At 46.0% G+C, this 253,885-nt stretch overlaps 1 long non-coding RNA gene across 3 annotated transcripts; it reads right to left on the bottom strand.

The window, feature by feature from the left end:
- Window positions 1–123,532: 123,532 nt before the first annotated feature.
- LOC142573219 (uncharacterized) lies at window positions 123,533–252,503 on the bottom strand. 3 transcript variants are annotated; one of them, XR_012826252.1, is made up of 3 exons: window positions 252,242–252,503; window positions 152,245–152,540; window positions 123,533–123,838 (listed from the first exon to the last, which is right to left on the bottom strand). It is a non-coding gene; the product is annotated as an uncharacterized LOC142573219 (long non-coding RNA). The 3 variants fall into 3 exon arrangements; XR_012826254.1 differs by having other exon boundaries at window positions 252,308–252,503; XR_012826255.1 differs by lacking the exon at window positions 252,242–252,503 and adding an exon at window positions 219,289–219,599.
- Window positions 252,504–253,885: the final 1,382 nt, after the last annotated feature.

Below are 253,885 nucleotides of genomic sequence, written 5' to 3'. Positions count from 1 at the left end.
GTCGAACCTTTTTTGGCACAGAAAGGCAATGCTATCGGCGAAACGCTATTAAAAAATCTCTAGCTGGAACTTACGCAGCGAGGCAGTTCTCAGCCGAAGCTGTAGTAGCAATCGTGCGGCACGCATTATCTGTAGATGACTCGGACCAATCTGTTATTACTTGCGACGCGTTCATTTGCATGATTCGCCCGCTGGGGATTGGAAAATGAACCCGCAAATACGGGCGCGGGCCACCGCGCACGAAAACAAAAAGGCAGCTTGAAGCGAAGCTCCCTGCGGAGAGGCACGTCAGGGCAATCACGGGACTTGATCAACCGCAGCCCCAGAGAGACCACCGCCGCACTCGCGGGGTGCCATTGGCCTGAGCAGGCTCCACCGTCGGTGCGGCGCGTCCGTGCGGCAACCGATATTTCGGCAGTAGCGCCCAGCGCTCCTACATACATCGGAAAGGCGGGTCTCTTGAAATCATTCTTCACTCGACAACCCGCCCCGTTACCACAGGCTGCTGTGGAGGCGCATCGCGAAGGGAAAACTTCAAGTGCGCCTTTTAATATCACTGTTGCCCCACGGTCACACAGAAATCCATTTGAGCTGGGAGAGCTGCCTGAACGTACAGAGATAGCTCGAAGGAAGCAGCCCTATTTCGGACAAGCCCAGTGAAACTGCGATTTAAAGCGGCCACGTATTTCAAATTCCTCCCGTTTCAAATTTTCGTGCAGATTAAGTTTCAAACGACGGGGAGGAGCTTATCGATGGAAAGAAGCACTGCTCCTGCTACTGAGAAACCAGTTTTTACGTCGTGCGAGACGTTCATATCATGTACCCCTGAGGTCAAGTAATTTAGATATACTATCCCCGACAAACATGCAACCGTACACGAAGATACGTGTTCTGCACATACATGCTAGACGATGGCTCGTGCTCTGTCGCTCTAAGCGAACTCTAAGCAGGCCTCTCGAGTCAATGTAAGGAAAGCTGTAAAATAAATAATTCTTTTCTTCAGGCCTTTTAGCACCTTCATGTTGCCCTGAAGTGAGCAAATATCAATGTGCGACAAAGGTAAACAAAACAAATAGCTAGCTAAAGAAAAAGCTCACCCTGGATTGCTAAAGGTGGTAATTACCCTTAATACCCTAAAAATAAAGAACAGTGTTGAATGACTGCAGTAAAAATTGCCTCATGCCCGAATGGATGACAAAGAATGGGGTGAACTGATCGAGTTCCGTTTTTACTAGCTGAAACTTTGTGGCCATTATTTACGCATGGTTACACAACGAATACAAGCTGGAAAAATAGTTGTATAAGGGGCAGCTTCAATTTCTTCCTATTGAACGGAGGAATCATAAGTCGGGGTGTGGTATCAACCTTTGTCATGTTAGCACGCACACATCTATTAGAATCTTTGTCATGGCACGAAAAACCTGTCCCATTTTCACATAGTGTTTTTGCTGAGGATAATAAGTAACGCATCCACATGCGAATAGCACGAATGCCTACAAAGTAATTAAAGCGCAGGACAGGGGTGATTGGAGACCGCAGGGAAAGGCCTTCGTCCTGCAGTGGACGTCAATAGGCTGACGACGACGACGACGACGACGATGATGATGATGATGGTGATGATGATAGAATTAAAAACCCGCGCGATTTGATAGGTAAAGAGTTCAATGGGGTACGTGGCATACGCTCAGCACTAGCGCCTTTTTGAAGTTCAAATTTTAAAGGTTATTGTTATTTTCAACAGGTTGGTGGAGACACAAAAAAAGAAAAGCTGCAAATGCGTTTTGAAAAAATTAGTGGATCCCACGCACTGTCAGAATCAATGTAAGCGAAACTTTGTATCCCGATTGCTTTGATTGACGATAATTAGCGGCGAAGTTGGCGGCGAATGTGTAATTCCTTCGGTGTTTAGTCCAATATACGAGAGTGGTGAGTTGATGTTAAACGTTACCTTGCGTGCACCACTGCCGTTTGTCTGCTTAGTCAACAGAACACACAGGGCGAAGTGCTCGCTTGAGGCGTTGTTGCGCGGTATATTTCATAACCTCTGAGAGGGTTGAGCATTATCATTGACTCACGGGGCATATCGCATCGTGGCAGAAGTGTAACATATTAATTGAATTATGGGGCTGTGCGTAATTCAATTAATTATTATAAAATTGTACGTATACATTGATACATACATTCGCGGTCTGCACCACGGTTCGCTGCGCAGCGAGGACGCTCATATTCCGCGCGACGCTTCTTTCAGGTGTGAGTTTTCTCGACGCTGAATGCACGCTTTGGAGCCGTTTTGCGTACGTGACCAGCACGCTGTTGAGATGTCAGCTCCAATCGCTCTCTTCAGGCTGACGAGTGTAATGTTCAGACTATCACAGCCCAGCACGCGACCTCCACAACCCAGCACCTGCATTTTTGTCGCATATAGGAAAGCAAGCACAGCGCGTGCCATACGCACAAACTACGCATCCCGGCCCGCGGCAGTGCTGGCCGGCCGGCCGGCCGGGATGATGATGATGATTTAATGGCACCCTCTTTGAAACGCTTATCTCTAGTGATGACCGGCTGACGCTTCCGTCCACTTTAAAGCCCAGCGCTTCGGGAAGGTGTACGTTAACTACATTTCTCACTGGGTGAATCCCTTCGCAATCCCGGGATGTGTAGGGTGCCTCATGCCTAAAGCGCCTTCGCTGGCGTCGACGCAGGGATGTGCGAAGGCGAGCGCCATCTGGTGGTGTTGCAAAGAACCCAACGGCACGCGTTGCAAGAGCATCACAGCGCTCGGAAAGTCGGGAGAAGAGGCAACGAAAACTTCGCTTCAAATAAATGCCCTCCCAAAGTAGTGTCTTAATAGTGTCTTACAGAACGATATTCTGGTTCAAAAGGCGAGCGCTTTTTGTTCACTGTAAAGCGTTCATCATGCGTGCACCCTGTCTGCCAGCGTTCGGTTCTGCAGCTATGCTATCATCTTTACTTTTCCGCCCAGTCGCGAAAATGTTCTGTTACTGCATTTAGACTCCATTAGGGCGTTTAGTTACGAGTGCTTGATTGGTATACTAGCGTACCATAACAAGAACTGCACGTAGAAAAAAGAAGGAAAAGCGTAACAAATCTTCAGCGCGCAGTCACTGTGGCGTTATTTCAGCACATCGTGTCATTAGAAGATACGTCCGTACAAAACATGTGAAATGTGCTTTCTGGGCCGTAGGCGTGTGTTCTGATCGGTTTGCCTGCTCCACTGAACACTGGCGCAACAAAGGATAAAGAAAACAGCAAGGGCGCTGTTCATCAGTTCATTAGTTACAAGCTGTGTCTGCAGCTCTCCCGAACCAAACAAAGGACGAGTGGATGAAAGGGATACAGGCATAGGCAGGCGCACAATAATAAATAGTCGGAAACAGTAGGGGTGCGGGAAGGAACAAGAAGAAGACGTTTCCCGCGGTCAAAAATATCGGGGAGGAGGATACGAGATGAGTCCAGTAACGACGTGACATGTCCATCAAAAGGGACGAACCATTGCGGGGTTATTGATCCTGCGCTCACTCCCGCGTCCGAGCCCTCGGCGAGAACACTGCCGACGTGGGCACGCGAAGGAAAACAGTTCTCCCATCGCCCTAATCCCATTTTTCCGCCCGTAAAGCAACCGTTTCCGCTGTCCACTGGCGCCATCCACACGCAGCGCTCTGAGGAGCTCGCGTGGGCCATAACCCTTAACTGAAATGACTCAGTGACCAGAGCAAGGAGAGGAGGGGGGGGGGAGCAATATGGCACTCGCCGGCCTCGCCGCTTTGTCGACGACTGGTCCCCATGGCGGCTCTGAGTAATACCCCGTTCAGCCCCGCCGACGCCCGGAAAGCAGCGATTTGCCCCGCGTTACCACGGGCGGCCGGCGACGAGCGCGGCCGCCGTGCTGGGAGGGAGACCGCGCGATCGCGCGCTCGCGCCGAGGCTCCCGCGCTGCACGGGTGTGCGGGCTAGCACAGCTGCACGGGAGCCGAGCAGCAGTGCGCCAGTGTTTTTGCCCTCCCGGAGCAGCGCGGCGCGTGGGAGTCCGCCCCTCCTCCGCCTGCTTCCCTCCCTCCAGCCCTCAACCGCGGAGACCCCGCGGCGCGTGATAAATGAGACCCTCGCTCGCTGAGATGACAACGGATGCCGGGGAGACATTTTTGCTCCAAAAGACGGGGAAATGGCCGCAACCGATGGACAGCGCCGGACGGGGACGACGGCGGCGACGCGCGTGCGAGCTGCCGATGAGGCACCGAAGTGGCACGAAAAGAAAAAGAAAATAATAATCATAATAATAAAAAAAACTGAAGGAAGCGGAACTGGATCGGGAAAACGATTTCCCGGTTTCCGGAGCGGCAATTATGACGCTATTGTGAACAATGGGTGGTTTCCCTCCGCGGCAAGTGCCTCTTGCGCGTGCGCACTTTCGAGAACCGCAAAAGTGAGCATCGCTTGCTCTCTGTCCATTTTCAGTTCAGAATGGGAATGAATGTGAAAAAAAGTGTTCAGGCTTGAAATGGCTCGTTTTTTGAAATACAAGGATAAACTGGACAATTCGTGGCCATTATCTGCGGATGACACGGGTCTGCGCATGTGTGTTGTTTGCAGTTTGCTTTTTTACTTGACAAAACGCCAACCTCCTCTGGAGAAGTCGCAGTGTACACCCACTTTGTAATCGCGCAGGCCAATGAACAGTAGCAGAGCCTGCGATACCGTTTGATGCGATAACAGCTGACGTCATTATTTTTTTAATCTGATCTACAAGAAATAGTCCGAAGTATTATGCAAAAATATTATGGGGTTTTACGTGCCGAAACCACTTTCTCATTATTCGGCACGCCGTAGTGGGGGACTCCGGAAATTTCGACCACCTGGCGTTCTTTAACGTGCACCTAAATCTAAGTACAAGGCTGTTTTTACATTTCTCCCCCATCGAAATGTGGCCTCCGTGGCCGCGAATCGATCCCTCGACCTCGTGCTTAGCAGCCCAACATCATAGCCACTAACCAACAGCATTTTATTTTCTTATTGACTTGGGCTACGGGACCATTGTTCGTTGTTTTCTTCATGTTTTCGAAAATTGGTTGACGCGCAGTAGGAAGGCGATATCCCTTAATGATGTAAACACAGTGACAACCTACTGTGTACAAGCTCCGCCCACAAAGCCGCACTCCATCTCTCATCTGTGTTTCCGCGCTCCAAAACAATAAATACCAGGAGACGCCGATATTCGCCTAAGCGCTGACGTCACGGAAATTAGTGAACGTAAGTGGCTGCACAAATTATCTTTGAATTGCACAGCGGTGTACCTGCCACCGCATTCTCAGGCTATCGCGGACTATAGGGTCTGGAGTGCTCCGCACACCTGCGGTTGCATTTTGCATTACTATTAGCCCCGAGAACGACCTAGAGGGGCGCTGCGAGCGCTGCTCGTGTGACGTCAGGGCACGGACTCGCGCTTGTCGTCTGCTGCAGTTCGGGCGTTGACCGGACACATTCTCCAGTGTTTCCGCTGGTTCGCTCTCGTTCCCAATGCTCGTATACTTATGACGGGCCTCTCAAATATATATTTTACGACGTCTTCGTTTGCGAAAATGCAATCAAGGAGCTTATTTCCTAAACGACAATATATTTCTCAAAGGCAACGCTATAGTGCCGCCCGAGGGAGCTCAGACCAGCCCATTACGGGTTTTTCATGCGCGGATCTACACTTTGCAGTGGTAGCTCACGTGAATAATAAAAGTATAGACGCAAAAGCACAGCACATAAGAATCCACTTAAGATTCCATACCCACCATGGTGCAATATGCGTGTCACAATTAAACGCTGGCTGCATATGACTTCTACAACATCTATCTTGATCAATTGCCATAACGACAGTCGGTGGTTTCCGTTACGGGAAGGGTGTGCCATATCGTCCATAAAAGCTACTGAGGTCCGCTATGACACATTTCATCGATTACATTTGATTGGTTCTAGATCTTAACCACGAAATTTTCTTTCATGTGATTGCAGTTATGGTATTCGTGAAGTATATATATATATATATATATATATATATATATATATATATATATATATATATATATATATATATATATATATATATATATACACGATGCGCCGTTGTGTTAAAAACCAATGCGTTTCTGGGTGCCTATATCAGAGAACGGCGAAAGCAGTACCAAACCTTTTCGCACAAAATGCGCGCCTATCTGTTCCTTTTGGGCCTCAATACAGTTGCCACATATGACTAAAGCAACTCACCAGAGTAATAATAATCATGATGAAAGCTTCGCTGGGCAGTGTCCTTCTAACACGGATTTATAATGTTGACACCAAACATGAAGAAGGTATTTTTTCCATGTAAAATGCTATGTCTCTCATACTTAAGTAATAAGGGAATGGTAAGTGTTTAGAGGAGCATCATAAATAACTTCACGTGTTGAACTTGCAGACACTCTTTTTAAGCAAAATTTACGAACAGACACGGCGCATATATGCATTGCAAGACCAGTAGACCGCTTCAGTGCTACATAGTTTGCGATATCCAAGTCACAAATTTTCATGACTCACACGGTTTCGAAGAAGAAACTGCGGTTCGGGCATGGCAGCAGAAATAATCCCAAGTAACCTTCTCTAAGTACGGCTCGAGCCGCCAATACCCCAAGCACGCACGAGCGAGCCGGAGTGAGTGGCGTCCTGGCCGTGACGTCACTCGCAAGAGGGCGCCACTCCAAATTCTCGCCGCTAATAGCAATGAGCAGCGAAAGTTGCTTTAATACTGGTGTGCACTTAATCTGGATGATCCTGACATATAAGTTATATTACACGGTATCCACTTCATTTTAAGATGGTGGAAAAAGTAAGAAGAGCAATTATGCAACATTTGGGGAAGAAAGTGCGTAGTTACCGCATGCATGACTGCTCAATCTAAAATGCGGACTGTACAGAGCGCCTATGATTACCCTCTGCATTATTTTGATGTTGGCGCAATACTTAGGCTTTTTCTTTTAAGCTTAGAAACATGTACTATATTTTCCGACAGGCATGTGTGTTATCGAATCATGTCAATATTCTTTACAGGGCTAGAAAAAATTCATTGTTGCACAGGTACTGTGACAAGCTTCGCGTTCCCAAAGGCAACTGAGACATGAGCAAGGGAGCGCATGCGCAGTGGTTTCGCTGAAGTGCCGAGCGTACTTCGCACTTGCAACGAGAGCATAACTTTTCGAATGTGCATCAACTGAAAAGTGTATTGACGCTAACGCGATATTACGATCGTTAAGCCATCATGTGATTCATGGTTAGTACTCCATGGCTTTCACAACGTTGTGGCAATAGATTTGTTGACAAAGCGCAATGCAGCTTATTTTATTGTTCTTTGTAGTTCAGTCATGATGCGTGCTAGTTTCACAACGTTCATCTTACAGCCCTTTACTTTCACAAAGTTACATTCAAAAGTAATTCGTCCTATCGTGTAATTTTCAGCGCATATCTAAATCACTACACTTCGAACACAAAAGTGGAAGAAGCATTTTGTTCCAGCGAGGATGTTGGATTTGCAAATGAGAAGTGTTTCTATTCCTCCCCAAATTCCTCCGCGGTGTACAGAGCTGTAGTGTAAATGGTGAGCCGTGTGGGTGGGATAGCAGGACAACGTGGCATGGATGGCACGCAACCTGTTGCTCCGCGGCTCAAATTCGTCCTCGCCATTAGCCTTTGATTATGTTACCAGATGCCGTTGTACAATTGTAACAGATGTATTTTGACGGGCTTTAGACATTACCGCACTTGACAAGTGGCGGACGGATGGAACAATCGCCGGCAGCTTTGGCAAGGCCAGGTCTGCCTGCAGTACGTAAGCACCATTGCTCCTCCTCTACACTTTGATAGGCATGTCGCTTTTGCGCACACCGCACAGAAAAAAGACAGCAAAAGAGAAATCCATGCCAGAAGCACAACCACAGAAACTATATATGACAAGGCACGTGGTTCAATCCGGCTGATGCCGGCATAAAAGAGCTCTCATGCGTCCTTTCGAACTGATAGACAGATGACCAACATATTAATGCGGATAACAAAAATTGCAAAGTGTCTAGATGATTTCTCGGCACAACTGATCATTGCGGCTTGTAAAAATGACTATACTGTCATACTCGGAGGAGCATCTCCATGTTATGTTTATTTTTTCGTTGCACTGTGGGTACGAAGAAACTGATAGCGTAATATTTACACGTTTCAAGTCTGGCTGACTCATTCACCAATATTTCTTGTTTGGCATTCGGGTATAGTGATATACCGGCCGGGTGTTTCAGCGAACACTTTCAATTTTTTTTAAATTGCCTATGGCAGATAGCACGATTCTAGTCCATGAGCTGCGCGCAACGGCCAAGCGAGCCTGACGACGAAGAACGGGCGCAAGGGGTGTGCAACGCGAAGGCGCACTTTTAGACGACCAGAAACCACTCACGAAGCAACACTCTATCAACGTAAGAATAAAAATATTATTTAAAAAACAAACGCAGGAAGACCTGTCAACATTTTATTGCGCACGTCTGCGTTCCAATTATTTCCTTGCCTGTTTAGCGCTCCAGCTATTAATTCAGTTAAGTACCAGTAGTCCGAAACTTCTCAATTTTCTTGTTCTAGTTTCAAATATGAATGACGCACTTAAGGAATAAAATTCCTTGAAAACTGTAAGGTAAGCAAAGGTTGTCGCCTGTTTTTGTTACGTGATAGCACTAATTCCAGTGCTATCGAGTCTAGCAGTGAACAGTGTCCGATACCCATGGCGAGAGTAAAGAAATAAAAGCAGGGTTACGCTGGGCAGACTAAAGTATGCAGGAGTGAGCTGTGCCACGGTAACCAAATTATCGTGTGCAGTTGAATTATCTTGTGCAGGTCAGCAAATGCAGCACAAGACTGCGTGCCTGTTTTGCGCATTAATGTTATCCGCCCTTCTACCAGACGTTCCAGACATTTCATAGACATTTCACTGCAAACCTGTGCATGGGTGGTGGGCGCTACACATTGAAATGTAGATGGCAGCGCTTCTATGCGAGTTTGGTCAATTTTCTGGTATTGAAACCAATCCTCTAAGCTCAATGAATCGATAATACACTCTCCTGGGAAATAGATAACCTGTATCGTCGACCCCCCCCCCCCCTTTTTTTTTTGCAATAAGCGTATAGGAACTTCCTGTTGTTAGGCGAAGTGAAAGTTGCACGAAATGTCACGCAAACATTGGATCTGACACGCAGCCACACAATTTCTGTTTTCGCAGTTTCCTCGTGCTTTCTGAGCAGGTTCGGCTTGCATCTTGATGGATCACATAAAGGTGCTGTCCCATCACTTACGTATACCTAATGCAACATTTCGCGGAAAGACCACATTGTAGCAAAATATCGCATGTTTGCTGTAAAGCGGCTTAAGCACTGGGTTCATTAACGCACCGCAGTGACCACTTAATTTCTTGGAAATGGCGTCCAACGTCTTTTGCGATACGTCTAAAGCGCTGGGCAGCAGCAAAATTGAAATTTCCACGCCCACAGGAGCGGGCCATAGACAACGCCAGCGCGCTGGGCACAGATAAACACTGAATTACAGCTGCAGACACTGTAGCCGAAGGCCAAATGCCGCAGTTCATGTAAAAAAAAAGGGTCGACAAGTTGTTGTGAATGCGCCACAACCATGGAAAAGTCATGACAAGAAGCACACGCCGTACACGCCCGTGTACACGCTAATGGCTAACAGACGAGCAATCCACACTAAGCGTAGTCGCCATGCTGACTCCGCTCAATTTAGCAGCGAACAGTGGTCCGGAACATTCCGTACATATACGTACTACAGACTTGCAGACTCACATTTCAAAAACTCTGGCGGGGCAGTTCGGGCTGCATTCACGTAGCGAGCGCACGCACGGAGTATGAAGAGCTGAATTATCCTGATGTCCCTTACTACGTCATGCATCGAAGTAATGTAGTGGTTGTGCCGCCTAATACTCCAGAATTTCATTAATTTTTCTTCAGCTGGGGCCTACGTGTTAAGCTAAATGTTAGAGTTGTTAACACTGCACATGTTCATGTGGTATATGTGCATAACAAGCGGGCAATGCTGCATCGTCATATTTATGCGTAGTGGAGCTTTGTTTTACGCTTTCGGCACGCTGAATAGATTTTGCACCGCACAGGCGCAGGGATCTACTCGCTGCTTTGGTGCGCCGAGACATTTTCACATTTTCCAATTCCCAACCTGTTGCCATGGTAACAAAATAAAAGCGTTTAAAGAAAATTCCCGCGAAATGTATAAGAAACTCGCGAAATGCATAAAGCGAGGGTTGGAAAGAAGGCCCGATGCTGCGATCCTGAATTTCACAAAGGGAAGGAAGCCTGAGTAGCTTTCATGAACTTCAGTACACTAAAAACAGTAAAGAGGCACCATTAAACTGCAGTAAAGAAAAAAAAGAAGAAAGAAAGAAAGAAAGCAACGCCACAGAGCTCAGCACGATAATCGTAAAGTATCCGTATTTCCCATAAAAATTATGGGACCGCTGGCCGCAAGGGGAGCAAAAAAAGAACGAAAAATTGCTTCCAAGAGAATGCGCCCCTAATGAGGTTCTCTATTGTGGCCGCGGTCGCGTGTGGGTCACGTGCCGTTCCGATGGACGAAGAAGGCAGCCGGCGTGCCAGCCCGCCCCAACGCCGCCCCCATCAATATGGCGGCACCTTTGCGGGCATTTCTTTCACGGGACTTTATGGTGCGTGCCGCGCGCATCGGGCGCGCCTCCCGTCAGCCTCCCCCAGCATTAGGGACACATTAGGGGTCGTGCGACGGTAACGCCGCACGACCCGACGTTGGGCGCAGTGAGGCGTTCGCTGAAAGCCGCACTCGGTGGTTCAACTTCGTGGTACTCGATGAAGTGCTTGCACAAGTGCCATGTGGGTGTATATACGCTCAGAAATAGCCCAGGTTCGTTGAAAGGCGGAGCCTGACATGTTAAAGTGACGATAAAGATAGCGAAGTTAGGGAGATTGCTCCAGATTGCATGTGTTACCAGGGACGACGCGCGTGCAAATCTCTTCCGCGACTGATCATTAAAAAAAAAAAGTATTCCGGGAGGTGGCGCAGAGCTCCCCGCCACCCTTAAATGTCATTACCAGAGTTCTGTTACGCACAACCTTTGAAGTTTCTTTTCAGTTGCCTCTAACTTTTCCCTTAAAATTTTATTGTGGCTAAAAAATTACTTTATCATTGTCGGCGCGGATGTACACGGATTTTAACTCATACTTTCACTTTATTTCTGAAAATCCTGACACTAGGAGGACAAGCGCATTAGAAGCACCAGCGGTGCCTAATACACCCGTTTTTTTTTTTTCACTTCGCTGTGAACAAAGCGAACACTATGCACAGACACAATATATTTAAATATGTACACAGGACAAAGCTTACTATACTTTTTTTAAATAGAAGGAGGTAGCCAACTAACAATTATTTGTAATGTTATGGATAGCCTATGCCTAGAGAATCAATATGCTGCTGTGTGTTCACCTCGCTTCAAATTTCTTTGCGTGCTTTCTTTGACCCTGAAAAAAAAAAGAACTTGGTGACTTTATTGACACCTTCGGCAGTGTCTTTCATCAATGGCGTGTGAAATGCACGTGAATTATATGTGTCCCATTGGTGTTTCTCTTTCCAGTAGGCAATGCTAACGACTTATGAAAAAATAAACTCTTCTAATAATTTGCAACATTTATTAGGGATGGAAACATCGCTACTTACATGCAGAGGTCACAAATCTGTATAATTCACTCCCTAGCCGAAATGAGACCAAACCGGATTGACTCGAAATCAGAATCAATAGCAGTCATGCGGCACTTATACTCAGACTCACAAATAAAAAAAGAAATGAAATAAAATAAAAGGCTGCAGTTCTGTCGCCTTAGTGATAGCGAAGTTTAAGGCAGTTATACTAAGGAATATTCTTACCGTATAAATCCGTGTAAGGGCCGCACCCGTGTAAGCGCCGCACTTCCAACATGGCAATTAAAATTAAAAAAAAAACAACTGAGAAGCAATCGGGTTCTTTGTGTATTAAAACTTTCACAAGAACTTACATGACGTTTTCATTGATGTAAATTTGTGCAACTTAATACGCACAAAGCACGTACGCGATGATCAATTATAAGTTTTACGGATTTTTAATGACAGCCTGTTGCAGATAGCATAATTCTAGTCCTTGAGACAGATTATTCAGAGAGGCGGGCATTATTTCAACACATATTCACCTAATTAACGAAAGTTCCCTGATTAACTTCTTAATGATTGCGTTACACCCATATCGCAATTTACCAATTGTAGCCGTTGAGCAAGCAGGACGTATCCACACGAAATCAATTTCCCGGATGACACCAGTTTCAAGATATTATTTCCCAAAGTGCGGGACGAAATACATGGGCGTTCCAGCTACTTTTCCGCTTCAATGTATAAAAGAGCGTTTTGTTTAAAAAGTAAGTGGAAAGACAGGGCATTTTTACGACGAGTTTGACGGCGCATATCTCCAAACTGCATGGCGGCGTTCTGGGACATTCCAAGTCGATACTCCTTGCAAGCTCGTCGGCTACAATTTGTAAGTTACGATATGGGACGCAAGGTAATTAATTCAGAAGTTAATTAGTGGTTTGTCGTTGCTTAGTTGAATAGGTGCTTTGAATTCTCGTGCAAGCAAGGTCGGCCATGCACTCTGAATAATGCAGCGCAAGGAGTAGAACTATGCTTTCTGTAACAGTCTATTTTGAAAACATACCGCAAAACTTAAAATTGATCACCCTGTATATCTTCCTAATGTGTTTAACTGAATCCGCTTGCTGCATGGCTCATCTGAGAGACGCGAGTACATGTATATATATGTATATATATATATATATATATATATATATATATATATATATATATATATATATATGGACAGGGTTCGGAAAGCTGGTGAAGCCCAAGCTCCCTCCGGAAAAATGAAAACTGGCCGCCTATGGCGGCATACGTGTGCGCAAACGAGGCGTTGTTGCGTTTCGCCTGCGACACGTGGTTTTGCCGGCGCGACTGCGGCGGGGCGGCAGACATTTTGGCCCGATCGTCGTCGCCGCAACGCTCATCGGCAGGTGTTTCCAGGCGCGACTGCGGCGATGCGACCGCAAAGGATCACCCTCTCATTCCAGTCATTGTGCCCGAACCAGGCGATGCGAAAGCAGGGATCATCCTCTCATTACAGTCATTGTGCCCGACCGGCAGCGCTACGACAGGGTGCTACGAGATCGTGCTCGACATGGTGCTACGGCAGCGCTACGACAGGGTGCTACGAGATCGTGCTCGACATGGTGCTACGGCAGCGCTACGACAGTGTGCGTCACCATTAGCCCATTGTACATTCACGTGCTCGTCTTTTGAGGGGTTCCTTCTTGCCCTCAACTGCGAGAGTATAAAAACAGCTGCCCCCGGACGCCAAAAGGAGGGCTCCGATTTCTTCTGTTGAGTAAAGTGCTCTCCCGTCTCTCTACTTCGGTCAACCTGACCGCCAACTCTTTGCGATGTTAAAATAAACAAGTTGTTTTGTTGTTACCAGTCGACTCATGCTTTGCCGGGACCTTCGGATGCTTCCAGTTGTACCCCAGGCCGCCAGGCCAACGCTACCCTTGGGGCTGGCGACCCAGGTACAACCACGGGCGTCAGCGCCGAGTTCCCAACAACCGATCGTACCAGCGGTGCGATCCAAATATCTGGTGGCAGCGGTGGGATCCAAACATCTGGTTGGCAGCGGTGAGATCGCCTACGACTTCAAACAACTGTCTGCCAGCGGTGAGATCGCGACAACGGAGGCCAGCAGCGAAGAGATGCAGTTGACTGTATGCTGAGCAGCTCATCGACGATCCGGGAGCAGTGCAACGAGCTCTGTGTGACGACTGGTTGCCTGCAGCGGAACGACTGCGCGGAATTCCTGCCTGCGAGGTTTGGTGAGTGCGGGACTTTCTTCTTCTGAGCTTTGCCAGGCTTTTGTTAGTGTCAGAAACAGAGCTGGTAATTGTGGTTGTCGTTGCTGCCGGGTTAGTTTGCGGCAAGACAATAGTAAGCAGTAGAGAAAGCAGCATTCAGAGCAGCCATGGATTTGAAGTCGTTGCGCAAACCGAAATTGTTGGAGCTTGCAAGAGAGTTGGGTCTGGATGTCTCAGACAAACTCAGAAAACCAGAACTGCTAAAGGCTATTCTTGAGTTAGAGGCTGAGGATGACGAGCTGTCGGAATGCCTTGAGACCATTGAAGAGAGGGAGACTGCAAAAGAAAAAGAAGAGCGTGAACGTAAAGAACAGAAAGAGCGAGAGCAACAAGAGCGTGACCGTCAACACGCTTTGGAAATGAAGCGTCTTGAGGTAGAGATGGAACGCGCTCGTAATGGAAGTCAGGCACACGGTGCAGGAGAACGCGTATTGTTCAAAATGACTGACCTAATGCGGCCGTTTAAGCTTGGAGAGGACATTGGTTTGTTCCTGGTTAACTTTGAGCGAACGTGCGAGAAGCAGGGGTTCTCTCGGGAAACGTGGCCACAGCGCTTGCTCACTTTGTTACCCGGCGAGGCGGCCGACGTAGTCGCTCGCTTGGATAGAGAGGAGGCAGAGGATTTCGACAAAGTAAAATCGAGTCTGCTAAAAAAGTACCGGCTGTCTGCGGAAGCGTTCCGTCGGAAGTTTCGGGAAAATGAGAAAGGCAGAAGTGAGTCATATACAGAGTTTGCGTATAGGCTTATGTCGAACATGCAGGAGTGGCTCAAAGAAGAGAAAGCGTTTGGTGACCACGATAAAGTTCTGCAGTGTTTCGGGCTAGAACAGTTTTATAGTCGGTTACCGGAGAACGTGCGATACTGGGTCTTGGATAGGCCAGACGTTTGTACGGTGGCTAAAGCCGCTGAGCTAGCCGAGGAGTTTGTGACGCGTCGGGCTCGCGGAGCTAAGGACGGTCAAAAGGGTGAATTTGGCTCGAAGTTTGGGAGGCCGAAATTCACGCCCATAAGATTAAAGGGGGACACGCGTAGTGAGGATGCGAGTGAAAGCAGTCCGACCAAACGTAAAGAGACGGCGGCAGCCAAACGCAGAAAGCGGTTCGAGATGAGGCGAGCGCGCGTTTGTTATACGTGCCAGAAGCCGGGTCACTTTTCGGCGCAGTGTCCGGAAACAACACCAAAAGTTGTGTTTTTTTCAATAGGCAGCACTGACGAGAACATGAAGCTTCTCGAGCCTTACATGCGAGACCTCCTCGTGAACGGGAAAGAGTGCCGAGTGCTTCGCGATTCCGCAGCTACGATGGATGTAGTTCACCCGTCTTACGTAGAACCCCATATGTTCACGGGCGAGTGCGCGTGGATCAAGCAAGCCGTGGAAGCTCATAGCGTGTGTCTGCCAGTAGCAAAGGTGCTTATTGAAGGACCTTTCGGAGCGCTTGAGACAGAGGCGGCAGTGTCATCTATGCTGCCCCCCCAGTACCCGTACCTATTTTCAAACAGGTCCGATCACCTCCTGCGCGAGAAGGGGCTTTTGTTTGGTGAAGCTAGTGTTCAGGCCTTAACCAGATCGAAGGTTCGGGAGCTCGCTGCAAAGGCGGTAGTTGCGGGGCCGACGTTATCAAACAACGAAAAAGGGTCAGAGGCGCAGCAAGCTGATATTCCGAGCACGCCCGAACTGAATAAACTTGAGTCTGTAACGTTAAAGGCGCCAGATACTGGAGAGGAAACGCCCGACGCGGGAAAGTTAGAAGAGCTATCTACTGATTTGCTCATCGCGCCTACGTCAGACGGACTTGATAGGTTGCTAAAAGTCAGCCGGACGGCTTTGATAGCCGAGCAAAAAAAGGATGGCAGCCTGGAAAACGTGCGCTGCAATGTCAAAGAAGGTATCGCCAGGAAAACTGCGCGTTTTGTGGAAAGAGGTGGAGTCCTGTACCGGAAGTATCTAGACCGCAGAGGAGTGGAGTTCGATCAGCTGATCGTGCCTCAATGCTATCGTCAGGATCTGTTGCGCTTGTCACACGGGGGTTCGTGGTCCGGACACCTTGGAGTTAAGAAAACTAAGGACCGTCTCTTGCAAGAGTACTATTGGCCAGGGTGTTTTCGGGACGCAGACCATTTCGTGAGGTCATGTGACACCTGTCAGCGGGTGGGCAAACCAGGGGACAAATCGAGGGCGCCGTTGAAATTGGTACCTATCATTACGGAGCCTTTTAGACGGCTCGTTATTGATACTGTGGGACCTCTGCCGGTAACAGCCACGGGGTACAGACACATTTTGACTGTGATCTGCCCAGCGACAAAGTTCCCTGAAGCAGTGCCGCTTAAAGAACTCAGCTCAGTTGAGATAGTTAATGCACTACTGTCCATATTTGCGCGAGTTGGTTTCCCTGCGGAAATCCAATCAGATCAGGGCACAGTGTTTACTAGCGCTTTGACGACAACTTTTCTCGAAAGGTGTGGGGTAAAGCTGTTACACAGCTCAGTGTACCACCCACAGTCGAATTCCGTTGAGAAGCTCCACTCCGTCATGAAGCGCGTGTTGAGAGCGTTGTGTTTTGAACATCGAACTGACTGGGAGCTGTGTCTGCCTGGGGTGATGTTTGCTTTAAGGACCGCGCCGCATGCGGCTACGGGGTTTTCGCCAGCTGAACTGGTGTACGGTCGCTCGCTTCGATCTCCGCTTCGCATGCTTCGAGAATCGTGGGAAGGTAGGGGCGACGACCCAGTCGTGGTGGAGTACGTGCTTAAGCTCCTCGAACGCTTAAGAAGGGCACAGGAGTTGTCAGGTGAAGCAATGACAAAGGCCCAGCAGAGGGCCAAGGTTTATTATGATCGGACAGCCAGGGCCCGTCGTTTTGAGGTTGGCGATGAGGTCATGATATTGCGCACATCGCTAAACAACAAACTAGACGTGCAGTGGGAGGGCCCAGCACGAATTGTTCAGAAACTGTCGGACGTTAACTACGTGGTAAGTCTGCCAGGAAAGCGGAAAGCACAGCAAGTTTACCACTGTAATCTGCTCAAACCTTATAGACAAAGGGAAGCAGTGGTGTGCATGATGGTAAACGTTCCTGAAGAGCTTCCGGTCGAGCTTCCGGGACTAGGCTCAGTGACGAACAGCGAAGACACCGGTCAAGTCATTAGTGACCTTATCAGTAAAGCACCGCTGTCGCCCGAGCAGAAAACCGAACTACACCAGCTATTACAAGAGTTTCAAGGTCTGTTCTCTGAGAGGCCTGGTAGGACTTCTGTACTTACTCATGATATAGAACTTACCTCCACAGAGCCAGTACGATCCAAGGCGTATCGGGTGTCACCCCGCCAGAGCGATATTATGGAGGCTGAGGTAAAGAAAATGCTACAGCTCGGTGTTATTGAGGCAGGTGAGAGTGATTATACCTCCCCTTTGATTTTAGTTGAGGTACCGGGCAAGGAACCTCGTCCTTGCGTCGACTACCGCAGGCTTAATTCCATCACTAAGGATCAAATTTATCCGATCCCTAACATCGAGGAGCGCCTTGAGAAAGTTAGTAGCGCTCAGTTTATTTCCACCCTAGATCTTGTCAGGGGTTATTGGCAGGTTCCACTTACAGAAGAGGCTAGTAGGTATGCGGCGTTCATTTCACCAATGGGAACATTCCGTCCTAAAGTGTTGAGTTTTGGTTTGAAGAACGCGCCATACTGTTTTTCAAGTCTCATGGATAAAGTGTTGCGGGGACAGCAAGAATTCGCTTTACCGTATCTAGACGACGTAGCGATATTCTCCGCATCCTGGTCTGAGCATATGGCACACTTGCGGGCAGTGCTAACCCGCCTGCGCGAAGCGGGCTTGACAGTCAAGGCTCCTAAGTGCCAGTTAGCACAGGCCGAGGTTGTCTACCTCGGTCACGTGATTGGTCAGGGTCGTCGCCGCCCCTCTGAAATAAAAGTGGCCGCTGTGCGAGACTTTCCGCAACCGCGCACCAAGACCGATATTCGGTCGTTCTTGGGTGTCGCCGGCTACTATCAGAGGTACATCCCTAGGTACTCTGATATCGCGGCTCCCCTGACGGATGCTCTAAGAAAGACAGAGCCTCAAACAGTCGTCTGGGACGAGGCAAAGGAAAGAGCTTTTAGCGCCCTAAAGAGTGCCCTAACAAACCAGCCTGTGCTACGATCGCCAGACTATACAAAAGGGTTCGTTGTTCAGTGCGATGCTAGTGAGCGAGGCATGGGCGTTGTACTGTGCCAACGGGAAAATGGAGAAGTAGAACACCCCGTCCTGTATGCTAGTCGTAAGCTGTCCAGTCGTGAGCAGGCGTATAGCGCCACCGAGAAAGAGTGTGCGTGTCTCGTGTGGGCCGTTCAGAAATTGTCATGCTATCTAGCCGGCTCGAGGTTTATCATTGAGACGGATCACTGCCCTCTCCAATGGCTGCAGACCATCTCTCCCAAAAATGGCCGCCTCCTGCGCTGGAGCCTCGCTTTACAACAATATTCCTTTGAGGTGCGTTACAAAAAGGGGAGTCTCAACGGTAACGCCGATGGCTTAAGTCGAAGCCCCTAACGTAGGAATCAGCCTCAAAATTGTTTGTTACTGATGTTTTTCTTCCTGAGGCAGGATTTTTTTTTAACATATTGCAGGTCTGTTGCGTTTCGCCTGCGACACGTGGTTTTGCCGGCGCGACTGCGGCGGGGCGGCAGACATTTTGGCCCGATCGTCGTCGCCGCAACGCTCATCGGCAGGTGTTTCCAGGCGCGACTGCGGCGATGCGACCGCAAAGGATCACCCTCTCATTCCAGTCATTGTGCCCGAACCAGGCGATGCGAAAGCAGGGATCATCCTCTCATTACAGTCATTGTGCTCGGCCGACCGGCAGCGCTACGACAGGGTGCTACGAGATCGTGCTCGACATGGTGCTACGGCAGCGCTACGACAGGGTGCTACGAGATCGTGCTCGACATGGTGCTACGGCAGCGCTACGACAGTGTGCGTCACCATTAGCCCATTGTACATTCACGTGCTCGTCTTTTGAGGGGTTCCTTCTTGCCCTCAACTGCGAGAGTATAAAAACAGCTGCCCCCGGACGCCAAAAGGAGGGCTCCGATTTCTTCTGTTGAGTAAAGTGCTCTCCCGTCTCTCTACTTCGGTCAACCTGACCGCCAACTCTTTGCGATGTTAAAATAAACAAGTTGTTTTGTTGTTACCAGTCGACTCATGCTTTGCCGGGACCTTCGGATGCTTCCAGTTGTACCCCAGGCCGCCAGGCCAACGCTACCCTTGGGGCTTGCGACCCAGGTACAACCACGGGCGTCAGCGCCGAGTTCCCAACAACCGATCGTATCAGCGGTGCGATCCAAATAGCGTGCAATCGAGAACATGTTAGTTTCATTTGTGATCTCGAAGCACTCGAGCGGTAGATTACGCACATTCTTGTGAGATGGCGCTAACAGGAACTGTCGCGCAACACCGATTTTGAGTAATTTCGAGGCTTCGCAGCCGCAACGGCGGCGCGACGGGAAGCGAATATGAATGACACAGTATTTCGGCGGCGAGAAACATCACTGACTGTGGACGCCGAAAATCACAGTGTGAATAAGACATGAAATGAGAGAGCACTACACGCGAGGGACCGATCACAGGTAACACTTCGCCTTAAGTATTCCAGTATGCCACACGGCGTCCAACTAGTTGTGGCGTCCTTGATAAAGGAAAATGTTTTGACTGACAGACACAGATAGCAGGGCTCCGCTGTAATCTGTCTACGTGTTGATTCGTCAGTGCCCAAAACGTTCCATTGCATCGCGAGAGAGAGAGAGAAAAAAAAAGGAGGGGTCACGCGGCACGATTCGAGGGCAGACGCCTGCGGTTCGATACAGCCTAGTGGCAAGCTTCACAGCACGGAGCGTCGGGGACCGCTACCGCGCTCAGAAATCCTTCGATAATGCGGTCAGTTGTACACGTGCTTCTACAAGAATCTCGTTGCGATCGGGTGGCTCTTCTCGACATGCCTCGGTACGTTCGTCAGCGCCACTCTTGAGCCGCCGAGAGCACGATGTACAGGAGGCAGCATATATAGGCAGCAGTGCCCGTAACGAAGCCCCGCGATGAACCTGGCCAGCCTCCTCATAGGCCACGCTCCCTCCGCGCTTCTCTGTGCCACCGCCACGCTATCGCGCGTGCCCAGAGCCCTCCGCACGAGGAGCACGCGAGGCATGCGTGCCATCCAGCTCTCGGGTGCTGCTGTACGCGCTTTCATCACGGCCGTGTTGAGCCCCGGATGTTCCGCCCTCAGCGTGTGCGCTGTGTGCTTCGTGTGAACACATGCAAAAACACAATGCACGGGCCGTGGGCCCCCGCAGTGGGTTAACAACAAAACCCAACTCACCACGCTTCCACGTTTAAAATGAAATTTCTTGCTCTAGCGTGATGCCAAGACACACCGCGGCAATTTCGGCAGATGTCCACCATACTGTTGAAACTCCTATTTATTCGCCCATTATCCATGGCATAAGCACCTGCACCTTTTAAACATCTAGCAAATATGCCTCGACAGGACACATTCACTTTAAGAAGTATGTCGACGATAATGACAATTATTGAACTAATAAAGCGACATAATATCAGCATTCGATTGGATGGTTAACTTCCGTCTCCTTTCACGTTACTCAGATGCCACAGGGAAAGCCGCTTGTGAATTTGTCGCGAAAACGGTAGAGTGTGTGTGAATTAAAAATGTAAAGAGCGGCAAGTGGTGACGTCAACATGCATGCCATTTGGCCTAGCAGCCTCTTAAAGTTAAGTAGTAGAACAATAACGTTGCAAGAAAAAAAGAAGGCTTTCAGTGTGATGCCACGTAACATATGCATGGAACTCTTCAAGGGGCCGGGTACTTGCGCAACACGAGATTACTCCTTCTTACTGCGGGCGGCGAAGCACGCCGCAGCCGGGGGCGACGCCGTTAATAGAGCCGTCAAGGAGCAAGTTGAGCCTCGCAGGCCTGCAAGCACGTCGTCTGAGAGACCACGGACCGGCGTCTCCCGATGAGGAAAGTGCAATTCTGCGGGGCTGGCCTCGCGTATTGCTTTTATCCGCGCGCTCATACATCAGCGCGTGCGGGACGGACAGTAAATCACGCAGTGACCACCGCATTAGGATCCCCTTTTCCTGCCCGTGACCTGGCCACAATCAGCCGTCACTCGCTTATGGATCACCGCGTCACCAAAATTGCACTTAATAGATGAGCCACGTGACCTGCTCCTCCGTCCAGCGGCACCCATAACCGTTTATGCGCTGGCGACCTGGTGAAAGGACGCCTCTCCGACCGTAGGGCCCTGACAACGAGGCACGTCCGACAGCGACACCCAGACAACACAGTTCGCTCGGGAAGCGGAGTGGGGGGTGAGAAAACAACGCGTTATTCATATTAGTGGGAGGACGACAGTATGAGCGACAAAATTCCTGTCGCGATTCCTAACTGGAGACGGATCACTCTGCGTTCCGAAGCATTCGCTCAGTGTGTAAGGTTCGAGGCGAGCGAAGCAGTGCGCTCCCCCCCCCCCCCCATTGTTGTTTCGTATTACACTGAGGACAGTGGCACGCACACTGAAAGTCACTCCTCGGCGGCAAGCGTTACCGGCCCTACAAAATATTATAAGTGAGGAAAACAATAAGTTAAGCAGCTTGCAGAAACGCGCTTTTCTTATTACTTTCAAGAGAAAGGAGAACGTGTTCATTTGCTGCAGTGTTGACAACAAAAACCGACACAAATAAAAGAAAGGAATACGCACATGTATGTGTACGCTTAAACAAATAAACAAGCTATGGCTCTATGGCTCTATAGCTATGGCTATATATATATATATATATATATATATATATATATATATATATATATACATATATATATATATATATATATATATATATATATATCAAGCACAAGTAATTTTCTCTGCATTGTCCTTGGTGTCCTTGTGGGCTTCTGATGATATGACGAATACAAATCGGGCCCCTCGGTTCCCTTTCTTCTTGTTCATTACATAACGAGGGTGTCGAATCCGGTTACATTGATGCCTTCATGTAGCATGTGTGGTTATATTGACCAGTTGCCTTCATCCCAAAAAGATCACGTACTCGTGACGCCTGCGGCAGAAAGGATGTTCCACATCCGCCGCCAAGGCTTGTGAGTGGTGGCGCTGGCTAACAATCCAAGGGTTAGTTCTAGTAGATAAGCATAAATACATGAGAAAAGTGGATGGGAAAACGGCGCCGCGGTAGCTCAGTTGATAAGAGCATCGCACACGTAATGCGAAGACGTGGGATCATTCCCCACCTCCGGCCAGTTGTCTTTTCATCGATTTTCATTTTCCATTAGTTCATCATTTGTTTAATTCAATTGAAAAGTACAAGTATTTTCGCTTGCGTTGTCCTTAGCGTCTTTGTTGGTTGGCTTCTTATACAATGAATAAATATCGGGCCTCTGCGTTCCCTTTCTTCCTGTTCACACACACATATATATATATATATATATATATATATATATATATATATATATATATATATATAACTTAAATCTACATAGCGCAGCCGTCAGTTGACGGGCCAGAGTCAAGAATAAATGGACACCGCACTGACGTTAACCCGGCGTCACGAAGATTACTTCACTGCTAACCTGCACATTGTTTTTTTTTTTTAACGCCAAATAATTATTCAGCTGCTAGCAAAAATGTATGAGCTGCGCACTGTTTTTTCAATCACATGGTAACCTAACGAAATACGAGAGTGTTAATTTTCTTCTTAGCAATCGAACAAAGAGAGGCACATAAGAAGTTTAACACTCAGCGTGACTAGACCCGCCTCTCCCAACAGGCGCACGCATAGAAAAGAGTGGTTCAATCCCATCAAAATCGGCAAGGTGCAATTACTTAATGGCTTAGTATAGTCGCCAATATGTGAAAAAGAACGCAAAGACAAATATAAATCTTCCGAACATTCCGCTATCATTTTTTTTCTTGCCTCTGAGGTGAACACCCTGACTGCAAGCTGGTGCGATCACGGTCTTTTTTTTGTTGAAGTACTTACATGATCCCTTTTTATGCAGCGCTCACAATTCGACGAAGGACGAAGCAGAAGCCCACAGGATAGGCGCTGTCCTGGCAATGACCTAGCAGGTCACTGCCGAGAATGTGGTTGCATCCCACAATTCAGCGACACCACGGTCTTATCGAGGCACCGAGCCCAGTCTGCACGTGAAATATTCGAAGTATTTCACATCAGAAGAAAAGGGGATGAATGTGTCAGTCAACCGTCAACAAGGAATATGAACATCTGATTGGCATGTGCCGTAGCGTCATCTAGGAGCTGATGGTGTGCTTCCAATTTGAGTATGCGCCAAGAAGACAGAAAAGATTCGAGGGGGAGGAGCGGAAGGTTCGTCACGTTTTCAAAGATGACGGATCGCTCTCATTCTTAATGTTCTTTTTTTTTTTCAACATAGATGTTACTTGAGAACAGCGCACGTCCCGTGTGTTCCTGCTTCACCCGTAGTCATATTGTGAGTGCTTCACAAAAATACATGATGAACGCTTACCAACTCGCTCGATGTTATGTTCTAATGAACTACTTTCACCATTTGTTAAGATCGGTGACCTGCAACATTCGCATGTTAATTAAAGTTATACCATGGATGCGAAGACAAGATATTGCGCTGTTTTACACAGAAGTGAGAAAGTCAACTTCGAAACGGGACAAAACACACACCCCACAGAGTTCAAGTGGGCTGCGTGTTCTGTCCTGTATGGTACGAAAAAGTATACCATGGTTTTGAACAAAAGGGCGTGTTTAACCAATAAAATTTTCAACTCGCCCTAATCACAGCGGATACAAAGATTTCACTCGTCTAAGTAGCCGTCCTTGATCTACGTAGCCATGAACATATGACATACATAATAACGTTCTTGTCGCTAGAGGCTCGTCAAAATTTTGAAGTACCAGTGCACACTCACTATATGGCTCTGTCTTTTCTTTCTTTGTTTCTTTTTTTTTTGCAGTTAACGCTTTCCAATTGTAAACCGCTCGGCTTACTAAGCTCGGACCACTAGCATTTACACTACATATAAAAAGTTATCGTCTGAAGTGCTTATCTTCAGAGTTCATGAGAAGCCGTTTCTTCCCCTCTTGTTGGCTACAAAATGAAAGCAATGAAACAGAAAAGAGGCGGCAATACAAACAAGTTAAGAGCTAGCCCCTAATTGGCCGTACGAGGTAGCGCACGTTCATACAGACCTGAACTTTTCTTGACATTATTAATGTTAACCCTGTCGTTGGATGCGCAATGACCGCAAAACAAAAGATAAACCAAAAAAGCACATACAAGTATCGAGAACTGCATAAAGAATAAAAGTAAACTCATATAGGTTGGCCATAAAACCATCGATGCAAAACACGTGAGATCACGCGCTCCAATATAGCGCACGTCCGCAGCGTCCGTTAAACCTGGCGTAGATAAATCACCGGTTCCTGCGCGACCGGCCAAGCCGCCAAGCACGTGAGCCTGTCAAACGGTCCGCTTCTTTTCTCCGCGTGCCAGCCGAGAGGACGGCACCGCCTACACGCGAGATGGCAGGGTTCGCCGAGCGCCGAGAAGCGCGCCTCCCCACCCACGTCGAGCAGAGTCTTCGGCCATTGTTGCGCCTTTTACGCAGCTCTGCGCTTGTCGGAGCCGGCACAATGCGTCAAGGAGAAGCGGCGGCGCCCTTACGGCTAGTTTTATTGCGTGCGTGCGTAAGCGACGGTAGTAACACGACGAAGGCGCTGAGCAGTTCTCGAACGACAATCGGTAAAGGCAGAGCAATGCGGGGGGTATCAGATGCGAGAATACACGCTAGGACGCTCTGTTTTCACCCTTTCACCTTTGGGCGCGCCGTAAGGGCGAGGACCAACCGTATTCGGAGCACCAGAAAGCGGCAAGAAATAAAGGAGTCAAGTTGTTAATGGAAGCACTTTGGAATCGAGAGCTGCCTGAGAGTGACGGAGATAGGCATCTGAAGGGGGCGCCAGGTGGGGTCGAACGGAGCCCGCTGTTGCCCGGGCCACCCTGCAGTGAGCAGGATCGGCCGCGCGTCCGTACGGAAACGACTGCGTCTCCCTCTTCCCCACCAAGTTGCATACACATCGTCTCCTCTCCGCCCCGGCTCGGGAAGACAGAACTGAACAGTGGCGTGAAGGTCGGGGCTGGTAACTTTCAAACGTCGACGGCTCTGTGTCGCTACTAGCAGCGAACTGTGTCAGAAAGAAGGCTGCGACTAGTGGAGATTGGGATCTTCATGAAATCGTGAAGGAGTGGAGAATGGACAGCAGGGAGACATCGCTTAGGAGAGATCGTATCTCTAGCGCCTGCTATATGTACGCTCGCGCGCGCAATGAGCGCTTCCGCAGAATGCCTGCAGGCTTTGTTGTGCCAACGTGCACGCTTGGGTGGGTGACGCACAATGAGGCTGCGAACTATAAGGACGCCGACATGATCTCGGCGGGAGGGGTGGCTCAGCTTTGCTGTCTTCCGAGCTAAGGTGACAGGCTCTGTCGAAGGGATCGAGCCATGGGAGCGCCCGAATAAAGCAACCGTGAACGCTTTTTGAAATAACATAGAGATAAGAAAGGAATCCTTTCTTTAACATGAGCGTAGTCAGACTCTTTTCCTAGATATAAAATATGAGCTATAATAGAGAACCCAAAATGAAATGGTTCATCGACCAAAAAAGAAAAAAAAACATTGTTACACATGACGCTACCAAAAGGCATATAAACACGCTGCAGCATTAAAGGCACACTAAAGCAAATGTTAAGTCAAGGTAAATTGATAGGTTAGTGCTTGAAAATCTCTAAGGCGTCAATATTATCGCGAACGGGGCCTTAATAATCGAGAAACTGAGGTAAATGCAGGATGTGATTAGAGACTCCCCCGGGACATTCAAGCACTTGTCCGATGACGAAAACACTCCTCAGTTAAACTCTATCACTAGTACTCAACCACTCGTTGCAAAAAAACATAATTGTATTGTATTATCAGACGAAATAAAATGCTACTTATCCAGTTCTATTGAATTCTTAGAAAAAGAACTCATTGAAATTACCATTGACAACGACGCAGGCGGTCAAAAGGTTTCGTTTTCGCTTGACTCTGCGCCGCCCACGCTTTCGCGTTTCAGCCGTTTCGTTATCGCGTAGTGCTGCGCTGGTTTTGCTGGCTCGCGAAACTCGCACGTACTACAAGTAGCAGAGTATTCAACTTCCATGAGATGTGGCGGGATGCCCAAACGGTCTACGCCATTTGATCAAAAAGCAGCTGTAGCGGCAAATCCACCGTTCTGTCTTGGCTCTGCGCCGCCGTCTGTAGGGCGCCGTTTTACTCACCGACGGCAGCAAAGGGTGGTGATGGCGTATGCAACGTCACCACTCTCCCGGTTGGGTGGCGGGAGATTTGAATTTTGATAAAGGTACTCGGACCTTTCAGATGCAATTTTCTCGTAAATTAAGTCCTTTCTTGGCACGAAACAAGCGCTGCGAGGTTTCTAGAATCGTATTTAAACAGTCCATGATGACTTAGTATTTGCCTTTAGTGTTCCTTTAAGGGCAAGGCGGCAAAGTTGGTACCTTGAGGTAACATGTAGTGGTGTAACTGAAACCGTTAAGTACCGAGTTAAATATAGCCTTCAAGGACACTGTTGAAACCAACATATCCAAAGAGAAAGACATCGACCGTAACTAGAGATTGTCCAGTCTGCTACCCTACACACACGGAGTGGAGGGGGAATGAAAGAGAATCAGATTGAAACGACAGTAGTTCAGATTATTACCGTGCACTAGACAGCTACCACACGTACGGGTGTATAGGTACATGTACACATCAATACAACACGAGGAAAATGATTGCTGATCTTGGTACAAACGAAAGATTCGAGTATTGTCGTCGTCGTCGTCGTCATTGCTGTTGTTGTTGTTGATGATGAGCTAAAAGGCTCCCCCGAAATCTAATCTGAATAAGCACGCACATTTCATGCTACAGAGCAGACTCGCACTGCCCGCAGCGCCATTCATTGGCAAGGAAGACGTGCTACAGCCCGGTTTGCAAGTCAGTGTGTGTGTATGTGTGTGTGTGCGCGTGTGCGAGTGTGTGCGTGAATAATCCGAGAATCTCGCTCACATAAGGTGGAGCACAAAACGAAGTAAGGTGCTGCGAAGTAGTACAATTGCGCCAACATTTCAGACACCTCTTTATCATCAACAATGTGGTGTGTTGCACGAGGTGAGCTGGACGCAACACCGTGGGCGCTTGTCAGCGAGCAATGCAAGCATAAATGCAGTGAACAAATACAAAAGGACACCACTCGAGATAGCCGGCTACACACCTTCTTAATTTACGGCATCCCCTCTTGCCCACAATTGGTTTCCAAATCATCGGAGCTTTCAGGATGAGAGAGTAAGTGAAGTTCGTAATTTGATTGCTTACAAAGAGAGAGAGAGAAAGTTAGAAAAAGAAGATCTTTGTAATCTACGATCCTGAATTTCTCCCAGTCGAGTTACAAGCCGGCTTCTGAATATGACCGAGACACCATGGCTAAAGTGTACTAAAAATGCTCTAATCCACTCTGCTATGGCGCCCTAAACGAAGAGTGTTAAGCGTAACTATAGAGGATGCTTATCAGATTTCCCGCAAAGTTTGTGCCGTCAACTACAAAACTTAGGACAACGGATTGACATTGTGCTTGCAGACTACGAAGATGTTATTCACTTCATGAACTCGCGCGCTTCCAGAGGTGTGGGAGGTGTTAGAGAGTGAGACTATAACTAGAGAGTTCGAACTTGGTCCACATGGCGACCAACTTTGAAATGCGAGGAAGAGAAGGATTACAAGCTAGCGTTCATGACGCCGTGTTACTTTTTACGGTCTTGATCAACGTTGGTCGAACAAGAGCCGTCTATGAAGCCAACGCTTCGACGCGGGGACTTGTCTTTGTCAGAGCGCATACACAAGTCGAAGACATGTCCCATTGTAGAAACGTTGTTTCCAGCGAGATCTCTTGTTCGAGCAATGCTGGTCGCTTGAAGTCTCCGTTTTGTTATGAACATCTGTGTTCTGTCCTCTTGGTTCACATATAAATTCCCGCATGTTTTTTTTTTTTTTTGTTGTTGTTACAGTGGAGCTGTTGCAGTGATAAATCTCCACTCCAAAACCGTTCCTTCAAATGTTGAAGGAAAGTACTAAGAGCACAATTTAAGCTATAGCACAACCAAGTTTATAGGAGATGCCGGACATATCCTTTTCTGGTTTCGTTCTCCCCGTGAGGTCGGCATGTACTTCACGAAAGGGGCCTTCGCATACAGGAAAAATGATTGATTAGGCGCGTTGTGCGACATACCAAAATTCTATTAATTGTGCTTTAGAGCGTTATGTAATGTTCACCAGCGCGTTGTTTCAGAACTATAGGGCATGTGAGCGTAAAACTTGGAAAAGATAAAGTGCGTTTCAGGAGAAACATTGTGGAGAAATTTTCCACATTTCCCCTCTCTCTCTCTCTCTCTCTCTCTCTCTCTCTCTCTCTCTCTCTCTCTCTCTCTCTCTCTCTCTCTCTCTCATATTTCTAGCTGCTTTTGGGGCGCCATAGGAAATTATAAAATTCGATTGCATTGAAGCTCTTCTCATGATTCTCTGAGCGCTGAAATACTTGCTGCTTGCCAACTACCAATGATATCAAGAGAAAAACTGTGTAACAACAGTGTGTTCGTTATTACAAATACAATAGAGAAATTTCTAATGTTGAAGTGTAGGTTTCTTGCGGGGCACAGAAACAAATATGCAGAATTTTCGTGAGAATCTTTGAAACGTCCCTTCCAGGGGTTAATAAAAAATTAGGATTGTTGCCGTAAGCCAATAGCTCACTATTTCTGCTTGAACCGTTGCAAAGGTGTGAGGGAGGTGCGGCAAGCTAGCAATTAGCTGTTTAAAATATCTTTGTAAGTTAATAAGTGTTAATTTAAGAGTGTTAATGTAAGTCGCCTCGCGTTCAACAGCTCTGACTCAAACCAAGGCGAGGGGGAGGGTGCATGAGATGTGGCGACCGCGTTCCAATGGCAGCAGAATTGGAGAACGCTAGTTTACTTAGATTTAAGTGCACGTCAAACAACCCTATAGGTGGTCACAAGTAACCCGCAGTCCACCACGACGTCTCTCATCGCCCAAGTGTGACTTCGGAATAAGAGTGCATGAGGGCTACGGAAAAGTTTCATGGGAATCGAAACTTTAGCGCTTGCTAACTCATAGCTGCTGTTTTCAGAGGAAGAATGCCAGCTTTATTGCATGACTATAAAGCAATAGCAAGCTATGGAAATATAGCGAGGCAGCGCACTTGTTGAAAGGAATAGCGAGAGCACGGCGTCCGACTGTGATTAGGAAGTAAGCTTGCCCGGAGTAACTGACGAACACATTACCAGAGTCTACTTTTGTTCTTGTTGCTCTTTTAGTTCTTTCATTGTTCTCTTTTTTTTTTCATTTGCTATCCAAACTTTATACAGTTACATATGCTGTTTAAGGACTGTAGACAAATAACACATGTCGTCATGGAACCAAAGGATGCGATAAGTTCATTCGTCCGATTATCTGTTCAATTTAAGCTAAATGAGGACCAATACGCCTACTGCAGATGTGAAGATGGTCCGCCTTTACGACCCTACCTTAATCCAGTGTTAGTCAATCTTATGCTGGCCTTGAACTCGTAATAAGGAGGGGTGAATGGAAAAGGGGAAGAAAAGGACGCGTAAGATGACTGATTTCATTCATTGGTTTATTCGAATACCTACCCTTCGCCGATCATAACAAAGATGGAGATGACGGGGTGATTCAAGATAAGTGCACAGAGAGGAAATACTTTCTTATGTGTTACGCCCCTGAACGATTCGCAAAAAGAAAATTGCGATGGCTATCAATACCAGCGAAGTATTGGCGGCGAGCTCGAGCACTGTAAAAGCTAGCGCCACCGTCGGCGTGACGTGGCATGAAGGATCACGTGGACACAGCGGCCGCGTCGGTTGCTTCGGAAGCGCCGAAGCGAGCTGAAGACGAAAGGTTAAAGTGCCACCTGCGCCGCGGTTCTGATTAAGTGGTGAGGCTTCACCGCCTTCGGTGTCTGTTTGACAACATTTGAAAGTACCATAATAGGTAGTGGCTGCCTTCGGAGGCGTGCAGCATGGTAGGCTACTGCTCGGTGCCGGACGCACGCAACGTTGCTCGTTGTCAGCCTTATTCACACGTAACCACAGGGCAAGGAGCTGCGTGAAGCTTGGCTGGCGAAGCTTAGAACCGGTAGACAGCCATCGGCTACAACTCGGGTATGCAGCAAGCACAGACGCGAGGAACATTTCTGCAACGGCGCCGGTACTGCGCGATGTTCGGTGAGTGGCAGAAAACGCCCACTGAGACGCTCGCCCGTGCCCACTGCCCGGCTAATGTCATGACGGTTTGGTCTATGAACTTGTGGATGCTAGATACTGGCAAGTTCACTGGAACGGAAAGGGAGCGGTAAGACGCACATTAAAAAGAGGCACGTCATATGGTCATGTTTGTGTTATGAATTAATGCACTGGAATACGAAAATCAAGCAGAGGGAAATCGCACGCTGAGAAGACCGATAAACATACTGTGCGACGCAACTTGAGAAATAATATTGAAATGTCCAAGAATTTAGAAGACAAAAAAAATATTGAACCGGCGCGACGGCACATCACAGTCGCCGTAGCTAGGCGTCGAAGTCTCTATAACGTAATTATTTTTGAACAGTTCTGATAGCGACCACACAACAATGGTTGCTAGTGTACTGTCAAATAATCATATGCTGCGGCCTAACGCTCACGGCACGGTGCGAAAACGCGCTCACAGCGAAAGCAAAACATTGTGCGCGGACGTGCATGCAGACGCGCAGTCGGTCGCTGCGAACCCGTGCGATCGCTGGATTGAGGCTCCATTTTGTTATGCCCCATTTAGTTATACAGACAGCCCACTATGAGAACATATTTCACATAGTTTACTCTCAGCGTTTGCCTACCTTTTACGCAAGAAGCCGGTTCGGGAGACTCCATCGCGGTAACCGCGAGCAGTGGCGTTCACGTACTGTACGTATTCGGTAAAGAGATAGCGTCTGTAAACGATTCTGTGCTTTCAGTTTGCCCAAGATTATTATATCGACAGTCAAAAACTTCCCTCGTTTTGAGAGTACCTGCATAAATGTCCAGGAGCGCTGCCGCGTGGTGTTTTTATTGAGCGCCGTAAGCGAAACCTATGAGGAGCGCGCCGCGTGTTCCCTCATACCACGCAAATGAGGCGCTTCCGACAGGTGGCGACTCCGTAACTCCTCGCCGCCAATACTTAGAAAGTATAGCAACGTTACATGTCGCTTTACATACGTCACGAGCCCACACAGCCACAACAGTTATGGTGGGCGTACATCACAATCACGGTACTTTTTTTCCGGCTTCGCCACATGGCCTGCAATTTGAAGCTGCAATGTGGGCGGCCACACCAGCAAGTAGGCACAGACTACACTTTTCACATCTGAGGAAGATGCACTGTCTGTTACGATCTGTCTTTTATTTCCTCTTGTTTCTTTTTTAACGAATCCCCCTTGCTCTAACAACTTCAGTGATCGCGTGCAGGCGTTTGGCCTTAACAGTAGTCGCTATAACATATAACACACACGAAAAGCAACGTTGTAATAAAATACGTTATAACACTCTGGAAAAACTACACACGAAATAAAGATAAGACGCACGCGAGGAAAGAAAGCGGTCAAGGTGTGCTGGAAACGTAAGCATTGCGGAGCCAGAGGTCCCATCGGCGTGTTACCGGAAGCGGCGGTTATGTGTGTGAACAAGTGCAGGACACCTATGTACTCATGCGTACTGGCCGTGCGCGTTGCGAAGAGCAGTTCCAAGTTGGCCGCATGTCCAGCGGCGGTGCACCCCACCTCTCGCTTGGTCGGCCTCCACGAAATCACGTTGAACCAATTTCGGTGGAACGCTTCTCCTCTTTCCCCGGCACGCACGTGGAGACCCGCGTGTGCACCGACGAATCAAACAAATGCGCCGTAACATCTTCCGCTGGCCACCTGCAGTCGTGCGCGCCATGCGACCGCCGCCGACGGCAGGGCACGGCGACGAAATTGCTCCACTGACGTCTGCACCGCGCCTGAAATATACGCTACAATTAGCGTCCCCTACGAAGCATGAGACCAGTTGGTTGTGGGCCCGCGCGCGGCAATAAATACAGAGAGCGCCGAGGGCAGTTCGGGGCGTGGGGAATGGAGTATACCTAATGACAGGCGAGCAACGGCGCTGGCTGACGCGTGCGACGCGAACGATCGGAGCTGCGGTATGTTGTATACTTACATAGGAGACGTGGCTAGGGGTGTTCTTTACAAAATGTTTTCAGAATTTTAATTGGCGGCCAATAGGCGTTCGGCATTCAGCTGATACTCCGCAATCTCTTGTAAGAAAGTGCCGATCCATTGGTCTCCAAGGAGGGGATGAGGAAAAAGCAAAACTGTAAGAAAAATTTTGCCTATATGGAAGTTTTAACAGCTGATGTGCCATACAGCGGAAAGCCACTTCAGTGGGCGTGACTTAAAGAACAGCTCACTTTAACGACCTGCTACAATATCTGTAACCGATACGCGATTGTAATGCATTGAAATAAGTTTTCAAGGTAGCGCTTGTTGGGTTACCGGATTCAACCGGATTGAGACGTCTTACATTTATTGAATCGAAATTTTCACACTCAGTGCTGCACTTATTTTAATAATAGCGCCGTGTTGTACAATCCATTACCGCTTTCGTTGGCAGCCACCGTTAGACCTTTGGCTCCGAATTGATACTTAACCACAGTTTGTAACCACAGCAGCAACTGGTGGTTATAAACTTTCATAAAGTGTGGTTACAAGTGTCTGGTGTGGCGTAGCCTCAGCCGCTGATATCACTTGCAGCCGTGATGACGTCAATTTACCGCCATCATAAGCTAACCGAGCGCGCGGTGCGACTGCAGAGTGCTGTCCTCAGTAAATGATGAGCGCGAAAAGAAAACGCCTCTCACTAGAGAAATAAAACATGACGTGCGATGGATGGATTCTTAACACAGCAGACACTGCCTATTAAGGCGCTCAGCATTTCACGTCAACGTTGTTCACGATCAAGAAAAAAGGGGCAACAACGATTGCAGCGCTGTCAAAAATCGCACTTTGAGGTGGTTTCCTACACGGTTTCCACGAGTATATACAATTTACTTGAGCGGATTTTAACAAAAGCGGACACATTCAAGAGGCCCCCTGAAATTCTGTCAAGCGGTATTCTACTGTGAGTGTAGACTCCGGCAAGCTTCTTGGGAGCTGCGACGTGTACATTGTGCTAGCAAAAAAAAAAAAAACTGTTTATGACGACTTACGGCACCTAAACCTCTAAAACTCCCATTTATTGGCGCTCAAATAAGTAAAAAAAAATAAGAAGACAACATACACATCTTACAGTTCGCAGTTTGAATTACTAGCTTCCCGCATAGGCACTAATCGACGATATCTAAGCACGGATATCGACTGCCCCAATTAATTTGGCAGGTTTAACTGTTTGTGTACCGATTCCTTGTTCTTTTCAAAGGCATATGTTCTAAATTTTCGCAGCGTCCATGACCATAGTTATGACACTGATTACCTTGGCAACTCCTAGGCACCGTATCAATAGCTTCCTCCATACATATAAAAATATTCCTGACAACTTTTTTTTATATTAGGCCTATAGAATAGGTAGGAAAATTGGTGGGGAGACGCAACGGCACCCCCCCTCACCACTTCACCCACCACACACACACAAACGCGCGCGCGCACATACAGAATATACAAGTAAATCCATGTCTCTTTTCTCTTTTTTTCTCGTTTCTTGTCTTCCATCTCGCTCTTATGAAAGACAAGAAAGTAAACAATTATGCAGATCGCAAGCACTGTGGGAATCGATGTAAGTGAAGCTTTCTGTGCTGGTGGCTTTGATTGACGGTAATTGGCGGTGATGTTGACGGCGAAAGCTTAATTTCTTCAACGTTTACTCTAACACGAGGGTGGTGAGTTGATGGTAAACGTTACCTTGCGTGCACCACTGCTGTTTGTCTGCGTAGTCCACAGGACACACAGGGGGAGGTGTTTACTTGAGGCGTTGTTGCGCGCCCTACTTCATAACCTCTGAGAAGGACGAGCGTATTCTTGCCTTACATGACACAACGCATCGTGGCAGAAGTATTAAACGAATTGGATTATAGGGTTGTACATGCCAAAACCACAATCGGATTATGAAGCACACCTTAGTGGCGGACTCCGGATTAATTTTGACACCGTGACGTTCTTTAACGCGTCCCAAAATCTAAGTGCACGTGTTTTCTACTTCGCCCGCGTCGAAATACGGCTGCCGCGGTCGGGATCAAATTCGCGAACTCTAGCAGTGCCATAGCAGCAAAGCTACGGCGGCTGGCTCAGAAGCATTGGTTTGACGGTCTACCGCTTCCGTAGTGTCGCCTGGACCCGGCGGTGCGCTTTAATTAATGCGGCTTGGCTTCTGCACGCCCTGCATAATTTGTCTGCTTGACATATTTTCATACATATCTGCATTATTTTTGTGTTATTTCATTGTGTTATTTTTCAGAAATAGCAGGAACGTACTGCACCGTACCTTGAACCTGAGCTTATCCAGTTTCCCCGCAGGCACTGTTGTATAGTAACAGGGTTTCCTTGCCTTCTCACGTCGCCCACCCCCACCCCCCTTGTATTGGAACTGCTCCTTTTCCTCCCTCCTCTCTATAGTTATATTTACGTCCCCTCTGGACCCGCACTTTAGTAGAAAGGGAAGCGCTGCAGTTTCTGCAATGCTTTTGAGAGGGGTCACGGATAATTACAGCTGTCAAAAGGCTAATGTGGCGAACCCCAGGAAGCTCCAAAGGGCACTGTACCCATTCGACGCGGTGGAATCCAAGCGAGTTTCTCGCGTCGCGTTTCCTCTCTGACTCGCTCCTGTCATGCATACACACGCTGTGAATTACCGCCCGACGTGATGTGGCAGACAGCAGCAGCCACTGCGGCAGCAGTGGGAACGTCGAAGGAAGAGGCAAAGAAAGCTTCGATTTAAAAGGAAAATGAACGCGCGCGCGCGTGTGTTTGCTTGTGTGTGTGCGTTCGTGCGTACTTGCGTGTGTGTCAAGGCTGGGCAAAGATCCTTTACATTTGTATCATGATACGATACAAGTTACTCGGGCAACAAGTATTTGAGATAGAGATACACTATACTACCACAATTACTGTATCCGATACAATACTTTCTATTTGTATCTTAAGATACTTTGATACATTCGCAAATTTCTTGTTATATATCTATACAGTGTAGCAGCAAACGCGTATGCACAAAAATGTTTGCTCTGAAATTCTTTAACTCCGACCAACCTTGTTTCACTTGTATAAAAATTTTGCTATCAGTTCGAAAACCTTGTTTTTATCGTGCTAGAAGTATAATCTTTTCATTACGAAACAATGTGTGAAAGCCACTAGATGCAAGGCAATCCCATTCTTTCATTCTACCGAATTCGTAACAAAGTGCCACGCAAGAGAAACTTCGATGAGGACACTATATAGCAGCATCAGAATTCGCGCGAAAGACGCCGCACAGTGCGGTGGCCATGAGCAAGTGTCATGGCACCGACTCGACCAAAAACAAAAAAATCAAGAAAACTAAATGTCGGCTGCGCGCAGATGTTGTGTGGGTGTGTGTGTGCGCGCGCGTGCGTGTGTGTGTGTTTGTGTGTGATCTTTCATGCCAGGAGCGAGCAATGATCATTACTGTCCATTGTATCTAGTGTACTTCGTCGACATCGTAAGTCTAATATTACTTGTTGTAATTGTAGTACGCATTGTAGACAGCGCAGATAAAACGTAGTGCAGACATTGCAGAGCGTTTATAGGATGAAATCTGTATATGCGTGTTCTTTTTTTTTTTGTCGTTTTTCTAGAGCGCCGGTTCTAGGCTCTCGTTCCTGCGGCGAACGCCGGCATCGGCGTCCTAGCTCGTAACCTAGTGAACGAGCACAGCGAAAGATGCGAGTGAACGCGGAGCGCAGCGGGGGATAAAAAAAAGCGACGAGATTGAAGATAGGGCGAGGAGGAAAGCGGAGCAGGAGGGTATGGTGAAAGCGTGAGAAGAAAAGCGTAGTGCCGCGCAAGAAGGGCTTTGCGGCGACGATAGCTACGCGATGGCGCCAGAGTCTCGCGCGTCGTCTGCATGGAAACAAAGTGCTGCATGAGCGGAGGTTCTCTGCGGCGGCTGCTGTGAATCGCGCTCACCTGTCACCCACGCGCTTCCTCTCGCGATCTCCCGATAAGCGAGGCAGTCGCGCCACGCTTAGCTCCGTTTGCGACCTGCCGCACGAGACAATTGTCCGCACCGGCCAATATATCGCGAAATGAAAACAGGTATACAGCTGCGCTCAAATTTCGCATTAGGGAGTATTGTAATCGTCGGTGAATTTTTTTTTAAATTCTCTCCAGCAGGGTTAAACGCTTTGCCGTAACGGGCTCCTTGCACAGTCAACCACAACATGCTGCAGCAACATTGAATTCTCGCGAAAAACTGCTTTAAGATTTAGGTGCATGTTAAGTACTCCCTCATATCAAAATTGACACGGAGCCCTCCGTCACGATGCAGTTGTGTCTTTGGTTTATTTTTTCATGTTAAACCACTTCAAATTTTATGGAAAGCTTCAAATTCCACCCGTTTCTAGCCTGAGTGAATGCAAGTAGCTTTCACAACAGGCAGGTAGCTCTAAAGCCTTAATTAAGCTCACAACTGTTCAGGGAGGCCGCCTTTCAAATGTAAGTTCATTACAGAGCCTTAAGAACAACAGTACACCGGCAAATGAAACTTTTCTTCAGCATGGTGTTGTGCGCGAGATAGGTGCCATCATCTGCTTTTTTGCGTTTAAAAGAGTGTTGACTTCACAGTGCCTGAGTGAACGGAGTTGCACAAGAGAGCGATGCATTGAACGTGGTATTCAAGCGTATGAATTCACTGAAACCGAAAGAGAAAATTCCGACGTTACGTAGAAACTGCAATGCGTATATTCCTAGATGTATTAAAGTGGTTATAGTTAAAAAGTAATGGCGTGTCTTTGACTATCACCCAAGGTACTGTTAATGCGACTATGTTAATTATGCGATTATATTGAAAGCAGAACTGTTAGACAATCATTAAGGACATATTTTCTAAGTTGATTACGGTCTTTTATTTGTTTGTATTTATTTTCTACTCAAATTGAGGACGACGCAACGAGCTATGAAAAGAAGAATGATAGGTGTAACGTTAAGGGATAAGAAAAGAGCTGATTGGGTGAGGGAACAAACGCGAGTTAATGATATCTTAGTTGAAATCAAGAAAAGGAAATGGGCATGGGCAGGACACGTAATGAGGAGGGAAGATAACCGATGGTCATTAAGGGTTACGGTCTGGATTCCAAGGGAAGGGAAGCGTAGCAGGGGGCGGCAGAAAGTTAGGTGGGCGGATGAGATTAAGAAGTTTGCAGGGACGACATGGCCACAATTAGTACATGACCGCGGTTGTTGGAGAAGTATGGGAGAGGCCTTTGCCCTGCAGTGGGCGTAACCAGGCTGCTGATGATGATGATGATTTTAATTCACCTCTTCATTCTGCTTTTCTGTGTACATTCCACACATGCTTGCGCCATCTGGGATTGCGCCCACTTTGGCGCCTTTACGATTCCTCTACACGAAAGAGTACGTACCGCGCGCCCATGCTTACATCTTCATTGTGATCAAGGCACCCGTACGGGGCCCGAAACGACTGTTCTTCATTTTTCTTTTCTTCTTGGCGAGTGCACGTTTTTTGGCACCAAGAGTATGTGCCCATTTACAATCGTATTCTTATGACTGTGAGAACGTATTTAGGCAATGCTAATTCTTAAGAAAACAAGCAATTTTGAGTAACCGTAGGGGTGATGTTAACATTGGTTATCAAAACACAGATTTCTTTGCTCTGAGTGACGCATGGTATACGACCGACTTGTTATGGAATCAAAGCAGTTGTAGAGACGCGCTCAGTGCCTCTCAGGCACATTATCTTGATGTCCCCACGGGCAAAAGTGAGAAGACCTTTGTATTACTACCAATGATGATTGTACTAAAAAATATGGTTTATACGGTGATGCTAAGTGAGAAAAAGAATTGTAGCGCGACTTTTCTCTGCGTATCATTACAATGCGGAGCTTACTCTTTCTCGTCTTCCGACACGACCGAGACACCGGTGGAGGAATCTTCTTCCGCGCAAAAAAGAAAGAAAAAAAGAAATCATTCCCCGTGAGACAATGTGGAAGCAACTTAACTTGTCTGCATACACAATTAATTAGTTTTCTTTCTTTTCTCTTTCATCTTTTTATTCTTTTGCCTGATATGCGCACTTCGGTATTAAGTCTGCGCCGTGCAGGAAAGCAGGGTTTATGCGGAAACCGGTGGCACTAACCTGAAAATACGAGTGCAATAAGTGCTGTCTAACCTCTAATTAGCTCATACCCGGATGCAATAAGGCGACTCCTGTAATAAAGCAAATCCTCTTGCTGCATGTACACTTTCTAAACAATACGACTATTCATAAAGTAATGCATGCCCTATTGCTGATGATCGGATTTCTAACGTAATGCAGCGCATTATTTTTATTTGTTCGCTTCATTCGGCCATGACTTTAGCGTGCAATAAACACCGAATGCAATGAGCACCGAAAATCGCTGCCTTCATCTCATTTCAGTACAAACGTGCATTCTGCGGTAACAAAGTAAACTCGATGCGGACTTTCTCGCTGTTTCACTAAGGGTGCTAATAAAAGAAATGTCAGTGCCGCTAAATGGTGTCCCCGGCTACCATTATTCGTATTGGGAGAACACGAACATTTTCGTACTTCAAGAGATAGAAAGAGAGAAATAGAAGACAGAAAAGGCATTGATGTTAACCAGACGCACGTCCGGTTTGCTACCTTGCACTGAAAGAAGGGGCTATGGGGATGAAGAGAGACGGGGGAGAGAGAGAGCACAGTTTCGCGCACAGTGGAAGGTTCACACCGAGTCTACACATGGTTCCCAAGACCTGCCGACTTGAAGTATTTCAAGAGCGCTTTCATGGCCTTCTGTGCCATCGAAGCGAACGGCCAGGGTCCAAGGATCTTCATTGCGGAAAATGGTCTAGAGTCCAGCTGGTTCAGTGCTCTCCAGATTGCTGCGCGCTCGACGTCGTATTGGGAACAGATACATACGATGTGTTCAATCGTTTCTTTGGTTTTGCAAGAGTGGCACATGGGCGTATCCCCCATTCCAATGCGGAACGACTAGGTCTTCGTAAATGCAACCCCAAGCCAGAGGCGGTGCAATGCTGTCGCCTCAAAACAGGAAATTTTTGATGCCACTTGTAGCTTTAAGGATGGATCCAGCCTATGAAGATGACACTTCGCGAGGTTGGGAGGAGACCAGTATTTGTGTGTCATAGCCTTAGCCACAATATGAAGCTGTCTTGCAGCGTCGGTTCTTGATAAGAGGATTGGAACTGGTCGGGCATCCAGATGGGTAGACCAGGCGGCTTCGAAGGCGAGGTCATTACCAGCAATACCGGCACGTCGAGGTAACCACTGGAATATAGTGTCATGCCCTTTAGCGATAGCTTGATGGTGATCTTCTCTTATTTCATATGCCAGCTGCTCATGAGTACTATAATATATGGCAAAATGCAGACTCTGAAGTGCTGCCTTAGAGTTCCAAAAAATGACCCATTACTGAGGTGTCTATTGCAGGAGATATTTGACAGCAGCACGCAGGGCAGAAAGCTCTGCCGCCGTTGATGTTGTCATGTGGGACAGCTTGAATTTGATTGCGGTTTTCGTAGCGGGAACGACAACGGCACTTGAAGACCTGGTAGGTGAGACTGAACCATTAGTATAGATGTGCATTCGGTCCCCGTATGTCTCATTGATTAATAGCAGCGTAATCTCTTTCAGAGCTACTGTTGGGCGATTGGCCTTCTTCTTTACACCCGGAATACTTAGGTGCCCCTGAGGCTGTTGGAGAAACCACAAGGGTAATAAAGGCCTTTCTGCTGGTATGTATCCTAATGGAAGACAATCTGTATGGGTGATTATAACTTCAGAAGACGTTGCACGCAGTCTCTGCAATGGCAAGAACGCCAAGTGATGATCAGGGACGCGGGAAAGATGACGGATATGCGTCCTGAGACAATCCACAGCAACGTATGTTTGGATGGAATGACCTTTGGCGAGTAGCATTGTTGCAGCTGTTGATGCACAGCGAGGAAGTCCTAAACACGTGCGCAATGCTTGGCCCTGTAAGCTCTCCAATGAGGGAATATTTGACTTGCACGTACTGAACAACGCTGGAAGGCTGTAGTGTAAATAGCCTAGGAATAGAGCTCTGTACAACTGACGCATGGAGCGTAGTGATGTGCCCCATGTTTTCCCGCACATGGATATCAGTACATGAGCAATCGGCAACAGTTTTTTCTTCAGGTACGTGCAATGAGGGCTCCAGGAAAGATTTCGATCGATTATTACAACCGAGAACCTAGGGGCCTTTCCATAGGTGATAGTGTGTCCATTAATGGAGACTGGCTATGGTGTCACAGGTTTACGTGTGAATGCAATCAATGCACATTTCTCGATCGATACAGTCAAGCCTTGTGTTTGAAAATATGCTAATGTCAATGTTGCGGCCCGGTGCAATCGCGCGCGAACCTGAAGGCGAGTTACCGCACACGTCCAAAGGCAGATGTCATCTGCGTATATCGAGACGTAGATTGTTTTAGGTAAAACTTCAGCTAGTCGAATGAGTGGCACATTGAACAACGTGGGACTCAATACCCCTCCTTGAGGTACGCCGCAGTAAGTGTAATATTCAGCTGGGGGGCCATATTCTGTTTGTACAAAAAATGAACGGCGAGTTATATAGTCGGATAACCAGCGAGGCATGCGGCCGCCAATTCCAATAGTCTCCAGGGAGTTGATGACGGCGTCATGTGCAACGTGGTCATATGCGCCTCTCACGTCGAGAAAGAGCGCAATTGATATGCGCTTACGTCTTTTCTCCTGTTACACAAACGTTGTCAAGTCAATGACGCTATCAAATGAGCAACGACCCCGACGAAAGCCTGCCATGGAAGCTGGGTAGGCATTGTAGCGCTCGAGATAACATTCTAGACGTGCAAGGACCATCCTTTCTATCACCTTTCTGATGCAGCTGGCGAGAGCGATAGGGCGATATGCCGCCAAATCCAACGGAGATTTTCCCGGCTTTAGCAAAGGTACCAGCCGACTTAACTTCCATTGCCGGGGAACTGTACCTCTATGCAGTGAGTTGTTAAAACTTCTCAGAAGCACTCTTCTTGCCTCTTGTCCAAGGTGTCCCAGGGAAGCATAGGTGACGCCGTCAGAGCCTGGAGAGGGTGATCGTTTCGAAATAGCCAGGGCAGCTTTGAGTTCTTCCATGGTAAAGGACACGTCCATTTCTGGTACCCGAGCCGCAGAGCTCACATCAATGTTGGTGTTGACAGGCCCGCCAGTGACTTTCGCACAGAATTCCTCCGCCACACCAAGCTCAGTTTGGCCAAAATGAAGGGCCAAAACTGCGAATGGGTGTCGTTGTTGCGGGATGAACGAAGACCGTGGACTGTCCTCCAGATTTGTGAAAGCGGCTTTCGAGGGTCCAGTGACTCACAGAATATTTTCCGTCGCTCACTCCCTAGTTTGTCTGTGCGACGCTTTATTTTGTTTTGAATGCGTCGTGCGTCTCTGAGATCATAAATTGATTTAGTGCGTCTGTATCGTCGCTCTGCACGCCGTCAAATCGCACGAAATCTCTCAAGGTCAACGTCGAAATCCGTACGCTTTGACGACATTGATAATAAGCACTTGGCAACTTTCATTGCTTCTGCGATGATGTCGTCGACGTTGCCGGTCAAATCTCCCTGACACACTTCTTCCATAAGCGACGTGAACATAGTCCAGTCAGTGCTCCTTCGAGACACTATGCGAGAAAGACCGAGGGAGTCCATTAATCTTTAGGTAGCTGGGAATGTGATCACTCCCGTCAGTCTCGATGTCGCAAAACCATTTAACATGTGACGTGAAGCTCCGTGACACTAAGGTCAAGTCGAGGCAACTGCTATACACTGGACCGGGTAGATACGTCGGGCTACCATCGTTCATAATGCAGAGGTCATAATCAGATGCAAGCGACACAACATTCTTTCCCCTTGAGTTGATCTTGGTGCTTCCCCAAAGCAAGTGATGCGCATTGAAGTCCCCAGTGATGATCCAGGGCCATCATGTTTCCTCTAATACATATTTCAATCTTTAACAGTCAAACTGCCTTGCTGGGGAGATGTAGCAACCAATAAGAGTGAAAGACACTTTGTTTTTTTTTCTGATATGGAGGCATACGTATTGGTTGTAGTCATGAGGCTGAACCGTATGCGAAACATAGGTCAAAGTCCGTGCGGATGTAAATGTGAATGTTGCTTCGTTCCTCGCATGTGGAAGAAGCAAAAACTTCGTAACCAGATAATCTGTAAGGAGTTGATACGTTCGGTTCGCAAATAACAAGTATAGGAAACCGGTTCTTCAAGACAATTTGGCGCAAATCCGAGATGCCGGACTTGAAGCCTATGACATTCCATTGAAAAATCGTCGCACTTCTAACTTCAGTGCGAAAAGAAAGGTTTGGGTGAGCCATGGTGCTTATATTAGGCTTGCAAGTACTGGATACAGTGCGTCCAGTATTTGCAATGCGCTTTGAGCTGTCGGTGTCTGTAGCTGGTTCAGTAGCATGCGAATCGTATTCATTATTGAGCGCACCATCACAACCACTTGCCGATCCTGTTCAGTCAACTCACCGACAGGAGATGCTCGGGGTAGATTACTTCCGTCGGCGTGCAGTGAACCTGAAGGTGGTTGCCGCTTTGACAACGCAGACCAGGCTTCGGTGTCCCAGTCTTCTCAGTCTCCTTGTCCTTTGTAGGCCTTTCTGATGTGCGTGGCCTGGGTGGCAGTGGAGGAGGTGACAGCGGACGTGCACACGCGTCACCGACGCAGCTTTCCTTGAAGAACGTCGGCGACGGGAGTGTCGCTTACTAATTTTATCGGCGGCTTCTAGGTATGATCTCTTACCATTTCTTTTAAAATAGCCATTTCTTTCTAAATTTCTTGGCAGTCCTTTGATGAATCCTCATGAGATCCGTGGCAGTTTGGACATTTCATGGCAGTGGCCGCACATTTATCCGCGGCGTGTGGCGCTCAGCGCAGCGAGGGCACACTGTTCCGTTCTCACAGACGCTGCTCACCTGTCCTAGTTTCATGCAGTTGCGGCACTGCATAGGCTTCGGAATGAAAGGCCGGACAGAATGACGAAAGTGGCATACCTTAAGGTGCGACGGCAGGCAGTTGCCCTTGAAGACAATCTTTACGCAACGTGAGTTGCTCAGGCGCAAGACATCAACAATGACGTCATGATCTCTCGCTGCTTTAACCAGAATCGGCAAATCATTGCTGAGGATGGCCAAGTCTACGTCGTATATGACACTGGTGATGACATCAGAGCCCAGCGGGATGTGATAGTGCACCTGCATGCCGTCAAGATCTGTTACTTTGCGTAGGGCGCCAAGAGCACCCACGTGCAGAACATCAACCGCCAGTACTTTTTTGCGGGTGTTCACTAATGTCCGTGATTTCGTTGGGCGCCGCGGTCTCCAGCTGAATCGAGACAGATTGCCTATTAAGCCGCTTCATGTTACCGTTGGGTATCACAGGCAGAAACAAGATGGTGTTGGTGTCGGGGCTCCGCGTGGGCCCAACACTTTGTGTACTGGAGGACGAAGAGATGCTGGTGTTCCTTCCCTTCGCCGTGCGGCTCCACACAAGTTCGTAGTCGCCGTCATCAGAAGAATCCTCGCTGCTGAGCGACTATACATGGGTGCCCTCGCTGTCGCTGTCCGTCTGTAGCCCGATCCGTTTCCTGGAGGCGGCCGTCGCTGACGCCACCGGTTCCGGCAGACACCCTGGACGGTCCACGTCCATCGCCACCGAACTAGGCGCGACGATTGTTACATACGCTGGAGATTTCACAGAAATAGCCAGATGTAGAAAAACAACGCTCCGCCAAGAGACACTTCGTCGTCGTCCTCCGTACCTCAGGAGAATACAAACAAGACTCAGGAGCTAACATGCAGATACGCATGGCTGTCGCACACGCCAGCAGCACAGGGTTATTCATACACACTGCAGGGTGTTGCGCACTTCACGTACAGTTACTTTTCCCACTATGGCGTAAGGGCTAAAGGGATACGACTAGGCGCATAAATGAGGGGCGAAGCAACCAGTCTGAAGCAACTGCCCCAAGTTGCAATTAATTGCACAAACCTTGCCCAAACAGCACAGTTTTGACCTCATCTGACCCCTTCTTTGTAAAGACACGGACACAGTCCAGACACTCTAGCGCCGAAATAAAAATAAGGCTTTTTCTTAAGCGATGGCGTGGGACGCCGCGATATTGACGTTAGTAACAACCAACAATATTGCTAGCATCCACAAGCGCTTTATGCACATCGCCTTCCTTTTGGTTCCTGCACTGTAGCGATACTGAAGCCCGTTGTAGCAGCCTACAGCGGTCTGGTCCTTTCACTTCCTGCCTTCAAGTAGGCTGCTTGACAGGATAATTAGACTCGTATCAGTACTGTGTGCTCAGCTTTTGAAGCCTAAGAAAGGTGCGCGTTCCGTCTGCGCGGGCCACTAACGAGCCATTTTCCGTTCCGGCCGAAGGGAGTTCGGTTCCACGAATGGACAGCCAAGCCGATATGGGGAGAACAAGATTATACCAGCCAATTTTAGCATGATGAAAACGAGTGCCTGGGGGTCGTTGACGAGTTCATTTCGCTGTCTGGTCGGATGCAGTCGGTGCACGAGAAAAACGACAAAAAGAAAACCGTAAGGGACAGGCAGTGGAAACAAAAATATATATGTACTGCAAGGCATGCGTAGGGCTTGCGAAGGGAGTGGGTGTATACGAGCCAGCGCGCCCTAATTTAGCGGCTGCGTGAACGGCGAATAAGACAAACAACCTGCTCCGCCGTCAACGCAGACGCTCTCGTCTCGCGCCGCACTCGGGGGCGCAATGAATGCCGCTACGTGACCCGCATATTTGGCTACGCATGCGCTGCGCTCGGGGACCAGGCGCCTGCGGCGACCAGTGGCCACGAGACGCCGCTCCGCGCGCGTAAGGCGGCGGCTCGGTGCGTGTTTACTTCTCAGCAAATATATCTTTCACCTGCTGAGGCTGCCGACAGCGCGGCGTGCGTCGTGGACGTCCGCCCTGCTGCGGCTGCCGGTTATATGCGCGGCGAGTGCGCTGCGCCAGTGCAGGCGTTTCGCCGGACAGGCTCCTCCGGCCGCCTCTGCCCGCACGGCCATTTGCATCCTGCCCCGTGTGCACGGCGGCGTTGGGCGACGCTTTCGTTTAAACATGATCGATGGCCCACCTCCGCGGAGAACAAGCGGAAGCAATCGTTCTCCTTCCCTTCACATTATGTAGTCTTACTAAACGGTGCCTGTCTGCATTCGGGCACAGTTGGAAAGATAGATAAAACTTGTCTCCTCAACTTTGAGACGCCGTTTTGCCAATGGACGTTTACAGGGGCTTGTAGACGACGACGCCGTGAGGCAGCTTGATGCAGCTTGATGGTGGCGAGACCGGCGCTAGGGTCTAACGCACGCTCCAACGCCTGTGAATGTACCTTTTCGAAAATGTCGATGAACAGAAAAGAATAAACGAGAACTAACTGACACGAAAATGAACACTTCTGATATGAATATATATATATATATATATATATATACGTGCAATCACCTTATGGTACATACTGCAATTTACAAATTCTAGCCGGGGAGGTGGCAAAGCGGATCGACTTGGAACGAATTCTTAGGATGGCACCAGTTTCGAGATATTCATTCCTGAACTTTGCGGAGAAATGCATAGGCGTTCCGGTTACGTTTAGTGCTTCAATGCATAAAACGACATTTTGTTAAGAAATTATGTAGAACGACAGTGCATCTTTACCGCAAGTTAGACCGCGCATAACTCGTAAATGGTGTCATCCTGATAATTCTTTTCGAGTGTATATGCCGTACCTCCAAGTCTTGCATTGCTCAAGGGTAAACATCCAAAAAATTCACCGGGTGTTCGCAGTGTTTGTGTGGGCATCGTCTTGGGAGAGATCAAGTCGCACCAATTTGTTTCTTCGAGTTCGAAATGGAGGACTTCGACTGTCACATTTGTTTTTGAGACAGGTAGTCAATTGCTTTTTTTTTCTTCAGGGACGCAAAAAACCCGTTTTTATACACTGTCTGCCAACTCCGCCTGGGCAAACACTTGCCCGAAATGGTTGTCTCAGCGGGCAGTGTGCCAGGGGGTGTTTATGGTTTTCTACGTGAAGTTGTGGTTTCATGCAGGTTTTTGTCAGCGCGTTTTTCACTTCAATATTTGAGTGACGTCAACCTAAAAACTGTACAAGGACCTGTGTGATGTTGTTCTTCCCGTGCCTTTATATCGGTCTCTCTACAGAGCTAGCCATGGGCACAATGTTCTGAAGCGTGTTAAGGCGATGCTAGTACCGTCAGGCGCTAAGACGTTCTTTTTTAAATTGCACTCCGGAACGCTGACTGTCAAACCGTGGCTGGCTGAAAGAGGTTTCTTGGTACCTTGGGGCACTCATTGTACAATTTGCAAGAAGGAGGAGACAATTGAACATGTTTTTCTGCATTGTTGGGATGCCGTTTTCCTCTGGGATGTGCTCCAGCGCACAATCAAAAAAGATTTCCCCCTAGATGCGTATGGGATTCGCTACTTGCCAATAGAAAGTGATGATGGTACCCCATTCGATGTGATCATGCTTATTGCCCTGCATAGCATTTGGAAATGTAGAATGGCGGTAAGGCACACCGATCTCGATACAAGAGCGGCTCGCCAGTATTTCAAAGAAAGCATGCGGAACATTGTAGAGGAACAAAAGTTGCTGGAGTGCATCCCAGAGTGGTTGCCACGTGTGGAATTATTATTGGCGATAAAGGAATTTTAGCACAAGCGCAGCCGCACAAGTTCTGTGGTCGTTTTTAACATATTGTGAGTGTGCCTTTTGATTATTTGTGAATGTGCATTTTTATCCGGGCCAATGACCGGCAATAAAAAAAATATATATATGCCGTGCAGTTTCACCCACTGCAATTTGTAAATTGGTATATGTGCCATAAGTTAAATAGTTAAAAATTTAAGTAGTGAATTTCTGATAGTTAGTAGATTATGTATTTCAATTTTTTTTGCAAGTAATGTCCGCCTCTTCCAGTAGAGCTGCTTATGAACTAGAATTGTGTCTATCTGCCACAGGCAATCTTTAAAAAAATGTGGAAGTGTTCCCTGAAACACCATATATATATATATATATATATATATATATATATATATATATATATATATATATATATATATATATATATATATATATATATATATATATGTCTGAGGGAAATGTTGCACGGAACGCCATATCAGTACATTATATACGATAATGCAACAAGCTATCATCATCATCATCATCATCATCATTATTATTATTATTATTATTATTATTATTATTATTATTATTATTATTATTATTATTATTATTATTATTATTATTATTTATGAAGCAAAGGCAAATACATGTTTGCCAGGGTCCTTAATTTTTTTCTATGGCAGAGATATATAGTTTGTAGTATTATCATGACTCAATGGAAACCCACCTTATAGCTAAACGTGTGGTTTCAAACTGTGTTGGCCTCTAGCTTTCATGTGAGAACAGAAGCCTCTTACCCCGCAGTTTAGAATTCCATGTTTAAGTAGAGGATGCGCTACTTTTAGTCATACATCTACATTCTCTATACGCGGCGGAAACAATACAATCTTCATTTTTAGAACATCATGATTATGTTTCCCTCGCTGCAGATCTACCGAGAACCTCACGTTTTAATTACTGTTGAATTCCAAATCACGCTTTAAACCATCAAAGTTCTCTTTATTTATTCTAGTTCGCACATACGATGACTATATTGGTAAGAAACAGACCCTGTGGAACACGAACCAATTCGCCAACGCACGCCTCCACAGATTGGATCCACGTCCACCACCAGTGATACCGCGAGTGGAAGCAACACTTCTCTGCCGCCTGTGGCTCGGCGTGGTTCATTCACGAACGCCTGTAACTGGATTAACAAGAAATAAATCAATAATTAATTACCCGTGAATTAACAGTGAATTATCAAAAATTCCTTAGTTTGGTTTTTGACCCTTGCCGAAACTTTCAAGTCATTGCGCGGCAGATATGGGCTGTCGCCAGGCACTGTGTACGGGCGTCTGTGGCACTGATGAGTTCAAAAAAGCAACAAAATTCTCGCTTGGTGTCCGGAGCTTTGTGGAAAGGCCGTTTCCCAGGGACGCCCGGTGCGCGGCACGGCGACAGCTCGGGTGATGCGCTCATTGGCTTCAGTACTTTTCCAAAGAGCTGCACTTTAGCACATGCTTCGTTAATTTCCCATTGATAAGTTTATATGTGTACGTAGTACTTTTATGCCACCAACTTCCTTGATGGAGTGATGTAAGCCTCACGTTCTTAGCTGACGTTGTTACGTGCCAGAGAGAGAGAGAGCAAATGATAAAGGAAAGATAGGGAGGTTAACCAGGACTGAGCCCGGTTGGCTACCCTACACTGGGGAAAGGGAAAAGGGGACGGAAAGATTAAAAGAAGAAAAGAAAGTCTACTGGGTATATCGTTCGGTCACTCAGTCCAGATCGCAGACGCTGATTCAATCCGGTAGCCTTCAAATATCGCAGCAGAGCTTTTGTGGCCTGTTGTAGCTGCGATATGCGAGGCCATGGTCCCAAGATCTTCTTCAAGGTGAACGGTGTTCTATCTAGCTGATTGAGAGCTATGCAGAGGTCATGTCTTTCGTTTTGAAAAGATGGGCAGTAGCACAGTAGATGTTCTATAGTGTCCTCGGCACCGCAGGCATTACAGTCGGCGCTATCAGTCATTCCAATCAAAAACGTATATGCATTGGTGAATGCGACGCCCAAGCGTAAGCGGCACAGCATTGTTTCCTCATTTCGCACAAGCCCTGGTAACAGCCGCAGTTGCATAGAGGGGTCGAGGGAATGCAATCGTTTTTGGGTGAATTCAGGTGTGTGCCACTTCTCTAATGTCATACGGTGTGCTACCTTGCTTAGGTGTTGGGCTGCGTCGGTCCGCGATAAAGGTACAGAAACAAGGGTTGCTCCTTCGTGTGCTTTCCTAGCAGCTTTGTCAGCGAGGTCGTTGCCGGAGATACCGCAATGGCCAGGCAGCCACTGAAACACGACGGCGCTGTATCCGCTTCGGGTTAATTTCAACCACGTGCAGTCACATAATGCACGCGATAATGTCATTACACAAGCATTTCAACACTCTTCCCGCATGAATGTAGCCGGCAAAATAGCAAATCGATCCAGTGATAACGTCCTCACCCCAAGAGCCTCATAGTGACTGAGCCACCACTGCAGGTGCATCGATGTTGACAGCAACATACGACTCCATTTTCAAATTCTGGAGCACGTATTCCCATGCTCTGATAAGACATTGCCACCTGCGCGTATGCAGAATATAATAAATATACATGAGCCGACGTGCGAAGTATCTAGCGTGGTTACACAACTGATGACTTCATTTTCGTAACGCCTTTCCAGTTCGTTGAAACCGAAACGACACCCCACCGTATATCGCGTGTGTGCGGCAGGGTATAATTACAGCCGCATAACAGGAAAGATCATTAATCTTTTTTTCTGCTCGAAATGAATCCTTATTACCACGCGGGTGCGACACTTAGATGTTTATCACGCAACGCAACCGCTTATTTTTTTTTTTTTTTTGCTTTTCTTTGCAACACACATGCTGGTGCCAAGTAAGATGTTTCGCAAAACTGTGCCGATACGCTAGCGCTAAATTAAAGTTACTTTCCTCGCCAACGTTGCCTTACCTTGCGATTCGTTCCCGCAGATAGCTTCAGTGCACTACTCCATGCTATTCCTTCGTGTAATAGGCCTTCTCATCATTTATCACATTGTTGGACAACAGCTACGGTACACCAGTGCTCATTTATGCAGCTCTGTACGCATCCTCAAATACTTAATAAACAATAAAGAAAATTACGAAAAGCGTGTAGAAAACAGAGCCAACAATAAAACGGACACTATACTGTGCAGTGCATCTGACTGCGCGCGTGCTCTTTCAGCACTTCACCGTTCGTTGGAGTAGAACAGTCTGTTGCTTTCCAGACCAATCTCCACCTGGCGACATTCTCTCACGTGGCGTCTAATGCCTCAGCAAACGCACGGGAGCCGCACGTCCGACTAGAAGCGCCATTGATTCGACCCTATTTAGTGCTGTTTTTGTATTCGCGCTTATCTAAAGCGACGAGAGAGACAACACCTGAACCAGAAACAAGATGCAGCCGCTCCCTCCGGACCGCTCGGCTGTTTCTCGTAGCTGAGCGAACTTCTCTCTGTGGGACGCACCTGCCAAAACACAGTCGCCTCTTGGCTGCCCGAGCGACCCTGGTGGGAGGCGTTAAACAGAGAAAAAGAAAAAGCGGGGGGGGGGGGGGGGGGACTGCAATGGCAAACGGTCCATCGTCGCGGCTCTGGGTGAGGTTGCCGCCCCTGTGAGAGCAGGGCATACACGACGAGCGCCTCTCCGCCAGAAGTGGTCTCGGATGTATTTACAGGCAAAAAGTGAAGTGGCGTCTACTGCAGCGCGACACTGAACGGACGGCTGACGCCCGGCTCGGCATGTCACCGCGACCCACCGCTCCGGGGGCTCGATCAAAAAGACCCTGCGCGTCGGTGGCCGACGACGGCCCGCTACAGCGCGTCCGCCTTGTCACTCAAGCCAGCACCGCTCTCTTCTCTCCTCGCGGAATCAGCCGCCCTTGTTTCGTTAGCGGTGCGTCAGTCGTGGCCAATGCTCGGCGACACAAACTCTGACTGCGCTGGCGCGTCAATGGGGCGAAGCGAACACGGCACTGCCTTGGCGCACGCGGATGCAACAGCGCTGCGCGAGTGAGTGTCGGGCGTCTGCTTGTGCGAAAGCGTCCGCGGTAAAACGCGCGAGGGTCATGCAGTATACTGCGCAAGTCACATTTTTTTTTGTGTGTGTGTCTCAAACGCTTAGACACTTATTGTTCGCAGACAAATCAAACGGCCAGCAAAGTGGCATCGATTGTGGCACATAGAGTGTTGTGCTATGTTCACCTGCAACGTGAATCGCAACGTGAACCTCGAATTCGTGAAGTGCAGAAATTTGGGTCCGCCAGCACGAAACCAGCGGTGCGATGTTACTTTTAAGCGCTGCGATTTGGTTCAAGCGCTCGTCTCATGCGTATATATTATTAAATAGAAATTTATCTTTTTCGGTAACGAAATATATAGATGAATCGGTGTCGCTACGACCACTTTTCCATGCCTGAGGGAAACAAGGACAATACTGACAAACGCAGTTCAATCTGCGCGCAGATGGCTCAGAACCTCAGGAAGAGCCGTGCTAATGGGACCTAGATATACCACGCAGATGGAGGGGTACGTCAGTGCCTCCTGCTGCGTTCCCACACTGCTGCATTTGTAGCTTGATCGGATTGACAGCGCTTATCCGGCAAACTTTTGTCAGGTGCGAGTCGGAACATGTCAGTTCTGTTCAGTTCCTTGTGCAGAAGATGACAGCTGAATGTTAAGTACTTCGCGAGCGTGTAAGGCTGTCTCGAAGTTCAAATTACGATGTGTATATTTTAATTACGTTGCAGACGCTATAGACGCTATTTACATTGTAGGCGCTACAGAAATGAAATCTTTGAGGCTGGTTTCACCCGTTAGCAAATAGGAAAATATTCCTGATTCGTCAGTTACTAGCGCGCGCTGATTTCCTCTGCAAATTATAACTTCATGTTATCCAAATGGCGAATTTTCTTCAGAAAAGTTATGCTATTTCTTGAAATCTGCCAAGCTCATCCGTTCTTTCATTCTAATGCACTGTAAATCAGGTTGTGCCTGACCTCAAACAAAAAAAAAGAAAATAAATAAATACTGCTACTGCAAATTCCGCCCTTCCTCTTGAGCTGGTGCGTACTTGATATCATCGTGATTCCCTTAGGATACTGGCCTGTTTAGCATGAGAGAATTCAGGGCCCCGGTACATGCGGTTATAAGAAACGGTTCACGTCGAGGCGATTCCGCCGTTTTTCAGAAAACTTTTTTAAATCTTTCATTAGGCCAAGAATGCCTTTGTTCTTGCACTAAGGTGCGAGAAATAGCTCACAAGCCGCGCATATTTAATGCTTAAGTTGTTCGCTGACGTCACACAAAAACATTTACCTTTCACAGACCAGCTTCTCAGCATTGGGGAGGGAAATAGAGAGAAATAGAGAGAAATGTTAAACTTAAATTGTGGGGTTCCATGTTCCAAAACCACGATTTCATTATGGTACACACCGTAGTGGGGGTCTCCTAATTAATTCAGACCGCCTGACGTTTTTTAACGTGCACCCAATGAAGTAAAACGTTGTGGGGCTAGTTGGTGCATAGCTTTAAAAAAATGAAGCGCCAACGATAACGGCACACAAAGAAAGAAGCGCCTTGTCATGTCTTTTGTTCCTTCTTTGTGTGCCGTTACCGTTGGCGCTTCATTTTTTGAAACCCAATGAAGGAAAGAATTGGTGGTGATGGTCATGAAAATGGTGGTGAAAGAAAGTGAGCAGCGAAGACTCTTCAAAGTCTCAAATCCCGACCATTGTCATGTAAGAATTTTATCGGAGGCTTTAGAATATCATGCTTCTGAGCTTTTCTATCATAATAAATATCTCTCTATTTCACTGCTCAATGCCCTGTTTGCAATAGTGCTTTATAATAAGTAGTGCAGCTTCAGCAAATCGCTATCGCTTCAACAACAGGTGAATAATAAAAAGGAATGAAGTGCTCCATATTTATTGCCGAACGAGCACAAAGGGGAGATTGCCAGGCCATATCTGTGCCACTAAATATTTAGGATGACAACACAGCAGCACCGCTTCGGGAAGGTGGCGTTAATAAGTGGCTACATTCGCTAGAAGTGCTCTAGAGGAATTGTATATGGAGATTCCCGGGATTAGATGTAATAAGCGGATGACGAGGTTCGCCCAGCATTTAAAAATTATCTTGATATAGTACATTTTCGAAACGTAAGCGCAAGGATGGCAGTTGAATCATTAAAAACTAAAACAAAGGGACCTGTAACAAAAATTTTCACCAGTGACTTTCACCTGTTGTGCCGACGGGCCCACACTAAACTGAGAAGGCGCAAATGAAGAGGAACGAATGAGCAAAAGGCCTTCACTATACGGTAATCATGGGCTCTAGTAAAGGGGACGAACACATGGATAAAGAATCAGTGAGAATTGCAGCTGACGTAAGAAAATGATTTCATTTTTGCCACAGTGGAATGAACGCTAAGAATAGTGCAATATATATTATAGTCTGAGTGTCGAATTGAAAATGGCTGAACCAGAGCAAAAGAGAAGACGCCCACTCACGTTTTTTCAATCGTATTGTGGGGCATCCGTTGCTACTACATGCAGTTCTCGTATGGATATGAATTAAATGTTCTGGAAATAAGCAATTCAGAATAATTTAAGAAATAGGCTAAGCATGAGATGGAGAATATATCATCAATTATTATTGCAAGTTACCCTTGTTGTACACTGGAGGTTTAAAACATATGAGCTAGAAAAATTAGGAGAAGTAAGAGGTTTGATTTGAACAGCGACAACCGGATTAAGCCAACAAATAATGAAGCCACGGAAAGAATAAATTTATTTCTTTGACTTCGTTCCCTATTGAATTCGTGCGGCTGTTACTACGTCACATATGTGTGCGTTTAAAGGTGGAACAAGCGCTTGCAGAGAAACTATAGCGGCGGAGAGCGAAAACGATGCCACTGAATACCAAGAAATGAAGCTGTCCTATGAATTCAGTCTATGATCATCCGAAAGCAGATTCCGACAGCCTTAGGAACGTCCCCACTTTAGTAACGGAACATTGAGAGCAGTGAAAGTACTCGCATTTCCTTGTATAATTGCATAATGTTGCATTATCTGCATGCTTAGGCAAACCCGGACAGATACAAAACGCTCCGCGTTCAAATTGAGGCACCGAAGCTTGAACGCAGGAGCACTGGGTGCACCGAAATTCCAATACACAGAAGACGCACGCACGAAATGTCTATGCGCATGCCTCAGCGGAGATGCATTATCCTATGCAAAATTTTAACTACGCGGACGTATTCAATGTGCGGCCAGCATTAAGTTTGGCACATGCGGAAGCCCGTAAATAGTTTTCTTTGTAGCTTCGTGCTACAATCGGGTGGATGACAATTTTCTCTTTCATTCCTCCACCTTGCGAGCTTCCACAGAACTGATTCGCCATATTCAGTGTCCTTGCGCTTCCAGATGCCAATTAATTCGCTCTTGCGCTCCGATCTGCTATCCTCCTGGTTAGCTCATGCATATGGTAAAACTACCACCCCAAAAACCATTGGTTTCGGGTTCAATCCGCAGACCAGGACAAATGTTTCTTCAACTGCGGAGCGTCCTTCCTGAAGAACCCCTATGGCTTTCCCTGTAGCTTCGCGCTATATTCGGGTGGATCACAATTTTAGCTTTCATGAACCATTTAAGGTTGCCCTGTGATATGTAACAATAAATTTAACCATCCTAACTCTCAAGGGAGGATACATTGAAAACGAGGCAGCAATAAAGTTACGGGCACGGCAAGCATGCAAGCACCGTTTCCAACGTGTTCGTATTTGGCTGTCATGCAGTTCCCTATTCTCGTCATCGCCTCGAATTGAAGTACAATCGACACATTCTGCATGCTCGAGCGCCCACTGCCGTTGCCACATTATCTGGATCTACTGCCGACGCAGCTACTAAGAACATGCGACTGCGAAGCTTATATCGGAAGCATCAACCAACCACCGACTGCCAAGTCACGGACTGATCCCAGCTTAAACGGGTCACCGGACCCCCACGGACTTAGTTGCGGGCAGGGCACGCATGCAAGCATGGTTTCCAACCTGTTCGTGTTTGTTTGTTAGAAGGTCTGACAAGACACTTCCTCATTTAGAAGTAATAATTTGCCACTGATCGCCGTGCCGCGCCCCCGTTGTTTAGCTTTGCTTGTATGTGGTTGTTGGTCTGCGTGTCACAAGCTTATCACAAGTGGTGATGACTAATTGAATCCGGGCCCGAGTTTGAATACAGATCAAAAAGTTGAACAGACTGCAAACGTTCAAAGAACATAACAAGACGTTAAGTGACATTAAACGTGATCGGAGGAAAAAAAAACGAAACGAAATGGTACCGCCATAAATAATATTGAGGACCGCTTAACTATAGTCTTCTTTTTCTAAACTTGATGACACACAGCGGACAGTGACTTGCCCAAATGAAACAGTCAATGTACTATCTAGAAAAGTTGACGATATGGAAAATCGCCTGCGCCGCAATAACCTTATCTTCGGTCTGCCTGAACAAGACGATGAAACACAGGCAGATTTAGCAAGAGCAATGTAGCAAAAAATGTTTCTGTGATTGGTACTTCTCCCCGGACCATTGAGCTCGTGCACCGTCTGGGAGAAAAATATATATGGCTTCAAGGAAAAGCAGGAAATTATGCGCAATTGTTACTAGTTGAAAGGCATGAGCACTTCGATTAGCGATGATTTTTGTAAATTATGGCTTTTTACGTGCCAAAACCACTTTCTGATTATGAGGCACGCCGTAGTGGGAGACTCGGGAAATTTCGACCACCTGGGGTTCTTTAACGTGCACCTAAATCGAAGTACACGGGTGTTCTCGCCCCCATCGAAATGCGGCCGCCGTGGCCGGGATTCGATCCCGCGACTTCGTGCTCAGCAGCCCAACACCATAGCCACTGAGCAACCACGGCGGGTCGATGATTTTTCAAAGAACATTTTTAGCGCTTTCCCGAGCGTCTTTGGGAAAGCACTAAAGATGAGAAGTCGACTGGGAAACGAGTGTGCCTAGTTTATGACAGGCTTATATGGACGGCAATGCGTATTACTGGGATGATGACACTGTTACACGTAGGGCCTGTCCGGAGCCTCGTCATTATGACAAAAACAGCAGCGTAGGCGGCTGAGAAAAGTCCTACGAGTGAGAAAACTGCTCTTACAGCAGTGAAGAATTTAATTATGGGGTTTTACGTGCCAAAACCACTTTCTGATTATGAGGCACGCCGTAGTGGAGGACTCCGGAAATTTCGACCACCTGGGGTTCTTTAACGTGCACCTAAATCTAAGTACACGGGTGTTTTCGCATTTCGCCCCCATCGAAATGCGGCCGCCGTGGCCGGGATTCGATCCCGGCCACGGCGGGATTGAACGCACACAGAAAACCAATTCTATGCGTACGACGCGCAAAAAAGATCGATTAATTTTCCCCTACCGCATCAACGGAGCAGAATTAGCTTATGTTAAGAAAGTTAAATACCTAGGGATTCATCTAATACATGATTTGAACTGATCGGTACACGTTGACAACATTTGTAATAAGGCCATGGCTACACTTCATGACGCCACCTCAGAGGTAAAAACAATGGCTTACAACATGACTGTACCTCCTGTACTCATTTATGCAAGTCATGTTTGGGAGCCGTAAACTCAACAAAACACACTAAAATGCGAACGTGGACAGAATAAGGCCTTGAGCCTTAACTTTAACACATATGCTAGAACCCAATCCGTCACCGAACTTAGGAGCAGAGTTGGCCTCATGAGTGTCAAGCAGAAAATTCAGCTTTGCAAACTGACATTCTTCTTTCACGTATTAAGCGGGGACTATAAAGTAAACTTTAAAAAAACATCACATTACAGAATCACGTTAACCCCAGAACAAAGCATTCAAAACATATTAAACCACTTATATAACAGAATCATTCAAACATTCATTCTTCGTTCGAATCATAGACGATAGGAACGATTGGCCACAAGACGTAGTCGAATCTCCTGATTTACAAGCTTTTGAAGAACTCTTACCAATTATTTGTAAACAGTTGAGAATACGTTTTATTGTTAGCGGTTTGTTGGTTGCAGTTCTTTGGCGTATCACTTGTCTTTTTTTTTCAAAATTCCTCGGTTATTTTCGTTGACATATGCAGTGGTATAATTTCTTAATAGACCGATCCCAACAACCAATCTGCGCATGCACCGGTTTTTCGTAAGTAGCACTGCCAGCATCTTGGTTGTAGTGAACTGGTCAACCACACCACCGCAGTCCCCGCTCATTGAGTACTGCGCACGAGCTTCCCAGGCACATCTGCGACTCCACCATCGAGAAAAATTCGTCATGTGAGTATTTTAAGAAATTACATTGGCTGTTCATTGCAGCATGCGAGGCGAACGTTCAAAAGTGCCTGTTGCTCTTTCATTTCGCTTGTTACCCCCTGTGTACGCGTTGAGTATCGTATATGTTCGAGCTATGTATGTAGTACATGCTGATGTACGCGGTCGTCATGCGTTACCATTTTTGCACACGTGCATCTCGGTGACTCCAACGTCATGTTTGCTTAGCGACGGACAGAATAGGATTTGTACACCTGTTGGAGACAGGTTTCAAATGCGGCGCCGAAACATTCGTGCCCTAATGATGCTTACCTACATGAGTTGCAGACTTCGAAAACAGCGATATCTAGACGCTCTTAGGTAAGCTAGGCGGCGTTCTTTATTTGCATTCAAGCGAATGGTGTGGGTTGCTGCTTCGAAAACTCTGACTGCGTGGCGTGAGGCGAGCGCCCCATCTTTTGCGCACGTGAATACGCGCCGCTCTCCATTATGAGCAGCCGTGATATACTTTCATCAGTGATTCGTAGTGGCCGATTAAGCCGCGCACGTATGGACCAAGAGCCAACAAGTGCCGCGCTAGCGTTCGAGTCACAAGTGCACACAGTTATCTCTGAGCTCCCTTTCCATAGCAGCTGCTCTGGTTTCAGGTCAGTTTTTAAAGCTATCTTCTAAAACACTGCATTATCGTTGCAGTGCACTCATGCAATGGCTACATTTCAAAATGGTCAATGTTTTCCCTGCGATTACTTTTAATTTGTCGGATTGATTTTTCATTATAATATTTGTACTGCACCCGTCCTATTTCTCTGCAGTCATTTTTTTTTTGCACTGCTATTATATCACATCCTGATTTGCTATTTCTTTCAGCTCACTTGAAGAAAGGGGGTTAACCGAGGGGCCCGATTTTTATTAATCATATCATGAGAAGCCAACAAACAAAGACATCAAAGAAAACATAGGGGAAATTACTTGTACTTACTTATTGAATTAAAGAAATGATAAATTAGTGGCAATGAAAGTGAATGAAGAAACAAGTTGCCCCAAGTAGGGAACGATCCCACGTCTTCGCATTACGCATGCGATGCTCTAACAAATTGAGCTACCGCGGCGCAGTTTCTCCATTCACTTTCTTGGGTAGTTATGTGTTACTACTAGAGCTAACCTTTGGAGTGTTAGCGAGCGCCACTACTTACAAACCTTGGCGGTGGATGTGGAACATCCTTTCTGCCGCAGGCGTCACGAGTATGTGATCTTTCTGGCAACTGGTCAATAAACCCACACATGCTACCTGAAGGGATAAATGTTGCTGTTTTGAGACCCTCGTTATGTAAGAACAAGAAGCGGGTCTAAATAATTTTTTTTAATTATGGGGTTTAACGTGCCAAAACCACTTTCTGATTATGAGGCACACCGTAGTGGAGGACTCCGGAAATTCCGACCACCTGGGGTTCTTTAACGTGCACCTAAATCTAAGTACACGGGTGTTTTCGCATTTCGCCCCCATCGAAATGCGACCGCCGTGGCCGGGATTCGATCCCGCGACCTCCGTGCTCAGCAGCCCAACACCAACATATCGAGGTAAGCTTGCACGGGGCACTGAAAATCAAATTAACATTACGTCTACTGGAAACATTCTTTAGATTGTGTGACACATTGTGCAAGTATGGCACCACGTGCGCTGGTCTCTTGTCTTTATTCTTTTCTTTCTGCGATGGTTCGGAACTTATTCTTTTCTCTTTCTGCAAGATGGCTTCACCTACGGAATTAGTGACAGAACTGGGAAAGCCTGCGTTCTGTAATTGCACCATCTGATTTAAAAAACTTTGTTCGCACTCGTGCTAACACAACTCACTTATTGCTGCCTTAATGCACGTGGTTGCTATGCCTCTCTTAATTTAGAGTGTGCGGTGTCGTAGCGCAACAAGATTTTCTCAGATCTGGGATGATATCCCCAGCATACATGCTCGTCCAAAGAAAAACAGATTATTATCGAGAAACTGAATGCGGTTGTCAATTGGCAATTCATACGTGAACTTAACTCCTCCCGATGAGTTAATGAAAAAGTTCAAAATTTCTTTGACCGCGTCATGAAAATGCATACAGGTATCTTTCTTCATAACAATTAAGTAGTCGTCAACGTATCGAAACACTCGCGTTACAAGCGTGTCCACCAACTTACCAGAAATTACATCGTCAACCGAGGATAAAAAAGATGTCACGAAATGGGGGCTATGGCTGATCCTATACAGATGCCAGTGGGTTGGATGTAGAACTGGCCATCATAATTAATAGCAGTTGAATGAAGATACATATATAAAAGCGTTAAAAAATTGTCGCTGTTGACACCTACAGAATTCTGAAAATTGGCTTCTCCAAAATCTTCTATCCTATCGCGCACAGCGCACATCAAACCATCGCACGGCACAGAATGATATAAGTCCCCTACATCTATTGAAAAGGCGGTTAGTGGGGTCCCCTGGTATTCATTTATCGCCAAGATAACTTCTTCAGAGTTTCTTACCAGTAAAGGGTCATTTATCTGCAACTTCTTCAAATGGCCTTGTAGAACTTTTTTCTAGATGACAGTGCCATGACGTCTTCTCGGACACAATAACCCTAAAAGGGTATTCAGGCTTGTGGATTTTTCAAGTGAAGAAAACTTCAAAGAACTCTGTCTCCGCTTTTTTCACAAGCTGCCGTAACGAGTCCAGGTGCCAGTCTTTGAGTAGCTTCAGGGCGGCCTTCTTTTGCTCTTTCGGTTAGAAAGAAACAGCTTTAAAATCCTTCATAATAGCTTGCTTGGATTTTTGGTTCATAAGGTTTTTAGGCAGAACGATATGTAATCCTATAAAACGCGCGAAAGGCCCTTGTACACCACAAATCATATATCCCGTATCACTGACTGCAGGCGCAACGTTATCTATCTGATACCGCTGAGCTGTAGAAAAACTTATCTAGGTCAAACGGGACAGTGTTTCAACGAAAGAGCTCGTCAGCACAGCAGTTACCTAAAGAAAGGCTATGGGAGTCATTTAGCAGGACATTGTAACAAGTGTCACTGCACTCCCATATTTGAAAAAACCAAATTCATAGGGAAAGGAAAGGGTAAGAGGGAAAAAGAAATAATAGAGGCTTATTGCATTAGAAAGGAAGGAGATGAATGTGTAAGTGCTCCCTCTCTTGCCTTCTCGGGAAAAGAAATAGCTTTTTTGGATGGAAGATTATGACGTTCCTGATTTGCAGATGTTTTTGCTACTGGTGCACGCATGCCTATGCAGAAAAATGTATAAAATGGCTGGAGAATTTCAAATAAACTTCCAATTGGCAGTCAGCGATTGTCTGTGGTATTTGTTTCCTCGTGTCCTTGTTTTGTTCGCGCTATTCAACCTCAGTTCTAAATATGAACGCTCTAGCACTCATTAAGATCTTACTAATGAAAAAACAACTTGCCGCAGGTGGCGAACGATCCCACGTCTTCGCATTAAGGCCGCTTCACATGCTGCGACTGGAACGACGAAAATCGCTGCAGTCGCGCGCGTCGCAATACAATTCTTAGAGGGCCCATTTCACATGATTGCGATTTCAACAATGCGACTGGTGCGACACCCAGGGTTGTTTACTACCAGGCTTCATGGCACATGCTGGATATTTCCTTTATTGTAATGAATAAAACGTTTACATTATAATATTGTTGACTTTTCTTTATTATGAGCAAATAATATGCGTGTTTTGTAACTTAACAACGTGTCGAAATTAAGATGTGTTTTGGAGTGCGCAAAGGCGGTTTCTGAAGTGCAGTGCGATGAGACACGGCGCACATAAACAGCTGTTTGCAGCTGGTTCAGCGTTGTGTGTTGTATCATCTACCTTCTATGACCGTTTCGTTCCGCCTGCGCTACAACAATCTACAAGATATTTGGAAAGATTGGTTGCGCTTTGTAGACGATCACAAGGAAGAAGACAGGACAGGCGCAAACTAACAACTGAGGTTTATTCGAGGAAAACACTTAAATATCAGCCCATGCCAGCGCAGGCGCATCAGGGTATCAGCAGCAGAAAAGAAAAAAAAACACAAAATCAGAAAAAAAACCAATGGCGTGGCTCAGCTAAACATATTATCTAGGAAACGTGCCTCCCTATTGTAAAGCATGACTGATGTGTCACTGATGCATGCTTGTCCCTTCTTTTTTATATAATATGCCTCTAGAAGTTCCCGTGCTTTTTCGTTATTGCACTTGCCCAGGATCTTAACCTGGTTGAGCAGAGGCCTGCATTTATGATCTAAGCAATGCATGGGTAAATGACGTTGCTCCCGGTTTATAATTGACCTTTCGTGTTCTCGGATTCGCACGTTCAAACAATGGCCCGTCTGGCCTATGTAGGTTTTGCCGCATATATATATATATATATATATATATATATATATATATATATATATATATATATATATATATATATATATATATATATATATGTGTGTGTGTGTGTGTGTGTGTGTGTGTGTGTGTGTGTGTGTGTGTGTGTGTGTGTGTGTGTGTGTGTGTGTGTGTCCTCTCTGAATATTTCTAAAGGCGCAAAAGCCGACGCATCAAATTTTTTGAGCAGTCGCCGTCACTTTTGTAGAAACCTGTACGTTGTACCATAGCATTCTGAAAGACACGCTTCTCGTCCGCTTTGTTGTCCTGTGTCTCGCTCTAGTAGTATACTCTCAACTTCTAACAAGACTATTCAATATGCGCTATCCATAATACAGGAACGTAGGCCCACGGCAGGCGCACTTGCCGTAGGATTTTTCCCCTATCTGCTGAGCCTCGCACGCCGTTCACGGTTAGCCAGTTTTGTGGAAATAAATAATAATATTATATTATTAAAGTTATTAAATATTATAGTTCCTTCACTGTGATTTATAGCAATCATTCAGATTTCTTAAGCTAGTCATGCATTTAACCTCTATTAAATCAACATTGTTACGACATGCCTATGGGAGTCATTTCAAACTAGATTGCTCCAGCCAGAGAAAGTACAAATGAAAGCCTCAACGTTTATTCCTATCTGTTATTCCTAAACAGATTATATTTGCAGAATTTTATGCCCGCTTGCATTTCCTGCAATTCAATGCTGAAAGCGGGAAAAAACTTATTCCTGTTCTTGCTGTCGAAAGGCAGCTTCAATGTCGATAGCAAGCTATAATTATTCATTTCGAAAGTGTTAAGCAATGACTATATCTCTAAGCTTATCAATGTGATTTTGTTCCATGAACACACTTATGTTTTCTTTCTCCCTCTCATTAACAGCCATGGAATGAAACTGTTCCCTTTCATAAGTATCAGGATGCAAACATTCTGGAGTTTCTCCTGAGCATTTGTCCGCATCCTATAGTGTGCGTGTTTGTATCAAGTTCTTTTGTTGCAATCGCAGGGATGCACGCATTTTTTAAAATATGTTGCAACAAACTAAGTTATTTAACTTTATTTTCAAATCTACCAAGATGGTGGCCGTGTAGTAACGACCACATTAATAAGCACAAAAAACTGCAGATTCAGTGCACGTGTTGGAATTTACGCGAAGTGAAGTTTTTGTCAAGTGGTCAGTTAAATGCTGTTAAAGCGACTGCGATATACACAATTAGTCTTATTTTCAACAATCCAACATGCCATATTTTGCAAGGTTTGTTTATGTACCGCATAGGTCACAACCTTCATGCCATGTAATGTTTATGCACTACACTGTTCACAAACTATACCAATATGCAAACGGCAGTTAATGTAGATGCACGCTGCGAGACATCAACACAGTGATGTTTGTTCACAAAGGGATGGTGCGAGGTTTATGCAGTTGAATGAATGACATGTGCTTATGTACTTATTTATTTATATACCTCGCTGGCTGCACGGTTGGAGTATTAGGTGAGGGAGAATAACAAAGTAGTTATAAAAGGAAGAAGGGCACGACATTAAGAAAAAAATCTGCAAAAATAAGTAGCCCCAATACAATGCACCAACTAGCCCAACAACGGATGTTACTGGCACATTATACAATACTTAACAAACAATCACAGAAAAAATTACCGCCCATGCACCCTTTACAGATGGTAAACCAGCGAAGCTGAAATACGTGGCCTTGGTGTTTATCACTGGGTGAATTCCAACAGCTTATTAAAGTATTTCTCAATTATTGGTGACGTCTGTGTTTGTCATGAGGTTACGCACACGTTTGGCGTGGGTTTACCACATCGTTTATTTCAAGTGCCACACATCGCACTTGGCATAATCACCATCAAGGAGGGTGCAATGAGGGGTTGATTGTGCTAATGCAGCGGGTTAATCAAAGTCTTTCTGAATTATGTTACGCATTTGTGTTATGTAATGCGTTAATAGTATTTATGACTCGGTTGTGCACTGTAGTGAACAAGTGACACACCGGGGCTGCACATTCTTGAACCTATTGCGAAGTCGAAGAGAGACTGCTGCACGCGCGCTCTGTTGCGAGAGAGAAACGACCTCACTATCAATGTAGCCAATGGCCCACCACACCTTTGCTGTGAGATATTATGTCATCGTGATTTTGTCTTAACCCCCTCCCCATCTGGGTCCCTTCCCTGCAATAATACGTAGATAAATGTATATGTTTTAAACGCATAGACATTTATATGCCTACCCAACAAGAAATTTGTCCGTCCGTCACGTAAGACGAATGCCATGGGTCATATTCCGGTAGTAGGGTTTCTGTGGTCGGACCACAAGTATTTCGCCTAAGCATATACGGCTTCGCTGTAAATAGAATGAACACCTTTCTGTTGGAGACCAAGACGATCATAAGGTGCACTAACAAATGAAAGTTCATTGAACGTGCCGAGTAAGTGCTGGTTGGCAAGCAATAAATCGAAGTTACACAAAAAGGAGAAGCAACTGATGTGTGTCCTTGGAAATCCCAACCGGAAACGCATCCATCTCTGAAAGTGTAACAGAGGCCATGCTGACACAAGATACTCCCAGTGTCTTTGCATCCACAGCTTCCATATTTTCTCTAGGCAGCCGATCTCCACAGAATGCTAGCTTCTTCCTCTAAAATGCACTCTCGACATCTGAGCGTGGATTGTAGAGAAAGAAGCTAGCACTCTGTGCAGATCTGCTGCCTAGAGAAATTATGGAAGCTGTAGATTTAAAAACGCTGAGATAATCTTGTCAGCATGGCCTCCGTTAGAACTGGGTGCATTTCCTGTCAGGAAACACACATTAATTTTTGCTCCTCCTTTTTGTATATGTTCGGTTTATTGCTTGTCAGCCAGTATTTACTCGGCGTGTACATTAACCTTTCAGTTGTTAGATCATGTTGATTTTCTTGTTCGTCCTATGTGTTCTCTGGTCCCGTTTGCAGCCATGCTATTCTTTATTTTTTTAGACTTCATCAAGTCCCTTTAATGGCCGTTATGATGCTTCTGTGTACCTTACATAATTTTTTTTATTTGGGTAATGTTGCAAGAGCGTGCAGTGTGAAGCAGTAAGAACAGAGTACGCTAACTTCTAATTAAAAGGTTTATTGTGGAAATGCAGTGATGTATAAAAGTTATCAGAAAGTAGTACAGCAAGAAAGGCTGATAAACCCTAGTGCTTCATGAAACCAACCATAATCAAAAACAGGAAAGAGAGAAAATACAAATATAGAAGTCCAGGGAAAAATAAGATTGTGATCGCCAAGTGCGCATGCGGCTACCTTCCAAAAAACTCAAGTTTCTTTCCCAAAGGCATGGAACTGGAAGAGTGCGCTTGCATAAGCAAGCTGTCAGTCTGTCTATTGGTAAACTGTATTCACCGCCACATTTTTACAATGAACCTTATTTGGAAGTTAGCTCTCATCTGTCTCTAGTGTCATCCTGTTGATACTACTTCATGCTATGCACCCTTGCAACATATATGTGTGTGTGTGCGATTGCGCACATTCATTTGGATGCGAAATCGGGGCCTTGGGCGGGGCTATCGTTCTTCTCCTGTGCAGCCTCATGAATTTATTTACTATAGTGCAACAGAAATACAATGGACAAGAACGCAGTGAAGACACGATGAGTCCCTTCAAAATGCGACTGCCATGGCTGGCAATTCAACCCCTCGCCTTGTGTTAGCAGCAGAATGCTGTATCCACAGTGGCAGGTGAATAAGTTGAACAACAATTTTGTTGTCTCCAGAATTGTTTTTTTTTCTTGCCTGTATGTAGGGAAAACTTGTAATAAGTTGTTCATTTATAAAAAAAACAGTTTGTGACCCTTTATTGAATAAACCGCATATTGTGTATAGTTGAAATGCAGAAATTTCTTCTAAAATTGCAGGGTGATCCGTTCTTGCAAGTAGCATGGTTCTTCATTACTTATCAAGGTAGGAATCACAGCGGATATTGTAATATGGTTTTACACCCTAATATATGTGATCATACACTTATTAGAAACTGTTATTAGAAACTTGTAAAGCATGGATGTTTCTGTACACTCGATCCGCTGTGAACGTGCAAGAACCGTTTGTACTTAAAAGATTGAAAGATTCACAGGAAGGGATGCAACTGGCTGAGACTTCACTGCGCAGTTTTGATTTACTTTTCTTTAACGTGTCGTTTTCTACTGTTTCATCTCCACAAGAACAGGCTGTTTGCCTGCTTTTTGCATTTTTGCACAAGTTTTACATGACGGTGCAGAAGGGTGCGTTGTCACTGTGCCACTATAGCAAGCGAATGATTTTCTTAATTTGCTAACTGTAGATTTAAATACCGTTCAAAGCAAATGTTATTACAGGTGCAGTAAGGATACAAAGTCCGCAACATATTCAATGTTTATTCGTTTGTGTGCAAGAAAAAGAATTCTTCAGTGAAGAGATGCAACTTAAGGTGCATGAAGTGTTCGAAAACAAATTAACGACGCCGTTAATTCAAGCCACGGAGTTAATGCTATCGTAGTAAATTCATTACGATTCTTCTTCATTAAGAAGAAGACAATAAAGCTGGCTTTTTTTCTTGTTGGCATCAGGAGTGCTGACGTCCGGTCACTTCACCCTACACGTTTGCTCTGTCAAATTTACTAAGTGAGGTAAGATAACCTTTCAAGATGCATCGGGAAACTCACGCTTGAAAACCGACAAGAAAATGCAACTCAGCGCTACCGCGTTCATCACAACGTTGAAACTTTGGGTACTTTGCTGTCTTGTCCTTTATCCTTGTCGAGGTTGAAATTATGTAAGCTGCTCCGTAGCGCGATTTTTTTATGCTACTCAACAAAAGAAAATTGTGACGACTCCAAAAGGCCATGTCGTCTCGCGGGAATCGAACAACTCCCAGTATTGACAACTCGCAAATGTGTACGAAGCAAAGGGAAAAATGCACTTCATTTGCTGTGTAGCGTGTCAACGAACGCATAGAAATGGGAGGATGGAATCTGCGGTACAGTTTTCTTATTCTCCCTTTGCGTACGTACCGAATTCGGAAATGCACATTTCCGCGCATTGCACTTGTTGAGCGAGACGCCATTTCCCCAAACAAACCGGCAAAATAGCTCTCCGTGCAATTTCGACGGAAAATCGCAGCGATCGCTGCGACGGTGCGACTGTGCGACCAACCGGTTGGTCGCAGCCGAAAATCGGGGGGTCAGCACTGCGACTACGATTTTCGTCGCAAACGAAGGAAATCGCACTTCCGGTGCGACGAAAATCGCATCATGTGAAACAGGCTTCACACGTGCGATGCTCTAACCAATTGAGCTATCGCGGCGCAGTTTCTCCATTCACTTTCTTGGGTAGTTATGTGTTACTACTAGAACTAACCTTGGGAGTTTTAACCAGTGCCACCACTCACAAACATTGGCGGCGGATGGGGAACATCCTTTCTGCCGCAGGCGTCACGAGTACGTGATCTTTCTGGGTGCAGGCAACTGGTCAATAAACCCACACATGCCACCTGAAGGCCTCAATGTTGCCGGATTCGAGACCCTCGTTATGTAAAAACGAAAAGAAAGGGGGTTAACCGAGGGGCCCGATTTTTATTAATCATATCATGAGAAGCCCCAACAAACAAAGACACCAAGGAAAACACAGGGGAGATTACGTGTGCTTCCTAATTGAATTAAGGAAATTATAAATTAATGGCAATGAAAGTGGATGAAAAAACAACTTGCCGCAAGTGGGGAAGGATCCCACGTCTTCTCGTTACGTGTGCGATGCTCTAACCAATTGAGCTACCACTCAACCACACTTGTTTCTTATGGTCTTTTGTAATTGCTACCTTACTAAGTTTTTTTTTCGTATTACTGTTTTCTCTGTGTATTTTATGTGCGCCCTCACTTCCATTACAATACCCATCTTTGTGGCCTTTGGGTACGTTTGGATAATAAGTAATAATAAAGATGAGAATGACTATACAGTCAAGCTGGTGTCAGCAGTAGTAAAGTATAGTTATTGTCTTCAGATTAGCGGCACAGCGTGACACCAGAAAGAATAGATTCTGATAGGGCACAAGCATAATGCAGTAAAGGCATTTAGAATTTTCGATACATGCAGCTGGCTTATTAGCCTTGCTCGCGTGTGGACTATGGGGCACGTATTTACTGGTATTAAAGGAACGCAGCGCGTGAATCCTCCCATAGCACGATGGCTCCACACGAACCAAAAATTGCCAAAAATCGTTCGGAAACAGGACGCACAGGCACTCCGGGCGGCCGGAGCGGCCAGATGATTTCAAGTACCAGCACGCACCGCGGCAGCGGTGGTGCAGTGAAACTGGCCAGTGGGATCGTTTATATGTTGTGCCTTCCTATCGTGATTGGTTTTTATTGAATTGTTTAAACAGAAGAGAGAGAGAAAAAGCAAGGATAGGAAAGGCAGGGAGGTCGACCAGAAGAGCATACGGTTTGCTACCCTACACTGGGGTTGGGGGAAGGGGGAATAGAAAGAGGAAAAGGGTAGAAAGTGAGCACTGAGTGCGTGTGGACGGGACACTATGCACAGGGACACTATAAACGGTCTCGTAAGCCGGTGCACTTCAAATATTGCACTAAGGCACGATTCGCTTTTCGGGCCAGTGACGGGTATGGTCACGGTCCGAGTATCTTTGACTCGTTGAACGGTCTTAAGTCCAGTCGATGTAAAGTTTCCCGCAGAGAGAGGCGTTCTACATCGTAGCGGGGGCAGGTACACAATAAGTGCTGGATGGTCTCCTCGCACCCACAGGAATCGCACATCGGGCTCTCGGCCATTCCCAAACGATAGGAGTATGAGTTCGTGAACGCTACTCCCAACCACAAGCGGTACAGCAAGGTTGCTTCACCGCGGGAAAGGCTAGATGGCAGTTGTAGCCGTAGCGTGGGGTCCAGTTTATATAATCGGCAATTGTAGGCACTTGAACTCCAGAGATCTTGCGACTTTTTGCGTGCATGTAGGTGAAGTTCCCTGGCAGCGTCCGACCTCGCCAAAGGTATTGAACGCGTCTGGGTATCTTCGTGGGCAGACCGGGCAGCCTTGTCAGCTAGGCTGTTGCCGACGATGCCACAGTGAGCAGAAATCCATTGAAATATGATGGTGTGCCCTCTTTCCAGAGTATGGTGGTGCGCTTCCCTGATGTCAGATGTCATCTGCTCGTAAGTTCTGTGACGTAATGCAGACTTGATGCTGTGAAGGGCTGCCTTAGAGTCAGAAAATACGACCCATTTCTCTGTTGGCTCTTCGCTTACGTACATCATAGCGGCATGGAGAGCTGCAAGCTCTGCCAATGTAGTTGTAGTCGTATGCGACAATTTGAATTCAACTGTAACCTTCTTGGCTGGAACGACGAATGCAGCAGTTGAACTGGTACGGGAAGTCGAACCATGGGTATATATATATATATATATATATATATATATATATATATATATATATATATATATATATATATATATATATATATATATATATATATATATATATATATATATATATATATATATATATATGTGTGTGTGTGTGTGTGTGTGTGTGTGTGTGTGTGTGTGTGTGTGTGTGTGTGTGGTCCTGATACGTCTGGTGCAGTAATAGGAGCGTAAGTTGCTTCAGAGCCGGCGATGGATGATCGGACTTTATTGTAATGCAAGGAATAGCAAAATTGACTTGAGGCTGTCGTAGGCACCACAGGGGAGATGAAGGCTTCGTTGCCGGTGTAAAATATGACGGTATGTACTCTTTATGAGCGTTAATCACTCTTGAAAAGGTCGCTTGAGGTCACTCGGCTGGTAGGGAGGCCAAATGATGGTCGGGGATCCTTGACAGATGGCGAATGTGCGCTCTGCGAGAGTCGACAGCTACGTGTGTCTGGATCATATGGTCCCCAGCGATGGCAATTGTTGCAGCTGTTGACGTGCACTGAGGCAGCCCTAAGCACGCGCGTTGGGCTTGACCTTGTATGCTCTCCAAAGCGCGAAAGTTCGTCTTGCACGCATTTGACAACACTGGTAGACTGTAACGTAGGAGTCCGAGAAACAGTACCCTGTAGAGCTGCATCATAGAACGGACTGGTGTATTCCAGTTTTTCCCGCAGAGAAATTTAAAGACATGAGCAATGGCAACAAATTTCTTCTTTAGATAGACGCAGTCGGGGCTTCACGAGAGGTTGCGGTCAATGATTACACCCAGAAAGCGATGCGTCTTAACATAGGATAGATGTTGACTGTTGATTGAAACGAGATGCAATGACATTTGTTTGCGCGTAAAGCCAATCAATGTGCACTTTTCTTTAGGCACACTGAGGCCTTGTTCTCGGAGATAAGACGCCGCCATGGTTGCCGCCCGCTGAAGCCTGGCTCGTACCTGAGGGCGAGTCACCGCAGAAGCCCAGATGCAAATGTCGTCGGCGTAGATTGAGACGTGAACTGACTGCGGTAGGTACTCCGCTAGTCCTACCAAGACGAAGTTGAACAGAATGGGGCTCCACACCCCACCCTGCGGCACACCACGGCAGGTGTAATGTTCCGAAGTTGGGCCATCTTCAGTCTGTAAGAAAAAGCACCTCTCAGTCAAATAGTCCCGAATCCATTGATACATCCGGCCACCAACTCCAACAGCCTCAAGTGAGTTCAGTATGGCCTCATGGGCGACGTTGTCGTATGCTCCTTTTATATCTAGAAAAAGTGCCACTGATAGGCGCTTGAGGCTTTTTTTTTATTTTGGACCCAGGTTACGATGTCAATGACGTTGTCAATGGACGAGCGACCTCGACGAAAGCCTGTCATGGCGTCCGATAGATGTTGAATCGCTCTAGGTACCATTCCAAGCGAACGAGAATCATGTACTATGTTTAGTTTGTACACGTAACCGCAACTCCTGTAACCGTAAGCAACGTAACCGCAACTCCTGTCTTGGCATGTGCGGAATATGATTGAATAAACAAATAACTAAATAAATGTAGGAGTCCTACTACTGAAATACTAAAGTGGCACATTTCTTTAAATTTTGAGAATTTCAAATACCGTATAACCAAAGTAAAGCGCAACTAGGTACTCTTGAAAAACTAGAGAGCTTGGATATCATCGAGAAGAAAAGAACGCGATGTCCTTTGCGTAATCCTAAGTACTGACGCCATGCCGTGATGGAATCAAGCTAAGGGAAATATTGAATATAACTGGAGACAAAGGATCACACAACGCCTTGCGCCTTAGTAAGCTTATCAGAAAACGCGCCATTTACAAGCAGTACAGCACTGCAGCCTCTAACCTCGCCATTCACCCTCTTGAGCTACAAGCAATCATGTCTTAGAAATGTCTAATAGTGCCAAATTTGAGTATTGAGTGCTTCGCTGGCAAGGTTAATTCGAATATCAAGGTTTGCAAGATTACTACGAATAGCAAGATTAGCACAGTCTAGATCTGAAGCAAATTTGATAAGGCTTAGCAAAGAATTAACAAAATAATGCACATGTGGTGATTACTTCCCAACCATTATATATATTTCGTGACCAACGGGCTCTAAAGTTTCATAATTTATTTACTTAAATACAATTGCATAATAAATTACCTGCAAGTGCAAAACACTTCGATCATTTAGTGAATCCATTACATATAACATGCAACACGAGAACTAGAGAAGGTGTTCGCAGCAAGGTGGAGAGAAGAAGAATAAGAAATGGCTGAACAAGAGATTCCAACGTTTCAACAAGAGGACTTGTATTCATCAGGGCAACTGATTTCGGCTATTTCGCTATTCTAGTAAAGCCCCAGCCACCTGTTCTAACATTATAATGTTACAGTGTATAAACTATAACAAGGTACAGACAGTGTACACTGTCTGCCCCTTCAACAGACTTATAAGGAGGAGGAGTGTTAGTTGCAGGTGGACCAAGTGTTGCACAAGCTGCCGGCAATCCAACGGCTCTCGCTATATGTGCAAAAACGGCAGTGTAACGTACACTGGGCCCGCGTCAAAGAACCACAGGAGACCAAAATTAATCCTGAGTACCCTACTACGGCGTGCCTCATAATCTCTATCCTGGTTTCGGCACGTAAAAGCCCGGATTTTCTAACTCGCATATGACAGAATTAACTAACTACCATTCTTCGTCTTACTCGCAGCTATACTATCATTCATAACGCCCTCTTTCTATCTCATAACGTTAGATTTATCTTTCGACGACAAAAAGGAAAAGGAAAAGGAAAGAAATAAAACTACCGCATACTTTCTATGACGACGAAGAAGCATAAAGGAGCGCCCCAGAAAACTGGATAAAAGAATGGAAGGGGACAAGGCACCTTTAGCTTGGTTTCGCTACGTTCATTTTGTAAAAGAAAATTTCAGCTGACAAGTAACGTCTACATCTTTGGGCGATCTTGGACACTATTGCACCAAGAGAGAGAGAGAGAGAGAGTTTAGATGAGATACGAAAGGTAGGGTGGTTAACCGGAAGATAAATATACAGTATCCAGTTTGCTACCCTGCACTGGGGAAGGGGGTAAGGGGAGACAGAAAGGTAAAGAAAAATGCACATACATAGAAAGAGAGGGGGATTACAGAAAGAAGGAGAAAACAAACGCACACACATACACGAACGCGCGATTGTGCGAAGCTTTGTTGCTACATCGGTTCTTGATAGCGGGGTGGGTGCCTTTCCAGCACTTTCGTGAGCTCTCCTAGCAGCTTCATCGGCATGTTCGTTGCCCATGAAGCCGCAGTGGCCTGGGAGTCACTGAAAAGGGATGTCATATCCTTTTTCTGCTAGTTGGTGTTGTGGTCCACGACGTAGAGCGAATAGCAGACAATGCAGGGCTACCTCCGAATCGGTAAATATGCTCCTTGGTATATATTCATGAATCATGTTAAGTGCGCTGCGAAGTACAGGAAACTCAACAGCAGTCGACGTTATCCAGTGAGAAGTTTTATACTGAATGGTCACGGATTTTTCGGGGAATATCCCAGCTCCTGTAGATCCGTCAAGAGTTGTCGAGGCATTGGTGTAAATGTGAAGAGGGTCCTTGTATGTCTCGTGCAGCATTAGTAGAGATAGCTTCTTGAGAGCTGCCGACGGGAGTCCTGCTTTCCTTCGAATTCCTGGTATCGATAGTCGAACTTTTGGGCGAACCAAAGCATGTTTATAATCTCGAGAGAGGCAGTCACAGTACGCCGATATCTCCTGGCAAAGTAGACACTGGGCCGGTCTTTCGGTAGTGCGGAGAGGTGGTGGAAAGGGGCACGGGCAATGTGCTTGATATGTGCTCTGAGTACTTCTAATGTGATATGAGTTGTGACTGGGTAATCTTGAGCTATCGCAATTATTTCTGATGTCGATGTTCAGCGCGGCAATCCAAGACAAACGCCGAGTGCCTGCGCCTGAGCACCCTCGACTGTGTGGATGTTGCTTCTGAAGGTATTGCATATCGCACCAAGTGGCTTTGTGCGGGAGATCTTAGCTTGACTGAAAAAAAAAATATATATATATACTAATTTTCTGTTGCTGGTTGAATTGCACAACTCCAGAAAGGGTAGCCACCAGACAGAAGCACATCGGAGACACTTGTCGCAGCGCGCTCTGACTGCGACGTGGTTTGCATGCTAAGCGAGGTGCTTGCGAGGCAGCTGAACATTTCCACTTCGTTTCCGGTGCGCCCGGAATGATGCGAACAGCGGGAACCTCTCCGACCATCGCTTCTCTTCGCTCGGGTGCGATGTGTGTCTGCGTGCATATTAGGAAGTCACAACGGTTCTCCATACATCCCTGTTTGCCGATATAACAGCGCCGCGACTTCCTAGTGACGCATGCTGCTTGCACACAGAAGACCAGCGCAAATAGGTCTCACAGCAACTCAGTGGAAAAGTTGGAAATGTGACTAGTAATGAATCGGTAGGTTCATTACTAGCCACGTATTTATTTTATTTTTCACATTTCAGTACAGAAATGAGAAAGCCCGCGATAGGATCTCTGCTTCGTCTAAATACATGCCAGCAAAATTCGTAACACTGAAGTTATAACGCCGGAAATTATAACAGTATAACGCTCAGTATAAAGCGCGCCGAACGCGGGCTGATGTTCCGAGCCTTCCGAGCAAGCATGCGAAAGATTTGCAATCAAAAGCTTCCAGAATCTTCCAAGAAGTCACGTTGTACTTCTTCCTCTACCTGCGTGTAGCTTCATGGCCAAACTGCACGTACGCTTGCTGGCGCGCGAAAGCTCGCGCCCGCGCGCCTCGCGTTTGCCGCACCTTGCGAGGAATGGCGGTTTGAACCTACAAGACGTGCGCCGGAGCGCGCCAACTTGGCTCACTCTTTCCGCCTTGGCAGACATCGTTCCGCATTTTTGTGAGGCAGCCAGAGCGCCGACATTTGTCTGGAGAAGATATTCGTGCTCGCGCCGCCCTTCGACGCGTACGCTCTGTCCCGCACCATGTGCGCATCTTTAGGCGCGCGGGCGCGAGTTTTCGCGCGCCGGCAAGCGTACGTGTGGTTTGGCCTTCAGTGTTTCGACATTCGGAGGGTACGCTTAATTACAGCTGTCGCTCGCCATCACCTTAGATTTGAAGCAGAATTACACTCAGCGCAAAAGATGAAGGGCGTGCTGAAATAATCGTTGGAATACAACATAAGCGCAGCCGGGGTATTCATAAGTACGCGTGCACAGGGAAGTTGCTGAATGGAGTGACTGAATTGAATTTCAGTGAGACTTAGCATGCAGTTTGCAGACTTATCGATGACCCCAAAGCGTCGGCAGCCATAATTCGCCGTGACCTCATCGTGAGTCGTGTGTCGTCGGTGGCTTGAGCTATAGACCTGTTCAGTGCTTGTAAACAAAGTGCATGTGTACTGCGACTCACTGGATAGAAGAACGCCTTGCTGGATATGTAGCAAGCGTGCACAGGCAAACACGAGAGCGCTATATACTATTCGCTGCGTCTTCACCATCCGCCATGTTGAAGGAACACAATAAGCTTAAACACTTTCCAAAACTTGTCGCCAAGCACAAACGTCTCTGAAGGAAATTCGCGCCTGTAAAGTGTGTCGTATAGCTGCGCCAATTACGTTCAAGTTCACGGGTCACTCAGTGACGATGTCGGTTTCTTTTGCCAACACAGATATCTGGTGCTATAATTGTTCTGTCACCATGCGAATCATAATTAAGAGACGCCTGTTTCTGTCACTTAGCACAGCTTCGTATTCCAATGGTATCATGGCTTCATTATTCTTCTCTGAAGCTAAATTGTGTTGTGACTTGCAGCGGAAGATCTATTCAGAGCTGTTAAGCGTTTTAGCTTCTGAACTATTTTATGTTATTATGCTGTTTCACATAATCAAATAATTTAGCTCGCATTCAAGCACGTGGACCACGAATTCTATACGATGCTCGCAGAGAAATAATCATATATAGGTGTATTAGTTCGTATATTCTGCATGATTGTACTTATTTACGAAGTCTTAAAAGACCTATATTCGTAGCAATTTACCGATTCAATTTACAGATCATTACCATATTTCTGAAGAGTAATTCTCTTTAAGAAGATTAATATATTAGAAGTGACATGGACGTACGAGGCCCGATCAAGGGAGTTGAGCATCAATGATTCCCCCGATGGTGATTCCCGATACTGGCGGCTGACGCAGATGCTAGCTTCAGATTTCTTTAGATCAAGTGCAATATGAAACACTGTCCCCTTATCACAACTACAAAATTGACGTGAGTTTGCGTTTCTGCGTAGCACTGTACCTGAAATTATACCTGGTGCACTGCGAGCGCTCAGTGAAGTTCGCAGTAAGTCAGCTCTTCGCATGGCGCTACGAAGAAAAGGCCCAGTGCTATTAATGGCCACCAGGAAGCGGCTATAGGCTAACAATGCAACTGCATGGCAGGCCTACGGTGCACGTGAGTTGAACCTGCTGCTTCTATTTTCTCTAGCGCGAGGATGTAGGAGTCATACACGCATATGCACACGCACATACCCGCCGTGGTTGCTTAGTAGCTGTGGTGTCGCGCTGCTAAGCGTGAGGTCGCGCGATTGCATCGCGGCCACGGCGGCTGCATTTCGAAGGGAGCGAAATGCGAAAATGCCCGTGTGTTTATGTTTATGTGCACGTTAAGGAACCTCAGGTGGTACAAATTTCCGGAGTCCCCCACTACGGCTGTCTCATAATCAGATCCTGGTTTTGGCACGTGATGTCCCATAATTTAATTAAATAATTTTAACACACGCCCTCACAAACGCACTTTCTGGCAGAAAGGCTGACACAATGTCGAGCAATATATTGCAGTTTCTGAAGACGATCATTACTGAACGTGTGCCTCGAAATAACAATATAAAAGCTAACTTTCTTATTAATTAGCAGTTACTATTGCTTTGGATGTCAAGTAATTTTGATACGGTTCCAATTGAGGTGAAAGTTTTAGCACTTGTCAGGGGCAAGCACGGAGTAACGCCTGGTATCAGAGTTTTCCTAACAAATTCCCATTAATACGATAAAATAGAAATGCTTTCGATGTTTTCATTGATAGAAACAATTCATTAGACTAATGGAAGTTGACTATTAAGATCTTATATTTTCTTTACGTCTTATCCGCCTAACTTGTGGGCAGAAAAATAAATGATAAAAGGCAAGTTTATGTGCTATTCGTAGCATATTCAGGTAAACATCTACGTAACAACGTTATAAATTTGATTGTATATTGATTGTTTTGTTATCTAACTGCACAGAATATAGTGACCCGACTGCATCGCTATTTTTTGGTGTGGACTTATGCTCAGAAGGTGTGTTTTGTAGGGTAAAGGTGCACGACGTATACGTATATAGACACGCTCGTATGCACATCACGACATGCACATACACAAGATATAGCAGACACTTTGATTTAGTGGAATTGTCTGCTGTAATTAGCAATATTTTATTCCATATTACACGCTCAAATTTATTTCTGTCATTTGACATATAAAGTGCCAGCATCGCAAATCTCTGTTATACACTTAACGAAAGTTAGAACCACCAACGTTTCTGAACACTCAGCTATTTTCGCGTCGTCCTCAGCTCAAACGACCAATTTAAAAGTTTAGGGGAACATGCTGCTGGTCACTTAGGAATCGGTTGGGGCTAAAATGCTTTAGATATATTCATGCGGAGAGTCGCGTTCACTTTACTTCTCTCGCGGCGCAAAACAAGCCTCGAGAAAAAAGGACTAGCAGAGCGCGAAGAAGCCCACATCGACAAAAAAAAAAAAGGCGAGGTTTTAAGTTCAAGCGTTGAAGCGTGCATCTAATGAGCGGCACTGTCTCGAGCCGCTGTTTCGCTTGCATGTTTTGTCTGTGTCCCTTTTCATTCGAAGCTATCAAAAGAGATGCTACTTATGAAAAGCGACGCTCTAATTTAAATTAATCGAAACGTATTGCGCTCATGCAAATTCTCCTGAGCGAACCTAGAAGAAGATTGCAGGTGGAGGGCGTAAATATCCCATAATTACATCTCTTGGGAGAAGGCCGAGCTAGAAAGTGGCCCGGACATGACTTGGAAAGCAAGAAAAGTGGACCGAGTTAGTCTTCTGATAAGTAGCTCGCATTAATTTGTAATGATTCGCCTAATGCCTTACCGTGTTCAATATGCATCTTACTTAGGCCATCCGATGTAGGAATCTTGACTATCTTAGCAGGTTCTTATGCTTAGTTTCTACAAAACAGACTGGACATTCCTTAAATATAATGCAGTTCAACAATATCATGCGCTGTAGTTTCGATTATCAGGTGCCAATGCTCTAGCCTAATGTCGCTCGATGTTTCCATCAGCGAAGCAATTTCTCTATGATATGGTGCCAGTAGTTTGACGCACTTGTACCGAAATAAATATATCATAGATATCCACTCATCTGCAGGCTTGGAGTGACGCCTGACACCGGCAAAAGAAGCCGAGAGAGAGTGGGGTTATACTAATTCAGGTACAACCAAATTAGGAAAGCCCAGTAAGCTTCAAAAAGGACACTCCCTCGCCAGAACAGGAACTGGCCTCCCTGGTGCAGTACACGGACACCCTCTCCCAAGTTAAATCATGGCCCTCAGTCCTCAGCAGCTGCGGAGCACCTGACCAAGACGGCGGTCAGATAAGTAACGCAGCAGAGGGTGCTAAGAATCTCTGGGTCCGGACAGGCCGCCAATGGAAACTGACCCTGTCAACCTTTAATGCCCGAACTCTGTTGAGTCAGGCTAGCTTGTGAGAACTCCTTCAGGAACTATCAGACATTGTTTGGGATATTATCGGCCTTAGCGAGATTAGAAGAAGTGGTGAGGTTTATACAGTGCTGACTAACGTCCATGTCCTCTGCTATAGAGGTCTCCCAGATAAGAAGCAATACGGGGTAGAATTTCTAATCCATAACGACATAGCGGGCAACATTGACGAATTCTACATCATTAATGAGAGGGCAGCAGTAGTCGTAATCAAACTTAATCAGAGGTAAAGATTAAAGATAGTTCAGGGCTACCCTCCAACATCCAGTCACGATGATGATGAATTGTATCAGTTTTATGAAGATGTTTAATTAGCGATGAGAAAAGTGCAAACTCAGTATACTGTAGTAATGGGCGACTTCAATGGGGAAAAAACAGGCTGGGGAACAAGCAATTGGCAACTACGGCGTCGATTCTAGGAATGCTAGACGAGAGATGTTGATAGAATTCGCAGAAAGAAATAAGCTTCGAATAATGAATACCTTTTTCAGGAAGCATAGCAACCGGAAGTGGACCTGGAAAAGCCCTAATGGTGAAACAAGAAATGAAATGGATTTCATACTTTCTGCCGATCCTAGCACAGCGCAGGATGTAGAAGTGATAGGTAGGGTAACGGGTAGTGATTATAGATTAGTGAGGGCTAGGATTCACCTCAATTTGAAGAGAGAAAGAGTAAAATTGGTCAAAAAGAAACAGGCCAACCTAGAGGCAGTAGGTGTAAAAGCAGACAAATTCAGGCTGGTACTTGGAAACAAATATGCACCCTTAGAACGGAGAGATGAAAATGACATAGAGATAATGAATGAAACCGTGACTAGACAGGCTTCACAGGCAGCGATTGAAGTGGGAGGCAAGGCACCAATGCAACCACTAGGCATGCTCTCCCAAGTAACAAAGGACCTAATAAAGAAACGACAAAGAATGAAAGTGTCCAACTCAAGACATAAGATAGAATTCGCGGAACTGTCAAAACTGATAAACAATGCAAAAATAGGTGATATTCGAAATTATAACGTGAGAAACACTCAAGAAGCCGTAAGAACTGGACGTAGCCTGAAATCAGTGAGAGGGAAACTTGGCATAGGACAAACCAAGGTCTATGCGCTGAAAGATAAGCAGGGTAATATCATCAGCAATCTCGAAGGTATAGTAAAAGCAGCTGAAGAATTCTATACTGACCTATACAGTGCCCAGAGGACTCAGGATGACTCCATTCGAAACAGTAATGAACCGGATACAGAAACTCCCCCTATAACTAGCGATGAGGGCAGAAGGTCCTTGCAAAACATGAAACGGGGAAGAGCGGCAGGAGAAGATGGAATAAGAGTCGATTTAATCAGAGATGGAGGACATAATGCTTGGAAAACTGGCGGCTCTCTATACGAAGTGTCTATCTACTGCAAGAGTCCCAGAAAACTGGAAGAATACAAACATTATACTAATCCACAAAAAGGGAGACGTTAAAGAATTGAAAAATTATAGGCCCATTGGCTCACTCCCAATATTGCATAAAATATTCACCAAAATAATCTCCAAATGAATAAGAGCAACATTGGACTTTAGTCAACCAAGGGAACAGGCAGGTTTCAGGAAGGGATACTCCACAATGGATATTATCCATGTCACCAACCACGTAATCGAAAACTCGGCAGAGTACAATCAGCCTCTATATATGGCTTTTATAGATTACGAAAAGGCATTTGATTCAGTAGAGATACCAGCAGTCATAGAGGCATTACGTAATCAAGGACTACAGACCGCTTGCGTAAGTATCCTGGAAAATATCTACAGAGATTCCACAGCTACCTTAATTATCTAGAAGAAAAGTAGGAAGATACCTATAAAGGAAGAGGTCAGACAAGGAGACACAATCTCTCCAATGCTATTCACTGCGTGCTTGGAAGAAGTATTTAAGCTATTAAAATGGGAAGGCACAGGAGTAAAGATCTACGGTGAATACGTCAGCAACCTTCGATTTGCCGATGACATTGTTCTATTCAGCAACACTGCAGACGAGTTGCAACAAATGATAGAGGACCTTAGCAGACAGAGCATAAGAGTGGGGTTGAAGATTAATATGCGGAAGACTAAGATAATGATGAATAGCCTGGCAAGACTTGAAAAATTATAGACCGATCAGCTTACTGTCCGTTGCCTACAAAGTATTTACTAAGGTAATTGCAAATAGAATCAGGAAGACCTTAGACTTCCGTCAACCAAAGGACCAGGCAGGATTCCGTAAAGCCTACTCAACAATAGACCATATTCACACTATCAATCAGGTGATAGAAAAATCTGCGGAATATAACCAACCTTTATATATAGCTTTCATTGATTACGAGAAAGCGTTTGATTCAGTCGAAACCTCAGCAGTCATGGAGGCATTACGGAATCAGGGTTTAGATGAGCCGCATGTAAAAATACTGGAAGATATCTATAGCGGCTCCACAGCCACCGTAGTCCTCCATAAAGAAAGTAACAAAATCCCAATAAAGAAGGGCGTCAGGCTGGAAGATACGTTCTGTCCAATGCTATTCACAGCGTGTTTACAGGAGGTATTCAGAGACCTGGATTGGGAAGAATTGGGGATAAGAGTTAACGTAGAATACCTTAGTAACTTGCGATTCGCTGATGATATTGCCTTGCTTAGTAACTCAGGGGACCAATTGCAATGCATGCTCACTGACCTGGAGAGGCAAAGCCGAAGGGTGGGTCTAAAAATTAATCTGCAGAAAACTAACGTAATGTTTAACAATCTCGGAAGAGAACAGCAGTTTACGATAGGTAGTGAGGCACTGGGAGTAGTAAGGGAATACATCTACTTAGGGCAGGTAGTGACTGCGGATCCAGATCATGAGACTGAAATAATCAGAAGAATAAGAATGGGCTGGGGTGCGTTTGGCAGGCATTCTCAGATTATCTCTCAAGAGAAAAGTGTATATAAGCTGTGTCTTACCAGTACTCACGTACGGGGCAGAAACCTGGAGGCTTACGAAAAGGATCCTACTCAAATTGAGGACGACGCAACGAGCTATGGAAAGAAGAATGATGGGTGTAACGTTAAGGGATAAGAAAAGAGCAGATTGGGTGAGCGAACAAACGCGAGTTAATGACATCTTATTTGAAATCAATAAAAATAAATGGGGCATGGGCAGGACAATTAATGAGGAGGGAAGATAACCGATAGTCATTAAGGGTTACGGACTGGATTCCAAGGGAAGGGAAGCGTAGCAGGGGGCGGCAGAGAGTTAGGTGGGCGGATGAGATTAAGAAGTTTGCAGGGACGTCATGGCCACAATTAGTACATGACTGGGGTAGTTGGAGAAGTATGGGAGAGGCCTTTGCCCTGCAGTGGAGGTAACCAGGCTGCTGCTGCTGCTGATGATGATGAATAATTAGATAATTAGTTTTAAATAATTAATAAGCTTCTGAAATATTATAATTAGATTAAAAATGTCAATGAGAAAATTGCAGAGCGACATGAAAAGAGCGCGGTACACCTTTCTGTTGCTCAATACACACTACATAAAAGTGTTTGTCCAAGTGTCAGAAAAGCCCGCGAATACACGCAAAGTGCCTTAATCGGCCAGTCGCGCGGCAATTTTGCGTATATGCGCGGGCAAGCAACATTACCTTGGTTCGGTCCAGCTACGTGGCATTTGCTTATTGTTAATGTTTGGCTCAAGTTACGTGAAACACCATTTAAGGCGGTCTACACACCTCTCCGAGTTTTATATGAACCTGAGCGAACTATACTGCCACGTACCTATAAGTAGCAGCTTCATATGCCTTTAAAAGATACTTGTATGCAGCAAAACTGCGTAGCCTATACAAGGCAACAAATGAAACAGGGAGATATTCTGATTTCTCATCTTATTTCTTAGAAAAGTCAAAATAAAGGCGTGCGGCGGAAATACCAGTTCTCGGAAAGCACCTATCGCACGAGCTTTGTAAATCGCGAGTGACTCTTTCGGGAATAGAATCATGGAACCCGGTACAGCAGCTCTCGAACTTCTTTTTCTCTCACCCCTTTCACTTCTAACATCATGTGGATCGTGTGGCGGTGTCGCCGAATAGGTGCTCCCCCCTCTTCTTGACTGGAGTGGTTTGATGTGAAAGGTTGGCGCTGTCTTCTGCTGCCCTTGAGGGCGCACGGCTCAGCGCCATGGCTGGACGCGGAGTGACACTGGGGAGGTTTCCGACTGCGACAAGACAAAACGCCTGGATGCAGTGACATGTGCGCTCCGTCTAGCGGGTATCCCTGTGGGGATCGCAGGTCGGGAGCGCCGCTGTGCTCGCCCGGGCGCTCGCTGACAGCAGCGCGAACATCAACAGGCGTCGCTGTTGGATGCCGCCTTTGACGAGTGCAATTCTAAGAATTCGTGCATGCGGTAGCTCGACAGCTGCCGACGTGCGCGAGGCGGGAGTATTGCACCTGCGGCACAGGTACATTGCATGGACGGATGGTTCCGAAGTTTATGTTGTGACACCACTGCATTCTATTGATAGAGCAGGTGTGCGCAAATGTTAGTGACGTACGCCTTCAAACTCCGAGCGTCTTTCTTTTAAAGCGAAACTTCGTTCGTCCTCGTGACAAGAACAACTACCGGCGACGACACCGTGCACGTGTCATCCGCTGCTGCCGCCCTACGCCTCACTGAAACTCTGACAAGCTTTGCGTCATTTCAACATTGCGCTGAACATGCGTGATTTCTTTCCTATTTTCCTTTTCTAGGAGGGGAAGGGTGTTTCCACGCAAATATTAAAACATCTCTACACGTCCCAGCATGTGGCGCTCGCGATTCGTCCCCGCGAAGCGATATTTGGTGCAAAGGTTTAATTTATAAATCTAGCAATAGTGAATCGCATTATTAACGCGGTATTTGACGCAAAATATGGCATTCAACCAACAGTGACGCGGTGGTTGTTACCGCGATGCCTTTGACAGCCTTACATTTTAAAATATTTGTTTATGGATCGCGTATACGTACACGCTGCATAAATCCGCATTCCACCTTCCTGTTGCGATGAGTCACAAGGCCCACATTATTTTTATTGCTGTTATCATATCATCTCGATATTTTCACAACGTCTGAAGTGACCAAAGCTATTCTCAACATTTGTCTGAAGTTATTGAGAGCTACCACCTAAAGCGCGCATGGTTACAACTGCCTTTAATATAGCTCGCATAACGAGGGGCATCGGCTAGATGCGTGTAATGAGGCGATTTCCCTACAACGACGCTTTTTAATGCGTAGCTGAGTTTCTTATGTACCATTGCGGCATCTGGTGCGGCTGTCGTGCTGCTGCCGCTCGTAACCTCACTTTGAGGATCAGCTGGGAACTACGAAAATGAATAGAGGGCAAGCGCACATATCGAATAAGAGAAATGCTCTCGCACTTTTCTATGTTTCCGTGTCCAGCAGTAGAAGATTTTGTTGGATCGTTAACTATAAAACACGACTGCTGAATGTAATCACTTCGTTTGCAAAATGGCGTAATTTAAAAATGGCGCAAGTTACGACTGACATAACCAAGTGTCTGAGACGCTTTCGCACAGATGGTGGTGACATGTGTTGAACGGGGCAGGATGGATTACAGATGCACTTGTACGAAGAAGCAAGAAATAGTGTTTTGTTATTAATGGAATAGCAAATTTGCCCACAAACTCGCGGTTGATCTGCGTGCTCACTACCAGTGCCACTGTAATTAAAGAAATGATAATAATAAAAATTTAAAAATAACGGCTGCGTTTTTGTTATCGGGTGTAAAAAATATATACCACAGAAAATTTTAAATCCAACTGTCATAGCGATCGTGCAACGCTATACGTTTCTCAAAGGACAAGATGACAACAATCCTTTCGGTTAGAAACAACATACGGTCGAACTGTGATGTAACTGAAGGTTTTGATATATACATGTTCGATCAATTAAACTTTCTAAAACCTATCTCTTTGTCTATTTTGCTGTTTTAGGCATTTCAATGGTCACTCAGGTTTCGAACAATAAAGAGACAAAGGGATACAAAAGTGCGGATATACCGGTATTTAGGTGCCAATTTCCACGTCTCACTTTCCCTGCTTAATGCGGGCAAGACACGAAATATGGTAAGTTCACAACTAAACAAAACCAGTAAAGGAAATGCTCATTCTGATGTAGATTATTCTTTCAAAAAGAAAGAAAGGGAATGGTTGTACATTGTATAATATTCCTATATGCTTTTTAACCAAAGCCAAACAGTTCCGGAATGACTCCAAACGCACTCCTTGCACGGATTCTCAATCGAACGGGATGCTGGCATGGGACTGCCCGAAATACAACGCGAGCAAACAAGAAAAGAATAAGAGAGAGAGAGAGAGAGAATAGAAGGCACCTTAACCAAGAGCACGGGACAAGGAAGCCCCATTTCTTCTTGTTCCGCCTATGCTGTGCCAGTTGAGCGGACGCAGCCGCGAGATTTTGGTGATTTCCTTTGGGCGGCGATATATACTTCAGACGTTTACGCGCGGCCGCTCGGCAAACGCTCTAAGAAAAAGAAAACGCGCTTCTTCGGGCCACCGCTCGGCAGCCGCCTCGCGAGCGGGTGGCAGCGTGTCGCCGAGAGAAGACGCGTCGCCATCGCAGGACACGTCAGTGCGCACGACCCCGACAAGCGTTTGTTTCAGCTTGTCAGGCGTCGTTTGAACCGGCCGGCAGCGCTTGGGCAAGGAACGATGGAGGGGGGGAAAGGAGAGGGTGAGAAGAGAGGCTAACAAGCGTCCATCGCCGCGGCAGCCACGTGTCCACCCGGAGGTGCGGAGGGCAACGGTCGGGAAAACCTAGAACTGCGTTTCGAGCTGTCACACCTGTCGGATTAGTGAAGATTGATCAGGTAATCCGAGTCAGGCGTTTGCTCCCCTTCGCGGCGCAACACCCGCACGCCCCCTCCCCGTCCGCGCCGCTGCGCTTTTCCTGTCGCCACTTTGAACGCTCAAGAGTCGCGCGATTCATTCGGCCCTTTCTTTCTTCTACACTATGTGCCCTACTTATACCTGCCGCCCTCCGCTCTTTTGTCGGCCTGCGCTTCTCCAGCAACCGTGCTACGCACGGTGATACTAAACCTTGCTTCCGTAGTTGGTGAAACTTCGTTAGGTTGCCTTCGTTGCTTGCAAAGTTGGTGCCTTCATAAGTTTTAGGCCGCTTTACTGTTTCTTCACGCTACTGAAAGCGTCTCCCGAGCAGAGAAAGAGAGAGAGAGAGAGAGGGAAGCAGAAAAGAGGAAAGGCAGCAAGGTTGACCAGACTCACGTGCACTTTGCTACCCTACATTGGGAGAAGCGTATAAAGAGGAGAAAAGAGAGGGAAGAGATAGAGAGAGCACTTGTTTCGCGCGCGCTTGTATGTGCGCATTAAGTCTGTAAACGGTCGCTGAGACCTGTCGAATTGATGTACTACAATAACGCCCTCGTTGCTTTCTCACGCACGGCCATGGTCCAGTGATCTTTGTTTCCGTCCACCCTATTTAATGCTGTCCGGAGAAGTTCGCGTTCGACGTCGTACCAAAATGTGTTTCCCGAGCAGCGATCTTATGTTTTAATGACTGTCAAGACGAACGCAGTGTTGAATGCTGTATTGCACTGCTTGATAGCCTTTTCCAAAATAAGCGTATTTATGATCCTGGGAACAAAAACAAATTTTTCATTATTCCGTTCTAAATGTTTATCCGGATCTGTGCACGGCAGAAGGTGCAAGACACGAAAAAATGGAGTGCCGTTTACAGACAATGAAAAAGCTCTACTTACTATTCTCTCTACTCTACTATTCCAGTGATAACGGCGGCCTGGTACACTGTGAGTCATGTGTGAGCCAATCATGAAGGGAGAAAAGAATTCCAAATGATATGGAACGGTAGCTGACGTTCTGTTTATATAAAAAAAAAAAACGTCTACTCACAGTCAACTCCTGTTGACTATAGGAATTTATCTGAGATGCCCTCGAAGTCTTTTTGGAGAGACTACCTAGGGCGACCTTCCTCTGCTTACTGACACCTAATTGAAAATTTTCTCGGATGATAAAATCACCAAGTAGGGATCGTACATATCACACTCATACATGAGCATTAACTTACGTTTTTTTTTTCATTATTCCTTCTTCGTTTTTATCCGTCGCCCGCTTTTTTCTTTACTCTCCCTCTCTCTTGTTGGAGTCATGTGGGTGCGAATGTGTAACAGGAGCATGCGCGCTTATCTGACTATGGCACACAGCTGAGGCTGACTCGCATTCTACTACACGAACGAAAGACACATGCGTGTTACAGCTTTGCCAGTCAGACCTCCGAGCCTTGCGACACGCGGCAAGCAAAACAACCGCGGCCAGGCATGTACGAGCGCTGCGAAGTTCCACAAGGGCACCAACAGGAAAACCCTTGTCGCTGTAGGCTAATCGCGCCTGTCTGAAATATGGCGACAGGGGACGACAGCCAGGCTGTTTTAGTGCACAGGTGCTCACGCAGGCTTGGCGTTCCAGCAGCTGGCAGAAGCTACCCCGGCACACAGTCGGGGGCAGCGGCGGGCGTCCCGCGCCGAGACCACGCCGGCCATATCACCGAGGCGTACCGCGCTGCGGTGGCGAGCAGCTCGCATTCAGCGCACGTGCTACCGACTCTGAGGACACGCGCGCACGCCGTACACGCGCCGACGTCAGTAGCGTCTTCTGAATACCGCGCAAACTTCCGCGCCCCTTTTGAACGCGACCATCGCCACCTAGTACACAACCGAAAACAAGCCTGGGCTGAGGCACCGTCAAGCCGATTTCTCTTTTCTTTTTTTTTCGTTGAATCTGGAGCCAATTACACCGCGCAACAACACCTTGCACTGAAGCGACGGTGACGAGCGTTTGTCTGCGCGTGCGCTGGGGATGGAGGCACATTCGCCTTAAGAGAAGAAAGAGGCAAGACGGCGAGGTGGACCAGTCGGTTAGCCACGTTGTCGCGTTAACTTCCTTTTGTCCCTGTTGCTTTGTACTGTGTCACACTTCCAAATTGGTGCCTGCTTCTCCTCAGTACACGAGCGCAGGAGGAAGAAATTACAAAGTTTAAACGGGCAGAGAGAAAAGGAAAACTTGCGCTTGCCCGCACGGTCATCCAAAAACCAGCTTTGAACGCTACAAAGTATCTATTGGCGGTGTTTCAGAGAGGCTGAATTTCTAATGTGCACTTTGTTGATGTAACTAACGTCACTGTCTATTGTATTAAGGAAGCGTTCTTCATCGCCACCCGTCTCTGCCCCTTCATCACCGTCATCATGATTTTCTTCTTCTATTATTACTGTTCCGCATATGGCTGATAAGTCGGGTAGATATGTGGGGCAGGAAACTAATGCATTTTTAACTTCTGCCATGGTATGAGCTCAGACCACGAAGTGTGCCTGTGCAGCAGGCACTGCACCTGTCCGGCGAAAAACGCAAACGACTACGCGTGTACTCTCGGAACATTCACGAGACCAGATAATTTTGTCAGGATAAACGCCTCTGAGTTCCCCTCATATGCTTTGAATATATCTGAATGACATCCTAAACTTGATTGCAACCTAACACCCCCCCCCCCCAAAAAAAAAAAAATACGTGTACCTTTTTGAGAACGCATCCTATTATACGATCGGTGGTATACGGTGTATGGTAACTCCCATAACAGCGCGCTCATGTGCCGTTGTTAGTAATAATAAAGTACCCTCCGCGCTCTCTGATTTGGCAGGACGTTATACTTCTCAGAATTCGGAGCGTGCATATAAGAAACGTTACCACCGCCCTATCGTTTTTTTTTTTTTTTGGCAACAGTTGTACGCGTGAGTCTGTCTGCTGCCTTCTGATCCTACCTGGTGCGACACTAAACAAATTCCTATTAGAATATTTAAGCCTGGAAGTGCTCGTTCTGTAACTACATATAAATGTTAAAGGCTTATGGTAAAACCAGGAGTCACCATGTAATTAAATAAAGAAAATAAATGATCAAGTAATAGAGAGCTGCTCCCGCGATCACAGAGGCAAGCAGTAGAACTCGATCACGTCTCAACTGTACCTACAAACTGTTGTTGAGGTGACGTTGAAATAATAAACTGTCTTGCTTTCAATAGTTAAAAATATAAGTAAATAAATAAATAACTAAATAACTGACTAACTAAATAAATAAATAAATAAAGTGGGCAAAATGACTCTGCAACTCGAGTGCGCTTTGTTAACAGTCCTTTACGTCACCCACTTAATTTCCGAAGAAAAACAAATAAATAGTATATAGATTCAATAAAATAAATAAAAACCTGCTTTATTTCTCAAGCATTTTTCTTCCTTCTTTTTTATGTACAACTAGAGTCGTTATCCGAGCCGGCGGTACGGTCCACGCTGGGCGGTGGGCGCATCGTGCGGGGCGCCGTTGGGGGGGGGGGGGGAACAGGGGTGAGAGGGGGGCAGGTGCAGGCCACGTTACGCGCGCGCGCTCCAATCGATATAGGGCGCATCGCGGGTGCACCTTCGCCGCGGTGTCGCCCTTGCGTTGACGCGATGAAGTTAATCTGCTAATCCATTAATGGGAGGCCAGAGCGGTTGCGTGGCGGGGAGCTGGGCGCTCGCTGCACGCGTATAAATAAAGGCTCGGGCCCCGGAAGGAATGTGCGTGCGTATCCGGCTAATGCGCCGATTCGCACAGCCATACTCACGCGCGCTCGAGTGTGTGCGTATATATATAGGCCACAGAGGGTGCTTCCGTCGGGGAGTATTTTTGATGGCAACCAAGAGGTGGCCAAGCGAAAGAGAGTCGTGTGGGAAAACGTCACGCACACCCAGAAAGGAGGGGGAGGGGGAGCATTTGGCAAGCAGGGAGACGGGGCAGAGATGTGGCTGTACTGGCGTGGTGGGATATTCACACCACGCGGTCTATTCCCACCACAAGGCTCTATAGGCCTGGTCGCCTTGCATCCCGAATCTTTTGTGGGGCACTCAATCTTTTGCTCGTCTCGGGCACCTTTGCGCAGTCAGTTATGGAGAGCAAAACCTGCAATATCATTATTCATCTGCACGAGCAGATGAATAATGCGCAAGCTCCTGTTAATTAGCTGCTTTTGGCTGATCTAGTTATTACGATAAGCATGCCAACTTATACTGAATGTTTTAATAGAAATGCTTGACAATTTACAGAATAATAAGCGTTTCGGGACTCTCGACCATCATGGTAGTAATAGGTGAGGTTCCATATAAGCGTGGTGAAGATTTCCCAATTTACTTCCTTGGAGAGAGTAGAGGATGACTTACGGGGTGTGAGATTGCCAACAGTTTTTGTAGACAGCACAGAACTTGAAGAAGCTTAGGGATCACTACGGCGAACAAGCATGTACAGAGCAAGTACATTTTCGTTAGTTTCCCTGCGGGAATTAAACACAGCTTTGTTTTGTTTCTTTTTATCTTTATGTCTGGCGAGTCAGTGTGAGTGAACAAAAAATTGACTCGCCATCCCGGCCCCCTGCGAAAGTTGATGTTCAGTGAAGCTGTTGCAAAACCACCACTACAACTGCTGAGGGGGGTGTTGATAGTTCGTGTGTTTGTTTTGAGCTTGTTATTGAAATTGATGCTGTTCTGTATCATTATTATTATTATTATTATTATTATTATTATTATTATTATTATTATTATTATTATTATTATTATTATTATTATTATTATTATTATTATTATTATTATTATTATTATTATTATTATGTGTTGAAACATACAAAACACGAAGGAAACAGGGAGGAGGCAAGCTGACAACTGCCATTGAGAGGGGCACAACGCCTGCCTACTCTTTCGGGAGGAGGGAATGAGAAGAGGAGAAGATAGGAAACAAACAAATAGGAAAAAAAGGAAATAAACAAATGACAGAGACACGGTCAAAAGAAAGTAGGAACACGGAAAATATGTCTATAAACGGGAGGCCAAATCAGTTTTCTGCATGCAAATTAGCAAGGCTCTATAGGCCTGGTCGCGTTGAGCAGCAGTCCCTCTCGGAAACAGGCAATCGTCAAGGGTCGTACATTTGAGTCCAATCAGTCCATATTCCTTAATTAGGAGTGCACGTAGTGTGGCGAATGCGGGACACTCCAATATAAGGTGTTCAAGTGCCTCACAGGAGCCATAGGACTTAAACCACGGACTGTCCACACGTCCTTGACGATACAAACGTTTCGCGCACCAACACAGAGCCAACTCTGTGTTGCCAATTCTGTGTTGCCAAGAGCCAATTCCACTAACAGTGCTCTAGCACTACAAGGCAAGCCACGACCACGAACACGTGGAGAGAACGAGCCATTTGAACACGGTGGCCTGGGTGATCCTTTAAGAGGTATCGGCGGATTAACACTCGTGCGTTGTCAATCATGCAATAAATTTCTGGGCAGTCACTCCCGTTATTAGCACAGGTTGAAGCGAGACGATCAGCCTCCTCATTTCTAGCAATACCCACGTGCGAAGCTATCCCCTGGGCAGTGAGGGACACTCCACGAGAAGTAATTTTGTCGGCGGACTCTATTATACTGTTGGAGTATTGGTCTATTGACATTCTTTCTCAATAGCCTGCTAAGGGCAGGACGGGAGTCTAAGGATAACGACCTTCGATGTGCTCATTTCTTCCTGTACGTACTTCAGAGCAACATCAATCGCTGCCAGCTCCGCAGTTGTTGATGAGGATGGATGAGGTATTCGAAACACCCTTCTTATGTCAGTCGAAGGGCAGAAGAAAGCTGCTGCAGCGCCTTGAGCGTCGCTGCTTACCGATGGTTGCTTAAGTAGTTTAAGATGGTCTCCATACTTTTCAAATAAGTGCAGTTGGGCCAACTGGAATAGTGCCGAAAAAGCTGGTCAGACTTTTTGTGTATCTCGGGAATCGAAAAGATGAATATGGGAGGGGCATTTGTTGTATTCTTTCGGAGTCGTCAGTGAGGTAGTATTGTCTGAACTGCCAGCAATGGCAACGAACAATGCTGCCACTTTCTCCATACGAGAGAATGGTCGCTGAGTCAGCCGGTTAATGAGTGCTTGTCCATCTGATCCTCGACGTGATGTAACGCTCTCTGGTCTGCTTGCGGACTCAGGAGCAGCTGGTGTGCTTCAGTGAGTAATGGAACAGACTGCGCCCCCCCCCTCACGAGGTAAGCCAAGAATAACTAAGAGGGCAACACGATGGTACCATTCCAATTTAGACATCAAACTAGGCGGCACGTTCAACGCTGGCAAGGCATACATCATGCCAGAAAGTACAGATGATTGATATACCTGTAGTGCTGTCATCTGGTCACAGCCGTCGCCCCTAGCAGTCAAGGCGGCCATATATTTAAGTAGGAACTGTGATCTGCGCTGCACAGAGGTGCTTTACGGGACACCCCAATTAACAGTGCGAGATTCACTTGTTGCTCCTCCAACGCGCACTTTCATTTTGCGCTCCGATGGAAAATGGCCCACAAGACGAAGCAAACGACCCGAAATTCCCGTTCATAAGTACGAAAACAATCGCCGTACGTGGTACCGAATCAAATACTTCCTGTACGTCTAGGAATAGTATATATGCCGAGTGCTTGTTTTCTCGAGCAGATTCAAGCGATGATACGAGGTCTGCAATGCTTTCAAGGGCTGAATGATGGCGACGAAAGCCGCTCTTGACATCAGGAAAGAAATTCACTTCTTGTAATCTGCTATCTAGACGAAACAGTACCATTCGTTCCATCAGCTTGATAACATTAGATGTTAGTGATATTGGCCCGTATGACTTGAGGTATCAAGTCAGGTATCACCACAGGTATCACCACAGATGACTTCAATTCGTTGGGGATCAGACTCGTTCGCCACACTCCATTATATTCGTCCAAAATAAGCTCATGAAAGGCCTCATCGATGTTTCGTAAGGCTTGGTGCGTGACACCGTCTTCGCCTGGAGCAGTGCGGCGTTTAGAAAGGCTAAGCGCACAGCTAAGCTCCTCGAGAGTAAACTCTGCCTCATCTATCTCGCAAGTGGTCATGGTACCATTATGGTACCGTTGTACGGGTGATTTCAATGAATGTATACACTGGTCGCTTCACTTTTCTGAGTGCTTGAAGCCTCTGCATTACGAGAGGGATGAACCATTGCATTTTTGCTTGTTTAGGGGGATATGAGCCATTGCTGCTGATGATAATTATTGTTCACGAACGCACACGAAAAATGCCGACCACCGAGAGGCCAACAGCTTCGCTGCAATATAGAGACAAAGGCTATCGACAGTGTGTTCCTTCCAAAGATCCTGTAAATAACGTAATTCTTTTAACCACTGCAATTTTCACGAACACACTGACTGCTCGGTAAAATTGCATCATTCAGAAAGTTCAAGTTTTCCGAACATATTTTTACGTGGCCGTCCTTTGACGCCCTTAAAAAGGCGTGATTATTTCGAGAAGTTGAGCGTTCAGGTAGGAGAACAAAACTTCGTCCAAAGGAAATAATTCACTTGCTGAAATCGTCTTCCAATGGCACGTGTTTTACGTGCAATTTAGTCCTGGCGATCATTGGTCATTACTTGCTTTTTTAAAGAATTCTCGGTAGTAAAGTAACTGACGAAGGCGAAAAACAAGTAGACAAGTAGGCAAATAGTTTATTTCTTGCACCAAAAGTACAGAACAAAGGGCGAGAAAAAAATGTTCTGATTAGGCAGACTGACAAAGCTCTCACCTCGCGATAACAAAAACAGCAGTACAATCGTCACTTATGTTAACACAAAGAAAGTACAAAATATTCTAAGCCCATTCATAACACCACCAAATATTGCAGCATTGCCATTTGCTGGGCGTGTTGGTAAACTAACTTGGAAAGCACAGTTAGCGCCAGCAAACAAGGACAGAGGGAGTCAGTTTACCAACACGCCCAACAAATGGCAATGCTGGAATTAATTTCTAGTACACCGAGCTCTTTTCTGCGTTCATCGTTAAATAGCACATTGTGGTGTCGTCTCCCTCTGTCCTTGTTTGCTGGCGCTAAATATGCTTTCCAAACCACCAAATACACAAAGATATACACAAGTTCAATGTAACATATGTTCAATGACATAAAACAAACTATACTAGTACAATTTGCTTATGTCCATTTTGCGTAAGACACTCACCGTCAGCATTGTTTTTCTATATAGGAATTGTGTAACAGTTCTAAAACACCCATTTTACGTTTCGAGACCTGGGACCGAATTTATGAAGCTCTTCGTGCGTAATTTCTGTTAGTCATTGGGCGGCCACCTTTGCTAACAATTGTCTGATCTCACGATTGGCTGGAAACTGCTCGTACGAGTAATTTTAGCGTAAGAACTTTTTTTGTGAATACGTGCCCTTAGTGTGCGAAAACATATAGTATTTGTATATATCATAGAAAATGGATAAAGGCAAATAAATCACTTCTGCGGAAGCCCGCAATGTGGAAGAAGGAGGAAGGCGCAGGATGTGTTTCAACTGCTCAACTTTCTGTCTGAGGCACCTGTTCTGAGTATCCTTTGCAGTTTTGGACTTCATTCGGGTGGACGACAATTTTCGATTTCAGAAAATGAATGAAGCACCGAAAATTTTTACCTGCAGCCTGTGCATATATATCTTTGGGAGGAAATTCAGCAGGTAGTAGTAACAAAGAAAGCGTTCTTGCATTCGCTATAGGTTCACACAGGCTAAGGGAAAATTCGAATATGCGACACGGACGAAGAAACAATAGGACATGAATTCTTTATTCCTTCATTATTTTTATTACGATCTAGTACACCTCTCAGCAATAAATCATTGTTCTATAGCTGAGAATATTGTATAATAGTAGCTTCCTTTTATTCTAGAAACTGTATGTGCGAAGGCTGTAGCTTAATTCGTCTTATTTCTGCTCGAGGTTAAGTGTGTCTTCAGGAAAGATAAAGCGTTTCCGTTTGACTTTTGACTACTCTGAGCAGCTCTGCAAGCTCGTTAACAGAAGTTTGGAATATATGCAGAATTCCTGGGATAGGTACACATAACGGGCTTTTACAGCTGTTCGCGCTGCATGACAGACAGGCAGCGATCTACTCCAACGACCTGCAGCATAACGCTATCATAAAAAAAAAATACGTTCATGTTAGTCAGTACCACAATTTTGAGCACAAGTTCAATACTTCACATTGTCCTACGCATGAAAGTCGGCCCTATGCAAATTCACACAAGAAACTCTCGCGTTAAAACAAGACGTTATGGGGCCCTATATTGTTTGCTTCTGGTGCGTAACAGATTCTCAAAGGTGGCGTTTGTTCGCTACATCAAGCAGCGTAGTATTTCCTAAGGGGTGCGCACGGCATGCACCCACGTTGTCTGTCTTCATATTTTCTCTGCTTCTCGAGACGCGATGTGAAAACTCGTGTGAAATGATAGACCAAAATGAGGTTGTATTTTTCTCCCCTTTTCAATCACCTTTTAAACGCAGTCTTCTAATAGCGAGATTTTATTGAAGATCCAGAAATATTATTCGTATATGGAACATAAATATTTGGTTTTCTTCTCCTCCTTTCCTTAATAAAAAATAAAGCAGAAGTTCTAAATTCAAGTGGCCAAGAAGCCCTAATTACGCCAACTTTGCTACTTTGACAGACAAAATGTTTACTGCTGCGGCGCTCTTATGAGTTCCACAGGTGGCCATCACATTGTAGCATGCGCAGCCGCTGAATGCCGGTTAAGAAGCATAGAAGCGTTCTCGTGTCCATTATTGCCATTAGAAGTGCCACCAATACTCAACTTTCATGGCAGATATGTACATACACACCACGAAAGAGGTCTTCTTTCGGCGACCGCACCTGAGAAGTTATCGCGGCCGTTGTGGAAATTTACCGTTGTGGCAGCGTATCCAGCCGAACGCCGGCGCTGTGAAAGGAGGGCGTGTGCAAGAAGAGTGATTGCAAGAGCGCGCCATAAAGACAGAAGTCGCCGCTCGGGCCTCCATCGTCGCAGAGGAAGCGGCGAGCAAAAATGCCACTCCGTTCGCGCAAGCTGTTAACGGCTGCGATCGCAAGGAGCAGAAAAGCCAGAGACATATGTCGGCACTTCTCAAAAATTACGTCCGACAAGTTTCCGAACAAGCTACTTTCGACGCGACGGGCCAAGCCCGAAAGCACAAAAGGCGCCCGTGTGGGCCCGCACTCACACACGCACGCACGCGTGCGCACGAGAGAGGCGCACTAACAAGCTTCGGCCGCCGTGCCGGGAGGAAGGAGGGCTCCGGCCCGTGGCTCGTCGGAGGAGGAGGGTCCTGCAGTCGGGCCCCTCTCCCGCCATAGTGGAAATCCATGTCAGGCATCAAGAATGAACACCGCTAAGGAGAGGGCCGAGCAACAGCGCCAAAATAAAGAGCGGCAGGGGCGCTTCCACTGCCTCCCCGCCGCCTCCTCCTCCCCCCCGCCCCCCGCCCTCCCGTGACTTCAAACGAACATGTGTCGATCTGTAGGAAGGTACACGGAAAGTACATTAGTTCCTTCCCGCGCTTCTTTCCTGCGGGATCCAGTGCGTGCGTGAGTGGGAGCCCGGTTAGTCGCGGGCTCTGCGCCCAACTGACTCCCACCGTCGGCCCGGGGCTTTCGGCATATCCACACGTCCCCGAACCACGTGCGCCTTCGCCTGGACACCGAGGCACGCGCACACTCGCTGGGGGCTCTCCGCGCTTCGGCATCGCTGGGACGCCTTTCCCCCCGACTCGCCCTCCGATATCGAAGCCTCGGGTGCGCGCCTACAGCGTCTCTCCCGTGCAGTCGGCCGTGACTCCTCTGTGGGACAAGAAGGGAGCACCGCCGGTACTGCGCTGTTATTAGCGGTTTTTAACGCTCTCGTCTGGCATTCAAACGCTCCTCTTAATCAGGTTGTAGGCACTGCTAAGAACTATTGGTAGACTTTTGGATTGATGCTTATCGCGGCTAAGCAAGCAGTTCGTGTAGCGAGCGCAGCTTTTTGGCTAACTCTGCAGGGCGATCGAAAATGAACTTACATAGACCTCTTTCTGTGAAGTTGTCGCACAGTACAAAAGGGAAGGGAAGCAACAAATATCACTCATAAATTTGCAATAATCAGCAAGTCACATCGAACAATACCACCCTCTCATCTAGCATCCTCCTCCTAAATCTTCTTTTTCCTCCTCATCTTTTCTATCACTTTCTTTCTCTTACAAGCTCTCATATCCTTTAAACACCAACAAGAGGACTTCTTTGTGCCAGTGACTGGTCGCAGTGCTGTTCACCACGAGTTTGTTCCAGGAGACGATGGTCAGTGCGCTCAAAAAACCTGCGCAACAATGGTTCGGACAGAACCCTGTGCGGCAACTTGCGGTTCATGTGCAACAGAAAGACGAGATTCGGAAACGGCAAAAGACGGGCATGCGGCAACCTCACAACACCGATTATTATTGTTTCTTGAAGATGTTACCATTTAACAGCCACCTTAGGCGCCCGGTCTGAGAAAGTCGTTGCCGATCTTAGCGGTATTGAATGATCTGACAAAGGCGAGAGTGAGTGCTCGTTAGCATGTGGGCAGGCAGAACTTTAACCGCGGCTGCGTTGAAGACCAAGAAAAGGTTATTATCCTCACCTAAGTGTGCATGCCACATAAATAAGCTGTACGACCAAATAGAATCATGGTTTGTTCACTGTGAGGCTGCAAAACTTGACTTTAAATATTTTTTATACTTCACTGCACTGGATACGTACTGACGTGCTCCTGCACGCGTACACTGTCCGCATCGAATCAATAACTACCAATTGTGCCATGAAAAGGCACGTATGTTTTAGTTTTGTTTTTGTGTTTCCGAAAGCTTCGTTTTTTTTTCATTCAATTTAGTTATTCCTTCCAGCTTCTCCAACCGGTCTTAGTACACGTGTGAACCTGCATGAATCAACTGAGGTGAATGAAAGGCTGCGAAACGCTTGTCCGCTACGAGGAGCTATAGCCCCTATAGCAACGAGCAACGTGCCAATACCGAAATGATATCGCCTGGTGGAGATCAAAGGCGTCTTTCTCTTTTTCTCGTTCGTCCGTCGGCTTTTTCTTTAGCTTTAAAAAAAAAAACGTACCTAGCTTTTCAACCGACTGGTAGGCTTCCCTCCGCATTACATTTCAGAAGCAGAAAGCACCGCAGCGTTACTGGACGAGCAGCAAGGGAAGTGGGCCGAATCGTCGCCAAGGCGGCAGTTGGTGCTTGCAGGGCCAAACACAAGAAGCACCCTGGGGACACGGCGCGACAGAGCGCTTGGTAGGAACATCGCCACGGAGCGCGCAGCAAGCCGTATTCTGGGAACCGGGGTCTGCGAGACACCTTTTCTAGCAAATCCCAAATGCACTCCCGCCTCCACGACACGCGCCTTTCTTCCTTCGCCCAGCGCGGAGGGTACAACTCTGTTTACATTCACATATAAATCCTGTTTACTCAGTCTGGCTGATGCTGCCTTCTTTTCACGGCGCCTCTGCTCCTTTCCAGCGTCGAGGGCAACCGACTTCCATCGCTGTGTCGGGGGCTTGGTATAGGGTCATGCATAGAAGGATATAAGTCCACTCGCAGAGACATACACACATATGTTTTTTTTTCTAGGTAAGTTCCTATCCTTGATCGCATCCTACAACCTCGCGTACCTGCCTTAATACAGGCAAGGCCAATCATATCAGTATGCGAATAATTGTTTGTTACCGGACCGCGGTATACGCTTTTTCCGGATGACTTTCAAGCCTCTCGTAGAACCGCATTCCGCAGAACTTGTGATTGGTTTCTTACAAGCATGCAGCTTCTGTCTTCAAGGCGAAGAGATAAATGCGTCTACCCGCGAAAGAAGCAAATTTCATATTTTCGTTTCCCTTTCTTTTCTTGTTGTAGGCTCCCCAGTCTCATAAAAACTTTTTTTTTTTGCGATAAAAGAAGATGCCTGTCTTTTCAGAACTTCAATTAGTCTTATGTAGCCATCTAATTAATACAGAATAGTAGTCGGTAAGAAATTCATGCCTTTCCAAGAGGTGACTGAGCAGCGACAATTTATCCTTACAGTCTGCATATGGTAAATTATTCAAGAGAGAAATAACGCACATGACTCCTACTGTTGCGCAACTCATAAATGTGCGCAATAGTAAGTGTTAGCGGGAAAAGGACCGTAAAATTTTCGGATGTCCAGGAGGCGCACCACGTGCGCGGCCTTACGCGTACGTTTTTCTTGTTCTCGCATCACGATTTTCGCGCGAACATTCACTACCGTGCACAATGAACGCGACGAGAGCGCAGCGCAGCCCGCGTTATTCAACGCGCGTCATGGTTGGCGCGACATCTGCTTGTTAGGCTGGAGGCAGCCACCATCTGCCTTGAACGGTGGAAACAGGAAGCCGTGAACTTCAGCCGCACCGGCATGATTACGGCTCGCCCGCACTGTGATGTGAACCGGCGATCCGCCGGCCCTGCCCCCTAGCTCGCCAACGGTGTCCTCTCTCGGCCACCTGAGTAGGCCGAAGCAGGAAGGTAACCATTTTAAACAATTACGGGGTGCAAACTTGTGGCTCCTCTAATGTTTCTGTCGGCTATCATATATCTTAACTGTCAGGCGGTGCCATTTTCCCCCTCCTTGCCTCGGTCGCGGGAGCAAGTGGAGTAGCTGGTCGAAATCGCACGCGCACTGCCTGCAGAGCTGTTGGCACACGCGCGCCAGCAACCCACCATGTATGGCTGTGCTCCGCCTGTGCGGCTGCCTCCCGCGTTTTACGCGCTAGCAGAGTGAACACTTCCTCCGTGAACTTCCCGAAAGCAAACTGAACGTTCCAGGGATCGATCTCTTTTAAACAGCACACTTGGTCGAGCTTCTGCAGTTGGTTATATGGTTATATATGGTGATACGGTTGGTTATATGGTTATATATGGTTGTATGGAGCTTCTGCAGTTGGTTACGTGGTTATAGCTCGCGAACATGCAATGTAACATTGAATCCTTAATGCAAGTAATGTTTAGTTATCGGCACTTTGTAGCAGTTAGGTCGCGGAGCGTCAGCAAAAGTGTGCCATCGTCTCCGACGACATGCACAAGAAACTGGGGCCTAATTGTCGTAAGGACGTTTCGTTTTTTGCTTCATTGGCCGGAAGCCTCATCTCATAATTATGTTCATTATCATAGTTTGCTAGCCCTGTTGTTAAGAACAACTTAAGTGCTCCAAGTGCTTCGCGAACACATGCCCCGTCTCACACGCACCCTTTGCAACCTGCAAAGACGATAATATCTCAGAATTGCTTCGTTGCATGGTAGCTAAAACTATAAATTGGTACTCGAATCCGTCTGAATCCATCTGAATTTTTCCAAAACATGGCAAGACATGGTATACATGATGACATCGTGACTATTAGTTGTAATCGACGTGTTTGAGCACAATATATTCCCAAAAATTACTCCTGCTCTTAATGCGTCAATGCTTTGCATTGCGCTCTGTACTTGGGTCCAGCCCACTGCCTATTTCTCGTGAATAAGCGCTTCATGTCTTTGCAGAACAGAAAGCTGTTGGAGTTGGCACATATTCAAATTCGCTCGTGTCGTCCAGTCCTTCATTCGTCCATGTTTCGGGCGTAACCCAAAGTATGAATTATGTATTTGTGTCACGGTAATTTTCGTACTGGAAGTTTAATTTATTTTTATTTAATTTATTTTATATGTTGTTTATTTTATATTTAATTCATTTTAAGTTCTAATTATGAATTTCCTGCGCCAGTAGTCACAAAACGGTTTTACGGTAAAACGGTTCGTAAGAGCAGATTCCAGCCAATCGTGATATCAGACAGATAATTAAGCGAAGGTGGCCGGCCAATAGCGTCAGTACTTACGAACGAAAGTCTGTGAATTTGGCCCCTGATCTTGCTGACGAGAACATTTAAGTATGCTGGGTATTCTTATCTTGCAATTAAGAAGAATATAATTTGAAGTTGAAGAATGTATTTGGCGAAAAAAAAACGGTTCTTGAAATCAGCAACATTGGCATGGCGCGAACTACGGAAAATTTGTTTAAGCTACTTCATTCTGGTGATAACTTTACGTGCTGTTTTTAATGAGACAGCGTGTTAGCAGCCATGACTAATGAATACCTGGAAGATTGTTTGGAGTAACGGGAGGCTGCTTCGGGAGCCTCAAGGACTTCGCGACGAACTGCCAGTGAAGCTCAGTAAAGGTCGGAAATAAGGGCCAACGAAATGTCCAGACTCGCTGATGAGACACGCTCACATGTGTCATCGACTGTCCTTTATTAGAAACAAATTATACTATTTTGGTCAATGGAGTGACGACATTTCTTTTAAAGCGAACGTTCATTTCCATCTTCTACCGATTTTCCAGGCACTGTGATGGTCTTGCCGGGTGTGCCGCTCGGTTTTTGGCAACAACAACATATGGCGCTCTCCTCCGGGCATCCAGTGAGTGGGACGCCTCGCATTGGGCACTCACGGAAAGCCTACAAATGAAGCTGAGCAGGATGAATGATATGGGCTGAACAAATTTTGAAGTGAGGGAAGCTCACAGTAAAATTGCTTATGAAGAACGATTGAGGAACGTCGAGGAAAGTAAATGGGCTGGGAGAGTGTTCAGATATTTATACAGGAAAAACATTGATTCACAATGGAGGAAAAGAACTACGAAGCTCACCAACAAGTATGCGACTGGTATTGTGAGCAACATAGCTACAAAGAACGTCAAGCGGAAAGCCAGAGAGGCTGAGGTAATCTCATGGGTGCCGGCAATGGAAAAGAAACCTGCAGTTAGTAACTACTTAATAGAAAAAACTGAAATCAAGAAAAAAACTATTTATGGTAACTGAAAGGGAAGCTCATTATTTTTCTAAGCGAGATCAGGATGCCCTAGAACACGCATTATAAAGCGAGATACAACAATGAAAAGAAAGCATGTGCTTGCTGGCGGTAAAGCTAGGGAAACGATGGAGAATGTTTTATTGTAATGTGAAGATATGTGTCCAGCGGTCGATTTAGGCACTTCTGGCCTCCTTGAATCCCTTGGGTTCAGCGAGAGCAGGGGGAGGAAATGAAACATGTCCGCAATAGAGATTAGCAAGAGGCGATTCGAAGATTCGTGGAAGAAAAGCAGGCAAATGGTCTAACAACGGAGGCGTAAAAAAACAAAGTTCTCAATAGTGGTTCGAAAAGTTTGGTGATGGGAATTCTTTTTGGGATTTTTTTAAAAGATAGTTAGGACATTAGGCAATAAGAACAAGAGCTTTGTGGTGCAACCCACCACCCCGTTCCAAAGGGGGCGCTTATAGCATCCATCCATCCATCCATGCATCCATCAATGCATCCATCCCTCCATCCATCCATCCATCTATGCGTCCATCCATCCATCCATCCATCTATGCGTCCATCCATCCATCCATCCATCCATCCATCTATGCGTCCATCCATCCATCCATCCATCTATCCATCCATCTATCCATCCATCCATCCATCCGTCCGTCCGTCCGTCCATCCATCCATCCATCCATCTATGCGTCCATCCATCCATCCATCCATCCATCCATCCATCCATCCATCCATCCATCCATCCGTCCGTCCGTCCGTCCATCCCGGCCGGCCGGCCGGCCGGCGCCGCCGTGGACCTGAATGCGCAGTTTGTGCGTGTATCACGTGCTTTGCTTTCTTTCCTATGGGACAAAAGTGCAGGTTCTGGGCTGTGGAGGTGGCGTGCTGGGATTTGATAGTGTGAACACTGCAATCACGCATAGCCTGATGAGAGCGATTGGAGCTGGCGTCTCAACAGCGTGCTCGTCACTTATGCAGAGGGAGCACGTAAACACGCGCCAGAAAAATGGCTCCAAAGCGTGCATTCAGCGTTTAGGACGCCCAGGACCGAAAGAAGCGTCGCGCGGAATAGGAGCGCGTTCGCTACGCAGCGAAACGTGGTGCAGAACGAATATATGTATATAATGTATACAATCTATACACACAGTTTTATAATAATTTATTGAATTACGTACATCCCTATAATTCAATTAAAGTTTAGCACTTCTGCCACGATGCGGTGTGCCATGTGAGGCAATGATTATGCTCAACTCTCAGAGATTATGAACAATGACGTACAACAACACCCCAAGCAAACACGCCTCACTGTGTGTTCTGTGGACTACGCAAGCAAAAAGCAGTGGTACACGCAAGGTAGCGTTCAACACCAACTCATCACTCTCGTATTGGACTTAACGCTGAAGAAATTACACGTCCGCCGCCAACATCACCACTAATTATTGATAATAAAAGCAATCAGCATACAAAGCTCCGTTTACATCGATTCCTACAGTGCGTCGGACACGCAAATTATTCCGTTGGTAATCCATAATTTCATAAGTTTATGTTATGCTGATTAGTACCCTTATATAGAACAAACAGCTATACCAATCACAAACTAAATCTAATTCAGTCTGATTATTTAAATAGTGCAATTAATTAATGAAAGAATGACTTTCCGTTAATCGGTGTATGAATGACGAAATCAAGGAAACCAATGCGCTGGTAGCACTAATACATAATTTTACAAGAGCACTGCATCATGATCTGCTCATGCAAATCACCTTCCTGGTACACCTAGGTCGAACAGCAGACATTAATTGTGTTTTACTAAATTTATATTTTACCCATACGTATATGTAGACGCTAACAAGCTCAAAGCACTTAGATTAGGCACGCTATTTAATCTATAGCGTATTCGTTTTTCATTCGCCTGCAGTCCTAAATCTCAATATTTAGGTAACCATTTTTTGTAGCTTCACCCACTTGTTAAATTTAAGCATGCGTCCCTGACGACTTCCAATTTTACATCTAAAATCAATCATTATAGCATCAGACTATTGTTTATCAACTTATCCTGCTTATCCGTGTTCCCACCACTAAGGTACTAAAGCCGGTTTATTTACCTTTTTGTTACCTCAGTATTCAAGTATCACGATGTGTGTATGTACGGTGGTATGCGCTCACTAAAAAGTCTGTCACTTCGTCACTTTATTAAAAAGTGCCGCAGGATAAATTCTTCATACATCAGCCATGTTACCTGCATTCAGTGAACGAGGCTGGCTTTCCGCAATGCTCGTCCTTACCACAAACTCTGCCATACGCGTCATAATGTGTGCCGCTGTGCAACGATATAGGATTGGCTGTTCAAATCCATTTTTTTTATCCGCGCGAGAGAAGCGAGGAAGGCACGCAGTGGAAAGGAAAGTGCGCACTGCTGCAGTTTACTCAGCATGCGGTACCCCCATGCAAATGAAATTGAACCATGCCTGTCTTTTCTACCTCACTTTTAATATTTCCCTTCCTCGAAGCAAGCGGAAGGAATAAAGAAAACGAGAGCTAGACAGATTTGGGGGAACAACACTATAGTTTAAATCTGACCTAAAAAGGTCAGCGCAAGTTTATCATGCAAGAAGTCAGCGAAAAGTTAATAATGGATATTTCCGACGTAGCGAAGGCAACTAACTAGTCGATATAGATTCGCTGAAGCAGTAACATTAGTTAAAGTTATATGCACATGTATGTACATGTACTTTAAGGAATGATACAAACTATCCCAAAGATGTCAGAAAGACGTCAACGTCTCATGGCTAAAGCACATGCAAGGTACTTCCCAGATCTACGCAGTGATGTTTGCGCCTTATGCGACCGTTGCGCTATCAGAGGGCATCGTTTACTTTCAAAGAAAAGAGAACGCAGCTCCGACACGCCGCGTATCCGGCCCTCTAAGCAGTAGACGCAGCACCGCGCACCATTTTGGACGCTCAAGCGCACAGGATCTGCGAAATCTATTGTATGCTTGCTCTTTTCGGTCGGTGTCGCCCAGCTGGGTTCCCCCTCGTAGGGTGTAAGCCGCGTTTCACGCCTTGCCACTGAAATCCCCTATCTACACAGCCCGGCCGCGCCGAAGCGAATTTCGATCTAGAGGTGCTGAAGAAACGAGAAGCATTTCCTCTTCTGCGGCCATTGTTCGGCCGGTCAATGCGAAACATATGTCTAAGGGGCTCGAACCCGAGGCACAAAAATGTTTCTCTTTGAACGACGCTCGGCTCCCTGCAAGGGCGATTCCTTCTCGACAAATTATTGTACACACTAGAGGCAGGCCTCCCCGCTCTCGGTGTCCGCGCATTCTCCGGTTCTTGGCCACGCATCGAGGCGGTTAAAAAAAAAGAGCACGCCAGACAGCGGATGATCTGATCTTGTAAACAGACCGCGTGTCACTCATCTCGCCGCAGCCTCGCCAAACACGGCGAGCGCCCCGCGCACATGTGGCTATAAAGGTGCTCTAATCCCACGACAAAGGGTGTCCTGTGAACGAGGTTAACTCCCTGCCCACACCGCTCTCCCGCTCCGTTTGTCGCGGAGTGACAGGCTCTCTTCAGGCGCGCCCCGTCTCTGAAGACCGGCTGCCAATCACAGCGACACCCCGTGACTGGGCCATTGTGCGCGACTTCCCAAAGCGCCGGCTGCCGCCACAACGGGCGTGTGCATTTGTCTGAATCATATCAAGTCGTTCGAATTCGGCTTCTGAGACCTGATACCGGTCTGCCACTCCGCATGCAACCTGCCAGCCGCCAGTGTGTGTGGAATCGCGTGAATGTCGACAAATAACGTTTATTGCTCACCCTTGGATGACTGCATCTCGAACACATGTTTAACGTCAAGACATACCCCTAACAGCAGGAAACCTAGTCCTGCTACTTGCCTCAAGGCAAAAGAGCGGCGATATATGATATGTTGTTGTAGTGGAAAGAGAGAGAAAACAAATAGAAAAGGTAGAAGTTATACAGATAGACGGTGAGTTTGCTAGCCTACACGGATGCAGAGGGGCAAGTAAGAAAGATATGCAATGCGTTGTAATATCTCAAATGTGACTGATTAGAACAAAAAAATCTCAGTGATATTGGAAGAAACTGCGGGAAGGAGGTGACGCAGAATCGGATTAAAGCAAAAGCGTGCCAGCTTGGCACAACCATCGCGAACACACAGAGTCAGTTGATCGCTGCTCAAGGGGTCTATGTCAAACTTCCATTAAGCATGCCTGTTTGCCAATTAAATTGTCTACCGTCGGCCTTTTTCTAAAAGTCGAATAAAAACTAAAATAGTAAGGACCACAACACCTCCCGCTATTTGCTCGCACAGAGAACTGATGCGGCTTGTTTCCACTTGAAAAAAGGAGCAGTGGTGATTAAACTGGGCGAAGCGAGCCGCCAACTGGAGATCCCCCTAGGGACCTCGCGTCACTCACTCGAGACGACGGTAGTTTCAAGTGCTTTTATTTTTGCTCTTATTCGCATGGTTACCTCACGCGGTGGTGCAGCAGGGGTTTGTACGAGCGCGCTGGAATCAAATTTCACGAACAGAGGCTACATGTGGTTGAATGAAGTGACGTTGATTGAGAAGCGACATGTTCTGCAGAGAAATTAAAAAGAAGGAATGAAGGCAGCACTGGTTTTCAGTGTAAGTTCGAGTGATGTGGTCCGTGCAGTGATATTACACGTGCAGTAATATCACAGGCAAAAAATTATATAGAAAAAGAAGTGAATGTTCCTCTGGATCACGTAACCCTCCGCGTTGGCTGGGCAGCTAGTCATATATATCCAAACAGAGTAGCAACGGCGCACACGACATCTACACCGGGTCCTTTGATTGCCAAGTGGACGCTGCCCACTTGCAACGTCACGAGAATTGAAAAGCTACGGGCCCACCTAAAGAAGCGAGACGATAATTTAGTGACGTAACTTCGTATAGTTTATTAATTATTTGGCTAACTATTTTCTTAAGCAGTGGTAATCCTTGAAAGAAAGCTCTGCATGTTATCTGAACTAAACGAGCTCGCCGAAGAAATGCTTGGCTAGAGGAAATATAACTGCAGCGGCAAACTCCATGAACGCGTAATTGTTAACAATGCTTAAATCAGCATTTAAGCTCGGGTTTCATATGTACAGTTCTGAGTTGATGCCACTCATAGTCCAAAGCTAACCCAGTCCTTTGAGCTATAATAATGAGGTGCCTCTGTCTATAAGTCAATTTTTGCAATTGAAGTCGCTCACGGCAGTGAGCGACTTTAGGTGTGAGAGGCGTGTAGTTCACAGAGGAATACATTTTTCAGTTGGAAAAACTGATGCCATTCGTATTCTTTATAGTTTTCCACTTGTCGGCGGAATTAAAAATCGCTTTAAGCTTCAGTGCATATTTATACGGAGTCGTCTACCGACATTGTGATATTACAGGTTTCTCGTACCATCAACGGCACGGCTATAGCGCGAAGAGTGCTAACTCTTCTACATGAATGTTCCAAATGGTCTGGTCTTGTATGAGTTGTCGCTTCAGCATAAATAGGCGTTGAGACAAGTAGAGGAGAAGCGATGGGCGGCGACAGTATTCAGGTACGCGCATCTCTGCAGTGAGGATGTTAGATCTAGAATAAAAACGCAATGGCTTGCAAATTAATAGGGATGGCAAAGTAGAGCGTGAAATGCTCTGATTACCTTGAAAAATAAGGTTTACGATTCTGAAAGGAATTATGAGAGAACTCAAATGTAAGATGAAGGAACATCATAACTATTAAGGACGGCTAAGGAAGATATAAAAAAGAAAATCTGTTTTAAACTTCAGAGGTAGCGCTTTCTTTTTGAGATTGGATTCTTGCCCACTAAATACTACTACTACAAGCACAAGTTTGACAGTTTACGTGATACTCCGAGTTACGCAGGCAGGGAAGTGATAGAACATATTTTAATGAAGTGTAATTACTTTTATATCCAAATACACGAAGCAAGCACGAAGCTAGAGGAAATATTGGGATTTACAAGCCGCCACTGCAATATTAATATGTAAAAGATTAGGTAAGCAGGTAAAGGCTACAGTATTGATGGAAAACCCGCCGTAGTTGCTCAGTGGCTATGGTGTTGGGCTGCTGAGCACGAGGTCGCGGGATCGAATCCCGGCCACGGCGGCCGCATTTCGATGGGGGCGAAATGCGAAAACACCCGTGTGCTTAGATTTAGGTGCACGTTAAAGAACCCCAGGTGGTCAAAATTTCCGGAGTCCTCCACTACGGCGTGCCTCATAATCAGAAAGTGGTTTTGGCACGTAAAACCCAAATATTATATTATTATATAGTATTGATGGAAAAGGATGATACATTAAATATGTGAGGGCATGAATGGAATTCACATAACTTGCCCTCTAAGGCAAGGTGACGCCTGTCACTACCCCGATACGATCGATCAATCAATCAATCAATCAATCAATCAATCAATCAATCAATCAATATCTATCTATCTATCTATCTATCTATCTATCTATCTATCTATCTATCTATCTATCTATCTATCTATCTATCTATCTATCTATCTATCTATCTAAATTGCCAATGCACCCAGCCTACGGTTCTGTGTCTATCTGTATGTCTGTCTGTCACAACACGTAGCCATAATATCAGCAGTTACAGTTGCCAATGCACGTGGCGGTGACCTTAACAAACGGCAAAATTGCAAGCGTAGCTTACCGGGATAATTTGTTTAACATTTACAGAGAGGAGCATGGTTTAACGAGGTTCTCGACATTTCTCTTATTTGCCTTTGGCGTTATGACCATACCGCAGAGAAACACACGGGAATTAGTAATTCAAAACATTTCCTTACACTCGATATGACCTCATAATACGCGCAGCAGTGGAACAAGATCTAGAGCGTAAAAATTGTTAATTCAACCTCTCAACAATTATCGGTGTGGCCTTCTACACACCAAAATCGTTTGATTTGCCACATTTTCTCCGGAATTTTCTCGGCCTAGGTCGCAGATGCGACGTGAGTGACGCACAGTGAGACATATTCCACCAATCCGCAGCAAAGTATCTTTATAGTGTGAGGCTACAGAATCATCCGCCATCCCTTCTCGTTTACAGTGACCGAATGAAGAATTGGAATGATGCCGTATCTTTACTCAAACCATGCCTTAATAAGAGCAGAAACCTCCTTGCCCTGTGCCTTTTGGCTGACATTCCAAAGTGAAAATACTAAATATGTGCCTTTGGATGATGTAGCTTTATATATTTGCCATATTTGTACCACTGCTCTGAGAAAACACTCCCTTCTCTGCGACATCGACACAGCTTCAGCGCATAGCATGCGCTCTGCCGATGTCGGTGCTCTGAGAATCCCTCATTCCGATCACGAAGGGTTGCGACAGCAGCCTGGCAAGATTGGTGACGGCAGGAAGACTGGCCATGCAATTCTCGGGCGTTGGTGTGGACTCACAGGAAAGCCTCGACCGTGCGTGGCCCGCGCAGCGGCTTAGGCTCAACCCTTCAGCGTCTCGCCGCCGCAAACCGGTGTTTATGACGTCCTGCCATGGAGAACGGCTAAATCCTCTCGGCGTGTCCGACATCGTGTAGCAGCTAATAAAAGCGACCGCTGTCAGAAGGATCCCCGTGGGTGCGCGACCGCTGCTCTTCTCTAACTCCCATCGCCGCTCCACGCTGCAGGGGCCCTTCATAACGACGCTGCTCCTCTCATTTAAAGGCTCGGCTGTCGGGCTAAATGACAGAGGACGTTGATCGCTGCGCTAGCTCGTAGTGGTCACGCACTTGCTATTGTTGGCCCGAAACGGACTACACCTTTTGTTGCACGTCGGTGGTAATGGATACGTCAGTGCACTAGCATGCCTCTATAGAACTAGCACCCCTGCGATATATCCGCATGATCGCTACACATATATCGATATCTTGCACGACTTTTCTCAAGTGTTGCTCTTGTTGTCATGTGAATATTACATTAATGAATTGTAAAGGCGACTTTCCTGCTTGAACTTAGCTGGACGCGACGTGGCTTTCAGCCCTTGTTTTCTGAACAGCTGCAATGCAATGACTACAAATATGCATACGCTTTACCAGTGGCCGTATTTTCTCAGAATTCCTTTCCTCTGACTCTATTAATTTCTGATCATCGGTTCCTACGAGTTTGAAAAAAAAATGTTGTGCTAGAAAACTTTTAAATGCACTGTAACGAAAAGACGAAATGGTGAAGCTTGGGGGGGGGGGGGGGGAAAGAGAAACCGAAGGAGAAGACTGCCTTCATTTGCTAACTATATTTCTCACTAATCGCTAGGCTTACTGCGAAATGAATATGTCCTCATTTGCACGACGCAGCCTTGGTTGACATTCGGCCAGCTCGAAAGAAGTATTTTCAAGTTTCCCGCTACACCCTGTAAATTTTAATCTTGTAGATGAACCTATGGCTATGAATTTTCAAATATGACGCGTTTTCGGTGAAGTAATTGCATTTCGCGACTGTGTGTGCCTGCAGAGCTTCGAAGGCAGGTTGAATAGCGAAGGCTTCTAGCTCGGCCGGTTCATCACTGAATACAGCCCGGTGCAGTACTAGGAGACACCTGCACTCAGTTACGCTGTTGGCTAACGGCAGGTGATTTCGAACCAGAGCCGAAGTGGATGCTCAGTCACAATTCCTGTTGTCTTTGCCACTATTGTCGACAAAGCAGAATTTCCATCTGAATGATCCGTCTTCTTTTTAATTTTTCCGTTTCTTCTTTTTTTTTTGCGTGTTCTCACGTGCCCTGGTATAGTTCCTTACGGAAATGATTAACTGCGGTCGAGCAAGAAGTGTTGCTGGAACTGAAGTTTCGACAAGGGGACTTGTCTCGTCGTCAGGGCAAATCCTCTTGTCAAAGAGTTGCCTCCGGTGACATTTCTTGTAAGACCACATCTAATGGCTTCAAGCCTCCGTCTTCTTGTGAACGTTTATCTTCTTTGGACTTATTCTTGAAATAATGCGCGTGGTTGATAGTATTGTGTCCCGCTGGTAACTTTCACAGACTCGTGTTGCGTTGTTTGATTATTTCGCTTTACGGGGACCCTTGACACGCGGACACGGGAAGCGTACACACGCGGTAGGTCATGTGGCGATGATCCTGTCTGCAAAGTATTACAGCGATGTGAGCCGAGAAAACAGCAGTAATTTCAAACGAAGGCCCACGCACCCTTTTTCTCGGAGTTTCAATTCTCCCGCCCGCACTCGTTTCCATTTGCCTGCTCCTGTGTATAGTGCATATATGCTCGGAGCATATACAGTAGCTCAGCCATAGCCTCCGGCGCCTTCCGTGTGCGCATCGCGATTCCGTGGCGCTGAGCCACGTCACGTTGCCAGCACAGAGAATCTGCCGCGTTAATTCAGCTTAGAAAGCACCTGCTGCGAGAAAGGTAGCTGGCCTCCTTGCACCACGGACTCGCAATAGTTCCCATGCTATACCGTCCATGTCCGTTATTACTCAACACTATTTTCTTTTCCTTTTTTTTCGGTAGAATGCTCCCTGAAAGCCGATTTACAACTTCCTGTATATATAAGCAAAATTTCCGACGGGGCCAGAGGAGAGGCCCTTGAAGTTATACCAACCTGCTCAGTTTAGCAGCTCGATACTCTCCCAAGTGCAACGCAGACGATGATGTACAACTCCCTTTAGAGCGCAGCAAATATGATAAACAAGCAAAGACGCTAATTGTTGTCGTAACTAACGAGGCTTGATTGGAGACCTATGAGCATAAGCATAGGTTGGGCGCGTGGCCAACAAGTATTCTTCATAAACAAGATTTCTTTTTTCCTGCGAAAGAGTTCTTCGAGGCTAGCTATTATGCTCGCTATAGTATAAAGGTATCTACAAGTGAAAGTGACAATTTGTTCTGTCATAATGATATTGTATGCTGTTTCTTTGTTTTGAAGCAATAACATGCCTTTCTTATTTCGTTTTTGGACCTGAGGTTGAACAGCGCCAATGAAACAAGGACATGAAGAAACATATATCACAGACAAGCGCTCACTTCCAAACGTTGAACAGTGCGAATAAAACAAGGACACGAAGAAACAAATGCCACAGATAAGCGTTGATTGCCAAACTTCCAGTTCGTAGTCAGCGCTTGGCTGTGATATTTGTTTCTTCGTGTCCTTGTTTTATTCGCGCTGTTCAACCTCAGTTCTAAATATGAGCCAACTAGCCCTCATCAAGATCTTTTTCTTTAGCATAACATCGAGTCGGCCTAGTTGGAACAGCGGAATTCTTCAAAAATAAGATCAGTTGTTAGAAAGCGCTCGTCCTTGTGTTGCTCCTATTCTTCGTCCCTGTGTGTTTGCGCACAAAAAGTTTTAAGATGAATCTTTTTCTTTGTTACATTTGTCTTGATTGCATATTGCTGCTGTCCGGTCAGACTGACATTTTATCATGCTTTTCTCTTACTGGTTTTCTTTTTATATTCAAGCCTTGTCTTGTTTCCAAACTCATTGCTGGTGTACTAGCCCTAGGTAATTTTTATTAACGCCTGCGCTATATATATACTTTCCCCTGTGCAACAAAACCTAGCCGGAAGCCTATTCTGTGATGCAAATATCGCACTGTATAGCCATATCCATAAAAGTGCAACTCCACAAACGTATATACGTGCCTTAAGAAACTACAGCTTTTGCAGTGAATAATGACAGAAGTTGACGAGTATTTAATGGATGCAGGCTCGGACATCTTTTGCAACGGACAGCCTACACTACTTGAACACTTACCTGTGTACCTGCTCCGTCTTCAGCGATGCTCTTAGTGACGAGAACAAAAATTTGAGCCAACAAACAGAGAAAACTTAATAACTTGGAAGTCGCGCTACCAGCGCTAGCAGAGCTTTGCTCAGCAGAAGTGCAACTATGAGAACAAAACATATTTTCAACAAATATATTCTAATTATCCCTCTTAACTCTGCACTTGGCAAATGGTTTCCTAAATTAGTACAAAAGGCAAACTCTTCTCTACGCCATAAGTATAAATATCGTCAATAAAAGGCGTGTTTTTGTACAACATCCGGTGACTTAATCGTGCTTCTCATAGAAGTCTTAGCCAATAGCAGTAAAGAGGAGCGTCTGGACGCACCGTGACTTCTCATGTCATATGAAATGTTGCTAGACATGCTAATTATACACCCTACAAGCTTGCATCTTCTTTCACTTAAGTTCTGAGGGCCTCCCACTCCTCTCGTCTGGAATGTGATAGAATCTGAGTAGCAAGAAATCAAGATTCCGTACTCCTAGCACTCTTCCGCACAACGTTAGTAGTCGTGTAAGGTTCAGCAAGACCACGAGATGGCAGGTTTACTTTATGACATGAAGCTTATACTAAGTGAAGTCAGCACTCGTTCTCTGAGAAGTAAATACATGAATTGCCAGCGTTCTATAGCGGCCTTCACTAAGGACAAGCATGATCGCCAGCCAGAGATCGTCACATTCCATTTATAAGGTGACAGAAAATATATATATAGAACGCTGACAGAAGATTTTTTAGCCGATTGTCCAGGTGCAGGCATCCTCAAGTATGGCGCTGAGTGTTTTTGCAGCCGACCGTAGAGTCAATCAGCACCCGCTCAGAGCGCGGACTCGCCAAGCGCTTCGGTTTGCTCAAGGTACACAGCGTATATGCTCGCATTGGGGGCAGGCAATGTTCCCGTCGCGAATAAATTATTCTGGGCTAGCCCTACTCGCTGAGAGCAAACAGAATACTGTATGGATAGGCCCTTGCATGCAGGCTTCGGAGAGTAGTGCATAAATCTCATACGTACCTAGGTTGATTTTCGGAATTATACATGCTGCAGAACGTATGACTGCGACTAAGCGGCCCGCAGAGGAGCTATGAAAAACACAGGCAGAGGTTCCTGTAGTTGTTACTCAGCGTTTATTTGTTGGCTGCGTCATTTGACTGACACTCTACAAAACTTGTAGGCATCGTACTCCGTTAAATTTGAATGTATATAAACTGACAACTTCGAATATGGGCAGACAGTGCTGTCTTAACATGGACCCACTTCCTCGGGGCGAAACCTTTTTGTGGTTATTTTAATAAACGTTTTAAGGACAATAACATACATAAAAATTAAGGTATATAACTAGCACAGCCAAAATACTTGTTTTTACTTTGTTACTATATTGTACTACACAACTTCCAAATTTCAGAAAAATTCACAAAAAAATGTATTTATAACGCACAATTGAAGATCAATCTGTAAGCATGGAAGCCTACTCTTGTAACATATACGCCAATTAATTTCAACTACAGCACCATTACACCACAATACATTATTTCGCCCGTATCAATAACAGCGTGCGTGCGTATCACGTACGGACATTTTGTCATACAACAGGCTGGACGTGTTAATATGCTGATGAAAGACTCAATGCGAACGGCGTGACGTCGTTCACGCATCTCTATTACAGCCTATGCATTTTAGCTCGCGCCGGTCCCCCTGCACTCGCGCTAGTTGGGAGTTGTATGTACTATCAACAAAGGCGTTGCCAGTCACGATGAACGCATTATCTGCAAAATGAGGCGTATGCTCCGGCTCCCGCCATTTACCGCGAGCGTAATACCGCGACGAAAGGCTCGTGTCTGCATGCAGTTAGCGGTCACTAAGGAGTGGCGAGCTGGTGGTCACTTAAGAAACTACAAGCGTTGCTAATACGACGAACGAAAATAGAGTGTGACCCTGCAGAAAGGGATAAATGGTTCGCTACTTTGCACTCTCGTTTCATCTGCCACTTGTTCAGCGTATCCAATCGGAAGAAGGGTCTTTAGCTGGGCTTGTTGGTGCACATTAACTTTAGGGTGAACTGCGCGAGGACGGGAGGAAACACGAGCGCTGACTATCAACCTATGATTTGTTTGAACATACATAGAGCGTATATACTGGCTCGAATGCACTCGTGGTTAGTCGAGGAATGAGCCTCTATCTGTTGCCCAAGGAAGTCAAGCTCCTTATCTGTCAGATCGATAGATGGGATGCTGACGCAATTGTCACGTCGATGGATCGCGTGGGCCTCAAATATTTCGCGTGGGAGGCGGTTCTTGTATGTCTTAAATATATGTGCCACGCGCAAAATTTGGTTTGCAGTCACTACATGTCGACACAGGCAAAGTCAGATTGCTTCCTTGGCCGGCTCTCAGCGAGTATGGATGCTCTCTCAGGTGGTCATTAACATATCGCCCCGTCTGTCCTGTATAGGAGAAACTGCATGACAGAGGGACGTTGTACACAACATCGCAGCGGTAATCCACGAATTTTTTCGCGCGCTTCTTGCACTTTTCAGTCGTCGCATTGTCTCGGTTCCCCAGACTGCTTAAACGTGCTAGTTTGTTGGGCGATGAGAATACAAGCCGCACCCAGGCCCTTCCAGCAATTTTCTTGATGTAACATTATTGATAAGTAAGATATGCAATATTTCCCACCGCACAAGAACGTATAAGCCCAAACCCTAGCGTATTTCGGGGGGTTCCGCTGATGCCAATCACTCATATATTGGATGCGGCTGGGAGAAGCCCCCACGAAATTCTATTTTACCTTGATCGCAATGTTTGGTGGTTCAGCCTAAGACAGCTGCGATTGGGAAGACACAAATGGCCATCTTGTCTGGAAGTGTTGCCGAATTACATCACATTAGGGTGCTTTCTAAAGACTGCCTGCTGTCCGAGAAGATGGAACACCGTTTCGCCGACCAACCGCTCGGACGTATATATGACAATGGCGCTGTGTTTTTTCAGCTCGACAGGGTGTGTACGAACGCTTAAGGATGTGCAACTTTGTTCGTTGCACACGCATGGGTCAATCCATGCCTTTCGTCTTTTTTGCAATGTGCTATTTCAGGCTAGCCGTGCGAACGATCCGTTTTTTTTCCTCGTTCTCCTTCCTTCTTCTGGTCCACTCTTCTGTTACAAGCGATAGCTTGTTAACCATTCAGGTACCTATCAGCTCTTTCTTATGAAAATGTTTTTGAAGAGCCAGCACCCGCATATCAATTTCTTTATTTTAAATTATGCCTTCCTACTACAAAAAAATAAAAACAATGCAGAGAGTTGGAACGTAATGGCGAGATTTTGAAGGTTTAGCTTCGACAACGGAAGCCTTGTTTATAATGAAATAAAATGTATCTGCGTGATCTTTTTTTCTTTCACAACACGCTCGACTGTACAGCGTCATCCAGAAACTGAATTTCTTGAATAAAACTTAAACATTTAGGACCATTTGGGCTTTAGAGGTCCCAGAACGGAAGAAACTTCATTCAACTTTTGTACTGTCCGCTTCTTCAGCGAAGGTGCCCTTCTATCAGTAGAAAATATTATGGTAACGAGGCTAGCGACATTAAGGTGCACAGTACGGTAAAATGGGGCTCGAGTGAAGAGGTCGGAACCAGTGTACTTTTGAGCTACTTCATCTCATGTGGGTGCGAACCGCATTCCCCGTCATGATTTATACCACACACCCTAGAACTACGAAATGTGACCGCTGTAGTGACAAGGATGATCAGAAGGGAAAAAAGAAAGTCAGAATCTCAGAGTCACCTTAGGGGATCGGCAAAACCAAAGGCATGGAAGAAAACGTCTGTTTGCCCTATGTTCTACAACGGTCCCTCCTCGATGCTTCTACGTTGTCTTCGTATCACCCGGCAGAGCAGTGCGCGCGGACATTATGTGCGCTTACTTGCCATAAGAGAGGTTTCTGAAGCGTGATTAGCTAAAATAAAAGCTTGTTTTCTTCCAAGCGTATACAGTGAGAAGAAATCCACATCATTTCAACGCTACCATTGAGTCTACATGTCACTGAAGTTATCACTGCACTGGGGCCTTTGAGGTATCAATAATAAACAAATAAATAAATAAATTACAGGAGGTGCGAACTAAACGGGTTTGTGTGCTATTTACGCAGTGCCTTCCTCAATTCTACGGTGTGCCCACGAGACACGAGCCATTCGTTTTTTCTTTCTCGTTTTTTTTTGTTTTTTGGTGGGCACGTGCATTTATTTTGTAGCAACAGTCCTGTTTTTTTTTTTTTTATCGAATGTATGTATAGGAAAGGTTCGCCTCAGGAGTGATGCCGCCTACTCATTCTCCCTCTCCCTTTCCCTCTCCCCCGTGTGGTGTAGCCAACCGGGCTCAGTCCTGGTTAGACTCCCTGCCTTTCATTTGTCAATTCGCTCTCTCTCTCTCTCTTTCGCTTAGCCAAACAATACATATCGAATTAAGGTGGTCCCAAGCAAACATACAAAATAGACACAATATTGAAATAAAACTTATTAAAAGACAGAATACGCCAGCGCAAAATTCACAGAAAGTTCAAATTAACATATTATATGTCACAACAAATGTAATCTGTACAGCAAGTAATGACAGGCCATAAGAAAACTGAATATAAAATTGTAGCGTAGTCATTGCAGTTCGCATCTAGTCCAAGTAAGCACAGTCTACTATATAATATGCATGAGGAAAGGTGTAGCAAGATACAGAACATAAAAAGAAAGAATATTTTTAAATGTCTTGTTCTTTCGTTTCGATCGTAGATTTTCGTGTACTTAACAACTTCCATGTTGACTCAATAGTTCCCACAGTTCTAAATTGCTGCCTCGAGTTCTCTGTTGCTCATTTTTGTTGTGTTTTGCGCACGTGTATAGCATAATAATACAGACATACCAGATATAGCAGTTGCTGATGCCTCGTTTACGACGCAAACTTTCATGTCACAGCTGACATGGGCGCGCAATCTTCGGCGCTGCGTGAGAGTAACCCGTATTGCTTTTGCCGACGCGGTAATAACATTGAGAGACGTCCACGCCGAAAATGAACCGGATATTTTTCCTTGTGGTTCGAGCTAATATAAATATGAGCGCCGCCGAAGCACCCGCCCTTCTATCTCACTAGAACTGGGTAGACAGTGCAAGAAATGAATCTGGCGCTAGCAAAATAGAGGTCGAAATCACAAAGCCGTCGATTCACTGATGCCTGAATACACCACATATTATATCTGCTATCGAAAGCATCGGATTATACGGCATATATATTTGCGTATGATACGGTCGGCCGATGCACGAGTGTTCGGCAATCCCACTAACGTTTGAACGAGCCCGCAGATTTGTACCTGGATTTCGTGACCCCAGTCCTAGATTCTACAATGTTGAACGTTGTTAATGTGACGCAGTATGGATCGTACGTACGTGTGCATGCGTCTCCGTGAGTGCAGACGCGAACCCGTACTTTCGCGCTAAATCACGGTTGGCGTTTCACCAGGTTAGGATGCTTTCGGAACAGCGAGCGAACGTTTCTCTTTGTTTATTGTTCTTATCTTTCGCTGTCAGTCGTTCTTTATTCCACCTTACAATGCGGCTTGGAGTTACTTAACTTTTATATAGGCAACAGGGTTTGAGGGAGGAGCGTGGCGTTGTATGTCCTTGGCACAAGGCAGCGCCGCTATATTATGTTATGCGTCCCGCCCCCTTTCCTGTACCCATAGTGCGACATCGATTGAGGTGCTACTGTTCACGGCCCCCAGAATTTTAAGTGTGGCTCCCTACACCACTTAATTCAGCTTCAATACACTCAGTCAGCTGTATCGATTGTAACCTAGCTTGTTATATAGAATAGTATTTGTCGCAATGGTAATGAGAAGCGAGGAGGGTCGTTTACAGCTGTTACGGAAGCGTAACAGCTCTGGCAGATGCCGGGTGGGATGTGGCACTAATGGCACGCGCCCTGCTGGCAGCCGGCGCCCCAGGAAAGACCCGGCCATGCCGCTTACGCTCTGCCATCTCTCGGCGTCAGACTGCAACTGCACACAAGCTCGCGCTGGGGATCTTGCGCCAAGCTAGCCAAAATCGCACGTTTCAAAACTTCTTTTATTGTTTACTTGGAAGCTGGTGCTGACGAAAGAAAAAGAACTATTTCGGAGAAGCAAGCCACACTAAATGTAACGTCGCGGTGGCGATCTGTAAGACGAACAGCGAGAAAAGAGAGAATCAGAGGGTGAAGAAAACCGCAGGGCTCTTTTGAAGATTATGGATTGCACTTTCCTAGATACACAGACTGTTTCACTATGTTGCTGCGCCTTGTTTTCTTTGTTTGTTTTGTTTTTCTAAGAGGAATGAGAAGGGGAGTGTGGGGGCGTTTGTGCTGCCTGTAGAGTTTACGACTGTACCTGAAATTCCTTGCTCGTTAGCTAACTTGTGCACGCGAAACTTGGCTTTAGCTGGGGGACCAGGTGGGAAGGTTAGAAGCAGTTAGTTGCTTCCTGCCACTTCATTTCACTTTTATAGGGGCTAAAACGCTGTGGCTGATGAAAATTATCTGAAAAATGAAAGAAGAAAGGATGCAAAAAACAAGAACAACCTGGCAATATACTTCGAAAAAACAAGAAAGAACAAAGTGTGGAGGAGTACCTTTTTTATTTGCGAATTGGCCTGTGTGTTTTCGAAACTTTCGAAAATGGGATTGAGTTGCAAATGAATTATCAATTTCACGCCTGCACTGAACTGTCGCACAGAGGGAAAATAATAATTTGTTCGTAAAATCCAGGTATTCGCAAAATTGCGTTTTCATAAATTGCGCTTTCAACTGCACAGGTAGACTGCCTGGTCAATCGAACTGTGTACGCGATAGTGTACACGTCACGCTCAGCTTAAACTTGGCTTGGTGATAGTACGTCACAAAGTACCTGTTTGGACAAATAATTGCTGTTCATGGTCAGCGTGACATGTTGGTCAAGTAGGCGAAAGAAAAAGGCACTATTTCAATGCCTCCGTTTGATGATCGGATGCATGAACTTTTTTTACAAGGTGTATAGTACTGATTTCGTCACACACCCTCCACCTCCCAAATTCTCACTGATGGAGCCAAATAGGGACGAATATCTCGCAGACATTATGCTAGAATCCACGTCCACCTACACAAGAGCCATAATCTACACATTACATCTTACCTTATTTAGTTGATTTCTTCAGGGCAGCTTCATCCCCTCAAAATGCAGTCATTGACAAAAATATTAAGTGTGCAACATCCTTGTATATGCGTTACTACAGAGTCGAATAGAAACTGCAGTTTTGAACGTAGTGGCATCTCCGACGAGGTGATCCAGACGAAATGATGGTGCCAGACCTCTCATTTAATGGGAATAAACAATTCTGTATACAGCTTTTTTAAGGTTTCATATATTTATTACGTAAGAACTACGTAATTAGCAGCAATTGAGGGTTCATTAAATTCCCGTTGATATATTTTATGAATTCTACATAAACGAGGAATACGACGGCGAAAGACAAGTCAGGAAGGTTGAAACCTATTTCGTGCGTATGGAATATGCTAGCAGCCAAGTGGTATGATAATATGAACAGGGCAATTCTAGACTGGTTGCGCAAATAATTTACTAATTAGTAATCTTATGCACATGATGGGTACTTAAGAACACTTAAAAGTCTTGTTTGAAAAGTAGGCAAAAAGTAGGTAAAAAGTCAAAAGTAGGCAAGTCCGTTTGTCGTCTTGAAAAAGCCAAGTCCTCTTGTTGAAACGTTGGCTCCCGCTTTTAACTTGTTCTCATTTTGCTCATCGTCATTTAAAAAGTAGTGGCATAAATAATTATCATGTGAGACAAGTTACTACGAAGAAATTCAAGCCTTTTAATGATCTTATTACAGGAAGGTGGTCACTCATATCTGCTGATAAAATATAAGATGTCATTGCGGGGTGTACTTTTGTGATACATATGTCCAACAGTGTTCTAGTTTTATTATTTATGCAAGTGGCTGATGATACAAGGTTTGTACACGCATAATATTGGAATATGCTAACAAGTTCTCTTGCATATGTATCCCTCGCTATCATATTAATATTTATATCTCATTACTACAAATGTGCCCTTATAATCACACAGGAAATTTAACATTTTATCAACAAATGACACAATTTTTTGTCTCATCCAGAAGATGGCATCTAAACCACAACAACCGTAACTTTCTTTAAATAGACAGTTAGGCATTCAATATCATAATCATTAAAAAAACTCTGGTAAAACTTCATGGTAGGATTGTTCTAGTAAGTACATGGCCACACCACCACCACGACCAGCAGCCCAAATATGACCAAAGTAATCGTAACCATGGAAGTGTGGTGGGTTGTCATCTATAGTTAAGCATGCAGTGACGATTATTACATCGAATTGAACCTTTATATGGTCAAATAATTAATGCAAGGCATATTTATTGTAAGGGACACTTCTAGCGTTAAGGTGAATGAGGGACAGTTGCTTGCTAAGGCTTAGGCTTGAAAATATTGCATTAAAAGAATTACATTAAAAAATGTTGTTGTCATAGAGTACGATGAGAACATTATGCTACATTGTGCATTGTACATTGTACAGCATATGTATGGATCCCACAGCGCTTTCATCTAGCAATTTTTTCATTGTTCTCTATAGTGTAGACATGTGAAACAGGCGATGTTTCGTGACTCCCGGCAAGTACCTTACCGCCCACTGTCGATACAAATGTTAAGTTCGCCTCCTTTTCCTTCATAGCTTCTTCCAATAATTGCTTCTTTTTCCTAGTTATGCTCATTGACATAAGCAGGACGAGAAACGTCCAGGCCTAGCATTCGCTTTTCAAGTTTTGTTTTCTTTGCTTTGGACAGGAAATTATTTCTTTTATTACGTCGTACAAAGCGCACAACTATGTTGAATTGGGCATGTCTAGACGTAGGCACTTTGTGACAGGTACGTATACTCGAGTCTGGCATGTCTTAATTATTAATTTGGCCAATTTTCCTTACCACAGTTAATGTGTCGGCACCGGGGGGTACACCTTTGATGTCTGTGTTGTTTGAACGGTGATATTGTTCCTGTTCTTCAAGCATTTGCGGTAGCTTTGCATTTTCAGACCTCAGCTTTCTGTTCTCGCGAAGCACTTCTGCAAGTTCATTTCCTATGGACTTAAGATCACCGACATCCTTCTTAAGTTCTTCGATCTCGTTCGAAGCTTCCATGATCTCCTCCAGTTCTTCTTTAAGCTCACTACGCAGTTCTTCAGTTGCCTTCCTAGCCATTGAGCCAAGTCTGAAGCCGAAAACGCAGCAAGAATAATAACCACACAAGGCAGCTCAGTTCGGCAGCGGTCCACAGCCTGATACGCAACAAGAAATAAGATGCTGAACACGTCTCACCTGCAAGAACAAACAGATTAGCCTCGTCATCTAGGTGCATTACCACCTAACTGCAGATTCCACACAAATCGGGAGCGCTTCTATATTCTGTTGCAGACTGCGGCGCCCCCTTGTAGAAGCAATCAGGAGCTGCTACCTCCGGCGCTTGGCGTAGAAACTGGCTGCGACGTCAGCAGTTTGAATGTGAAGAGCACGTAGATCTGTCCACGCTTCAGGAAACTGTAAGAGCAGACAGATTAGCCTCGTAATCAAGGTGCCCCACCGCCGAACTGCCAATGCCATCTGAAAACCGTAAGTTTCTGAGATATTTGTCCTTTATCCTCACTCATAGATAAGTCTTCCCAGAATAATAGATTGAATACTTCTAAGCATGCAATGAATAGCATTGCAGATATTGGGTCTCCTTGCCTGATCCCTTTCTGCATGCGTATTATAGTTCAAAATGCCAGCCCCCATACATCTTCTACAATAACCTCACCGCAACTTTATAGGTTATCATACGCATGCGTGTGATCAGAGGCCCGACTCGAAATAGATTTGTCTCCTTACATTTACGAAGTGCACTCTACTTCAGCTTCAATTGCAGTACTGTAATTTGGAACTCTATTTTCGCAACGCGTCATTGCGAGACTGAAAGATATCTTCTAATCTGGATAAACATTTAACGATACGTGTTGGCCCATACGAAGTACATTTCGAAGACATTGATGGACTTGATCGTTCTTTGCGTTTTTGGTTTTCTGTTTGGAGACGCTTCGTTTTTACAAAAAAGACATTTTTCGCATGTGAAGTTTAACTTCTCTGTGATAGCGAAGACTCACCGCGTGTCAACGCCTCCACTACAGGCCGCCTATCGTACACGTCTGCGACTGCGGAAAGACGACGCAAAGCCCTAACAGCTAGCACTATCACGTTCCGTCAAAAGCACCTTTCGTCTAGCTACGCAAGAAAGCCTGCACATAACAAAAAAGAAGAAAGCAATGAGAGCTCTACAAACCATATGTCCCGACGACGTCATTGCGCCACTAAGTTGGCCTTGGAGCGGGGCAACGGAGACCGAAACCCGGGAGCCTGAGCGGCCACTTAAAGGAGCCACTTCCCAGGAGCCATAAAATCGAAGTGCGTCTCACTCGTTTACTCGCGCTGGGGAAGGGATCGATGCTCGGGAGACCGATGTCCCGCTTCCCTCAGTGCAAATAACGGGACCGGTCTCTGAAACAAAAGTCACTTTGCGACAGAGCACTCTGTCTCAATGGCAGCTCCAACTAGCGCTGCGAGACCCCAGGCCCGCTTTTAGCCCTGATTTTAGCCTCCGCCGGCCACAGAGGGAAACGCTCCCGAGTGCCTACTAAGGCGTCCCTCTAAGCCACTGGCATTAGAGTAAATAAAAAGGTGCGAAGCGGGTCGATGGCTGAGGGTGTCTGGATAAGCCGGTTTTATGCCAGCGGTAGACGCGCCTACGCGGTGGTTGTCCAAGCTATAGAGCGCTCGTCCGGCCCTCTTCAAAGGCTCTTCGGCCTCTGACTCGCACAGCTGTTAAATGAGTGCGTATTCTGCTTGATGCCAAGTGTCGTTGACGAGATATGCACTTTATTGTTTCTGTGCGAATTTCGTACGTGGGGAATATAGTGGAACATAGAAAAAGAAAGGAACATGTGGTCAGTGCAATCTTAAATGCGGTTCTTGCAAATCACTGGTGGAAGTCGACGGCTTTTTGTTTACTTTCTAATAGAAAAATGATATCAAGAATAAAACTGTTAATGCCTCACTTAATTTCCCGGTGCTCATGACGTTTACGTTACTGTAAATAAGTAAATGACGTTACGTGTGCACAATGTTAGCGATTGCTGTTATGGAATGTCGCTAAATGAATCATAAAATGAACACTCTCCCTTTGAAGTACGTTCTTAATGCAACTTATTTGTCTGCGTTGGTGATGCAGCGTGCTTTGTATCTGCAGGTGTAAAGAATTTGCACGTCAGTTACAAAGCGTGGCGGCTTTGGCAGACATTGTGATTATTTTTCACCAAGCAATGTCATCTAGTAGCGGTGTGACCATGTGGCAGAACATGAATTGCACTGTAGCAAATTTCCACTCCATAACTTAAACCACGCAGAAAACCACACAGCGTACATACAGACAACGAACAAAATTTCAGAGTTTATTCAATTCGTTGCAGAAACAATTCGAGCTTTTGTTTTTCTGTGCACCGTAACCTGCATTTGTATATGCAGCGTTATGCCTCTTTGTCCCATTAATAAATATTTACTGATGAAAATAACAAGAACCGAACTCGAAAAGCCGGTTTTATAAATATGCTGGAGGTCAAGTGGTCATTCATGTCGCCTACGCAGCAACAGGAGGAAAGCACTTCAGCGTGCCAGATTCCTTGACCAACTAGGAATGACTGCAAGATGAAAGGCCATTCTTTGTCGACTGCAGAAGCTTGGTGGGTAACCTGCGAATAAGAATTGAAAGAACTAGTTTCAAGACAAGGATAATTCTACCCCTGAACAGAATAGTTTGGTACCAACGTTATCTGGACAGCTAAAAAAAAAAGTGATTATGACTAGACAATTTCGCTTGCGTCCAGCTTTCGTGACACTTGGCCAGGTATTTTGTTCTCTAAGCCTGCTTTAAACTGCAACAGTAACAACTCAACCAAGTAAAACAAAAGAATATCACAGGCTGAAGAAGAAGATCATGCACATAAACGATCATTTTGATTTTTTGTATTCTAATTTCTTCGTTATCGTAACAGTTAACTTTAATGTCGCGATTTCCGGTTGATAATTTCCTTTCAGCTTATCTTCCTCAACATTTTTCATTTTCTTGGACCCTCGTACCACCTTCCATATAGCTGCGCTATTTCACAGAGAAACAACCAAGTAACAAGCATTATGAACTTGCCAAGTAGAAGCTAATACGAAATGGAACAATCCCGTTGCATCTTTCGACCAAAGGGAGGCCGCCGTTAATGCTAACAAAACATTCACAGAATATTATTGAATAAGTTCACTCATGAATCGCGGAGGCACAAGAGCGCAATAAATACGTTGTCAAAAAGCAGAAATGTGAACAGCGCTACGCAGGACAAAGAAAAAAAAACACAGGACAGAGCGTAGTCCTGTGCCTCTTTTCTTTGTCCTGTGTAGCTGTGTTGAAAACTCTGCTTTTTGACAAGATGTACACCAGCCCAAATGAACACGCTTGTTAAATCCGCTGCATTGCTCAAGGCCAGCTTTCTCTTTCTAACTTGAACAGAAACTCCAACCTAAATTCGATTTAAATGCTGGTTGTCACGACCATCACTTAGCCTTCAGCCGCTGCAAATTGAGTTCACTAAGTTATCAAGCTGCGCCCACTTCCGGCAAACCGAACAAAACCGCTGAGCGAGAGCGCAACTTAAACCGCGCACATCGTAACGCGGAAAGAGCTAGAAGCGAGGTTGCTTGGGAGGTAGCGCCATCTGGTTTGCGATCGTAGAACTTCCTTTGCAATCGTGCGCCGAGAAGGGTGTCGGAACGAAATGTTTTTCGTTCTGGTGTTAGTTTCGTTCCACTGAAAAACGTTCCGTTCCGGTTCTGCTCTGGAACAAACAAACAAACAAAAAATGATCCGTAATGGTTCATAACGGTTTAGGTTCGCATGCAAAAATTTTCGAAGCAAAGTAACGGTAAAAATAAATATGTGGATTATTAACTGAGATCATGCTCAGTCTCTTGAGTCAAGGCACTGAGCTTGATCTCAGAAGCAGCACGTCAGCGATTGTATTCGCCGAAATGCGAGACTGTTGTTTCGATAACACGAATTTAGACGAACATAAACGAACTATAAAACTTCGGTAACAAAGCGTCATACCCGCAGAAAACGAAACGATAAGCGCTTCAGCGCGCAAGCCCTGGATTTTGCTACGATGCTGATTTGCTAGTGCACCGAGAGACAGGCTTGATTAGTGGAGCGCTCGGCCGGCTATCGCTCGCACTATTCCTGCCTAGGATGTACGCGCTAATTCTGGCGTTGCCTGAAGTCGGTTGTTTCGGATTGCCGACTTTCCCCTCGAACCGAAAAACGAATAAAAAATATTTCGGTTTCACACCGAAACAAAATAATAAATAACATTTCGGTTACGCTTTCCTTCCGGCCGAAAATAACAGTTTTTTTTTCATTTTTCATTTTGGTTTCTGATCCGTTCCGGCACACTAGCGGCCAGTGAGGCCACTGGGAGCGGCAAAGGGAAGCTCATGATGCGTTTTGTGTTTTGTTAACTTACGGAAGAGAAACCCTCTAAGCTGCTATCAGCATCCTCACGTTATTCTTCTTCTTGTTCTTCATATTCCCATTTTTTTGTCTGAACCCCTAGAAACGACCTATGTGGCCTTTCCCTGAACAAAGCTTCATAATGGCAAAGAAAGGATGACACCACGTAAACAAGCTGTTAGATAGCATGAGTGGGAAAATGCCGTAGCACGTACAGAAGAAAAGGAAAATGGGCCAATTACACTAGCAGACATTCAAACAAGCTTCTTAACTCAAAGGCGGAAGCGGTGCAGATGAAGGAAATGCGGCTAATGAGGACGCTGACGACAGCTGTTGTGTGAAAGCCAACAACACTATTCGCCGGCACAACATGGAAATGTGCGAACTCCCATGAGGGTAGTCTGTTGTCCTTATATTCGTGCGGCGCTCGCAGCCAGAGCTCAGCGTGGTCACGCAGTACATCTTCATGGATCACTTACCTCTTATCTCTTGCCAGGATAGATGACCATTAAACTCATTTGAACTACACTCTCTGCATTGTTCACAACGTTCGTTCTTCACGATTACCACGCCGCATGAAAAGCGGTAAAAATAACGTTTGAATTGAGCGTCCTAACGTTCTTTTGTACGCAAGTGATGTCATCGGCCTATCTGTATAACTGCTCACAAATTTATTTGCGCGTTGAGGAGGCTTTAAACAATCTAAGCTGCAATCATTTTTTCCCGGGAGGTTGCCAAAAAATCGTCCGTTGAGGTTAACCTTGTGTATGAAACGAATGCAGACGCCGAAGGTATATTATACAAAAAATGCTGAGACGTATGCAGACCCTTCCTTCTTTTTCTTCTTCATTTTCTGTCGCGCACAGCTCAACATTTCCTAAAGTTTAAATTCTCGGGTTTTACGTGCCAAAACCCCAATATATGTATATGAGGCAACGCTGTAGTGGGGGCCACCGGATCAATTTTGACCACCTGGGGGATCTTTAACGTGCGCCCGATGCACGGTGCATGAGCGTTTTTGCATTTCGCCCCATCGACATGCGGCCGTCGCGACCGGGACTACAGATCCCGCGAACTCGTCATTAGCAGCGCGTCGCCCTCTAAGCCACCGCGGCGGATCTGAGCAACCTCTCTGCTGCACGTGCGTTTGTAAACGACTACACACAAGCACAGGCCGGTTCGCTTTTTTGAGGAGTGATAAGCTGTTCTCAGCTTGGAAGTTCGTCTTGTTCTGGTTTCCCTTTAGGATTTGCATGGGCAGCGGACTTCGATGATGTTATATGACATCTAGGACATTCACATATAGGATAAAGAGCTAATCTTCCTACCTTTCAGTTGCTGAAGCAATGGGAAGATGCACGTATTCTGGCAGCGTGTGACATTACTCACTGCACATTAATTAAATAACGCGTGTAATGCTCCTTAAAGCGAGAACCCTGTTCTACTGAAGGTAGGCTTGCCTGCAGTGTTTATTTTTATATTGGTCCGGGCAAAAGAAAAAAAAAGAAAGAGAGAAATGACGCTGTTCTTCCTGTTGATGTTCTGCGCCATGCTAAGCACAGCCACCAAACGATATGCCATAGCTACTGCGACTTTAAACAAATCGCACTTAACGCAGGAACAAATTCACAAAGCTTTTCGGCCGTAATAGTTTCTGACAGGCATGCGGTTGCCTTCACCAAAAATGATGTGTTCACTACTGCGATTGGACGGTGCCTGTTACGAGGAGCTGTGAATGGTGTTGTGAATACGAACCTTGGAACATGCATTCGCGCTGTTTCTTTAGCCCCGGCTTGAACGTACACCCGTGAGCAAAAGTATACGGACCACATGGTCGCCGAAGAAACGGAATTTCTTCATAATTAACACGCATAAACGGAAACTGACGAGTGCACTAGAAATTTTGTAATACCAAGTTTGGACTGCAGTCTTTAATTTCAAGTTGCATTCGCAGACAGCGGATAAAATTAGTTTTATCGCGCAATCCCTGGCCCGCATACTTTTGTGCACGGGTGTACATAATTGCTACCGCGTTCCGATCACGAAGTGCGGGCCAACCTTACGGACATTCTCAGTTGTAGCGACTGTTGGTGATATTTTCTCCATAAATCTTTTCCATGCAGACAAAACAATAAAAGTAGTGTTCCGAATCTCTGCTGTTTGGTTCTCGCGGGGTTCTTAATATAAAGATAAGCCATCTAAGCAAAATAAGACCAGAAAATAGGAGGTGTTTCTTATTTTCTATATTTACTTGTCTCTAAGGTGACCTCTTGAATGGCAAGACAACGATCTCGGTTCAGCACATCAATTTGATCCCGCCCATATTTATAGTGTCACGACTAAACATCTCTTCCATCGCAGGCTATCACCTAGCAACCTCATATCCCATTTGTCTGCTACAGGAGGTACAAGATGGCTGCAATGTTGCAGTAGGTGGCGTTACGATCGTTAAGGAGAGATTTGTAACGAATCGTCTGGTTTCTGACTGAACACATTGCAAAGAAAATGTTCTTATATGCTTCAGCAGTGTTTCAAGGTCGGGCGTCTTGAATGAGATCCAGGACCCGTACTTGCAAAGAATTCTTAAGCTAAAAATCACATGTTAAATTGTTTTGCGACGTCGAAACTCACGCGAGTGATCACATTCCCACCTACCTAAAGATTAATGGACTCACTGGGTGCTACATCTAGCTTTGGGCAGGCCGTCGGAAGCATATCTGTTTAGATTCCTGCTCATGCGTCACAAATTATGCCACGATACATTTCACCATGGACACTGTCCCCACTGGAAATCGTTCCATATATACCTGGAATCAGTGCGAAAAAGAAAATGCCTCAATCAGCGACTTATCAGATAGCTTTGGAATATATTCACAAAGAATGCGCAGCCGCAACGCACATTTTCACAGATGGCTCTACAACTCCACATCGCTCATCGTGCGGACTTTTTGTTCCCTCTACAGGGCAACGATTCTCGTTTCGTCTTGAGCGTGCGACATCATCTACTTCAGCGGAGCTATATGGCATTAAGGAGGCCCTTGTGTATGTACTTCGACAGCAGCCGCCAAAGACATGGGCGATTTTCACGGATTCAAAAGCAGCCCTACAAAGTATGTGGAACAGGCACAAGCGTTGCAATAATCAATCTGCAGCATTTGACATTGCTTATCTTCACCACAGGGCTAAGATTGCTAGGCACTGCATAAAGTTCCAGTGGATACCTGACCATGCCGGCCATTCGGGAAATGAAAGAGCGGATGAAGCTGCCAGAAATGGACTCCAATACTGCAAGTTCAAAAGGAAATTTTTTTACAAAAGCCGACGCTTCAAAGATGACAAAAAAATATGCCTATCAAGAAAAAGACCGCATCTGGAATCTGCCGCTTCACCAAGATAACTTCCTGCGTTACACTGACCCAGAAATGAGGCCGAAAATTCCACGACCACTTCCTCGACATTTAGAGACATTGTACCATCGTCTTCGACTAAACGTGGCATAGACGAACAATTATCTGTAACGCATAGGGCTTACCACTAACCCATACTGTGATAACTGTCGCAACTTAGAGACAATGGAGCACATATTACTAGAATGATTCTCGTACCGCAACGAGAGACAATTTTTTGAGCAAGAAATGGACATGATTTGCCACGAACCGTTAACGTTACCGCGCATCTTAGGTCCAACGCCCAGCCCTTCAAAACAGCGACGGGTTTTGGATTTATTGTTCAAATACTTGTCACCCATTTGTCTAGTAGGAAAGCTTTAAAGAATGCACACTTCCTATACAAAAGCCTAAATTTACCCGCCATGTCACCTGTAAATATTAGTATCAGGTCCACTCGGACACTGCATATTTATTTTTATTCTCTTTTTCTCCCACTCTCCTCTGGAATCTTTTAATCCCATTCCCCATCCCTATACAGAGTAGCATGCCAGCGGTTATATACGCGCCGGCAAAATTCTCTGTTTTTCTAAGAAACTTAGAGCCCCCCCTCTCTCCCTCTCTCTCTCTCTCATAGTGTCTCGAAGAGCACTGACTGTACTATGTTCACGTCGCTTATGGAAGAAGCGTGTCGGGGAGATTTCACCGGCAACGTCGACGACACCATCGCAGAAGCAATGAAAACTGCCAAGTGTTTATTATCAATGTCGCCAAACCACACGGATTTCGACATTGAACTTGAGAGACTTCGTGCGATTCGACGGCGTGCAGAGCGACGATACAGATGCACTAAATCAATTTATGATCTCAGAGACGCACGACGCATAGAGAAGAAAGTTCAGCGTCCCATAGACAAACTAGAAAGTCAGCGATGGAAGCGACTCTGTGAGTCACGGGACCCTCGGAAGCCGCTTTCACATATCTGGAAGACAGTCCATGGTCTTCGTTCATCCCGGCAACAACGACACCCATTCGCAGCTTTGACTCTCCATCTTGGCCAAACTGAGCTTGGTGTGGCGGAGGAATTCTGTGCGAGTCACTGGCGAGCCTGTAAACACCAAGACTGATGTGAGTGACCTCCCTGCGGCTCGGGTACCAGGAATGGCCGTCTCCTTTACCATGGAAGAACTCGAAGCTGCCCTGGCTATTTCGAAACGATCCTCCTCTTCAGGTCCTGACGGCGTCACCTATGCTGCCCTGGGACACCTTGGACAAGAAGCAAGAAGAGCGCTTCTGAGCAGTTTCAACAACTCATGGCATAGAGGTACAATTCCCCGGCAATGGAAGTTAAGTCGGCTGGTACCTTTGCTAAAGCTGGGAAAATTTCCGCTGGGTTTGGCGGCATATCGTCCTGTCGCTCTGGCCAGCTGCATCGAAAAGGTGATGGAAAGGATGGTCCTTGTACATCTAGAATGTTATCTCGAGCGTTACAATATCTACCCAGCTTCCATGGCAGGCTTTCGTCAGGGTCGTTGCTAAGTTGATAGCGTCATTGACCTGACAACGTTTGTGCAGCAGGAGAAAAACTGTAACCGCATATCAGTTGCGCTTTTTCTCGATGTGAAGGGCGCATATGACAACGTTGCACATGACGCTGTCATCAACTCCCTGGAAACTATTGGAATTGGCGGCTGTATGCTTCACTGGTTATCCGACTATCTAACTCGCCGGTCGTTTTTTGTACAAAGAGAAGATGGCCCCACACCTGAATATTACACTTACTGCGGCCTCCCTCAAGGAGGAGTATTGAGTCCCACGTTGTTCAATGTGCCACTCATTCGACCAGCTGGAGTTTTACCTAAAACAATCTGCGTCTCGATATACGCAGATGACATCTGCCTTTGGACGTGTGCGGTAACTCGGCTTCAGGTTCGCGCGCGATTGCAGCAGGCAGCAAATTTAACATCAGCATACTTTCAAATACAAGGCTTGACTGTATCGATCGAGAAATGTGCGTTGATTGCATTCACACGTAAACCTGTGACACCATACCCAGTCTCCATGAATGGACACACTATCACCTATGGAGAGACCCATCGATTCTTGAGTGTAATAACCGATCGAAATCTTTCCTGGAGCCCTCATTGCACGTACCTGATGAAAAGACTGTTGTTGATTGCTCAGTTACTGAGATTCATGTGCGGGAAAATATGGGGCACATCTGTGCGCTCCATTCTTCAGTTGTACAGCGCTCTATTCCTAGGCTATTTACACTACAGCCTTTCAGTGTTGTCCAGTACGTGCAGGTCAAATATTCGCTCATTGGAGAGCTTACAGGGCCGAGCATTGCGCACGTGTTTAGGACTTCCTCGCTGTGCATCGACAGCTGCAACAATCGTGCTCGCCAAAGATCATTCCCTTCAAACATACGTTGCTGTGGATTGCCTCAGGACGCATATCCGTCATCTTTCCCGCGTCCCTGATCATCACTTGGCGTTCTTGCCATAGCAGAGACCGCGTGCAACGTTTTCTGAAGTTATAATCACCCATACAGATTGTTTTCCATTACGATACATACCAGCAGCAAGGCCTTCATTACCCTTGTGGTTTCTCCAACAGCCTCAGGTGCACCTAAGTATTCCGGGTGTAAAGAAGGCCAATCACCCAACAATTAGCTCTGATACAGATTACGCTGCTATTAATCAATAAGACATACGGGGTCCTAATACACATCTATACTTATGGTTCGGCCTCACCTACCATCTCTTCGGGTGCCCTTGTCATTCCGGCTACGAAAACCACAATAAAGTTCAAACTGTCCTACATGACATCAACAGCGGCAGAGCTTGCTGCCCTGCGTGCTGCTGTCTGATATCTCCTGCAAGAGACACCTCAGAAATGGGTCATTTTTTGCAACTTCAAAGTCTGCACTTCAGAGGCAGCACTTTAGAGCCTGCATTTTGCCCTATATCATAGGACTCATGAGCAGCTGATATATGAAATAAGGCAAGCTCACCATCAAGCTATCGCTAATGGGCATGAAATTATATTCCAGTGGCTGCCTGGACATACCGGCATTGCTGGTAATGACCTCGCCGACGAAGCTGCCCGGTCTGCCCATCTGGATCCCCGACCAGTTTCAATCCCCTTATCAGGAATCGACACTGCAAGGAAGCTTCATATTGTGGCTAAAGATATGACACACAAATAGTGGTCTTCTCCCAACCTCCCGAAGTGTCGTGTCATCTTCATAGGCTAAATTCACCCTTAAAGCTACTAGTGCCATAAAAAATTTCCCGCTCTGAGGCGACAGTATTGTGCCGCCTCTGGCTCGGGGTGGCATTTAGGAAAGCCTACTCGTTCCGCCATTGGAATCTGAACCTGGCAACGTTTAACGTTAGAACGCTATCTAGTGAGGCGAGTCTAGCAGTGTTATTGGAGGAATTAGAGGGTAGTAAATGGGATATAATAGGGCTCAGTGAGGTTAGGAGGACAAAAGAAGCATATACAGTGCTAAAAAGCGGGCATGTACTGTGTTACCGGGGCTTAGCAGAGAGACGAGAACTAGGAGTCGGATTCCTGATTAATAAGGAAATAGCTGGTAACATACAGGAATTCTATAGCATTAACGAGAGGGTGGCAGGTCTTGTTGTGAAACTTAATAAGAGGTACAAATTGAAGGTGGTACAAGTCTATGCCCCTACATGCAGTCATGATGACCAGGAAGTCGAAAGCTTTTATGAAGACGTGGAATCGGCGATGGGTAAAGTCAAAACAAAATACACTATACTGATGGGCGACTTCAATGCCAAGGTAGGCAAGAAGCAGGCTGGAGACAAGTCAGTGGGGGAATATGGCATAGGCTCTAGGAATAGCAGAGGAGAATTATTAGTAGAGTTTGCAGAACAGAATAATATGCGGATAATGAACACCTTTTTCCGCAAGCGGGTTAGTCGAAAGTGGACGTGGAGGAGCCCGAATGGTGAGACTAGAAATGAAATCGACTTCATACTCTGCGCGAGCCCTGGCATCATACAAGATGTAGACGTGCTCGGCAAGGTACGCTGCAGTGACCATAGGATGGTAAGAACTCGAATTAGCCTAGACTTGAGGAGGGAACGGAAGAAACTGGTATACAAGAAGCCAATCAATGAGTTAGCGGTAAGAGGGAAACTAGAGGCATTCCGGATCAAGCTACAGAACAGGTACTCGGCTTTAACTCAGGAAGAGGACCTTAGTGTTGCAGAAATGAACGACAATCTCATGGGCATCATTAAGGAGTGCGCAATAGAAGTCGGTGGTAACGCCGTTATACAGTAAACCAGTAAGCTGTCGCAGGAGACGAAAGATCTGATCAAGAAACGCCAATGTATGAAAGCCTCTAACCCTACATCTAGAATTGAACTGGCAGAACTTTCTAAGTTAATCAACAAGCGTAAGACAGCGGACATCAGAAACTATAATATGGATAGAATTGAACAGGCTCTCAGGAACGGAGGAAGCCTAAAAACAGTGAAGAAGAAACTAGGAATAGGCAAGAATCAGATGTGTGCGTTAAGAGACAAAGCCGGCAATATCGTTACTAATATGGATGAGATAGTTCAAGTGGCTGAGGAGTTCTATAGAGATTTATACAGTACCAGTGGCACCCACGACGATAGTGGAAGAGAGAATAGCCTAGAGGAATTCGAAATCCCACAGGTAACGCCAGAAGAAGTAAAGGAAGCCTTAGGAGCTATGCAAAGGGGGAAGGCAGCTGGGGAGGATCAGGTAACAGCAGATTTGTTGAAGGATGGTGGTCAGATTGTTCTAGAGAAACTGTCCACCCTGTATACGCAATGCCTCATAACCTCGAGCGTACCGGAATCTTGGAAGAACGCTAACATAATCCTAATCCATAAGAAAGGGGACGCCAAGGACTTGAAAAATTATAGACCGATCAGCTTACTGTCCGTTGCCTACAAAGTATTTACTAAGGTAATCGCAAATAGAATCAGGAACACCTTAGACTTCTGTGAACCAAAGGACCAGGCAGGATTCCGTAAAGGCTACTCAACAATAGACCATATTCACACTGTCTATCAAGTGATAGAGAAATGTGCAGAATATAACCAACCCTTATATATAGCTTTCATTGATTACGAGAAAGCGTTTGATTCAGTCGAAACCTCAGCAGTCTTGGAGGCATTACGGAATCAGGGTGTAGATGTGCCATATTTAAATATACTGGAAGATATCTATAGCGGCTCCACAGCCACCGTAGTCCTCCACAAAGAAAGCAACAAAATCCCTATAAAGAAAGGCGTCAGACAGGGAGATACGATATCTCCAATGCTATTCCCAGCATGTTTACAGGAGGTATTCAGAGGCCTGGAGTGGGAAGAATTGGGGATAAAAGTTGATGGAGAATACCTTAGCAACTTGCGATTCGCTGATGATATTGCCTTGCTTAGTAACTCAGGAGACCAATTGCAATGCATGCTCACTGACCTGGAGAGGCAAAGCAGAAGGGTGGGTCTGAAAATTAATCTGCAGAAAACTTAAGTATTGTTTAACAGTCTCGGAAGAGAACAGCAGTTTACGATAGGTAGCGAAGCACTGGAAGTGGTAAGGGAATACATCTACTTAGGGCAGGTAGTGACCACGGATCCGGATCATGAGACTGAAATAACCAGAAGAATAAGAATGGGCTGGGGTGCGTTTGGCAGGCATTCTCAAATCGTGAACAGCAGGTTGCCACTATCCCTCCAAAGGAAAGTGTATAACAGCTGTGTGTTACCAGTACTCACATATGGGGCAGAAACCTGGAGGCTTACGAAAAGGGTTCTGCTGAAATTGAGGACGACCCAACGAGCTATGGAAAGAAGAATGATGGGTGTAACGTTAAGGGATAAGAAAAGAGCAGATTGGGTGAGGCAACAAACGCGGGTAAACGACATCTTAGTTGAAATCAAGAAAAAGAAATGGGCATGGGCAGGACATGTAATGAGGAGGGAAGATAACCGATGGTCATTAAGGGTTACGGACTGGATTCCAAGGGAAGGGAAGCGTAGCAGGGGGCGGCAGAAAGTTAGGTGGGCGGATGAAATTAAGACGTTTGCAGGGACAACATGGCCACAATTAGTACATGACCGGGGTAGTTGGAGAAGTATGGGAGAGGCCTTTGCCCTGCAGTGGGCGTAACTAGGCTGATGATGATGATGATGATGACTCGTTCCGCATTGGAATGGGGAAAACGCCCATGTGCGACTCTTGCGGAACCACAGAAACGATTTATCCTATCCTATGTATGTGGCCCCGATATGACGTCGAGCGCGACGTTCTCCGGGCAGCACTGGACCAGCTGGACTCTAGACCATTTTCCGTAATGAAGATCCTTGGACCTTGGCCGTGCACTTCGATGGCATAGAAAGCCACGAAAGCGCTCTTGAAATACCTCAAGTCGACAGGCCTTGGGAACCGTGTGTAGACTCGGTGCGAACCTTCCACTGTGCGCGAAACTGAGCTCTCTCTCCTCTCTCTCTCTCTCTCTTCATCCCCATAGCCCCTTCCGCCAGTGCAGGGTATTAGAGTTGTCGGATGATCTCGCCGCGCCCACCATTTGTAAGGCTTGAAGGTCGTAGAGAAGAACTTGGGAGGAACTAGGCGTACAGGGCTTATTTGCAGTATTTACATTTTAAACAAGATACATTCGACAGTCTAGCGTGACTCCCAAATGGAGCCCGCAAGACGAAGCAGACAGCATACGAGCTCGAGCACACAGCTCACGAGCACGATGACGAGCACGATGACGAGCACGATGACGAGCACACTGACGAGTACATTGACGAGCACACCTTAGCAGCCGCCAACAGCCGCTTATAAACACTCCGTTCTCCCTAGATCCCTAGGTGAAGGAAACATTCGACCAGTCAGCGTAGAAAGTCCTCGTGGCCGGCCCGCCTTTGAGGGAAGGGGGTTTACACCACGGTGGTTTACACACACACATTCCGCACAGGTTTCACTGCCCCCTCCGAGGTGAGACGGGCTTCGCAGAACTCGGGGCCTACGTCTTGAAAGGCGCGTTGGTTCCCCGAGCTGACCCCCGCAGCGTGGCCGCCGGTTGTCCATTGTCTTGCGTCCTGTAATCGCCACGAGTGTCAGCAGACTGTGATGAATCCTGGGGCCCACGCACCGCAAAGCACCCTTTTGTTAGGGCAGCTCTTCTTGCTGCAGAGAGACCATACCGGCGGTGGCGGGTTCAGTAACAATAGTTGGTCCGCCGATCGCGTTTAGTCACAACGGCGCCGAGGGGGGTTGAAGCGGCACCTCGAGGTCCCTACGAAATGAGTCACCGCAGCAATTGTGATAGGCTTCCATGGTTCTCTTCGGGAAAGCTCGCAGCTGCAGCTGGCTGAGAAAACTTGCATGTTGCCACCTCGGCAGGCCATTCCTAACAAGGGTACGTAGCAAACTGTACGTGCGTCTGGTTAACCTCCCTGCCTTTCCTGTCTTCTATTTCTCTCTCTCTCTCTTAGTTAAAAATATACGTAAGAGCAGATGCCAGCCAATCGTGATGGTGGACATGTATTATTGGCGACAGCAGGCAGCCAATGACAAACAGCACTTACGAAAGGAAAGGAAAGTTTTTAAAGTTCGGCCCATGATATCAGTTCACGAACCCTGCTCATTCCGGTGCATGAACCCTTTGATTCACTTCTGGGTTCTTACTCATGAAGATTAGCTTAAGTAAGTGCCGCTAGCGATTGGTTGCCGCGGCGGCGATCATGTTTTCATTCGATGAGAGCTGTCGTGAGTCCATGATGTGCGCCCAAAGACAAGGCCAAACAGGGAACACTCTAATGTAAGAAAATGGTTGTGAATATCCCAGGCTCTGGTGGTGACGTAATGTTTGCAGTTTCTACTCCATATAACATTACTTATGAATTTCTCTGCATTTCCTGAATCGTCGATTTGGTTGCTCTATCGAAAGCCCTAGATCCACTTAGCGGAGCATGTACTTTAGCGTGTCGCTATCACTCCGTAGGTTGGAGCACCAGGGGCCGAATTCACAAAGCTTTTCGTTCGAAAGTCCTCTTTTTGCCAGCAACCTTCGCTAATACCATGTCAAACATAAGGACATCATCAACATCATAAACATCATCATAAACATAATCATCATCACGATCATCATCATCATTTATTTTCTTAAGGGCCCCGTGTGGGGTATTACATAAGGGGGGGGGGGCAAAACAATAATACAAACATCGAAGGAATGGTCATGTACAAAGCAACAAAAAGCAACAACTGAAAAGACACTGCAAAAAAAACAGAGGTTCTTGCATAATTAGTTGAAAATATAGGTGGTTAGTAACTATCGAAATTTCGAAGGATTTCGATCTATAACAACGGATTCCCGAAGCGAGTTCCATTGTTCAATTGCAACGAGAACGAATGATTTGTGGAAAGCGTTTGTAGAACCATGAAGGCACTGGATACTTAAAGAATTGAATAGACGATGTGATGAGCGCACGGGTGGAAATAAAAGCGAGGAACGAAGGTCAGGAAAATTATAGTACAATTTATGGAATAGGCAGAGTTGCGAAATTATACGTCTTGATGCCAAAAGGGGCAGACTAATAGATAATTTCAAGTTAGTAACGCTGATAGTGTGGTCATAATTCGATAAGATAAAACGGCAGGCACGATTTTGAGTAGCTTCTAAAGTGTCAATCAAGGACTTTTGATGCGGATTCTAAATTGCAGACGCATATTCTAATTTGGTACGGATGAAAATTTCATATGCTAGTTTACGAATCGACGGAGGAGACAAGGATAGAGACCTTTTAATATAGTTAAGGGATCTTGATGCATCAGCTGTTATTTGTACAACGTGGTCCAACCAATTTAGTTCGTTAGTGATGATAACGGCAAGGTAGCGGTAACTGTCGGCCTCAGATAATTTCATAGATGCCTAAAGAGTATGAAAATTTAGATATAGAGCGTTTACGTGATATATGCATTAACTTGCACTTGGAGACATTTAGTTCCATCATCCAGCGTGAGCACCACTTGTCAATAGAATTTATGCCATTTTGCAGAATGGTCAGTGTTAGTAGTGACACGACGTTAAATAACACAGTCATTGACGAATAGACGTATTGTAGATGATATGTCTGTTGGGAGATCGTTAATGCATATTAGAAAAAGGAGTTGGCCGAGGACGGATTTCTATGGTAAACCCGATATTAATTTGGTAGTATCTGAACAGTTTCCGGCGTGTTTACAGGAAGTATTCAGAGACCTGGATTGGGAAGAATCGGGGATAAGATTTAATGGAGAATACCTTAGTAACTTGCGATTCGCTCATGATATTGCCTTGCTTAGTAACTCAGGGGACCAATTGCAATGCATGCTCACTGACCTGGAGATGCAAAGCAGAAGGGTGGGTCTAAAAATTAATCTGCAGAAAACTAAAGTAATGTTTAACAGTCTCAACGAGAACAGCAGTTTACGATAGGTAGCGAGGCACTGGAAGTGGTAAGGGAATACATCTACTTAGGGCAGGTAGTGACCGCGGATCCTAATCATGAGACTGCAATAATCAGAAGAATAAGAATGGGCTGCGGTGCGTTTAGCAGGCATTCTGAGATCATGAACAGCAGGTCGCCATTATCCCTCAAGAGAAAAGTGTATAACAGCTGTGTCTTACCAGTACTCACGTATGGTGCAGAAACCTGAAGGTTTACGAAAAGGGTTCTACTTAAATTAAGGACGACGCTACGAGCTATGGAAAGAAGAATGATGGGTGCAACGTTAAGGGATAAGAAAAGAGCAGATTGGGTCAGGGAGCAAACGCGAGTTAATGACATCTTAGTTGAAATCAAGAAAAAGAAATGGGGGGGGGGAGCATGGGCAGGACATGTAATGAGGAGGGAAGATAACCGATGGTCATTAAGGGTTACGGACTGGATTCCAAGGGAAGGGAAGCGTAGCAGGGGGCGGCAGTAAGTTAAGTGGGCGGATGAGATTAAGAAGTTTGCAGGGACGACATGGCCACAATTAGTACATGACTGGGGTAGTAGGAGAAGTATGGGAGAGGCCTTTGCCCTGCAGTGGGCGTAACCAGGCTAATGATGTTGGTGAGGATGAGGATGAGGATGACGACGACGACGACGACGATGCTGCTGCTGCTGCTGCTGCTGCTGCTGCTGCTGATGATGATGATGATGATGATGATCAGCAACCGCCAACACAGGTGAACTGGAGCCGATCTGTCAGGAAGCAGATGATCCATGATAGGATTAGTGGGTCGAGGGGAAGGCATGAAAGTTTGGACACTAGTCGATGGGGAAGAGGAACGCGATCGAAAGCCTTTGAAAAATCTATGCAAATTACGTCAGTCTGAAATGAAGAATCTAAGTTTAGGTGGAGATCTGGGGTGAATTCAAAGAGTTGTGTTTCGCATGATAAGCCCGGACGAAAGCCATGTTGTTTGCTAAAGAAAAAAAAAAGAAACCCACCGTGGTTGCTTAGTGGCTATGGTGTTGGGCTCCTAAGCGCGAGGTCGCGGGATCGAATCCCGGCCACGGCGGCCGCATTTCGATGGGGGTGAAATGCGAAAACACCCGTGTACTTAGATTTAGGTGCACGTTAAAGAACCCCGGGTGGTCGAAATTTCCGGAGTCCCCCACTACGGCGTGCCTCATAATCAGAAAGTGGTTTTGGCACGTAAATCCCCATAATTTAATTTTTAAGAAAAAAGAATTGCTGTATAGGTGTTACGCTATATGGGAATATATGATATGTTCTAACAGTTTACAGGCAATACATGTAAGTGATATCGGGCGATAATTGGATGGGTCGGAGCGCTTACCAGATATAAAGACGGGGGTTACTTTGCTTAGTTTCCAGTCTTTGGGGATAATACCCTCGCTGGGTAAAAATTATTTGTAATATCGGGCTAGAAATGACGTCAGTGGCTTTCAGTATCTTCACCGGTATGTTGTCAGGTCCGGGGGAGCTAGAAATTTTATTGATTAGGCTCGCGATACCTTCAGCAGTTATACCAATGGGAGGCATTTCAGTGCCGCAAAATGCCGATAAAACAGGGATGTTGGTGGAATATTCACAAGTGAAGACGGAAGAGAAGTATGAATTTAAGACTTCAGAACGTTTTTCAACTGGAACATGGGACCCATCATGATTAGTTATGGTAATGTTATGCGATTGTTTTCTACTTGGTGCGAGTATTTTCCAAAACTTTTTCGGCTTTACACGGATGATATTGAGAAGGCTGTTGTACTCGCGCAGGCAGATGAAAAATTTTGTACCTTTCGGGGCAGAACCACATTTTTTTGCCACTCTGAAAAGGCGCTTTTTCTTTTGTGCTAGTTTTCTTAGTTGGTTTGTGTACCAAGGCTTTCCCATGACACCACGAATGCAAACAAGGAGTAAGTAATTAATGATTAAGCTGAGTAACTTTTGCTCATACAACAACCAGTTTCTGTCAACAGACCTTCTGAATGCAGTTTCTTTTAGTTATTCAAAAAAGATATTTAGTTCACTGTTAATTTGGGAAAGTCAGCTTCATTGTAGTCCCGTATTAATTTTATTGAACGCTGTCTGATTGGAACAGGGATATTCAAATTCAAAATGACAATATTGTGATCGCTCAGCCCATTGACACATGCTAACGACTGAATGTATTCGGGTTGAGAAGTGAGGACCAGGTCAAGGGTGTTTGAGCCACGTGTAGGAAAGTTTAATGTTTGTGTAAGGTTGAAGTTTAAAGCTAAATCAAGGAAATCTTTTGACTGGCGGGATGATACTGCTAGATTGTCCCAGTTGATATCTGGGAAGTTAAAGTAACCACAAATAATATAGTTAGCACTTGGGAATCGAGAGGTTGCATCTAAAATGACAGTGTTAAGTTTGTCGATAAAAGAACGGTCACAATTGAGTGGGCGACAACAAGATATGAGTATGCATGTGCATGTCGGCATGGACATATGCACGCAAAAAATTTCGTGAGTACAATTGTTCGGGAGCTGGTAACAAGGAATGCTGTTTTTCGTGAAGACAAGAACGCCACTACCCCTTCGTTCCTTCCTATCGCGTCTGAAAACAGTGTAGGGGGAATCTGCATGCAGTAACTCAGTGCTATCTATGTCAGGGTTTAACCAAGACCGTGAAAATGGCCACGTCTGTATTATTGTCGTCGAGAAGGGCTTCAACTGCATCTTTTTTTGACATGTAACTGCGAACATTAGCCAGTCTAATAGATAGTATGTGATTGCGTGATGCGTCAACAGGATTTAGTAGCGGCGGGGGGGGGGGGGTGATGAGAGTGCTGGGCAAGCCTGCAGTGATGGCTAGGATTTAACTTCTAAAACTGAGTCGGATTGCGCATCATAAAGAACTCTCTTTCATCCATCTGAAGCTTATCGAACCGTATCTTGAAAGTGGAGGAGGAGGAGGAGACAAAGGGGAAGAAAGACAGGGAGGTTAGCCAGTGTAAGTACCGGCTGTCTACCCCGTGCTTGTGAAAGGGGTAAAGCGAATAACATGAGAAAGAAGAAGAGGGGAAAAAATGGAAACCAGAAAATTCACACAGTAATGTGAAACTACGCGCTACAACATTCAAAGGCGGTCGCACAATTTGCATGTCCTCAAAAACTTCAGCAAAGCCCTTAAGGCCTTGAGTGCCGAAGCCCGTCTGGACCAGTGTCCTAGAGCTTTTTCCTCTGTAAAGGGACGATTGTCCAGTTTTTCAAGCGCGGTCACGAGCACTTTTCTTGGAACTTTGTAACGGGGATAGTCACAAAGGAGGTGCTCAATCGTCTCCTCGCAGCCGCAGGTGTCGCAAGTAGAGCTGTCGGCCATTCCAATGCGGAATGAATAGGAGTTCATGAATGCCACGCCGAGCCACAGGCGGCACAAAAGTGTTGCTTCCGTTCGTGGTAACCCTGGGGGTGGGTGGAGTTGCAGACGTGGAACCAATCTGTGGAGACGTGCGTTCGTGAATTCACTGGTGCTCCACAGATTTTGCGTAAGCTCGCGGGCGAGGGAGCGAAGACTTGTGGCTGCATCTGTTCTTGACAGCGGTATGGGTATAATCTGGATACCATCATGGGCCGAGCAGGCAGCGTCATCCGCACTGTCATTTCCCAAAATTCCGCAGTGACCCGGTATCCACTGGTAGATGACGTTGTGTCCCTTGTTGATTGCGTGATGGTGGAGTAGTCGGATGTCTGCGACTAGTTGCACATTTGGTCCGTGGTTGAAAGGGGACATCAGACACTGGAGAGCTGCCTTTGAGTCACATAAGATGGACCATGAATGTTATGATTTGTGAACAATAAACCCCAGAGCAGCACGGATAGCTGCGAGTTCTGCAGCCGTCGATGATGTAATGTGAGACGTCTTGAACTTGAGGGTGACACACTCTGCGGGAATCACCACTGCTCCAGCTGAACTTTTAAAGGAGACAGAACCGTCCGTGTAAACATGGATGCGTCCTCTGTGCTTGTCATGTAGCCCTGAAAGCAGGGTTTGTTTGAGGGCGAAAGTTGACATCTCCATTTTCTTTTTGATACCGGGAATAACAAGAAGAGCCTGGAGTGGATGGAGGCACCACAGTGGTAGAGATGGTCGCGCTGCAGGCGTGAAGTTTGACGGTAAAGTTCCATGGTTGGCGGCAATAATCTTGCTAAACGCTGAACGAGGTCGAACGGCAGGAATGGGGGCGAGATGATGCGATGGAAGTCGGGCGAAGTGCCTGATATGCATCCTTAAAGTGTCGACTTGAAGATACGTATTGATGGGGTGGTCATGCGCGATGGCTATTGTTGCTGCCGTGGATGCACATCTGGGAAGACCAAGGCAAATTCGCAGAGCTTGAGCTTGTACAGACTGGAGGGCACGGAGGTTGGTCTTACCGGTCCCACCCAGTACAGGTAAGCTATAGCGCAGGAGACCGACGAACAGTGCGTTATAGAGTTGGAGCATCGCACTGACAGACGCACCCCATGACTTTCCCGCAAGAAATCTGAGCACGTGGGTTATCATGACTAATTTCATTTTTAGGTAGGAGATATGAGGACTCCAGGAAAGGTCTCGATCTATTATCACTCCTAGAAAGCGGTGCGTCTTCTCGTAGGCAATTGGCTGTCCATTAATTCTGATAACGTACGGTTTCATTGCTTTGCGCGTGAAAGCGACTATAGAGCCCTTCTCGGAGGACAGCTCCAGATCTCGCGCTCGAAGATAACCTGATGTTAGTGTGGTCGCTTTTTGAAGTCTGGCGCGCACCTAGGGACGCGTCGCTCGTGATGACCAAATGCATATATCGTCGGCATAGATCGACACATGGACGGATTGCGGAAGGGTATGAACCAGGTCGATGAGCACGAGGTTAAATAGAGTGGGGCTCAAGACTCCGCCTTGTGGTACGCCACGGTAGGTGTTGTGTTGTGATGACGCACCATCCTCTGTTTTCACAAAGAATGACCTGTCCTTCAAGAAGCTGGATATCCACCGAAATACAAGGCCGCCTAGGCCGACATCGCCCAAGGCGTCCAGGATGGCTTGATGGGTTACGTTGTCATAAGCGCCTTTAACATCCAGGAACATCGCCGCTGACAGTCTCCTGAGTCTTTTTTCGTGCTGAACAGACGAGACTAGATCTATGACGTTGTCTACAGAAGAGTGCCCGCGTCGAAAGCCTGCCATAGCGTCATGGTATAACTTGTCGTGTTCTAGATACCACTCTAGACGCGTCAGCACCATCCTCTCCATCACGTTTCCTAGACAACTGGCCAGAGCAATGGGACGATAAGACGCCACGTCTGGGGGTGATTTACCTGGTTTGAGCAGAGGCACAAGGCGGCTGGACTTCCATGCAGCAGGAACTACTCCTTCACGCCATGAATTACTGTGCACGTCTAGAAGTGCATGCCGGGCTGTTTGACCGAGGTTTCCAAGAGCTGCGTATGTCACCCCGTCAGGCCCAGGCGATGAGGAATGTCTGCACGCTGCCAATTAACGCCGCCTGCAACTCCTCGATGGAAAACAGATTGTCCATACGAGAATCCCGCGAGATTGGAACATCACCGGGACCACGTGCAGCGAACGATGGCGGCAGACCAGCAACCTTGAAACAGAAGTTCTCCGCTACGTCGATCTCTCTGCGACCTTGGTAGAGAGCCAGGCATTTGAAGGGGTGGCGTTGCGGTGATGTTCGAAGACCATGCACTGTTCTCCATATATATGACAAGGGTTTATGCGGATCAAAGGAATCACAGAAGGTCTTCCATCTTAGAGACTGCAGGGAGTTGATCCGACGCTGGATCTTCTTCTGTATGCGCCTCGCCTCCCTGAGGTCGTAGATGGACTTGGTGCGTCTGTACCTTCGTTCCGCGCGACGGCGGATTGCTGGAAGCCGCTCCAATTCTGCTTCGAATTCAGAAAATTTAGGAATAGGCCTAAAAGATCTTGTAGCTTCTTGAGCAGCGGCGCTAATTAGCTTCTCGATGTTGCCAGGTAGAAAGTCCTGGATCTCTTGGCAATGCTTCTGCATGAGCAACGTGTATTTAGGCCAGTCGATGTGATGAACTGTAGTAGAGTGTGACTTGCGTATGCCGTCGATCTTAACATATGTTGGAACGTGGTCACAACCATGCGTTTCGTTGTCCGTGAACCATTTCACACTGACACTGAGGCATCTTGAAACAAAAGTTAAGTCTAGGCAGCTGCTGTATGTCAATTCCCGCAGAAAAGTGGGACTGCCATCATTTAGGCAGCAGAGCTCATGGTCCGACGCGAAGGATAGTACACGTCTTCCTCGACAGTCCATCTTTAAGCTTCCCCATAGCGGATGATGCGCATTGAAGTCGCCGGTAATAACCTATGGTCCAAGTGTCGCTGTTAAAATGGCACCTAGTCTTGCGTTGTCAAATCGACTCGAAGGTGAAATATAGGCACCTACGTGCGTGAGTGCGACGTTCTTGCATTTTATAGTCAAACATACGTACTGATTGTCGTCATCAGGTGCCACTGGGTGTAAAACATACGTGAAATCGCATCTGATATAAACGATGACTTTGCTGCGGTCGCTACAGGTGGCAGACATAAAAGCTTCATATCCTGATAGGCGGATGGCGCTCTCAACGTTTGGTTCACAAATGACGATTATTGGAAATTTGTTAAAAACAAACGGACGAAAGTCCGAAATGCGGGATTTAATGCCTCTGACATTCCATTGGAAGATAGACGCTTCCTTGGCCTCTTTAAGGAACGAATGTAGAGGAGCAGCGATGGTGCTTCTCAAGACCGCACAGTACCGGATTCAGGGCATCCAGTATTTGAAGTGCGCCTCGAGCCGCCGGAGTGTGTATGACGGTCAGTAGTACTCGTAGCGTGTTCATAAGGGCGCTTATCACGGTGACAACTTGTTTGTCGTCGTCTTGGTTGCTGCCAGAAGGTGAAGCATGATTCGGCGAGCGTGCTATATCTTCTCGCTCCGCTGGTGGATCTAGCCGTGGCAATGGCGGCCACTCCTCGCATGAGGCAATGATATTGGAGACTTTCTGTTGAGGAGATCAGAGAGGAAGAAGACGAAGTGCTTCTCTTGCGGAACACATCTCGCCCGTCTCTGTGTTTTTCTGGACTTCTTACTGCACCTGTGAGGTCTACCGCCCCCTCCATCACGGTGATGGATGTACAACACCCCGAGGATCCTCCCGGTTCCCGTTCACCCGCGGACATCGGTTCGAGGAAGCGAGGAAATACGTCGAGTGGTAGCGAGGACACAGAGCTGTACTGCGCATCAGGTGACGAGTCCTCGGAAGACAGCTTTCGACTTGTCCGGTACCGCAAGGCCAAACGAAGAATTATCAACTCATCTTCGGCGTCCAGCTTGAACACTGTGAAAACAGCTCCTCGGCGATGGCCTCACTCCATCCTGTTTGTGCCACAGAACGCTACCGACAACCTGCGCGTCCTCAACAGGCAAGCACTATCCGTGTATCTAGAAAACACCGTGGCAAATGAGATCAAGGATGTTAGGATAAACACTAGGCGAAACATCCTGGCAATCGATGTGATGAACCCGAGTGCACTGACCATACTACAACATGTAACGCAGCTGCGAAACATCAAGGTCCGATCCATCTCGCTACCGAATGGTGCCACAATAACAGGAGTCATCTATGACATTGACAATGAAATATCTAATGCAGACCTCCCAATTCTCATAAAACCAGCAAGCGAACACAACGTGATTGTGCAGGTTGGTCGCCTCGGCAACACACGTTGTGTGAGGATAACCTTCAAAGGCGACTGCCTTCCACCCTACGTGAAGGTCGGCCATTTTCGCCACCAGGTTCGACCATTTATTCCAAGACCAATGCAATGCTTCAATTGTCAGAAGATTGGACATGTGAAGGGTGTTTGCAGAAATTCGGCCGTGTGCCCTCGATGTGCCGAACCCCACTCAGAAGACAACTGCAGCGCAACCACGTTGAATTGTCCTAACTGTCAAGGTGATCACTGCGCCTCTTCCAAAGACTGTCCCCAGATCAAGAAAGAGATCACCATTCTTAAACAAATGGTGAGAGACAACTCTACCCACAAAGAGGCCGCTGTGAAAGTACGGCGAAGACGACGTCACCGACGAAGGTCTTCACGGCGGAAAACATCAAGCTTTCAGGAAAAGTCACCTCGTCAAGCATCATCATCAGCGGACATTTCCAGCACTCCGAACACCGATGTTGGAAGGGAGAAAACTGCCAGATCTCTCTCCACAAAGGAATGGCCGCCACTTCCGCGTACAGGACCTCCAGAAGAGCCGCAGAAGAAGCCGCCCCGAGTACAGCAAGGTGCTGTATCCGAGGAGTCGCGGAAAACAGATGAGCAAGTGATAGCACTTATCAGGCCTTTAATGAATGCCATTCGCGTGCTGCTAAGCAACATGCACACACCGTCTGCCAGAAGTGCGCTTCAAGTACTGGACGCTCTGAGTCCGGTGCTTGCAACCCTTGAGTAGATCATGGCTCCACAGCCACGGTCTTTTAGGGAAGAGGTCCGACAAGCAGCTATTTTTCAGTGGAATGCCCGCGGACTCAGAGCGCGCCTTTCGGATTTCCGTCGCTTCGTGTACGCCAATATGTTTCCCATTATCGTCATTTGCGAGCCGAACTTATCGAACAAAATCAGGCTTTCTGGATATGAATCATTTATGTCGTCAGCTGTTTATGAAAACAGTAAGGTTTTGTTGTTTATTCGCCGTGACCTCACCTACACTCATCAGCCTGTACCACCTAATGACAGTAATCAATATATATGCCTAAACGTAAGAAAAAAGAATCTGGCCTTTACTTTTGTAGGCGCCTACCTATCTCCGTCAAGTCGATTTGATTACAAAAGACTACGAGACATCCTTTCCTCAACTTCCAATCCCTGGGTCATCATTGGAGATTTCAACGCCCATCATACACTCTGGGGAAGTCCGATCATCAACGCAAGAGGCACAGCTCTGGTATCTTTCGCCTCCAGTAATGAACTTTGGCTGCTGAATGAAGGAAGTCCTACGTTCTTACGTGGCTCCACGTACAGCAGCTGTCTTGACTTGGCGTTCGTCTCACGAAGCCTAGTCAGACGTGCAGGGTGGTTTGCGGACATAGAGACGCACGGAAGCGACTATATCCCCACGTACATCAAGATCAGAGGATTGACCGCTTCCAAAATACGGGATACGATCCAAAGAGTGGACTGGCATAAATTTCAATCTATTATGGAAGAACACTGCGACGCCAATCCATCTTTCGACTTGGAAGAGGCAATCAAGAGCGTGGTGCAAGACACTATGCATACTCTAACATGCTCCTCGAAACTTAATGATTTTGATGTGGAACTAGAACGACTTCGAGCAATCCGACGACGTGCTGAACGAAGATACCGACGTACGAAAACAATGGACGATCTACGGACCGCCAGGCGCACGCAAAAGAAGATACAGCGCCGGTTAGACAAGCTCGAATCGCAACGTTGGGCTGCCTTCTGTGAGTCGCTAGATCCACGCAAGCCTTTATCGCAACTATGGAGAACGGTGCGCGGACTGCGGACACTTCCCGTACAGTGATTCCCATTCAAGGCGCTTGCCCTCTCTCAAAAGAGATCGGAGATTGACGTAGCAGAGGATTTCTGCGCCAGATTATCCGGCCAACTCACAGCTACCAACATTCCATCGCCTTCGAGCAGCTGTCCGCCACCACGTGATCACTGGTTGGATCTACCATTCTCGATCCATGAACTTAAGGCAGCATTAGCTTTGTGTAGCCGCACATCAGCGCCAGGACCTGACGGAATTTCCTACCGAGCTCTGTGTCACCTGGGGGAGCGAGCGAGAGGAGTTCTTCTTGAGGTGTACAATGAATCTTGGAGAAATGGCACGATACCAACAACCTGGAAGACAAGTCGCCTTGTTCCACTGCTGAAGCCTGGCAAGTCGCCGTTGGAGCTCTCATCATATCGCCCGATCGCTTTGGCGAGCTGTGTGGGCAAAGTAATGGAGAGGATGGTCCTAGGACGCCTGGAGTGGTACTTGGAGTACCACAACACCTACCCAGATGCCATGGCGGGCTTCCGACGCGGTCGATCATCGATCGATAACGTCGTCGACCTGGTGACCTACATTCAACATGAGAAATGCCGTAAGCGTCTCTGCGCATCCTTATTCCTCGACGTTAAACGGGCGTATGACAACGTTACGCATGAAGCCATCCTCTCTGCTCTCGCAGAGGTAGGAGTGGGTGGTCGGATGTTTCAATGGATACAGAGCTATCTATCCATGCGATCCTTCTTTATAAGCACCGAGGAAGGCCATACTTCTCTACATTATAGCAACCGCGGCGTCCCCCAGGGCGGTGTACTTAGCTCCGTGTTATTTAATCTAACACTAATTGCTTTCCTTGAGCACGTGCCAACCACAGTCAGGCTATCAATGTACGCGGATGACATCTGCATATGGACATCTGCAGTAACACGCCTACAGTTGCGAGCGAGAATTCAGAGAGCCGCCACAGAAACTGCTATCTACCTCCGTAATCGAGGCCTGGAAATTTCCTCCGAGAAATGCGCACTAGTGCCACTTACGCGCAAACCCATGGCAAACTACAGTGTAATGATAAATGGCCAAATAATACGACGGGTCCGATCGTACAAGTTTCTGGGTGTCATAATCGACAGGCACTTGTCATGGAGCCCACACATATCATACGTGAAAAAACGGTTGACAGGCATCTGCCACCTGTTCAAGTTTTTCGCTGGCAAGACCTGGGGAATGTCGCCTAGTGCCATGTTACAACTGTACAGGGTGCTTTTTCTAGGATTTCTGCGATATAGCTTGCCAGCAATAAACAACACGGCAGAGCTCGCAGCGCTCTTTACTGCCCTTCATCACATTGGTGATGAACCGCCACACAAATGGACAATATTCTGCGATTCGAAGGCAGTCTCTACTGTCACCTTTACGACGCGGACCGCACGAACAACTAATATTCCATATTACAGAGACATTACACCATATAAGTGATGCAGGCCATGAAATAACCTTCCAGTGGCTTCCAAGTCACTGCGGGATTATCGGCAATGAACGGGCGGATCCCGCTGCCCGCTCAGCTCATACTGAGGAGCGCCACGTCCCAATTCCTGTTCCTAGAACTGACGCGGCACGGAAGCTCCGCCTACTTGCTCGGCAGTGCACCGCTTCGCAATGGAATGATCCACATTTAAGAAATACGCGACTGTACTCGCTTGATCCAACATTAAGTCTTCGAGCGCCATCACAGCTTCGCCGTAGAGACGCCACGCTTTTATATCGACTTTGGTTGGGCGTTGCCTTTACTAAAGCCTATGCCTTCCGCATAGGGATGGCCGACACCCCAACCTGTGACCACTGCGGCCATGAAGAATCAATTGGCCATATTTTGTGCGCCTGCCCGCAGTACAGTCCACAGAGGGCATGCCTTAGCCACGAACTTGACCAACTGGACGACCAACCGCTATCCGAAAAAAGAATTCTACAACATCGAAAGGACCTACCTTCACAGAAGAAGGCAGTGCAAGCGCTTTTGCGCTTCTTGCGATCTACCGGCCTGTGTGAACGACTTTAACTGGAACGCCTTTTGTGTGCGTGTCTCCATGTGTGCGCGTTCCTCTTTTTTTATTATTTTTTAAAATTTTTTTCGTTTTCCTCTCTGTCATCTTTCTAACCCCTATCCCCCATCCCCAGTGTAGGGTAGCAAACCGGAGACTCATATCTGGTTAACCTCCCTGCCTTTCCTTTTCATTCTCTCTCTCTTCTGTTGAGGAACCTCATTGCTGCTATTCCTAGTTGTATGCGGAAGTTTGTGGACTGTCAGTGGACGCGGTGCATCCTTACCAATAGCAGTAGGTTTCCTAGATTTCCGGCGACGTGAACGTCGACGTCGCACCTTAGCGGCAGCCTCTCTGTGCGAGGAACCATCCCTGACCATTTGCCTCAAGACTTTCGCCTCATTTTTCACATGGGGGCAATTCTTTGAAGTTGCATCGTGAGAGCCCTGACAGTTGGCGCACTTTTGGTTTTCTGCACGACAGGCGTCGGAGCTGTGCGACCCAGAGCACCGTGAGCACACGGCAGCATTTGTGCAAACCGCACTAACGTGCCCTATCCTTCGACACTTCCTGCACTGAAGCGGCTTTGGCACAAAAAGCCGTACAATGTGTCGGAAGTGACCGACCTTGACGTGTGACGGTAGGCTGTCTCCTTTGAAAGTTAACTTGACACATTGCGAGTTTCCCAGGCGACGGGCTTGCAATATGGCCATTCCCTCTGTCGCCAGCTTGATGAGTATATGCAGATCGGCATCACCTATGGAATTATCTACGTCATACACAACGCCGGCCGTAGAGTCATGATGGTCTTGTTTATAACAGCGTTCGTTGATGCTAACCAGCACCTTAACGTTGCTCAGAATGTCTAGCGCGCTGCGGTTTGTGACATCTATAGCGAGGATGTTCTTACGGGCGTTGATCCTTACATCTTTGATCTGACCCGGAACAAGTGCCCCGAGCGATGCAGACGTGGCTTGGCGGTTGATCCGGTTTAGATTGTCGCTAGCAGCCACAGGCACAAATAAAATTGTGAGGTCTGATGGCTTTCGCGTCGGGATCACAGTTGCCTTACTTGTGGAAGGAGATGTCCTGACGAGTCTTCTCTTTGCTTTGTGCTTTGCTACGGGCACGTAGTCGCTGTCATCCGAGGTTTCATCACTGGTCCCTGAGTAGATCGCAGTGTCCTCGCTGTCGGTGTCGCTCGGACGACTAGACCGCTTCCTCGGTGCGGCCGCTGTTGACGTAGAAGGACCAGGAAAAAAAAATGAAAGTGGAGGCGTTGTTTTGTTTCGCATAAGCGTACAACTTTTTCCTTGCAAGCCGGATGCGCGATGAAAACTCCTCCCGGATAGAAATTGGCGAACCTTTAAGCTTTGGCCCGGCAGACAGAATGCTACACTCATCTTTGAACCGCGCAAGTTTCACTATAATTGGTCGATGTTTACCGGCCTGGAAACGGCCAAGCCTGTGTGCGCGTTCTGTCATTTTTGGTGATGGCAATTTGAAGTTTATCTGCACACAGTGAAATAACACGAGACTGATTGCTCCCAAGTTTCATCACGCGCATCCTCAACACCGAAAAAAGTAGGTTGCCCCGGCGAAGGCGGTTTTCCGAGTCATCGCATTTCTGTACGAGGTTGTTTATTTGTGAAGTGAGTAATTATTTCAGGGTTGTCACTGGACACAGGTATTGAGTGACTTGATTCATGAGCATCTACAATTTTCTCAAGGGCGTCAACGTGGGTGGATAGACGACCGACCTGGTTTTCAATGGTGGCCTGTGTAGCACGAATTAGAGCGAGCTCAGACAGAACGGTGTTCTTAGAGGTTTCTAAACGGGATCGGGCGCTAGCAATGGATTCAAGGGATACCGGAGTGGGAATGTCATTAACAGGACTGGGGTTAAGTTCAATGTCCCCAAAAAGGGCTAGTTAAAGAAAAGTGAGTGAGCATTCACACATAATGAACAAAGCGAGTGACACAAAATTTTCCTTGTGGCATCAAATGTGTCAGAGGGGCACGACACCGCGATAAACCTTCGGTCACTAGAACGTACACATCTTGCACAAGGTAGGTAACTAACCTGCGCAAGCAAAGTCGGCGTCACGACCACGCTCGGTGCGGTGGCGTGCCCCAAGTGGTTCCAAGACGGAGGCTGCTTAAGTAGAAGTAGGGAGTTTCCCGCGCAGGAAGTTGCTCGCTGTGGCCAGGCGGAAAGCTCAGTTGGGGCTAGAAGTGGCGGGCTTGAGGCTGAATTGGCTTCTTCGTCCGAAGCAGCGAAAGTTGGCAGGCGATGTCATTCCAGTTGCGAGCAAAAGATGAGGAAGGGCAGGTTCCACCGATAAAGGCAGCCGAGGTGATTGACGATAGCAGCAGCACCTGCGCAAACAAAGTCGGCGTCATGACCACGCTCGGTGGGGTGGCGTGCCCCCTCAGGATTGTCTGAAAACTTCTCTTACGAACAATTATAGCGTAAGAAGTTTTTCGTGAATACGGGCTTAGATTCGGAATCGAAAACCATAATTGAACAAGAGATTGATCATTCTTTAGCTAAATAGCTGATTCATAATTTTTGTACGTTATGACGTTCATCATCGCTAAGAAAGCATAATACTGATTATTTGGGCTTATGCCCAAAGCCTTCAACGCCAACACTTTCATTGCACCGGCTTTTCGCTGTCTTTAATATGCGGCGCTGCTTGAATCGGTATGGTGAAAAGTATAGACAGCATCATCACGTTTTACAATTCGGTGGTGGCGCGGGCATTCGGTGGTCACGCGGACGGAATAGGTGCCAGCGAAATTACTGGCACGCGAGGGTGACGTTGCAGCCACGTGGAATTGACGTCGCTGCGAACAGCATAACAAAACTGGCCTGCCACAGCCAATTGGGGTTCAGTTGGCACTGCTGTAATCAAGGGCAGAAGCCCGAACGCACAACTTTCATTGCTTGTCAGTTGTGCAGGTTTTGTATAGCGGTCCTCGACGTAGACTTGGACAAATTTCACGGCTGCACGTATGTTTCGCAGGCAACATACAGCAGGCAATAAGCTTACGCAGCATATCTCGCCCCGTATGAACCTTCGCCAATCTGAGCTTCCGTTCTTCTAAAGGTGAGAGGGATAAGGCGGGTGAGCAAGGAGCCTTACCCCCTCTCCCCTTTAGAATAACCCTACCTTTATATACTGTGCCGAGGAAAGCATTTGTTGCCTTGAAAAAGACAAGTCCACTTTCGAAACGCTGGCTCCCGCTTTTACCTTGTTCTCGTTTTGTAATGCGTATAGTATGAATTTCTGTTATTTCATGATGCCATAATTATATTACGAATGAACTTCGGTCCTGAATTTGGCAACCCTGTATGTTAAATACAGGGGTGCCAAATTTAGGAAATTTTCCTTAGATCTAGGGATTTTCAGCTTTGTTTCGGCAAATGAGGAAATTTGTCCGCATATATAGGAAAATCTTGCTCTAGGACATTGAAACGGTAAAGCTGCTCACAGAACAGTGTGTTTTGATTTTAGTTACTTAAAATTGCCTTCGCATTAGCACACGAACTATGATTTTGATTGTGCAGCAGCGCAGGAGGTGAACGCATCTCGCCAAGTAAACGATAGGCTGTGAATTCCCTCGCCCCTGTAACGAAGTACTTCTAATCAGATTTTGCCTTTCGTACCTCTAGCTGTGTCGTCGACATTTGTGCACTCTGAGCGAAATATTTATCTGTAACCGGTAAAACAAACGCATGTTACAACGCTCGCCCAAATAAAGCAGCACGTGCAAATCTTGGCGTGAACGGACACCTACCTAGCGCCGAGTCCACTGCGGTTGTCATGCTAAACAACCTTTCACAAAGACCTCATGTGATTGGGCGAGTTTTCGTTTTGGAGGAAAAATAACAATTTTCCGCGTGTCTTCGTGCTTCGCTGCAAATTACGCGAATGTGCGCGAGTGTGGTGGTGCTAAGAAAGTTCACGGCATGCAAAAAAAAAAATGGTGACATCTTTCACATTACTGTTATGAAGTAGCGCACTGTTTTTATACTGTTACATTCCGTAAGGGACTGTTCGGCGCCCGTTTTCCTTACAGTTCAAACAAAGTTACATTTAAAGTTCCCATTTTGCTCTTGATGGAAAACAACTTTGAACAACAACAAAGTATATGCGTGCTGGTGTCTCCTGTGAATATGCCATCGTGCAGGAGGCTGTGATGCTAGTATAAAAACTTTCAATGTAACAGCATTTCAGCTTGAATCCGATGACTTCATTATTTGATCATTTTCGAACGAGCTTAAAAATTGATTTCAACTATAAAATTCCCAGTCTATGTGCATAAAATAAACAAACATTTATTATGACAGAAATCGCATTGACTAACTGCACAACCACGTTTTGCAAGAATCTAGGGAAATCTAGAGAATTTTCTAATTCGAATTAGAGATAAACTAGCTTCGGAGGTTGGCACACTTGACGTCATAGTCATCTATGACTTTGTATAACCTTGTGATGTACTGCTGTCTACTTGTCTACAAAAGCTCGTTAGCTAGCTATACAAGGTGTTTCAACAAAGACGTTAAGTAATAATTCAAAATAGCCGTTCTGAAATTAAAGGACGGTTCCTTCGGAGACTCCGGGGTCGGCACCGCTAATGTTAGCGGTGCCGACCACGGAGTGACGCGTGAGATGTGGCAATTAGTAGCTAATTAACAAACATTCTGTTAATTAACTTCGAAACCTTTAGTTTCAGCGAGCTCATCGTAATCGGAAAATTCAAGCAAACTCCGTGCAAGCCAAATCAACTTCTTAATCTGAGAAAATGCGCTTACCCGCGGAACTGTCGCACGACGAATTTCGGTCATCAATTCGCGAAACCGAAACTGGGAGGCTGCAGTGAACGCAAAGCCGCAGCCCTCGAAACGACGTTCCACTACGTCACCCAGTGGCGGGCATCCAGCGCGCTGCGACAGCGAGGAGCACGGAGCCGCAGGGCGCTGGTTGCCCGTTGCTGGGTGACACAAACAGAGCGTCATGTGATGACGTCATGCGATGACTTCAGACGATGTATGAGGCGTGTATGCAGCCGCTCGGCTTTCTCACGCTTCCCACTGGACAAGCTGTGCCATCTAGCGGCGCCGCCGCGAAGTCCGCACTAGGCGCGTGTGCAAATATATATTCAGACAAGACTGTATGAAATATATGACGCGGGGTCGATTACGCCCAGCACCGGAGAAAATGTAAAATACTTTCTTTTGTCATTAAAAGGTGGCATATAGCCAGTAGCGTAGCCAGAAATTTTGTTCGGGGGGGGGGGGGGTGGCTCACGTTGCAGCTCGGCCTCTACCTTATCGAATTTGTCGAGGGATCAAATACATGAATAACTGCATTGCAATTGCCAAAGGTGCTGCAAACGAATTCTTGAACGCTACGCACAGTCAAGACAAGTCAAATATGTATTTTTTTAGTCAAAGAATGTACTCGTATGCCTCAAAAATTGTGCCCGAATAACTGATATCAATGCTTCCATGTTTTCTGTCTATTTAATAAGTAAAGGAAATATCGCATGAACTTTAAAACAATATCAGTTTGAAACCAGCAAAGCAGTGCATGCCGCTGATATGAAAAATGTAAAGGCCAAGAAATGAACAAGTTGAGGACAAATATTATAATGAAATTTTGTCATTCAAGAACTTTGTTTACATATTTGTACATATGCAACGGCGAGGGAAAATCTCAATGATGTCCTTTGTTACAATGTAGTGCGCAGGAGCAGCTGTCACCGGTCGTTTATTGCGAGTAATTCAACCGAAATTGTAGTCGCAACAGAGAGCACATATAAAAAGCAGCTCTGCAAAATATAAGAGGCCGAGTCAAATGAAAGTAAGCCAATGCGAATATATGACAAACGGGATACTTTATTTAAAAGTAGTCTCCATGAACATCTAGTCGTTTGTCCCACTGACTAACGAATCGCGTGATTCTTGTCTCATAAAACTCCTTGGGTTGCTGCTTCAAAATTTCTGTAACTGACTCTTTCACGTCATCGCCCGACACGAATCTAGTTCCCTTGAGCTGTTTTTTTTTTCATATGCCCCAAAATGTACAAGTCGCAAGGCGACAGGTCTGGGCTGTATGGCCGATTTTGCAGCATTCCCCACTTGAACTTTGCCAGTTTTGTGTTGACCACATCAGCGACGTGGGGAGGGGCATTGTCATGGAGCAAGATGACCCAATTCTTGAATTTTCCACTTTGTTTGTTTTTGATTGCGACAAGCCGCCGATCCGGCGTTTCACAATATCAAAAGCGATTGATAGTCTTTTCAGGTTTAGCTTCAGGTTTAGCAAATCTAAAAAAAAAAACTCAACAACACCTTTGCGGCAGAAATGACGGCCTTTGCTTTCATTAGGGGTGCCGAATTCGAATGTTTCCATTGTAAGCTTTGCCGTCGTGTTTCAGGCTCGTTGTAGTGACACCATGATTTGGTCCCCGATCCCAATTGCAGACAAGAAGTCGTCACCCTCATTGTGATACCGGATCAGATGAATCAAGCCTCTCCGAACCTCTCTTTCTTCTGCCGGTGGTCCAAAATCTTGGGCATTTATTGCGCACACAATAGCCGATAACTGAGATGTTCATGAATTATGGTGTGACCCGAACCCTGACTGATGTTCACACACCCTGCCAATTCATCGATGCTCATCCTCCGTTCTTGTCTAATCAGCCCGTCAACCTTTGCGGTTGTGTTGGGCGTGATTGCACGGTGGCTTTCGCCCGCTCTTGGATCGTCTTTGCAGCTTTCACGTCCTTCTTTGAACTGTTTGCTCCAACGCTTCACAGTGGCCAATGAAATGCAATGTTCAACGTACACAGCAGCAATACGGCGACTAATCTATGTTGGGGAAACACCTTCAGCTGTCAAAAACCTCACGACATCACTCTGTTCAACTTTTAGAGCGTACATTAGGTCACGCAACCATGTTCAACCAAGTTTATGAAAGCATTAAAGAACCTTCATCCTCACACCTGCGTGTCACTTTTGTAAATGAGTGATGCGTGTGTGCTGCGCGCATGCCTCGCAGATAATGAACCGAACCATTATTGCGCGGGGTGGGTTGGCTCGCTTTCATTTGACTCGGCCTCGTACATTAGAAATGCGAAGAAACAATGGAATATACAAATGCGCAGATATAGCTTTATAAAGGGCATAAAATGTCACTGGAAACAAAGTTTACTGCACGAATACACAAAACCTCGCAACGAGATATTTAAATATATGTATAAGTCTCCAATAAATCTACGTATCCAAGAAAAAGTCACTGTATATAATGCGCCAAATAAGGCAAATAAACATGTTGCGCAACCACAGATTCACAGATCACAGCACCCCCTCCCTCCACTCCCCCTGATGTATCGCGCGCGACAGGAGGCGGCGCCTTCCTCCCCGCTTTTCTCCCTTGCGCACACAAGACTGAGCCACCATCTTCGGCACCATCTTCGGCTCACCCATGCCACCCCGCCCCCTTACGCTTTCACTTGCACATACAGCATGCGGCGCGCGGTCACGATGTTATCACCCTTGAACCTTATACGGAACATAAGGGCGACGGCGGTGGCAGGAATGCGCCTGGAGTGTCCATATAATTGCTATCGCAATAATATAGTAAGAGTATCCGGCAACTGAAGCGCCCCTTGGCCCATTACTTTTCGCAAAAGAAGAAGAAATAACAAAATCGAACTTTCACCATGCGATAATTTGTGGCGCCGCAACAATGTCTTTCTTTCCTGTGAAGCGGGGCACGGAATAAAGCAAAGGAAAGCATGTTGGCCACAATCGAATGCCTACTTTGGGCACCTAATGTGGCTACCAAATGAATGTCGAAGAAAAGGTGAGACGCTTGGCCCACAGAGAACCATACGCATACTACTCAGTATCCTACACCGGCGAGACAAAATTTTGCGGAGAGGTTGCGCTCAAGCGAACGCGTTGCAACCCGTCCCCGCAGTGATGGCAGTGAGCGACCATTCCTTTTTTTTTCTTGTCTGCTAGCCAGAAAGCGTCCAAAACTCTGCCAGCCGAAAATCAACTCGGCCAGAGAAAAACAAACGCGCAGTGAAGTGCGCCGCGCGGTGTTCGGGACAACAAGAGAAAAGCATGCGCTCTGGCTGGCTCCGGCAGCCTGCGGGTAGCGAGAAAAATAATTGAAGAGCCTCAATGTGTCCTCGCTAATAAAAGTCAAAGTAGAAATATAAATAAGAGCGTAGTTACCTTTGCTGGCTTTAGTGTCTTGACATAGGTGCTTGGCGCAGGTGCAAAAAATGTTGATATTCTTTTCCGTGACCATAATGGCAAAAATTTACCACCACAACGCTTCGTCTCATCCGACATCGCTGCGTGCTTTGTCAACTTGTCTGATCCGTCTGATAGTCTGGTTGTCTGCCTGGCTTGTCCAATTGTGTGATTGATTTACGACATTAGAAAAGCCAATGCACCTTTGGCGTCAAATGTTTATAACAACATTAATTCCACAAAGTTCCTGGATTGAATATCGAAAGCACGGCTTTGGAAATGTCAGTGCACACTTCGCATCAAAAGTTTATGAGAACTTTATACCCATAAAGTTTCGGAATTAAAATCCATGCGCTCTGTAGATTCCGCGGCCTCCGCTAGAGGCCGCGACGAGCCCGCTCGCCATCAAAAACGCCCTTGAAACTTTGTCCTCGGATGGGGCTGCTTGGGCGTTATGTTACTCCCGGTGCATGGGCGTTGCCGCGAAATCCAGCCCGATTTCGCAATGTTCGCAGTGAAATGTCTTTTCGAGCGCGAAAAAGACATTCTAGACAAAATTCAGCATGATTTCAGGCGCCTGGAATTGTTTTGGTCGGCGGTGCATGACAGCACGAAAAGGTTTCGGGGGGGGGGGGGCTGAAGCCCAATAAGCCCCCCCCCTGGCTACGCCCCTGCCTGTGACCCACGTTGGCATCAAAGAGGTTTATTGATGATTGGCACATAGCAAATGCCACATACCCAGCGACTGAACTTGGCGTGGAAGAGAAATCATCATCATCCTCATCACCATCAACATCAGCCTAATAAATAAGTCCACTGCAGGACGAAGGCCTCTCCCAACGACCTCCAATTACAGTTGTCTTGTGGCAGCATTTTATGGCTTCAAATTTCTTAATTTTATCACACCCCCTAGTTCTTTGCCGTCCGCGACTGCATTTTAGAGCGCAGCTGTTAAGGCCCAACCACTGGCATGCGTCGGCACGCTTCGGCATGAGCCGACAAGAGAACGCGTCGCTTCCCGTCGGTTGGAGGAAACGGGCGACGCAATCACTGGGCAGAAGCTCTGACGCGTGCCGACGCTCGCTCCTAGGCTGCCGCGCACTGTTGCTGGATTATTTTAATTGTCTTCAACCGTCCAAGTCCGACCTAAAAAGCCTGCTGTAAACTAAGCTTGAAACAATAAGTTAGTGATCTGCATGCTCTTTTAGATATGAAAAACACGTTTGATTAATGAATGCACGCCTGCCGCAACAGTTTCTTTCTACCTTTGAAGTAACAATAGTGCACAAAATATTGACATCAGCGCTCGCGCTCGCGCGTGTCTCTCTACAAGATAGCTCTGCAAACACCTGCGCGACCATGCCATATCGTATCAAAAGCTGTCGTACGATTTCATTTTTTGGTAGCTCATTGGGCAGCAAACTACGTAAGCATTAGGCGTGCAACGTATCACTGAAAAGTCTGTGTTAGAAATATTGTCACGTAGTAGCGACGGTGAAAAATCATGCAGAGCGATAACTGGGAGTTAATAATTTAACTCTTCATTAGGAAAGCTTGTGGCCAGGAAACGCAACATTCATTCGCAACTTCGCAACTATAGCGGCGAGCAAAGTCGGCGACCATCGAAAATCACATCTGCGGGTCATATATCAGTCCTCGAAAGTTCCAGCGTATTCACTGGTGCCCGCGCGCCGTTCAGAAACTACAACACAATTCGTGTCGTGTATGCAGTCAGATTTGCAAGGTTCGTCGACAACAGACAACATACAGGATCATCGATAACATTCGCGAAACTTCCGATACTTGAAGGCGCGCCGTGCACCGAGCGATAACGTTTAACATTTGTTAGCCGGTGAAATACGGTCACCGGATACAGATAAAAAGTATCCGTGTGAATATAATTATGCTTGTTGGTGCATGCAAGAAACGCGAAAAAGTGGGTTCTGAGAAAATCAGCAAAAACGAATTACAGCACCTGCAGCACTCACAGAAAACATCTAGAATGGCGAAAATTTACATAATTCGTAGCTTGTCTTGATTCTGTCAAATCTTGCCCATGGAGCACTTCATTTATTATTATAGGTTGTTTTGAAGCAATCAACACCACATCGGGAGGCCTTCACATTGAGTGCATTGCTAAAAAAATATTCATGTGTAAAGGCATTGTTCTATTGTATCTGGTTTCAACATGTTAAGCCTGTCTTTCTCGACATTAATGACCATGACATACCGTCACATAATACAAGATTGAGAATCTGAGGGTTTCTATAGGTGTCTTTCGTTGCCCTTTGCCAAGTCATACTATAGGAGCACTTATTCGGATGTATGGGGGCAGCTCATTTCATTATATATATATATATATATATATATATATATATATATATATATATATATATATATATATATATATATATATATATAGATATAGATATATATATAAACAGGATATTTTTCACAATTTATACACTTCAAGTCACCACACAAAAAAATACCAGTTTATTATTTTCAGCCTACTATGCTGTTTTGACTGAGAAAGACATTGAATTTGTTGTGTGAGGCACGTAATAATTGCTGTGGCATATTATTTTATTGCACAGCACTGGATACAGTCGCTAAGCGTTATTAAAACTCGGAAGAAACTAATAGCTCAATGCATATGATCAGGCACATAGCATTTTTATTGCATTTTTCTTAATTCATGCCTTCTTTTTTAATTGCATGAAAGCTACTGCACTGAAATAATATACTAGTACATAGTTAAAAAGCACGATTTTATACTACAATAATCAATCAATCAAATGTTTATTATAGGGCCCAGGAACAGCTAGAGAGCCTTCGTATTGGTGAACTTAAAAAGCAATATGTGAGAAAAATGTACAGAAAACATGAATGTGGTAGACAAAACAATGCGAGACAGAGTAACAAATAGGGAAAACGAAAACGAGGAAGGGTAAAAGGGAGTTACTCATACATGATTATCTACAGATACAGGAAACACAGGAAATGAACTCTGAAGTATGTCAATACAGGCACAATTCTTATTACATGTTTCTTGGAGTCGAGTCATATATAGCCCAGTCTTTAGTGCAACAAGGCCAGGCAAAGAATGCGGATTGCTGCCTGGTATACTGTTGCGGCACGAACAATTGCATATGATCAAGAAGCTTTGGAGTATGTATAATGCCATGGACCACATTATACTTGAACAAACGGTCTGATTAATTAAGTCTTGAGTCTAAAGGTGAAATTTGAAGTATAGTTGAGAAGGCTGAACTATGGTCGCAAGAATGGCAAAAGTGGTGCTGGAAGATAGATATCAATTTATTCTGGGCACGTTCAATGAGGATGGAATTAGATTTGCACGTTGCACCCCACCTACAGAGGCATACCCTAGTAGTGGAAGGCACACAGCGGAGTACAATTTCAGAAACAGAATAGGTGAGTGGAAATCATCCTATATACAACATACAATTCCAAGAGCCTGAAGGGCACGTTGCGTGATTATCTGTGTGAAGAGAAGCTTAGCGTTTTGTCGAAGTACACACCAAGATCTTTCATTTCATCAACCCTGGGCAGTGGAGCATCCCGAAGGGTTCATGAAAATTGCACATGGTGTGTTTTCCGCATATAACTTAATGCCATAGTATTGGAAGCATTTAAGAGTACCTTTTTTTGTTCCTGCACCAATTTGAGAGTGAAAAAATGTCCTTTTGGAGGTTGATGCACTGGTGAACACTGTTGAAAGTCTCAAACAGTTTAAAGTCGTCGGCACACAAAGTCATGCTGTTCATTTATTAAAGTGTTCTCTGCGCTAACAGAAAGCAAGGAATGCAATACCGATTCAAATACTTTTGACGCACTGCAGAGGATAGATACAGGCCGGCAGTTAGTAACTGCATGTCTAGCACCCGATTTGTGCATGGGCAATGTCCATGCTACCTTCCTAGTGCTAGAAAATGTACCAGACTTTAGGGAACTATTGAAGATGCTTGTGGGAATAGGGAACAAGTATGCATGCTTCCATACGTCTTAACCCTTTCAGACACCAATTTCTCCCGTTGATTCAAAACTTGAGAATTTTCAATTGTTTAGTGAGTTCTGCCAAGTTTACAGAATTTCGACTCCATGCGAAAACTCGCTACAAGAACATCAAATATGAGAACATAAACTATTTCGTGTTTCTTCAAAAGCACTTATCCAGCCACTTGAAAATTGTCCTGGTGCATGACATTGTGAAAAACAATGAAAGGAGTGAACCCGCTACATACAACATACTGACACAGAGTAAAAACACCCAACCCTTTACCTTCCCACTCATTTAGCTAAAACATTCTGCACGTTATTCATAATTGCAACACAGTTGCAATAATAAGTGTTTCAAGATATATGCAACACACTTTAAATGTCATTACTTTCGTCAGTTCTATTGCTGTTGATGCACTATCTTGCTGTACAGAATTGGGTAGACAGCGCCTGAAAGGGTTAAGCACTGTGGAAGGAATACCATCAGTACCACAAGAAAGGGAAGGTTTGAGGCGCTTCATACACTTGAAAACAAGGTCTTCATTGACTGACAGCGTACACACCGTGCCACTGCAGACTGAGAAGGAAATGTTCTGCAAAGTCATAAGCAGTGTTTAGGACAAGATCACCATTTTCATCAAGAAGGCATACATCATTGGCGCTCTTTTTTAAAAGAGTGAGAGCGCACGAAGCTCCAGAAATATATTGAATTACGTGTCATGCTAGCTCCAACACATTCAATGTGGCTGTAGTAGTGATTCTAATAATAATAATAATAATAATAATAATAATAATAATAATAATAATAATAATCTTAGTGGTAACATGGCACTCTAGACAGCTCGAAAGACTAAAAAAGGCTGATGCCTGTACGCTAGAACGTCTGAAAGCCAGCCATATAGAGCAGGAATTTGCATGGTGCAGAAGGCACCCTCCCCCCTCCACGTGCACACACACACACACACACACACACACACACACACACACACACACACACACACACACACACACACACACACACACACACACACACACACACACACACACACACACACACACACACACACACACACACACACACACACGCACACACACACGCACACACACACACGCACGCACACACACACACGCACGCACGCGCACAATTTGCTTAATTGCAAAGCACTACACACACGCACACAGTCGACGTGTGCACAACACGCAGGAGTGCCAATTCAGTCCGGTCGCAAGGAAGGGGAGTCCGAATGGCGGGAGAGGGCGGGGGGGGGGGGGAGAGAAAGCTTTGTATGCCAGATATGTTGCCGTGTCGGCCCGTACAGGCGTGATGAGGCTCAGGCTGTGCTGACCGCTTGTTCAGACGAACTGAAGAAGAAAGATGAGTGCTGTCCAGAGAGCCGTCAAGCAGCCTGCAGAATAGACAGACTAGTGCAATGTTGCGCTGGTATTGCAGGGTGTGCCACTTGAGGGCTTTGAGGCAATCCTCGTAGACTGGCATGAGCTTGCGACGCCCGAAAAATTCAGCAAAAAGTTCAGCAGTGGGTGCGTGTTGCCCACTGCTGAACCAAATCAAGTTTGTCAGCGACGTGAGTTTGGTACAGGGACTATACTGATGAGCGGTACTCAATCTGTAGCAGAATGATAGAAGTGTAGAGCGCTCGGAAAACCTCAGGCCCACAGGGAAGGGAGACACAGGACACAAACCTAAGAATGCGACGATCCTTAGGTACAGTGCTGGTGGCATATGCAGAAAACTCAAGAGAAGGGCTGAATGTTGTACCCAAAACGGGAAGGGCCCGAACAGTCTTTATAGGGCTGCCACCGAGGAAGTAGGTTGGACACGCATCAGTTTTGTTGTGGTTGATACTCACAGTAGCACTTGTTGCAGTGCTACTGCAAAGTTTGTTATTGTAGGTCCAGTCGTTCACCTTTACATAATGTATTTATTTCAAGCGCGTATGCTGTACACCGGCATAATGTTGTAGTGGAAGTGTTTTCTTAATCAAACACATTCTGCGAAGATGCATTAGGAACTGGGTTTTGAGTTGTTCTTTTTCCTGACTACAGTTTATAGTATCGCAGCGAGAAAAATATAGTGGAAGCTGAAGAGATTTGGGCAATTTAAGCATACCGATTGCACAATGCACTGATGACACCTTTTCACCTTCCCCGCAATGCACTCGCACCATCTTCTGTCTCCATAAACACAAAAAGATATGAAAAGCCAATTACAGTTTCATTGACTCAGTATGTGCTGCTTCTCAAGCAGGCATCGAAGCAATCCTGGTATATGTGGCTGCATGCATAGGTCTTACATGATACAGGTCCTCCTATGCTTTGCACACGGCGCAGATATTGCAAACAGATCATTCCTTCTTGCAGTGCTCATGTATAAGGACACACTGACTCAAACATGGCTGCGCTGTGTCATGTTTCCTTCAGTGCATCAGCGTTCTTGAGTTCTGAGCCTGCCCGAGCGACTTATCCCCAGCTAGCCCGTGCACTTCAAGAAAGTAAGTGAAGGAGTACTGTGAACTTGTACTGAACTGGATTCACATGCAGAATAGAATAGCGCACTGTCAGCTGAAACGGACGGCCTGGCTGATGACGTACGTACTTCCCATTGTTGGGCTACTAGTGTCTTTCCCTTTCAAAAGTTATCTTTCCCACTGGAAACAGCGGAGAGCTCGCCCGTTAAACTTGAGTCACCTGATACACGCCGCGGTTCACCACCCGAAGTTCCACACGGTTCATTAACCACATCACACACCACACGAAGTAAAGAGTGCCATATCTTAAATCGCTGCAGCACCAAACGGAACTGAAAATTAATTTCTTTCGACAGAGTTTTGCAGCTGGACTCGTTCACTCGCCAGTTACGAACTCGATGGACGCGCTCGGTCTATGCGTAACGTAAACAACATCGGCGGTAGGCGAGTGCTAGCTATCCAGACTGCGGAGTTCGGAAGCATGCTTCCATTCGTTTCGAGCACGACAAAATACACATGCACCAAGCACAGATGTTGCGGAAATCGTGAATCGGATGGATGTTTTAGCAGACGATCGCACTGACACCGGCGGAACCCAGTGGGCAGATTGAATTTGTCGGCGTCGTTCGAAGTAGGTTCGGGTTCACATCGCACTGACACTACCCAAGGTCGTCGGTCATGTCGTCGTCAGCCTACTATCACAACACTGTCGCGCGCGGCGTGCATCCAAAGAACTCGGACGATCGTTGGTGCCGGCGTCTTCGCATTGGCGGCCATCATAGGCATAGCAGCCGGAGGCCTCGCAGCCGCCGATTGGTTGGCGCCGGTGACGCATCGCAGTCTCTGGTGCACGCCGGTGAAGTGTCACCACGCGTCGGCGAACTTCTAGCATCGGCAGTCGACAAAATCTCTGCGCGTCGACACGCTTCGCCCTGTTCCCGACCGGCGCTTTTGACGCTTTTGACGCATTGGCGCGTACCGAAGCTTGCCGACGCGTGCCAGCGGCTGGGTCTTTAGGCGCCCGTTCCTGCGGCGAGCGTCGGCGTCGGCGATGGTGACGGCGTCGGCGGCGTAACCGAGCGAATGAGCACAGGGAAAGATGAAAGTGCGAACGCGGAGCGGGACACGAAAAACGCGAGCCGCGAACGGCGGAGACCAATGAGAGCAGCCCCTTCAGTGACGTGCGCGCGGGTAACCGGTATCATGCGGACCCGCCCGACCGCTCGATGCGTACTCGTATCTGGTCTCGTAGTCAGACCGCTCGTCTCGTACTGTCGTCTGCTCGCGTCAGCTCTCGCTCGCTCTTGTTCGGTTTGCTTGATCTCGCGCTTGTTTCGATTGTTATAGTTTGCGATTGTTCTGTAATATGATGGTATGCACGACGCGAATTTTGTGGTACTTTCTGGAAGCCACGCGGCACTGGAACTTTCGCTGAGTCATGCATCAAAGCCGACGCACTTAACCTGCAGATCAGATTTTCGTGACTGCCGACTCTGCTACATGTCTCTCAAATTCTTTGCCTCAGTATATCGCCAAATGAAAACACGTATAGAGCTGCACTAAATTTCGCATTAAGGATTATCGTAATCGTCGGTGAATTTTTCTTCTCTTGGCAACCGTTCTGTAGCTCTATTAGACCACCCCTTATCTACCCTATGCATTACATATGGTGCCCAACTCCCATTTATTCTTCTTACTGTCAACTAGAATATCTAATCTCTCTAATCAACACGCGGCCTTTTTGTCTCTTAACGATACGCCTAGCATTCTTTGTTTCATCGTTCGTTCGTGGTCCTCAACTTCTCAAGCTAAGCACAAGGACAAATACGACAGGACAACGACTAGCAACGTTCACCTGAGACCACGGTCTTTCCCTCTTAAATGACGGCAGCCCACTTTCCTACGTGTTGTGACCTACGTCAGCAGTCTTGCCTTGGCTGTTGCCCCCCCCCCCCTCTTTCTCCACTTGTGTTAAAGAGTTCTCGGATATCGAGACTCACGGGAGTGATCGCTATCCTGTGTACCTTATCATCGAAGGGATGTTCAGACCTTTATTACGGAACACATTTCGATTGACTAACGGGGCCACTTTTAGATCTGCCATGGAAGATGTTTTCAGAGAAGGCCTATCCTCTGGCTAAGAGGCAACAATAGGTGTACAATGTTAGAGGTCATGGTAATGCTCACATATTCGTCTAGGTACACCGATCTGGATGAAGAATTGGAGCGACTTAAAGCGCTTCGCCACCAGGTGGAACGACGACATGTAGCGCACAAAGTCAAGAAATCACCTAAGCGCAGTCAAAAGACCGAAACGTAAAACGGCGTCGTATGGACACATAAGCAACTAAATGTTAGATGACAATGTGTCACTCGCTCAACAAACATCCTTCTCGCATCTGGAGAGCCGTGCGTGGTAGGCGTTCACTTTCTGAACAACTGTTCTCACACAAAGTCCTGGCACCCTTTCAAAACTAAATTATGGGATTCTACGTGCCAAAACCACTTTCTGATTGCGAGGCACGCCGTAGTGGAGGACTCTGGAAATTTGGAGCACCTGGGATTCTTTAACGTGCATCTAAATCTAAGTACACGGGTGTTTTCGCATATCGACCCCATTGAAATGCGGCCGCCGTGGCCGGGATTGGATCCCACGACCTCGTGCTTAGCAGCCCAACACTAAGCAACCAAAACAAGCAAGTTAGAGGCAACAAAATAATGATGTCACAGAAGACTTTTGTGCGAGTATCGCAGGCCAAGCAACCTCTGCAGGCTTTTCAGCCCCCAGTGACATATATGTCTCCCGTGATTGCCGTATGGATATTTATTTTACCTTCGAGGAGTTTGATGCGGCTCTGGTTCTTTGCAGGTGTTCGTCATCACCATGACCAGACGAAATATCATACCGCGCCTGTGCAACCAGGGAGGGTGTGCATGGAGAAAAACGTTTCGATCTCTAGCACGTATCCTGGTAGGATGCCATTGTTCCCGAAAAATGAAAGACGAGCCGCTTAATCCCGCTCCTGAAGCATGATAAGACTCCACTAGGACTGGCAGTATATCGCCCTTAGTGCTGGCCAGCTGTGTTGGAAAGGTAATGAGAAACGATTATCCTTGCCCATTTGGAGAGGTATCTAGAATACCGCTACGTTTATCCAAACCCCATGGCTGGAATCAGGCGGTACTGTTCATAGATCGATAATGTTGATCTCGGTATGTATGGCACGAATCATAATCACGTAAACGTTTATCTGCCGCTTTGTTTCTATACGTCAAAGGGTCATACAATAACGTAAATCACGAGGTCATTCTCTATGCTCTTCAGGTGTTTGTTCTTGCGGACTGAGTCTTTTAATGAAATTCTAATTACTTTCTTATGAATTCGCTCTTCCTGTGCACAGATGATGGCCGAACCACATGATCCACACCCAAACTAAATAAAAAGCTGGTACACTAAGTGTGTGTTGCTGTGCAGACCATTCTTATATTTGCACCGCGTTTTTCCCCAAGTACACACCTACGTTATCGCTGGGTCGCCCCTGACGTCGTTATTCTATCGATAGACGAGCCAAGCCAACTGACAACTCATCGAAAAAGAAGGCGAAGGCAGCGCCACTCCTCTGCTCGCTCCAAAGAAACGCCTATCTGCACATTGTAAGTTAGAAAAACTTATTACAGAAAAATCTGTGCTGCATCCCAGTACTAATAAAATGGCCAGCAATCGTGTACACTAATAGAAGGTCACGTGATAGGCTGCTTATGCATATTCATCTTTCTGCCGCGTGGAGCGCCAAATTTTTTCGCGACGTTTAGTGAATCATTAAAAATCTAAATCCATGTTTAACGAGAAAACATGACTCGTTTTAGCCAATATGATAGGCAGTCTTTCCATCAGCAGGATTATCTCGAGCCATGTTTTGAGTGGCTTTTGTTTCTGGGCACTTCAGTTTGTTTGGCCGATTTTGATGCGAAAGCATAAAATTGCCCATTGAGCGAAATACTGGCGTCTGTAGCAGAGAAACAGCACCTCAATTCTCACTGTCTGCGATGCCACGTCACAAGCGCGCATCGACGGAGCAGAGCGGGCGAAACGGTGTTACGTGAGGGGAGAGGGCATCACCGCGACGCCACGTCACCAGCGCCTCGGCGGAGTAGATACGGCGACTCGACGGCACTGGGCAACACGGGTTCGTGTCGGCGAGGCAGTGGCGTGAAGCGCGCCAGCGGCTGCTGCCGCCTCGCTCTCGGAAGCCGGCGCGCGGTCCGTAAATCTCTCTCTTACCCCTACTGGGCTTAGTTGCTGCGCGCGCCGGCCTGCTTTGGTGACCGCTGCTGCTTCCTCGGTTTCTCGTCCCGCAGGGCGTCTGTGGCATGCTCCATTAGCACCGCAGAGTCCAGACACATTTTTGCCGTCGCCGTCGCCGTGATGTTCTGTATAAAGCCCAAGGGCGATAACACCGTCGCCGCGCGCCGTATGCTGCATGTGCGAGTGAAAGCACGCCAGGGAAGCCTGTGATTGCGGTTCAATCTATAGCACGCACGAAGGAGAAAGCGGAGAGCAAACGCGCCGTCTTCCGTCGCACGAAAGGGCGTGGGGAGCCGGGAGGGCGGTGTTGTGCTCCGGCAGCAACTGCGCATTTCTTGACCGGACGCAAGGGCAACTGACGATCGCGGCTCACTCTCACGCGCCATATATGGTGGAAAGCGGGGAAGCAGAGCTTGATTTGCTTGACTGTGTGTGCAGACCTGTCTTCGACAAGTGCAAGATTGTATCTAGGAGCAAAGCAAGCTTTACTAGAAAAATTATCGAGGCTGCCGCAATTTCACGAGCAGGAGATAACTGTGTCAGTTGTCCATCGATAGCCTTGTGGGAAAAAGAGCTGACGTACTTTGATTCAAATGCTAGCGTGCGACAGCGGTATGAACAGATTCTGTGTGCACGTGTGATCTTCTTGTGTTTTTTTATGCCTAGTGCCCACTTTAAAACTACCTGCGCACCGCCAAACGAACATTTTTTGTTGAAAGTCAACACTGTGCCTGTGTACTTTGTGTGCCTCCTTTATCTCCGTCGGTTCCCGCGCTGTAGCCTTCCACTATGTTCAACCAGCAAGCCCAACTAGTTACTCTGCTCAACTTAATTATGTGATTAAGCGAAATACAAAAAATAATCTGGCTTGCTCCAAGCGACGGCAGACAACATTACTTTCGTTCTGTCTAGCTACGTGGCACTTGCATGTCTTAAAATTTTGACACAAGTTACGTGGGACACATGTTATAACTTCCCCATGCTAATTGAATTTTCTAGCACCCGTGTACTTAATGACGGAACAATGCCTCAAGTTATATCCAGCAAACATTATATAGAGAAATAGAAAACGTAAGAACGTATATGTAAGACTGAAACTAAATTTAAAATTCTAGATACAATGTACGCATCTAAGTAATTGAATAAATCAGGAAGTATAACGTATACATTATTTTTTAAATACATTTAAATAATGGCGATTTAACTTGCCAGGCATAGACTGGAATGTACTCGCTATCTCGGGGCCCGATGATGCAGACAACGCACGCTTACTTCTCGATTCTTCATTTTTTCATGACATGAAACAAATAGTCACTATTCCGACTCGCACCACTGCAACTGTGCAATCGGTTCTCGACCTTGTTTTTCTGAAAAATTTTCCTGAAGATTACTCAGTTATTACTTCTGATGGCATCTCGGACCACAAGACAGATTAAGGGATGCCGGGCTTCCTGAGAGATTGATATTATGGTTGCAGGCTTATCTGAGTAATCGCTCACAGTTTGTGGAGTGTGCGGGTGTTAGGTCTGCTGATCTGCCGGTATTGTCTGGAGTTCCACAAGGTTCAGTGCTTGGTCCTCTGTTGTTTTTAATTTATATAAACGGCATTGCTTCTAACATCGATAACTCTGTTACAATAAAATTGTTCGCTGATGACTGCGTGATGTATAGTGTTGTCAAGAGCTCCTCTTGCCGAACACTACTGAACAATAGTCTCTGTACACTCACGGACTGGTGCGAACGAAACGGTATGCAAATAAATTTTGATAAAACAGTTGCCATGACAATAACCACAAGGAAAAAGCCACTGTCTCATACGTACCACATTGCTAATAAAGCTATTCAATCAGTAACGTCTGCGAAATATTTAGGACTAACTATCACAAGCAACTTAAAATGGGACAAACATTTGAAGAACGTTTTACAACAGCGTTCAATAAACTTTGCTTTTTGCGCAGGAAACTAAAAGACTCGCCGTCAAGCGTTAAACTCGAGGCATACCGCACTTTGGTTCGACCAGTCCTTGAGTACGCTTCCGCAGTATGGGACCCATACTACGTTAAAGATATCGCACAAGTAGAACGAATTCAGCGCCTGGCTGCCCGATTTATTGTGTCTGACTATCGGTCTACAGCATCTGTTACTGACATGTTGCAGCGACTGAATCTGGAACCCCTCTGTGTACGCCGAAAGATTGCGAGACTAAAAATGCTTTATTTGATATATCAGAACAAAATCGGTCTCCCGCGCGAAACTTATCTTTCCCGCTCACAACACAGGTCTTCTAGAATTAATCACTCGAATGTTATCCGCCCGTACTTTGCGAGGACGAAAATTTTCCAGAAGTCTTTTTTTCCGCTCACAATTGAAGAGTGGAATTGTCTGCCAGCGTCTGTTGTTGATTGTGCAAATGTAGATTACTTTGTGAAATCTTGGTCACTGCACTTGATGTAACCCTCTCCTGCTAGGGCAGCATTGCTGCCTGCAGTATTTTGAAATAAATAAATAAATAAATAAATAAATAAATAAATAAATTCCATGCCACCGTATATCGTCTCTGTTGTTTGAAGCACCTATTATCGAAATTAGAAAAAAAACGTTAGCAGTAATAATAATAACAATAAAGTGACTGAGCTAATGAAAACAAGATATCTAATCGTCAAAATTGTTTCAGGGTGCACACTCTGAAACGATTTTGTAGGAAAGTATTGAGTCGTCATGGTAGGTCCTTCTATGATTAAGTGACACATTTAGGCACTCCGCGTAAAGCTTGTAATTTGTTATAATATTTAAAAAATGTACATCGCTGCCTATCGCAGCGCCACCGCTACTCTGAGTTTTCAGCCGCCCCTTTACAATTTACGTAGCTGGCGCGCTTGACGTCAATCGGGCAAGCTATCCGATTGACTACCTAGGTTGCGTCATCGATAATTTTTTGAACTTTATGGTGAAGAAATGTCGTTCGTAGTAGTTGGAATGTTGGTTAATTTGTTTCTATAAAAAAAGTAAGATAAAGAGAATATACAACTACAATTTATCACGACACTCAAGCACTTCCGGCATAGAGCAAGTGTCGTCTGCATACGTTACATCATGCTCCGTGTTGACGCGAGCTGCGCTGCCAATGTTGGTCTCAAGGTTTCTTCTCGCGAGGACCATGAACCACCTTTGTTGCGCTGTAGGCTGCAAATTTAATCACTGGCGACATGTCAAGCGGCACCATCGTGTCCCTCTGCAAGGCAACCAGCGATTGGAGTGGCTGCAGCGCATCGGGCTGTCGGTATCCGAGCGGCGCCGTCTACGCATTTGCGGCCGTCACTTCAAGCCGAAGGATTATTACCACAATAGAGAGTTTTAGCGTGTCCGTTATTCCGGTAAACACAGGCGAGGATGGGTCGAGGCGCAAACGTGAGGAAGGAAGGAAGGAAGGAAGGAAGGAAGGAAGGAAGGAAGGAAGGAAGGAAGGATGGATGGATGGATGGATGGATGGATGGATGGATGGATGGATGGATGGATGGATGGATGGATGGATGGATGGATGGGGATAGTGTTATGTTTGTGCCTTGGGATTTGCCTGACGGGAGGCCAGTGCTGTGGTGTGTGGACCATGGAGGCAGCATTCATCCCCACATGGTGCCCGTTTCCGGCACATGATGACTATGTGCACGGCTTCAGTGTCCTCGCGGTGTTAGATACGGGACCGTTTCCTGAGCCTACTTCGAGTTCACCAGACCACATCGAATCGCACCACAGCTAATTAAGGAGCGCAGAAGCACGGGTACCACATTCCTGAGGAGCCGCACGTGCAAACAAGTTGGCGGCCCCCACTTCGTGTGCCGCAGGTGGAGCTATTCACTGCTTGACTCTTCCCGAAACTGAAGCGAGAGCCTGGCACTGTTCCAAGTAACGTGGGTCCCAAGGCAAGACGGCTGTAATACACCGTGAAGCCACGACCGCGTCGCCCCCATCCGGATATTGTGACGGCGCATTGCAAGTCAGCAAGGCAAGACCGCAGGTAGAAGTAAGCCCTCGGACAATTGGGGACCCAGTGGCGACTCTCTTCGCCGGGTATGACACCATCGCACGGGCGCCTACCATTGGCCGAAAATGACGACACTTGAGCGCGCTCGCCGATTGGCCGAAAATGGCGTCATCTGAGCGGGCTGGCCCATTGGCCGAACGTGACGTGTCTTCGAGACACCGAAGGGCTTAAAAGACGCAGACCGGGAGCAGCAGGGAGCATTCCAGAGCATTCCTCGAGTCTTCTCTTTCGAGCTTCTTGCCACGGGCCGCAGCGTCCGAGTTGCTGCCGGCCCGTAATGTCTTTTAAGACTGGTAATATACGCTCACTGTAAATAATGTAAATAAACCTCCCAAGTTTTTTCATCTCGACGTCCTCCTCAACTCTTACAGCGGCAGCACGGCGTCAACGACGGAAGCGGCCGCCGGCTCACGGACTGCTGCTATTCGGCCCCTCCTCGTGCCGGCAGCAACAATGCAGCCCCCCCCCCCTTTGTGCGGCGGCGCCGAGGGGCAACCCTTTTACCGACCACCCAAGGACTATGTTTCGACCCCGTGCCTTGCAGATTGTTCTCTTTGTCCTATGCCGGGCCACTGAACTTGCCCGGCACACCATTCCGACCAACCACCAGATTGGCCTGACGACGCAGCGCGGTGCCCGGAGGCGCCGGCCACTGAAAGCGGCGTTGGGACCACGGAGGCTGCCCGGATCCTCTCTCTCTCGACCTTGTTCGTCCTTAGGGACTGTCTGGGGAATCTGGGGACGGGGAGGTGTTATTTAAGCACCTTGGAGCTGCTCTGTTGCTCTCTCCTGATAACCACGCCAACTTGTAAACATTGTATAAAGAATTCTTCGCCGAGAAAGCTCTCCTCGTCTCTGACTCTGCGTGAAGTGGGGTCGAAAGCTCCTGCCGGCCACGCATACCTCGGCACACGCAACAATGGATGTGGATGGATGGATGGATGGATGGATGGATGGATGGATGGATGGATGGATGGATGGATGGATGGATGGATGGATGTTATGAGCGTCTCCTTTGGAACTGGGCGGTGGGTTGCGCCACCAAGATCTTGCTATTATACTGCCTAATGTCCTAGCTAGGTTAAAAAAGAAAAAAAAACACGATGAATTCCCATAACCAAATTTTTTGACCCCCTATTGTGAACTTTGTTTTTGTACGTCTCCGTTTTTTGTCGTTGCCCTACTTTTCTTCCACCAGTCTTCCAATCCCCTCTTGCTAATCTCTATTGCGGACATGTTCACTTTACCCTTGCTCTCTGAATCCAAGGGCTTCAAGGAGGCCAGTGGTGCCTAAATCGACCACTGGGCAGATATCTTCACATTCTAATAGAACATATGCTCCATCGTTTCCCTAGCTTTACCGCAGCAAGCGCATGTTACTTCTTCCTTCTTATATCTCGCTTTATATAGGTGCGTGTTCCAAGACTTCCTAATCTCGCTTCGAAAAGTAATGAGCTTCCCTTTGAGTTATCACAAATTGTTTCTTTCCTGATTTCGTTTTTTCCTCTTAAGTAGTTAGTCATGGCAGATTTCTTTTCCATTGCCGCCACCCATGAGATTATTTCAGCCTCTCCGACTTTCCGCTTGACGTTCTTTGTTGCTGTGTTGCCTACCCTACAGGCCGCATACTTGTTGGTAAGCTTCCTAGTTCTTTTCCTCCACTGTGAAACAATGTTATTTTTTTTACAAACACATCAACACTGTTCCAGTCCATTTACTTTCCTCCATATTCCTCAGTCATTCTTCATAATCAATTTTACTGTGAGCTTCCCTTACTTCAAAACTTGTCCAGCCCATATCACTCTGCACAGCTTCATTTGTAGTCTTCCCGTGCGCGCCCAATGTGAGGCGTCCCACTGACCTTTGGTTGCCATCGAGTCCTGCTTGTACACCTGATTTCAAGCAAACAACCGCATTTCCAAACGTAAGTCCTGGAACCATTACAACTTTGCACATACCCCGGAGCACCTCGTACCTATTGTATCCCCATAGCGCTCGGTGTTTGATTATGGCTGCATTTCTCTTCCCCTTTACTGTTATTGTTTTTCATGTGTTTCCATATTTCTATTGCCTTCGTTTATCCATGTACCAAGGTATTTATATTCTTTTACACGAGGTATTTCCTGGCCCTGTATTGCCACTGTCTGTTCACTGTTTTCGTTAAATACCATAACACCTGATTTTCTAACGCTCAATTTCAAACCTAAATTGTCGCCTTCCTGTCCACAGATATTAGCCAGACGTTGCAAATGTTTGTTAGCTAGCAACACAATGTAGTCGGCATAAAATAAACCTGGAAGCTGCTGCTCTACTACTGTACCCGCCTGTTTGTATGAGAGATTAAACCCGATATTACTTCCTTCTAGCGCCCTCTCGATGCTCAACATGTACATCATAAACAGCAGTGGGGATAAACGGCACCCCTGCCTCAGTCCCTCGTTGATATCAACTTTCTCCTCGCTCCTCATCCCTTCCCACTCATCCCATTCCTTCCCATTCTTTAGTGAGCGGCCTGCAGGGTACAGCCACCTGGTGGCACAGAGCTGAACCAGACAACCACAAAGCTAATATAGCAGTAACCAAGTTTATTCTACTTTGCTGTCAGTGCAAATTTTCGGCAGCAGCGTAATCGTGAACACGTTGTCTTTTTAAATGTTTAAAATGTTTTACACTTGGTTACAACAATAGTAGCTCTGTATTTAGTTGTTTAAGCTCTGCGCCATCAGGTGACTGCACCGTGCAGGCCGCTCACGTTTACGATAAAGCCCTTTCATCAAAGCGGTAGCGGTATGGAGGGGCTTTAGTTTACGCCTCCGCCCATCAGACATAACGACCAGCTCGCTTGCGTTTACTGGGATACCGGACACGCGCTGAGATAGAACGCTCGCAACGCAAGCTGCTTGGTTAGCTCTCGCTGTAGATAGATGGCCACGCACTAGCGGAGAGGTTGGAGTGGCTTCGCACGCTGGTTCCAAGATACAGGAAGCAGACGACACGACATCACACCATGACGCAGAGCTAGTGAAGGCGGATATTCGCCCCGATTGCTCGGCGAATGAATTGAGGACAAAAATCATTGCTATAGGGAGGAGCGTAACTTGTAATCGTCCGTGGCTCTCTATGAGACGCTTCCCTTAAATTGTGGTGCGAATCTTTTACTGTAGCTGTACCCTACGCGTTTACGCAATTTCAGGGACCTTTTTCTGCCATCGCAAGACTATCATTTCGATTTTTTTTTTGAGCCACTGCGGTGGTTGAGGGGCTGTGGCGGTCTGCTGATAAGCTAGTTAACTCGGTCGATCGCTAGTTCGATTCCCAGCCGCAGCAGCTGCATCCTGGTGGTTGCACAGTGCAAAAGCGCTCCTGTACCATGCTCTTCGTGCAAGTTAAACAAACCCAGGTGGTCCATTTCATCCGTAGCATCCAACTACGGCATATGTAATATATGTGGGCGTTGCTTTCGTGCATTAAAAGCCATATTTCGTTGTTGTTTTTCTGGTTTATTCTTCGTCTTTGTTTTCTCCTTTGCCTTCATCCCTTCGTGAAGCGTGTGGGTGCACCCCCCCCTCCTTTTTTTGTTGTACTCCAGCTTCGCGCTTCTGTCTTTTTTAAACAGAAATAATACGATGAGTAATTTTTTTTCCATTAGCTAGAGTTACAATCTCAATCTTCTTGCCTTTACGTACACAGTAGATTCAGGATCTAAAGAAAAAAATTAGGGTATTCGGAGATCTAATTTACATAACTACATAACTTCTTGTGGTTAACCGAAAGAAGTAGACAGAAATATCACGAACAAATACGTTTACAAGGTACCAACAATCGAAACGGGCTAATAGTTCCAGCATGTTTCTCTCTAATAATCTCACCATCATCTACTGCTGCTCTGTCATCCCTCCGCACCATCAAACATCTATCTTATCAAGTTGAACTCGCCTCCCATTATTTAAGTCACTCCCCTCTGCTTTGTAGAGTAGGAGCGGTATTAATTAATCAACCGCGTGTTCACGCTCACAGACTATTTATTTACGTAACTCTGGAAACAAACGTACTAAAAATATAATTTTCATGCGCTTAAAATACAGCACCTTATCCCTGCTTGTAACCTTTATACCGCAGTGATCTATCAGAGATGTCTCTTGCAAAAAGCTTTAGTGCGTGCTGTATAGTACGTTTCCATTGTCGGTGCAGGCATCGGAGGAAAAATAAAATCCGTGCAGAACATTTGTAGGACAGGAAACTTGTAAGAAATATGACTAGCAGTAAATGTTGCGCAAGACAACAAACCACTCTGTCAAAGCATTGTCACAGATTATCCTCTTATTTCTACGCTTGCATTTCATTGCAAGCTGCAGCTTTCGAACAAACAGTGGTACGAACGAATGCACAAACAGCGATAGAAAATGTTCGACTGGGAGCCTCGCACCGTTGGCATGTTTCATCTGTGCAGCCATCACCCGGCGTAAGCAAAGCTACAGGCGCAATTAGACCCAGCGAACAAATGTGAGACACACGTATATACCTGATGCGGAAGGCCGACACTATGCTCATTGCATTGCCCGCTGGTCTCCGTGTGGTACATAGGCTACATGCGGCATCGGCATTCTGCGAACGTGACGCTTCAGATTGACCGAGGTACAACAAGAAAATAGCAACCATATATCTTTCCGCTGCTGCGGCCATTAGTGTAAATGTGGAAGGAATATCCGAAATAAAAAGGCACAAACTGCCGTCTGTTTTGCGACGAGGACGCCGGAACCGTGCGTCGAGCCCTTACATGTGTCGAGCGCGCACGACCCGCTATGGCTGTTTCCAGGGGAAAGCATGCCGATGCCATTCGCGCTGGCGAATGTTTTGCTTCTGCTTACATTTCGCACTCTCCCTCTCTCTCTCTCTCATTATCTAAAAGCGGCCTGGCCGGACGACGGTCGTATTGCGACGACCATTTGGGTCGCCCAATCCCAGAAGCGTTCAAAACAAAGGCAAAAAATTGCCGAGGTCTGGACCGGCACATTGGAGCATTTTCTCAACCAGAAGTCATTACCTTGCACTCGCTGTTTTTACAACGCTGTGTCGTACATGGGGTTTAATATTTGAGGGCGTGTTTCCGGAGCCTCGGCGTTTCTAATTAACAAAATGCGGGTGGTCGCCCGCGTACGGCCGCCCCATCGGGGCCCAAGCCCGGGGCTATAGTTCCGCACAGGCCCACGGCTTCGACGCCGTCTCCTGAATAATGGCCGCAAGCCCTGCCGCAGGCCACGTACGGCCTCTGGCGCTGCTGCCTGCCCTGTGTCAACCAAATTGCCTCGCCTTTATATTCGTTTCTTATTATTTTACATCTTCTGATTATGCATTTATTTCTTTAGCCCCATGGATTATTAAAGATGCATCTCCCATGCGACAGAACCTCGGTGACCCGCCGTGGATCGTCAGGACGTTCAGATGGAGCTGCGTCTGATATGCACTCAACGATACATATGTTAACGAAAAAAAAATCAAATATCCGCTTCTTTGGAGAAAGATACACCGTCACGTTAAGAACTGTGATACTTGATAAAACACACACAATGAATTGTAAACAATGTCCTTAGTTCTCTCACCTGTACCAGCTCTATGAAATAGGGGCGCAATGGAAGGGAGAAGTGCTGGCTTTAATAAAAAAATTGTAGCTATCAGGTTGGCCATAGGTGCAGTGCGACATTTCTTGTGACGGTTAAAATTACGAGGCGACAAATAAAGCATGCGCACACGCACGGGGGACACAAACACGTACCAGTACACGAAGCCACGTGCAATGTTTCATCAACATAATGTAAACGCAAATTTTTATAATTGCTCAAGATACAACGGACGTTCAACAGACTAAAGGACAAATGCATTTCGCCCAGCGCACCGTATAGTAGGCTAAAATAGTCTATCTCCGGCCGATCACCCTGCCCCATGTTAAGTTTCGATATTGAAATTTGCGAAATACAACACTTGGTTATTGTTTTTCTTGTATATTTTATGTTGCCACAACTGTAAACGTCGCCGTAATGGTGAGGTTATTACACACAACAATGATCGATTTAACGCGCCTGTGCACATTACTAAGGTGAATTCGTTCAAGGCGAACGCTGAAAAACAGATTTCACTATGTTTTATGCATTCCAACCTCGGAAGTTAAAGGGACACTAAAGGTTACCAGAAACTCAAGTTAAAGTGGTAGAGCAATGTTCTAGAACGTCTAAGGCGTCAATATAATCGCGAACAGAGCTTTAGTAACCGAGAAATTGAGGTAAATGCATGACACGATTTGAGACCCCCCAGCGACATTCCGGTACTAGCCCGATGACGAAAGGACTCCTCATAATTTGTGTTACTAATACTCAACTACTCGTATTAAAAATATCATTTCATTCGATTATAAGACGGAAAAAAATGCTACTTGTCTACGTCTATTCGATTCTAAGAAAAAATAACATTTTGACGTTACCCTTCAGTAATATGGGTGTTCGAAAGGTTTCGTTTTCGCTCGACTCTGCGCGCTCGACTCTGCGCCGCGCACGCTTTGGAGTTTCAGTAGTTTCGTTATCGCGTCGTGCTGTGAGGGTTCTGCTGGCTCGCGAAACTTTCATTTGAAACAAGCAGCGAGAATGCCACGTCCATGTGATGTCGTGGGAAGCCCTCGTTGCTTTCCCGCTCCGGAGAGCCGGTGTCGAGCCGCCGTCGTAGTACGCAACGACGCCGGCAGTGCGAGCCCTCAGCAGCAGGTCGCGCTCGTCGGTGCTAAAATCGCTGAAGTTGAGCCCACCATCGCGAGCCAATCTGTCGGTGTCAGGGTCCATTGCGACGAGCGTCGAAGTTAGCGTCATAGAATGAAGTACCAGCTTATGGGCGTCTTGCGGAGTTTGAGGTATAGTAGCGGCGCCTGGTGGCGGTGCCGGAAACGACATCTGGGTCGTGCAAGCTTGGGTCGTATTGAGCCCTGGCTGTGGCGAAGCACGTTTCTAGGCCGAGTTTTGCGTCGATTCGCACATTTTTATGCCCTGTTGCGAGTGCGAAAAGGCTCGTCGCTTCTCATAGACCACGCCGACCACGCTGCGAGCTCGCCGCAGCCTATAGTTTAACGAAAACGGACTCTCCGTGTGCCGTGGGACGTAATGTGGGACGTAATTCGTTTCTCCTTCCGCTAGCCACCATACTCCCGCTTTCGCTCTGCTGTCGGCTCTGTCTTGGCTCTGTTTCTGGCCGCGCGTTCGCGTTTTGCGCAGAAAAGCCGTAGCGCCGTCTGCGGACGCCGTTCTACTCACCGATGGCGCAACGTCACTATAAGACCATGATGTCAGTACTCCTCGATCGGAGGGCGGGCGATTTGAACTGCGCTAGAGGTACGCGGACGCTTCAGAACGCATTTTCTATTAAAATAAGTCTCTCCTTGGCACGAAACAAGCGTTTCGAGGTTTCTGTGATGGTGTTTCAACAGTCCACGTTGACTTAATACTAACCTTTAGTGTCCCTTTAACGCTATCGGCGCTTCCGTCGAGTCCGGATTCTCGCGAGAAGACTTAAAAGTGTTCTTGTTAGCCCTTCAGCACTAGCCATAAGAAGCCACCACGCGCGGCACACCAAACACCAACAGTTTCGTTCGATGGCAGTGTCAAAGCTCACTAAGGGAGAGGCCGAAGGTCTGCCGGCCGTCGTGTCAGTAACATGTCCACCGGGGTAGAATCGCGAGGAGACAACTGGCCGATATTTCCCGTTACAAAATTAGACCTCCTCACGTTACCCTGCTAACTGAACGCTCTACACCCTTAATTCTCTCTGCATCTGGTACAGAATATTCAATTTAAGCTGCACATAGAAAATGTATGCCGAGAAGACGTTGACCGCAACTTGGAGGATACCATCATAGTGGCAATGAGAGGAGCTTCATGCCTCCTAAAGCTGATAGCGAACCGTTCCGATTTCGACGTAGAATTGGAGAGGATACATGCACTTCGACGACGAGCTGAAAGGAGATGAAGGCGCACGAAGGTTTTGTGACCTAAGAATGGCACGGAGAGCACAGAAGAAAATCCGGCACCGTTTAGACAAATTCCAGGAACAACGTTGGAAGTGTTTTTTGTGAATCACTGGACGCTGGACCCTCGTAAACCTCTATCACACATATGGAGGACTGTTCGTGACCTGCGCTTGTCTCCACAACAGCAACATCCTTTCATCGCCTTAGCCCTACATCACTGCCAAACGCAACTTGAGGTGGCAAATAATTTTTGTGTGTGGATAGCTGGCGTGTGTGTCACCCCGAACGCCGAAGACATGAGTGTCGTCCCCGTGTCTCACGTCCCAGAAATGGAAATTCCCTTTACTATGGAAGAACTTGATGGCTCTTTGGCTGCTTCTCGACGATCATCTTTACCACTGCCCAACGGCAGCACCAATGCTGCTCTAGCCCATCTTGGACAAGAGGCCACGCAAGAGCTGTTGAGTTACTACAACCGCTCATGACATGACGACATTGTTCCTCAGCAACGGAAGATAAGTCGGCTTGTACCTCTACTTAAACAGGAAAGTCGCCATTTGACCTGGCATCATGTCGCCCTACTGCCCTGGCAAGGTGCATAGGAAAAGTGATGGAAGGGTGATTTTTACATGCCTAGAATGGCAACTTTAACGTCACAGTGTGTGTTCTGACTCCCTGATGGGATTTCGGCGAAGCAGGTCATCAATAGACAATGGACAATGTTATTGACGTCACAACGTTTATACAGCAACAACATTGCCTAAAGAGTATATCAGCGGCACTCTTTCTCGGTGATAAGGTCACACACGAAACGATCTTCAAGTCATTGGAGGCTGTCGGAATCGGCGGTCGAATGTTTCAGTGGATCCGTGACTATTTGACGAGAAGGCTCTTTTTTGTGCAGACAGAAGATGGTACCACAGCAATCTATTATACAGAAAGTAACTTCCCACAAGGCGGGGTATTGAGGCCTACTCTGTTTAACCTAACTATGGTTGGCCTTGCTGAAATTTTAAGCAATACAGTTCACCTATCAATATCAGCTGACGATAGTTGTCTTTGATCTTCTGCGGTGACTCGACTTCAAGTGCACGCAAGGATCCAGCGGTCAGCCACTCTAACTTGTTCATATCTCCACAAACAAGGCCTTAGTGTGTCCGCCAAAAATTCCAGCCAAGCGGCAATTTTTCGCGTATTCGCGGACTTCTTTCACTCTCGGAAAAACACTTTTATGTAGCACGTATTGAGCAACAGAAAGCTGTATCAGGAGCCTGCTGCTCTACAATTTTCTCATTTACACTTTTCATTTTTATAATATTTGAGAAGTTGGTTACTTAATTAGTATTAGCTATGTGATTAGAAGGAATGCAAAAAAATATTCTGAGTGTCTCCATTTGACGGCAAACAACATTACCTTGGTTCTGTCTAGCTACGTGCCATTTTGCATATCTTTAAATCTTCGTGTATGATAGTTGGGACACCCTATATGAGTGCAAACCTATTTGACTATACTTTTAGTGTTTTTATGGCACACAGTGGCCTCCGCTCCTGTCTGGTTCAGAAATCAAATAGCCCCAAAATTGTTTTTTAGAAAACCTTTGCAGCCCAGTTTGCCTTGATGTGTCATATGCATTTGACACTGAACTAGTTGAGGGGGAGGGGAACTAGTTAGGATGGGATGTCACTGTTTGTATACAGGTTGACCACTATGAAAAATCAGTCGCGTAGTGAATGAGTGTTCAGTGCGTGATATCAGAGCGTTTTAGCTTTGCGTAAACGTTACCTGATACGTCAAGCCCATTGCGCATGCGCCACCTTTCCTCGGTATCGCGGTAGACGAGCCGAGAGATCTGTGTTTTAGCATTCCGTCATCGCGTGCCATGCTAGAGGGTAAACTAATGATGCACTGCAGAATTAGGCCTTCAAAGCGTTTCGTATCGCCCACGCATCACCAATGCTAACGCTGCGCCACCTATCAAGTCGAAATTAAAATATTTTTCCTCTCGGAACCATCTCTCTATCTCTAGGCCTAGCAGCGTCAAAACAAGTGGATGATCTCAATAATAACGACAAAACGTCGCTAATACTTAGTTGTCAGCGTGAGCCCCTCACCGGTGAAATGAAGCAGACTTGTAAGCCATCTTGTTTTTATTTTTTCCCTCCCCTTCCTTTTTTTTTCTTTTTGTTCTGCAAGACAGTACAACTGGGTATATACGCGTATTCACGCTTCTTTCCAGAGGCTGGCCACTAAGCTGTTTCAGTTTTTCTGACAAGCACTTTTGGAGACCATGCATATATTCTGAGCTTTGAGGTCATACCCTAGGTGGATTTGGGGCTTTCTTTTCATTATTGTTTCCTTTTTTTATACGCTGTAGAGCTTAATCAGTATAAGCTCTGACCGATCAACGTTAGGTGTCATATGACATTGTTTTTATTGGAAAGGCCACCCTGTGCTGTTACTCCGCTAGACTATTACTTGAGCGAGGATAATTTATGTGATGATAGATTAGTTCTGTTGTCAAGATTCGTTCTATCTATCGGCACTAAGAGCGTTTCTTTTTCTTTCGAGAAATTCCATATGCACGTCACGGCGTGAATTGTCGCATGTGATTTTATTCGCCTTTTCCCTTTTCATGTGTCACCACAGTGACTGCCTTTACTACGTGTTGTGAACAGGTCTATTATCTGTGCGTATGCCGACAGTCCCCCTCATTATAAACATACGAGTAAACGAAACCATGGGCACAGCTACAGCACGCAACCATGCTACAGCACGGTCAGTTACTACTCAAACTGATATACCAAGACGTAAAATGACAGCCTGAGGCTAATGACGCGCAAAACGAAAGAAAATTGTCCAACATGCAGCTACAAGTTTTCATCATTTCAGTCGTGTAGATGTGTTATCGTTCTATAATATCGCGTGAAAAAGGTTTCTGCCGCAAGCATCTGTAAAAGTATTATTTAGAGCCGTTCGAGATGGCGTGGGGCAGGCTTGCTTCGAACAAACAATAAAAGCCAGTAGGGGTGCTGAGAACTGATCCCATACATGACTAACATCATACATCATTTAGCAGCTAACACCGCATATATTTTAGCTGGTACAACACTACACAGCATTATAGCGAGTTCTAAAAGTGGACTATAGGTTATCGCAAGCGTGTAGGCATGCAAACGCAACTTGCCGGGCATTAAAGACTTCTGAGCATCGCAGAGCGGTTGCCTTCAAGAGCATCACACGTCAGTCAACCATCCGTTAAATCTGTTCAGCACACTCTCAGAAAAGCTGTCAGAGAAAGTTATCAACAAGGAATCAGACGCTAGCTTCGTATATCACAGACGTGGCCTTCCGAGAAATCGTCCGTGAAAGTGCATTCCATCGCGTACCAGCGGCAGCGCAACTGGCGTCATGTTTATTTCGTAATATTGCGACCCTGATTTTCTTCTTACGTCGGCAGCTGCGACGGCCGTATTAGTTTTCTCAATTGACTTACGGTTATACCCTACGTTCAAACAGGCACGTATAGGTTCACATCTACAGTACAATTACTATACGTGTCGCTTAAAAAGCCTCAGCGCTGGTTTTGAATCGGGTCATGTCGTATAGCCTTGCTGACCTTGTGAAAAAATTTAACATTGGGAACACGTTTTGTCGTAAAATTTTAGAGCCCAGCACTTAGGTCCCCGTTCCTGCGTTTCGCGTGGGCGTCGGCCCTCGGCGTCCTACCTCGGCATAACCGAGCGAACGAGCACGGCGAAGGGTGAAAGAGCGAACGCGGAGCGCAGCGGGAGATGAAAGACGGCGATAGCGAAGTGAGCGCGAGAAGGAAAGCGGAGGAGCAGGATGCAGCAGAGCCATGGGGCGGTAATCGGAAGAGGAGGGTATGGCGAAAGCGTGAGAAGAAAAACGTAGTGCCGCACAAGACGGGCTCTGCGGGTACGACCGCTACGAGATGGCACCAGAGTAGCGCGCCGTCATCTGTTCCCGATGGCATGCGGCGAGCACGTCGACCGATGGTACATATGGAAACAAAGCACTGCATGGGCGGCGGCTGCTGTGAATCGCGCCCACGCGTCACCCGCGCGGTGCCTCTCGCGATCTCCGGATTTGCGAGGCAGTCGTGCCCCTCTTCGCTCCGTTTGCAATGTGCCGCACGAGACAGATTGTCCGCGCCAGCCAATATATCGGGAAATGAAAACACGTATAGAGCTGTGCTCAAATTTCGCATTAGGGAGTATCATAATCGTCGGTGATATTTTTTTTTCTTTTTTGCCAAACGTCGTGAAGCCGGCCTCCCATTCGTCGCTCGTTTTTGGCCATGCGATCCATTTGTGGGCTGCCGGCGAATACAAATCCCGCAACGCGACAGCAACGGCCTCAAAGCTACCAACGCTGCTGCAGCCTTTCAGCTATACCTTCATTCGCTGCACCTGCAACAGGCACGATGGAGACGTGCACTGAACCTATGCAGTCAGTACCTGCTCTGTGGTGCAAAGTTTGTACTGCGCGCTTTCTTTGATGTTGCAGCTGCGTTAACATCTCTAGTTTGTTACTTTTTAATGCTATTGGCATTCTTGGTCTATTCGCCCAATTTGGTGTGCTGCTGCTGTCTGCTATCTAGTTCCTGAAATCTCGTTATGTTTAAAAAAAATTACACATCCTATACTGAGGAAAGCGAGAACGCACGCTCTGAAAAAGACGCATATGCAATTGCGCCGTAGTTCACTCGAAGTCAGATATGCTGAACCCCAATTCTACAGTGCCAACGGGACAAAACTGCCTGTGGTTGGGAGGCCGCGTTTAGTGAAGCTTTCTTTGTGGTGTCCGAAAGTGTAGACGCTGTGGTCGGTGGTGCAGTGTGGCGAGAATGTACTAGTGCGATTAGCATACTTAGCTTACATCACCGCTACATATTGGAAGTAAAGGTGTCAGCAATATGATGTTTCGCCACATTGCTCGAATGCTAATCGCATTACCGTCGACATTCATCGTGAGACGGGTTCTGCCACAATATTTTAATGCTTTAATTTTAAAGGTTATATTTAGGTTGGACAGGAGACGCCGCGCGTACCTCATCGGAGACCTAGCAAAAATGAATGGAAAGAAAACAGTTAGGTACGCTGAAAAATAGCCGAATCGCACGTTTAATTAAGCGGCGTGTCACTTGCTTTTGTCCCTCTCTTTCTGTTACTTTTCTTTTTTTCAAGGGCATGATATTGATGCGGTAAAACTAATACGAAGCCAATCAGAGGACAGCTTCATGTCGTGGAAGACAGGGCTAAGAAGGCGATAAGGTACCAGTATAGACTACGAGACATTTCGGCGGGTCATTGATTCATATCAAAAGGCCAGGCGCGTAATGATAGCCAAGATGCACTTCGTGAAGATACAACCCCACTAGCGCAAAAAACGCGACGTGCCGCGCGCAGCAAGACGGCGCGTCGCGAGAACAGGCAAGCGGCAACACATTCCTACCGCGGAGCGAGTGAGTCTCAAAGTTCTTTTTCCTTTTTTTTTTTGTGTGTGTGGCATGACGCTAGCCGCCGATCGGACAGACCAATGGTGACCGGCCGATGCATTCACGTGGTCAAATGCCACGAGGAACTCCGTTCCCCTCTATTAGCATCGCTGATCTCAACCGCAGTCATTGCAGCTGAAAGCGAATCACCTGCTTGCCACGGCAACAAGGACACCCGCAAGTGTGGTCATGCCTGTCCTTGGCGCTCGGCCGCTTGCGGCATGCCACACGCGTTCTTACCGCTAGTGTGGACGTGCCTTTACGTTCCAGCTTGCTGCTTTATCCATGACTCGAAATATCCACCCAAGGAAGCTAGCGCGTGTTAATAGGCAATTTTACAATAGACGATGTACATGTATCTACTAACAGACTGTTAGGTTTTACATTTTTCATTGGCCCTAACCGAAAAGCGAAGAGGTGGCGTGTCAATACGAAGCTAAGAGCGCCAAAGAGCACGGCGGCACTCATCGAAGCTTGAACCGCGTGCTTCACTACCAATTAGTCATCCTTCTCACGTGTGTTAAGCTCAGCGACAAAAGAAGAGTAGATGGGTTTTCGTTTTGTTTGTCTCGTCTACAATGTCTAGGCCTTGTTGTTGTGGGAACGCGTTGCGAATGAAATACAACGTCGAAAATGAAATGTTCAATACATTTTCATCATTACACCTAGAAGTAAATAGTCATTTAACAAATAATTGCCTTTTATGATAATTACTGTGCTTTGCGTCTTGTAGTATAAATCAAGCAAACGTACTGTGAATCCCACGAAATACTTTGTTACTGTAAGCTTTACTTTTTAGACGCAGTGCCGTTAAAAGTGGCAGGCGTAAATTACAAGTGCATTCGACCCTAACCTCTGCTGGTGTGCGCTCGGCCAGCGCACGCTAAGCCCAAACTGCCTATAGCGTAAGCCATTGTGAAATAAATGTTCGTGAAATTTGGTCCTTTTTAAACGATGATTACACAGAGCAGCGTAGGTCTACGATAGCTTCTGCAGTGCCAGCAGCAATTGACCGGGGTGCACTATTTGTGTAGCGCATTCGACGCGTTAATCAATGAATGGTAAAAGAAAGCGTGCTTGGTAATAAATTAATTCGACGTACCGAGTTAATCTTCGTAGTCATTTTCACATGCAAGCGGGCACAACAAATGGCATGAATAGGCAGCTAAGGTTGCCTTAGCCATCATGACCAAGCGTTCCGGTACTCTAACGTTCCTATTTCCGAACATCGCACAAACTCGTCAGTCGATCTCTATATTATTTAGTCACCTAGAAGGCAAACTTTAATAAAGAAGTGCGTAGCGGATGAGAGAAGAGCAAAGTGAGAAAAGTGAGTGCACGAACTGAACGTGTGCATGGACACTGACAGTTCTTTTCTTTTACTGCTCGAATATAGGATGAAGAAAATAGACATAACACTATACCGACACTAATGCTCGAGCCCAACTAATAATAAAGCCAGACTTCCATGTTGACACGCCCACCTTCACCCTTGCTTCAAAAGCTGCAGATTCAAGAAGTTTGCTCTCAAAAGTGGGAAGATCTCATGCCGTGAAAAAGCAGCCACTGAAATATTTTAGCGACAGCAAGACGTCAAAATAAGAGTGTTAGTAATTGCTTTCTTTCTACCAAACAATGCACGGACACAACGTAGCATGTTTTCCACGTGCAGCACGGAGACACTTTCATTGCCTTAAAACCTAGATGAACCCCACTTGAACACCTGTGTTTAAACATGTGAAGAAAATAAAGTCACAGTGAAGACGCAACTTCACGACAAAGGATGTTTTTTTCTGATAAACCAAGCAGTGTCTCTATGCTCCATGCATGAAAAGGAGATTCTTTTTCAAGGAGGTGAATCGTGACGTATCAGATTGCCGGATATATCCTACACAAGAGACCCAACATTACCATTGTGTATACGTAAATAGTAAACCCTGCCGCATTAACTGTGGTGTAGGTCGCCTTGCAAACAATCCCCGCTGCGTCATTATCAACGACCTGAGAATGGAGAATCGCTGCTGAATCTGGTACAGTTAATCAACAATGCCGTGCGTTCCCGTGGAAAATGGGGCTGGGAGAACGTAAGAGTACCAGAGTGTTACAAGGGGGCTTTGGTCGAGCAGCCGGCCATTGTGCGAAATGATACAGCGCGCAGTTGCACAAACAGAGTCGCTTTTGTTGACCAGCAGAGAGCTCTGCTTCTCATTGTGTTCGCACAGGCGGAGTTGTACAAGCGGAACGTATACGACTGTCCCGGCATTCTTTCTTTCTTTTTCTCTCTCAGACGCGCGAACACGCCATCTCATTCGACACGACAGTGGCGGCAGACAGCGAGACACGTACGCCGATTCCGCCGGGCCCCCCCACGAAAAGGACGACCGTTTGCTGAAGTTTGCATAATGTCGCGTGTGCTCGGCGGCGCGCGACGGAAAACGGAGTCCCTGATTGGACGCTGATGGCAGGTTGCGTGAGCAGATGCCGTCGCCGGGACGTGTTTATGCTCCGGCTCGTATACGCGCGCGCGCGCTCGGGTGCGCGGTCTGTGCCTTTGCCGCGGCGCGAATGCGAACCGGAAAACAACCCGGCGAAAGCGGCACGCGTGTATACACGCCTCGCGGATTCCGCCGGCGAGAGGAGGCAGCGTGCGACGTGGCATAATACGCCTCTTGCCGGCAGCCTTTTCCGCGCACTTCATGTATATTATACACCGACCGCGAATGCAAGAACGGCTCGCTCGCGTGCTCGCCAAACTGCGACGAATGTTTGCACTTGCCTATACCTCTCGGGAACTACTGACTGCGTTCCCAATGTAGGACAGTACAGCGTGCGGCGCGTACACTGCGGATTGGCGAACGGACTTAGCGGTGATTAATAGCGGCTCCCTCGCAAAGTTATTATGCCGGCGGCAGACGGTATATATTATCGTTACGCGTAGTGAGCCGTCGACCGTAGAATATCGTTGTGCTGTAGAGCATGCAACTTTGCCCGGTCGTATTGGAAAGCGCCGTGGGATAAAGAGAAAGTGTCCATGGTTTTATTGCAGGTACCGCGCCCGAACCTTGCATTCTGGGATGAGTTTACCATAAAAAGCACATACCGAACACAATTCACCATGCTAAAATTGGTCGGCATTTATCGGACACAAAAGTCAAACAAATATATCTATATGTGCAGTCACGGAGAGCCTAAGCTGGAACAAAATAACAGCAGACGACAGGTACTGGTGGCGCGGCCCAGCCGCGAGAACGGAAAGCTACTCAGTAGGGTAGCCGACGAAACCAGCTGATTCGCACGGCAGCAGCGAAGGGCACTCTCTAACACGTGTTTTATCTCGTCGCAGTTTTTCGTTCTCGCGGCTGCGGCGCGCCGCCAGTATCTGTCGTCTGCTGTTATTTTGTTTCAGCTTATGCTGTCCGTGACTGTACCTGCGGCATTTAGTGTGTCCTTCAAAACTGCGCCGCAAGTCTGCATCGGCGACGAAAAATGAAGGCCACTTTCAAGCAAGCGAAACGTACGAATATATAAAGCACACACATGCGCACGATCGCGCACGGGCACGCACACACGTATTGTTTTTTTTTTTGCGTTGAGATTTTATATATATGATGTTATAAATTCGAGCCTGTTCATACAAAGAATAGCTTTGTTCATATATATAATTGTGTTTAACTTACCAAAGCAATTCGGAGATTATGAAAGGCGCCTATGAGGGGACTATGTTTTAAGATCGACCACCTTGGGTTATTGAACGCGCACCCAAAGCACGGTACATGAGCGTCCCTGCATTGCGGCCACTGCAACCTATCAATAATGGAACCCGCGACCATGTTTAGTTTAGTTTAGTTGTTTTGTTTAGTTTAGTTGGTCGAAGGCTTTTCAGTGTAGTATATAGGGCATAAAAAGTTGGCACGATATTTTCGTGTAACCAATGTGCCATATACGCATAGACACTGGCGTGAAACAGGAGTACCTGCAGTAACACTATATTCTACTGAAAGAACCAGTATAAACACCAGAGTAGGTAATTCCAAGTCCGGGACAAATGTAATAAAACGCTCTTACGCACACGTAACACGTGTGATATCGAGACACATGTGATATCGAGCGCACATGTGATATCGAGACACATGAGCACCGGAGAATAGATATATAAGGCACGTCATGATCAGTGCGCCATAACAATTAGCACAGTCATCGAGCATAAGATGTTCATGTCAAGAGGCTCTTTCGCTCGTTATTCTTTTGAAGCTGCGTTGACACCAACTTACATTTTTAAATGCCTAAGCATTTCTATGCCTACCCATCGAGAAAACCCGTCCGTCCGGCCGTCCGTCTTTCACGTAAGACGATCGCTTTCAAGGTAGGGCCCGCAGCATCGAGCGAATTGACCTTCGTGCTGCCTCTGGCTTCAACATGGACTAAGCGGCGAGAACACACCGCACACGAGGCTATCAGCACTCGGTGCACTTTGTCACCATCGCAGATCGCTTTCAAGATAGGGCCTGCGCTGCCACGCCATGCGCAGGCGCTGCCGTAGTAAGGTTGATCGCGGTTGATAATTGTCCGACGCTGCTGGAGCGGAACGTCATCAGCGCACCTGGAACCGCTGCCTACAGTAGTTTGCTTGCGTTATCAATTCACCTTGCGCCGCCGTCCGCAGCAGTTAGTGTCACCGCAGCGCTGTCGTTTATAGCTATCGGATCTAGTTTCATAACATTAATAATAACACCCGGCTGCGAGTAGATGAGCAAGCGGCAGAATGCTTACGCTTACTTAGACAACTCGCAGAGGGGTTTCCGCTTGAATATCTTTAAACTCTTTGTACACTGCGACGTGTTTTGTTTGTTTGTTTGTTTGTTTGTTTGTTTGTTTGTTTTGGATGTGGCGGGGCACTTGAGTGAAAATATCAAGAAGAACGGATGGATGGCTGGATGGAAAAACTTTATTGACAGTCCTGATGTACGTGATTATCGCGCAGCGGGCCGCTCCCACGTTGGGACAAGAACGGAGGCAAAAAAAAAAAAAAATTAGGGCAAGAAAGCTTCCCTTGATTTTAAAGAATACAATTAAATAATGTCGTCGCTTACGAAATATTTATATTGAAAACATAAGCATTGACGGCAGGAGTCTCCCCCGCGCCTTTCTTTTTCTGATTATTTTTACTGGAGGCAAGAGAATGAACGATGCACAGGTGTCGTGACGAACACCATACAGTTTTAGAATGGTTAATGCAGTGTTCGCAAGTCTTCTTACTAAATTGACGTATTCTATCCACGTTTACAATGACCATGTCTAAGGTGCAATGAAAAAGTAACGCGTCCCACACTCTGCAAGCGCTAAAGATATGCAACACTCCTTCGTCTTACATGTTTCCACTGTTACCTTCGCCCGCCAGTACACGTGCTTTTCTGCATAGGCTGTTGCAAGTAAGTCGAGAAAGCAGGTGCTGCTACTTATCTTATTATCTTATCTTATTCGAGAAAGTATTCACAACAGTCAACTTGATATGCGGTGGCGCGCAGGCAACACCATCTAGGCAACACAAAGCGGTGTTTGCCCAGGCAGCCACAATTGCAAATATCTAACCAGTTCTGCAAAGATTCCAATCAATAAAGCAAATGCTCCAACCCCTACTGAGGTTGGCCCTATTATTAGCGAAGGCTGATTGGCCAATTTCAATGTTAAAGAGCACCTACGAGGGGAAATTCGCTTTGTGAATTCGGCCCCTAATTTATACGACTAAGCGCGATCGCGAGATAGCGTTAGTTCCCCAAATTGTCTATGCTTTCCTACTTGGTATATACTTTTTTTTAATTAACTAACGTAATTATTATATTGTTTCTTCCCAAACCTGCTAGTGAAAAAAAAGCCCGTGATGAAAGATTTCAACTTGCATGGCTGAATTATGTAAAAAAGCTTTTGAATTTTATGTGAGATGGGACGTTTACAAATGAGTAATATATCCAATTAATATCAAATTTGGCATGTGCAATGGATACTGCTATTTTCAAGCAAAAGAGTGCCCCATTCTAGAGTTCAGCGCAGCAAGATTAAAATTTGAGTGTTTATAAAACTTGTTGCTTTTCTTTTTTATTGAAATGAAAATAAAAGAAAGAAACGTAGTCACCTTATAATGGTGAAGGCTGCTCCTTTTCGCATAACGGAGACAACAATATAAAAAATGTCTGTAAGAAAATGAAAAGAATTAAACCACATCATAGGGTCAGAAATCCACAGAATACAGTCCTATACACCGATGATCTTGTTAATATAAAAGGCAAATACAAATTTCATCACAACGAGTTTGAAACGAAGCCACAAACACACACAAGCGGGCGTGATGGAGACTGCAATGAGCATATAAACAGATGAGGAATTATACAGAGGTAAAATAATGCACGCACAGAATACAAAAGGAAGAAAGGTATGACACGCAATTTACAAATGCTAATAATTACAACTCGAAGCAAGTTATAGTAACATCGTACACATCTAGTACTTGTTAAGTATGCCTGTCTCTTCGTAAAAATGTTCAAGTGCGTTCAATGCTTCTCGCTGTGCTTTTTTCGATGGCCAGGTGCCCAGCAATTTTGCGAGTGAGAAAGGTCGGTAAATCAATCGAGCGTAGCTCTTGTTCTAGCTGCCGTCTTTGCGTCGCGTATATGGGGCATTCGAGGAGCAGACGGCGAACATTCTCATCGTCGTGGCCACAGGAGCAAGCCGGGGAAGAAGCTCGTTTCATGCGATATAGGAACTGTTTGGTGTATGCTGTCCAAAGGCGCAGTCCATGAATTAGTGTCTCGGTACTTTTCGAAAGTTCTACATCCATCTGGTATTTGAGTTTGAGGGTCTACTTCGTAAAGAATTGATTCTTGTTTCTAGCTTTATAAGCTTCTTCTAAAACCTAGCCCAGTTTAACCATATCGCCTAGCATGCTTGTATTTTGCGTCAATGCAAATTTCGCTTTCACAGAATCTGTACCATATTTCATGCCCAACTGCAGGAGCACAGATGTAATTTACGAGCATATGCCTTTGTCATGGCAGCTGTCGTTTGCAATTCAGAAGTTACTGTTGCAATAAGCAAGATAACTTTCACCATTACCGAAATTGAGCATTCTGCTTGCCCACAGTAAGGTCCAAAGCTAGAAAAAAGTATGCTATATTTTTGTGCAGTTTCATTTAACGCTATCTCCTCATTTTGAATACAGGTTTCTGATACGAATAATCAGTTTCTTACCTGAGTCAACATCCCAAATATTCTATACATTATAGCGATAAAATCAAGGCACCTATCACTTCACTGGACACTTACTAAGCTTCTTCTTTTGCTTTCTTTCTTTCTTTTTCTTTTTCTTTTTCAGAGTGGCAGCGTGCGACAAACCGCGAAAGGGAGTTCATCGGCCGACAGTCCTGGACGAATCCGAGCACAGCGATCGATCACTGCAATGTCTTAGCTGTGGCTTTATCGCGATCGGTCATTAAAGTGAGTGGGAATTAACCGCTAATACCGCATATATACTGGCGACTACCCCATTTGAGACACCTACCGAAATCAGCGGAATGAAAATAAAAATAATGATAACAAAGCGAAACGACTACTCATCAGGTACTATGAATGTGTGTATATTCGGTAGTAGCACGGTATCGTCCCCAATCTTCGTGTTTCCCCTTCATTTTTCGTGCCGCTCCTCCCTGACGTTTGCGTTCGCCTGCATCGATTCACACGCGTTAGAGCGCACGGACTGTTGTACGAACCTTCAAACACAACGTTCACTTAATGACTCCGCTGCCGGAATAATGAAAGCAGTGAGGTTTCGCGGTACGTTCTGCGGGAGTTTGGAAGGCGACGCATCAAGGGGGCCATGCTTGCCTTTGTTTTCGTGCTCCCTTTCCACCCGCCTCAACTACATAAACAGCCATAAATCATGCAGACAATAGCAGACGCTGTATTATGCCAATATATTGCAGTTCGTATATCAGGTGCACTTTACATTACCCTAATCGGTACCACCGTATCGCTGGCAACCGGAGGACGCCTGTTATTGATGGCGTGTACACGTACATTAATAAACCAATGGCAGAGTGGCATGGGCCGCGGTCGTTTAGCCCTTCGCCCTAATGTGCTCGTTGAATCGATGAGTTCTTTTCCACATCGAACAGAACCAGCCCGCTGCTGAAAGCGCTCGCCCCATGTGTAAACACCTTCATCATCGCTGCTTTTCCCGCGCTCCACGTGCGGCATCTGAGAAAAGGCACACGGCGTTTGCACGCGCTAGTTAGGGAAAATAATGTGATGCAGCCAGTGCACCCAAGTTAGTGCGCGTACGATAGTTGACTCATGAGGCCGAAGATAACTGTTTTGTCGTGTGTAATGTTAATGCACATTTACTACACTGCTTCATGGCCATATCATATTCGTTTGTTTTTATTTTTAGCAAATGGTTATATTCGATTGACGCTTAGAGTAGCCATTGTATAGATTACCACACCGTAAGCAACTAATCTCGACAACAGCATTGCTACACTTGTGGTTAGGGATGAAATAAAGTATTAAAATACAGGTAGCGTTCTCTTACCTTTGAGGAAGACTGGCCAAATTCACAAACGTTTCCTTTCGTGAAAACATTTTGTCATTGACGTATTACCTTCATCTGTATGTATGTATGTATGTATGTATGTATGTATGTATGTATGTATGTATGTATGTATGTATGTATGTATGTATGTATGTATGTATGTATGTATGTATGTATGTATGTATGTACCTATGCATCTATTCACGTTCGTGCGCGTTTCGCCAAGGAAGACTGTTGCAAATGCATAAATGATTGGGCAATGTGCTCTCCTAGTGCCTCTATGTATGTATGTATGTATGTATGTATGTATGTATGTATGTATGTATGTATGTATGTATGTATGTGTGTGTATGTGTATGTATGTATGTATGTATGTATGCATGCATGTATGTATGTATGTATGTATGTATGTATGTATGTATGTATGTATGTATGTATGTATGTATGTATGTATGTATGTATGTATGTATGTATGTATGTATGTATGTATGTATGTATGTATGTATGTATGTATGTATTATCTACTACATATGTACCTATGCATCTATTCACGTTCGTGCGCGTTTCGCCAAGGAGGACTGTTGCAAATGCATAAATGCTTGTGCAATGTGCTCTCCTAGTGCCCTCATGTATAGGCGCGGCCGCAATCTTCTAAAATGCGCGTCCCGGTACTTTATTGCCAGATGTTTTGGTGGTCGACTGAGCAATAGGCGCACCGAGCACTCAACCGCTTTGAAGGCTCATCAAATTCTTGCTTTTTATTACTGATCACTAAAAAAGCATACGTGAGCTGTCGCGCTGCTGACGCACGTATACTCGCATGGGTTCATGGAGTGCGGTACGAGTAGCATAGCGTTCGAACTGAAGAAAGAGCGTTTTATGGGCCGTTCTTTATGGTCAACAAGAAGCCTGAGTTTCGCTGAGGGTCAATAAGGCAGAGCTGTTACTGGAAAACCATAATGGGAAACTTAAGCTTCCACCATCACATACCAGCACTATGGACTCTACGCCCATTCCTTTCTGAGTGAAATGAAAATATTAATAATTTGAGATGTTGGTTAGCCTTCATCGTCGTGTTTTCCAAAACACTGTCATAAGAAAGTGAGAATTATATAAGGTTACGAAAATAAATATTAATGACAAGCAATAAAACACTTACGCACTTGAATCGATCACAGATGTTGTGGAAGCATTAGGATATTTGCTACAATGAAGACAGAAATGGACAGCTAAAAACAAGAAATAAATAAATGCAGCACTTAAGTATAAAATAAAAAAGGATAAAGAAAATTCCACAAGCATATGCAAATAAAAGAAAAACTAAAACATAGAAAAGTAGTTGGGGTCAGTAATCAAGCACAATGTCAATATACGTAAGGAAGATATAAAAACTACAGCGTTCTTGTTTGCAATTATGAGTCATCCCACACAACACGAGAACTTTTCTTATACGGTAAAAAGTTGGATAAAGAACAGTCATCAAGACGGTTCAGCGCAGATCTGAAAGCAATACTTTGTGATTTATAAAAAAAGGACAAATTGTAAAAACCTGTTAACGTTCTCCCATAATGGCGATATTTGCAACAAGGCACTGTTCCACGACGTATCCGATAAAGAAGGATGAAATTGTTTGTAATTTGCAACCTAAGCCGGTGAATCACAGAGCCCATGGCATCGACCAGTGCCAGTGGGCTCCGAGAATAATGAGTTGGAGTCTGTACAATATTGAACGAATGAAGGCAAGGTGACAGGCGAGAACACCGTGCGTGGGCCCCGCGCAATAGCGCACTTTGACCCGACACACAACTCGAGGAGTGGCGCGAAAGAAGTAGAAACCCGGCCAAGCCCCTCGGACGGCGGACCCCAGCAGCAGTTCTCCACCCACGAAACAACCAAGATTGGCAGATCACGTAACCGTATATATTAATCCAGAATAAATAAACCCAGTTTTCAGCTCGGTCCACTATGCTACAATTAATTTGGTGTATGGTACTACTCAGGGTCAACACTATACAAGAGACTATTCCTTGAGTTTGCATGCAGGCGAGAGTTTCGGACGATAGATTTACATAGTTGCATAAAAGCCACCTCAGCGTTTACTTTAGGGAAGTTTGCTATCAGTTGCAGATGCAGAATAGTGCACATCAGCAGCATGCACAAAATTATTCGCAATGCCAACATGACTATCTTTCCGCTGAAGCTCTGCTACATGCCTTTTCGCCTTGGCTAACCATACGGCAATTGTTGTTGCATTAGAGAGAGAGAGGGTTATCAGGAAGGCAGGGATTTTAACCACTCAAAAGTCCGGTTGGCTACCCTAGGCGGGGGGAAGAGAAAGAAGGGAGAGAGAGAGGGTATAGAGATGTGCACAGACATTCAGTCAACATTCAGTCAAAGCCGCTCGTACAAACCAGACGTTCTCACAAAGCACAAAAGGGCCTTCACTGCCTTCTGAGCCGATGATCGGATGGGGCGATGTCTAATATTGTCTGTACACCCAGTTGGATATTCATTAAGGCACCCTAATACCCATCATCCGCGTATATAGTCATTCTGTTTATTTTATTTTATTTATTTCTGCAATAGTGCGGACCCAAATGAGGGCCCAAATAATATATATATATATATATATATATATATATATATATATATATATATATATATATATATATATATATATATAGGAAAAACAAATACAAAAGCAATGCAGCATATACAATGATCAGAAAAAAATGAAAACAACCACTAAATAAGATTAATTGAAGATACACTGAAGTAGCAAAACTTGACATAGAACCATATCAGACGGAGCTCAAAACATCAGGAATAAAGGCGATACGCACAGACGAGCTCTTGCAACCATTCTTGCGAGAAAAAAAAAGCAACACGCACCAGAGGCAAGCTGACAGACAAGCGAAACTTGCAAAATACTGAAAATAATAAATAAGGAAGCTGTGGAATGTATCAAAATTCACATGTAAATAAATGAAACTGACACAGATTGCGTACATGTGTGTCAGTTTCCCTTATTTTTTTCCTTTGTGCAACAGTGTATCGTAGTAAACAGAACGATGTCATACCAATTAGCCCCAATCGAAGCCTTATTGAGAGCAGTGATTTTTAGCTGCCAAGGCAGTGCGGATGGAAGTTGTGAAATCACTTTATGAACCAAAGTCGTGCTGAACTTGGAATCAGAATTCAGCAAACACGTCCCGCCATCTTTCGTTCATGTTTAACGGCACTTTTGATGGCAGCCACGATTTTAGTATCCAACACGCGACGACCACCAGGGGCGGCTTGCACGAACATTTAATAACGAAAGCAATAACGAATTTAAGAACGCGCTCTTAAATGTTACATAGACAACGCCTAGTCCGCACAAGAATGCATTCTTTAATTCGTTATTATTTTCGTTATTAAATGTTCGTGCAAGCCGCCCCAGGTGCACACACCAGGAAAAGACACCGGTGGGCCAGCCTTCGTTTCTCGTGCATTTAATTACGTCCCTGTAAACGCTTTAAAAACGCACAGCAATGGCATGAAGTGTTCCTACATGTGCATGGGCAATCATCCGCATGAAGAATTTATCAGTAGGGGATATCTACATATTATTTAAATTGGGTGGGCCTACGACAGTCCATATTAAATGTCCTTAAAAAGAAACTAATTAACCTTTCGCCTGCATGAACTGAATCTTGCCAGGCGCACAGTAAAAAAAATCTTAGCACAGATCGGCGTGAAATGAAGGTGGCCTTGCTTTTGTTAATAAGCGGTGATGCAACGTACAGAATACTAACTCCGAAGAACGGACGCGATATTCGCATGTGAAAAGTATTCTGACGCATTGCTTTTATAATTGCCGTGTTTATGCAACGCATTGAAAGGTATGCCAAGTTGGTTCTTTGCGCACCGTGCAGGAACGTTGGGTAACGGATCTGGCAGATTCTAAGGCATGTTGCACAGAGCACGTAACGACAACATTACACCGTTGTACAATGAGAACATGCCTCATCCGTGCTGCAGACACCATTTGCGCCTGTCCCGTGTCTGAAGGTCGGTAATCATTTTATACGCCTTTCCAAGGGGCTGCTCAGTTTCCAGGAAAGGAATCGAATAGGCAGGGCATTTTCAGAGACAGAGCTTCTTCGTGTGTGGCCTCATGCGTCTCAGGCTATAAAAGCAACGCCGGCACTGGAGCAATTTCCGAAATCGACTGGCTTCAATAACCCTTTCCAGATCTGATGTGCAACCCAACGGGAGCGCACAGCTAGCCCCCTCCACCTTCTTTCCTTTATTTCGCTTCTATTCCTTCCTCTATTAGGGTCGCAAACAGGTCGGGCGGCTGGATGGCCTAGCTGACTTTCCTTTTCTATCCTTCAGTGTCGCTTCTTTATGAAAATCCTCGATATATGCATGCGCTATCACATGGTATACAGTAACTGTAATGATCCATAGTTTCGTCTTATAGAGGAAACTAACCATCATGTTCATTAAGATACAGTTTACAATTTAGACTTCAAAAAAAAAGTGCCAGGGATAAAACATTATAGGCAACGCAGTATTCATATGCGCTCGATTGGCATAACTACTTACAGTTTCATTACGCAGTTCACTTTTTTTTTTCCTGGAAAGACATTCGTTAGCAATAGGAAACATATCTGTTAAATCACCACTAAAGCTTTGTGAGGAAACATCAGAGAGGTACACAAGTGTAGGAAGTTGGGCTAGTTGGTTCAAGTTCACCATTATAATGACGTTGTAATAATAACTCTAAAGTTATCGACTCTCTCTGATTGAATGTTGTAAAGTTGTGTAATATTGAATCAGAGGTATATACAGCCTGACAGCATATCGCATCCCGATTCCAATGCATACCTTCTTGAGATAAGTCCACACATACTACGGAGAAACGTGACTATGCGTGTTGTGAGTGGCGAGAACAATAAATAAATGGATTGTCACTCCATGCTGAAAGACCTCTGTTTCAATGTCATAGCAGTTTCCCTAAATACGCTTACTTTATGAAGCTCGATACTGAAAAACAGCACGTACTTTTATTTATTTATTTTTTACTTGGTAGCTCATCTGTTTGAGCAAGTTGATGCAACATGCTGTAAGTTGAACACCGCAATAAGGCGAAGACGCCATAGAGACACGTCACACAGGACCAGCGCTGAATTCATTTTTTCTTCGCTTAGAATCTCAAACGGTAACAGCGGTTTGAAATAACACCCTTACCAAACCATTTTCCCTCGCACCGACTAGCTCAGAATTAAAATAATCCTGACGCTGCACCAAACACTACTGCGGCGGCTGCGTTCAAAAATTTAACGTTGTAGAGAAGCCGGGGACATACTGTGCTTGCTGCGCGACATTTGTAATCAATCAATCAATCAATCAATCAATCAATCAATCAATCAGTTAATGGCTACATCCTCTGAGTGCTTACAGCTTACGGGCAATTGGCTACATTTATTGTGCTTTACCTTCAAGGTATTTAAAAATTTTTTTACCCTCAAATTTGTACAACTTTGCGCGCGCATGAAAACTATTTAAATAATTCGGTCAAACAAATTGTGATGGCAATAATAAATTATCCCACACGTATCGAGATGACTGTCTCTCATTCTAGGTTTCCAACACATGCATAGCTTTTTCTAGGCAAGAGGCAAGTAGAGGCCACTATTTACCTTGCCAGGAAAAGTTTAAAAGACGCCTGCAGAAACCCAAATGCAGGCCAAATTAGTGGTGGGCGTCTATAGATTGCACATCAGACATGTTATCGCTATCGCTATCGAACATCGCTATCTGTTTTTTACTGTTTGTCGTGTAGGAGAATCCGCCTCACGGGACTCTTTTTATTTCACTGCACGGACCAGAAAAATTGTCGCCTTTAAATGCTAACGTGTCGTTCTCTTCCATATTTCTCCCCGTACGAAGTAACACGGCGTAAGTTTCATAGCATGATCATCGAGTCACGTGTGAGTACACGAAACCCGCATATGTCATGAGAATACACCATTTTACGCCATCGCAGTAGCAACCAGCACAATGAAGTCACAAAACGGCGTAATAAAGTTTTCCATATATGTCTTTTTTGTCACCATCTCAACGACACGAACTGGAATAGTTAGAATTTGTATGTTTCGCACGTGTACAGCATCTATACATCTACATGATCTATAAGAAAGGAAGACGCTGCAGACTTTAGTGATTTCTCTAGTTGTGAACTCATTTACTGTGACAGACTGATGCAAGCTCACAGCGGACACAGCTATCTAGCTTCCTTGTTCCTCAAATAATAGCGCTATCTTCCAAAAAAGTCGCCGTTTCACCCGAAAGGCGAAGCATTGATTGCAATAGCAAATTAGTAGGCAGCTATACGAAATAAGGATAGTTGTTTTATCGGCCGTATAAGCTTGTAAATATTCGCTGACTAACTAAATTAACAATCATGATGTTACGCAAGCACAAGCAAACATGAACACATCTCACTCGATGACCGCGGAAACTCGCTGTGAAAACGCTGAAGTGAGGAAACGCTAAGCGTGGCAGCTGCAGCGAGCGAATTTACCGAAGCTACGAGCCCTCGGCACACCTAGTCTCTGTACTCATCGGCCACTATACGGTCTTCATCCGCCTGCTATGCCCTTAGAAACACATGCACCTCGAACATTTCTAGGCGCAAACATTGCGCGATAGCTCACTGCTTAGTGCCGTCCCTACGTCTGCACATTACCGCAGGCGCATGAGTTAGATCTCCAGTGACGGTGGTTGCAAAGTTTTGTTTTTCTTCTGCATACAATGACTGGGAAACTGAGGATGAGGAAGCGGCCTGACGACGACACGACGACGGTGTAACGGTAAGAACGGACGGGCACAGCAACTCCCGTTTCGAACATTTAACTGCGGTCGCAATAAAAGAGCACGCTGAGATGAAAGCGTTGGCGTGACAAAGAAATAATAGGAACTTCGAAACGACAACAGTTAAAGGACGGACATCGTTGCCGACATTTCTCACAGCAGTGAACTGAGAATACAGGAATGGAAATATCACACAATGAGAAGACACGGCACCCAAAATCGGCATACGGGCAATGAAGATTATTGTACAGCAATGAAAAGTAAGCAGCACGTGTCAAACTCCCGTGTCAAATGTGACAGGCCGTCGTTGAACCGATAAGGCAAAATGAAACGGAATCGCATTTTATACCGCAAGTTTACCTGAAAATATGACGCAGCTATAAAGAAGAAAGCCAGTACCACCACTACGACGACGATGACGTCGACTACAGAAACGAAGCGAGGCATCATGTTTTGCGACAACAACTACAACAACAGAAATGTGTCTTTCATGTTAGCAGGGAGCATATTGTGTTTGTTCTGATAATACAGTGACAATTGCTTGCATTATAAGCGCTTTCTAGATTTTTGCCGGCTTGCTTGAATTATCGTGTGGTTAACAATCTTTGCACCTCAATGACCATGTTTTATCTATCCGCGAATGTAAGATTAGAAACGCATTTCTATTCTTTTGTCCGATGCAATCAGCACTATCACCAAGGCCTGCGCTGTTCATTTACACTAGAAAAACATTTACATCAGCTACCATACGCATAAGCAGGTTGTTGTTGTTTACAAATCCCGGCATGTGTTTTATGGTACCTCACTCAAACGCATCTAAGCGCTCAAATAATAGACATCCATTAAAGCTTTACTGAACAGATCTTTATATTCACTTATAATACTAAGACCGCACCCTACTACGTCTATTGCGCAACTACCTACTTTTGTAATGTCGACCTGACCCCCGATAATTTGCACAAAACTTTTCCCGTTAGCATCTTTCGTGGTGAAGGAAAACCAGAGCCGGCAGAGAACACAAAAGGAAAAGTCAAAGGGGCCACTATTGGAGTAAACCTGAACAAGCAATTTTCGTAAGGCTTCGCGTCCTCAACGCATACGAGGCGCTAAAGCATGAACGTCAAGTATATGTGAACTGCGTAGACAAAACACATAAAATAAGCACAGTTGCACCAGCACAGTATTTGATGCGTGCAAAAGTTGTCGGGTATCGCACAACTATACAATTTCTATAAGTATCTCTATACCCTCTAAACGTTCACTGCGCGTAAAAAAATGGGGGGAGAAAGCAGTGGGAAGGCCCAACCTAAATATTATACTGTAAATGGGTTGTAAACTTCGCTGAACTAGCAAGCCTAATGAGAGAAAAGTATTTATATTTGCGAAATGGTTCTTGCGCTAGAAGATGCGGACAAAGAAAGATAGAGGGGGGATGGGGGCGTACAGGACACACGAAGCGCTACTTACATCTCATTTACCTCGAAATAGAACATGCGCTAATATACAAGATGGTACGGTATGCGCACTTTCCGTGCACACTATTCTCTAGGTAAGCAATTTATTTGTTGGAAAGCGAGAGGCAAGGCATGCTTACACAATCGTCCCCTAACTGTCTTATCGCCATGGCTTCGATAATTTTCCCAGTGCATTTGTCCTCACTCCAGCCTCCTATTGCACATGCGATAAAATTCGGCTGGCAAAGACAATCCCTGCCGTGAATGGAAAGATGACCGTCGTTTTTACTTTGAACTTTATAGTTGTGCTGTTCAAGACGCTCATTAAGGCATCGCTCCGTTTGACCAACGTAAATTTTCCCACAAGAGAGTGGGATCTGATAGATCACAGCGCGGATTTGCATTGGACGCATTTATCTTCATGTTTTGTAGTGCATCCTGAGGGCATCAGGGATCTGTCATCTTGCACAGGCGTGAAAGTTTCATAGGCGCGCGAAAGGTTAACGCCTGTGAAAGTCTTCGAGAACGTAGCTAATAGGCATGCGCTGGCGATGCCATCGTGGTCGTTTCATCGTCGTTATTCCAGCTTCGTCGTCCGAGTTTCGTCATGCCGTCGTTGTCACGCCTTTGTCATTATAGAGTCATCAGCATCCCATTGTCGTGGTGCCGTCATCGATCGCCATGCTGTCGTTGTAGAGTCGTCATCATCTTACAAACGTCGTCCAATTGTCGTCATGCAGTAGTCGTCATACCACCGTCGTCTTTCCATCGACGTCACACCTTCTTTGTTATCCCATTGTAATCATGCTACCGTCATTCGATCGGGATTATTCCACCGTTGTCATGCCATCTTCGTCATTGCGTCGTCGTCATACAAAAATTATGGGGTTTTACGTGCCCAAACCACTTTCTGATTATGAGGCACGCCGCAGTGAGGGGCTCCGGAAATTTGGACCACCTGGGGTTCTTTAACGTGCACCTAAATCTAAGTACACGGGTGTTTTCGCCCCCAATCGAAATGCGGCCGCCGTGGCCGGGATTCGATCCCGCGACCTCGTGCTGAGCAGCCCAACACCATAGCCACTGAGCAACCACGGCGGGTTCGTCGTCATACAGTCGTCGTCATACATTTGTTGTCATTCCGTCGTCGTGATGCGCCGTGGCCGTTACGTGGTAGTCATTGCAGCGTCGTCATCCATTTCTTGTCATATCAACACTGTCACGCCGTCGTCGTCACACAGTCGTCGTATTACAGTTGTCGTCACGCTATCGTCGCAATCCCATTGCCTTCATGATGTCATCGTCACGCTGTCGCGTTATAGCACAACCATAATTTTCAGAATCGTCATCATATTTTTGCCATGCCATCGTTGCCATATCGCCCTCGTCGTCCCATCGGCGTCCTTTATTCTTGGTCATATTATCGTCGTCATGTCTTCATGGTCGTAGCCGACATTGGTGAGCGAGTGTCGTAGCAAAGTCGCTACGGCTAATTGGCATTAACGTTGACAGCCATCGTTAGGTTGTAGCGGATGTAGATGCAGAGCCTAGATGTTAGTGGAACTTGTACCGGATATTCTTATGTCTTGTTTTCCTCTTTTACTACATATGCCTCACCGCAAAAACACAGAAATTAAGAAAAAAACGTTACGGGAATGACCGTTATATCAGTAAACACTACAGCGCTTCCCGGCGAGGAAGAAGAAGAAGTCCCTCCGAGCGGCCGCTGCTTCTTCGGTGAGATATTGTTTTCTGTTTTCTTCAGGAATTAGTGCTGTGTCGAGACTTCGCTGTTGTCCAGAGAGAACGGACATCCCCTGGGATACCTGTGTGCTGGAGATCGCGCACAGTATCGCGTGGTTTTGCTGCGCTCCGCAGCCCATCTACGCCTGCCACGGCGGTGGGTGGCAAAGAACACCGGCACGAGCCATATGTCCGACAGCGCATTCCTAGGCGCATGAGTGCCGCAGAATCGGCGCCGCACTCGGAAGTGCCACACCACGCGCCTAATGTCATCAAGCCGGCGACGCTAGTTTTCAACGCTGCCCTACCTTCCAGTGGACCTTCAGTGAATATGGCTGAGACAAGCGAAAGTGAAGCCAAGAAACCACGGGTTGACGACGACAAGACATCTACCTATGAGCTAAGTGAAGATGAAGACATAGACTGCGATGACACGCCGTTCTCCTTGGTATCGTATAAAAAGAAGCGGCCTGAGGGAATTCCAGTTGTTTTTCGACCCTCACAGGAAGGGCGCAATTTCTGGCAAGTAAACCCAAACCGCGCTGCGTCGGAAATTGTCTCCGCGGCAAAGGAGAAAGTACAGTCATTCCGCGTGAACAGAGATGGAAGTTTCGCTGTCAACGTTACTTCAGTCTCATCTGCGAGACATCTTCTGTCGATGAGCGAAGTGGCTGGTTTGGGAGTCAAACCATTCATTCCGGCATCTTATACCAAGAATGTCGGCAAGATACGCCATGTGCCAGTTGAGTATACAGAAGAACAACTGGTTGACTTCCTGAAGGACTTTGGCGTGACATCTGCCCGTCGTCAGGCACGCTACAATCGCCAAGAAGATGGAGCGGTAGAATCACGCCCTCTGAGATCTGTCATTCTCCATTTCAGAGAAGATAAACCAATGCCGCAACGAGTGCATCTAGGTTTCACGAGTCATCCCGTAGAAGAATATCACGGCCCTGCTCTGAGATGCTACAACTGCCAGAGATTTGGACATCTATCGAAGAACTGCCGCAGTCCACGTCGCTGCAAGATATGCTCAGAAGACCACGACCATTCAGAGTGCAAGTCTGTGTGTCAGCCAAAGTGTGCCAACTGTGGCGGAAACCATACAGCTTCCTTCTCCGGGTGCCCTCAGAGCAGAGCTGCCTCAAGGTTGCGCAGACATGAGTCGAAATACGGAAGGCTGCCTCCTCGTAATGCGCCCCCACCCAACCTTGAAGCTGTAAGATGCGCGCCTCCAACTGCCAACAAAGAGAAAGAGCAAGTGGTCAATATGAACTATTCTGCAGCTCTAAAGCACTCAGGTCGACAACATTCTGGCAGCGAGCGACACGATCCACCTCCAGAGAACACTACTCATCTTGCTCAGGCTTCGAGTGAACTTAGCCGACCTTCTAAACAACGCCCTGTACCACTGACACAGCAGCCTCGCCTAACATCTGAGCGACTACCTCAACATTCGCCTCAACCACACCTGTCATACCAGCGACCATCTCAGTCAGCTCTTCAGCGACCTGCTTCGAGCACACATGGAGCTTCAGCGTCGTTTGGTGATTACGCGTCTTTACCCGTGGCACAGATGATCCTGCCCGTGCTATTCACAGCTCTGCGTGCAATTCTCAGTGCCATTCCACACGCAAACAACCTTCCAGAGGTAAAAGCACTGCTTTCTATGGAATCGTTGGTGCTTCCACAACCACCAACAGCTGCACTGCAGGCTTACAATGAATAATCGTTACAACAATGTTTTCATATTTCAGTGGAATGCTAACAGCCTTCGAAATAAGTCAGCTGATTTTCGCAAACTAATAGCTCAACATAACTTTCCTGTTTTATGCATACAGGAAGCACGCGTACGAGATGACTTTCGTCTTTCGAACTATGTTATATATAAATCATCGCGCATTGCTGGAAGTAGTAGAGCGATGTTATGCGTGAGAAAAGACCTGCCGTCCTATTTAATACAGTCGAGCGATTCAAACATACCGGAGTTCGTAGCATGCAAGATATCTTTTAGAAATACAAGCGTCACAGTGATCAGTATTTATCTACAATGTTCTACCAAAATATCAGTAGACAGCTTGGTGAATGTGTTTGGTATCGCAAACTCACATGTGCTGGTTTGTGGGGACTTCAACGCACATAACGTCATCTGGGGCAGTGAATATAATGATTCCCGTGGAAGCATTATAGAGTCTGCCGCAGAAAAAAGTAATCTGATTGTGTTAAATGACAGCTCTCCAACGTTCTTGCGGGGGTTTCGTTACTCAAGCTGTATAGATGTTACGCTCTGCTCCCAAGACCTTCTTGATGGTGTTGAATGGTCAACGGACATAGAAACGCACGGTAGTGATCATTTTCCGATCCTGGTCAAACATCGCCTCATACGGAGTGAAGGGACCCGCCGCTACTCAAAGTATACTAATTGGCAAAGTTTTCGGCACCTTTTAAGTAATTCATTGGGTGAAAATCCGAACTATCAAAGTTTTGCAAATACATTGTGTGAGTCCTACAAGAACTGCACAAAGCAAGTCATTGTTCCAAATGAATACGCTGCAGTCGACGGCGAATATGAATGCCTAAGAGCAATTAGAAGGCGCGCAGAACGGGCTTACCGCCGCAGTGGAAAGCTAGACGACTACAAAATGGCACAGAAGGTTCAGTCAACTTCGCGCAGACGCTTACAAAAATTAGGTACAAGAAAATGGCGAGAATACTGCGCGTCGTTGTCTCCGTTTACTCCAGTTCCCAGAATATGGTCCGTTGTCCGATCTTTTAGTGGTCCAGTTACCCAGAGCCATCCCTTTCGAGCCCTTGCCGTAGCTCGAAGCACTCCGGAAACATCTGTTGCTGACGAATTTTGTCAACTTATATCCAGACCAGGACTTCCGTTTACTTGCCTACAATTTGCAAGTTCGACAACACTAGCAGAACAGAAGCTTCGTGCGTGCTTTATGTCACAACATCCACAACTTGATTGTGAGTTTAGTTTAAATGAATTGAAAAGTGCTCTTTCGTCATGCCGTACAAAGACAACCGCAGGCCCAGATGGTGTTACGTATGTGATGTTAAAGAACCTAGGTCCAGTAGGAAGAATGACTCTTTTGGAGATATTTAATGATATCTGGATAAGAGAGACTCTACCGGATTCATGGAAATTAGCTCGGGTAATTCCAGTGCTAAAACCAGGAAAGACTCCACTTTGTCTTGACTCCTACCGACCCGTCAGTCTCACAAGCTGTTTTTCCAAACTAATGGAGAAGATGATAGACAGTCGACTGCAATGGTGGTGTGAACACACACATGTGTTTTCCGACCACATGACCGGTTTTCGACAAAATCGTTGTACAATGGATGCAGTATTAGATATTGCCACATACGTCGAACATGAACGAAGCTGCGGAAATGTGACAGTAGCAGTATTCTTAGATATTCAAAGAGCATTCGACACTGTAAGTCACATACACGTCCTTGCTGGTATGTTAGAGCTTGGCCTACACGGTCGAACGCTGCGATGGGTGTCAAACTTCTTGAAAGATAGAAAAATATTTATGGAAACAATAGAAGGAGAAAGTAATTATCACAGCATCACGCAGGGCGTTCCGCAGGGCAGTGTTCTCAGTCCGTTTTTATTCAATTGTGTCATGGCAGCCTTGCCACAAAAGCTCCCGTCTGGTCTACGGTATTCTCTGTACGCAGATGACATCTGCATATGGGCCTCTGGTTCTATTATACAAGACATTCAAACAACGCTGCAAGAGGGCCTTGATAGTATCGACACCTTTTTAAAAGAAAGAGGCATGAGTCTTTCATATGCAAAGACAGCCGTACTTCCTTTCACTAGACGACAGTTGATTAATTTCCAACTTAGGCTTAACGGGCAAGCTTTGATGTTTGTGAAAGAGCATAAATTTCTTGGAGTTATTCTTGACCGCCAACTTACATGGGCTTCACACATCCGCGCAATTGAAAAACAGACCAATGCAGTAATAAACGTACTTCGGCGACTCGCAGGCACAACGTGGGGGGGATCAGTCTCTTCGCTACTACAAATTCATAACGCACTCATAAAACAAAAAATTGCTTACTCGGCACCTATTCTCCATGGTTTATCACAAACTTCTGAGGAACGTCTTCAACGTTTACTAGCAAGGGGGCTGCGAGTGTGTCTTGGGGTTCCGCAGGCTACCTCGAGTTCTTTAGTAATTGCTGAAGCTCGTCACCCCCCATTTCCAGTCATACGAACGGTTGAAACATGCCGACATATTTATCGCATCTTAACCCAACACGAGAAGCATCCTTTAAATCTCGCGCTCACCGAAAGAAACAAAAGCAAAATTCACGATGTTGTTCGAGAACATAAAGCATTATTACCAAGATTTGAATTATGCAAAGTGGATGTTAGTTACCCTCCCTGGATGTTAACATACCCTAAAATAGAGTTATCAGTTGACGGGATTATATCTAAGAGAGACATGTTCATAGTAGCCGCACAGCAACTGGCACTCTACCAAATTTACTCATTATATCCCCAGTACATCCACGTCTATACAGATGGTTCGTGTCGTAAAAATTCCTCGACTTCCGCATTCGTCATTCCACATTTAGCGCTAGAGCAAACATTTAAATTATCCCGAGAGACATCTTCCACCATGGCAGAACTATTTGCAATCCTGTGTGCTTTGCGTTTCATAACTTTAGAAAAACATTCGCAAAAATGGGTTATCTTTAGCGATTCGCAAGCCGCTCTCACATTACTACAGAGCAATAAGAAAAATTCTTTGAACACTTCGATATTGTAGGAGACGCTCAAAGAACTTACAAAAGCAAGCGCAATGAACCACGTAATTGCATTTCAGTGGATTCCTGGGCACTGCAATATTCCTGGTAATACTGCAGCGGACGCAGCTGCGAATCGAGCGCACAATAACGCAGAGACAACCAATCTTCCCCTATTGCGTAGTGAAGTCCGTCTGATCCTGAGACAGATTTCTTGTCGTCTCAGCAAAACTACCTGGTTTGACCAGCAAACTAAGAACTCGGAGTTATACTCAATAGACCCATGTATAAACTTATCAATGCCGGAAACTCTAAGAGACAACAGAAAATTTGAAACTTTGGTACACCGGCTGCGTCTTGGTACTGCATTTACGAGACACTTCTTGTACAGAATAAAACGTGTCTCTAGTCCGCAGTGTTCTTGTGGCCATCCAGACGAAGATGTGCATCATCTTCTTCTCGAGTGCTCGAAATACGATACACAAAGAACGGTACTGCAAGCTAATTTGTTTATATTAGACAGAAGACCATTTACTCTAAAAAAGATACTCGGCCCATGGCCAACTGCGGGCCTTCAAAAAAGAGCGCTTCTTGCTCTGAAAAAGTTTTTAGAGGAGACCAACATTTTGGGGAAATATTAAGTCTTAGATGATCCGAATACGCTAAATGAGTTACATAAACGTTGTTCGTGGTGCGTAGTTGGTTTATGTGGGGATCACAACTTTTACGCAATACATATAATTCTGTCCTGTACTTGGAGTGCATTACAAGTGTTGTTGTGTGTTTTGGCTGTTCGAAACATCGGACTTCATATATGCGTACGTGGACTGAACTCATGCACAGAACTTTGCGACTCATGTACTGTTGGACTGTATATTTTTCATTGATCCGGTGTTCTACTAAGTGTTATATTTAGTGTCGCTATTCTCCCTTTTTGCGCAAATTTGTTTCGTCAGCCAAGTGACAAGGAGTAGCCGGTGCCACCACATAAAGGCGCCAACCTCTCCTAACATTCACTTCAATAAAAAAAAAAAAAAAAAAACAGCGCTTCCCGAACACGGTACAGTTCATACATGTTTGCCTTTAGCACAGGAAATAAACACGACCGAGCATGTCACCCGCATGTTCCATCAAAAGTAAGTTCGCGTTTCGATGCAGCTGCTGCCGTCGTGCAACAGTTGCTTTGACAAAAAAATGATACTTTATTGAACACAGGAACACTCTATATATAATCACATTTCCTATCATATGCGGTATTCTCCGTTCGTATATGCGGTTGTACTATTCCCACAAATACTTTTAAATTTTGGGAAACCTTCAGTAGTTATTAGACAAATAGTAAGGCTTCTCACGAGCAAGTATAAAAAAAGCGCCCAGACAGTGCTGAAAACAGCTCAAAGAGAAAATAATGAAAACATGCCAATTAACCGAGCCGCCGTTTAACTCAGATAACGGAATTTTTATTTTTGTACAGTAAAATTTATTGACAAGCGAAATATATGGTGATGTATTATAGGGTACACGGGCCCTATGTCTTTATCAGTTGGCATGGATATTATTAACGAGCTTCGTTGTCAGAAATGGAACGATGCTCCTTCAGAAATTATTCTGCATTTTCTTCTGTGAAAATCAGCGTTATGATTGACATAAGTAGAACCACCGCATTTGACGTGGTACCCTTACAAATGGCTCATTGCGAGAAGACACGGAACCTGGCACTTCGCACTGTTTATCGTAATTTTTTGTTTCAATATGAGTGCTACATCGTTGCCATATGACGCGGCGGCTAAACAGAGTCTTCGTCAACCCATATAAACTTGAAGAAGCGAGGTATACTTTTAGGTTGCTTGTCGGTACAAAAATTATTTTGCTCTGCGCAAGACCAATGACACAGACAACAAAACAAGGCCTTATGCTTCATTCAACTAAGACCTTATTCTGGTTTCTTAAAACTACTACGCATATGGCTTGAGACCGGAGCTTTAGGTAAAATTCTTTTTTTTTTGTCCTTATTGTACCTATTTAACAAGCAAGCACGAACTTGGGGCCTACAACGTTTTACGTCTTTATTATGCCTATAAATGCTTCTTTCAATATTGGTGCCTATATTGGATTTCCAGCGCCTAAATTTAATTTTTCAGTGTTTTTTTTTACTAGCCTCATTTTGTTTGTATTGTTATAACTCGTTAGGAACATGGCTGAAGGCAGCCGGGTGTTGCCACAGAGATTCTGCCGGTTAAAGGGTGTTATTACCAGCTTTACAGCAAAGTACAGCATCGCTTTATGTGAGAAGGGATCCAACTGCCCTACGTGGCGATACACTTGAAGTTGACTTAGCGCATTTGTGCGCTCACTTGACGCTTTTGGCCGACATAATCGAGAAACGTGAATACTCGAGCGCCACTCTGGCCCGGAATGGGAGGCTCAATTTGGACATTCAAGAGATGAACTGCAGCAGAACTGATAGTTGGGCGAGTTGGTACGAATTCATAGCGAAATATTTGGCGCGCACAATTGACAAGGACACAGTGAAGGGGGACACACGAGCGCTTACTCACAACTGTTTTATTTTCGGAAAGACACGGAACGTATATACCCCAGCTATCAGCGCTGAGCATGTGCAACAAGAGTGGTCAGTAAAACAGAAACAGATTAAAAACAGATCGAAGAGGTTCAACCAGTATTTAAAAAAGCAAATTCATTTTCAGTAATTGCAACCGATGGTTGGCTTATGCATTTTTCAGCACATTTATTTATATGAAACGCTTCTGTGATTTCACGTGTTAGTTTGTTTTTTATCTGAAAACAAAATGTCATTGTCAAAAAATACCGGATCACAATGACATAGATTACAGTGGTTCGACAAGTGCGAATAATTTTCTTTGCCGAAAAAATGTTCATGTTATTTTAGACGGGGTGTTGTGTAGCGGCTTCCATTAAACTGTGGCAACATGTACATAGGACAAACCGGTCGGTGCTTAAACACCCGTCTGAAAGAACATGAACATTCTCTCGGCAAAAAAAACTATTCGCCCTTGTTGAACCACTGTAATCTCTGTCATTGTGATCCGGTATTTTTTGACAATGACATTTTGTTTTCAGATAAAAACAAACTAGCACGTGAAATCACAGAAGCGTTTCATATATCAAGAAGTGTGCTGAAAAATGCATAAGGCAACCATCGGTTGCAATCACTGAAAATGAATTTGCTTTTTTAAATACTGGTTGAACCTTCTTAATCTGTTTTTAATCTGTTTCTGTTTTACTGACCACTCTTGTTGCACATGCTCCGCGCTGATAGCTGGGGTATATACGTTCTGTATCTTTCCGAAAATAAAACAGTTGTGAGTAAGCGCTCGTGTGTCCCCCTTCACTGTGTCCTTGTCAATTCTGCGCGCCAAATATTTCGCTATGACATTCAAGACAGTTTCGCCACCATCCAAAGTGGACATGTTGCTGATGGAGTTAGTTCGAAATTTCAATCTGTCTCCCGCAAAAATTCAGGGCTTTTCGGTGCTGAAGGAACTGTCAATGTTTCTGACCGGCGAACATTCTGCAATTCCGGAGAGCATTAGATTATCGAACGTTCCGAAGTGAAAGTATGTGCTGCTAAATCCGGTGGATTTTAAGCGTTTTTTTCAGCATATACCTACTAATACTCAGTGAAAAAAGGCACAGCATTAAACACGAAAATCTTGACATATTGTTTGTTTGTCACTGTTTTAACAACTTTGCCCGTGATGTCTAGTCACACCAGATTTAATATAAATCCTCTAACCAGCGCAACTTGCCTAATTCAGTTTGAATTATCAAGAAAGTAAAATTAATTTCACAATACAGGAACTTAGTGAGTCGTTATTTTAAGAATCGTAATTGATTCTCAGATGGACTCTGGAAGTTGGTTTTAATTGAGCCTCTATCTGGCTACAGGGCACCATTTGGTGCCTATATACGCGATAAATGACAGATGTGTTGTCGGTTATAGGCGCATAAAACAGCATTTTATAGTGCCGAAGCATCCGGTCTTTATATATGGCACATAATGACACAAATGAAGATACCACAGGAACCAATAAAAACAAGATAAATTCAAAAGAAGATACTCTGTTCAGAGACACATACTTGCATCAAACGCCGTCAGAAAAAATAATGTATCAAATCTTTCCACATTTCTCCAAAAGGTTTATTTCTCTCTCCGATAGTTCAACTGAAGGCAGACCGACGCGTCCGTATTCGTTCCATCTGATGTGTGCAGCTGCGTTAGTCTGCCGCGATTATTTACAATGGCTACGCAATTACTTATCCGGCCGCGCACCGCATTGTTTACAATGAAGGACGAGAAAACTGTCTCTGTCCCTATTCACTTTTCTTTTGTACTCATTGAAACTGGTATTTAGGCATCTATATAGGCTAGCCCGATGTAACTACCGCCACCAATCACAGGAACTTCACAGATAAAACTTAAATCACATCTAGTAAATGCAGCTCGGCGGTCATCTATAAAATTATAGCCGCACGAATCAAATGGAACAAAGACGGATGCGTCAGTCACTTTTCGCTTAAGTGATCGAAGTAAGTCATTCAGTAGTTTGCTGCGAGCATGCGCCTGTGTCAAGCAATATTTCTTTCTTAATTTTTTCTTTGTTTTTCTTGGGTGTTTTCACATTTTCATTTTACTGTTCAAGTGTCGAACATCTAACACGCGTTTCAATGGCAACTATCTCATATCATTAAAAGTAGGAGATTTGAGGCTAGACGATAATTTTCGCTCAACAAGCTTCATAGCAGTGGCGATAATCACTAATAAGATCGTTGATTACCAAAATGTCCGAAACTAAATTTAAATAATAAATTTAGAGGGATGCCGTAACTGTAGAATTCAACTCGATCCTTCAGTACCCAGAGTACTAATTATTTCCGGCTGTTTTATGTTTAGCATCAGTTTTCAGCAATACGGACTCAAAATGTGCGTGAAATTCATTCCTGTTACAGTTAACAACTTATCGTGCTGAGTCTTTATGCAGGTGAATTTCAACATTGCTACTGCAACAGCAATGCATTGGGCTACAGAACTTTTGTACTTATTTCTCGAAGCTGGTGCTATAGGCAATAAATTCCTGGCAGAAATTCGTGTTCTGAGTACTGCTGATCGACTTCAATTCTACACTTGCAGTATCCCCTCTAACGTGAAATTTCGTTAATTAATCGTAATGGGGAATATTGCGCAGATTATGCCACTCGTTGTTGCTACAAAGCTTATTGATTAGTAAGAATTATAACTTCATCTCGGATCACCTGTTTTTAACAATCTGACAGAGATGTCACTGAAACACGTGGTATACAGGGTGTTCCACTAACTTTAGCCAGAGCTTACAAATATACGAATGCCACATAGCTGAATAGATCCAGGGCAATATTCTTTGGCGTCGCTTGGAGATACTAAAATTGTTGTTTTCATTCCACCTAATTAGATAATTAGTCTTAATTAATTAATCAACTTCTAAAATATTATAATTACGTGAACAGTGTCAAGGAGAAAATTTTAGAGCGACATGAAAAACTCCCGATACAGCTTTCTGTTGCTCAATACGTGCTACATAAAAGTGCTCGTCCGAGCGCTAAATAAGCCCACAAATGCACGCAAAATTGCCGCGCGACTGGTCGCTCGACGCAATCTGAGTGTATTCGAGTGATTTTTTTGACGCTCGGACAAACACTTTTATGTAGCACGTATTGAGCGACAGAAAACTGTATCGGGAGTTTTTCGCGTCGCTCTACAATTTTCTGATTGACACTTTTAATCTAATTATAATATTTGAGAAGTTGATTAATTAATTAGGACTAATTGTCTAATTAGGTGCAATGAAAAAAGATATCAGCGTGCGTCAGAGTAACACTTTAGTTGGAAGCAGCGCTTTGTTTTCTATGTGCCCTTGTTCTTGCGCACTGCAAAAATTGCTCGAAGTAGCGCCACGTGTTGCAACGTGATGTATGCTAATGCATTCTCTATTTCCATTACCAATGAACATGGCGAGATACACCGACCGCGTGACACGTATACGTCAGCCTTAGCATTATGCAACCGGGTGGGTCGACACTCTTTATCGGGAGCGCGAGGCAGAATTCGCTCTAGTTATATAGAGCTGCGTCAAAGAGATTCCACGATCTGTTCCAAGTCAGAGGGGGTTGTGCCAAGGGAGTGAGGGATGGAGATGGAAGGGGTTGGCTGGATGGAGATGACGGGCCTCATTGCGAATAGTTCTAAGCGTGTGTCGCATTGACAAAGCCTTGCATGGGAGCGGCACGGCGCGTCTGTCCCGTTGTCGGCAGCACAGCGAGACTTGTCGCGGGGTTATGTACAGCAACAACCATTGTGATTTAGCCTTCTGCACCGCGGGGACTTATTCAATGACGCAGGACTGCTTGGTACACGTCACATAAGTGATGTACACGGAGTATTTCCGCGTGCGGGAGATAATGTCTTCGGGCCTTTCCGCGGATTCACCGCAGCTTCAACCCACAGCCACGACACCGGCGTCCGGGCCTTGCAAACGTAATACGATATTTCAAGCCCTCTTTCGTTCTCTAGTTCTTTCACAATAAAGGATTCACTGTCCGCATTGTGAAAATAAGAAAGCCCACAAATCCCGTGTATCTTCAACGCTATACGTGAACACTGACACCTAAGTGAATGATCTCGTTATTCCGTAAAACACGAAATGCATAATTTAAAATAAACCCATGTTCATCGACTAAAGGGCGGCGTTTGCCCTCTCGACTAAGATGAAACATGTTGAGCCTATCGATACACGTATGCTAGGCCTAATCGTACACCTTGTCGATCGCGATCTACAAGACGATCAAGACGACCACCTTTGTATACGTTCACTTTCTGTCCGCCCTCTTACGTGCCGTGCATCTTAGAGGCTTTCTGGTTGCTATAAGTTACAGTAGCACAAAAAATAACGCCCTTACGAAAAGGAAATATTCCCTTAAGGTACCGACATGGGTCCGCTAATAGTGCTCGCGATAGTTTTTGAGACTGCTTCGATTATTTTAATGCTTTAGAATTCTTCGGGTTCTTCACACATTTTCCGGGGCTATGTATGTATGTATGTATGTATGTATGTATGTATGTATGTATGTATGTATGTATGTATGTATGTATGTATGTATGTATGTATGTATGTACGTACGTATGTATGTATGTATGTATGTATGTATGTATGTATGTATGTATGTATGTATGTATGTATGTATGTATGTATGTATGTATGTATGTATGTATGTATGTATGTATGTATGTTGCACGCATGCATGTATGCATGTTTGCATGATCCATCTGTTTTCTTTGATTTTGATACAAGTGTGTAGGCAGCAGAGCTGTGTACATGTGTGCATATCAGTTTCGCCTATAGTTCAAAGAGACAGTACATGCGCTTGGTGAAATGAGGTGTTTCTTGTAGATGTACCAGCGATGAAAAAGAAAATACTCCTACAAACAATTATTGCTGTTACATCTCTCCCCCTTCTTTTCCCTACTCTTGGCTGTTGCGCAGTAACTGTGTGTTTTGAATTTTGCATTACAACAAGTGCTTCAGTGGTTCCTTTTTTTTTCTTTCTTTCTTCATTTTAAAGAAAACAACTAATGATTCCTTGCAAATACAGCCTTTTGTCAAAACGCAGAGAAACTGTGTCGAGGGAGGCAGCAAACTAGATCGAGTAATGAGATTAGAAATGTGTGGGTACAGTTGATCTGGCTGACGTGGGATAAAGAAAATTCGAGATCTCTGAGAGAGGACACAGTCCTCTCTCAGAGGTGTACGGTAGCGCGATGAAAAGACGGGACAAAAGAATACACACAGGGCACACACAGCGGTGTGTGTGTCCCTGTGTGCCTTCTTTTGCCCCGTCTTTTCATCGCGCTACCGTACACCCGTTGAAGATGCATTACCAACAAGCCCACATTGCAACCCTCTCTCAGAGATCTCGAAAAAGCTAGAAAGGCGTGCATAAGCTTCACGCGCCTTTACTATGGTGCAGTGCGTGCAAGTTGATTTGGCCACGCTGTTCCATTTGCTGTCTCCGAGAAAAATTAGAACAATATACTTTTCTGTAATAGTCATTGGGAGGTTGACACTTATGACACTGGTGTCATCCTGAGAATTTGTTCCTAGTGGATGCGTCTTGCGAACTCAGCGGCTACAATTCGTAAGTTGCAATATGTGCCGTTAAATATTTGGTAAAAAACTTAATCCGTGTAATTTTGTTAATTAGTCGATTAAGCATTTTGATTTTTTTTAAAAGAATGTCCGCATTTTCAAGTAATTCAGTTCAAGGATTAAAATTGTGTTATCTGCCACACACATATTGTTTTAAATTCTGTAGTCCATAAAAAAGGCACGCACGTTATAATGATCAGTGTATTTCTGCCCTCCGAGGTGGCTTAGAGGCTATGGTGTTGTGCTATGGTGAAGCAAGAGGTCGCGGGATGAAATTCCGGCCGCGGCGGCTGCATTTCGATGGGGGCGAAATGCGAAAGCGCCCGTGTGCTGTGCATTGGGGGCACCTTGAAGATCCCCGGGTGGTTAAAATTAATCCGGACTCCCCCACTACGCCGTGCCTCATAATCAAGTCGGGGTTCTGGCACGAAAAACACCAGAATTTAATTCAATTCAATCTATTTCAACCGGCGTTATTGCTTCCACCACGCGCAATTAGCACTCGAGTGTCACTTATATTAAAGTTAGTAAGCATCATACAACACGTAAGAAGATGTTCAAGTAGTCTACGTATTTGCTTCAAGAACATCCCAAACAACGTGAAGTCTTGTTCGTTATCATTCATTCAGTTGCAGACGCACTAGCACTGATAATCTGTACATGCGCGGTTGCGGTGCTAGCGCACACTATGAAACGGAAAGGCCACAGTGTGAACAATAGTGTTAGGCGGGACCCAAGTGCGCTTCAATAAAATCGAACCGCACTTGAATCTCGCGGGGTCAACGGTATCGAAAGGAACAGAAGCTCCGGGCACGAGAACCTTACCTTCTCACGTTAATTCCAAGAAAAAAAAACATTGCGTGGCCCGAAGTCCATGACTGCCATATTCAGGTAGCACGCATGCTGCAGCGGCGCACACGATGGTCCAAGAAAACTTCAGCGCATGCCGCAGCTTCTGTGCTCAGCCGTCTTAAGCTCTCAGTGTTGGGCTAGCCACGCGCTTGAGGTCCGCGGCGACCGCCGAACGCTGCTGAACCGTTGCGAAGCTAGACTCGAGTGAGCCCGACAACGTTGAGTGTGCTGGGAGAGCGAGCCGCTATTTTTGCGAAACGCTCTGCCCGGCGAGAGTGGGTGCTCTTTTCGCTGGCTCAAAAAGCAAAGTGCAAAACCTGCCTGACGCCCCTTAAAAGCATCTCAGGTCCACTTATCTCCCGGGAGGTTCATGCACGCCCTTAAGAGCCCCTCGCGCCGTTTTCTCCGCGACCACGAGACCCCCTCCCATTCTCTGTAATCAGGGGCCGGCCCGGGCATTTTCTTCGCGGGCCGTGAACCGATAAGACGGCGCGCAGAGTGCACCTCCCTCGGACCCTGCTACGGAGCATCAGTTGCGTGCGGTCTTCATACGAGCAGGCACATACAAGCGGCGCCAAAGCGCCTCCGTTGTGTTTCTACTGTGTGAAATGGTGACCAGCTTGTTTGCCTATCGCGAACAGATGGAATCCGAGAAGCGTGCGTTGAATCGGCAACTTTCCAAAGAAGATGACGGCACATGCGCTAAAGCTTCAGAGTAGAGAAAACGCCGGGTTACGCTGCGGTCGCTCAACCGGTGTAAAACTATCCTTTTTCTTTATTTTCCTTCACTTCTTTATAAGTACTCGCTCCCGTTCATTCCCACCGTTTGCTATATTGTGGGATATAGACATCTGGCAGAGTGTCGAGTGCCTGACATAGAAATTTGCGTCAACTTCTCACTGCAGCGGTATATTTCAAATGTGCAAACAACTCATGCACTATCCATATAGCTGAATGCATAAAGCATATAATAAACGTCCGTCAAGTGCTCATGAAACAAATGCCACTTTCGGGCAGCATACTTGCAGGTGTGCTATTACGTAATTGATAAGACGGCGAGTTCGAAAGTGAACGTATGGAATACGATGCCTGTCCAAGTTGACCCTGACGAGGATGATATACGAAAAGCAATAAAAACTCCAATTGTAACCTTAACGTGCTAGTCAGCCGGATGCATGTGCCACAGCCATGCGTAACACGCAAACTCTCACGCTCAAAGGTATCAAACAAGTCTTTGAAGCCCTGTTATCATCGCGGCGAGCAACTTTCACACGGTGCAGGAGCTGAAACTGATTGAAATGCAGATTTCGTTAAAAGCACAACAGGATCCGCAGTGGGCCAGGAGCGCCCAGCAGCTGAATTGACAAGGCGCGAAGCACGCTTAAACCGTACCAGCCGCGGTAGTTTAGTGGTTGTGGTGTTGCGCTGCTGAGGTCGAGGTCGCGGCTGGAAGCACCATCCACGTTATTGCCGACGAACGTCATGACGCAGAGCATCTCACTGCGATGATCTGTTGAGGCATCCAATCCGCCATTGAGTGTTTAGCGATGGTAGGTCGCCTAAAATATAAACGGCAAAAGGCGTGCACATGTGGGCAGCGCGTTGACGTAGAGAAACCAAACTAGGCGGGAAGCGTCACGTGTGCAGTTCTTCGGGCGCTCTTCGTGCAGCCGGTTTCGGTATCGGAGCAACAAAAGGCGTATTTTTGTCGACGAATATCTCAACAAGGAATGGCTTGCCGCAGCACGAGCACAGCGAACGAGCACAGCGAAAGGTGGAAGCGAAGAAAAGCGTAGTGCGGCGACGATGGCTACGCGATGGCGCCAGAGAAGCGCGCGTCGTCTGGGGGGTCTGTCGGCGGCAGGCTGCTCTGAATCGCGCCCGCGCGTCACTCACACCCTGCAGCTCTCGCGATCTCCCGATTAGCGAGGCAGTCACGCGACACTTCGCTCCGTTTGCAGCGTGCCTCAAGAGACAGACTGTCCGCGCCAGCCAATATATCGGGAAATAAAAACACGTGTAGAGATGCTCTCAAATTTCGCATTAGGGAGTATCGTAATCTTCGGTGGATTTTTTTTAAAACCGCGTGAATTGCGTTAGCCACGTGCGGCGTCCTCCTCCATTACTGTCATTGCAACATTGGCGTTAAAACCAGTAATTATAAAGTTAATTAGGCGAACTTTTTTAATTACCGAACTGACTACGACGGCTACTCGACCATCTATGTGCGCCATGCTGAAATAACAAACAGTGAAGAAAGCATAATCCCAATGGTTAAGTCCTATTTGTAAAACATCTTGGCTAACAGGTGTAACTGAGAGAGAGACTAAAAGAGTGGAACTGGATCCCCTTTGGCCTTTCATTGCAAGGAATGCTCGTGCAAGCCTCTTCTAAAAGAAATTAAGAGCTTGAAAGGGGGCTATAGTAATACGATTACATGATAATTATCTGAGGCGTTTTTCATAAGGAGGTAGGGAAAACAGTGTGTCAGCTCACCCTCTATAACTTTGTACCATAATGAATGAATTTCTGAGCCGTCGTATTAAACCCGCCCTGTTAATACCAGATCCTAAGTGCTCTGCGCACGTCCCGTATAAGTGTACCTGCTTTGAAATAAGGGTATTATAATTGTGAGTGTAGCGCTCTGTCCTGTCGCTTCTCTTTTTTATCATCCGAAATTTCGCGCTAGTTCCGTCATGTCTATTTCTCAACTATAAGCCAGCAAGGAATTCTGCTTGGTGAAGAGTTCGTCTATGTATGCCGTAAAGCACATTAAGTACAGAAAATTCTGTAAGCCACATATTCTAACGCAAAGACATTACGTCCACGTCGCCAAATTAGATTGCGGAACATTGGGTTCCTTCAATGATTACACAAACTATAAACTGCGCGCGTTCATACGAGTTAAAAAGTACGACGAACACAAACCAACAACGAAAAAAATGATTTCCCGAAGTCCAAATAACAGCGGTCGGTGCAAAATATAACAGAAAAGAAGATAGATTATGCCCAATTACATCTTTAGTTTCGCAGTGTTTCTACTGCAGGGCATGAACGCGATCGCCATCGTCTCGAATCAGCGACGCGGCATGTGAACGTGCCAACAAACGCTCATCTCCGAATTAACCTGCAGTGTTTGTACACAGCTCCACGCTAGCGCGAACCATGTAATTTCATTCATGAGCATTCGGAATGCGCGTGTCCCGGACGCAAGGTGGTATCTCGGCGAAAGCTGTCGGCACCCTTGCCATTCTGCAGATCACTTGTCCTTTCATCACTAAGGAAATTAACGCCAAGATCAGGGCGAACAAGGGCAGCCGTGTTGACATCAAAATTGCACGCCACGGAGGGAGGCTCGGGCTCAAAGGCGGCCCGGCGTTCATTTCCCATTCAGCGCGTGCCTCCGTCCGCGCCAGTGCCTACCTTCCGCGAGAGGCGCTGACACTTGACCGGTGCATTAGAACGGACGCGGACCGCATGCAAACGGGGGCTTCTAGCGAAGCCGTTAATTGCGACCGCCCGCGCTCGGCTGGGGAGCGCCAGCCCCGCCGGGCGAGAGCGCACGCGCGCGCCCACGACGCTGCGGGAAGGCGGGTTCGACGGCGAGACCGCCCCGATGCGAGTCCTGGGCCGTTGCCACGGCAACGTCTCACCGAGTGCGACCACAACAGGAACCTCCGCAGCGGCTGTGCAGCACGTTCCCCTTGCCAGGTAGCATATTGTCTTCCCTCCCTCCCGGTAGGTCCCTTCTTCCGGATGTGGCTGTCGTGAAGCGGCGCCATTTCCGCGTACACGCGCTCGTAATTTATTTTTATTTTCCAACTCTGGACTCCCTACGCGTTTAGCAAAAGGCACGCGGGCGATACGGCCGGTATTACAACTGTGCGGCAAGCCAGCCCTCTGTTAACAAATTCTGTAGGAATCCTACTTGCCATAGGCACACAAGAAAGGTAGAAAAATGACGTCCCGGCGATGTCTTGGGCTACCAGGGCCATTATGACAACACCAAAGCTTTTATGCCTTCGGTGGCACTAGACACGAGTCGGAGCTCCCGAGTATGTAAAACACCCCACATGTTGTATACGTGGTTCTGCTCCAAAGCTGCGTGAGCGCAGCAGCGTCTCTTTGTAGCTGACGTTGCATATAATTTGCAGAGGGCAAGAACTTGGTTCTGCAAAGTAAGCAATAACTTACTTCCACACAGGTGCCGGCGTGACTTAATGCGCTGAACCTCTGCGGCTAATGCAGCTTGCTGCCGAGCACAAAGTTGCAGGTTCGATTCCAAGGCGCGGCGACCGCAGTAAGATGAAGTGGTATACAAAAACTATTTGTACTTAAATTTAGGTGCAAGTTAAATAGCCACAGATGGCAAAGATTAGTTCGATGCCCTCCGATCTGCCGTTTCTCGCATAGCCCAGTCTGGAACTCCAAGACGTAAAACCCCATCAATTAATTAATCGTATACTGTCGTTTATGACCCGGACATTTCTAAGTACAGCAAGCTTTGTTCGGAGTAGCCACGCTATCGGTATAGTGCTCTTCCCGCAGTGCTAACACCTCTTCTCGCCACAACGAGTTGGAAACTTTTTGGGCCGCATGTCACAGATTAGGAAGGACTCGCAAATCGCACGCGAGCAAAGACCCTAATGCGTGGCGCCGTGCAATGAAGGACGCTGCTGACATTTCCACACCCGTTGAGGCGAAGGCACCGCCGCTTGCCGACATGAACTTTATTTACGTAGCAAAACGCGTTAAACAGAACAACAGCATATATAAAGTATAATGAACTATTTTGTAAACAAAACGCACTGTGCACTCAATGATAGCCATAACATAGACGCGAAAATTTCTTATCGGGCGCGGATGTTTTAACGTATAATACAGAAGTTCCACAATACAGCGGCATGAAATTATACGCGACTTTCGGTGGCCAGTCAAATTCAATTTATAATCCATCCTTCAATCACTAACGTCTAGTTTTGCTCTATCGACATAAAGCACCACATTCTCATCTCCGCCCTAATCTCATGACACGTTTTCTCAGTTGTCGATCCATTTAAAGTATACGAGAGTCCTTACATTCCGCACCATAAAAATATGGAAATCTGGAAACGCCGGGAATCGAACTCGCGATATTTTACTCTGCGGCAGCAAGCCTATAATACGCAGCGGCTCTCTGCAATAAGAGACCGCAACTAATTCGCGGAAACGAATATGTTTGTTTCAATTTATAATGTTACCTTTACCATACAGAATTTTTATCATTCTGAATGGGCCTCTTAATCGATCCCTGCGCGCAAACGCGTCCACTTTTTTTGAGAAACTGGCTGTGATTCTTTTTCGAGTCGGGAAGATGCGAATTAAAGGCGAATAAGGCGAACTTAAGGCAGTTACATTTTAATGCACCCTCACTTTTTAAAGATATTGAAAAAAAACGGCACCGAATCGAGATAATCATCATCGAATTTCAACGGTCAATCCAGGCAATATCGAAACCGAGCGTCGCGCGACCGCTGTCATGTCAGACCGAAACGCCCCGTGCACGATAAGCGCGAGGAAGATTGAACGTCTCGGCCAGTCGCGGCCCCTACTAACACTGCACGCTTTGCCGAGGAAGCATGTGCCGCCGTGTGTCGGGTCAGGATTTGCCGCGGCAATGCTATCGTTCCAACTTCGCCCCACACTTCTTTACGGGGCTCGTTGCCGTCTGACGTGCAGCAGGACGCGCTCAGTCCCGATGTTGTCTGCATTTGGCCTTCAGTTTTTATGATGAATCAAATCACGCGCGGTTTTTCTAGATTTCTAAAAAAAAAAAATGGGCATGTCATAAATTGTGACACCCTACAAGTTTTCCTAGACTGCCCTCAAGTTAATAATAAGAAAGGTAATTAATAAAATTTGTAAATTACGCTTTTCAGGGTAACTTAAGCTGGCAAAGTATTTCCGCCTCGCCTTAGAGCTCGTACGCGAAGACGACAGGTGTCTCACGGTCATAGCTTTTTTCATATAAAAAATATGTATTGTCTCAAGAAAACCCCCTGCATAACATAAAGACGCCGGAGGGAATCTCACTCTTCGTGGAATGGAATATAGTGAGCCATCTGAAAGCATAGAACGACTATACATGGGAAATCCATATCGGTTCGTCTTCCAATAAGTTATGCCATTCGCTCCCGCACAACTTATTCACTGTGTGCTTTCCTTTCTGCCTTGACATTTCTTTTTGCGGAGAGATTGAAGAAACGTGACGTGTGGCCCATGCATGGGTGTCGGACAATGACATCTATAGGTATTGAACTACTCCAGCGGCTGTGAAGCGGGCGAAATGTTAATGTGTGGCTAAGTAAAATTTCACTGTACTAAATTTTCCGTGGGGCATTGCTCCACTTGGGCCGAAAATATCGTTGTTTTAATGCGAAGAATTCTTTCCCTCATTCTTTGCACATTGCAGAAGGTATAGGTAACCAGATAGGTTCCTGTGGCACCTCAATTTAATATAAAGAATGTGTGATCGACGGTGGAAGTGATCCTCGGCCATCGAGCACAGCAGCACAGTACTCTAACCATCAGGCCACGACCATTTTTTTTCTGTATTGCAGGTTTTGACAAGACAGAACAGAGTGCAATTGCTAAAACCAATCAGCCTACATTTACCAACAAAACTAGATTACTTTTTTTTCAATACAACCAAGTCATCATGCACTGTAATTTAATCGGATGGAAGGATGGATGGATGGCTGGATGGATGCCATATGAGCGTCCCCTTGAAAAGGGGGGGGGGGGGGGGTAGTAGTTGTGCCACCAAGCTCGTTTTGTTATTTTGCCTAATTTCTTACCCATATATACAATTTTTTTTCAGGCAAGAAATTTTCAACATCAAGCTTTCTGAACCTTTATTGGGAACTTTATTTTTGTACGTCTCAGTTGTTTGTGCATCGTCTCCCCACTTTCCTGCCACAACACTTCCAATCGGATTTACTAATATCTGCTGCGGACATGTTTACTTACCCCCCTGCTATCCCTCTGCTATCTATCCCCTGCTAGTGTAGAGGGCAGCGCCCTCTACACTTGCTTATTGCACAGCACTTTCAAGGAAATTTTAACGTACTGATACAATGACATCAGCATATCTAACCTGTATAGGCGTTTTTTGCAAGGTGGGGAGGCCAAGGGGAATAATTTCGTCATAAGGCATTTCCGTGGTCTCATTTGGTAGAAACCTGATGCTGTATTGACCAAGTGGTAGCTCTTTATTTATGGTCCTCTGTAGGATACCCCAGTGAAAGACTGGATCCAAGCATTCTAGGAAATCATGCTCAGTGGTCCCCGGTTTATTAGCAGAGCAGACAGTTTGTCGTCCAGGGTAGGAACAGACCTCTTTTGGTGGGCCATGTTTTCCCTGGTAGCGTGTTCTCATGTAATCTGAAGAAGAAAGTTTTTTGTTCGACGTAACTGGCCTTTTTTTAACCAACTTTAAAACATTTTTTTTCCTTGTCCTCCACGCTGTGGACATGTCCATTGATATAGAGCCTCTGGCATGGGTTCATCAATGTCTTTGTACAAAAGTTTCTTAGAAACGCTGCTCCAAGTATGTCATAGAAAATCTTACATTTAACATCTTGACAGAGAGCACTGCTTCACACATGCATCCTCTATGAGCATCGCGCATGTCCCTTCACTGGACGACACAAAATGTCCTGGAAGTAGTCTGCGCAGTCGAAATTGATTAACTGTCAGCAGAATCTTTTTTTTCGTCTCGAATAAAAAAAAAGCTCAAAACAACCTGCCGCAAAAACAACTGAACGAGTTCAAGCCCAGCGCGTTTGACGGAATGGCACAAGTTCGTTCTGCTAGTTCGCTCCCAGCTCGATGCCCAAATAAATGCGGCAAAGACCAGGTGCATGTTCTGAATGCCGGAACGCGATGCGCACAGTATGTTTATTACGTAGAAGATTTTCTATGCTATACAAATACGTTGCAAGTGGCTGCTCGCGAAAACATTGATAGCTTTCTTCCATGCCAACCATCTGCTTTTTCCTCCGTCGTCAAGATTGCTTCTTCCAGTGTGCATCGTGATCTTGATATTGATTCAGTGGCACCCCAAGGTACTTCGACGGCAGGCCCCAGGCGACTTCCTCGTCTTCTTTTCTTGTGACAGTTGACGCTCTGAGGCATCGTGTTAGACTGCGCTATATCCAGTACCGGCCCACTTTCCTCAGTACTTTCCTCGGAGCACGCTACGTAGAAATTGTCCAACGTTGTACCGACTTAATGATCGCCTAAGGTGATCAAACATATCTTCGTCGGACTACAAATGCCATCGTTGTTCAACAACGAACACCGCATGACATTGTGCACGTTATACGATTGCACAACGCGTATAGGCGCTGACGATGCCGCAATCTGTGTTAGGCATCTCGCTTACGCTCGTCCACTACTCGTGTAGAAACCAAGAACTGCCATGTCGTAAGCTCGCGTCGAACGGCCGGCGCATAGATCATGTCGTTGCCGCGATATGATCGTCTTCAGCATGGTCGTCGCCGTGCTGCTGTCGCCACACATAGGCTCGTGACCCACACAAACACACCGCTACTCAATTCACACAAACGGGTTGGTCCGCCTGGTATCGCTTTGCGGAACTCCAAACAAAGCCGATAGTTGGGTACCTGCAAAACACTTCGCATAACATCGATTCCCACAGTGCGCGGGATTTGCATATCTTTTCTTGCATATCTAATCACAGAATTCACGTCCAGAGAATTCAGCTCTGTCTAACGAGTTTGCCAACGCGTTTATTATTATTATTATTATTATTATTATTATTATTATTATTATTATTATTATTATTATTATTATTATTATTATTATTATTATTATTATTATTATTATTATTATTATTATTATTTTCACCACTGCCCTAGCTTCTAATTACCTAAGCAATAGATCGTGCTTCGTTGGCATTCTTGGACAGAGCTCTTTTAGGTATAGACGCCTAACGGAGTTCCTCAAGGATCCGTTATAGACCATCTTTTCTTTCTACTGTTCATAATTGGCAATACGTCAGCAATTCAACACTCTTCATTCTTTCTACATGGTGATGACATCAAGCTATTTAAGGCTGTCAAGAGTCTACGCGAGTGTATTGACCTCTAAAAATATATTTTTTCACTCTCAAACTGGTGCGCTGACAATAAGCTACTCTCCTGAAGGATTCCAAAACTATGGTATTGAGTTACACGCCGAAAACATGCCCTCTACAATTTTCAGACACACTTCGGGATGCTCTCCTGCCCAGGATCGATGAAATAAAATATCCTAGTGTGTAATTTGACAAAACTTTATGCGTCTCTTCCCACGCTAAGTATGTGGAGCAGCGTGCCCTTCGTGCTGTTAGTAATGTTTGTCGTATATTGCATGACTAACTCTCCTGTTGCTTTTCTGAGTTTGTATTCTACAGTGTACAGTCCACTACTTCAGTATGCCTCTGTATTTTGAGGCGCAACGTGCAAATCTAATTCAGACCTCGTTGAACGTGCGCAGAATAAATTTATATCTATTTTCATGCACCGATTTTGCTCTTCTGGCGACCACAGTCCAGCCCTCTCAAATACCACCTCAACTCACACCTCTGAAGTCAATACGTATTAAATCAGACCTTTTCCTCTGTGAGATGGTCCATGGCAGTATACAATGCCCAAAGATTCTTGATCGTGTGCAATTTTCCGTGCCGCAAAAGTGTATCAGACCGCATGCCGCGTTTCCTGCACGGCCTTGTTGCATTAGAGACTGTCCTGTGGCTTGGTTCCAAACAACATGTAATAAGTATTCTGCCTTTAATTATATACTTCAGAGTTCATTTCCTGTGTTTTGTGCATATGTAGATAATCATGTTGTATGATTAAATTTCTTTTACACCCAACTCCTAGTAGTTTTCTGTTTCCCTATTGTTTCTCTGCATGGTATTGTTTGGTCTACCACATTTGTGTTCGCTGTACACTTTGTCGCACATATGACTCTCTAAGCACATATATATATGTATATATATATATATATATATATATATATATATATATATATATATATATATGTATATACAGTTGTGGCGGCGAAATACGTGCACTGGCTGCGTTGGTATAGCGCAAAAGAATAAACACGACGCACATGTTAACATGTTCTACTGTCAAACATTTCGGCTGCTGGGCCAGCCTTCGCCAGGGATATATATATATATATATATATATATATATATATATATATATATATATATATATATATATATATATATATATATATATATATATATATGGAGAGAGAAATAAGAAAAGCTTAGGGGAAGACATATTGTTACGGAAGTCAAATATATCGACGCTTAGAATAAGCATGCAATAGAACCGCTTCCTATTGACAGCATCGTTCGTCTTCAGTTGACTTCGCACGCACATTCGAAGAAAGGCGGCTGTAGCTATAGGACATTGCACGCACCCATGCACTTCGGCAGTCGTTATTTCCGTCTCCCTCGGCGGAGCGCAAGGGCCAGCAGAGGGAGAGAACTCTCGTAGAACCGATTTGCACTCGCGAGCCCATGCAGCTTCCGCGAACCAAACGTGGCAGTAAGTGGCACCGTATTATAGTTGAAAGCGCCCATAAATAACTGCTCGATGTGGCCAGTGGCGGCGCACGCGACGAGCTACCGCCGCTCGGACAGAGACGAGCGTCAAGATGGGCGCCTGAGGTTATGTTCCATTTAATTAGGGCGGGCCTGCCCCGGCCACGTCCGGCTTCGCTAATAACAGCTGTCGCAACGAGAGCATTCAGTTACAAATGGTGCTGCTCGCGCGCGCGTTTCACCGGCCGGTCTGCTCACAATGCGGGGCTGCCCGCCTTCCCCCCTGCGGGTGAAGCAGCAGCAGCTACGCGCCTGAGCTGGAGCGGCCAGCAAAGCGCCGCCCCGGCTTCTCGTCCGGGCCTACTAGTTGTGAGCGCGATGTCTCACAGCCTTTCGATTGAGATAAAAGGAAGCGCAAGGGTGGCAAGGGGGAGAGGGAAATATGTAAAATAAAGGAAACACAAGCACTTGTGTCGTTAATGCAGTACCGGTGCAGATTAGCACGCTCTGTTAGACGCGCTCCGTTCGCACTTGCTATAATATATTGGGTATACGTTTTGGTTCCATCTTTGTCGGGCAGATTCCTTTTTCCGACAAAGCACGTCAACTGTTCCCGTAGTATAGGTGGCCTGAATGAGAGGTGACGAACGAGAGGCGGGGTAAGGAGGGGCGAAATATTGAACGGGACACTGACATTGGGCCCCTTGAGCCCCCACCTCGCATGCCACGCGTCGATCTCGCATTTCTTGCATCATTCGAGAGTTGTGACGCCCACTTGGCCTCGAAAGCATGTATCGGAAGCTCTGCTATCACCTGTCCTCTTCTTAGTATTCATTCGCGCATTTTTAAGGCAACCAATGTTTTGAATATTTAAGAGGGCCGCGAAGTTTGATAAGGAGCTCCAGCACGGAGAGCTGAAAGTATTTATGCTCAATACACACCACAGTGCATTCGAATCGTGAAACAACCCTCACAAGAGCTACGAACGTTCCATTTTCGGTAACCAAATTACTTGGTTCCAATAGCATCTAGAATCCTGTAATTATCAGCAAGGAGGCCCATGATTATTGTAATATGAGGTAAAGAATTCAAGGCCACTGGATCGCCACTTTAGGCAAAGAGAGAGAGAAAGGCAAAGGAAAGACAGGGAGGTTAATCAGGGATTATCTCCGGTTGGCTACCCTGTACCAGGGGAGGGGCAAAGGATGCGGTAGGTGAGAGAGAGAAAAAGAATAAAAAAACGAACAAAAAAATAAATAAAGACCCACCGACATTCACACACATACAATATTTCTGTGGGCACTGTTACGCAGTCTGCGAAGACGTTCCTAGTGTTACACAGTGTCACCGTCCCATCCTACGTCACACAGTGTACAGTCAAAATTTGTCATAAAGTCCGGTGTCTTTTAAATAACGTAGCAATGCCTTCATAGCGGCTCACGCTGATGTTCGCGTACGCCAGTTTTCAAGGATGTTGTGTCCCGTTATTGGGCGTTTGTTCAGTTGGTCTAGGGTGGCTGAGAGGGCTGCTCTTTGCGGGTTGAAACGAGGGCACTCAAAAAGAAGGTGCAGGATTGTTTCGTTGCGCCCGCAGAAGTCGCAAGGTGGGCTGTTGGCTGTTCCGATACGAAAGGAGTACGCATTTGAAAATGCTACTCGAAGCCATAGACGGACTCGAATAGTGCAGTTACGTCGTGGAATGTCGGGCGGAATACCGAGCTGTAAATTAGGGTCCAGGCTATGAAGGCGTGCACTTGTGAATTAGGATGAATTCCATTGAGCTAATGTTAGGTCATGCGCAAGCGCGGGAAGTGTTTCCGCTGCGTGGGCTCTCGAAAGAGGAATGGCAACGTAGTTGACGCCGTCATGGGCAGATCGGGCAGCTGCGTCCGCTCGATCATTGCCATGTATGCCACAGTGACTTGGAAACCACTTATATATTGTGTCCTTCGCCAACTATGTGATAGTGGACTTCTCTTATCTCTGCGACTAGCTGCTCATGTGATCCATGGCGCGGTGCTGAGAGTACTCTGTAGGGCTGCCTTGGAATGAAAGTAGATTGACCATGCATGGGGTGGTTCCTCCTGAATGAAATGAAGAGCCGCACGCAGGGCTACCAGTTCACCAGCTGTCATTGATGATACATGTGACGTTTTTAGCTGTATTTTGACGGATCTTGCTGATATCACCACAGTGGCAGATGAACTTGTAGGTGTGACTGAGCCATCGATGTAAGCATGTACGCGGCCACTGTGCACCTCATGTAAAGGTCCTAATGTGGCCGACTTCTGGGCAAACAAGGACATGTTACCTTTCTTCGTGGTTCCTGAAATGGTGGGGCGTATTTTAGGCTTGTGCAGGCACCATAAAGGTGAGGATGGTCTTGCTGCAGGCGTGTAGTTTGATAGCAAAGAGGTACGATTGGCAGCAATTATACGACTGAAAGTTGTGTGTGGCCTTCCTGCAGGTAAAGAAGCAAGATGGTGAGAAAGTAGTCGGGAAACTTTCCGAATATGCGCCCTGAGAGCATTGGTGGCTAAGCACGTTCATATTGAGTGATCTCGAGCTATGACAATGGTCGCCGCTGTAGACGCACACTTCGGAAGACCGAGACACGTCCTTAACTTTAGGCAGTGGCATCTACGAAGCCTATATGGTTCTGTAGCTTCGTGTATACTTTCCGTGGCGTGTGCACTGCCACCAGGCCTACATCATCGCTGGTCAATACCGAATCTCTGCTTGGAACTGCATCAGGCCCAGCCCTGAAAAATTACTTTTTAATAAATCTCTACACAGAGATGTTTCGATGTGTGTAAAAAAGAACGATAGGAAGATTAGCATGGCAGACGGCAAACTGTGGAAGACTAGTCGATACTTCGCGAGCCTTAACAGTGCAGAACTCTCTCGTTGATGTGCCAAAGTGTGTTCGGATATATTTGCTGCACTGGAACAAGCGAGAGAGAGAGCAGTCATAAGGGAAAGGCAAGGGGGTTAACCAGGCTGAGCCCGGTAGGCTACCCTGCACTGGAAAAGGGGAAAGGGGGACTAAAAGATGAGGAGGAGGAGAGAAGTTCACACTTTTCACTGTTTACGCACAAGGAGGTGGTAGACAGTGTGGCCAGAAAAAAAGATAGCAGGTAAGTCGTTTAGACCTATAATTTACAAACGACCACAAACTGCGAATGTTTTTCATAGAAGTTTGTTCCACTGCTAAGAACACTGTTAACACGCCGTGCACACTGCATAGAACGACAGAAAGCTGAGCTAGTTGGTAAGGATTCATTATGCAAATAGAACTGAGGCGTGCAGACAGGGCACAAGAGTAGAGAAGTGGACAACACGAACGCCGTGTTGTCCACTTCTCTACTCTTGTGTCCTGTCTGCACGCCTCACTTCTATTTGCATAATGTGCACACTGCAACTGCATGAATGCAACTGCTCAATGCAACTGCAACTGCTGAATGTATTCGTAGTGCACACTGCACTACGAATACATTCCTACAAATATGGAGTACGCATAATTATTACAAGAGAAGCAAATATACGACTTGGTTTTTGCTGCAAAGATAGTCGTGCTGCTACAGACCGGGTTACAAGTGCCAGCACTTGTTCTGCTTGAGCTTTTTCGACTTAGATTGCAGAGGCGTTAATTTAGTCTCCATAAATTTAGCGCCCTCGAAGGAAGGCGACTCCTGAACATTCTGGCCATTCTGATCACAAGATGCAGACGTACTATGTGTACTTTAGTCTATTGCTGAGAGTTTTTATCAGCACGAGCGTATCTTTCATTAGCACGATTCTTCTATGAAAGGCTGAACTTGCAATACTATATCGTCTTATAAATAATATTTTATGTCAGGTTGTTGCACAATCAACAATATTTGTTCACTACGTGTAATGTGCTTTGACCCCTGTTTGCATCGGTCTATTATTAGATGGGCAGTTTCCAGGCCAAATCGCTCGCGGCGAGCTCTGACATACCTCCGCACGGCAGTGCTGCTATATCGCAGGCCTTATAGGCGCGTGGTGCTCGGTGCCTGGATGTCTATGCATTAAATAGGGCTACTGACGGCGACAGCGACACCACCTCACAGCATGTGTCCGACGTGGCGGCGAGAATGCTGTTTGGCCTGGGGCATTTTACGACAGGTAGTATATGCGCCACATTTAGTTCGTTTTGAGGTCGGAAGTCTTCAAAGCCCCATTTAGAGAACACCAGAATCCCGCGAAATCATCGACGATCTTAACGCACACATCGCTGCCTTGGCTGTGAAGTCCCTGTGTAACTGTGACCTCTATTAGCACGGAGCAGCCATGCAGAGGGTTTACTTCTGCGTGTAATACTGTGAGTGACTCGTTCTTTCCTACTTTCGTCCTTCGACGGAATGAAATATAGCAGACTCAATGATGCGTTACCTTGGCTGCCCTGCGTAAAAAAAACAGAAAAGAAAACATGCTGAAGCCAAGTTTGGACTTTGTTTATGTGCAATGTCACTGCACTCCTCTCAGCTCGCTAAACCGCTTCGGTCAGCTTTCTAAATCTTTTTTCTATTTTGTAACTCCCTAAGTTTAGTATTATACTGTTAGGTCTACAGTGCATAACCCGGAATAAGCGATCACTAGCAAAAATAGCTTGTGATTGACGGTGTTTCTGGCGGTCCTTTAAAGCGCGAAGTTCGTTGAACGAAGGCAAAGGAAAGCTCTGCTGAACGAGTTGTATATAGAGTTATTACCAGAGTCAGATTAACCCATGGGCTTGGGTGACTGTACCCCAGGTCCCAGGACTGTAAGCTGCCTCATGAAAAAAGTTTCCTTGACGGCCCCCTCAAAAACGTTAAAGGGTTCCCTCACCAGGGCCACATCGTAAATTTTGGTTATACGCCAAAACTTGCAACACGCCGTCCAAGGAGCGTTGTATATCTCATTCTTGTAGACCGTATGCCACATATGCAGAGCGGATTAAAGCGTCCGAGTATAAATAAAACATATGTAGGCTTTACAAAACGTGCTTCTGTCTTTCCTGAGTGATGCTAATGGAGCAGTTCGTGGATTTATCGTTAATTCGGAGGTTAGATTATATAGACATATCCGTGAGAGAATAATCACTAGATAATAACGTAACAGATGCAAAGAAACGCGTTTCCTTAACGCATAAATGTTGAAATGGTTATATCAAGATGCAAGGTGTACTTGCGTGCGTATGTTCGTATGGTTACGTAAACTTTTATCTGAGAATAATCTGGAAAGAATCAGGCGAAACCTGTAACAGCATATATTTGACATCTTAACCAATCACAAAGGTCGTAGTCGTCATCGTCATCATCATCATCATCATCATCATCACCATCATCATTGTCGTCACTGGTAAATTATAATTAGGCAAATTTATCTCCGGGCCCCAAAATTTCTTAATCCGGCACTGGTTATTACCAGCCTCTTTGACATTAAACGACTTTATTAATATAATAACTCACGTAGAAACTCACGCTCCATATTCGAAATGCTCCTACTTGGTGGCATACGTTGCGCTGTTACATTCAATATGCTGTGGAGCTTAGTGCACACTTTCGCCGGTCACTTGTTCGCCGTTTTGGGAGAGAGCCTCAAGAACGTGATGAGCCTGAAATATTTTATCAAAATATGGTGACATGTGCCAAATAAATTTCGCTTCTTGTAGGAAGAACAGTGGTGCTCTTGAGCTCATCCTAAAGAAGTGTGTCAGTGATCGGCCGGCAGCAAATAATGACAAGGATAGAGGTTGCTGATGTTAATCTCTGCACGTGAGAGAATTTATAATATAGTTATTACGAACCCCACTTTCACGTCGCGGTTTCTACTTCCAGCAATGCAATAAATATAGTAAACGCTAGTTATCACATTATTTGTTTGGCTGAAGAAGTGTTAACTACAATTATGACATGTGAGCAATCAGCCGCTTTCTAAAGTTGCGAAAATTATAAGTTCAAGGATCTGAAGCTTTTTTTTAAATTGCACTGTAGTGACAAATAATTAAATGTAAGCGATATACCATGAGAGGTTCCATGACTTAATATTGTTGAAATGACTTTGTAATACAAATTAAATCATGTGAAACCACAAATATAATATTAAGTTGTGCTAGACTAAGGTATATTATCCCACGGTAAAACAAAAATAAGATGCATTAATGATGTGTAGTTTCAAACATGTATAATTACACAAACAGTCATAAAATATAGATATTAAATGCGAAAGTTTTTCATGGCAAGAACTAACAAAAACTATAAAACCTAATGGTAGAGACGCATGAAAAAGCTGTGAATAGTTGTTCAAAAGATAGTAATGAGTGGTGAACATGTATGCAAGACGTTATTATGATTGTTTCTTCATCGAACGAGTAACATGGTACGCGGTGCTCCACCGCCGGCTGTCCGCGCGGTTGGCATGACAGCAGCACCCTTTATGAATACCCTAAACAATGCTGAGTTTAGGCAACGACAGCATGTGTATAGGCCGCGGCAACACGTGTGGTTCCACCGCTTGCCATTAACATGACATAAATTTAGCTTTCGTGGTGCTGTAGTTGAACGATGCAATCAAACTACCGTACGCGCCGAAGGGAGAGAGTATTGTATATATACGGTAAAGAATTGTTCGAAACCGCGGGGAGCGACAACATGGAGCGCAGCGGTTGTCAGAACTCTTGCTGCGCCGCCGTGTGGGATTCCCGTCCATCCATCATGCACAAATAGCGCTCTAGCAAATCGATCGGCGGACTTATCGAACGCGTCGCCGCCAAAGTCGTCCCTTTTATCATGCAGAACGGTGCCATGAGCGGGGCTACGGAATCGGGATGACATAATCCTGCGTCTAATGAAGCCTGGGCTCCCAGCTCTCCACCAATGGAGCCACACACGGACGGACGTTGGCCAGCCGCACGAATATTGATGGCCCGCCGACGTCGTCCCTTTCGGCCTTTCGCACGACGAATACAAACGACGGTGTACCTGGTGTTCAATTAATCACAGGACAGTCCTCGGCGTGGCCTGCACTCATGCCACTTTGCCTAAATCACTTCTTGCGTCAATTCCCCCCCCCCCCTTTTCGGCCGCTTTCAACCCGCCATCGACTGCATTCGTTTACTGTGCTCTATGGGGAGATAACATTGCGTACGGATAAAAATTTGAACACTCCCGTCCTACCTACTTTCCAAACTCTTCTTCTACTGTTCGGATCATCAATGAAACACCTCAAAAACGTTTCTTGAGATATGTGCGAGTTATGATTTCTGCTCCTAGTACATCTGCTGACATTAGTGAAGTATTGTGAGCGGTAGCGTTCAAGTCTTATCTGATAAGGCGCGCAGAGCGGGGCATTCCCCGTGGACTGAATATGAAAAACAATATGTCTCAATTAAGGCGAATCACATAAAATGATGCATTTTAAAGAAAAACACAACAGAAGCCCCTTTAGAATTTTCATAATGGTGCTCGGGACGGCTGGTAGGCTTTACTTGATTTCATAATAAGCCACAGCCGGTTTGTTATCATATTGTGTCATACCGGGGATGCCGTGTTTGTGCATGTTACTCCAATGTAGTGAGGAAGCTTTCATGGCAACACGACCTTCGCAGCAGGCAACTGTTTTAGACTGCTATGGCAGGGTTACCTAGGGACACTGATTGAGAAGTTATAATTCACCAGTTGGCTAGTGTGCCATTCGCTTACAATATATATATATATTGTGACGCTCTTACGTGCATAGTGGGTTCACGCCTCAACAAACAGTATGCGGGGGGCACCGAAGAGTGGTGAACGAGGAAGACGACGGTTGGCTGGCTAGCTGAATATCGACAGGCGCTCAGCTGATCAAGGCCATCGCATCTAACTCTACACGGCTTCAAAGTAACGCCTTTTGTGGGCGTAACAGAGTGGTGGAGGTGCGGGGTACGACACAACGTACCACGGAGTCGCAACATCTAGAACTTCGCCGGAGCCGTCGTCTTGCCGGTCTCTTGCCAACGACCTTCCCTGTGGCTCAGGACGGAGGTGGACAAATGCCAGCTCTAGTTCCACCTGCTCAAAGGTCAGCGCCAGTTGGACCTTTGCAGCACTACATGGAACCACGCTCGTTCGCGGGAAAAGTGGGCGAAGACGTCGACGAGTGGCTGACGCACTACGCAATGGTGAGCCGCTACAACCTTTGGGATTCTGTCACTCAGCTTGAATATGTCGTACTCTTCCTGATTGGGACAGCGCTGATGTGGTATGAAAACCACGAAGACTCGCTAACAACGTGGGAGCGCTTCGTTGAGGAAATTAAGAAGTGTTTTGGCGACTCCTACGCCAAACAGAAACGCGCCGAGAGAACACTAGCTCAAAGAGCTCAAGCTCCTGGAGAAACATGCACTACTATATAGAGGAAATCCTCAAGCTGTGCAAAATCGTAAATTCGCAGATGTCTGAGGAAGACCGTGTCGGACATCTCCTCAAAGGAATTGCAGAAGATGTATACAATTTCCTCATAAGCCGGGAACTCGTTGATTCCGTCTCAGATGTCGTGCGTCACCGTACGTTTGAGACGTTGAAAACACGTCGCATTGTGCCAAAATTTGGACGCCTGGCGAATGTGACAACCGTTGCCAGCATCGATGAGAGCCCGTCTGCCGATCTTTTGTCTACCATACGTCAGATCGTGCGTGAAGAACTGCTGCGGCACCAGGAACTTGCGCGCGACGTCATACGACAACCTAATACTTATTACCCGCAACACATGGCGCCTGCCGCACCCTGCGCTTCCTGGCAACCGGCGGTATGTGTCACAGACGTCAACCACAGAGGAGCTCCATGGCCACGTGAGGGCACATTTACGCCCGAACACCGACCTGCAGAACACCCTCGCCCCGGCAGGTTTGCACGGAGACCGACCGTTGCTCCTGTGCAGCAGGCTCAGCCGCTTCGCTCTGCTACACGACCCCCCACGGCTGAGCGCTTCGAAGGGCAGTTCATCGATCGTCGTTTACCTGTGTGTTATAGCTGTGGCGACTTGGGTCACATTGCCAGGTACTGCAATCGCCGCCAACCACCGACGTTCGACCGATCGACGATGTCTCGGCGGTACCGCGCTCCTCTGGGCGAAACATATTCGCCCTCGCACACATATTTAGAAAGCTTGCCTCACCAGCACCCAGAGCCGCTGCGGGACCGTTCTCCAGCATCCGATCGCAGCTTGACACCACCACCCGCTCCTCGTGTAAGCCGATCGCCCTCTCCGCGGCGTCGATACCCGTCACCACCTCCGGAAAACTAGCCAGCGCGGCCGTTGGAGGTGAGGTCGCTGGACAATCTTCGATGTCGACAGAGATACCTCCAACCATTTGTATGTTTAAGAATAAGGTGTCTGTATTAATTGACGGGGTATCATCCATGGCCTTAGTGGACACGGGAGCAACCGTTTCAGTGATGAGTCTTGCGTTCAAAAGCCTCCTATAGGACGAAAAGTGATGTTTCGCTGGGACCGTGCCGATACGTTTCGCGGAGTGAGTGGGGAGTTGTTGTATCCTGTGGGCGTGTGTAATGTAGACGTTACCTTGGGTGATCAAATATTTAACGTGGAGTTCACTGTTCTACCTCATTCTACGCATGACGTAATCCTGGGCCTTGATTTATTGAAACTGTGTGGTGCCACCGTCGACTGCAAAACGGGTGAAATCAGTGTAGGTACGAGCTTTTCTGCTGTGTTTATGGAAGGCCCACCGTATCCTGAAAGTGTGCTTTGTGTATCCCGGGATACAGTTGTGCCTCCGTTATCCGCAACGTGTGTTTCAGTTGCCTGTTTCCCTACCACCGACGGAACGTTTGACGCTACCGTGGAGCCCGTTCATCTGAGTTGCATCAAGAGGAATGTACTGATACCGTATTGCACGCTGTCAGTTGTTCATGGACGCACTAACTTATGGGCCGTAAATTGTTCGAGTGAACCTACAATACTGCCACAGGGTCTGAAACTTGCTGCCTACCATGAAGATCAAGTGCTATCGCTCGCCATTCTTACAGAGGCCCTTGATTCTGCGGATGAGGGCCATTTCGTTAATGCCTGCCCTGCGGCGCACTCCTCATTTCTGACTATGGTAAACAAGACACTCAGCACTAAGCAGCGTCACGAAGTGGCGAATGTTCTGCTAAAACATGCCCGAATGTTTGACTTTTTCCAGCAAGAGGGGCCACCATTGTTTCCTCCTTCTCGTATACACCATCGCATAGATACGGGATCTGCCCAACCGTTGCGAGAGAAACCATACAGAGTCTCACCATCGGAACGCAAGGTGATCAATGACCAAGTCCACGAAATGCTAAATAAGAATGTAATCCAAGAATCCTGTAGTCCGTGGGCAGCGTCAGTGATTCTGGTTAGAAAGAAAGATGGTACATGGCGATTTTGTGTTGACTACCGCCGCCTCAACACCATCACTAAAAAGGACGTATATCCTCTGCCACGTATTGATGATGCTATCGACTGCCTCTCATCAGCGTCTTACTTTTCGTCTGTTGACTTGAGGTCGGGGTACTGGCAGATTCCTATGCACAAGGTAGACAAGGAGAAAACGGCACTTGTAACACCAGATGGACTTTTTGAATTTAATGTGATGCCGTTCGGGCTCTGTAATGCGCCTGCAACTTTCGAGCGCTTCATGGACAACATCCTGCGTGGTTTGAAGTGGGAAGTATGCATGTGCTATCTAGACGATGTAGTGATTTTCGGGCGCACATTCAGTGAGCACAACGCACGTCTCGATCTTGTGCTAGATTGCTTGGGCAAAGCGGGTTTGGTGCTCAACTCGAAGAAGTGTCATTTTGGAGAGCGCCAAACACTCGTTCTGGAACACCTAGTGGATAAGGACGGTATACGACCTGATCCAGCGAAGACTGCTACGGTGGAAGCCTTCAAGCAACCTCGCCATGTAAAAGAGCTACGCAGTTTCCTAGGGCTTTGCTCGTACTTCCGCCGGTTTATTCGTGGATTTGCCAACATCGCGTATCCGCTGACATGCCTCCTCCAGAAGGGCGTTCCCTTTGAATGGACTCCTGAATGTTAAGCTTGTTTTCATGAGCTGAAGTCTCGCCTGACGTCACATCCCATTCTCCGACACTTCGACCATGCGGCTCCCACAGAAGTTCATACGGACGCTAGCGGTATTGGCATCGGCGCTGTCCTTATTCAACGCGTCGACACCAAAGAACACGTCGTCGCCTATGCGAGTCGCTCTTTAAGTAAGTCCGAGCGTAATTACACCGTTACAGAGCAAGAATGTCTTGCAGTTATTTTCGCAGTTCAGCGCTTCCGTTCGTACCTGTACGGGCGCCCCTTCACTGTGGTGACAGACCATCATTCTCTCTGCTGGCTGGTTAATCTCCGTGATCCGTCGGGCCGGCTTGCGCGTTGGACACTTCGTTTACAGGAATATAACTTTACCGTTTCTTATAAAAGCGGCCGCCCCCACGCCGACGCTGACTGCTTCTCGCGCATGCCGCTGCCAACGACGGATTGCGACGCGGACAACTTCGACTGCTGTATCGCATCACTGGAGCCGGGATTTCCTGATATATATACCTTCAAGGTCGAGCAACAAAAAGACAGAACTTTAGAACCACTGCTCATTACTGCAAGGCAATCAGCACCATCCACTCGTTTCTGCGTTCGTGATGGTGTTCTTTAAAAAGAACTATTCTGCTACAGGCCAACGATATCTTCTGGTGGTCCCGGAGAGTCTCCGTGTCTCCGTCTTGCGCGCTATGCATGACGATCCAACATCTGGTCATTTGGGTTCTGCGCGAACTCTCTACCGCCTTCAAGAAAGGTTCTACTGGCCTAAAATGCGCCAGACGACCGCCCAGTATGTGTCCAGCTGCAGCGAGTGTCAACGTTACAAGCGTCCGACGAGTGCTCCTCCTGGTCAACTCCATCCAGTGCCACCCCCCAGCACTCCCTTTGAGCAAGTTGGCATCAACCTCCTCGGTCCTTTCCCGCGTTCATCCGACGGGAATCGCTGGATTATCGTGTGTGCCGATCACTTGACACGCTACTGTGAGACAGCTGCAATACCGTCGGCTACTGCAACCGAAGTGTGCATTTTTCTGCTGCGTTTTGTTATTCTCCGACATGGACCTCCCAGAGTCATCATCAGCGATCGTGGGCGGCAGTTCACTGCAGACGTGGTCGAAGAGATGCTTCATCTATGTGCTTCAAGGTTTCGACATTCCACCCCGTATCATCCCCAAACAAATGGCCTTACGGAACGCACGAACAGAACTCTTACTAACATGCTGTCCATGCATGTCGCGTCAGATCATAAGAACTGGGACAGCGTGCTACCTTTCATTACGTACGCATTTAACACCTCAAAGCATGAAGTTACGGGCTACAGTCCCTTCTTTCTTCTTTACGCTCGTCCGCCTCGTTATACACTAGACACTATCTTCCCGTTCTCCAGCCACGATAATCTTTGTATATCAGAGACAGTCTGTTTTGCTGAAGAAGCCCGACGACTTGCTTCTTTACGCACTCTTGTTTCACAAGACCGCTCGAAGGCACGCTGCGACCGCCGACGCCGACACGTGATATATGACCCTGGTGATTTAGTGTTGCTCTGGAAACCAACCAAGAAACGTGGATTGTGTGAAAAACTGCTGGCCCACTATGATAGACCCTATGAGATTACTGAGCGTATCAGCGAATTAACCTACCGCATAGCACGTCTCACATCAAATGGCCGACGGTCAGCAAAGACTGAACTTTCGCATGTCGCCCGTTTAAAGCCCTTTATTTCTCGACAGCCTGTCTGACTTGCCCGGCGGGCTTCGTCTGCGCGGAGGGAAATGTGACGCTCTTACGTGCATAGTGGGTTCACGCCTCATCAAACAGTATGCGGGGGGCACCGAAGAGTGGTGAACGAGGAAGACGACGGTTGGCTGGCTAGCTGAATATCGACAGGCGCTCAGCTGATCAAGGCCATCGCATCTAACTCTACCCGGCTTCAAAGTAACGCCTTTTGTGGGCGTAACAATATATATATATATATATATATATATATATATATATATATATATAATGATATAACAGGACATCTTATTATACACAAGAAGCTGTGATACAGTAAGTGACCAAATGAACAAATAATGATATTCACAGTTAATATGCCTACACCAAGAAAAATTACTACGCTGCTCCCCTATGATCTCCACACAAAGTATAAAACGTACACATATGCGAACGACACATACAAGTACAAAATTCCAACTGAAGGGCTTCGCGCAGCAAACACGAAAATTGCGGGAAATGAAGACGTCAGAAGAAAGAGTGAAAACATCGTAAGCGCTAAAGCAAAAAAAAATTATAATATTCAGATTGCCATACGCTTTCGCGCATTGTCAACGCTCAGTACGTATGTCCAGGAGCAATTCTGCATTCTTCCTTGCAGAAGGGAAATTTCTCTCGCAGATACTGTGACAGTGGGCGTGCCAACATATATTACAAATCTTTCTGACCACTCGATTATTTGTCTTTCTTTGGATATGCGTGGCTTGTCAACCCATTCGAATTGCGTACTGCAGCCACAACAACGTTTGCCGTCAGTTCTTTTTTTGTGTGTGAATGTATATGAAAGAATTTATTCACCATACAGTGTTGACAGCTACAGTCCTTTTCACATAGTAGTAATAAAATAATATTAGTAATAATATTAGTAAATAAATAATAATAATAGTAATAAATAATAAAATAAATAATAAAATAATAATAAAAAATAAATATTGCAATAATATTAAACTAGAAGAAATGTCACAAGTTCAGAAAATCAAGGATGAGGACAGTTAAGAAAAGTACATGAGGTACTGATGTAGCTCGAGATGTTCCGAAAATCTTAGATATAAAAGGCGAAACGAGGCTGCACAGACGGGATAGAGGTCACTATGCACAGTTCTAAGAGCCGAAGGTAGGGTTGGGATACGATCCGATTGTACAGGCGCCAAGGTGAGGCAAATACACAGACGAGAAAATACACGCAGACATATTCACCAAGTGAAAGTAACAAGGAAAAGAACAGAAAAGGCAGGAAGTAATGCTCTCTTTGCTTTCTGCGCCAGCGATCTGCACTGCCGTCGTCCAAGGATCTTCGCTTCCGAAAACGGACATGAGTACAGCCGGCGTAACGCTGCCCAGAGATGGGCCGTATGAACGTCGTGCCGGGCACAATGGCACAAAAGGCTTTCATAGTTTCTTCTATTCAGCAAGAGTTCTACATAGGTATGTCACTCATTCCAATGAGTAAAAAATGCACCTTTGTACAAACTCCACTCCAAGCCGGAGGCCGCACAACAATGTCGCATCGGAGCGGGAAGCTTTTGATAGCCCTTGCAGCTTTAAGGAGAGATCCAGTGTATGCAGACGACAGCTCGAGAGGTTAGCAGAAGACCAGAAAGTGTGCGTTATAGTTTCAGCCATGAAATAAAATTTTCTTGCATCATCGGTTCTGGATAGCGGGATCGGGACCGTTCGGGAGCACCTTCATAAGTGGACCGGGCGGCCTCGTCCGTGAAGTCCTTTCCAGCAATGTCTATGTGTTCTGATCGCCACTGAAATATAATGTTATGCTCTTCTCCGAGAGCTCGATGGTGGTAGTCTCTTATCTCATGCACCAACTGCTCACGAGTCCTGCGATGCAAGACAAATTACAAACTCTAAAGTGCTGTCTTAGAGTCGCAAAATATGACCAATTTGCGAGGTTGCTCTTGCTGGACGTATTTTACAGCAGCATGCCTGGCAGTAAGCTCTGTCGCCATTGATGTTGCAATATAACAAAGTTTGAAGTCGACTGCGATTTGCATAGCTGGAATGACAACGGCACTTGTAGAGCTTGTGGGCGAGACCTGCCCATCGAGAGATATGTGTGTTATTTTCTCATACATTTCATTCAATAAGATCAGTGCTGTCTCTTTAAAAGCCATTCTTGGGTGAGCGGCCTAAATCGGAAGCCCCGGAATATTAGGCGTACTTAAGGCTGTTGGAGACACCACGTGGAAAATGAAGGCCTTGCTGCTGGCGTATATCCTGGGCGAAAACAACCTTCATGGGTGATGATAACTTCGAAAATATAACTCGAGGCGTTCCTGAGGTATATAGGGCCAAGCAGTGATCGAGGATGCGGGAATTAAGGATGTGCGCTTTGAGACAACTAACAGTGATTTAATTATGTTCGGTATTGTATGATTTTTGTCGAGCACGATTGTGCAGATGTTGAAGCACAGCGAGAAAGCCCCAAACATCTGCGCATTGCTTAGCCCTGAAAGCTTTGCAATTAACGAACATTGGACTTGCACGTTTTAGACAGCACTGTTAGGCAGCATGAAAATTCCAGAAACAAACCTTTGTATAACTGAAACATGGAGGATATAAATGTGCCCATATTTTCCCGCACATGAATCCCACTAAATGAGCAACAGACGACAGCCTTTTTTTTTTTTTCAGAAATGCGCAATGGGGGTCGATGAGTCTTTTCATAACTTACAGTCAATTTGTTAATGCAGGCTGGGTATAACGTCACAGGTTTACGTGTGTAGGCAACAGAAGTGCACTTCTCGGTGGACACAGCCAAGCCTTTTCTTCTGAGATAGGCTGATGTCAGGCTTGCAGCCCGCTGTAGTCATGCACACACCTGAACGCTATAGTAACCGCAAAAGTTCAAAGGCAAATGTGATCGGTGTACGACGAAAGGTAGGTTGTGATAGGTAAAAATTTCACGCGACCGATGAGGGTCACATTGTACAAAGTGGGGTTTAACAAACCTCCATGCGGGACGCCACTCCATGCGGGACGCTGTGGGGACATCTACGACTTGCACAAAAAAAAAACTACCAGCAGGTTATTTAGTCGCATAACGAACCAAACATGTGACCACTAATTCTGATAGCCTCCACCGAGATCCGAATGACGTCATGGGCAACGTTGTCATAAGTGCCTTTCAGGTCGAGGAAGAGCGGAACTGTTATGCGCTTGCGGTTTTTCTCTTGTAGGCATTGCGAGGTCAATACCGCTGTCGGCTGAAGAATGGCTCCGACGAAAGCCTGCCATGAAGGCAGGGTAGATTTTGTAGTGCTCTAGATATCATTCTACACGTGCAAGGAGCTTCCTCTGGATATCACTCGAGTCACTTACTTTTCCGATGTGGCTTGCCAGAACAATAAGGTGATATGACGTCAAATACAAAGGGGATTTGCCGGATTGAGCAATGGCATCAGCCGACTTGACTTCCACTGCCGGGGAACAGTACCGCTATGGTCATGAATTGTTAAAACTCGCCAGCAGCGCACCTCATGCCTCTTGTGCAAGCTATCCAAGGGTTGCATAAGTGATACCGCCACGCCCTGGAAAGGATCAGTGTTTAGAGACAGGTAGGACAACTTAGAGTTTTTCGATGGCAAAGGCGCGTCTATTGCTAATACCCAACTCTCAAAGACGACACTCACGTCGCCGCTGGTATATAGTGACAGGCTTGCCGGCGATTCTAGCACACGCACAAAAAAAAATCCGACACGTCTTGTTCAGTTCGGCCAAGATAGAAGGCCACAGCTGCGAGAGAGTGTCGTTGTTGGGGAAATGAACTAAGACTCCGCACTTTCCCGGAGATATGTAACAGCAGCTTAAGAGGACCCAGTGATTCACAGAATGAGTTCCATACTAGGCTGCATTTTCTTGTGAATGCGTCGTGCGTTGCTGAGATCATAAAGTGGCTTAGTGCGTCTGTGCCGCCGTTCTGCGCGCCGTCAGAGCACACGAGTCTCTCGAGTTCAACGACGAAATCGATTCCGCTTGATGACAACGACAATGGCAGTCTTCATTGCCTTTGCGATGCTATCGATTATGTTGTGGGGGAGGTGTCCCCGGGACGCGTCTTCAATAAGTGGCGCAAACGTAGTCCATTCTGTTGTTCTTATTTATTAATTGTGACAATATGGGAAGTTTAGCTACTGATGAGCCCGCTATCCCGAAATGCTACGCGGGAGGAGGACAGTATCAATAAAAAAATAAAATAAATAATTAATAGCTTTCACAATCTCACAGAGGTAAACTCCCTATTCCCTTCAAGACACCAGAAGAAAAAGCCCACTAACTCCATTGATCTTTGAATTGGTGGCAATGTCTCCCGTGAGTATCGACAATGCAAAACCATTGCAGATTTGTTAAAACACAGAATATGATTGCACATTACATAAAACCATAGCACAGTCTACATTTGTGTCATGGCGCTTCACATTGCAGATGTGGAGCACTATGGCATTAAGCCAAGTCCAGGCAGTTAGCTGCTGTACGTAAGACCCCGTAAATGTGCCAGGCTACCATCCTTCATGAAACAAACGTTACAACCACAGGTAAATAACGCAACACTCCAACCCCTGGAGTTTATCCTTGTGCTTCCCTAAAGCAAGTGATGCGCAGTGATGTCGCCAGTGATGAACCAGGGGCATTGTTGTTCTCCAGCAGCCTGCTCAAATGATATTTCAATTGGTGGGAATGTGTCTAACGTGAGTATCGACATTGCAAAACCATCGCACATTTCTTAAAACACACAAAACCACTGTACACTAGATAAAACCATAGCACAATTCACGTTTGTGTCATGGTGCTCCACATTGCAGATGTGAAGCACCATGACATTAGGCCAAGTCCAGGCAGCTTGCTGCTAACGTAAGAACCCGTAGATATGTCGGACTACCATCATTCATGAAGCAATAGTCACAATCAAAGGCAAATGGCACAACATTCCAACCCCTGGAGTTTATCCTTGTACTTCCCAAAAGCAAGTGATGCGCAGTGAAGTCGCCGCAGTGATGAACCAGGGGCTATTTTTGTTCTCCTGTAGCTATTCTCTCAGCCTCTCACTGTCAAACCACCCTGATACGAAGTATAGCTGCAAATATTAACGAAACACACTTTGTTATTTCTTATACGAAGGTAGTATTGTTTATCGTCATGAGGCTGCACAGCATGGGACGGGCACATTAGTCCGCGCGGATGAAAGTGAGTAACAAAAGCTTCGTATCCAGACAATCTGTAAGGAGTTGATATCTTCCATTCGCTGATAACGAGCACAGAAACCGATTCACGAAAATAAACTGACAGAAATTCAAGATGCGGAACTTCAAACATCTCGCATTTCATTGGTAAATGTCCTATTTCTAACTTCAGTACTTAAAGAAGTATTGGGCACGGCATGGGGCTTATAGGAACCTTTTTTTTCGTATTCTAGGCTTTTACATGCCAAAACCATGATATGATTATGAGGCATGCTGTAGTGGGGGTGCTCCAGATTAATTTTGACCACCTGGGTTTGTTTAAAGTGCACCCAATTCACGGTACACGGGTGTTTTTTGCATTTCATCCTCATCGAAATGCGGCCGCCGTGGCCGGGATTTGATCCCGCGCCCTCAGACAAAGCAGTGCAACGGCAAAGCCACTACACCACCATGACAGGTATACAACGCCCGCAAGTGCTGTATTCAATGGACCAGTATTTGCAGTGCGCTTTGAGCTTACGCTTTCGGTAGCTTCTACAGCAGCATGCGAATAATATTCATTAGTGATCGAAGCATTATAACCACTTGCCGGTCCTGTTCAGTCAATTTTCCAGCTGTGGATGCCCGGGGTAGTCTACTTCCATTGGCGTGCTCCGATCTTGTTGTTGGTTGTTCTTTCGGTAGCGTGGGCCAAGATTTGGTGGCCGTGCTCTTCCCAACGCCTCGTCATTTGCAGTCTTTTCTGCGTGTATTGCCTAAACAGCAACGCAGGAGGTCACGTATGATGTGGCAGACTCGTCGCGGAAGCCGTAGCTTTCTTCGAATAATGTCGACGATGGAAGTATCGCTTCCTGATTTTAGGGGCTGCTTCCCGATAAAATGAATGATCCCTAGCAATTTCCTTCTTTATTTTTGCGCAATCCTTCGATGAAGCCTCATGCGATCCCTCGCACTTTGAACATTTCATCACAGTGGCCGCACAGTTATCCGCGAAGTGCGGCTCAGTGCAGTGGGAGCACACTGTTTCTCACAGACGCTGCTCACGTGTCCCAGTTTTAATGAAGAGGCTTTGGAATTAAAGGCCGAGCAGGATGTCTGCAGTGGCCCACCTCAACGTGCGAAGGGAGACAGTTTCTTTGAGCACAATCTTCTCGCAACGTGAGCTCACAGAAGTTAAACATTAACAATGACGACACGATCTTTTTTTGTTTTGACAACAATCTGCAAGTCATTGCTGGGGATGACCAAGTCTACGTCTTATGTCACACCGGTTATCGCATGAAAGCACAGCGGAACGCAGTGGGAGCGCGCCTACATCCCATCAGGATATGTTATGTTTGTGTAGAGTGCTAAGAGCACCCGAACGCAGCGCCAACCTCCAATAATTTTTTTAGGTGTTCACTGTAACGCCCGTGATCTCGTTTGACATCAAGGCTTACAGTAACATCGAGACCGATTGCCTGTTAAGCCTCTTCATGATGCCTTTGGGAAGCGCAAGCACAATTAGCATGGTGTTGGCATTGGACGCTCCGTGTGGGACTTATATAGATTGCGTACTCGAGGTCCTGGCGTCCCTTCTCTTCGCATTGCAGCTGCTTACAAGCTTAAAGTCATCGTCGGTAGGGTCCTCACTGCTGAACGAGAGTACATGGGCGTATTCGCAGTCAGTGTCACTCTACAGGTCGATCCGCTTTCTGGAGGTGGCCATCGCTGGCGCCGCCGTTTTGGGAGACGCGCGCAGTGATCTACTATACCATCGCCACCGAGATACCTCAAAATTTTTGAGAAAGAGCCAGGAGAAGCGAAAACGAAAGTCTGCCAAGATACACTTCGTCGTTGTCCAGGTGAAAGCAGACTGTACTCTAAAAGGTGCACGTAGATGAGGATTATACATATATGATAACATGCGAAAGCAGATAAAAGGGCTGCGCTAGTGCATATCCCTAACCTGTGCTACACGCGTCATCACGAAGTACTTTCATGAATATTCGACCTTTTTTATAGACTTGTCACGTTGTCGCGAGCTTCATCGCGTTTATGCGCAAACTTCTTTTCTGTCTCTTCTTTTTTTACTTTAACTTGTATCTCCTTCCGTCAGATGGTTACATAAGAAACGTAAGCAGTGACTATTTACAGTACGTATTTACACTTAGAGATGAGGCTCTGAACAAATAGCAGACAGCCCGCACACTGCGATCATCGTCGTCCCCTCTGTGCCTTCTCCGTTGATTTCTGCAACCTTGTAACATTATTTAATCACTTTATTCCCTCACTCCAGCGCAGGATAGCCAGCCGGTCTTTGCACTGGCTAACCTCCCTGTCCGCATTTCTGGTTAACCTCCGCATCTACTCTCTTTCTTTCCTTCTCCTCCTACTTCTCGCTCTAATGAACTGTAAATTACACTGTCTAGAATGATGCGCAATAGAAATCATGTAATGTGACGCCTGATATGTTCACTATATGCCTGTGTCATTAAAAAAATTTTCAAGTACGTTCAATGTTTCCCGCTTTGCTGCTCTCAATGGCCATGGTCGCAGTAGTTTGGCTCGTGAAACCCTTCCATCGTTAGTCCAAACGAATATACCGCATAAACCGGAATATAAGTCGGTCGGGACTATACGTATACCCTTGAACTTGACCTGGCCAGACGACGACTCACAATGTGCTAAAGATCACTATATAAGACGAGGGGCAACTTAAGCTGTTTGTTTGCATTTCTTTTTTTTTTTTTAGTGCGTGTGTGTGTGGGGGGGGGGGGCGGGGATTCTCGACCTATACTGCGCTGTATACGGTGCTCGCAGTCGAAGTCAAAAACCGAGTCACACTAGACAACTTGAGTACAGTCAACGTACTAAGCAAAGAACCGAGTCGCACTACACAACTTGAGAACAGCCAACGTAATAAGCAAAGAACCGAGTTGCACTAGACAACTTAGCACAGCCAACGTACCAAGCAAAGAACCGAGTCACGCTAGACAACTTGAGTACAGCCAACGTATACTAAGCAAAGAACCGAGTCGCGCTAGATAACTTGAGTACAGCCAACGTACTAAGCAAAGAACCAAGTCGCACTAGTCAACTTGAGTGCAATCAACGTACTGAGCCCTGCAAAGCTCCGCAGTCTTATACAAAAGAACACAACACAGCGCCCAGAGCGCAGCCCAGAGAAGAGACAACAGGTTCAAGGAGGTGTTCGTGTTGCTGTGGAACGCCTACGTACTGAAATCTCGTATTTCTTTTCTATTGTTTCTCGTTTGTTGGCTTCTTATGTTATGATGTTCACCACGGCGTCTTGGCCAATACATTCCCTATTCTCGTCGTATGTGAACGGAACCTATATAGAAAGGCATGTAGCTCACAAGCTATCAACATTTCCCGCCGTCGACTTGTAATGATCTCAGAAAAGTTATCGCCTATGCAGGGTGAAAACGGACGCATGTGCTTCATCCAGTGCGCCCTCATGACAGCAATCAATACGTCTCTCTGACCTTTCCATGAAAACCTAGCATTCAGAGAACATTTCCTGGTCTTGTATCCGTGAACCACCGCAAAGCAAGACATGTACAATACGCGAGACTGTGTTTTTTAACGATCTGTATCATTTTTAAATATTTTCACCTTTCGTCATGAGCTCGTCGTTATCACAATCATCTCGCACTCGGCGCGACAGGTGATAAGAAAAGAATAATAGAAAATAAAGTGGATCGTTAAAAACTGCTGCGCTTGGAAATGCGGCGTTTGTTACAAGTTATTTCTGACATGACAGACGCCGTGAATGCACACCGAACGATATTTTCAACAGCCTTCACTCTGTAATCGCCGATTTTCCTCCGCTATTATGAGCATTTTGAACAGCACACAGGTTTTAATATGGTTTTCAGTGAGAAAAACAAGCAAACTTTATGCTTAAGTCACAGAATATCACATTTAATTTGCCCTTTGACACAGCATGCGGCTCGCCTATAATTCGGTTACAAGCAAGCTATACGTATGGGCTGGCAAGAATATTTTCCTTGTATTGTGACCGACCACGCAGTTTCTCTTGCAGTCCACGGTTGTTGTATTTGGATGGCGGAAAAATGCAAAAGGCTGCTATTTCAAAATTTTTGTGGTGCACTGAAGGATCATGGGTCACTTTGAAAAGTTAAACCTTAAGTGATTATTCCATCCAGCAACATAATAAGCTTTGCAGTAACTTGCCCCATTATAATTTTGGATATGGCGCTCCTAGCAAGGAGCATTTAAGATAGAATGAGGTAGCGGACATACTCACCACAGGAGACCGCTAGACTCTCTTCGCAGCAGCATGCAGCCTCAGAGCCGTCCTAGCAATACTCACAACGACATGTGTTCGGTCAGCTTGCGTATGCGCACGTAACAGCGTCTCGAACGGCTTCACACGGTTCCCCACCAGGTTTCGTGGCTCCGTGCAGATTCAATTGCCTGCCCCTGCCTGCCTGTTTTGGGAAGGCGGACGCGGACGATGCGATGGGTTGATGAGATAGCGTTGAGGTCGACAAAACACACAAAACCAGTTTCTTGGCGCAGCTGGGCAGTGTGAAAGCGAGGAGACAGGCGTCATTTATAATATTGCGAGCTGTTATCGTACTCGTCTTCTCCGTCTGGACAGACAGGTTGAGTGATGATTGGGACCCACCGTTGCGCAGCGATGTGCTCGCGTGATCCCTTCGGAGTATGCTTACAAGATAGGACCACAGCACGGCCTTCCGGTGAGGGGCCGACGCCGTCGTGCCAGTCGTGCGTCCTCTCTCTCTTTTTTTATACAACATAAATACTTATGAAGAAACAATTTCACTTGGCTTTGTGCGCTGACTCGCATAAGAGAGACTAACGGCGGCATCATTGTGACGGCTGCATTTGTAAATAATTTGCGTTTTGAAAACTTAAGCGTAGAAAACACACAAGAGGAAGGAAAAGCACTTGAACGCCTTTTCGTTCCTCTTGTAACTGTGCTTTCTGCGTCTGACATTTCAAGACATGAATCGTCTGTCGCACAGGACCTTTGAAGACGTCGTTTTCCCCGGAGGGCCCGCGGCAGTCAGGAAGAGAGTGCAACGACTGCTGATTGTTTTCATGTGAAACATGTGGCTCTTCGACACCTGGTGACACACATAGTGACACTCACAAGAGGCTCAGGCGGAACAAATGCCGCCTACATACATACATACATACATACATACATACATACATACATACATACATACATACATACATACATACATACATACATACATACGTACGTACGTACGTACGTACGTACGTATACATACATACATACATACATACATGCATACATACATACATACATACATACATACATACATACATACATACATACATACATACATACATACATACATACATACATACATACATACATACATACATACATACATACATACCCATGAGTAACTGTTCGGCACGTGAAAAGCGATCGTCTGAAGAACGTAATGTACTCTCACACGCAGACACGAAAAAACGAACCTATGTACATGCATAACAGTAATTTACACAAATATTGTTCTGACTCTGTAACCGACACCTATGGACACAGGTCATCGACATTACTCAACATGACATAAGAGTACTGAACGCATAATAAAATCAGGTTACATAATGATCATTCGAAGAACATTAGCTGTACGGCAGTCAGAGATGTAGCACAAGTGCGATTCTCGAAGAATCGCCCAGGTCCAAAAAGAATGGCCATAAATAAGCGACGACTCTTCAAGAAGTTAAAAAGGAACTTAAGACTACCACACAGATGCCCTCGCTGCTCGTCATGCTGTTGGTTTACGACGGAGTGAGGTCACGGCTAACCACACAATACTGAGACAGAGGCTGAGGAGTTGGTTTATTGAGCGGCGATGCCAACCATTTCATTATCATGAGTAAG

Source organism: Dermacentor variabilis, chromosome 1 (assembly GCF_050947875.1).
Source record: "Dermacentor variabilis isolate Ectoservices chromosome 1, ASM5094787v1, whole genome shotgun sequence".
Lineage (NCBI taxonomy): Eukaryota > Metazoa > Arthropoda > Arachnida > Ixodida > Ixodidae > Dermacentor > Dermacentor variabilis.
The sequence above is the reverse complement of the archived record's forward strand: the minus strand, read 5'-3'. Positions and strand labels throughout refer to the sequence as shown.